Source organism: Telmatherina bonti (assembly GCF_933228915.1).
Source record: "Telmatherina bonti genome assembly, chromosome: 13".
Lineage (NCBI taxonomy): Eukaryota > Metazoa > Chordata > Actinopteri > Atheriniformes > Telmatherinidae > Telmatherina > Telmatherina bonti.
Window position 1 is genome coordinate 25,567,769 of NC_136611.1, and position 210,000 is coordinate 25,777,768.

Sequence of the window (210,000 nt, forward strand, 5' to 3'; positions counted from 1 at the left end):
GGCTCATTTTAGGTCACATACTAGCAACAGCGCGAGAATGCGAATGGAGCAAATAAAGATCGTTTATTCCTGTTTGTTTATGCGAGTACGTCTCAAGCCAGACCTGAAGTGAGAGGCAAGCATCCTCTGTACAAACGCTCCCAACTACGCACTACACGAAGGCCCAGCTTACACTGCGATCTGTGGCTTGTTTATACCACAATCCTCACACTCTCCAAATCAGTGAAACCACATGAGCTAAGCGTTAATAAAATGTCTTGGTAAGCCTGGGGTTATAAGCAGCCGATCAGGCCTTCTGTCAAACCTGCGTTGCTCTTTGGTACTTTGGTTAGAAAGTTTGTCTGGGTTTCACTGCCAAGACTCTGTAAACACTTGACCCTGGTTTCCAAGATTACACCGACATTAAAACCAGCTGGAAGTGAGAGAAAACTTTCATATCTAAGGAGATTTATGAGCTTTTGTATGTAAACCACAGAGTCTAGACACAACACATTTTGAGTGGTGGGGGGGGCAAAGCAGCTCTGACCACATTGAACCATCTAGTTAAGTGACCCCTGTCTTACATAAAGCTAAATGGTATTACACACTATTGGTTTGATGCAGCCTATAAGCTATTTAATCAAATTGATTGTTACATAACAAACTGAGTGGGCTACTGCCATCCAAGCTCCATCTTCCTGTGGAGCTGCTCTCCGGTCTCTGCGGAAGATTCTTTATGGATGATGAGTATGCGGTGAAATGAAACACCCCAGTCTCCGACATGGACATCTGAGTATCATCTGACTGTTACAGATCTGTTCACCGTGACGGAGCAGCAGGAAGTGCAGATGTGCTGATTTGAGATGCTCTCGTGTCTCTGTTGTGTTTGTCAGGAAACTGAGGTTCACAGCATATCAGAAGGAACAAAGTTTCTTCAGTCCTGATGTGGCATTTTTTTTCTTTTTTTTTTCAGTGAGAATTGGTTTGGCCATGGGCTCTTGGTGTTGCAGTGGATATATAGTTTGAATGAAGGTTAATACCAGGGTACAGTGTAAATGTACGCTTGTGTTAGCAGATGAGGGGTGTGGGGTGAATTCCTTTGTTTAAATGTAACCTGAACTTGGCCACTGTGACGCAAGCAACATCAGTGCAGTAGACCCTAAGCGCAAAATGTGTATGTGTATGTGCATGTGTGTGTGTGTCAGTGAGAGCGGCACTATATGCCTGCAATCCCATTCACAACTCACACTGGCAGCCGTCGTAGATTCCAGGCCAGGCAAGCAAACGTCATCAGCTGTCGAAGTGAATGAGAGTAAGGGGGAAAAACTGCATTGTTGCGTCCAGAATGCCTTTTCTTGAATTGCGGTAACAGAGCTGAAGTGTTTAGTTTGGGTGATTCTACTGAATTCCACTCCGCCTGTAGGCTTTCTCATTTGGGCTGTTGGTACGGTTGATGTTGTTACATAAGTAAAAATTTACATAATTAAACATTTACAAACAAAAGAAAACGAAACAAAGCCGTTCCCTGAGACATTTAAACAGGACTTATTTAATAAAACATGGAGTTGGGTGGCCGCTGTGTGCTCTGAACTGTCTCTGAGCTACTGCAAGTGGCTGGCTTTGTTGCTTCATCATGTGAGGCCAAGGCAAGTCTTAGCAAGCTGAAAGAGCACCCGTCATTACTACTGACAGAATTCTAGGGAAATGAGCTGGGTCACCTGCCAGCAAACCTTGGCTGTCAAGCGCACAGTTTTGAACTATGCTCTGTCATCTGATCATCCGCATGGGAGCTAATGATAACTATGAGTATGAATAATGTGCAATAGGTTCTTTGTCTTTGTTGTCACACACAGCCTTCTCTCTCTTGTCCACAAAAACATTTGCCTGGGGGGGCTTGTCTTTCAAGATTTCTCTGAAAGGAGGTTGTTGTCACACAATTCTGTCATCTTTTATTGGACAGAGAGTTTTGTTAGTGCTGACTGTGATGTACAACAGAGAGTAGCAAGTCCATAGCTTCCTCACTGGGTTCTTCCAACAAGAGTGTGTGGCAAAGGATGAAAAAAAAAACTGCCAAAGCATCTCATTTATTTCTCTCAAAGGGCATTCACTTGATTATTATTGCAGGCATGCTTCAAAGCACTCAGCCACAATCTTCTCCTAGATATGACCTCTGTGGACAGACAGGCTCAACAGCAAAACTGCACTTCTGTTTTTTAATTGTTCAAATGTTCAACTTTGGGGAGAGAAAGCTGTGAAATTGGGAACAACCCTTCATTGTTGTCATTGTTATACGATATAATTACTCATTGATTTGTGAGTAGTTGTATTCATTTATTTTTGAGCAAGGCCCTAAATCCCTCCCGACGGCTCGCTGGGTGCTGAAACATGGCAACTCATTGCTTTCTTATATGTCTAGAGATTGGTCAAATATTGAGCCAAAGAGGAAAAATGATAAAAAAAATAAAAAATAAAAAAAAAATTGTCATTTTTATTTTCATCAGTTTACAAAGAAAATTAACTCAAATTGTGGTCAAATTAACCTGCTATTGCACACAATCTTGATAGCCCACTCACATATGCAGACATGAAATGCAAAGGCTTTTTTCAAAAGTCACTGGGCAAACAGAAAGATTTAGATGTGATTATATGGCAGGCAAAACAAAACAAACAAAAAAAAAAGCACTGCAGGGGCTCCATACTACTTTATTACACCAGTAAAGTCTCCATGAGTGGAGTCCCATTGTGGGCGAGCCACCTTTGGTTTTCTGTTGCTGTTCACATGTTTGGCCCAACACCTGCCAATTGATTTGGTATGGATTGACAGTTTTGTTCTAAGTAACAGGTATTAGGTGAGTAACATATATTAACTAAGTAACTTTTACAATATACAATGTAAGGGGTTGACATTTTGTTTCAAGGTTTGTGACAGTATTTGCTAAAGAAACAATATCTCTTGTAATTATATGAAACAGATTTTTCTATCTCGTATTAGCTGGAAATTCAAGTCACCATCGAGTCAATTCTTTTCTTTCTTTCTTTTTTTTTTGTAACAAATCTGCCAGAATTGAAAAGTCACGACCTCAAGCAGTTTTATATCCAGTGATATGAAGTAAAAAAGAAGCAGAGATACCCAGTTCTTCACTGACAACATGCCAAAAGGCTCGCTGTGTTTTGAGTGGGAGTGTGACTCATTTTTTCTTGAGTGGAAAAATTCATCTCTCTGGCTCCTACTATCTCTATTGTTACTGCTGCCTCTACCCACACATACAGTATACGTAACTCAGCTGGATGCAACAAGTTCACGCCTGTTCTCTGGGGGTTGACAAGTGGAATTCTGGGAAATATAGGAGACAATTATCTAAAGTAGACATAGACAGGGTGGGCTGAGGGGGAATGGATGCAGAAAATGTTAAATTTAACAGCTTGTCATTAAACCACTCTAGGAATGCACCAACCATATATAATAATATTATGCAGCACTTTAGTGTGTCTTGTTTCCTGTGCTCCTTGCTGCTGCCATCTCTCTTTAATGGAACATCTTATGAATATTTGATGTACATTAATCAAATAATCAATACTGCCAGATTTGAACCTCTTCCTGTTAGGTGCTGTGTGAGCTAAATGCAAAAGTCTGCACAAGCTCTGACATTGCAGATTTACAATAAACTTTAAAAAAAATAAAAAATAATACAGCAATTCAGTTTAAACAATTTCAGTGCTTTTAGAGGAAGGAAACACTGGCGTAGATGTGGCTATGGTTCTTTGTGGGACACTATAGATTATTTATAGCTTAGAGATTCTTCACAGTACATTCTGAAAGGAAAAGAGATCATTGTATAGCTTCCAACATAGTAAACATACTGTAAATCTTTTACCTTGGGGCTTAGTTTAAGGTTTCAACAACAGTGGAAAAGAAAAACATGCTGCTGAATAAGGCCAAGTTGCCTTAGAAAACCAGAAAAAATGGGGTAAAAGCTTAAATAGCAGCTATCAAAAAGCAACTTTCAAATAACGGTTACAGGGAAGCTGGAGCCTATCCCAGAAATCATTAGGCGAGAGACAGGGTACACACTGGACAGGTCCATTGCAGGGCTCTCTGGATTATTAATGTATTTATTTATTGTTTTTTTCTTTTGGAAGGATGTTTCCACTGCAGGAACAAATTGCAGAACATTGTGTGTCAACATCAGTCGACAATAAGCAACAAAAGTCTTCATTATGTGTGCCTGTGAGGACAGAGAAGATGGCATTAACCGGACTAGGATGCAAAATTACTTTCACCTTATTTCTGGAAAGGGTTTATGTGTGTGAGAGAAAGAGCACACCTGCTAATATCTGGCCATGTACAATGTACCACATGCCCCATCAGGTTCATAAGTCAGCTCTCTTGTTTTCATAGCTAGCACTTTCCTTAGTGTTTGCTCACTTGTGACGTAACCGCTGAGTTCCACTCCGGACAAAACTAAGATCAACCTTCAGGGAGTTGCTGGATTGTTCCACCTATCAAAACATTCCTCAAGTAAATAAACACAATAACACCTTGTTGAAAGCAAAAAAGCTGCCTGTTATGGCTATGGCCTCATTTGAACTATGCTCTATCCTCTTGGACTTTTATAGTTGGGCAAACATCATGTATTGCCTAGCTGTGTGTGGCCCTTTGATCATACAGCCCTAGTGTGTTATATAATTTCAGTCTATTCAATGTTTCCCCTCCTCACATTCCATATTTAGTATATTTATAGAGTAGGAAACCTGTGGCACCTGAATGTTCCCATACAGGAAATGTACCCTGCCTTTTTGCATGCTTTTGGGAGATTTCTGCCCCTGCATGCGAGTTTCTTCATGCACTTGGCTGTTCGCTCCTGAACTCACACTCAGTGATAAAGCTACTCTAGCGACAACTGTCACAGTTCTCCAGCTCTGAGGTCATGGACTGGTTTGACCACCTCACTTTGTAATAACACATTGCGGCTGCTGCCCTTGAGCACCGCACTATTTATAACAGCAATGTTTACAAGGATATGAAGACAGGAAAATGGGCACAGATGTGTACTTTTCTTAAAGCTTTGTGCAAGTAGTACATTTGAGGCCAATATGCGCCATGCTGTAAATCAGATTTACACAGGAGTGTGTTTTTTTCATGCTACATACAGCCACGTTTTTATAGTCAGGTTGGGTTTGGTTGCTGTCGCCAGTGCAGCGTATAAAAGTGGTGGGACACAGCTAGCATAAAAATACCTGATAAGATCTCTCTTTTATTGTTAATGACTGATTTGGAGTATACAACCCCTCATCAAGTGGATTAACATGTGAGCTCCCTGCAGCAGCAGCCAAAAGAATAGTTTAGTGTAAATAAAAGTAAAAATATGTCATCAATGTTTGCTTTAAGTGTGTTTGCAGATGCTGCAGCTGGATCATCCTCTCTTATTATGACCATAATGAGGCCTTTGTAAACGAAGAGGCTCGTTGAGAATGGTAATAATAAGGTGGCTGGACAGAGGCATCGACATGACATCATGCTGGAACAGGTCAACAAAGAGTTTCTTCCTGCTATAGTCCTCCCCTTCTGCTCAGGTCTGGCCAACGTTTCCTCCAGCTTCCTGTGGCACACTTGCTGCAGGCTTCAGCGTAAACTCTTCAATGAGCTGCTCTGACATGAATAAATGGGAGCTGAAGATAAAGCTCATTTAGTTTTAAATAACTAGTCCTGTACTTTGTACAAATACATGACTAGTGATTTAATTTGATTTTTTTTTTATTATTTATTTTTATTTTATTTTTAATTTTAGTTATTTAATTAGTTATTTTTTGTATTAGCTGCTCAGAAGCTTGAAAATTTTAAAACATTGTTCAGCAAAAAGAAAAACATTTTCTTTGCCCTACAAAAATACACTTTGACTTGGGTGGTGTTGGCATTGTGAAACTAATGCCTAGAGTGGATTAGCTTGAACTGCCTATATGCTTATAATAACTTGGTTATATACACTATCGTATCTCCCTTCTTTATTTACATTTGCATCCCTTTAAATGCGTCACACAGAAGCAGAACATTGACACATGAGATGTGCACAGCTCACAAAAAGCACAACCTGCAAAACTGTTTAGCTTTCACACAGCTCCTTTTTTACCCAAGTGACAGATGTATATCTGGTGCTTTGCCATCAAGGTGTTTCTCACGATAAAGTAAAACCAAGCACTCTGTCAAGCAGGAAGGGGATATTGTTGTGTGCCATTCAAACGTCAGTCCTATGTAATCTGCATGTTGTGTATTTACAATTCTTGTTTTTGCATTGGCAAGAAGTCTGGTCCAAACCTGCAGGTCTCATGCAAATAAATACCAGGTGCTTAACAGTTGGACACTGAAGGAGAGAAGGAAGAAGACGGCTGAGAGAACAAAGACATTTGAATCAGTGTCTGGTGCTGGTAGGCCTCACTGTGTCGATACCTCGCTACCACAGCATGACTCAACTGCAAGGGCGACATTTAACAGCTCAGACAAAGGAGGAGATGTGAAAATAAGTAAGACTTGGATAATCAGAAAGACATAATCATTTGTTTCTGACAACAAGGTTCAACACAGGCAGAATATGAGTAAAGAGAAACAGAAATCCACCAAAATCTTTCTGACTTTTTTTGCAGCGTAGGTGTAAAGAACAGCTCATAAAGTATTTGCAGCACTCTTTTCTGCCAGTGCCAGTTTGTCTCACATCCTATCCTGCTGCAGATGTTGTGAGATAGATGAGCGAGTTGCACAGCATGGCTCTCAGGATGTGGTTTTACACTGGTTGTCCACAGCAGATAAATTTCACATTTGGGGTGACACTGTTGTGCAGTTGCTTGCAAATAGAGCACATGTCTGTAAAATGGTTAAAGGCTCAGATTATTATTTGTCAACACTTTATGAATATAACCTCACAGCTAAGCAGGGATGTTTTTAAACGTGTCGATGGATGGGCCCTGCAGTACTGCCCATGTTGGTTAAATCGAGCATGAGGACGTTACGAGAGAGGTCATAGTAAAGACATAGTGTGTGCGCGCAAACACACACAGATGTTTGGGATGCCGGTAACCCCCCGATGTTTTGCCAGATGGATGTCATTCTCTCTCTGACCTTATATTTTGCTGCACTTGACATGCCTTGATGATGTCAGAACTGCTTAGCAGAAACATAAATAAAGGGCGGCGACCACACTGCCCGCATGGAACAAATTAGACTGACAAGTTCCTGTGTGCAGCAAATCCACAGATCAGTGCATATTTCAGCTCATGTGTAAGTGACAGACCATGTTAGAGGCAAAACTGTTCAATCAAGAAAAATATAAACGGAGCACCAAGGGTGGTTTATGGAGGACTTTTGTGAACACATTCGTACTTTTAATAGCTGGGTTTAGGTAAACAGGAAACCTGTTACTGACACCCTGGACAAACATCTGAAAGTAAGGAGAAGGGTTTTTGTTTATTTGTCTTCTGATCTTTTTAGATTGTGATTTCAACATTTTTGCGCATCCTTTTCTGTTGATATAACTAATCCTTTTGTAAAGTTCCCTCAAGAGGTAATTTCTCATTTCCTGTCGGAAGATTTACTTTTTCATCACACAGAAATGCAGAAGCCATGCATCATGTACAAAATGCATTTATGGAAATTCTTTCATCTCACAACAGTTGTGTTTTGTTTTGTTTTTTTTAACAGCAACAAGTGTGAGACACTGGGAAATATCTTGTTACTACTTGATGGCCAAGTCCATAATATGAAGATGATATAATTTAATTTATGAATGTTCACAATATTTACATATTTTGGGGATTAGAGGGGTTTGTCTGCATATGAAGTTACGCATAATTCCCCCTGGAAAAAAGCCTCAAGTTGTTTGAAGCACCTGAACCAACTAAATATGCTGACAAAAGGACTGGCAAGACACTGCAAAGAAGTCTGGTTCACCATGATAAAGGGCTATATTTAGTAAAATGAGGATGTTTAATTGAAAGTCTTTATTATGTTGCATGTATGATATGAGCTACAGACAGTGATGGTTTACTGGACTGAAGGCTGAGATATTTCAAAGGCGTCAGAAGAAAAACAGTTTTTCTTCATTCTTAATCCACTAATTTTCTGAATGCAGATATTTTAGAATCAGATGGGACCAACAAGGTTTTTTTTTAATACATTTCGAGTCCCAAACATTGTAAGCATTGTAAATTCACATTTGTATTCACTTTACTTTGTTAAATCTTGAGGTTATTCTGATTCATGCTTTTATGTTCAACATAGATCACTTTGATTCTTCATTTGTGGCTTGGACTTCTGTCACTCTTGTCAAGCCTCTTTTTATTAGTAATAGGTCTAAGTGAGCTAGATACTGATACTGATACAGTATCAGTGGAGCAAAAATACTCAAAAACAAGATTATTTTGTTCATCACACATTTTTTAAAGTTTGTATTGCAATTACAGAAACTTATTAGGATATCCACTTGAAAAAATAGTATTAATTACACCTCATCTGTTCCCTGTAAGCCTAACTTGGACTAAGCAGTATAGAAAATGAATGAATGAATGAATACTTCATTTCCTACAAACTGTTCCTCTCCACACAGTGTTAAATACCCCAAAATACACAAAACTCTCAAACTCAAAATGATTTGAAACAAGATAAGATAAACGACTAAATAACATAAAATAGCCGGATACTAAATATTAATTTATGCACTCTGCTTTGTTGCATAATTCTTGCTACTTGGTATTTTTTCTTTGGCAGTATCGGGCTATGCACACAAATGAACCTACAGTGATCTTTGCTGTGCTGCCTGGAGCAGACTTATTTTCAGATTACCTCACTAAATAACAGCCAACAACAACAATACACAATAGGGACTCCTCTCAATTGTTTAGAAGTGTAATGTTGTTATTTAGGTTCTTTTAAGTCGCTGACACTGATGCTGCTGAGGCTGCAGCATTATATAATGGAAACATATTATTGATGCCAAGACATTGACTGGGGGTGCAGGATTAAGCTGTAGAGGTGTAAAAGGGAAGCTGTGGGTCCAGGGAGGATGTGAGACCTGTGTGGCTGGAGGCAGGGAAAGAGAATACTGAGCCTTTATTTCAGTGTGCAAGCAGTTGTTTCTGTCAACCAAATATTGGATCTTAATGCGATTGAATTAAAATTGGCTGTTTTAACGATGCAGAGAATCGAGATCTGTTTTTTTTTTTTACCGGGTCTTTGTTGCTGCCTTTTTCTGAAGCCCTAACTTGATTACTCATGATCATATGCAGACAAAACTATAGGCTCATAAGCAAAGATGCAAAATGAGGTCAATTACTGATCAGTCATTTTTTTGTTTACATGGTCCATAGAACTGTACGCATCAAACAACCCTGAAACAAAGAGTGTTCATGGGCCTGAAGCAGCAAATGAGGCCAGCAATTTGGTCGCCATGATGTGGGGATGACAAAAAAAAAAGGTTCAAGAGTCTCAAAGGGAAAAAAAATTGTTGACTCGTGACTGAGTTTCAAGGAGCTAGAATGAGCAGATGAGGAGGAAAAGAAGATGAAAAATAAATAAGCTTAGAGATCAGGGAGGGGGGAACAAAAACAGGACACACACAGAAAAAGGAGGAACCACATTATTTGTAGTTGTCTCGGCATTGTGCAGAATTTGAATGCAAGGGTGGAGCGCCAATGTTTGGTACAATTATTTGACATCAAGTTGACCCTTTACAGGAAATATGTGCCATTTGGTTTATCCCCGAATGCCTTATAGTATCACAAGTACATTCATTTTTAGCTTCAGTGACCTTTTTCATTAACTGTTCTCTTTGGCAGAAGCCATATTTCTATTGAAAGAGATGAAAATACTTAACCATGCCAGAGAGTATGTTGAGGTTTTGTTGTGCAGAATACCTTTACACATTAACTGTTTTTCAGAGCACAACTGGTGCTTGAATAAGGAAGTGTGCCAGTTTATAGCTTGTTTGGTCTACAGTAATGTCGATGTGGAGCAGGTGCTGGCAGTTAATGATTGTTTCAGGATACTTTGACTTCAGTTATTAATGCATTCTTGCTTTTTGGAATTTATTTGTCATTGGCAACATGGTAACATTCTGTGTACTCAACTTTTGATGACATTGGGTGTGTTTCTGAAGAAAACTACTCAACTTGAGATTGTAACGGGTGTCCCTGAAAGCTCATAACTCTGTTGTGAAGCAAACTTGCAAGGAAAGTATTAAAATAATAATTAAGGCTTCTTTTTATACTTCTGAATTATATACATTATCTATTTATTCATTTCTTTCTATGCCACTTAGTTCATTTAAGCATAAAAGGCACCTGGAGTTAATTCCAGCAATCATCAGGTGAGAGGCAGAGCACACCCTGGACAGGTCGCCAGTGCCACTGGCATCAAAGGACAAACTCACATTCATTCCTGTGGAGAAGTTAGAGTGATTAGTTAACCTAACACATGTCTTCGGACAGTGGGAGGAATCTGGAGTATCCTGAGAGAACCCAATGCAGACACGGGGAGAACATGCAAACTCAGACAGAAAGGCCACTGTGCAAAACTGATACCTCTGTGCCTGTTTTTCATAGGAGCAGCTTGGAGGGGCGTCAGAATATGTCTACGCTAAAACAAACTTGCAAGTTAGATTTTTTTTTTTTCCATTTAAGTCTAAGTGGGAGCTTAAGAGTATTACAGCGGTGTATCTGAGATCAAGAGACATGTTTAAAAAGAGCAAACAGCAGGGAAGAAAGAGATGAGAGCATAATGCAGCAGGATTGATGGGAAAACTTCTAAAGCTCTCACTCAGAGGCTCCAACATGACGTATTGCGTCTCACATTCCTGGGTTATTACTTAAAGATGTCTGCTTGTCATTGCTTCTCCTGCTCTCAAAGCCTCTCACACTGGGCGAGCCGCTCGCTGCGAATTTCCACTGCCCACAGCAGTTAAAGGAAATCCCTGTTAAGTTCATTGCAGCAGTCATAGTATATGAGGATAAACAAAAACCAGGAGAAGCATGATGTTGAACATGATGTAGAGCACAGTGAGGCAAAAAGGGATGGGAAACCAGTGAAATAAGCTCTCATAATTGTGTTTACTTCTGTGTGGTTGATAGCTTAGGAGGCAAAGGTGATTTTTCTTTGGTTGGGGAAGCAATGAAAGAGAAAAAGCAAAGATATTTACTTTTGGTATCGTAGGGTTGTTGTTGTTGATGATGATTCCAGTCTGGATCCCAGGTTTAAATGGGAACTGAATCAGTCAGAATAGTGTGAACGCAAACACACACACACACACACACACACACACACACACACACACACACACACACGCACACACACACACACACACACACACACACACACACACTCACACACATTAAACACATGCTGTTCCACTTTCAAAAAAGCTACTGAGTGAGGAAGAAAGTCAGCGGAGAGTGGTGAGATTTACAGAGGAAGCGAGACATAATCTATGAATGATACTGTACATACATGCTGAGACTGGGATTTCATTCAGGGGAGAGCCCACACACAACCCCTCCTCTTTCTCCCACTTCGTTTAGGGATTAGGCCTTCATTTGCTTCCCACTGATGAAAATGAACTTTGACAACTTTATGGAATCCTGTCTTTGTAATGTTTTTACCTCTCTTTTTTTTCTCCGCCACCACAGGTGGAGGAGGAAAGAGGAAAGGAAGGAGCAAAAAATGGAAGGAGATCCTTCGTTTTCCCCATATAAGCCAGTGTGCTGAATTAGGAAAAATTATTGGTACGTTTTGTTTGTGTGCTTCCCACATCTGACGCTGATTTATCCATCTGTTGGTGTTTCCATACTCTGTGCGTCAAATGTGTGTGTTTATTTTTATTCCTGCAGAGAGGGATTATGTCAGCATCTGTGAGAAACAACCTATTGGACGGCTTCTCTTCCGTCTGTACTGTGAGACCAGATCCAACCTGCAACGATGCATCCAGCTTCTGGACGCAATGGTACAAACACACACATGCAAACAGTGTGTCTCTTTTTACCAGAGGGTCGCCATTAAAATTTTCCTGACCACTGGGAATCTATATCAAAGTCATATATGGATATACACACTGATATATTTGTTATCATACAAGGTTAAGTTCCAACTAATTAAATTTTCTTACCTGTCAAGGCGCCTAGTGAGAGTAACATTCTTTAGAGAGCTCAGCTGTACAATGGCTTATCCTTTCCCTCTCTGAGTACCAAGTTTTATATGTAATTATTAAGATGCCAACAGAATTTCTATATTTTAAATAATTACCTTTTGTGTGATCTTTTTGTTTTTAAAAAAAAAAACTAAAACAGGTCATTTTACTGAATTGACAGTTTCAGATTCACTGGAATTAGAATAAAATTAAGCATCAGGACTGAGTTTTTTTTACATAGAAAATGCTTTTTTCAAAGATTGGTAAATATATTAACATTATATACAGCGCAACAGTACAAATGCAGGCATAACGGATTTAGCGACGAATAAAAGAAATATAAAACCATGACTTAAAGAAACTCAAAGATGTATAATTTTACCCATAATTTTAAGCTTTTCAAAGACATTGTTGCTTTTCTTTAAATACTTCCTTAACAGTGCTGATGTGTTGGCGGAGCTCCTTGATAACATGTTCAAAGTTCAGTTTGAAGTTTGCCCTTTTTTTAACATTAACATCTTTGCCAGTAGTTGGACAAAGAAACATCCTTATCAATGTCTTTGCTTTTAAATCAAATAATATTTGTTTCTACAAACTGACTCATTTTGCTTTAAACATCATCTTAAAACATTTTAGTCCAAATACAGAGGAAAAATAGATGATGATGAGAAACTGGAATCTAATTACTTTATATTGCTTGTATCCCTATGAAATCTTGTGTTGTAAATCATATTTTTATTGTAAACTGCACATGATCAACTCTTCAATGAAGACCCAGGTGTGTTATCAGCGGAGCAGGAAAAGTCGTCTGCTGTGAATGAATATTGCTTTGTAAACACACAACTGTCTACCATTTCTGTGTACTCACTCTGATTGCATTGTAGGCTGTAAATACACTGGTGCTGGTAATGCAGCCACAGGGACAATTTAACTGAGAAGTGATTATTCAAACAGTCAGATCCCCTGGCAGTTCACCCAGCTTGTTGCCCCTCTTCCCCCATCTCTCTCCCACTCTGTGTCTAGACGAAATACCTCCCACATGACACATTTAAGTCTTTATCTATCTCTGCCCAGAATATCTTTGTGGGCATGTGACAGGACAGAAAGGGCAGCATTGTTTCCCAATCCTAACACACCCCCCATCCCTCCCTTCCTCTGGCCTCTTTTAACCGCCCACTCCTAAAAGTGACCACCTCTGCTAGAGGGAACCCACTTGCATCCAAAATGCATGCTGAGCTAATTCTGCAGTCAGTCCATGGTGAGAAACTCTGATGCCAGGCTCATTGCTGAGCACTTAATAAGCCAGGTCTAAGTGTGATTACCGGACAGATGCTTGTTTTTCAAGTGACTGAATAGCACAGTTGTACACAGTTGTAAAGTTTAATTGACAGATTTATTATGTAATCTAGTCATTTTAGAGGATTTGCTTGTCGGCAGTCAGTAAGAACAGAGGAGGAGTGCATTTAAAACACCAATTGAGGAGGAAGAGGGAGTGTGTGGACTGGAGGAAGGAGTGCCACTTTGGAGTTACAGTGGAAGTGATGTGTACAATACACACACACACACACACACACATATATATATATATATATATATATATATATATATATATATATATATATATATATATATATATATATATATCTCAAAGGAATAAAAGTCAGACAGCCCTTTTACACATGGCGTTGGATCATGTGTGTAAGTTTATGAGAGCATCTGTGTGTAAAGTCTCTGGAGCTTCTCAACCCTTGGTGGCAATTATAATTCAATTTTCTCTATTTTGCTGTTTATTTCAGTCAATTTTTTCAAAGTTTGTATTTGGCATATTTTGATGCTGGTCTTTTTTCCCCCACAATGCTCTAAAGTGTCAGTGACGTTGTAGCTTTTTAAAGCCCATTTTTTTCTTAAGCTCTGGGCTTAAGTGTGCATGCACTGTATATATATGTGAATATGTATGTGTGTGTGTGTGTGTTTTGTAGTGGAAAGCTGCTGACGCTAGAGTGACACACTGTGACACTCCAGGACCTCAAGGAATCCCACCGTGTTTACTGTGTGGTTGCCAAGCAACGCAGGACCATGCTGGAAAAAGCCCACTAATAGAGAGAGTGGGGCCACCATGCAGCATGGGCGCCATGTTGCTTCCCTGCTGCTTGGGAAGTTAAAAGGGTTGGCGATGAAATGCGTCAGAGCGCTTTTCATGTCACCGCCTTTGTGAAATGTTCAGGGCGCAACATATTTGTGTCAGCGGCCACATATGTTCAACGCTGAGCAGAGAGCAGCATATGTTTATGTGAGAGTGACGGCAGAGCACAGTGATGCGGAGTGAGAGGTTTGTGTTTGTGAAGTGGCCTCGTCATGACCAAGCAGCAGCTGCTTCATCATTTCAATGAAAATCATGAAAAAATGGCTTTTGTACAATACAGAGCGAGAGAGAGAGAGAGAATTCAATTGAAGTTTCGTGGGGTGGGGGTTCACTGCCGAAAAGCACAGAGGAGGAAAAGTTAAGCATCCGGCCTTTTGGCCCAAGTCCTAAATCATCATCAGTGTAATTTAAGAGGATTTTCTTTTTAGTAACATCTCATTTATCTCAGCTGACTTCTTCTGTTTGGATGGGTATAAAACACTTGAGCTATGTTTAATCTTTTGGTTGTGTTTTCTTTTTCCATTAAAGGTTTTTAAGGGGGAATGTTTCCTTATTTTGAGCAAATCATTTATCAGATTCTGCAATTTAGAGCACAGTAGTATGGACTGAATGTGACTGGAAAAGGAGCCTTTTTAAATTGTTTTATAGATATTCTTTACTTTTTAAATGTATTATTATTTTCTACAGTTAATCTAGTTTCTTGCTGTTATTGTTAAATAATAGTTTATTGAAATAATGATTAAAATAGCGTGGTTAGCTTTGCAGCTAAAGTTCAGAAAAATTCACTTCCTGGCAAGCTGCATATGATAATGAATGATTTATATCTGATCTGGTAGATCTAATAAATATTTAATCATGCTAAACTGATGCTATGATAAAAGGGAGCTTCTGGGGTGGCTGTGGCTCAGGTGGTAGAGCATGTTGTCCAATGACTGGAAGGTTGGCTGTTTGAATCCCACACCTCAGTCATCTTTTGTTGTGTCCTTTGGCAAGACATTTCACCCTCCTTGCTTCCAGCATCGCTGGAGTATGAATAAGTATGAATGTTCCTGTGGTGGTTGGAGAAGCAACATTTCTGTCAGTTTGCCCCAGATGCTGTTTGTCCTCACCAAGTATGAATGTGGAGTGGATAAATAATAGGTTAAATGTCAGTGCAAGATAAATCTAATCTAATTATTATTATTATTATTATTATTATTATTATTATTATTATTATTATTATTATTATGACCTAACTAGGATCTGCGGACGCTGATGACTGATTATGCGTGGATTTAACTGATGGACCTTTTTTTTTTTCAGGAAGACTATGAGGTGACACCTGATGAAAAAAGAAAAAGTAGAGGGGACCAGATCATCAAGACATTTCTCTCTAAACAAGTAAGTTTATTTATCTGACACATTGCATCATCCTCCCAGCCTTCTTTATCCTAAATCTGTATGCTAAAGCAAAAATCTTTATCCTGTTGATAATGTTATAAACTTAAAAGATCTATATGTCATAGCAGCTTAGCAGATGTAGCAACAGTCGAATTGCGAATATTTGCAATGAACTGAATAAATTTACTACACTGGTGTAGTAATAGACCAAAAATGTATGGTGTATGCATCTCTCACTAAGTTGCATTGGTGCATAAAATAAAGTGGTTTTTTTTGTGCATGTGTGCACACATCTAACTGTGTTTTATATGTGTTAATGTAGTCACCTCAGCGAGTAGACATTGCGGAAGCTTTTGCAGAGCAATGCAGAGAAAACCTGGAGCTCAGTCCTTGTAAAGAGATCTTCAGCAACTGTCGCAAGTGAGCAGCATTCACTTTACCTTCACCTGCCTTCAGGTGTCTCACTTTTTTTTTTTTTTTTTACTTTGCAACCAAAATTTTACTTTATTAAATGGATTTTTCTTTTTCCTCTGTTGTAAGTGTTTTGATTGAGTTGACTCTGTTGTGTGTTGGACCAGGGCTGTACATGACTACCTGAGTGGAGCTCCATTTGCAGACTACCAGAACAGCATGTACTTTGACCGCTTCCTGCAGTGGAAGATGCTGGAAAGGTAGTTTTTATTTCTTTTTCTTTGTTTTTTTATGTATCTTTCTACTATGGAACTTTAAAAAGCATCACAGCATTCCACCCGAAGCCATAAAACAAATACAACTGTAAGTAAATAGCAACTAAATCAAAATATTGGACCTTTTTATTTGTTAAATACTGTCACATATTTGAAGTTTAAAGAAGATAACGACTTCTGGATTAAAAGAAAACGATTCAGAAAGAATCACATTTATAGATGGAAAATATTTTATACAAAGTGCAGAAGGCTTGCAAAGCAGCCTTGATTGTATCTATGTCTGGAAATTGAAATTACGTACAAGAGACCCCACCCTCTGTGCAGGAAACAGACTCTGGATGATATTGAGTTCTGCAGATAATATCTCTGTCTTGATCAATATCACATATGCATCTATTAATGGATTTTGCTGTGTCTGTGTTCTGTCAGGCAACCAATCACTAAAGACACCTTCAGACAGTACAGAGTTCTGGGAAAGGGGGGATTTGGAGAGGTAAGGCATGGAGCTAGAACTGTAACTGTCATCTCTAAAGCATTGTGCTCTGCTATTTACCATTTTGTTTGTCTTTTCAGGTGTGTGCCTGTCAGGTCAGAGCAACTGGAAAGATGTACGCCTGCAAGAAGCTGGAGAAGAAGAGGATCAAGAAGAGAAAAGGAGAATCAATGGCTCTCAATGAGAAGCAGATTTTAGAGAAAGTCAACAGTAGATTTGTTGTGAGTAAAAAAGGGAATATTTTGCTGCATATCTGCATCCATGTAGTACATTTATCCCACTTAACAGGCTCTTATGTTCTTTAAGGTGAGCTTAGCGTATGCATATGAGACCAAAGATGCTCTCTGTCTGGTGCTGACCATAATGAATGGCGGAGACCTAAAGTTTCACATCTACAACATGGGCACGCCTGGCTTCGATAAAGACAGAGTCCAGTTTTATGCTGCTCAGATCTGCTGTGGACTCGATCATTTACACAGGGAATCCATTGTTTACAGGTAGCATTCTAAAGCACTAATGTAAAGTTTCAGACTTTTTTCCCATGTTTCAGTGTGAATTGATTATTTTGTTCCTCATATTATTTATTATTTGTAGGGACTTGAAACCAGAGAACATCCTTTTAGATGACAATGGTGAGTTTTGAAACATCAGTAGCTTGAATTTCTGGTTACTGCTTTGCACAGCATTTTGTTTGTCAAACCACACTGTTGCATCATAATGAGTTGTGTGGATGTATGACATAGCTTCTGATAACTCTGTTGTTGTGCTGCAGGACACATTCGTATTTCTGACCTGGGCTTGGCCATCAAAGTACCTGATGGAGAACTTATAAGAGGCAGAGTTGGGACAGTAGGCTACATGGGTAAGATGTACTAATTTTGACATTTCCAAAACTACAATTTCTAATTATTGAACCAAAACAAGCTGTTTCAAATTCTCTCCAGCTCCAGAGGTGATCAACAATGAAAAGTATGCAATGAGTCCTGATTGGTGGGGACTGGGCTGCCTTGTTTACGAGATGACAGCTGGACGATCACCGTTCCGTGCCCGCAAAGAACGAGTAAAGCGGGAGGAAGTGGAGAGGAGGGTGCAAGAGGAAGAGGAAGAGTACAACGACAAGTTTACAGAGGATGCCAAGGCGATCTGTAGAATGGTGAGGCTTTGTGGACTGGTGTCTGTGTACACAGAGGAATATAAAATAATGAACATCTGAATGATTCATCTCATCTTCTACCCGGCCAGCTGCTCACCAAAGACCCTAAGCAGAGGCTGGGGTGCAAGGCAGATGGAGCAGCGGGCGTCAAGGCCCACTCGTTCTTCAAAAACATCAACTTCAAGAGAATGGAGGCTGGAATAGTGGAGCCTCCTTTCGTACCTGATGTGAGTGTTTTGTGTTCCTGCATGTTTAGATCAGTCCCGCAGCTAAAAGCTGCTATTAAGCTAGGCCCTTACTGTAGCTTCTTTCAGTTGTTACATTAACAAAGATACTACAAAATGGTCATTACTGGATAAAAGGTCCTCATAAGAACATCAAGTTAAATTCTTTGGTGATGAACGATCTATTAAGATAAACTTGTTTCTTCATTTTCCGCTCAACCCCATTTTTCCATGGTCATTGCCCTCTCCCAGCCTCGGGCAGTGTACTGTAAGGATGTTTTGGACATTGAGCAGTTCTCCACGGTCAAGGGAGTGAATTTGGACCAAACTGACAACGATTTCTACTCCAAATTTGCTACAGGAAGTGTTTCCATCCCATGGCAGAATGAGGTAAATGAATGTACTTTATGGGGTAGGGATTGTGTAAGTGCTGGAGTAGCTCATCTAATGGTCATCAAATATTCTCTCCCTTTATTTTTTCCTTTTTTTGTTCTCTCCTCTCCTTAAGATGATAGAAACTGAGTGTTTCAGAGATTTGAATGTGTTTGGGCCACAAGGGACGAGACCTCCGGATCTAGACTGGAATCAGCCGCCAGAGCCACCCAGACGCAGCCTGCTGGACAGGATCTTCAGGAGGCACGTAAGTGAACCCACAGATGCTCTTGCAAACCCAGACAAGCTCATTCAAATTAACCCACACAGATCTTTTCTTCTCTCTCTTTTAATTTACCGCAGCACCCAGAGGTGTCTATTTCCAACAGCCGTGTGCAGTCTTCCAGTGTAAATTCTGTGGACTCCATGTCCAACTCTGCCCCCTAGTGGCACGATGACAGTGTGGGAGCCACATAAAAACATAAAGGGAAGGAGCTCAGAAGGGCTTCCCTGCTGCTGATTGGTTCACAGCTGGGGCCTGTGCAGCAGCCTGAGACAGCCTGTCTAAAAGCATAAATGGTCAGCCCATGGGAGGGTGGGAGGGAAAGGGGATGGGGGAGAGGGGGTGGGGGGACTCTGGGCATTTGTTGTAGGACGGTCAATGTTGCAGAGATGTTTGGAAATATTCGGACAAACATTACTTACCCTCAGGATTGTTGGACTATAGAACAGAGCCACTGATGTTGATGAAAACTAAAGGATAGAATAAAAACTAATATTCAGGGGATCCACTGTATAATAAAGACCACCACAGGGAATGGAAGTTTGGGGTCTCGGTGAATATTTTTATTTCTCCCAAAAAAAAAAAAGGAGTTTCTTTTTCAGTCATTTTTAGTCTTGTTCTTTCTGGCCTGCATCTTGTAACAATATCTCTCTCATTTATCTACAACCTTTACGTGTCACCATCTGCACAACTCATACTCTTAAATTATTCTTTCTTTGTGCTTCACCTCCTGTACCTCAGATCACTCCTAGACATTCAGAACACATCACCTCAACAACCTCAACACATAATGTACATTGCCTTGTGTACACTCAGGCCAAAGATTGCAGTTTTAGTTTTGTGATACTGTTGTCATGTTGAATTGTTGAAGGTTTTTAGCTGTTGTGTAGAACCACAGGAGGATCAGAATGTGTGATCCCTTTTATACACTTTCTCTAGATATGAGCCTACAGACATATCATACTGCTTAAAGCACACATAAACACAGAGTACATACACAATCAGATAGATGCACACATTCAGAATTGTGAGAATCGTGTTGTGTTTTCATTGCATGGACAAGTGTAAGTATGGACAGCTGTATCTCTTTCGCTTCTGCATACCTCATTCCACTGATGTTACCATCTTATACACACAAAAGTTGTCTCCCTTGGTTTACAGTGTCACTTTATATTTGACATTATGTGGAGTTTAAAAACCTTATTAATATGCTGTACAGAGACAGATTTTTTTTTTTTTTTTTTTTTGGTTAAATTTTCTGCAGTCCCCATGGAGTGGAGAGGAACACATGCACTCAGCCTGACGTACAAGTTGCACAGTTTGAAATATTGTCATGCTGTTTTGTTAACCAAATGAAAATGTTTTACCTCTGATCATTAAGGCACATTATTGTATTGATACTGTCACTTGCCGCTTCTTTTCTACATTCAAAACTTAAGTGTTCTTCTTGTTCTCCCTATGCCTTTTCCATGTAAACGATATTGCTGCATAGCCATTGTTGTTTCATGTACAGTTTTTATTTTATTTTTATACACATATTTTGCCCGTTGATACCTATCCTTAATGTGCTCTTCAAAATGCCTCACAAATCTAAAGGGTCTTCCTCTTGTTTTGTGCCCAGCTGTAATCAAGACACAGGGTATAAGCAGCTATGTGAAATGTTTACCTTATCTAAATCTTCATTAATCAGACCAGCTCCTTCATGTCACAGCCTAGGAGGAGGAAGAGGAGGAGAGGAAGACACCAGAGGATCTCCACACAAAGAAGTGGCCTTCTCGCAGCGACACAGCCAATTAAAAGGGAGGAAGAGCTTTGTCTCTTCTGCTTGTTTTGAGAATGTGGTATTTTCCTTCTTTAAGCTAGTAAAAAGCTGTTCCATGCAGTAATTTTAATCGCCCTCACACAGGCCTATTTTCTTTCTTTCTTTCTTTCTCTCTCTCTCTGCGTACTTGATATGGAAAAAAATCTGAATCAGACTGAAGTGCCTCCTTGTTAGTATGATCTCCCAGACAATGCCCACACAGACATCAGCACTTTGTTTATTCTCTGACTTTCATGCTTTGTTTGCTTCGCTGAGGAACACAAATACACACAGACTCACACATGTTTGTTGGAAGCAAAGGGAAGGAGGAGTAAAGGATGGAGTGCAGGGAGTCCATGAGGGAATTTTCCTTCTTAATGTGATGTACAGCAAAGTGCTGAGTGCATGTGAAAGCCAAACCCACTGTGTCATTCAAGTCCCAATAAACTCTGTACTATAGTTTGAATACTCAACATTTCGTCTGTCTCTTAATTGCCCTGTCTGCTCTGTCTTTATGCTTACATGTTTATCATATTTAAATTTGAGCTTATACTTACAGACATTCGCCTTATAATCTCCTGAAATAATGCTGTTCTGGTGCACATAGATGCTGCGATGACTGAAGTTTTAAAAAAAAAAAAAAACACACAACCAGCTTATCATCTTAATTTTTTTTTGTCATGACTTAAAATATTATTTTGCATTAAAAATGTGACTTTTGTGCAATGTTTGTTGTGTTTTGCACTATGGGACAGCAACGTTTTTACTTGTTTTGTGTGTCATCCTTTTTTAAAATTAGGATTATCATTCACCAAAACCCTGTCATATTTGTATTATTTAATGCTTCAGTTAGTCACTAATTAAGGCAGACAATCACTGGGCAGTGAGTAGAGGGTTTTTGGAAAAGCATGACCTCAGAGGTGACAGCAGTTTCTAACTGAAGTCTGTTTTAGTAATAAAAGTAGTTTTATCTGAAGGACACATTTGCATTTGGTAAGAAATACGCACTGATAAATTAAACAACATTTCACTGCTGTAATAATTCCTCTGCATTAAATGAAGGTGCAATACACACAAAAAATGTATTGGCACATCTGAGGCTGATATTAAATGGATGTTTTGAGTAGTAAACGTCTTCGTTTTGCATCGCTGCACTAAGGCAAACATTTCTTTGAACTTGGAAATGCTTATATATTTTGTTGTGACTTTTTAAATGCCAAAACATTGTGGCCATTTTGCAAATAAGCTGTGGGTACGAGCACTGACATCAACCATTTTCTGTCAAAATAAAAGCTTAAACTAAATACATAGATAATTAAGGAAAAGTCTTGTCCAAACCTTTTTACAGCTCAGTGGCACTGCAAAATTAAACCTGTAAGAATACAACTCCATTCAATAATAATTCAGTTCAAAATGACTAAAAAGAACATTTTTTGTAGTCATAATAAGGATAGACTCTTTGACCTTCTGATTTCAGGTACTCTTGCCAGCCTTTGATCCACATTAAACAAAAGCAATTTGATGCAAGACTGAAGCTCATTAAAACAGAATACAACTCTTGCCAAATCAGGCATATGACCCACTTTGGCTCTAGATTCTTTGTTAAAAAAAAAAAAAGCTTTACAGTGCAAGAGACATGGTTGGTTTATCCCCTCTGGCTGTGTGAGGGGTCAGCTAGTACCAGGCCTGTGTGTTCCCTTGTTAAATGAGAGAACTCAGGCTGCAGAAGGCCGGATGGAAGTGAGGTTGCAGGTTAAGGTGACTTCAGCCTTACTGTAGGATTTATTAATCACTTCTTGTTTTTTTCTGTTCTCGTTCCTGTACTAATCAGATGACCCGTTTCTCTCCTGTCAGGTTTCTAAGCTTGTGATGGCATACTCTGTTGACTCTGAGTGCATGTTTGACGTGGAGTTCGCTGAGGCAATATTACTGTTAGATAGCTTTGTATTTTTATTGGATTAAGTAAGCAAGGTTCACAAAACATGCTTTAATCAGGTGATGGTGAGTCATTTGTCATCCGACTGAGCCTGCTGAAAAAATCTACCAGAAAGAGGGAGAGTTTAACCATAAAAACTTTGATAGGATCACTTTTTATGACAATTATTGCTCTCTACCTAATTATGTTTGACTTTTTTTTTTTCAAAATGGGGATAATTTACGCAGCATAGCTCACAGCATTTTTGTTTACTTCAGTACATCCTGTTTTCAGTATTATCTCTATTACGTTTTGCAAGTATCAGAGCAAAGCAATCATCAGCAAAAAAGTAACACAAAAATGCCACATATAACACATCAATAATATAAATAAAAGATAAATTTGGTTTAAAACTCATCGAAAAATGACTAATTATTTCCTTTCTACATGTACTGAGACAAAACATCTTTTGTCTCTTAATAACCAGAACTTGGTTGCATTCCTCCACTTTTTTTTTAAACAAAGCTTCAGTTTGGCTACGGCTTTTAGAGCTTTTCTTTTTCTTGCAGTCTCACGCAAAACAAGATAAAATACCTTCTGTTTACATTTCATCTCATCTCTAGAAACCAGATAAGGTAATAAGGCTGCACATGATGTTATGTATGTTCTTTTTTTGTCAGGAAACAAGTGACTCATTCAGAAAGAAATAAACATTTAAGTACACTGTTATGCACAAAGTGATGTCACTTAGTTCGGGTTTGATTAGACCCCTGGAAAAACTATTATAAACATAAATCTATATCAAAATAATCTGCCAGCTGTTAAAAAGAAACCACAAGTCCAGAACATTTGACTTGCTGACAGGTCATTTCTACTCACTTGTAATGACATGGTAGTTATGAAAGCTCATTCAGAGCTATCCATCATAATCAGGGAGAAACAAGCCAAAGCCAATGTAAAACGTTTTACCCTTGAATTCCACAGTTTTTATGCTGTAAGGGACCATGAAGAGATGGATGAGTCATTCAGGGTCTCTTCATTTGACATCTTTCCTGGATGCTCTCATCATTTCTTGCTCCTCCTTGTGTCACCCACTGGTATGGGATGTATGTGTATGTGTGCCAAGCAGAGGGAGGGAGGGAGGCACTGGATGTTATCTCCCACAGTGTTTGTAAGAGTCTGAAACATGCTCGTCGTGTCCACGAGGCAACCTTGGTGACATGGTCATTAGAACAGCAAGCTGATTCGTGTGTTTATCTACGTAGTGATAGCAAGATGGCCTTGTGGCCAACCGTCTTATAAATACGCATGCTTTCAGCTCTCACAGAAAGAAGCCCAAACAGCAGTCTCTGCCACTCAGAACATTCACAGCTCAGACAAAGATCAGAGCCTTTGTGTTACACATCCTTTTACAGTTTTTCAATTCCTCTTAAAGCTGCAAGAAACTTCTACAACACACACAAAAAAAATGCTGCCTGCAACTTTTAAACTGTGCGCTGGCATCTCCTATCGACATATGAGGAACATGACAGGTGAGTGCGTGAATCCAGCTTATTGTTCAGCAATGTTGACCTAGTTTTCTCCTTGTTTTACTTTATGCTTGAATGCACAATTTTCTCAGTTCTTCATGCAGCCTTATGAACGATGGACGATTAAGACAGCCAAATGTTTTCTTGTTATGTCCTTTTATGGTGCTTTCGTTGCACATTTACTATCTCTGTTTCTTGATCTTTTCTCTTTCTCTTTTCCAGGTCTGAGAAAGAATGCTATGGTGGCAATTCACCATGAGTTGAACCGACTGGCAGGTCCAGGTCCTTGTAACTGGATCAGCCAAGTCCGGCGACGAAGCTCCCTTCTCAGTGAGTTGTGATTAATAAATCAGTGTGGTGTCACAAAGCTTGTACGTCATTACAGAAAACAATATGAGAGTTGTGAGATTTTAGTAGATACGTTTCAGTGGCATGCTAGCAAGAAAGTGGACCACATCAGTCCAGTTCTGAGGTCTTTACACAGGCTGCCTGTTTGTCAGACTTTGAAGTTCTGTTGCTGGTCTGTAAAGCCCTGAATGGTTTAGGACTAAAGTACATCAGAGACCTGCTGTCCTAGTATGAATCTGTCAGACCTTTATGGATTCGGTCTTTTAACAGTTCCCAGAGTTAAAACGAAGCAAAGGAAAGCTGCATTCAGCTTCTATGCTCTACATGTCTGGGACAGACTCCTAGAAAGCCTCAGATCAGCTGAAACAGTTTATTTAATGCAAGTTTAAGACCCATTTGTTCTCCACTGCATTTCAGTGGTTTTTATTTAAGTATATAAGTTTATTTTAAGTATGAATCTGCATGTTTCTTTAAAGCTGGAATTGATCATGATTTTAATAGTCTTTATTTCAAAATGATTTCCTTTACCTGCATTCTTGTTTTAATTTTAAACTGTGCTTCTTATTTTCTTATGTTTTATTGTCTCTGTAAAGAACTTTAAATCAGTCTGTTATTGAATTGTGCTATATAAATAAACTTGCCTTGCCTTGCCTACTCTGTTCTAAGGTTCTAGGATTGAGGAGGAAGAAGGGTATAATGAGGAGGAGATGTCTTATGTGAAACAGGGTGAGGATGCACTAAAGAAAGCCATCAACATCCTCAGCGAGCAGGATGGTTGGAACGTTGAAACAGTGTCTGTGAGTACAATAATAGACGCAATAGACACAGTTTAATAACAATTTGCTGAAGTATGTGCACTGATGATAATGCGTCAAAGTCACTTCATTCCTGAGCCTGTTTTGAACTTTCTGCAGGCAAATGGAGATAAGGTTTTGAGTAAAGTATTGCCTGACATTGGGAAGGTGTTCAAACTGGAGGTGGTTCTGGAGCAACATCCTGACAACCTGTATGAAGAGCTGGTCGGAAATATGGAGCAAATGGGGGAGTGGAATCCAAATGTCAAACAAGTCAAAGTAAGAGAGATTCACTTTTGCAAGTTGTAAACTACAGTATGTTCTCAGGGATTATATACTGTATGTTTCTATGCCATTTTTAATTTTAGGTTGAATCCTAAAAAATGTTGTCAAGATTACTGAAGACATTTTGCATTGTGATGTGACAGATTCTCCAGAAGATTGGCCAGGACACACTTATAACTCACGAGGTATCTGCAGAGGTGCCTGGCAATGTGGTGGGTCCAAGGGACTTTGTCAGCGTCCGCTGCACCAAACGCAGAGGATCCGCCTGCTTTCTGGCTGGGACTTCCACTCAGCACCCAAAAATGCCCGAGCAGAAGGGTGTAATTAGGTATTTCAGTTTACATTTGATGGTTGGAAGTAATAATAATACACTTTTTTAACATCAAATAAATGAATGGTCTTTTTAAAACTGAGCATTGAATATTTCAGAGCGGAGAATGGGCCTACATGTATAGTGATGAAGCCCTGCACTGAAGACCCAAATAAGACCAAGTTTACCTGGTTATTGAGTATAGATCTAAAGGTATGAGCAATTTCCATGTCTGTATTTTCTGTTGGGTGACACATGAACTGATAGAAATAAAGTTAAAACATGACATTAATCAGTCTAACACTGGCTTTATCTTTGTCTTTTGCAGGGCTGGATCCCCAAGACAATCATAAATAAAGTGCTCTCTCAGACGCAGGTGGACTTTGCCAACCACCTCAGGCACAGGATGGGAAATAATGCTTCTATGGAGATGGTTCATGCCTGCTGACACTAGATGCCACCTGAATATTAGCACAAAGAGTTCAAAAGTGACAGAAGAGCAAACTCCATCCATTAAAATACTCACCTAAATCTGCTTATATCAATAAGAAAATCCAGACAGTATTAAGCTTTTCTGAGATCTTTAGGACAATAACACCATTGTTTAATACTTCTGCCCCAAATAACAGATCATCAGAACATCAGAACAGCATACGAATGCTCAGACAGTACAATTCTTCGCATTGATGCCAAGAATTGTACTGTTTTTGACTATGATTAAGTTAGAAAGTTTTGTTGCCCCAGGCTGTTAGCGTCAAAGATCTGTGTTTGGTCATTTAAAAACATTTAGGAAAAGAAAAAAAGATGTCTGGACATCAAACATGTACATTACCAGTGTGTTAAATACATGTATTTATATATTAATTTATTTGCATAAGGAAATGAGAATTTAAGAAGACACCAGTGTCCCAATCACAAAGAAACTGAATAGTGACAAAAAACAACAGAAAACAACTAAGACAGAACATTGTACACCCAACACTTACGGATACATAGATGTGCAGCAACTATTTGCAATGACAAGCTCATAGATTTAATATAAACAAAAAACTTGAAATCACGCTACAGAAAGCAAAATGATCTTAAAAACCACAGAGACAGGGCTGAACAACCTACAAAAGTCAGCACCAATTAGAAGCTCACAATATCTTATCTACAGACTGATATAAAGTGACTGTTGTTTTCATCAGCAGAAACTAGGTTTGGACTTTCATACAAACAAAAATTGCAAACAAAGTTTTAATTACCCTGGTAGACTAATTAACTGGCTGTTGACAGTTATGGTATATTTTTGATGGTTTTATGGACATCACACATATTACCCCACAAAAGAATTTATATACACCTTATACCCAACCTGGTGAAGTTCCATCCTGGAGTAAGATAGGCTTAAATGACTCATCTGTCCAATTAACTCCACAGAAACACTGAATACACTTACATGTAGTAAAGTGTTTCTTTTTTTTTTTTTTTAAAAAAAAGCTCTGTTATTGTCCTTTCTTCTATTGTAAATTGCACTTTTCTGTTAGTTTTGTATTTATTAATATGCCATAGAAGCATTGTAATACAGTGACAGCTGAGTTGATGAATGTTAGTGTTCTCACTGATATTTATGCTTTGTCTATGCTGTTGGTGAAGACTGTCCTTTCCTAACGGATTAGAGCTTAAATAAAATCCTTTTAAATATTCCACTGGTCATTTTCTTAATACAAAGACCTGATAGTGTTTTTCCACATATACCCCTCATCACAGAGACTTCTATTCTTCCACTTTGACAAGGAATAACGAATAAAGAGAGCAGTTATTTTTTTTACACGAATACAAAAGTAGATCATAAAAATGTTTTCCTGCTTCTTGATGGGTTTTCAGACTCATGGTTTGCCAGAATGAGCAGGTGTTCAGCCATTCAGATGTGCAAGGAGCCCAAAGGCTAGCAGTTCAGAGTGAGCCAGCAGCACATTCCCCTAGATCAAGTAACAATGGATTTCTTCCCAAACAGGAAATCTGTCTTCCATTATTGCCAGCTGTGTAACATTTGGTCAATTTTGTGTAGCTTTGTACGATCCAAAATGTTTTGGAACAGCTCATTTTCTTGGCCCTGTGTTGAAAACAGAGGCCAGAACTGGTATAACTGAAAGACAGAGGTCAATATTTATCTAAGAGAAATTAAGCAACATATAGTTAACCAAATAGCGAGTCTGTTAACACACACATAAATGCTCAAAACATCAAAATCTCAAAAACTTAACTTACAGATAATCAATTATCAAGTGCATATCATTGGCAGGATCCGGCTCTTAAATTGTACGGATGCAGTGACAGCGAATTTTGTATCTGTTACATGAATGTTGACATTGTGTAATATGCCATGCACCATTCTAAGGTTGTATTGACCTGATTTTAAGACCTGTGAGGTCTAAATTGGTGTAAAACATTAGAATTTAAAGCTGTTATAATATTTTGATAATAAAATGATGATGTGTAACTAAAGTGTGAGGGATTTTTTTTAAAGATATAATAGGAGAGCTGACTGCAGTCATCTCTCTTCACTTTTTCCATAAGCTTTATGAAAAATTATGCCTTAGACAAATCTTCAGAAAGATTTACACTGACTTCTGCATTCTATACAAACACACATTTTACATAGCTGTAAGTTCTGGTTTGTATAATGCCTCTCTTGAAAGAATGTTCCAGAGGCAAATAATTAACATCTGCTGAAAACTCTATTTTTGAGCATAAGCAGATGTGGCATGCACTGCTGCCATTAAAATATGTTGTTTTGTTATTTTTGTAATGAGAAGAGAAAAGAAAATGGTTGCTGGAGTGGAAAATGGAACTTCATCTAGAGCAAATAAGTTGTGTAACAAGCTACAGTATTTGGCAGCCATATCAAATCCTTGGCCCTGATGATAGTCTTGATTGATTTTTTTTTCCCTTTCCTTTCCGTTCTTTTGCTTTCTCTTCTTTTTTTGCTCTCTGTTTCATTTCATTTTTGGTCATAACAGCTTTTTTTGTTTATTTCATCAGGTAAGAATTGAAAACACATTCTTGCACTGCATAAAGAACACATAATACAGAATTCTCTATGGAGAAAGAAGAAATTTCAATGACCACATATGATAATGTAACATGGTGTTTTTATCTCTTGTGAAAGCTTTGATTACTGTATCTATCAATGTTACTCTTACCAAGCATTTCCATAGTGTTAAAGAACCCTTCAGGCCACACTATGTTTTGTGATGTAGAGCAGGGATCCCCAATCCTGGTCCTCAAGGACCGGTGTCCTTCAGGTTTTCCAAGTGTCCCGCTGCAACATACCTGATTCAAATCAATGTGTATTTAGCAGACATGTGCAAAGCTTGTCTGAGTCTGAGTCAGGTGTGTTCCAGCAGGAACACTTGGAAGACCTGCAGGACACCGGAGGACCAGGGTTGGGATCCGTGATGTAGAGGGACTTTGGTGAAGGGGAACTCCCCTCCATAGCCCATTATATTGCAGACAGCAAAAGGAATTATTTCTTCTGTACCTTTCAGGTACAATCCATGTAATTAGAAAAGGATCATTACTGCGCCGAGAATCTCCACCTGAGCGAGAGCAAAGAAATGACGTAATGAAGTTACTGTCGGGTGGGAAACTACGATTCCCAAAATGCACTCGGAGTTACCGTGGCCACTGGACGGGGGAAGGGAAGCTGAGATTGGAGGGAGAAACAATCAGAAACTAAGGTACTTTTAAAACGGTTCATATGGCGTGATTTTGTTGGACAAGCAATGTTTGCAATGTATTTAATTTATCTAAAAGAGTAAAGTTGATTTATTTGCGCGTCACTGTCAGATTGAGGACTGACTCCATCTCCGTTACAGTTCAATAGAGCTACGGTTAGCCCGTTAGTTAGCCTGGCAGCTGGCTTTTCTTGTGTTAGCCAACCTATATGGGTCTTTGTTGCTTATCTGCACGTTGCAATTGTTTATAAAAAATTAGTTTGGACTTTCTTGCAGATTTTTTAGTCGACTTGCCTGCTGCAAAGGAAGTCGTTTCTTTCTTGCTTGGGAATAAAGCTGTACCTGCGTCTTTGTGCCAGCGGGGCTGCTAGTTGACGTATTGCTAGCTTGTCGGTTGCTAGAGATACTGGTTGCTAGCTGACGTATCGACGATATGGTTTTGCAAACATCTGCCTCCCACCCCTCCCAAAAGGAAGTTATTGCATAGTTTATTTAACTTTTTCTGAAGCAATCTATATGCACTTTTTTTGTGCATGAAATGCGACTTTCAAGGGATTTAGGCAGTGATGGTGAAAGTGCTCAAGTAAAAATGCCCCAGTAAAAGTAGCAATAAGACGTTGAGGAAAAATCAAGAATTTAATTTCGGATAGATAATCTTAATTATATATATATATATATATATATATATATATATATATATATATATATATATATATATATATAAATGTGTGGTTGCATGTTACTTACACACTAATGCTTTACTTAAAAAAAAAAAAATTAAAAAAATGTTTCCGTACTTACTCCTTAATGAATATGAAGGAATATCTAGAAAACGTGATGGAGCTTTTTAATTCATATAGGAGTTGCTCTTCATTTTTTATACTTACAGTTTTACATTGAAGCCTGTTACTTTTGCGTTACTTACTGATTTGATATTGTGTAATAAATGTTTATGTTTTGCTTCCCAGGTACTGTGTGCATCTGCACACTCGTCCTTAGGAGTTAGGCCACACCAGAACTTTTCCCATCACCTCCAGCTTCTGGGACATTGGCAGTTCTCCCTTTGGATGTTTTGCTGCTGTTTCAATTGAAGCATACAGTAACGTAGTTTTGGTGCAAGTACATTTACGTACAGGTGTGCTGGTATCTTTAGATGCATACTGGATTTGTCTTCAGTGCCAAAGTAATGAAGTGTTTTGGACAGGGAGAGCCTAGCCCTGAGAAGCCGTGTCATTATGCAGCTTCAGTGTACTACTGATGGGGCTGAGCCAGAGGACAGATCTGTGGAGGAGAGGAGGGAAGCAGGTTTCCAGAAAACATGCATATTGATGGATAGACATTTTTCCCAGTCAGGTCTTATAGACTGATATCTGCACATTCCTCTAACAATCAAGGCTGATAAAATCAGTTTGTGAAATTTGGCTGCTTTGTGGACATTAAGAGCACTACATATTTAAGGAAAAGATGAAAAAAGCATAGGTATTTACAGCCTCTACAAGTGTGCACTACAGAAATTATGGTGGACCTTGCTTCAGCTCCTCAAACCACCTCACTTCACGACTTCAGAAGCCATTAGAAACAAGAATCAGGAACAACCTCAACAGTCGGCAAGCTCAGATGCAATGGATGAGGACATTGACATAACATCCTCCACTGAGGTAGCAACATTTCACCCCCTATCCTTTCTTCTTCTCTTTTTCTTCTGTTTCCATATACTTGTGTTAATCTCATTGCCGTGTTTGGTATCAGTAACTTCACACTATTCAGACAGAAACAGACAGTAGCACTTGCCATAGGTAGATGCTAGTGGACAAATTTTGCCATACTTTTTGTGTAACTTACAGGAGTCACATTTTCTCTTCCTGCTCAACATTTAAACAATTAAGAGCTCATTTGTTTAAGCAGTATGTGACACGTGTTTAACTTCAGTCCAAAGGTCAACTCTACTCTCTTTAGCTGTAATCTTTGATCCAACTTAGCATGTTGCTGTGGTGGCTGCTGACAGGGCATTTGTGCTTATCCCTAAAACTTGGTTTTGTAGCCAAAACATTACCTCCAATTCCCTACTCTCTGTCCTTGTGTAAGGAAGCATTTGTAAACAGGATAAGCATGCACGCATTAAATCGCATCATTTAATCATTAAACTGCTCTTTAATGTCAGCCTTAACATAAGGCATTCTTTTAAAAATAAAGTTATAGCAAGCTTGCACATTTGAAAGGCATCATGTGGTCCATCAACCTCGATACAATTTAGAACTTTACTTTAGTTTTCATGAGGGATAAAAAGTTTAATTGGTAAAAATAGAAAAAATATTAGAGGTTGTGCAGTGATAATGGCTTACCTTTCTTAAATGTGTATAAATTTAATTTTTCTTTATTATTTGCTTATGTTAAGCATTGTGTTCTTGTCCCCTTCCTCAGGGTCTGAATGGTTTGTCACATGAACATAAACCTTTTGAGGAGATCACCAATGGACACACCAACCATAAGCCTGTGAGCTAAAAATTACTTTTAGTTGATCCTTTGTAATTAGATGTTGCTGGGAAGAGTTTTTGTATTTACGCATTGTATGTGTCCTATTTTCAGGTCATGAATGGTGTGGTAACCAGTCACAATGGCAAGGACCACACCAATGGCAGCGCACCTCTCAGATCGCTACCGGTAGTTACATCTTATTATTAGTATCTAATTAAAAAAAAAAAAGCCAGACCTTTTAAATGCAATGTAATCGCATATTTATTTGATGTCCAGATTTCAGCACTGAAACAGAATGGTCTTCTGCAGACCCTGGCAGCAGGAGTGGACCCACCAAAACCTGCAGGTTCTATTCACATCCCGTCTTTTGTTTCATCTTCTTCCCATTTGAATATATCCTAGGTATTAATCATTTAGAAGTGAAAGCTGCCTGTTTTTATGAAGCACAAGGTCTTAGAGGCAGTCGGAAGGGTTCAGCTCTGTTATGCAGGGAATATTTAGAACTACAAAAGAACCAAGCTAGTCAAGAGGATGCTCCTACTGGTTACATAATACAGTAAAATATTTGTGGGTTGTCCAGACCAGATTGTCAACTATTTCTCCTTTTCTTAACTTGTGGCTCTTTTTACAGACGAAAGGGAAAATGAAGAGCTAGAAAAGGCCAGGCAGGAGTGGGATGCTCTGGAAACCATCCAGCCAGGTAAGGCATGGCTGGCGGTTTCACCTGTAACAGGATGCAGATAACTTTATAGCTGGCTTTATGGTCTGGACTGAATCAGTCTAACACCTACATGTAAAACAAGTTCTCTCACCGCAAATAGTTAAGTAAACAGTTAGTGATCTGATTTGTGTTACAGATTTTACTGAAAAAAGGGAAAAGAGGACAGTGCAAAAATATGTTCGCCCTCCCAAGAAATTTGAGCTTTGATATAACTTCACAAGGTTTCACTGTTCAAGGTGGTTGTTGGGAGTATGGCTTGTTAATGGCCAGAGGTTAGGTGATGTGGATTTCAAGGCTTAATAAATACTATCACTTCTGAAACCTTGTACCTACATTCAGCAGCCTTTAGTGCCAATAGCATGTCCTCAGGTCATAATATAATGATTTAAAAAAATAGTAGTTTGCAGTAATGGTAGATATCAACCTGGTGTTTTAGAAAACAAGACAGTTTCTAGCATTAAGTGCACATCAGATCTAAAAAAAAAATCTTTTTTAAAAAAATTTTTAAAAGACCTTCAGGACCGTTGAGCAGGGTCTGGCGTGAAGGTAAATCATTTCCATTGTGCAGTTGTAGCTGCAAAAGTATGCCCTTTGTCAAGAGCCACTTGGAAGAGAAGAGAACCAAAGTCCTTACTCCCTTACCAACATGGAAGAAACACCTTTCCATCTGTAAAGCTTTTGAGTGGATTTAATAATGCTTAGAACTTGTTTGATGCCTGTCCATGGATAACTGGTAAATTGTGGGATAGGTTCGCAGAAATACCCGTATATTCAAGAGATAAGCATCACTTTGAGAGGATGGCTTCTACAAGACAAACAAAACACGACTAAAAATTTGCTGAAGCAGGAGGTTTGTTTCCACCATCATCATCCACCTGGCTTAATATAACTAACACTTTACAGACCTCATAAGGAATATGTCTGCAAACATAACTGAGGGTCTCACAGAACTAAAAATTGCATAAAGACTGAAGGAATTTCTCAGGACAAGAATTGATTCACTTTAAGCTGCCTACAAAAAGCATTTACAAACAGGGGATGTTTGCCAAAGGGCTTTCTAATTCATTCAGACCAAATGTTAGCATTGCTTCTCTCTCCTTTGTTTTATCAACACTACAAAAGATGAAAACTCATGCTATATATGAAAGAATCGTCATTCTTAAGGCCTTTACACACCGCGGCCGATGCGACTAATTCAGAGGTGAATTATCAACGCTTCTGTCTATGCACGCCAAGTTCGACGCAAAATTTTAAGAAAATTAAAAAAAAATCTAAAACAAACTTGCAAGGTGGATTCCACATCAAGCCACAACAGTGCACTGATGCTGCAAAAGAAGATGAAAAGAGTGCACTGGCTACATCCCATTATAGAAAAGAGAGGAAAACTTCATCACTGATGTGAATGTTCACATTGATTTGACATTGGCTCAATAAAAAAAAAAAAATTACCATGCAAATTATTTGGACGAAATATTCGGAGTAGGTGTGTAGAATTTCTTATTTAATCTCACAGGAGAAATTCACTTGTTACAGCAGCTTTTGGTGTGGAATAAATTGTAAGAAGCAACAGAAAAAAAATGAACATGTCAGGCATTACAGCAAATATAAATATGACACACAAATATACACATACGTATAAATAACAATATCAATTAAATGTAAAGGCTTTTACCTTTCACCGATTGGCGATTCAGAGTAGCTGTAGCAGTGACAAAGGGTACGCAAACACCATGGCATTGGAAAATGATACTCTAAAATAACATTAATGTTATGCCCAAACAGCTCTGACCGAAGACCCCAACCCAACCCCACTCATCTCCTTCAATGAAGCCCTGCAGTACTTCCAGACCACAGACCTTGGGGACTTGCTGGTGAGGAATGCAAATTGAGACAGTGGATTGTTTTTTAAATTTCTTTTTTAGGTTAAGAAAATTTTATGAAGAAATGTCTTCCTGTGGAAAACCAGCCACATTGAAAGATCTAAGTGCAAACCAGGTTTTAGATGAACTTATTAGCAGCCCTGACTGTCATTTTAAAGGAGTGTTTTGTTTCTGTGCCCGCTGCCATCTGTAGAGGAATATCCAGCCAACTATTCGTAGAACCGGTCTGGCTGCAATCACACACTTTCTCTTTGGGCCTCCACGACTGCACAGGGAACTTCTAGAGGAGAGGGATCTTGTCTTTGCCATTGCACAGTGTGAGTGTGTGTTTGGTGGTTTTGTTTTTGTAATCATTTCACCAGGTGTATAAATCGTAAGCACTTCTGTTGAGCCACGTTTTTGTCTGTCTTATGTTTTATAGGCCCAGTAGATAACAGCCAAACAGTCCACATGCGTGTCCTGCAGACCATTTATAAAAGGCTGATTGGCAGTAGGCTGGACTGTCCTCGCTACGGTGCACACTGGGAAAACATTGGCTTTCAGGGTAAGACATAGAAACTCATTTGATGTAAACTCAGTATTCATATTTAATTTGGTGTTGCCAGTGAGCTACTGTTCATTAAATTCTGCAATATTTGAGTTTAATTCTTAAAAATATGTCAAATAATTTGATTAAGTTGACGTTTTTTTCTATATAAAGATATTTGAGATGTGATTCTGAGGCCTCATTATTCAAAATTGTTGGCAGCATTGCATCAACCAAGGAAGTACTGTGATGTTGCCTGCTGGTTTTTCTGTACTGCAGGCACAGACCCAGGCACTGACCTACGTGGCACTGGTTTCCTTGGACTGATGCATACTCTGTACTTTGTGATGGACCCAGAGACTCTGCCATTGGCTAGGGATATCTACAAGTTATCACAGCACCCTACACAGGTATCACCAAGTCATTAAATACAATCCTAAAGCAGTTTGCTGTGCTTTCACCGGTACTGGTCACTCGATCAGTCAATTCTGATATCTGATCCTTTTTTTTGTTTTTTTGTTTTTTTTAAGAAAAAGTTCAAACTTCCACCATGGTTTTCAGCAGACTGTGACCTTTGTTCCAGCTGAAGGGTTAGACCAGGGGTGCCCAAGTCCTATCCTTAAGCTCTACCATTCTGCAACTATTAGATGCATCTCTTCTGAAACAAACCTGAGTCTAATTGCAAAATTCCTCTTCTGCATGTAACCCAGCTCTGCACCAGCTTGGTAACGAGCCATTTAATTTACTCAGGTGAGGTGGACAAGGGTTGCAAGTTCTCGAGGACCAAGCTTGGGCACCCCTGGGTTAGACAGTCATTAGTCAAGTCTGCTACAAGATGGGCATGTTCCAGAAATGATACTTTCAGAAATTACTTTATGTGAACTCCAACAATTTCTTGCATACTGTCTCTGGTTTAGAACTTTCCATTCAGTGTGATGTCAATCAACATGACGCGCATTGCTTTGCAAGTACTCAGAGAAGAGGCCCTGTCCAAGTGAGTCATACCATCTAACTTTTTGTTCTTTTCATTGTTGCTTCTGGAAAATGTTGCTGTTTCTCTGTTTGTAACCCGATATCAATATGCACCAACAACTGTCTCTGCCTCTGTTCGTTACAGAGAGTGCAATCGTCGTCAGCAAGTGGTTGGTGTGCTAAATGAGTTCTATGTCGCCACATATCTGCACCTGTACCAACTGTGGAAGACCCAACAGAAGACCATTGCTGACTCTGGATTTGTACTAAAAGGTAAAAGAAATCGCTTTGCTCTTACTTAATGAACAGGTTAAAAAAAAACGCACATATGCACAGGTATTTTAATCAATGCTAAATAAATAACAGAAAAATTGTACAACCATGAAAAAATATCTAAAAAATAATTTATTTTAAAAACATAACTATTTAGTCTGTCTTGACTAACAAGTAACTTAACATTTATCTTTTATTCTCTTGTTTCTGTCCATCAAGTGGGACATTATAGACATGAAATAAATATTAAATGGAAACCTTGTAGCTAGCATGAATCTATGTGGTAAAATTTCCATTAAATGTCCAATTATAAAAACTACAGATAAGTCTTGTACATCTGGGGTCCCTAACCTTTATTGTTCACACACCTGGACAGTTCAAACTTATTGTCTTGTAAATATTTCTTCTGACATTTTTTCATTGCTTGAAAATGGATTAGGCTGTCATCAGTTGATTTATTCTACATCTTTAAAGCTAGATATGTAGAAGTCTAACACATTAATGATTCTTTTGATAAATATACACCAGTCTTTTGTTTAGAAAAAAAAAAAAGAACCAACAAGTATAATAATTTCTTCCCAAAGCATGTTTATATCCAGTAAATTTGAGACTCTAAATGCACACAGTACCACTAAAGTTTAATCTGCCGTGGACATTTTTGTGGTTCCAAATTTAAAAAATTTGTCTAACCTTTCATTACTGTTTATCTGTTTAAGTGGTCTTTGCACTGTGTGTTGTTGGATTTTGCCTCCTCTTGTTGGTGTCTTCATAGGATCAACCTGTGCATTAGCAAACACATCTGTCAGCAGTTGAACAGAATTGTGGTTTCATGTATTTGAGAATATTCCTGTAGTTCTATAAAATGCACAACCAACATGGCTCAGCATGTAACAGTGTTTTATGTTCTTCATTCTCATTTATCAGTCTATTCATAAATTTTTCATTGACCTATTTATCATTTAATAAGATTTTTTTTTCCCATTTACGTGGGAGCTTTAGATTGTGAACCATTCAGTAGACAAGTTAAAGTTTTAGATACAGAAATGCTTTATTAATCTAAGTTTTTTGCTTTAGTTGATGTTTTTTTTTTTTTTTAAACTAGTAGCTGTTATTATCGTATGATTTTGTTTAAATAAACAGGCTAGTTATGAGTAATAAAGCTGACAAGATCCCGGCAAGCTGTTTACATTTGCTCCCACATTTTCCACCAAGCTAAACTTGAGGCTTCATATTTGCAGATCGAAAGTGAGTTGTATAAATCTAGTATATTTTTCCCAAAATATTAAGCTCCTCATTTTATATGCAACTGTGAGAATTCAATTCAATACTTTATTAGGTCCCCGTAGGGCAATTTGTGTGCAGCCAGTAGCATAAAAGTGCAATCAGTCAACAACAACAAACAATAAAAATAATAAAAGGCAAGTTAAATAACAGTGGAAACACGGTAAGATGAGAACATCTATGCTTTAAACTCTGAACACTGCAGAATGAGAACGAACAGACTGTGATGTCTGCATGAGTTCCATATTTTCTGTTTTCTAACCGACAGAAGTGGAGCTGTTTGCCAAAAAGAACCCCAAGCAGATGCTGCGCCGACTAGAGGTCTTCCTGAAAGAGAAGCGGGCAGGTGGAATCCCCCGTGGGACATCGCCAGACCCTCAGGCCCAACAGCCCTCTCCCAGCCTGGGGGAACGAGGGGCCAGAGCTGGCCCAGCACAGGGAAACAGGGGAAAGGAGATGCACTTCACTGGAGTGTGTGATCTACCACCTGACATGGAGGGAGAGGACAAACTAATCTAAGTTAGACTCTGTCTGTGAGTATGTGTGAGGGTGTGTCAGAGCTATCCTGTTCTGAGTATATCTGTTAATGTATGAGTGACTGGCTTACTCAGAGGTAAAGGAGTAGCCCACCAGTCCCAAGTCAGGGCCTGTTATCTGAACCTTTTCAAACACTTCTTCACCTTCCGCCGATGCTGGGGTGCTGCACTTTGATCAGATTAAACGTGGCGATCTTTCAGAGATATATTTGATTTTTGTTGTAATTTATTTTTAAAGATGAGATGCAGAACAGTTGCATATATAATGGACTTAAGATGTCACAAAAAAAAAAGAAAAAAAAAGTGAGTGTATGCACTTTTCTGTATAAGTAGTAGCCAAATCAATACCTGCCAAATTCTGGTTAAACTACACCTGTCCAGAAGTCCAAAACGGTTGTGTTGCAAAGATCTCTCAGCCTCTGTATGTTTACATTGCAGAGAGGCAAAAAGTGGCAAAAAGTACCTTTTATTAAAGGCTCGTCATCCTCTCACACTCCAGTTCTGCTCTTTCGCAAACAGTGCAACTGTTAAACATCCTGTAAACTTTAGGGCAATAAGAGAGAACATTAACCAGTTGGAAGCAGGTTTCTATCAACACAAGAGGGGAGAGAAAGATGGAAAATCCAGAAAGGTTTTAGAACATTTATGGCAGGGAACAGAAATTACTAGTACACCTTGTCCTGACAAATATATACACAACAGGTTTTGAATGCAGCTTGCTTTATATGTGAATGATATACATGAAAAATATTTATGCCAGATATGTAGAGGTAAAGCCAAACATACACCAGGACAACTGGTGTATGTTTCCAGGAGTCTGATATATTCAGACTTCCCACTAATTACGGGGAAGTATATTTTAAATCATTTAAAAAATGACAGTTTTTGCCCTTTCTGGGTGGAAAAAGGGTCCCTTTAATCATAACTTCCCAGTTATTTGTAACAGCACATCCGAATTTTACTATCAGACTGATGGTTTAGTGACTAGAAGAAAGATTTTAATATCCCTTAGTTTGACCAGGCCATCTAAAAGTCTGATTTCTCAGCTTGCTGTGGCAAAGCGGAGGAGATGTTTCATAACAGTGAGTGTGCTCAGCTTGGTCCCAGCTGAAGCCTGAAGCCTGGTATGAGCTTTCTCTACATTCCTTTATAAAGCATGTGATTGTAATTTCTTTTTCTTTGTTTTTTTAACAGTGAAAATTTAATGCCAGTGGGGTGTGTAGGCTTTTTTGGTATGTGTCTGTGTGTGCGTGTGGTAAAGTGATTGAGCTGATACTAATGAAGGGTGCCTCTCCTAGGATATGTAGGAGATGTGTGGTACAGTATGCAATCCTAGCTCTTTCTCTATGATAATCAAAACACAATAGCTGTGTGATGATAGAAATTGTTTCTAACTTCAGGGTTTGTGCACTTGTGCAAGCGAATGTGTTTGCGTTTGTATGTGAGTCATATGACAGAAACTGACTACAGATGGGGTGCTTTCCTTTGCACACAATAAGCCAGCTTTACTAAGTACTTGAATCATCAAGCTGCAGAGATGGTACTTTGGTTATTCTAAAAATGGTACATAACATTGATGAGGATAATGCGTAAATCCTAAAACAACAAATTAGATTTTTGATTTTCTGTTTTTTCCTTCCTCTCGGTCTGTGGTGTTGGATGGGTCAAGCTCCACAGCAAAGCTGGCTCATTCTTTGTGCACATGTGAAACCATTCTCCCATCATTGTAGTCTCAGTCTGTAGCATGTTCAGGTAGCACTAGTACTGTAGCATCTTATAGCCTCCTCTTCTTTGTAAAGCTTGTTGATGTCATGTCTCTGTTACAGTATGTAGTGTCTATGAGTGTGCAAACTGTTACTACTATAGCACATACATTTCATAGTTTTCATAAGCCTCCTTGAGTAGACACACATTTAGGTGGCATAGCGTATGTTTTGAAAGAAATGGAATAAGCTTGACATGTTATTGAGCTCAAACTTGTCCTATAAGATGGTGACAGTAAATTCAGTGCCTACATCCAGTGGAGCCACGTGGGGTAGAGCGCTGATTTACGCCCCTCATTTTTATTTTTCTTTCTTTTGAGCCATCGTGCCACAGTAGACCTCCTGCATTCATGTAACACAACATGCAGACCTTTCACCCATAAAACATGCCAGTCTAATAAACTAGTACAGCACAGTCATGTACATTCTGGTAAGTAAAATTCATTCTTCCCATCTCTACTCTCCACCTTTATAACTTCAAGAATGAGCTGACGTAGTTATGCTGGTGGCGATCTTTGAGTGATCAGGAAAATTTGCACTGTTGTAGATATTTGATAAGTGTGTGTGACGTATGCTAGAGGAAACAGGCCATCTTCAATAGCCATATAGCAATGCTCATTGTCCCCCGGATCATGAAACTGGCTTTGTGAAGTCAGATTCCCCTCGTCACTCAAAAATAATTGCACCATTACTATAATCTCATATTTAGTTTTATTAAATCTTAAACTGAGGAGCAGTACAGTGTATGTAAATCAGGAAGCTTGTATATAGAGAATTAATGATTGTAACTGTATGATTGTCTGTAGGGCATTATACTGAAACACATTGCTTACCTCAAGACTTGAGACAAATCTCTTTTCTCTCTCCTGTTGTTTGTTTGGCCTCTCAGACAGACATCTTTTTATGTTTCTTCATACCTAGGCCTTCTCTTGTACCAATCGGAAATGTTATATGATGTGTATTCACCCAGCTGAAGACAAACGGAAAAGCTGGTCGATGTTATGTGTACTCTACTTACTGACACTATATAGGCCCACACACTTTGATGCACATCTGCAGATTTAAAATAAAAAGACAAATAAATAAAAAAATCTTTTTCTTAAACAAACTTTAATTGGCTGATGTTTACCATGTTGAAATAAGCTGCTTTTTTCTTGTGGCTTCAGTGCTAGTAGTTATACTTTTGCTGTGATTTAAGTGTTTGATGTCAGGAAAACATGGAGAACCAATCCTGTTTTAACAGCGCCAGTCACAGTTTAATCTTTGATTGTAAAGATATAGCCTTGACTCGCAGTAATAATGCTGTGTATGCTTTGACCTTGATATATATTCTGTATCCAAACAAGGCCTGATTTATTCTCATATTACCAAAACTTCTGTTTGATTTCAGCTGTTGTAATAGATCATATTCTTTTTGATTAGTCCATCTTTTTGGGTTCTTCAGCTGAGAAACCAGAAATAAGGAAAAAGAAAGAAGAAGAAGAAAAAAAAAACGGGTTCTTGCAGGATGTCTGATGCTCTGTGAGCTTTGTTGGGAACGTCTGATTCCTACAGCAGCAACTCGGCAAATACAATCACTTCTCAATATCCTGCGCTTTATATGAAGGTGTTTTACTGTTGCCATCGTCATGTCTCTCAGAGCCGTTTTATGACTGTACCTTGATTGTAGAAGCCCTATTTTATACAGAGTTATTTCAGAAAACAGTATGTGCTGTTGTACATTAAATGTATTGTATGGAGAAAGCTAAATAAATGCTGTCTAAAAGCTAATATCTCACTCTTCCATGACTTTATAGTGAAATGGTATGTGTGCTGTATGTGCTTTTCCATGCAAACTGCATACAGCATGCTACACAACTAACATTTCTGTTTTTTATATATATATATATATATATATATATATATATATATGAAAACAAAAAAACTATTGAAAAATATACAAATGCAACAATAGAAATAAAGTATTAACTCTGGAATATATAAGGCAGTTTAAAAGTATAAATTATCCCAACAAACAGTTTTTCTGTGTCTGACCAAAGGTGACTTTTTTTTTTCTTTTTTTTTTACAATTTTGCTTTGTTAATGAAGTAATAATGTTCTTTAAGATTGTTCAGCTATTGGTCACAACACTCTGTGGAGTTTTATTATGAAAATGTGAAAAATCTTGCAGCACTCAGAGTGCAAACCTCAGTCAAGCCATAGTAAAGAAAATATTGCCAATGATTGACATTATTTTTTTAGTTCTAATGGCAAAATGGTCCCTATAAAGATTTGTTTAAAATATTCCTGTAACCAGACAGTGGTCTGGATTGCAGCCAAATCAAATTGCTTCTTCCTCGTTCCATTTCTAAGATTTACTGAAAATGTAATTAAAATATGTCTATAACCTCTTGAGTTATGTTGCTAAAAGACAAACCAATGCTGCCAAATACATGACCACCTTGGCAGAGGTTAAAAAAAAATAAAAACATGCTTGAGGTTTGTCGTTTTCCTTTCTATTACTCGACCACTAGAGAGCACACTTTGATTTAGGTTTTTTTTTTCTGTGTGCACCACATCTGGCCACATACTATGTTTGGTGGTGCTGCTGCTGTATGTTAGCCTCATATCTGTCAAGAGTAGTTCACTCACTAATTTACATTTTTAAAGAACAACTCAAACTATTTTAAAGGGATTTGGTTTTCGAAAGTGAATCAGCTGTAAATAAAAGATACTTATAATTTACAAAACTTTAGATAACCTTATAAGTTCCTCTGATGCAACAACAAAAGTGGCAAGCTGTGTGAAGCTCATGAATTGGCAGTCTAAGGCCTTTCACTCTGCCTTTTAATCTCTCTTAAGTTATGCAAACTTCTCCAATGTCGTAGATGAACTCATTTTGCTGCCAAGTTAGTGTTCAGACTCACTCCAAATCTCTGAAACCTCTCAGTCAAAGTTGATTTCGGTCATGGGTCAGTAAGGTTAAAGTCTTTCGAAAGGCGTCCTGGTGCTTCATGCTACATCTGTGCTCAATGAGACCCATGGCTCCTGTCCCAAAATGCCAGATGACTGGGATGTGGTGGATCTGCTGAATCACGACACGCTCAGAATGGAAACATTTTTCAGCCAACTTTTTTTTTTTTTTTTTAATCTCTAATGTGAATAAATTCACAGTTCCATGAGCTGTTTCCAGATCTAAGATTTTTCTAAGCAATCTGAGCTTGCTGTAGCATTAACTCAATGTACAAAGAGTGGTGGTCTGAGGGAAGAGTGAAGCATAAACAAAACAAAAATTATATCACACAAGAGGTTGGTAATATAGAACACAGGAGCCAGTCTTATATCAGAAACCCACTGGGACTGAGATCCAGAGAGAATTCAGTGAATAGAGAAGGATAGAGTTCCATAAAACTGTTTCCATTTGTACCTAGTGAGCCTGCTGGATTTCTGAGTTTTTTTTTTCTCGCTTTACTCTTGACTTCCCTCCCCCAACTCTCGTTTTTTTTTCTCTGATGTCATTGTTTCCTGCCCAGCAGATTCTGACGCTCAGCTCAAGGCTACGTGCAGACGCTAAATGTTATGCATACTGCTCTACTCCTGCTGACATAAGGGAATTTACAGACGCATGTCAGATCCATTAACAACACTAACAACTGAAAAGCTAATTCAACTATAAGTGCTGCCTTATAACAGCTGTCCTCTTTGATGACTATGCTTGTTCTCACTCTTCATCTACTCTGAATTTCACCCCTTCATTTGCATGAAGAAAAATATGTTCAGACATCTTGAAGACAGTTGTGACATTTAATACAGCAACATTTTTGTGTAGAGCAAGATGCAAGGTGTAACCACTCTTACATATTTTGGATGCTTTTGTTACTCAGATACTTTTATAAAGTTTTTGTTTTGTTTTTTTTTTTTACTTTTGTTGTCATATAAATACAGGAGTTTTTAGCAGAGATAAAAAAAGAATATTGTCTTGTAAAATATGAGCAAAGACCAGCTAAAATAAAAAGAAATGGAAGAACCTGAATAAAATCAAAGCTGATATTTTAAAATGTTTCCCCCATCATGAGACTGACTATATCCAGAACTAGCCAACTACTGTAAATGTAATGTGTGACTAATCTTTCCTTGTGTTTTTATTGTGTTATTAAATAGTTTCGGTTAAAAAAAAAAAAAAAAAAAAAGGAGATCATTTTCCAGCTTGCTCCCCTGTGTGTATTTGTAACCCCTCCAGCTGAAAGGCCTCAGCTTGACCTCACTGTAACTTGAACTCTGAAGGGCTGAATTCTTTACAGCAGTAGTCATATCCTTCATAGATATGAATGCAAAACTTGATGGTTTTCTTAAAATCAAATTATCCATAGTCTATTTGCTTTAAAAGCATTTCTGTATTTTTGCCCCAGACTCTGAGATAGTCCAATAAACCATTTTTACCGTCATCACTAACAGAAGTCCACACACAGTATTTAAAGACATAAATAAAACTTTGATTCTCACAGACTTTAAAAACAAGTTGTGAGAGCTCAGTAGGGCAGAATAGTTTATAAAATATATAGGTAGGCTTTTTTGCTATAATTAATTATTAATCAGATTAATTGATAACATGTGAGGGTGTCAGACCTGGGTATGAAAGTAGCATCTTTCAAACATATAATCTTTCCAACCAAGGCAAGGCTGTGATATCTTCATGAGATATTTGTGACATATTTCATACACATCCTCTTCATGAGCAAAATTGCAAAGACCATTGACCTTTCAGCATACAGTGCATTGTGATGTTTTGGGGAAGTTTTAGTCGGCACATTACTTATATACGGCACATACTTAAATAAAATTATTTGAAAAATTAATTGTGTTTGTTAGACCCAAACAGACTTTCTGAAATACAACTAAAAATTAAAATAGTTTGAAATCAACCAACACACATACAGATTCACAAATAATGTAGCTGACAGTCAAATCACTCCAGTATGTATACACACAACCTCCACTAAAGTGGGTTTAAGAGTATTTCACATGCTGCCCACACAAGTTTTATTTTTTATTATTATTGTTATTTTTGTAAGAACAGTAAAGTATACATTTTTATTAAACATCCAAATCCTCAATAAAGTTGCTTTCATTTATTTTATTTTATTTATTTTTTTTGTTTTTTGCCAGGCTTCAGGACAGAAATTGAGTGAAAAATTTGCATTGAGTGGAAAAGTATCCCACTGGTACTCCATGTCAACTAGCAGGCATTTAAAACACTTCGACTTTATTTCTGCTCTAATAAAATCCTGGTAATATAATTCAACAAAATTACCGTACAAGTAACTTAAAGACATTTGTGTTGTGAATTTAGTCATTAATACATGTGCAATGACCTCCCAAAGAGAGGTTAAAAGTGGCAGGATGGCTTGAACGTTTTGTTATACAGTGTTGAAGAAGTGACTCAAGTATCCTCCGATACACATTTACTTGCACAAGTATAATGATCCAGTTAAATGGCTAGATCAAACTCCAATTATGGGTTGACTTAACTGCAATGAACTGTACTGCACTATATTGTAATTTCATTCTATTTATTTTCTATGCCATTTAGGCCAGTTCAGGGTTGTGAAGCCTATCTCAGCTATTAGCAGGCAAGAAGTAGGGTACACCCAGGTTGCCAGTCCATCACAGTTACATTACATTCCTTTTGGGGATGTATTTTGGTCATAGGTTGAAAAGCTTGTAATGCGTGTGAAGGCCAAGGACAGATAACATTGTGGAATGTGCATGACTTTCAAGTCCTTGGCTGATTCATTAATCAGAAGTCATGATCAATCAACTCGAGCGCATGAAAACCTTGAAACACCATTTAGTATATAACCTTAAACTATGTCATGCAAAGAAGAAGCCACATATTTACTGTGTTTAGATGCACCATCAAGTTCTCCCTTCCCAGAACTCAGTCTGACAACATTTCTGCTATCTTTGAAAAAAGAAAATAGATGTTTGGTCCAACATGTCAAACATTAGAAAGGCCATGAAGATAATTAGCACTGAAAACGTCAAAGCATCTTCAGTGATGGTGTGAGTTCTATATGTGAAGGCAACACTGATGTACAGGTGTATATTTACAAAGTTAAACTTCATGCGATCTGATCGTGTGTTCGGTGTGACCTCGCTGTCTGTGCATTTTACTGGCCTATTTCTGACTCCCGCTGAAAAAGTAGGAAACACTTCCTGAAGAGTTTAGAAAGTAATTGAAAGGAGGTGCTACTTCACACATTGGTAAACATATGTTTATCACAACTTTTATTTCTATACATATATATTTTCTGAATATCATGTCAGAATGTGTCTATCAAATAAATGTTGTATATATAAAGATGTTGCATTTCAGAAAACTTGTCAAATTACATGGAGATGGGGTTTGTAGACTGGAAGTAAACCATTCTCCAGGACCCTGACAAGGTCTCCAAACAGCCGACAGAACAGGAGACAGATGGGGGGATGGCAAAGAAAACACCAGATTTTAGAAAGGTTATAATTCTGTCATCTGCTCAAACAATTTTCCCATCCTTTGTGTGTGCTCTTCTGTGGCCCCATTGCCTACCATAACTTTTCCTCCAGAAAGCAGTGAGGGATCCCGAAGAGAGGGGGAAAAAAGAAATCCAACTAAAGCAAGTTTTGTAACCCTCTCTCTGATGATTAGATGTGTTTTTGGTTTATTATCACACTTGTAGAACCACTGTCCTCCCCCTCAGTTCACTTTCTCCTCCTCCCCCTCTGTTTGAGGAATCTGGTGTTCAAGGAGTTGCTCCTCTCTCCTGCACTCACTACAATTCTCTGCTGAGGAATCCAACATAAGCTGCAGATATAAAGGTGGTTATTTCTCCTTTAACCCAGGAGTTGCAAACCCAACAGTCTAGACCCTCAACTCCCCTCTTCTGCCCTCCTCCCCCTATTTACTGTTCGAGCGCTGCACCTGTTAGAACTTGTCCGACAGGTGAAGGGGATCTGCTGGTCTAGCTCTGTTTTTTCAGCTGACCACCGCTACAGGGTTATTAGGAACTCTGTCTACTCATTTGACTGGATTGCTGCTTTGCTTAAATCTTTCCTTCTGTCTCTGAAACCTACCTCCCTTTCCTCCCTGCCTGTCCTTCCCCCCTCCCCCTCCCCCTCTATTGCTGTCTAGCCCAGTCTGAGCTTGGTTGACACATTGTGGCTGTGGGTACGTGTGGAGCTGCTGAGATTTCCCGCTGAAGTTAAAGGTGAATCACATGGAAAGAGGAAACAGGAAAAGAGAGGGGAATTGAGTTCTTCTGGAGAATAAACTGGTCTGAACATCTGAGACAGAAAAGCATAAACTCAAAGTCAAAGGATTTTGCAGCTTAAGATCTACAGGTATGAAAAGTCATTCTGTGACTGTATCTGTGGTTCTGCTGGCTCTTTGCTGCCTGCTGATTCCCATTGGAGGGAGGAGTGCCGGGGGGACAGTTTCTCTGCAGCAGTCTCGAAGGGAAAAGCCAGCAGAGGTTCAGCTGCAAGATGAGTCCCTGGATGACCTGGAAAGTTTGCAAGACCTTACAGGGGCTGCATACCCTCTGAGCAGCAGCCTCAAGGTCAAGAGAGACACAAAAGGGACTGAACAGGCAGGTAAGTGGATAAAAGTCCATTTTAATTTGTTTAGATATGCAGATATTGGGAACAAAGACGAGACATCAGAGCTGCTGAGGGGAGTTCTGACAATGACACTTAATAGAAGAGAAGACTTAGATACAGGTAAACATAAATTCAACTTGTGACAGCTCCAACCAGCACGAGAGAGTCCAGGGCTTCACCTATGCACCCCTGCTTTTCCTTAGAAGGTAATAAAAACATCAAGTCCATTTCTTTACTTCCCACCAGACATGAGATGGAAGTAGAGAGAGGAGCATCTTGCAGACAGATTTTTTTATGACACTGACCTTTTCCACTACCTCAGATCTCACTCTGCATGATTAATACTGACACTTGTGTGTCTTCATGCTGCAAGATGGATTTTGAGGTTTAATGTGCTTTTAGCATTTTACCTACTCTAGAGTTCCTCTACAAGGCTTCACATTTTAATAAATACAAAAGCAAACAATACCCGCTGATGCTGCTGAAGATGGATGTGCTTATTGAATATCTGGACAGATTTGGTGTCATTAGAGGGGAGCTAATAGAGTACAAGTACGGAAAAAAATAGGAGCATTTTCCATGATAATGCTGAGGGGCTTCAGGCAGCCTCAAAAGGAAATACTGATGGACCTCAAGCAGCCACTGACATGGATCCAGCAGTCTGGATTCTGCTGGCCCCTCAGTGTATTTTCAAATTGCAGAAAAGCCCTTTAATTTTAGAGCTCAATTAACAAATCCATTTGTAATAAATAATGCACATTTCTGGATGTTGTACATGTTCTTTATTTATTTATTTTTGACATATGTAGACAATGAATATTGAATTATAAAGATTATTATTCATGCAGTAAAATTGGTCATTTACCACAAAATTAATGACAAATTAATATCTAAAGAGTGTTTACTTTGAATTAAGGTCAGGAAATGAAATCAGCTGGTAATTTGGGATATCATCAGGGGATACTTTAGATAAAAATAATTACAATTTTATCTTTTTTTTTAGGTTAGGCAACTTGCTTGTGAATTATTCATTTTGACCACGTGTTTAAAAAAAAAAACCCTCCTCTTTCACCTCCAACCTTCAGACATTTTGGGCAGGGTGAGAAGAGCACCAGACGAAAGCAAAAAGAAGAAGAAGGACAAAAAGAACAAACAACCAAAAGACCCAAATGCCACCAAAAAACCTAAAACTGACAAGAAAGGAAAGAAGAAGGACAAACAGACAACCACTACTCTACCACCCACCACAACAAGTGAGAACAGGACACAACAGCCATATTTGTTGTTGAATCACGTTGACATGAATGAATGTTGTTGACCTGCTCTCTGTCTGTTACAGCACTCCCAACTGAACCTCCCACTGAACCTCCCTCTGAACCTGAATCATACAAAGACTACTTCCCTGAAGAAGGTGAGTATGATGCACACCCGGACACCAGGCTTTAAATGGGATTTAAGTCTATTATTTGATTTATTCATTTTTTTCAAATGGCAATGTTAATATTTGATTTTCCTTCATTCATTATAAAATGGCTTCTCACTGAAATCTGCCAGATGGTCTACAAAACTTGAATTTACAGGAAAGACAAACTATAAAGAATTGGGGAAAAACGAAAGATCTAAATAATTAGTTCTTTTGGAGTTCATATAAAATAGAGGATATACAATGCCTACTTTCAGACAGTGCTGCTGTTTCATACATACAGCAGATCAGTAGAACGTTATTCATCTTTGTTTGTTTGGCTCTTTCGATTTATTTCTGGACTAAAACAATAAATAATCTACTTTAAAATGATGACAACTCAAAGAAAAGATTAAATGTGTTTACCATTTAATTTCCACAGCTTACAGTATAATGCGTCATCTTGCCATCTACTTTACTCTGCACAGGCACTTCATTTACAACAGGTTTTATTAAAGAAGACAGGGACGTGATAGAAAGAACTCAGTAAGAAACTATTATTGAGATAATAAATCAAACAATGAGTTGGCTCATTTTCAAATAATCGTTCTTTATTGCTTTAATTTTCCAACCCAGAGGCTATATTCATCTTCTGTGCATATTCTATGCTCCTAATATATTCATGTTCTGACCAACTGTTGGCAAACTAAGTGAGTTATGAGCAATAGTTTACTTTTCCAAGAATCACATCCAAGTTAGGCAGAAAGAAAAATCTTTTCTGTTCATTTTCATTTATATTACCTGTTTATGAGAAATCGTGTTTTGCGCAATAGTCCCTCCCAGTTTTAAAATTCAATTGTAATTAAGTAAATAATAAATCTACAAATGTAATTTAACAATTAAGTAATTAATTGCACTTCACTGAGTGATTGAGAACAGTTCAATTTTTTTCTGCTTTCAAATAGTGACCCACTCCAAATGTTTTCAGACAATGATTACTGGCAACCAGACGATGACTACTGGGGAGCTGACCCCACTCCATCCAGGCCTCAGCCTGAAATTCAAAGCACAGAACCCACGTACGACTACTGGAAGCCAGAGGAGAGAGAGTCAACCATTTCGCCATCCAACAACTATGATGACTTCTGGAAAGGAGACGAGACAGAAGCTCTTGTGACAGATAACTATGACAGCTACTGGAAAGAGTTGGACCCGACCCCTGCTGCTCCTGAAATTGATGGGAAGGTTCGAACAGATAACAGCGATTACTGGGATGTCACATGTATGTTTAATTCCTTCTTTTTGGCGTTTGTTTAGGCTTTGCTTTGAATAAAAATGCTGGAGGGTGACAGTTCAGTAAAGACTTTTACTTTTTATCTACTTAAAAAAATTGATAAAATATTATACCTAAGTGCAAGTTGAGGCTACAACTTTCACACTCCTTTAACTTTAAAATACATGCATCATTATTTGCTAGAAAAAAACAAACAAACATTTTGATCAGTCATGGGGTAAAGAAAGATTTTTATGTTCATTTAAAATATAAAATATTGCTAAACGTTTTACTTGTATAATGTTTTTGTGGTTTTATGTTTTATGTTCACAGACTGATCTGCACGTTCAGTCAAATCAGTGGTGACTGTAAAACCATATAAGTGACACAGCTAAAGGAAACAAGTTCACATTTAGTGCAGTCAACCGTGTGCTAACATAAACCCACCCCAAATGAAACATTCATCTCTTTTTATCGTCTTTTGCTGATGTCAGCTACATGGCTGGCTTTACTTTTTCCAAAGAATCAAAATCATGGAACTGGAAAAGTTTGTGGCTGTTGCCGCTGATCCAGTACGCTGGACTGTAACGCTTTTCTTCCAGGATTTCCTCAAACCCACTCATGCCAGCCTGTCCTGTTTTCAAAAAATACTCTCCGTTGAATCTTTTATGTTTAAATAACAGCTCATTTAATTCATTTTTATTGCCTTACTATGTTTTGTTGTTCCCTCTTGCAGTAGAGGAGCGAGAAAAACTACCTTCTCCTGGTGGTGAAGAAGAAATCATAGTGGAAGTTCTGCCAGGTGGCTCCATTCATTCACACGTTATAAATTTAATTCACAGCCAGACAAAAAACTATGGCAAATTTGTTGTCAGGGAGTTGATGAGTAAGACATTAAAATCGAAAACGTGTATGTAGAATATCCTTTTCATCCGTGCCTTTATGAGTAATACAGCAGATGAGAATGACATTACAGTGAGTCTGTGAACCAACCTGCCCTACTTTTCAGACAGGAGTGGGTGGGTTTGCTTGGTTTCACAACAAAACTTTCCAGAGTTTTCCCTGTCATTTGACCCCAACTAGCTTATGATTCTTGAAAACACAAATTAAAGATTTAAGAGCTTGATTACACAGCAGACATCACAAAAGCAGAGCTATTCTTGTGGCTGAGTAAACCAGGGCAGGGCTAATCTGTAAAACTGGAGATAAAAACTGTGTAATCTTGTAAAAAATGTTGTGGTGACTTTGAATGATGGAAAATTTTGTGTAACTTCATGTTGTTGTTTTTATCTTGAAGAGCCCACGGCCACAGTTCCTTACGAGAGGAGCTGGTATGATGATTATGATGACTATGGAATGAGTAAGCACATTCGCTCGTATGTCCCACACCCAAATGTTATCTGTTCAGTCCATCAGTCTTCTTGCCAACTTCCTTATCACCATAGCAAAATTACAAACAACATTTGGTCAACAACTTTCCAGATTAATAAATTATTCTTTATGGTAGATTTATGATTTATGCTATTGAACGGTTTGTACACCGTTGTGCATGCGGCTGCTGTATACACAGATACTTCCATAAAAACACTAATAACTTTCTTATTTTGTTACAGGGAAGAAAGAGGATGAGACAGATGATAAGTGGATGGAGAAAGAGAGAGAAAAAGCAAAGAAAGAGAGGGAGAGGGAAGAAAAAGGTAAAAGAACCCAGATGTGGATTTTTTTAGTACAATATTTTTCTTCATGTTCACATCAAAATACATTGAGCTGCCAAAATAAAGAACAAGGCCTGTGACCTAAAAGCAAAGGCACTAACAGAGAACAGCACAGCTTTCTGAAATGTTCAGTCGCATTTCTCTCATAAGAGAATGCAGATGCCATTTCCCTCCATACAGACAGACAGATTTGTGGCGCTAGCACAAAGGGGACAGAAGTTCATCCCATCATAACAGAAATCCAGCACGTTAAAAATAAAAAAATTTCACATAAGCTGGAATGTACGCTAAACAATTAAATGTTCAAATTGGATTTTAATAATAAAAGAGACACAACAAAAGAGCATTTTCAGCCAGGAAATGTTGTAATGTGCAACTGTGAGAGCATGAAGTATCATTGCGCTCTGACTGTTGTCATTTGTTTGCTGGGCCATGAGAAGTAAAGCCCAGAGCAGATGATGAATAACCATTAGCAGTGAAGTCAAAAGGTTGTTGCGTGTATCGTCGTCTTCAATTTGAGTCAAGGATAATTTTCTTTATTTGTTTAACATGCAAAAATGTTATGATTTGATACAGCCATCAGTACTGCTCATCCATATACATGTACATACTGCATTAATGTGTGTTAATGTGTGCATGTGCCAGCTTGTGCAAGCCTCTAATGCATAAGATAACTTTCCCATTCCTAGAAAGGCTTCTCCTGGCCATACTACCTGCAATAAACTGCACTATCCCAGTGTGGCGCTCAGTTTAATGTGTTGCAGATGTAAATAAGGATGCAATAAATAGTCTCCTTCAACTCTCCTGGGTCAGGATTATCAAAGTCTACATCAAAGCAAACTTGTATGCACTGAAAGATTGCATTGAGTCTTAAAGTTAATATTCGATGCAATCTATTGGTTTCCTTTAACTAGGCTGTTTATTATGAATTGGCTCAAATTGATGTGTCTGTAAAGTGTCCTGAGATGAGATTGTTGTGAAGTGATGCTATACAAATAATTCTGAGCTGAACTGAATTGTATTGGAAGCCAAATCATAAAATTTATTTTCTTCTCTTTTTTCTGCTAAACTCCAGCCCCTTTACTTCCTCTTGAAGATTTATAGCTAATAAAAATTAGCAAAATAACAATGCACTTCTTATTTCTGAGCAGAGAAAGAGAAACATTTTTCAGACAAGAGAGTGCAATTTATGTTGCAGTGAGAGTGTTTCTCCCAACTTCTTGCAGAAAGAGCGCAGAAGCTTAAGGAGGCAGAGGAGCGAGCCAGGAACAGGCCACGTGTCTTCAAAGAGCCCAAGAGTAAGTCAGCCTCGGATCAAATCTGGAAACCATGAATAAACTTTGTTGACATATTGCTTGATTTCTCTTGTGTGTTTTGTGTGTTTACATCAGAGTGCCCTCCTCTTGGGATGGAGTCCCATAAGATCGAGTCTGACCAGCTTACAGCCTCCTCTATGTCTCAGTATAGTTTTGCACCTCAAAGAGCGCGTCTCAACATGCAGGTATACAGTAATCAGGCTGTCAGGTCTTCTGCAGTTTTAACACTTATGCTTCCAAATGCCTATTAAACCCTTAAAATAAGCACCAGCTGGTAGCAGTGGAAACTACTGTTATTGCTGGTCTTTGACTTCCCAAATAATCAAATCAGCTGATAAATGTTTAAAACACACACTGCCTACTTCTATCCAAGCTGCATGCTTAAGGTTGATGCTCAAAAATGGCAATAACTCAAAGGACTCAGAAGCATGTGTTCTGGTCTCTGTGGTTCCCAGGGCTCTGATGATGAGGATAACATGAGAGGTGGAGCATGGTGTGCAAATTCAGAGGACAGGATCCACTGGTTTGAGATCGATGCTCGCAGGGATACACAGTTCACCGGAGTAATAACTCAAGGACGAGACTCCTTGAATGAGTATGAGAAAACATATATACTTAACAATGTCGTCTATCACTTGCTGAATTCAGTATAATTTCTTAATGCTGTTTCCTTACAGGAGTGACTATGTGACATCATACTTCCTAGCTTTCAGCAATGACAGCAGAGAATGGACCACAATTCACGATGGATATGCTGATTGGGTGAGGTCACTTTGTCTCGTCCTTGAACAGCCTGTATGTATTTCTTCTCTTTTCCTGATTCACTAACCCCGACCCTTTCCTCCTCTTGTCCAGTTGTTTTTCGCAAACAGTGACAAAGACACTCCTGTCATGAACCAGCTCGCAGAGCCTGTTTTGGCCCGTTACATCCGAATCATCCCTCAGAGCTGGAACGGCTCTCTTTGTATGAGACTAGAAGTCCTAGGGTGTCCCCTTCCGGGTGAGCCTCACATCCCCAAAATATGCAACAAAGCACACAAAAAAGTATTTTTAACCTCCTTTTTTCTCACAGATCCAAGCGATGTCCTGTACAGACAAAATGAGGTGACTCCAGTAAATTACCTGAAATTTAAATACCACAGCTACTCAGAGATGGTTGCTGTAAGTATCCCTGCAGATGTCCCTTCAATATCTGCTAACTGACCAAGTTTCACTGATTACCCTCTGTTAATTTCCCAATAAATGCGGAATAATTCAATGACTTATAACCACGTGCATTAGTGTATATTCTTCCTTTGTCTCACTTGTTCAGCTTATGAAGTCAGTGAATGATGAATGTCCAAACATCACCAGCATCTACAGCCTGGGCCTCAGTTCCAAGGGGAGAGAAATCATTGCAATGGTCATTTCTGGCAACCCCACGGAGCACGAAATAGGTTGGAATACAGCCACATAACATGTGGAAAGAGCTATCTGTCTTGGACTGTAATGTGTCCCATTTTGCATTGCCAAAAATCATTTTGTAAACGCACTGAAGATGTGCCATAACAGCTGTTGTGTTTGAGATATTCCAGGAGTCTGGAACAATGATTGGGTGAAAATGTTGCATTTTGATGGCACCACTGACGTATCCTGTAAATCCTAATAAACACTAGGTGACTGTGGTTACCAGACAATAATAGTCTGTTCCGTCCTCAGGTGAGCCTGAGTTTCGCTACACGGCGGGTCTCCATGGAAATGAGGCCGTGGGCAGGGAGATGATCCTGCTTTTTATGCAGTACCTTTGCAAAGAGTATAAAGACAGAAACCCCAGAGTTCAGCGCCTTGTTGAGGGAATGCGCATCCACCTAGTTCCTTCACTAAACCCTGATGGGCATGAGAGAGCTTTTGAAGTGGTGAGTAGAAAAAAGATTCCTTGTTAACTTGCCATCAAAATGAACGGAAAGTGATGGTGAATCACAGGAAGCAGTCTGAGTCAGTGTTCTTTAACCCATTTCTCCTCACTGCAGGGATCAGAGCTCAGTAGCTGGACCACTGGATACTACACCGAGGAGGGCTTTGACATTTTTCAGAACTTTCCTGACCTCAGTAGTTTCTTTTGGGATGCTGAAGATAAGGGCATGGTGCCCAAGCTGACACCCAACCATCATGTGCCAATACCAGAGAATTTTGAGACTAACAGCTCGGTAAAGAAAGTAAACTGTTGCATTTGATATAAAGTCTAAAAAATGGGTGGAGAAAAAAATGGGTGGTCCTTTTAACTGCTACACCAAGACAACAGTTGCCCACTTTTAAACAGAACAATATCTCCACAAAATCTAATTTTTCTTACATGAATGTGTTTTTTTCTCCATCACAAAAAACAAACACAATTGTTGCATGCAAAATTCAAGCGAGACCGTCCTTACACTGATTCCTTCTCTGTTTATGTAATTCTTATCTTCCTGTTTTTGTTCCAGATTGCTGTGGAAACCAGGGCCATAATCTCCTGGATGAAAAACCATCCATTTGTGTTGGGTGCAAACTTCCAAGGTGGCGAGACAATTGTGGCCTATCCTTATGACAGCTTTCGTCTTAACAAGCCTGCTGAGAGCCAGAAACCACACAGCCGCCAGAAAAGACAGTATGGCTTCTTTGGCTTATTTCCTTCTCATGTCTTTTTCTTGTTGCCCAGTTTTGCAGATTATTATCTTCATTCCTCCCCCTTCATTGTTCCCCATTAATCACAGTTTTGTTCAATAAGTCAGAGTAATTTCTTACAGGTATGAGGATGAAGGTTTTGATGTAACAGAGTGGGGAATGGGCTACCACGAGGAGCCCGAAGAAGACTGGAGAAGTCGGGGATATGCAGAGCCAGAGGAAGAGTGGCGAGGGCATGGGTATGACCACGGCTACGACCATGGCTATGACCATGGCTACAATCATGGTTATGACCACAGGGAAGATGAGTATGATGACAGAGGAAGGAGCGCTGGCTACCAGTATGCTGAGCCTGAAGATGAACCCCGAGTGATTGCAGATGAGTCTTACTTCAGGTGGCTGGCTGTCTCCTATGCCTCCACACACCTCACCATGACACACAACTACAGGGGGTCCTGCCATGGAGACACACCAGTAGGAGCAGTCGGAATTGTCAACCGAGCCAAGTGGAAGCCCATTTCAGGCAGTAAGTAAAACCAGCAGGTTTACCTGTAACTTTCTGTGTGATTTTAGCACCCCCTGGTGGGTTATATGTGCAGTGCAGTTTCTTAGTGTTTGCTTGATCTCCTTGGCAGGTATGAATGACTTCAGCTACCTGCACACCAATTGCTTTGAGCTGTCCATATTCTTGGGCTGTGATAAGTTCCCTCATCAGACTGAGTTGGTGTATGAATGGGAGAAAAACAGAGAAGCAATGCTCACCTTTATGGAGCAGGTCTGTCACTCACATGAATATTACCTTTTCTGTTGTAAGTCAACCAGGAGTGGAAGGACCACTCGAACATCCAATGTACAGCATGAAATGCCATTTGGGGCTAATTGTTTTTATCCTTAACTTAATTGAACTTGATTAGAAAGTGTCCTATTCCACAAACAATATTATCTTCAATGTCAGTATCACACCAATTTCCTTAAAGGAGCCTCTCAATATTTCACCAAACTGTTCCTGCCTGTTCTGAGAAGGAAAACATATCTATGAAAACTTAGTAATGTTCTTTCATTTATGTTTCTCTAAACATGAGCTTAACTTGAGTTTCTTTAGAATTTTACTGCTGAAAAAGTATGTTTACCACCTTTACAAACCAGAAATGTCTCTTAGCTTTGTTAACCAATTCAATTATTCCTTTTGTGCAGGTTAATCGTGGCATTAGAGGCATTGTAAAAGATCAGGAGGGAAATCCCATTGCGAATGCCACAATATCAGTAGAAGGGCTGAATCATGATGTTACTACAGGTCAGCGTACTGCTCATAACACTCATCTATTCATTTTGTTTCGGCTCAGATCTTTTATAACAAATGAACCTGTCCTTTGTCATTGTAGCACAAACAGGGGACTACTGGCGGCTGCTTAACCCTGGCGAGTACCGTGTGACGGCTCGAGCTGAAGGCTTCTCCTCGGTCACTAAACTGTGTGTGGTGGGCTATGAATCTGGAGCAACTGCTTGCAGCTTCAATCTGGCTAAATCTAACTGGGACCGCATTAAACAGGTAAGACTTTGCTGCCCTGTCCCTCCTCCAGCACATAACTATGACTTTATAAGCAGCCTTCCTTGATACCTTCACAGATCATGGCCCTCCATGGCAACAAGCCAATTCGACTCAGCTATGCCAACACCAGAGCCCAGTATCCTGCTGGTAATGGCCAGAGACGCATGTCGAGTGGCAGCGATGAGTTTTCTTCCACTTCAAGGTTGAACCGGCTGAGGCAGCTCAAGATTGCTCGCATCAGACGCCTTCGGAAAGAGAGATTGAGGTTAAGATTAATGAGAACAAGCACATTACCCCCTACAACAACTACGTTTCCCACAACACCAGAGACCACTACATCCTGGTACGACGCATGGTCTTTATGGGAGGAACAATCCTCAACACCAGGTGGGTTCACAAACTCCATCGTGGACTTTAATTACGAGTACAAGATTGATGACTATTAAGCCGAAGATAAATTACTTTTTTCAGTAAACTGCCCTCCACTTATTGTAATTCTCATTGCCATGTTGAGCTAGAAAAAAAGCATGAAATAAAGAATCCAGTCTTTTTTATTTTTAACATAGCAGTGAGAATCCAGTGAATATTAACAATGGTAACATAGTGTATCTGTTGCTTAACACATGAAATATTGCCTTTATGCAGAAATTAATGTTTGATTAAGTGAATTTCACTTTCAAGTTGACAATGCATTTTCTGTCTTCATTTAGTCATTTTTGTAAACTTCTACTGTTTTAATAGAGATGTTTATTGTAAGCGCACATTTTTTAAAAAAAGAATAAAGTTGAACTGTTCACACTGTCTTCACTCATGGCAGAAACGTTTTTACAGTACACTTAGTGATTATGTTTGTACAAAGCAGGTCACAGTTGAAATCAGTCAGAGGAAATGTTTCCTTAGGCACAGATGGGGAGCAAATAAAATCCTTTTAATACATGGGTATCTTTTTTTAACCTTCCAATTTCTCTCTCTTTTACAAGAAGTATTTTTAGGAGACATTTTCAACGGCATTAAACTTTTTCATACAGAATGCATCAGTGCAGGTAAGGCTGAGATTAATGGCCAAAGGTTTGATTGAAGCATCCTGTGGCCAGAAAAAAAATTGTCCAGATATTAATGACTGACATTCATCTCATTGTCCTCATCTTCATCAGCGGAGAATGCTGAAAAACGGATTGGTTCACATTGAAGAGTGCGTAAATTGACTAGGCATGCTGTTTGGGTCCTGCTGAACTCTGGAACAGTGACCAACAGGACTTCCTGACCATCAGGACCTGATAGGAGGACACACACACAAAAAAAAAAGATAGTGAGACCATCTTTAAGCATGTCTATCTGTTCTTTTGTCCATGCACACATCTCACACTAACCTTTGACAACTTTTGACTCAAAGGCTGGGGCATTGCCACTGAAGTAAACATGAGGACATTCTTCCAAAATGAAAGGATCTTTTTGATAAAATGGGTAGCAACCTGAAACAAAAAAGACAATACATTAACAGCTATTATGTTTTGACCCAAAAGCTGCCTTGTGAGCTACTTTGCATATACCAACCAAGTGTATCAGGTGCAGTGGGGGCCAGGTGTCTGAGTCGAAGTGTTTCCTCCAGTATTTCAAGGTGACTGTCCATGCTGCTGTATCTCTGAATGTCACAGACATTTTGGCCTGAAGTGCCCAAAAACCTTTGTGGAAACAAACAAAACTCAGGATTCTAAAAAAATCACATCAGATTATCAGATGAGAGTTCATATGAAGCTGGTTACCTCACTCCATCGATGTTAGCCTCATATGGATTGGAGACCAGCTGTAGTGTGGGGTATACTGAAGACAAGGGGAACATACAGCGGTGGAGAGGCTGCTGTGGGAGGGTGTAGTTGGTGGGGTCATACTGCCCCGGCATTACATCCACTGGAACTGAGGCCTTTTAATAAGCAATAACACAGCATTAGAAAACAATCAACAACATTTATGAAATACACAGCCCCTAAATGTAAATGAAAAAATTATTTCATATTACTGTTGCCATTAATTTCTACTTACTGCATTACCCCTGCTACAATTTAAAAAATATAAAACATAGTCCTGCACAGAGGAGGAAACACTCACCACGAGCTGAAGCAGCATCTCATCAAGCAAACGAATTGCTTCCACACTGCCAGCCTGAGTCTTCTTAGTGAGGTACTTGGCCTGAAACGTAAACACAAGGGGTTCAGTAGATATTAAAAATATTTTAAACAATCGTGTTTATAAAGGCAAGTCTTCTGAAAGAATAAAACCAAGAAAACCTTTGTTGATGCATCTTTGTCCTGGGTGCTTTGACTCAAAAGGTTTCCAGCCAACAGTACCCTGGAAATTGTTGCGGCCCCGCTCTGCTCACCCAAGTCACCAAGCTGACCCGTTACCATGTCAACCAGCAACTGCAGACCCAGCATACTGTCAGCATGACTACTGCCGAGACCAAGTCCTGAGGTCAGGAGCACAAACCTGAATAGAGAAAAGCAAAGCAGTTAATTGTCTCTATACATAAGAGGCTGGGAGTTTCACCGTGTATGAGCAGGTTTACCTGTCAGAGCTTAATGCAGGTCGTACATCCTGTGGAGGGAGATCTGCTGTGCAAAAGTCCTCTACTGTGAATTTGCCATCATTTTTCTCAGCTCCGTAAATTGCAATAACACTACCTGAGAGAAAGACAAAAATGCCTTAATATTCAAGACTTTGACGTGAAGCTTGGCGTGATATCTTGAAATAATACTGACCTGTCACACACTTGTCTTTATCAATTTTGCCTTCCAGTTTGATTCTTTGCAGTTCATCCTCCAGAATGAGTTCGTCTGCATCATTAATGTATTTTGCTCGTGCAGGCTGAGGCAGGAGGTTGTGCTAAAGAGAGTGCAAATAATTTTTTAAAAAATCATTTGCAATATAGAAACTGAGTTGAATTTGCTGGCTGTGTCCAGACTTGAACTTAGCATGAAGCCAACCTCTTCACTGATTTCTTTCAAAATAGATGGCTGCAGTTCCATACGCTTGAACAAGGTGCCCACAATGCAACACTGCTCTCCTGTTTCCAGATCACACAGCTTTTTGATCAGCGCATTTGATCCTGACAGAAAAGAAGACCATATTAGAAGACACGTCTAAGTGTAAAGTAGATGTTTTGGTGCATCTGATTTCCCGGAGCTTACCCCATTTCTCTTTAGCTCTTTCTGATAAGAGGGGTCTCATCTGCATAAGTCGTGCAGCGTAAATGTGTGCATACTGACGACTGAAGCTCCGCTCCCCAACTCTGTACCGGTCGGAGCAAGGACTGTAAGCCGGCGACATCCTCTCAAATACCGGGCCCTGGACCTCGGAGTCTGGGCGGCAGAGCAGCGAGGAGCCGTCCTTCTGGGCACTCAGCTCGGAGAACATGACTATCCTTATGAAGGAGAAAAGAGACAAAATAACCACTTAGTGAAATATCAAATGTCCTGCATGTATTTTATATGAAATATTTTATATTAAATTAGGTTATCAAACAACAACTCTACATACAGCATTACGTTAGTGACAAGAGTTGTCTGAACCGTTCCAAAACATGCGACTTTTGCAAAAAATAATGCGACTGTAACAGATGTATAGATATTACCTTATATAAGGGGGGTCAGGCCAAAGTCTTATTCCTACTTAATCGATTAAGAAGTTATATTATTATGATATATTTAGCCGGAATCTGTTTTCTGTAAGCGACGAAGGACAATTCCCGCGAAATTTCCAGCTACGTCACTTTCCACGGATACAATTGCATCTTCTCGCGAGACAATTCACATCTTGCAAAATCAGCAGTCTATCGTCAATCTAGTATAACTTTTCACGAGCATGGTCTTTATTGATATAAGAGGTAAAGAGTATTATAAATATACACATTAACATTTTAAACAGAACTTGTTTTTACAAGTTACGTCGCACTGAGGAGACGTCACAGATTTGAATCCTATGTCGCATTGAATTGAGGTCACAATAGCGTCGCAACAGCACGTAGCGTCGCCATTTTCGCAGCTCTTTGTGCGCCACCGCCTGCTAAGGGTTTGCTGCTATTTACGACCAAATTACCATTTCATTTTTTCTTGTTTGATTAAAAAATGCAAGGAAACAGAGGCCCTCATCACAACCACGGCTCCAACCGCCAAGGAGACTATTTTAAACCAGAGGGGCCCAACAGCAATGGGCAGCAGCCCGAGCCCAGTGAACAGACCAACCCCAATGCGGCCTTAACCGTGGACCTGCAGAGCTTCAGAAAGCCCGGCGAGAAAACCTTCACTCAGCGGAGCAGGCTGTTCGTAGGAAACCTACCGACTGGGGCTACCGAAGAGGATCTGGAGAAGCTGTTCGACAAGTATGGGAAAGCTAGTGAGATTTTTATAAACAAGGAAAGAGGCTTCGGGTTCATCCGGTTGGAGACCAGAATCATTGCAGAGATTGCCAGAGCCGAGCTGGATGACTTTGTATTCAAAGGCAGGCCAATACGGGTGAGGTTTGCAACTCATGGTGCTGCACTTACCGTGAAGAATTTGCCAGAGTTTGTGTCCAATGAGCTCTTGGAGGAGGCTTTCGCTGTTTTTGGCCAGATAGAAAGAGCTGTGGTGATAGTGGATGACCGAGGAAGGCCAACTGGGAAAGGAATAGTGGAGTTCACGTCAAAGCCAGCTGCAAGAAAGGCTTTGGACAAGTGCAGTGAAGGTGCCTATCTTCTCACTGCTTTTCCTCGACCCATTACAGTGGAACCTATGGAGCAGTTTGATGAGGAGGAGGGACTGTCAGAAAAGTTAATCAACAAAAACCAGCAGTTTCATAAAGAGCGTGAACAGCTACCACGATTTGCTCAGCCTGGCAGCTTTGAGTATGAATATGCAATGCGCTGGAAAGCCCTGATGGAAATGGAGAAGCAGCAGTATGAAATGGTGGACCGCAACATGAAAGAGGCACAGGAGAAGCTGGAGGCTGAGATGGAGGCAGCTAGGCATGAGCATCAGGTGATGCTGATGAGGCAGGACCTGCTGAGACGCCAGGAGGAGCTGCGGAGGATGGAAGAGCTCCACAGTCAAGAAGTGCAGAAGAGGAAGCAGGCAGAGCTCCGGCAGGAGGAAGAACGCAGGAGGAGAGAGGAAGAGATGAGGATGCGCAGTGAGGAGATGATGAAGAGGCAGCAGGAAGGCTTCAGGGGAAACTTCTCTGAAAGTAGAGAGCAAGACATGAGGATGCACATGGGTGGCCATGGGATGTCCATGAACAGAAATTCACTGGGTGGAAATTCTGGTCCTGCCAGTACCGCTGGCATACCCGCTGAGAGTTCTCCAATGATGTCGGGGCAAGGAAACAACAACATGCCTGTAGGAGGCCAGGGTGGCTTCCCCAGAGGCCATCCTGGACCTGGAGACTATAATAAGCAACGCAGATTTTAAATCACGAACATATTTTTCCTGCTTTTCATATTCACTGTACTTTTAAGTTTAAGGTAGTGGGCGTTCCTTTTGAATATTGAAATGTGCATGTTTCTTTTTTCTTTCTTTTTTTTGTACCTTTTTATTTGTATTTTTGAGTTGTCTTAGTACTAATCTGTCCACTCCAAATGAGCCATGCATTTTACATTGTTCCCCAGATTAATGTGTTGTTTCTATAGGGATAGAAAATGTCTGTGTCCTGGATATGTTTACTTTTCTGGAATAAATTCATGACTCCCTAAAAACAACTGTGTCATTAAAAATACATTTATGGCTCTTACTGTTTTCATACCAAGAGAAGGACAGTTTCTCAGTTCACCCCAGCAAAGTTAGTTCAGTTTATTAAACCAAGTGATTTTTATCATGTCTCACTCTGTCATCAGTGACTGAAACTCATTAGAAGATTCAAGCTGTGCTGTTTCTGAGTTGGTGCCTGAAAGCCTGATTCCTGGCCAGCACATATTATCGGCAACAAACCCGAAGCGGTTTCAGGCAGAAGTGCAGAGTTGAGAATTATTCTACTTGCAGTGTTGTAGTTTAATTCAGCTGCAGATTATTCTGTCTGTAAATAAACTATAAATCAAGTCCCAAAAGTTTTTTTGGGGTCATTTTCAATTTTCAGGTGCGCTTAATGTTTGATCGAATTAAAAGCAGCTGTGTCCAAAGCAAAAATAACTGCTTCTTTACTTCATCTTTTTGAGAACTTGTTATAAAACTGATCTGAAGAAAAGAACATGCAACATAAGTAAATGTCTTAGCACTCTGTTTACATGGAATGATTGGTGTTAGAGTTATAATTTGCATGACACAGATGGCGGAAATGGCTGGAAGTGTGCTTGGCCTTGTTAAAAAGGACCTGCAGCAGTTTCATGTAAGTAACTTGCAAATTAAGCCCAAATACATCAAGTCGTCTTATACGTCAAACTGTCTTGATAGTTAAATTTCTGTCCCTATGAGTGAAACTGATGCTAGTGATCATGGAAGATCATCTCTTTTCTTTTCACATCAGATTTTTATACTCTTTCAGACAGGTTTCATCTGATAGCAAGATGTTTCTCAGGAAATTATCATTCACACTTATCACAGTCCAACGAGTCACGCCATCATGTCAGCTTGCCCAGTGATAATGGCAGCACTCCAAAAGGAAAGAACGATAAGGACTTGACAGTAAAGAGGGGATAGTGTTATCTGAATGGCAGATCTGCAAGGTCTGATATGGTTCAGGTGGGATTTTTTGTCAGACATTCAGGAGCATTAAAGACAACATTTTTCTACAGCTTTTTGACTTTTTCTTTCACAAATCTGAGACTTTCAGACCCTGCATTTAAGTAGAAAGTAGAAATGAAAATACCCATGATCACACTGACATTTGAGAATACAGCACAATAATACCCACACACAAGAAGTTAAAAGTGATGTCTGACAAAAATTTAATGAATTATTGCAAATTGATAGCAAATCAGTTTACTTTTATTTTATATCTTCTGTACTCAGTTATAGCTGGTGACAGACTTACATTTGAAAAAGTTAAAGAAAAACATTTATAATTGGAATAACAATGGCAGTCTGGTGGATCATGAAAACTACATTTAAATGTTTAAATCTTTTTGCACTAGGAAGATTAGTTTTCACAAGATTACTGGATTAAACCTCAGCTGAGGCCTTTCTGAGTGGAGTATGAATGTTCCCCTTATCTGTGTGTGGGTTCGCTCTATTCCAGCTTCCTCGCTAACCATCAAAAAGCAAAAAAGTAAGGTTATAAATTCCCCAAGTGAGTGTGTCTGAGCATACATAGTTGATGTGTTGATCCTGTGATAACAGCTGGAATATGCTCCAAACCCACTGTGACCCACTGTGATATCTATACTAATTTTAGAGAAATGTAACATTATTTAAAAGACAATAAAATTAGATTGTATATATAAGATAAAATATTACGTTTTTTTTCTTGTTTTGTTTTTTTTTTAAAACTTTTTTATTTTTAACTCAGTTAATTTAATTTAGTTTTTTTGTGTGTTGGTGGTCAGTACAGAGTTAAAGCAAAATATATAAAGTCAAGAGGGTCTGGAAAACCCAAAATGTTTACAAATCCAATTAGCAATGTGTTGCAAGTTATTTGTTCAGCATAGAAAAAAAACCTTTTGTATATTCCAAACTGTCATCTTTAAATTGAAATATATGCTATATTCTGTTATATTACTGACATTAAGTAAGATGCTGGTAGCCGCAACAACTCTGGAAAGAAGCAAAAAACTTACACTCAAGATTTTCTCTTTGTTTTAGGGAAATTTACCATGAACAGTTAAATATCTTGGGAAAGAGAGAGAAAATGGTCTAATCTAAAATTCAAATGCTAAATTATTTAAATCCAGACTTGTATTTTCTTTCAAAATAATGTTCTAGTCTCTCGTGTTTTACTTTTGCTGTTTTCAGCTTGGAGTAGCACAATGAATGAGCAGTTGGCTCTGCAGTCTCATTGCCTCCTACCAGCAGGAGACAACTCACTGGTTAACTTTATTTTATTTTTTACTTTGTTTATTTTTATATACTATAGAAGAAACATTCTTTAATGAATAAGTAAATGCAAAACATATACTGTAAATATGCAGTTTTAATTGTTTAAGTCTTCTCTTCAAAGACCAGCTGTTTAGTGACTCTTCATTTCATAACGTTCCTCAGTTTAAGAAAACTGCAAACTTTTGTTTATAATGATAACACCATTATTTCAAGAAATATTTAACAAGGAAGTGTTGTGATCCTTGTTTGCAAAAATGTCTGTTTGTGAGAATTAAATATCTCAGGACGACAATCGTAAGAATCAATATTTTTAACAAATGGTTGAGACAACAGTTAATTATATGGTGCTTAACTTGTCTAAATTTGAAACAGTAATAGGTTACACACCAAAACAAGTGGCAAAGGTAGCACAGGCAGCTTTACTCATATTATTTAAAAAAAAAAAAAAAAAAAAAAAAAAAAAGATTAGTCACAGCTAAATTTGCTCTATCAGCTTGTATACCTGAGGCTAAAGAGTTTAGGGAGAGTTCCTTGCATAAGCTGAGATAACTCCCATAAAGAAATAGTACCAGAGCATTCTCCAACTGTCAAGGTTAGAGAAACACAATAAAACTGAGCAATAATGCCATCATTGAGAGACTAACAGATTAAATTTAGTGGAATAAAACATATGAATAAAACATATGGAACTTGTTCAAGCTATCATTTCTTTTATTAGTATGATTATTAACTTTTCAGTATTACACAGCCAATGTGTGAATGGCTGTACAATATAGGAATTACTCTATGAACAGAAGAGCAGTAGATAAATTGATTACTGTTCTTGTAAATCCCATGGTATGAATTATGTGCACGGCTGTCTGCAGAAGGATTTAGTGTACTTCCTAGACAATTTTATGTCTTTTCATGTCTTATCAGCTTATGAAAGAATAAAGAACATCACCATATCTGCTCCACATTTTCTTGTCTTTCCCACCATCTTTATTTATCACAAATTTCAGTGCGTGTGCACCTTCACCCTGATAGCTTAGATGATCCTTCGGTATAACTGTGAAGCCTCAATTGTCAGCTTATCTTGAAAATGACCTTGGCATGCGATAACAGCATTAATTGAGCTGATTTTAAATTATGGATGTGATGATTTGTCTTCTTTTTTTTATCAAGTTGGCTTGCTGCTATCTACAGGTTGTACCTGTACTTTTTGGAGGGAAAAAAACAGCCTACAAAGATTAATTTAAAATTTTCCTGCTGTATTTCAAGTATATAATTCACCTTTCAATTCTCTCTCTGCACTTTAAATTCAGCACAATCACTTACAGCAAATGATGGTGTCAGGCAAGGCAAGTTTATTTGTATAGCACCTTTCATGTACAAGACAATTCAAAGTGCTTTACATGAAACATTAAAAGCATTACAGAAAAAAAACATAAGAGAAAATACAAATAACAAAATCACAATAAAATCATAAATTATATTAAAATAATTCAAGGCAGAATTAATCAAAATTTAAAAAAATTTTTTTTAACCTGGATTTAAAAGTTTCTACATTTGGTGAAAGTTTCATCTCCACTGGCAATGTGTTCCACTTGTTTGCAGCGTAACAGCTAAATGCTGCTTCTCCATGTTTAGTCTGGATTCTGGTCTGGACTAGTTGACCCGAGTCTTTGGATCGAAGAGCTCTGCTTGGTTTATATTCTCTGAACATATCACAGATGTATTCTGGTCCAGAACCATTCTGGGATTTGTAAACAATCAACAGGGTTTTGAAATCTATCCTGTGATTGACTGGAAGCCAGTGTAAAGATTTTAAAACTGGTGTGATGTGTTCAGACCTCTTAGTTCTAGTTAAATCTCTAGCAGAAGCATTCTGGATGAACTACAGATGTTTAATGCTCTTTTTAGGAATTCCTGTTAAAAGACCATCACAGTAATACAATCTGCTGGAGATGAATGCATGGATACATTTCTCCTGATCTTTCTGGGAGACTAAACTTTTAATTCTGTTGATGTTTCTCAGTTGGTAAAAAGCTGTCTTAGTGACAGCTTTTATGTGGCTGCTGAAAGTCAGATCTGAGTCTATCAACACTCCAAGGTTACAGACTTGATTGGTAGTTTTGAGAGCTCAAGTCTCCAGGTGTTTACCAACACTGACCCTCTTCTCTTTGCTACCAAACAGAATAATCTCAGTTTTGTCTTCAAATAATCGAAGAAAGTTCTCTCTCATCCAGGTGTTTACTTGCTCCAAACACTGGCACGTAAGTCTATTGGACTGTGGTCATCTGGTGACAAAGACACATAAAGCTGCATGTCATCTGCATAGCTGTGATAATTGATGTTAAAGTTCTGTATTATTTGACCCAAAGGGAGCATATACAAGTTGAACAGAAGAGGCCCAAGGACTGACCCCTGAGGTACTCCACAAGTCACGGCCACTCCCTCAGATTCATAGCTGTCAATTGTAACAAAATAACTCCGGCCTTCTAAATAGGACCTGAACCAGTTGAGGACCACTCCAGAAAATCCAACCCAGTTTCCAGCCTGTCCAACAGAATTCTGTGATCTACAGTATCAAATGCAGCACTGAGATCCAGCAGAACCAGAACTGACACTTGGCCAGAATCCATATTCAACATAGTATCATTTAAGACTTCGACCAGAGCTGTTTCAGTGCTGTGATGAGGTCGAAAGCCTGACTGGAATTTATCAAGATTTCCACTTTCATTTAAAAAGTCATGAAGCTGATTGAACACAACTTTTTCAATTATCTTGGATATAAAAGAGAGGTTAGAGACAGGTCTATAGTTGTTTCATTACAGAGACATGAAAAGGTCATGATCACATGTAAAGTAGCGCAATAACTGCCATAATAACAAAAAAAGAAACTATGAATAGATTTGGTACAGTACGCGTATTGTTGAGGGAACAGTGACAGTTTATAGTTTTATACTGTACATGTTAGAGAAGAACTGGGCGTGGTCGTTGTTTCAGATTCCCCCCAAATAGTGTATTTTTGAGCTGCTTAGGATCACCTCAGTAACCATATCATAATTGCTCCTGTGTTAATGATCAGACAGAAGAATTGATCCTCTGTAGCAGCGATTGGTCAGCTGCAAAATCACACCAGATAAGACTGCTGTGACATCACAGGAGTGATGACGTTAGACAAGACATGATGTTTTTTCTCCCCTTAACCATCTCATTTTTAGCCAGACAGGCGATAGGAGAAAGAAGAAAGCAGCAGAGTTCCTCATTCTGTCCTCGTCTTATGTGTCTTGACATTGGACATATAGGACAGTGATTCATATGCACTCCAGTGTGTTATATGCAAGGATTCTGTTGTGTTACTGAAACCCTCTCAGGAATCATGATTCGTTTTGGCGCTCTGATTATTCTTCTGGCCTTTTTGGTAAGTAACTTTGGGATTTCTTTCTTTGGTAGCAAAACAGGACCTGATTGGTCTGAAACAAGGACATTTAATTTGCTATAATTCTCTATATTTAGAATTCTGTATCCTTAATATTTTCTTCCAACTTACAAACTACTAAAAATCTTAATAAGGATATGATGTTACCAGCGTCAATAAATACAGTTCAGCAGTATTACTTGTTCAATTCAAATACTAAATAGTACATATTTATCTAATTTATTTTTGTAACAAACAAAAGCACAACAACTTAAATTTATAAGCACAGTGACTGTCCTTTGCTTTGTCATATTTTTGGTAAAAAGTCAGATGTAGATGAATATTAATTTAATTCAATTTAGCTTTACTTATATTGTTCCAGTCTACAACAGTCGTCTGAAGGCACTTAATGGACATAATAAATTCCCCCAATTCATTGTGATCTAGTTAAAACAAATCCACATTAGTCTAGTTTACAATTACTGTGTTTGCACAAGACGATTAAAATGACATGTTGATGTTGACAGTAGATGACTAATTTTTCACTTGAAAATGACCCTTCACATAAAACGCCTTGTGTGGGTTTAGTCATAGCTATCGCAGAAACCAAGATTTTATTTTCACTTTCTGGTTTTGCTGATGTGGGAAGAGGGAAAAACTCTGGTATAAAATAGAGAGTGGTAGAAGAAGTTCACAGACATTTTACTTCAGCAAAAAAACAAACAAATAAAATCGATGCCAAAAATGAGGAGAACCAGTTACAAGTAAAAGTGATGGAGTCTAATTGTGTTTACTTAAAAGTATTTGTAAAAAAAAAAAAAAATCCTTATCGTCCATAACATTCATAATATAATAACAACAGAAGTAGTATTTTAGCACTTTTTATACCAATTGAAAAGTGTTGGACCTGGTTGGAAAATTCTTTCAATATGAATAAGGATGTACCCTAAGTCATTAAAATAATTTTTTATTGTCCATTCTGCTGAACTATATAATGCAAAAACATTGACAAACATACCTATTAAAAAGCAAAGAGATGACAATAATACACCATATTCAAATAATGAAAGCTTCAACAGTTTTAATGTTGGCTTAAAATAACTTTCTGTCCATGGCTGAGCTACTGAGGAAGAATATCTAAATACATATATTAAAATCAAACGATATGATGACATGGAAAATCCAAGCTATTTGGTCCCAACAGCTGTGAGCTGGCAGGACACTATACAGCACAAGTCACTCTGACAGACATGACATTCATTGATTGATTTAATGAAATATGGGTATTAATCAAATGCTTTAGAAAATATTTAAAATTTGTCACATATTAACGTTAATTTTTTAATCGTAATAGCTGTTTTTAATGACTTTCTCATGCACAGGTGTTGTCAGCGGCTCAGCATCAGCCTGGCTATTGTGCTTTCTATGAGGAATGTGGCCGTAACCCATCTCTAGGGGAACCCCTCATCCCTCCTATCGTCCCCTGTCTCAATTATAGCCCTGCCCGAGCTCTCAAAGGAGAACACTACAAAAAGCTTCAAGAGGTTTGTTTATGAGAGGGACTCAAAAGAGGATTGAAAAGTCTAATAATGAACAAACAGAAATAAAATCCATTTTTTAACAAGAACTGAGCTCATAAATAAGTCTGCACTGTTTAATAAAGCCTGTTCTCGCTCCAGGTGTGTCCCATTTTGGATCAAGGAGAGGGTAACACATATGCCTGCTGCTCCATCAAACAGATGACATCTCTGCAGAAGAGTCTGACCTTGTCTCGGGCAGTGCTGAACCGCTGCCCTTCCTGTGCAGAAAACTTTGCCCACCTCCACTGCATCAACACCTGTAGCCCCAACCAGACGCTGTCAATAAATGTCACAAAGGTCATGAACGTCACTGAACTAGGTATCACCAGGGAGGCCGTGGTGGGCTATCAGGCATATGTCAGCACCACTTTTGCAGACAACGCCTTCAAGTCTTGTCAAAATGTCAGAATTCCAGCCACGGGAGGCTTTGCCATCTCCACCATGTGTGGTCGGTTTGGTGCCAAGCTGTGCACTCCACAGCGCTGGTATGATTTCCAGGGGGATTCCAGTAACGGCCTTGCTCCACTTGACATTGACTTCCGACTGATAAGACCGGGCGAAACCGCAGGGCTGCCCGAAGGTGTGGTTCCATACAATGGACAACCTCTTAAGTGCAGTGAGAAAACACCATCAGGTGGTGAGGCATGCTCCTGCCAGGACTGCCAAGAAGCATGCCCAATTGTGCCACCTCTTGACCCACCCCCTCCACCTTTCCAGCTGTTTGGGACAGATGGATTCTTTGTGATTGCCATTATTTTACTCTGCCTCCTACTATGTAGCTTCTTGCTCTTCCTCGTTGCCTCTTGCCTGATGAAGTCTCAAAAAGGAAAGGATGAAGAAAAGGGAAAGAAAACTGGTAAAAACAAAGACAAGAACAGTGAGACTGTTCCTGATATTCATCCATCGGAAGTGAAATGTGCTGATAAGACCAGTTTGGCTGCACAAGCTTTCCTGAGCTCACAGTTTCAGGCTTGGGGAACGCTCATAGCCACTTATCCTTCATTGGTAAGCAAGTTAACAAGATGCCGTCTAACTTTTGTTAAACTTCTATTCAACTGAATCCAGTCTTTTCACTGGAAAAAAAAAAAAAAACAGAATGAGAAGAGATTTCTCACTGGTGAATGCTTTGTCTTTATTTAAGGTATTGATTGTGTCTGCTGTTGTGGTGGCTGCGTTCTCTGTTGGCCTCAAGTCCATTGAACTCACCACTGATCCAGTTGAGTTGTGGTCTGCTCCCAAAAGCCGGGCCCGTCAGGAGAAAGACTTCCATGACAAGCACTTTACCCCCTTCTTCAGGACAAACCAGCTGATTTTGACAGCACCAGACAGGAAAGGCTACATTTACGACTCTTTGCTGTTTGGACCGCAGAACTTCAGTGGGATTTTATCTAAAGATCTTGTCATTGAGCTACTGGAACTTCAGAAAAAAATACAGGTAGTCTATGTGGTCAAAACTGACAAAGGGATATTATTTTGCAAAAGTAAGCATATTATTTTTGCTCATCAATTACTTTTTTTTTCTCTTTTTTATCGCAACATCTAGAAAATTGAGTTCTGGTCAGAGGATCTGAACCGCACAGCAAATCTGAAGGATGTATGCTATGCACCGCTGAACCCGTCCAATCCATCCCTGACTGACTGTGCAGTAAACAGCTTGCCACAGTACTTCCAGAACAGCCTGAAAAACATTAATGCAAAAGTGAATATGACTGAGCTGGGAGAGACCAGAGAGGTGGACTGGAGAGACCACCTAATCTACTGCCTCAGGTAAGTGTCCATTAAAAAATACACTGGCATTTATCTACAACAATACATAAACCAGACTTTAATGACTTCATCTTTATTTATTGTGTCTCTACTCCAGCTCTCCATTGTCCTTCAAAGATATCACTGATTTAGGAATGAGTTGCATGTCTGATTACGGAGCTCCAGTCTTCTCATTTCTAGCTGTTGGAGGCTATAAGGGTGAGGAAGTTTAGCACAACAAGCGATCTGCACAGCTGTTGACAAAGATGTTTCAGATCTTCTTGAACATCATATGTCTTTCTTTCCCCAGATGATGAGTATACCAATGCTGAAGCTCTCATCATGACCTTCTCACTTAACAACTATGCTCGTGACAACCCCAGGTTCAAAGTGGCTTTGCAGTGGGAGAAAGAGTTTCTTAAAGTTGTCCAGGACTACAAGAAGGATCCTGCTTGTAATTTCACCTTTGCATATATGGCCGAGGTACAGTAATCTATGGAAAATTAAAAAAAAAACAAAAACATGCTTTTCATGGTTCACAACTGTTCATTTCCAAAGACAAATTCAGGAATATTCCTTTTTTTATTATTTTTTTAATCACTTGGATTTGTTGTATCAGTGTCCCAACTTGCTTCTCTTCTCTTTCCTCCTCCTGGCTTTTCTGTCTCTTGTTTAACTTTTTTTATGAGAAAAAGGTAATCAATAGTCTTGCTGATAAAGAACTATTTCTGTAGCTTTTCTGTGGGAAGTGATGAGTTGTCTCCTCATCCTTTATCTAATCTAATTCTCAACCTCTAATCTTCAACCTGTTGCTGGACTCTCCCTGTTCTACAGAGATCTCTAGAGGATGAAATTAACAGAACAACAGCAGAAGACATTCCCATCTTCATGATCAGCTATGCAGTAATCTTTGTTTACATCGCTGTGGCACTTGGGGAGTACTCGTCTTGGAAACGCATACTGGTAAGGTTTCAGATAGTTGTTTCTTTTTTTATAAACATCTTCTGCAGCCACTTGCAGTTTTCTGAACTCTGGTTTAATGAAGCAATCGTAATCATTTGTTGTGTATTCATTCATTATTTGCATTGGTAACTATGGTAACTAAACATCAGATCTTTTTTTTTTAACTTGTCCTTTAAATATCAGATCTTAGTCACTTTTGTGGTGTTAAAGTAAAATATTGTGACAACTACTTTAATAGGAAATGTCATAAATGTTGATCATCTACTGAATATCAACAAAGTGCAATCATCAGCACAAAATTTTAATATTTTCAAAAACCAAATGTCTGGAACATACACAGCATTCCATGAGGATCCGATGTATTCCTGTACAGTTACATAACTACTCTTGATTAGTGTTGTCTGCTGTATAATTAGTATTTTATAGACTGTATTTTGAATTTGATGGGTACCAAGAGGACACATTGACGAAACACTGCTTATCATGCACACTGCATGATAAGCAGAAGCTGTCACACAATGGCTATTTCACCTATATGACGTTTATCTTCACGGTAGAACATGTTCTGTTTGGTTTATTAGCCACAAAGTTGTACGGGACAGAAAGCATGATAGAACAGAAGATATGGGAAATAAAAAAGAATCATAACCATATTCTTATCTTTTTGTCCTGCAGGTGGACTCCAAGTTCTTGGTGGGTCTGGGTGGGATCCTGGTGGTTGGCTGTTCTGTTCTGGCTTCCATGGGTTTCTACTCATGGATCGGCATCCCCTCCTCACTGGTCATTCTGCAAGTTGTGCCGTTTTTGGTGCTTGCTGTTGGAGCTGACAACATCTTCATCTTTGTTTTGGAGTACCAGGTAGGTTGTGTGTGTGTGTGTGTGTGTGTGTGTGTGTGTGTGTGTGTGTGTGTGTGTGTACTGAATACACAGTGGCATAGTGTTGCTGATTGATCTTCATCTTCAGTAATGTTACCTTACATTTCTGCCCTTGCAGAGGGATGTACGAAAGCCTGGAGAGACGCGAGAGGAGCAAATTGGCCGTGTACTTGGTCATGTAGCTCCCAGCATGCTCCTTTGCAGTCTCTCTGAGTCAGTCTGCTTCTTTCTAGGTAAGAACTTCTTTTAAATTTCTATAACATCCTAATTAAAGCTAAAAAATTTCATGCAACATCTTCATATTCGACCATGTTTCTGTTGTGCTTCACTAGGGGCCCTGTCCACCATGCCAGCAGTGAAATCCTTTGCTCTTTATGCTGCTTTGGCTGTGCTTATGGACTTTGTCCTTCAGATGACAGCCTTTGTAGCATTGCTGTCGCTGGATGCTCGGCGTCAAGACAGCAATCGCTGTGAACTCTTCTGTTGTGTTAGTGTGTCAACAAAGCGTCCCAACAAAGCAAATGAGGGCTTTCTGTTGCCCTTTATGAGGAAATACTATGCCCCGGCCCTGCTGAACGGCTTCACCAGGATCATAGTGGTAAATGAAAAGCACTAAAAATCTACTAAAAGTAAAACATTTTAAAAAAATAATAAAACAAAAAAAGAATAAATACATCCTCACCCTTGTATTAAGCTAAATTTACTCATGATGTACAGAAGTGCTTTGACTGGATATTTGATGTACTCAACTCTCTTTTCTTCAGATGGTGGTTTTCATCTTTATGTTCTGTGCCTCCATCTTCCTAATGCTGAATGTAAAAGTGGGCTTGGATCAGGAGTTGGCTATGCCACAGGTCAGCATGCAGCACTTTATTCAGTGCCATCTAAATAAACAAGTTGCAGCTCTCTTTCTGTGTAACCTCACAAAGATTACTCTACTCTTGTGCAGGGCTCTTATATGCTGGACTATTTCCAATACTTGTACAAATATTTTGAAGTCGGGGCTCCTGTTTATTTTGTAACAAAGAGGGGCTACAACTTCTCCACTGTGGAGGGCATGAATGGAGTCTGCTCCAGCGTGGGCTGTGATCAGTTCTCAATGACCCAGAAAATCCAGTATGCCACTAACTACCCAAATCGGTGAGCAAGAGTTCCTTCCTTCTTTGTTTTTTATTTTACCTTTGATCTCTGATACACTTTACTATATCCTCGTTTTAGTGCAATGTTTAGACTTTTTCTTTCCCATGTCCTTCACATTATCATAATTTTTCAGATCCTTGAACCTACTGATATCATATTTGCAACCTCTAGCATACCAGCCGATCAAATGAGTTAAGGATTAACTGACTTGTACCAGTGCCACTGAGGAGATAAATGGCAAGCAGAATGGTGATCCGTCTGCTGTGTTGTGCCAGACAAATTTTGCTTTGCAAAGGGGAGCTTTATGGATATAAGGCAGATCTTTTATTCTTATTTCTGTATTTAATTGTTTATTACTAAATTCACAATGGTTTAAATAAAATGAAACAACATCAGGAATATTTGCAATTAGATTTAATAAATATAGAGCAGATCACAGAAGGATTACATGTTGAGTCAAAAAATGATATGAAAGAACCTGAATTAACATTTAAACAACACCACTGCATTGTCAGTGAGGCTAAAGCTTGACATAGATGAGTTAATCCTTTCCTAAACCTCTAAATAGTAATAATGATGTATATGACCATGTTACTGGAGTTTGGTGGCAATAGTAATAGAATTGGTTATGTTCTTTGATGTGAGTGTTTGTCATCTGACTTAATGATGTGACATACAGATCGTATTTGGGAATTCCTGCTAACTCATGGGTGGATGATTTCATTGACTGGCTGAACCCTGGCTCTAGATGTTGTCGCCTCTACGCCTATGGACCAAATGCTGGAAAGTTCTGTCCTGCAAACATAAGTGAGAGCCCCTGCTAATTAAATAGCACATAATACATTAGAAGTGAATTTTCGTACCTCAGAGAAGTTGCCAGCATGACTTTATGAACACCCTCTCCTCTTGCATGCCTCCACAGCGTCATTTATGTGTAGAGATAAATGCATAGCCCGCTCTCCTGATGGTGTCATCAGGCCCAGTGAAGAAGAATTCAACCGCTTCCTCCCTGACTTCCTGGGTAACAGGCCTGACCTTCAATGCCCAAAAGGGTGAGTATTATAGGTGCACACAATCAAATAAACATAATACAAACAGCAATCTCACTGCTTCTATTTTTCATAACAGCGGTTTAGGGGCTTATGACTCGTCAGTCGTGACGGATGACAGTGGAGAAATAATTGGTAGGTTGTTACATCTCAAAGTCGTTTAATATGTTGTGTTGATTTAAGTAGAAATAATTTCAGAAGATGACATTTACCTTGTTTTCCTGATCATCCCAGCCTCTCGGTTCATGGCTTACCACATACCTCTGACCAACTCTCAGGAGTTCACTGCAGCCCTGCAAAAAGTCAGGGAGCTGGCTGACAACATCACACTGGGCATGAGGAACATTACAGGCACTTCACCTGACTTTGAAGTATTTCCTTACACGTATGTGCATTATTTCCCCTTTCTACTTACTGTCTTTCTCTCAACTGAAATGGCTTTTAGTTTTGACATTACCATTAAAATGTTCATATAGAATTTTGTGATTAAGTTTAATTAGTCAGTAATTCCTGATCATGATCTCTTTTTCTCCTTCTTGCAGGATAACTAATGTGTTTTATGAGCAGTACCTAACTATTGTATCAGAGGGACTCTTCAACATCGGACTGTGTCTGCTGCCTACCTTTGTCGTGTGCTGCTTGCTGCTCGGTTTGGATCTGCGATCTGGCCTGCTCAATTTGATCACAATAATCATGATTGTTGTGGATACTGTTGGAGTCATGACATTATGGAGTATTGATTACAATGCAGTAGCTCTGATCAATCTGGTCACGGTAAGAAATAATCACTCATGGGGTGTTTAAGGGGTGCTATTTTTCTGTTGCTTTAGAAATGGCTTTTCAAAGTAACCCATGAAATCAAATTAAGTTTTTCAGGTTTTAACATGTATATGTTATACTTCAGTGTCATAGCATGGAGGGAGAGTAAAAATGTATCATATCCTGAATTCATCATGCACTTGAGGGCATATAATGATTTAGTTCCAAATAACAGTCACAGGCTTTCCCCAGGACTCTGAACCCAAATAAAAACACAGCTGATTAGAGCTGAAGAATCACTGTAAACCTTTCTCTAACAGAGTGGAGAGGGTTCAAAATTGTTTGTTTTTTGTTGTTGTTGTTGTTGTTTGTTTGTTTTAATAGAAAACAGTAAACATATAATTTCAAAATAAAATACAAGGAAGACATTGAAGGTGTGCAATCTGCCTCCACACTGTCTCCCCAAATGTCCACCGCATTAGTATACTGTAGATTATTAACAAATCACTGCTGTTCCCTTCATAATTTTCTTCTATGGAGAAATTATTCTGGGGTGTTGTAAATCAGGTGGAAACAATAATTGCAAACCTTTCCAACATGTTTTATTTCAATGTGCTTATGGTTATTATATGTTTGTCTTGTCCTTTAGAAATAAATATCACTTGTTGATGGATAATAATAGATTAAATGGCCACTTAATTTATCAAATATTTGTCTAGACAAATGGATTATTGTAAAAAAGAAAAAGAAATAAGACATACACTTTATTAATTTACTTAATCAATGCTTTCTACAGGCAGTGGGTATATCTGTGGAGTTTGTGTCCCACATAACAAGATCCTTTGCTCTCAGCATTAAGCTCACACGGGTGGAAAGAGCAAAGGAGGCTACGGCCAATATGGGCAGTGCAGTAAGTAAACCATTGCATTATCTAACAGCATTTTTCAAGAAGCTAAAGTTAGAGAGATTAACATTTATTGGTGGCAAAATGGCTGATTGTAAGTGTGTACATTGCATCACAAAGCAACAGTTCAACATGTCTGTTTTTGTACATTGTAGGTATTTGCTGGTGTTGCAATGACCAACCTGCCAGGCATCCTTGTGCTGGCGTTTGCCAAAGCACAGCTCATCCAGATTTTCTTCTTCCGGTTAAATCTTGTCATTACACTTCTGGGAATGGCTCATGGACTGATATTCCTCCCTGTGCTGCTTAGTTACTTTGGTATGTACATTTTTTCACCATTTTTTCCCCTGTGCAATAGAGGAGTGCTAATTTAAAAAAAAGACTGAGAATTAAATAAATCCCATTCCTTCTTTCAGGCCCTGGTGTTAATAAAGCTGTGCTGCTGCAGCTTCAGATGTCCAACAGAAATCTGGAGATGAAGAACCAAATAAAGGAAGCGTATGATAATGTCAGTTACGAAGACCATGAAACGCAACAGGAAGCAGGCTCAAGCACAAAAACATCTCACTCAGATGACAGCAAACCTTCACAAGACAGGAAAGAAGATACTTCTGAAAGTATTGAAAAGAAGGACAAAATTGACCGTTTATAAGCACCAGTGCCAAGTATCCCATAAACTGCTTTCAGCTCTGAAGAGCTGATACTTGTGCAACATATGGAGCAGTAATGGACACATAAAGCGGTACAAAGCAAACATGGAGCCAGTATTTGGCTTCCTAGAAAAATCATCACCTTAACTGTTCACCTCAATCAGAAATGGATCTGTGGGGCAGACAGCAACGTATAGCTGTGCAATATTTTGAGGAGAAATGCAACAAGGTGCCAATGCAATTATCGTGATTTTGTTTTATTCTTTTTTTGTACTGGATGTAATTATTTGTATGTTTCATGTCACAATAGCAGTATTTAGAGAAATTTAAACACTCCAGTGGTATTGGATAGTTTCTACAAGTACAAGCTGCTGTAAAGTGTGCAATCACTAAGAAATAAAAAGATGTTAATTGTGTATTTGGTAATAGATTTTATTTATTTTTCAAAACACCTTTTTTTTAAAGAGTGTACATCCTAAAGTGCTCATGACGCTCTAGAATTGATCTTTTCAGGTCTATGTTATATTAGGAGTAGTATACCTCAAGTCCAGGCTGGTACATTATTTCAGTAGGTACTGAAAGCATTGTTAATTCAAATATAAAGGTTGTATTTATCCATTGTAATAAGAGTTTTGAAAATACTAATTGAAGCAGCATCTTTTTATAATGTGATGAGTTCTGGAAGAAGAAAAATAAAATCATTGTGGTACAAAGCAATCATTTTGCATTATTAATGTTTTGGAGTTTTTGTCATTTACATGGGTGTGGTAGGAAGCAATCTCTTCTTCTTCACACGTCCTCCCGTGGAACATCCACAAGGTGAAGGAGGCTGCTTGGTGGCTTCTTCTCCACTGGTTGGTTTCTCTGTCCATTTCAAACTTGAATTATAGTTTGGTCTTTTTGAGCCACAGCTCCACCTCATGAGGCTGGTCTGCTCCACATTTTTATGTTAGGGTTGGATTGCCCTGCCATCCTCTAAGCTTATTGGCCTTTTACCTGTAAGGACGTGGTTCCCCGCTTCACCCTCCTCTCCTGAACGGCAGAGCTGTGCCTCGTCCTCCAGGTGTGTATACCACTCATTCATAGAAAGCTGAGTTTTATCTTTGTGGGCTTATGCAACATGTGGATTTTATCTTCCAGGCGTGTTGCAGTGCAGGCGTTTACAGCTGCTGTCATTTTGTCTGCTTTCCTGAGTGTGTCATAGGGTGTAGGTGCCCGGCTCTGGTGCCCCACCCCAAACAATTAACAAGAGCGAAGGATCCCCAGCTGAGTACTGACTCAAGTCTTGACTTGGCAACCTTGTTAGAGGGTTTTTTTTGTTTTTTGTTAAATAGATACATATTGTAAATAAACCTGTAATTGGAATCACAAATATCTACATTATGTTTTTCTATCTCCTCCTTATTCTCTGTGTACTTTCCTTTTCTTTCATGGCCTTTCTGTCCCTTTCCTATCCTCTCCAGTCAAGTCCAGCAGTACTATGCAAACTCTGCAATACAAACATTTATTCAAAATAAACAAACAAATAAAATAAGATATCCGATTATCAAGGGGGTCTTTATATATAAAACATCTCCAAACAATGCAAATTTGCTCTGCAAGACACCCAGACCATCATTCTGATTGGTTTAATACTGGACAAGACAAGTTAAAAAATAAATAAATAAAATAGAATAAAATAAAACAATTAAGATCATGTCTGGTGTACTTTTACACCTGTGTGGCTTGCAGCTGTTTTTAGTTTTACTCTTGCTGGTGGTAATAACCATGCCCCCAGGTGGTGGAGGTGATATATACATATATATATATATATATATATATATATATATATATATATATATATATATATATATATATATATATATATATATATATATATATAAATAAAAATAAATAAATATATATATATATATATATATATATATATATATATATATATATATATATATATATATATATATATCTTTATTTATTTATATATATATATATCTATATATATATATATATATATATATAGATATACATATATATACATATATATATATATATATATGCATATACATATATATATATATACATATACATATATATATATATATTTATTTTTATATATATATATATATACATATATATATATATATATATATATATATATATATATATATATATATATTTATTTATTTTTATTTATATATATATATATATATATATATATATATATATATATATTGAGAGAGAGAGAGAGAGAGAGAGAGAGAGAGAGAGAGAGATAGCTTTTAGAATACTTTTTTGCAGATTGTTGCAGCTGAACTTGTGTTTGGTGAACTTGGAGAATCTTGCAGTTTGATTCTCTAATGCAGATCACAAACACGATTCAGGTTTCACAAATGGCCACACCTCTCATTCTCTTGGATGCTCCCACTTACACATGGAATGTGTGTTTATGAAATGACTCCCTGCTGTACACGTTTCCACAGAGGAAGTCATTAAAACGCATCAGAAAGTCTCAAACCTAAAGGTAAAATGTGTAAGAGTTGCTGACATCTAGTGGTAAAAATGGACATAGAAATTACTGTTAATGCTCAGAACCGTTCTGGATCCTGGTAGTCAGTGACTACTATCCCGAATGGTGAATAGCGACTATCGAAGTTGGAACTCCTGTTTTAAAGAGGGTTCTCATGTCACACTGTCCATTCATTTATCGTGGTGAAAATGGTGGCACAAATACAGCAGCTGTCATGTATGTGAAACCACAAGATATATTGTAACTGGCTCATTCTAAGAGCATAACATAAAAGTTCTATTAATAAAGTTATTAGATACCCACAGAAACTGTTAACATATACATTTCTCTCATTGACCTTTGCATTAATCCCGACCTTTTGTTGCACACAGTAAACCTTGACATAACTGCTTTTTATTGTCTTTGGAAGCAGCACTGAATGTATCCATCGTTTTATTGAACATCACCTGGGATAGGTGTGTAAGAAACTTTCATTTACAACTAAATATATGATAGTTTAAAACATAGCACAGCATATTTCACTCTTAGAAACTGATGAGTTCTACAGCCAAGCAGATCCAATCTAAACACCTCTGAGCATCTTTTGTCTTTAAAGGCAAAAAATAAAGCAATTATAAATGTAATCTTAGAAAACTAGGATGATTAAAACAATAGTCACAAATTAACTTTAAAATAAATAGGAACAGATTTTGGGTATTTCAAATTTTGTTTTATTAACAATGTATCCCTTTGATAGGATTGTATGTTTCTTCAGGTCATCAGTGCCCCCAAAACATACTGTACACATTATACAAGGGAAACCACGATTCAGGCAAAAAGAAAGAAAAAAAAACTTTTTAAATTATAATACAGTCTTGAGGAAAAATATAAATAACTTTTTTCTTCTCTGGTTGAGCTCACTATGGTACAGACATATAATAAATAGATCGGATCTGACGTCACTCAGCTGATCTATGAATCATCTCTACAAGTCCATTTGTGTAGCAGCATTATAGCAAAAACAAGCCAATGGAAACAGAAAACCCTGTTTCCCTGGAAACCTTTTACATATCCTTTAGTCATCACACTGCACCGCACTTCACCTCACCCCTCCTCTTCCTCATCACCCAATGACAGATAGTGATATTGCATTGTGGAAACAGATCCTGGGGTAATAAAACTCCTAAAATGTATGAAAGCATGTAATGACAACTTATTCTTTAAAAAAAAAAAAAAGTTTAACAAGCAAGAAATACGTTAAAAGTGACGTTACAACTTTGCCATGCTTGTTGGACATGCAGTAGAGGTGAAGCACAGAGGTAAGAAGGCATTGTGATGAGGAGCTGCTGGGTTTGTGCAGGTACCGGAAACGTCTGTGAAAGTTTAGTACTAAATCTGTTATCAACCGTTCTAAAGATAACATCATCTTTCAATAGACCAACATGCCTTCTGTGAAGCTTACTAAAAATGCAAGGGCTGAAGAAAAACGTTAAAGGTCCTAAGCAAGTAAAGGATGGAATATTCTAGCATTAAATGACATGCTATACTCCTGTACTGAGTAAAAGTGGTAACTATAATGCTTCAGAAAATACAATACTAGTGATGTTTGATTGTCTGAGATACAAGAAATAGAAAGTTAATGGGCTATCTGTGCTCACAAGAAGGTACAGGTTGTAGGAAGTGGTGAGGTGACAGAAGCAAAAGCACTTATTTGCTGGAAAAAGATCACAAGTTTGGGTGAAGTATAAATCTGGAAGGCTCCAGATAAAGTTTAAAAACAGCTGGATCCCTCCGTAGTGTTTTGTTGAATAAAAGAAAGCAGGGTCCATGAAATCTCCGGGCTGATGCCTTTTTCATTTCATCACAGAAAAACACCTCCTCTGTAAAGTGATAAATGAGAGACTAAAGAAAAAAGAAAAAAAAAACAACTTGAGCATTTTTCTTAATGCTTCAGCTTGTCCTTTAGTTAATGTATTTTTGAGTGTTGGTCATGATTTTTAATCCATGTGAGAACAGCGTTTGGCTAAACTGCCCTCCACTTTTCCTGTTAAAAAAACAAAAAAGACGATCAGAAGCAGCATCAAGTGTCGTGTTAGATTTGTTAATGGATTCTGATGTCTTTTGCTTCCAGCTCATGTTTGTTAAAAAGAAGTTGAGTGATGACCAAATCCTCCTTTTTCTTGGTGGCATTACTCTGTTTCAAGCAACAGAAACATGCCAAATAAACCTTTGTCTTATATTATTTCAGTCTTGCTTTCTTTCCATGGTTGTAAGGAGCAGTTGTGCACAGAACACAAGAGGGCAAGGGGGGGGGGGGGGGGGGGGGGAATCATGATTCTTCAGGAGGGTTCACGTCCTCTTCGACGGGTTTTGATAACTTTGTCAGGATTGCTTCCGCTTCCTCATACATCTGTAAGAATGAGGAACAATGTTTAAACACGAGTTAACGCCTAAACTAACAGGCAGTGCACTTCAGGAAAGGTACAAAGTGCAGCTTGATGACTTACTGGCATAAACTGGACATCCTGGAAGAGTTCTTGTATGAAACGTCTTGAAGTTAGGCGAAACATGCAGTGAGCCAAGAGGTGGGAAACTTCGGAGTACAGGCAAATGTCATCAAATGCATAAGGAAACTTCTCCTTTATTCTGTGGCGAGAAGGGAAATTCAAACATGAAAGAACAATTTTGACAGATCTGCAAACAGGTGAACAGCCTGCATCTATCATTGATCATCTAGTTGGAATGCAAAATTCTGCAATCTGCATATTTGGCGTTCATGCAGACATTAAATTGAACAATGCTGAAACTCAAACACACTCCCACATGGAAGCTTCAGGAACTGACAGTAGCTGCAAAGGTGCACCAATGTCCTGGTGCCAGAAATCACAACGGTTCCACGACAGGTCCCCTGTTCGTGCCCTGACACACCTGGGATGTTTTGGGATCTCCACAACATGAGGAAGGAGGTTTTCATGTTGTGGCGTAATGGCGTGTGTATAATGAGAGAAAAAAAATGGACTTACGTAAGTAGTCCTGTTTCATGGCCTTTGGTTCCTACAGAGGAGCTGAGGTTGATGATGAGGCGGAGGACTTCCTTCCTCAGCAAGACTCGAGAAGCAGGGCCGTCCTCTGATATCGCCTTACCACCTACAGAAAACAAACATTCATCATCGTGAATGCAGTAAACACAATTGCTGCTTTATAAACAGTTTTTTTACAAGATGGTTACTATGCTGCTTTTTTGCTTTTATTCCTACTTTGTTTCATTATCTATATTTAGAAATGTTAGAAATTGAGGCTCCAAAGCTTTATTGGTCTTTCTGGCAGGGAAGTGAACAACAGATTTTACAGATAAATGGTCTAAAAATAGAGAGTTTTGGTGTTTGATAGTACAACGGAAGTTATGTGGGGTCTTACCAATGACAATGTCACCAGGTGTGGGTGTGCTAGAGATTGAGCCTTGGGACACAGCAGCATCACTGCAGCCTGACACCCCAGAGAACTTGGACTGAGGCATCACCTCCAAACGATGACCACTCTGGCCTCCCCATGACTGGAAGTCAACATAATCTGCCAAAATGAATGAAAAAAAAGATGGTTTTTTTTGTTTGTTTGTTTTTTTTTTAAAACATTGTGTAAAGAGTTTAAATCATGTCTTTTAAAAATGAATTTGTGTGACGCCTCACCTGTGCGAGGGTGTGTGCTGTTGATCTGTGGCTGAGTGGGGTATCCGAGGACGATAGCTCCAACACAATAGAGGCAGTTTTCTTCGGTGTGTTCCTGCAGGCCCGTCTCCTCTAAACCTACTACGTGGTTTGGGGTGTCACCTCGAGACACAATCAACTCGGAGATACTGAACTGTTGTTTCAGTAAAGGGACAGCAGGACGATCCCCTAAAGACATCATAAAAAAACAACATATGCACGTTTTAAAGTCTTTCTCATCACGCTGTTTTGTGATTTAATTACCATTAAATTCAGTATATGTATCTTTTACCATCTCCATCCCCAAAAAGGAAGCGTTTCCGCTCCTCTGACGGTGGGCTGATCCTCTGCTGAAAGTAGGCCGAGTCTCTGATGTGGAACATATCATTGATGTTCATTGGCAATGCAAGGCCTATGTAGTCGTCGTTACACCCAAAGGTGGCGCTAGAGACCATTGAGCGAACCGAGGAGCAACGATGCAAGGTACTTTGGTTGATGGGGCTGAGTAATTCCTCTTTATCTAAAGAGGCAAAGCTCAGAGCTTTCAGAAACCTAGGAAGGGCAAGAGGAGAGGTGCGTGAGAGGATCCGGGGGGAGAGACTGGGACAGAATAGGAACATAGGGATTAAGTAAAGAAATGTTGGATAAAAGCAGAGAGATGGGGACTTGTCAAACTAAATTCTGAATCAGGAAACTAGTACATATGCTTAACATGGAAAAATCACCAAAATAGAGGCAGATGTTTGGGAAAGAAAAAGTCATAAACAATCCTTTCACACCAGGTCTCTTTTCTCTCACCTTTTCTCTGTCATTTACCTACAAAACAATCGTCAACATTCTTCAGACTCACGGACATGTTTACCATCTATCAGTCCTGTCTTAAGCACTTTCTCTCCTCAAGCTTGCCTCTTTTCCCATCTTTTACAGACACAATCTCTTTAAAAAGATATCAAAAAGTACAGTCACATAAATAAAACGGCATGTCTGTTCATGCCTCTCTATATAGGTTAACAGAGAACTAGAGACTGACCTATGTATACAGGGTTTGCTCAGACTACAACTAACAATTGGAGGCATGGTGATTTTACTAGACTAGAAAAAGCAGCAACAATTCAGAGCTAGAAGGTGCATTTCTACTGAGGAGGACACTGGGTAGGTCCGGTCCACCCACCGCGGTACAAGTGTTCTGGACAGCCTGCGGTATGGACTTATGACGGTGGGTTCTGGACAGGTACGCCTCCTATGTGATATCCTGACGGACACAGCAGAAGTTGCACAAATACACTCTCACACCTGTCATTGCTAATGTCGACAGACACCAAAACCAAACACATTCGCATCTTCTTAAGCATCATTAGCAATATTTCCGGCATTTTTAGAATGACTGAACATTACGTCTTTCATTTTATACAAAAAAAAAACAAACAAACATGCTAATCAAGAAAGGAACGGACATGACCATGAAGGAGAAAAAAAACTGAATTGTTGATTAAATCAGCTGTTGCAGCTTTTGTTTCCATAAGCCCTTAAATGATGATTGACCCACCTGCGAGGTGTTAACCTGGAGTCCAGACTTCCGGTCTTCATAGTGATGGTGTCAGTAAACAGCACATCTTTGGCAGGTGAAGCCAGAGCTTCACTATGAGACAAAGACGGGTGTATCCTCTGCTGCTGCAGCCTCTTCAGCGTGGCGTACCCGAGGGCGTCTCTTGGGCTGGTGTACATGAAGCTGCAATCAGCCAGGCTTTTAATGGTGGTTACTGAGGGGGATTTCAGAGACTGAGCTCGGCGGGGGAGAGTGTGCGATGAGCCCGGTGGTACCAAAGAAACATTGGAGGACTTAGAAGTGGACATGTGGTTAGTCTGAGCCTGGGGGGAGGAGAGAGTTTTGACAGTCTTGGCAGACACTACAGTGTTGAGGCTCACACAGTCGGAAGAGTCTGGTTCAGGCTCCGGATGCTCAGGGTTTCCAACTGTCTCCCGGGAAGGACTGGAGCTCATGGAGCTGATGCCGCTGGTCGTCGTGTCCGTGTTAAAGCTCTGACTGCGGCTTTTAAATTGAGTACCCCCGCCTCCTCCTCCACCCCCTCCCACATTGCCTCCACTAGAAGAGGAGCCGCCATCTCCTGCAAGACGCTCTCGGCTGCTTTGCTCTTTCTCCCGACCGTGTTGCTCCACAGCTCCGTGTACGCCTAAACCACTGAGTCCAAAGCCTGAACCTCCACTCCTTACCAGCCTGCTGTCCACAAGCTGCTCCTCAGAGCCCCCCCTAGTCCCAACAAAAGATGTTTCCAGGCTAACAGTTGGACTTTTTGGCATTCCTCTGCCATTAAACACCTGGGTGAAAACCTCTCCCTGGTTTGGGCTGTAAACAGACGGCTCTGTCACTGTCCTATTCCGCCTCATACTCCCTGTTATGATCTCATTGGTGGTGCGAGAGCCTGATGGGGCTTTAGGGTCACTAGTGGAGCGAAGCTTCTTGCTGGGGAGGGACAGAGAGTTGAGGAAGCGAGACCGAACAAAGCGTGATGAAGCCAAGATTGTGAAGGGGCTGCGATCTTTGACTGGTTTGGAGTGTAGAAAGAACGAAGGATCGTCTGACAGGTCGAGAACATCACACTTGTCATCATCCAGGATGTACATGTCTGGGAGCACATAAAAAAAGAGACTGTGTTAAGAAGACAACAGGAAATGCCCACTGCGACTGCAATACATTAAAAATTGGTGATATAGATGCCAGACAATAAATTCATCAGGAAGTCATCGGTCTGCTCATGTCAGCGGCAAAGTAAAGATGGTGCTCCACGTACTTGGTTGAGACTCGCTCTCACTGTTGTGGCGGGAACTGGTGGATTCAGAGTTTAGACTGAGCGTGCTTGGCACTGAAGAGAGTTCAGAGGTCAGCTGTGTGTCGACCTCATCGGGAGTGACGGGCCACAGCGTCCTGCGACTGTGTCTGACCGCATCCCAGCCGTACTGTTTTAGCACCTCACAACCCTGCTTGGTCTTAGAAATCACACCAAGCACGTACACACACGTCCTGGGGGTGTGAAGTGAAAGTAAGAACAAAATTCAGTCCAGTTAAGCCATCAGACTTGCATGTGACTGGTAAAATTATTTGACAATGTTTTATCAAAGACACATTTAAACTAAAGCTCTATAAATCGTGCGCTTTTGAAGCCTACCCTCGTACTGACAGCACCTCACAGTGCTGTGCCAATGCGAGGATGTCGGGAATGACATTCTCCTCCTGCAGAAGATTCAGGCCCCAGTTGGAAGAGCCGATGTGCCCCTAAAAACATCACACGCACACACACAAAAACAATAACACAACACAAAATCAGATCCAACTCTTTGTATGTATTAATTGGAAAAGTAACTGAGGTGCTTTAAATCAATACAGTTACTGACCAGAGCCCAGAGAGCAGACTTCAGCTGCTTAATGCCCTCCCAGGTGTCCAGCATCGGGGAGCGAACCGTGTAGCTGAGGTCAGGAACCACGCTCTTCAATAAAAAAAAAAAGAAAAAAGAAAAAAAAAAGCAGATCTATTAGGATGCTAATCTATCAGGGAGAAGGTAATGTAGAAAATTCAACAGCACGGCTGTTCTTTTTCCATGAAGGCCTTACCTGAGACTCCAATAGATGACAGCCTGTTTTATCATGAACCAGCTGACCATACAAGTGCACAGGGAGATAGACATTTGGTCTTTGTAACCTGGAAACAACCAGAAACGATTGACACATACAGAAAAAGAAACAAAACAAAACTTCACTCCTGCTGTTTGTCAGGTTATGACCGGTCTCACCTTTGGTTGCTGCGTCTGACGTAGTTGTCTCCATCGACAGGTTTGCGGTATGTTGTTAGTGCTTCATTGAGCTGCTCCTCAATCAGATCCACATACTTAAGGTTGTACTCCTGAGTACAGAGGAGATTGGAGTCAAATTTCCACTTTTGTTTAGACCTGGATTTATTAGCTGAATTTATTTAAAATGTTTACGAATATAAATAAATTTGAGGTAGAAATAGTATAGTATATTATAGTATAATATAGTATAGTATAGTATAGTATAGTATAGTATAGTATAGTATAGTATAGTATAGTATTAGTATAGTATAGTATAGTTTTGGGGTTTTTTTTTTTTGCTGTCTGCTGATATCTGGACAATACCTTCTGCCATTTATCCAGCTGTTTGCTGACATATCCCCTCTCGTTGAGGTAGGAGAAGCCTTTTGGAATGGAGAGGAATCTGGAGAGTACAGTTTATTAAAATGCTGCCTGATATCCCAAAAGACTGCCATGTGTCTGACACTGTAATCCATAAGCAAAGTTGTTATAAACACAAACCTGAGAAGAAGCAAGAGGCCTTTGTCTCCAAGGTGGGACACAGCTGGTCTCAGCTGGATCAGTGCATGAAGGTTGGCCTGTAAGAAAAAAAAAAATCCAACTTAAATTTTCTCTTAGCACAGGACTTTCCCTGTTTAATTATCCTTAATAAAAGCTTTTGGTCAGAGGGAATAAAAAGTTAACCTGACTTTACAAACAACATCCCTACGGTTCTGTCTGTCAGCAACATAAAGTTTGCCCTTGTTTTCAGTCACCTTGTCTTCACAGGCCTCATCCAGTATGTCCAGGGCCTCCATGGATATCGCCTTGTTGTTGTCATAGAGCTGTGTGACTAGAAGCTCCATGCCCCAGCTACTGAAGAACTCCACACTAGCACGAAGCAGGACACGGAGATGCTTGGTAGCATAAAGCCTGCATGTCTGCTCAGAAGACAAGAACCACCATTAGTTTTCAGTAAATTTAGCACTATAACAGCTTGAGTAGACTTTTATATCAGATTAATCTCACAGTTCATCAGCGCATGAATCAGACACAAACTCCCTTTTTCTACTGCATTTCTTTCAACTGTATGCAAAAATAGCTTCCCCAACAGCACTCTGTGTACACATTACGTAAATGTGTCGAAGTTATTGTGGCTTTCTTACATCAGTGGCAGCAGTGAGGACCTTTGAGAGGATCACTCGGGCCAGACCGTCCCTGCTGTAGTCCAGTGTGGATACAGCAAGTTTCAACACAGCATCCTGGTTCTTTATAGAGCACAAATTCAGCAGGCTGCAAATATAAAAACAACAGCAGAGCATTTATCAGGAGCTGCAAGCAGACATATCAAGCATTCTTAGACTGTGGACTCCAGAGAGCCCAGAAGAGCTGACCGGTTCGGCTAACTCACCACTGAAACAGGCCACATTTCTCAAGCATTTTGACTCCCTGAGGGTGTGCAGAGAGCGTCCCCAGGAAGAGGAAGTAGTGCTGGCTGAGTGTGGTCAGCAAGCCGTTACTCTGCAGACAGCGCTCAGGCTTCAGCCCAGAAGATGAGGCAAGCCATGAAACAATGTCCCTTACCAGGTCTTCCAGGTAACCTTGACCATCCTGGTGACATCATGAAGTGAAACAATTAAGAAAATGACATAAGACCCAGCACAAATATGTTTGTAAAGTCTTGTCTCACCTCATCCGAGTCCATGAGGAACTCTACAAACTGGCAGCCAACCACAGTGAGTTGTCTGGCCTTAAGATGGTCCAATGCCAGCCCTGCATATAGTTTACTACTGGGCTTATAAAAGTACAGCAGCCTCCGTACAAACCTGCATCACATACGAAACAAATATGTGTTTTGAATAAGATGTCAGAAGCATTTTCTAACTAAATGAAAATATTCAGATTTAATGATATAAAGATGTTTACCTGTGCATCTGTTCATCTTTATTGTTCCTGAGGTTTACGTTTGGCCACTGGGAGAGAGAGACCGCATTTTTAGACCAGAGGGGAAAAAAACAAAACAAAAAACATACAAAACGTTTAGTCTGTGTTACTATAAGAGATCAGCCTGACCTTAAGGATGGTGGCGATGAGCAACCAGTTCCACTCCAAGTTCTGCTTGTGGTTGAGGATGTGACTGTCTCTCAGGTTCATCATCAGAGCCTCTTCTGTATCCTGAAAACAAAACCAGAAAATACCTTTTTGAAATATAAAAGCAGAACAACAATAGTTATAAACTAGTTCTAGCTTTACAACTACAACACTTCATTATTTTATTTCTTTTAATGAGCTGCTTCACAACTTCAAGGAGCAGCAGGTGACAGTCTCTTTCTAGTTTAACCAGCCACATCACACACTATTACACTGATATCCATCTAAACTGCACCTTGATCTTTACCTTTATGATGTAGATGTCTTTTGGGGCACGTGAGTGTGAATCTCTGTGGTTGTGAGATGACACAGACTTGCGAATGATGTGGTCCAGGTACAGACTGTGTGGTTTCAAGCCTTTCTTTTTCTTCTCATGGAAACGCTTCAGATTATTCACCGCAGCGCTCGCACGACTGGAAGATACACAACAGAAGTTTTTCCATAAGTTCACAGTTCATCGGGCTCTTCTTTATAAAACCCTTCTGAAAACACATTTTATAAACCCAACATGAAATTTTGACTTCTTTGCTCTTATTGTCCTTTTTTACTTATTTTATTGTCTTGTGTTGTACTTTTGTTGGATTTTGTGTTTTTTGGTTTTTTTTTATAGTTTTGGTTTTTTTTTTTTAAATGTTTTTTTGTGTTTAGCACATTGTTGACAGGTGTGTTAATAGGTAAATAATCTTTTGCAACAATGACTAAATTAAGCATGGCTCTCATTTTTTAAATTTTACAACCGTTTTAAGGAAACTTGATAATTGATCACCATTTCTTCCCCCACATAGATCCTGATAAAGCTTCAGTAAGAACACTCCAGACTAAACCTAACTCAATGTTTTGTGTCCAAATATTTCAGATCTGTTTGTAGTAATAATGATTTTCTTATGAGGAAAACAGACGCAAGTGACAGATTGTACTCACAGCCGTTTCTCTTGGGGGATGTCAAATGAGGCTGCCATATTGATGAGGGTGGGAAGGCAGTGCAGGTGGTGGCTGTGCGAATGAGGAAGAATGGTGTTGGCCTTCAGAAGAAAGAAAGAATCAGACACAAGAAGAAAAAAAAAACAAAGATAAATTTAGTACAGAGAACAAAGCTGCAGTAGACGGCTTCTCAAAATACATAGTAGAATGATTCAGTAAAAATGTTAAACGCACAAACGGATACATTTCTCCTGTTGTGACATGGGCAAAGTGCGCCACGAAATGTTTTTGCAGCTTTCCAAAATAGTGACAGATGATCTATTTTTATTACCATGTGTAAAAGCTCTCCTAAGAGGATGGTGGCTCTCACAGCAAGCTGGTCATCACTGCTGGTCACAACTTCCACAAGGCCCTTCAGCAACAAAAATAAGGTCAGAGAGGACAATATAGCTTAACAACAACCCTGACACCTTAGAGTTAAGCTACTGTCATAAAATGAACAGTTCTGAAAGACATTTTAGCCATGTCGGTCTTATAGGATACCTAAACTTTTAACTCTTTTTCTTAATGGCTTCTTAAGTCAAACATCACAAAAAAATGAACTCACTTCTAACAGCCCACTTGTGATGAACGCAGAAAGAACAAATGCCAAGTAGTTGTCCATCAGGTCGGGTCTAATAAAGCAAAGCATGTAAATATGTTAATTTACTGTTTTCATGCCTTAAGTTAAAAAAAAAAAAAAAAACAGAACTGACATAACTACGGTTTTATTTCTATTTTCTTTATTCATCTCTCACCTTGAGCGGGCTCTATGGGACAGGATAACTTTGGCCTCAGCAGCGACAAACCCATCAGAAAGTCTCCAGGTGTCCTGGAACCTGGCAGGATCTGAAGTGTACCACAGCAAAGATTAGTCCATACTGAGTATAGAACACACAACCCCGTTAAGTTCCCGATCAGACTACAGTGTCATTTTATACTTTCACTGCATTAACACTTACATTATTAGATAAAATGAAAATGAGAGGAAATCCACAAACTCATTCTGATGATACAAATTGTGTTCTCCTTACCAACACTTTGAAGACCTTCTGTGAACTCTTGAGTCACAATGGGGACAGGTAGCCTGAATATATCATATAAAACTTCCAACAAGCCTTTCTGCAGAGGGAAACACAATAAAACACTCAGAAACCAGAATCCACACAAGTGAAAACCACCTTTATGGAGTTAAATGCAAACCACAGTTTCAAAATAAGCTTCAGGGAGTGTGTGTATTCTTTACATATACTTTTAAATTTTTAATGTTTAATGCAGAGCTATTTCAGTACTTACCCTCACTTCCATATTTGGTATGCAAAGTAAGCCAATTAAAGATTGGATTCCTGAATTTCCCGCCTTGCACAGGTTGATAATACCTGAAATAAATACAACACACAATAAACAAACTAACAAATAAATAAATAACAAGTAAGTAAGAGACATTTATTTCTCATATGAAGTCTTCAACAAAAGAGCATTTAGACTAATATAATTAAGTTTCTATAAACCACAGCATCAAAGATCTTACCAGACCAGGAACGGAAGGCAGCAACTATCGCCATTCTACTCGACAGGAAACGCGACTCTCTGTCTTCCCTGTGAACATGAAAACATTAAAAAAAAGGCAAGAACACTGGCAAGTTACTCTGGAACTGAGCATCATTTTAACACAGCAAGCAGTCAACATGGGAAAAGTTTGACACTTGATATTTTTGTTTCAACAGTAACACCGATAATCCTCAAAACGTCTCTCTCTCTCACACACACACACACAAACACACGCTTACTTGAGTTGCCCTTCAGTCATGTCCGCATTGTGACGATAGTGAAAATCTGTGAAAGGTGCGAGGATTTGCTGCAGGACAGAGGACACAATACAAACAGATTGACACATTTAGAATGTAATTAACTTAAAGACACTGGTTCTTGAAGTATAAATAAAAAAGAATCCCCTTTAAACAATATTAGTAACAATTAACCTGCTCCTGATCTCAGGTCACATCTATGTGTGTATTATTACTGGGAATAAACTGCCTCCATACCAGGTGTATCTTTACAGACAATGAGGCTTTAGAGAAATGCTGTGGCTGATTACTAGAAGCTCCATGAGAAAGAGACAGGCAACCGACAGCAAAGTGTCCTGTGTGGGAAAACTCCCAGCACGCAGGCTCATTTATACCACATACGCTGTATTTATATCGGGGTGTATATATACCTCAAGCTCGACGTCAACACGCACATACTGGCGTGTACATGGGTGATTGAGTAGATGAAGGACAGTGGTGATCAGTGCTTCATTGATGCGGCTAAGCTGACAGTCAATCACACTCTTAAGGATGGTGCTGAGACCTCCTCTTTTGGCCACCACCTCAGGGTTCTTCAGGGCTGCAGACACAAGGACATGGCAACAAAGAATAAGGCAAAATAATATTTTCCTAATAGACATAACGTAAACTGGGATCCTATCAAAAGGATAGTCCTAACCAAAAGGACTTTGCTCTCATTTCTTTGCGTCCCCACAGCTCCAGCGGCTGAATGTCAGGGCATAATGGGATTTACATCACTCCATTTCTGCTGCAATCAGACTATCCAGGGAGTACTAAGACCTCATTTTATGGAGCAGCTTTTACAGACACAGTCCCTATATCGCTTGCTGTAAATGCTAATTTGTAATGAAGACAAACCCGATCCCTTCTTTTAAAGGCTGCTGCTTTGACTGTTCATGTAGAAATATTGGCTGCTTACTGTGTGCATTTTAAACTTTGAGTGGCTGCTTAAGAAATCCCTTTACATTAAAGCAGATGCAACATCAACAGTTATATAATTCTGATTTTATTGTGCCTTACAAAAAAAGTTGAATGTCTATTAAACAATTTTACCAGGCTTAACACAGCAGCATTTACAAACCTGTTTTAACATAAACCACACTGCAGTCACATTAGCAGAAAGTAAGGACAGACCTACTGGACAGTTTCAGGATGAAACTTACAAAAAGCATTTAGACAAAGGAGATTTGTCAGTCATAGTCCCTAAGCATCTATAAAACATTCACAATAAATACATTATTTTTAGAATTAGCTGCAAACATTGTTGCTGTCATGTCTGACCTAATTTTTCTGGGTTACTTCGTAAATGAGGTCTCTATCTCAGCTTAAAGATGATGTTGAATGAAGGAAAAATACACTGGGGTTTTTAGTCCATTTTGATACCAGCTAAAGAAGATGATGGTTTCACATGATGTAACAGTGCAGACAGTTAATGATGCTTTACATTTGTGTTGTGCGCTTCCATCTAAACACCAGGTACCCACCTAGCTCACAAATGATGGCGATGGCGGCACGAACCATGCGATCTCTCTCCTGCAGTCCGTCTGTCCCCACAGCAATTAGAGAATTGGCAATAGAGGTGGGGAACAGCATCGCATTGACAGATATTATCTGAGAAGGGGATGAACAGAGGCGCAAAATAAATATTTAGACTTTAAAAAATGTGTAACCTTTTGAAATACAGACAGAGTTTCTGAATATAAAATATTTTAGAAGGTTAAAAATATATATTTTTCAAGAACAGTTTCGGCTGTACGGTGCCACAAGAGTAAACACTAAAATACTCCATTAACACGAGGATGCAGGCTGCTGACTTTGTTCCATGTAAAAACTTCTGTGGCACTCAAAGTCATCTTAACACAGACCCTATGAAACTTGCACATTATGTCTTGGAAATGTCTGCCATTCTTCTACAATTCCTCCTCCATTTAAACAAACTCAACTCAACTTTATTTATAAAGCCCTTTAAAACGGCCAGAGTTGAAACAAAGTGCTGTACACAATCGGCCAAAATAAAAACAGAATAAAACAGTTCAATTGCAAATAAATAACACAATAAAACAACAGGTCATACAAGGAATATGGAATTAAAACAATAAAACAAACTAAATAGTAAGTAAAAACTAATAATAAAAATAAACTAAGGCACACTGACCAGAAACTGTCTTACGTTGGGTTAAAAGCCAAGGAATAAAAATGGGTTTAAAGATGAGTTTTAAAAATGGAAAGGGAGGAGGATTGTCTAATGTGGAGGGGAAGCTCATTCCACAATTTTGGACCAGTAACAGAAAAAGCTGGTCTAAAAACCAAATTAAAAAAAATTTAAACTTGTTCACAGTTTTTTTTTCTGGAACAAAACATACTACAAGTAAAACCATCTATCCAAACAATGACTGAGAACTTCTGCCTTCAGCCTGGATATTTGGTGCAATGAGAACCAACCTCGCTAAAATAGCAATGGCTGCTTTTCACACAGATCATCCTTTTTTCAATACAATAGGCACTGACTGCTTGTACACTGGTGACACACTGCCAAAACTACATCATCTAGCTGGCTGTGACTGCAAGCCATGTAGTGGGGTGTATTCTTCTCAGAGGGATGACTCTTACTTATGAATCTGACACAAAATGTGAACTCCACTAAAATGATCATGGAGTGTGGCTATTTCACCGTGAGAATGACAGAGCACGCTTTCTCTCTGTCCTTTTTTCATTTGCAACTCATGCTGCATGGGAAAAAGCCTCAAGCAGAGCGGCCACCAGCCCAGTGCAGACACTTTATTTCCAAGCTGTATCAGCCATTATTCTGGGGAAACGCCTTACGAAGTAGTATCTGCTGGAGCAGGACTTACAGAAATATTCAGCTTAATTCATCACCAGTCTGATGACATAATGTTCAATCTAAGGGCTTTGTAAACTTTTTCCATGTTAGAGAAGTTGGCATACACACACACTTTAATGGGCTTGTACAATCTGTCTTCTGAACTCAATCCTGCAAAGCAGTTAAACAGGGCTGGGCGATATGATCTCAAATCAATACCATGAACAGGTTACCTCAATTACAAATGATTGGCAATTAATTCATTATCCTTTTGTGTTCAGTCCTGATAGCTAAATGAAATTTATTTGTTGCAAATTTTTATAATAGAAGAGCAGATATGAAATATAAACTAAAAGAAACACACACAATTTAAATATGTTTGTCCATTTAACTATTTAAACAATTGACATGAGCAAGATTACATCAATTATTTGTTCTGTATGTTGATTTCAATACATTTTTGATTAATTGCCCAGCACTAGCAGTAAAGTTGTCATGTATCACAAGGACCAGATTGGAGTAGCGCTCGATGCCGGTGTTATAATAAAGAGTTAAAATGTCTGTGATTTGTGTACTGCATTTTTATATTTTCAATGAAATCATTAAAAATGTCCATAGGTAGCCTTTATTTTGGCACCAACAAGAACCAAATGTGGACTTACGAGAAACGTGAAACAGAAAACGTAAAGCTCAGGCCATTCAGGGGTAATTCTGACTCTGTAGTTACCAGTTCCTGCTAAGAACCTCAGCCCATCTGTATGCATGTGCGAAAAAGCCTGTTTACAGAAAACTATAGAAAGGGTAAAAAATAACTGCGCCTGCAGCCTTGTGCAAACCATCCACACTGGCCTAAGGATACTTCTGGTGGCACAGTGTGGGCATAAGGCTGCGCAGTCTGGCTAAATTTTTCTATGGACAAGACAGTTACTACATAGGAAAAAAATGTTTAAAAAAGAAAAGAAATTTAAATATATATTGATATAACTTACTTTTCGGACAAGTCGCAGAGCCTGAGTCCTCTCCCCCTCATTGCTTTGCTGGATGTCAATGCATCTGGAACAACCCAAAGAGTGAGTAAATCTTGTATTTAAAAATATCACCAACAAAAAAAATAAACAGGATTTTTTTTTCTGTGGGGAAACTTGTTTTAATGAAGCATCACAAGGCAACACACAACTGTAAAAAAGAAAATTTGAAAAAATGTTTAAAAATGTAAAACACTTAGAGCATAAAGTCACCCAAATGCCACTTTTTCAACCGAGTACAGTAGAAGCTCACCTGGATATCAAGTAATCCACCTGTAGTCTGAGGACCTTCTGCAGCACAGCAGTATCTCTAATAAGGTAGCGGAGCGCCCGCAAACCTGCAGCACGCACCTCCTTGGCCTCATTTAGCAGAGCTAGTCGCAGACTAGGAATTAAAATAATATTATGATAAATACTTGAAATGCAACATAAATGACGATTTCATGTTATTAACTTATGTGCATCACAATTTCTGCTTATTTTTTTTAATTAACAAGGCATAAATTTAGTGCTTTCAATTGTGCAGCACATAAGTAGACGATGTGACCACAAGACCTGACTTTGTTTCACTTATGACTAGAATAACAATTCCAAGAATTTACAGAGTCCATGTGGATGAAACGATAATGTACTGCTGACAACACTTACCAAATGATGATTTCTTCATAAGTAAACCCAAAGTTTTCCTCTCGGTGGCCAACACTGCAAAGCAGCTATAAACAACAAAAAGGAAAAAAAAAATCACTTTTTTAAAAAAAATTTTTTTTTATGTTAACCAGGTGGAAATCCATTTTCAGTTTAAAGGAGATGTTTTTGTTTTAAAATAAAATAAAAATAAACAAACAGTCTTTTCCCTTTCAAAATAGAGTGAACTAATAGTTGAAAATGACTTGATTTTAGTTTAAAAGTTTGCAGAGCAAAAAATAAATTCACTTCAATGCATACACAAGAAACAACATCTTTTACCAAGTTTCCATACTGGGTTTTACAAAATGATTTCACTAAGTAAAATAAGTTCTCATTAAATGGTGAGTTAACATTCAGTGACCTTCCCTACCAAAACAACAAATCCCATTTCCAGCAAGGGGTCTGGCTCGGGACAGAACTGCTTGGCTTAGTAAACCCTGATCTCCGTTGCTTTTTTACAACCGACTGTACAATTCCCTGGGTATAAGCTGGAGAGCAACAGACGCGTCGGCCACATAATAATTACAGGCAATGGTTGACATTCTGCTGTTTGTTTTTCTTTCCTTTTGGTATGTGGCTTTAAACAAACAAAAAAAAACAAACAATATTTTTAAACATTGTGCTTTCAACCAATCAGTGCATTGCAATGTGTCCATTTAGGGTTGGATCAGTAAGACTGGGACCCAGCTGTATCGGTAGTATGAATATTGGTATAAAAGTATGTAACTTGTAGGCAGTAAAAAGTTGTTAATAGTTTGCCTACTTTCTTTCAAATTTCTCTGATCACAGTGGGCTGTTTCGTCTTGTTTTGAAACCTCATCAGACCGGTTACAGTTGTCTTAAGTATTTATTTCTACCTTAAGTTGTTACTTGGCAACAGGTCCTCCATCATTAACAAGAGCCCACACACAGGCAGGCAATGGTAGTCATCGGAGAGGGCATAACTAGCACAAACAAAGTCTAAAACACACTGCACGTGCAAATTGATGAGGCCCTTGGGCAATGGATTCTACCCTTTTGGAGCTGGGGTTTTTCCCTCCCCACAGGCACCTTAAGGCATCAAAGCACCACCAAGCAGTCACCCCTATTACACTGCAGCAGTCCAGTCTACCACTGCAGAAGTTAAAGTAGAAGTTTTGTTTAAATAGTCCATCAAAGCCAGACCTATTATATATCTGCGCAGGAGCTCAGAGTCAAGCAGGGTGGGATAGGTGGCAAGATTGGTTTGAGTGATTACAGGGTTGTTTAAAGCCAGTTGTTATGTCAGAGACCAAGCAGGTGGGAGGAGGGGAGAGGAGATGGGGAAGGGGGCATGTGACACTCTCCATGGGGGATTAGGTCACCCTTGCTGTTCTGAAACCCTTATAAGGAATCGGAGAACTAGAGCTCTAAGACATATATACACAAACTCACATGTACATGCCGTGGCTATTAGACTCCAGTCAGTTGTAAACAAAAGATAGGTGTACAGATTGCACACACGCAACTCGTGCACACACACAGCCCTTAGTATGCTACAATACCAGCTACACAACACTCACTGGCAGCAGAGCAACAAAACAATTGTTTATAAAAACGTCCATGGCAGACAGGAGTGGTGAGAGGCAGTGGGCTGGAAGAGGGAATCAACAAACACTTAAACAAGTAGCAGAAATCACTGCCCAAGTTTGCTGAATAACACACACTTGTATAAACAGCTTTTGACATTTCTCAGCAAGGTGATGGTGAGCCAAAACACAGTTTCTCAAAGAAAAAGAAACTACATTTTTTTTCCCTGCATTGTGTTATTCCCATTCTTTGTAAAATAATTATTGCTTTTGGTATGTTTGGTTATTAAAGAAGCATTCAATCAATTTAATGTTAACAATGACAATATACAATCATCATAATAAGAAGGCATTATATTAATTCAGAGGAAAGCATTACAACATTAAAGAAAAGTCAAAAGCTGCAGACCCCCACCCCCCTCCTTCAGACTTGCTTTCAATAGTGTTTTAAACCTGACAACAAAATGGCAAATGAATAAATAAAATAAAATAAAAATAAAATATCTAAAAACTCCTTAAAATATGCATGTAATTAATGTATGCACCATCATCAGATGAGAAAGGCTACTGTTAATTGGGACAATTGTTACAATGTTACACAGTTTGTCCTGTTCATTTTCAAGTTCTGGTCTAACATGCGCTAAAATCCACAAATGCTTGTTTGATGTTTAGGTTTTGTTGCACCCACAATTGCATCCATCTAGGTTTACATAGCTGTACATCACTGGGATGCCAGGTACAACTGTCCCTTTTACAAATATCGCAGAAGAAAACTGTTGCAGTATATACAATAAATTAGGGTGAAATAATAATTATAAAAAAAAAAAAAAAAACTTAAGTGAGAACTGTTTCAAGTTTATTAGGGCATTTTCTAGACATTTATTATCCCAGCATAAAAAACCAGAACACTGCTGTCGATGCACATTAGATGGTAACTCTTTCTCATCCCTAGAGCTCCTGTTACATTAACCGTCAGCATCACAGTGACAGGCAATGCCAGACCTGCTGGCAGCAACTCTCAAGGGGAGAGGATCAAGGAGAGGTCAGCGCTGACGCTTTATAATCGTAGATGATAAGTCTTAACAGATCTCCCTAAAGAGTCAGTCTTCTTCAAAAGCTGCATGTGTAATTTTCACTTCATTTGAGTATTGTCAAAACTGCCTTAAATAACCACAAAAACTGTGAGGCGGATGCATCAAAACATGACAGTATTACCTTTATGAAGTTGTTCAGGTGGCCCAGTTTTCGCATGTTACTGACTCCGTGTGATTTGGCCACATTTTGGAGGATTTCACGGAAATTGTCTGATGGTTCTGCAGAAGGGTGAGAAACACAATGTAACTAAGGAAAGCAATAAGCCATATTGCCATAATAGTCATCTAACTATATTGTGATATGTTGCAGGAAGGAAGTTGGCTCTGCTGGTTGGTCTAATTTAGAGTGTACAATCAAAACAAGATCTAGATGATTAAAATCATGACCTAAGTATGTACATGTCTTCTTTCAGTTCCTTCCAACTATAATGTATTCACTGCAACACTAAATGCATTGCACTGACAGGAATGACTGAGCTGACATTTAAATTGTATGAAAACCAGATCCAGTATTTCAATTAGAAGATAAATGCTGCAAGCATTAAATTATCTAATTTTACAAATGATTTCCTCCTGCTAAGGAGCAGAAAATCTAAAAACGCACCACTGTCTGAGCTACATTTATATTCAGTCTGACAAACTGTAATACATCATTCTTAGTTCAGGTGTAGGAACTTTGCAAATGCTTAATTTATTGTCCCTTAATAAGTTCAAACGGTGTGCGTGAGGAAATAACAAAAATACTCACTGTTCTATTATCCTTAGTTATTTGATAACAACAGTTTAACAATCAATAATGAGCATTTAAATCCATACTATGAGTCAGATCAAATTATATTTCAAGACCACCAATAGATGGGACAATTATGGAAATCTATTTATACCAGAAACAGTATTTTGCTTATACATTGGGAATGGTTTGGGAATAGTTTTAGCTCCATGCAGGCATGTTCAATTAAGAAAACAGAAGACGAGGATTTCGCATCCTAAATATTTATTGTTATGATCTTTAACTCTTGGTCAAATACATGACTCAGCCTCTCGATCTCTCACGGTTCACCAGCATATTGTTGCAAGGGACTATGAAAATCCATGTTTACAAACAGCTCACAAATTATACCCCTCAGATCTCTAATGGTGGGGTCCGAAGTCATGTCATTTATAAAATGCCAATCTACTGGGATTTTCCGGTGCAAAATGTGCATTGCTAACCCAGATGCAGAAAAATCCCCAGGGATCTCGGTGTGCAGACAGAGAGAAAACCACTGCTCTGTGTAAACAAACCGGTCTGTACAATTGTTGCTGGAGGAGTAAATCTGACCCGGCTGAGCAGCTAGGTATCATAAGAACCACCCTACGCACCACTCAGCAAACAGCCTTGGGCCCTAATTCTCACGCATCCAGCTATGACCAGATCATGACTACAACTCAAATGGCTGTCTAGTCAAATCACAGGCTGTGATGCCCACTCATACCGATGAACACAACAGCGCGTCGTCACGGCCGGTTAGCTGCGGCGGCTACCTAACGCTAACGCAGCTAGTTACTTAGCTAGCTACCGCCTGCTATTGTGTTGGAAATGTTTCACATGAAACAGAAAGGAAAACTGACTAAAAAAGAAATGCTTTAAAGAGGCAAATGCACAAATTATTACAAAATTCACTTCAAGGTGTTTGCAGAAAGTCGTTTTGAAAATGTCTTTCAGGGTGATGTGATGAAGCCTCTGCTTACCTCTGGTTAGATCCAGCGGTACGTTCTCCTCCCCGCTGTCATTCCGACCTGATAAACACACAGAGACCGTCCATGCTCAGCCATCATTCTGAGCTCATCAGTCGCGTGAGAAAATGTCTTTTCTGATCTGCTGCTCTTACAGCTATCAATGAACCTAGTTTTTCATGCTTACCTCGCATCCGAAGACTCCGGATAGGACGGCCGCGGAAGCTGGCCGCCATGTTTCCAGGAACATAGACAACACCGGAAACTTCGTGGGGTCTCGCGAGAATAGAAATAACAGAGGTTGTGGCAAACTGACTGCGATAGAGCCCCACTGACCTGAGACCAGCTCAATCCTCACTAATCCTCCTTAATCTAATGGACCTAAAACATCTATCTGACCTGGTAACTGTATCAGTTATAATTGAAGAGGGGAGCTCCTTTGTTGCTGGACACTAAATAGTTTTCAACCTAAATATGTCACCATTTAAAATAGAATATAGGTCAAAAGATTAACATTATCACTGCTGGTCATTAATTTTTTTTTCTAAATTAGATTTTACAAATACACTTATCTTAAAATCAGAGAGACTTTTATTGCAATTGTCTTTAAACAATTCACAGACTAGGAACTTGTTTGGTGATAAGGTGCTGAATAATAATAAAAATAAATAAAAATAAAAATAAAACTGCTGAATAATAATATAAAAGTAGAAATACAGCTATTTTACAACTATTTTACAAATAAGGTAAGGGCATGCAGAGAAATGAAAAATAAACATATATACATACTTTTTTTTTTTTTTTACAACTCAACCATGAATCATTCATGAGGTATTGATCAATTTGTTTACTGGATACGTCATTTGAATTAATGTGACAGCATTGATGTTTACTTCAAAGAAAGCTATTCAACTAACACACATATATAGAAGATAAACTGGATTTTACTTTTACTTGAAAAGCATACCACCATTTTAATCTTCACTGCTCAAAAGCAAAGCTTAGACTAATGTAATGACATGGTAATTTAGTTATGCAAGACTGCAATGTATTAATTATGTAATTTATGCATTAATGCATTTCTATTTTCATTCCCATTGGGGAATTCAGACAATAAGTAGGAAAAACAAGTGATCCTACATTCATACACTACCTGTCAAATGTTTGCAGACACTTTCTCATTAAATCTAGTGGGAAAGTGTGTCCAAACTTTTGACTGGTAGTGTATATGAAACCCCATATGCAAAAAAGGTATATATAAAATGTAATTAAAAAACAAATGTTAAGATTTGTTCATCTAAAAAAATGTGTTATTACATTGACAATAAAGGTATTGAACCTGAAGTTGATCTTGTGCTTGAATGAGAGGAATGTTACTCCATTCTTGTCCGATCCAGGATTATATCTCCTCAACATTCCTGGGCCTTTGTTGCAGGATTTTTTGTTTCATGATGTACCAGATGTTTTCTGTTGGTGAAATCTCAGGATTCCAGGTAGGCAGACAGACCATTTCACCACCTGGACTCTTCTCCTGCAAAACAGCACCTTTATATTTTTTAACTATTTAACTATTATGTTAACTCTATAAATAGAGCCTTGACAGATGTGTAAGCTCTCTACACAACATCCATCAACACAACCTCATACTATCAGATGCAGTCTGTCTGCTGGCTTCCATCTGATGCTAATCCAGTTGCATCAGATGCAAACCGGGTGATCCATCTCTTCCTCACTAAACAGGACACAGGTGTCCAGGGTTTTAAGAATTTCAGTTTTTTTTACTCATCTGATCACAGAACAGGTTTTATGTTTTCTCGGTTTGTTTTAAACATCAGTGTTTCATGGCTTCTTTTTTATTATTATTATTCTTGTGGAGCATTGAACAAAGAGCACCTGCATTTGCGAATAGTTCAGTGAAATGTGTTCATTGATAATGATTTCTGAACGTGTACCTGAGGCCATGCAGGAATTTTTAGTGAAGATTCGAGCCTATTTTTGCAGTTCTGCCAAAGGCATCAAAGAAGATAATGAGTATTCAGTTTTGACCTTCGGTCTTTTCCCTTTTTGCACATACATTCCTTTAACAGTTACACAACATGTAACTTCCTGACATGAAATGACCGTTTTGTTATCTCCCAGCAGGTTTTTTGGTCATACCACAAAACTGAGACTGCTCTAGTTAACGTCTGAAATGACATCCGCATGAGCACAGATGGGTCAACATTTCAGTCCTGGTTCTACTGAATCTTTGTGCTGCATTTGACTGACATGGTTGACTATACCATCTTACTTGACCACCAAAAAAAATTAATTGAATTCTTTGGCACTGCAAAGAATTGAATTGAGTCTTATTTAAAAGACAGACTACATTGTGTCAATAGGTAACTAGAAAGCTGATCAAACTAAAACAACCTAAGGAGTTCCACAAGGCTTTGGTACCACTGCTGTTCAATATCTACATGCTTCCACTCGCTCAAATTATGAAAAACAACTAAATATTTTACAAAGTTGTGCTCATGACACACAAATGGACATGAGCAAATGGACAAACAATCCTACCAGGAGACTATAATCCAAACCACTCAGATAAAATGAATTGATCAAATTAAAGGATGGATGTGCCAGAATTTCCTTGAATGAAATGAAGACTAAATTGAAATACTAGTTTCTGAAGCCAAAGAAGAAAGATCAAAAGTCAGCAATCATCTTTAGACAGCTACATAAAAAATGAATGACAAAGCCAGAAATCTTGGTGTATACATGGACTTGAATCTCAGCTGTCACATTAAGACAGTGAAGTTGCCTTATACCAAAGATTAAAGGTCTGATGTCTCAGCAGGATTTAGAGAAATTTAGATGCATTTATCTATATTAAATCAGACTACTGTCACGCCATCCTGACTTTTCTTCCTAAAAAGTCCAGACAGCTGCTAATTGAGTCCTCCCCAAGACCGAGAAAGTGGATCATAAAACTCCAGTCCTCAGATCTTTACACTGGCTTCCTGTCTGCCAAAGAATTTACTTCAAAATCCTGTCGTTAGTTCATAAAGAACAGAATGGTTTAGGACCAACATATATTTTATGCATTTCTTTAATTTATTTATTAAAATTTTATTTATTTATTTAAATGTTTGTTTTTAGCACTTCCTGCACCCAGTTGTAATGCTTTTAATGTGTTTATATAAAGCATTTTCTGTTGTCCTGTACATGAAATGTCCCATACAAATAAACTTACCTTGTCTTTTTGATTCTCTTAATCTTTTCATATAATACACAAATGGGGAGTGGGAGATTCAAAATGTTTTGCAATGAGAAAAATTTTGCTCTAAATTTTTTAGTAAACTTTGTGGCAGATTGGTCAATCTCTGTGCTTCCAAACATCTGGGAGGAGCTCCCCCTGAAATGCTCCTTTTTTCTTTTTTTTTTTACCTAGTTATACTGGCTGGTTACCAGTTAACCTAATTAGTTCCCAAATGTGCCTTTTTCATTTTTATTAGTATGATTACTTTCCCAGCCTTTTGCTGGCCTGTTACAACATTGTTTAAATGAGTTGCTGCCATCAAGCTCAAAAATTAATTCAAACTTTCCATTAAAAAAACAGAAAACCCCAGTTTCAACATATTATGTTCTATTAAGAATAAAATATGGTTTTATGATATGTGTAAGTCATTGAATTACCCGATTAAACATTTTTGGGGGAATTGGAGTTATTCTGAATTATTTCAAATGTATAAAATTCAGTCAAGAGCAAGAACATTTTCCACAGCAGAGAATTTGGAAAATCATAAGTTGCAGCTGAGGGGGAAAATAAGGAATCTACAGCATGAGCGCCGTGTGCTCATGTGGTATCAACATGAGTCTACAGTGTAACTATCTGACAAAAAAAAATGTACTTGTAATATTTATCATTATGCCAAAGCAGTGACTGAGATTCAGAAAACATTATAATGAGAAAAGACTAATAAGTATACTAAGTTTAAACATGAGGTTAAAGATTAAATATTCAACATCCAAAAAATATCACCAACAATTTCTTATTTTCTGTCTTAGCACTTGTTCAAAGTGTAAATTATATGACAGAAAATAAGGAGTTCTAGAGACATAATGGATTGACATAAAACTACACGTTAAAGGTTTCAGGTTGTAACACCATCAGGAGTAAAATAGGTTGCAATACCCACATTAACCACTAATTGTCACTCATACATAAGAGTTCAGTTTTGTTACATAATTTGAGGGGGAAAAAAACTGTAAAATTTCTGCTGTTGAGACAATTAGATAAAGTGTTACATTCTGAAAAATTTGTTATTCAGAGTGATCAGTCCATATCTTTATGTACTGAGTTAGTTTACTGAAAGATTACATTTAAAAAACAAGAAAAACACATGCATTTGCTCAAATACTATTTAACATTTAGGTTATTATGTCTGCAAAGTTCCAGTCCAATTAATTTAATGCTACATTACACCCGAGGCAAAGACTCAGAAATCTGTTCTTTTTTTTAGATTTGACATTGACATTTAAATTCAGCTTAAATTCAAATAAAACAACTAAATAATTTGTGTTGTAATTACTTTATTTAAAAGTACTAGTGTACTATAAAGCAACTTTATGTACGTTCCTTCTTAAACTAATGTGTAAAACATGTTTATGTCAGTGAGGCTCCTGATATATGTGCATCAATGTCCTGAATAGCTTTGGAAGTCCTTCGAAGAGCCTTGGCAATGTAGTCCTCGTCTACGGTCTCATGGATCACTTCAGTAGAACCTCTTTCCAGGATTACATGCTCACCCTCCCCCCTTAGCAAGGGGGTGTTTTCCAGCAGAACTGGATGCAATATGTTAAAGAGCATGCACAGTAAATCTGAGGATAAAACATGTCATGATTTGCAAACTTTCATAACACAATGAAGCACATTATTTCATTAACTCTCTGTACGATCATGTGTCTGCCTGAGGATACAGTTGAATCGCTTTATTTTCTTCAGCTCTGTGGCAACAAGACTGGACCTTAATGTGAACACAAGGTTAAATGAACATTACTCTAAAACATAGTAGCGACTTTGATAATTTAATTAATCAGAAAAACATAACTTACAGATTATCTGCTGTCTGTGCCACATTCACGTGTTGCTCAACAAGCACAGAACTGGATGGACTTTGCTGAGACATTGTAGTCTTAGAAAACTGTCTGTCCTGTAAAAATAAAATTAGTTGTTAGTACATAGCTAACAGATTAGAGGCTTGAATACTTGAATCTGAGTTTCAAAAGGTGTAGTGCTATAAGCAGGGAATCATTTTGACCTCTTGCAAGCAGCTGGGTTCGACAGGGAGCTTCAGTAACCGCTTGGCCTGACTGTAGCAAGTGAGAATCCTGTGTAAGGTGTGACGATAAAATATTTATTTTAACTAAACGAAAGCCTTAAACGTACGGCATGAGTCTGTGATGAAGTGGGTTCTTACCTACTTGCACGACTCACAATAGAGCAGACAGAGTACATCTGCCCAGGTACATCGGGTGGAAGGCTGTCTACGTGGTAAGTTAGCTCTTTCACCTGCAAAATACAAACAATGAATTAGGGATACTGAAGAAAGCTAAATAATAGATTTAAATTCTTTATTTTACCTGTTCTGGCTGGACAGGAGGTTTGTGATGGGTAAAATAAGAGTTATGACCGCCTTTAGACCGGATGACTGAACCATCCCCTGGGGAAACCTCTATGACTTCACTCAGTATCCTACACACCAGGCGTAAAAACAAATACTGTAAATATCTTCCATCACCACATATAGTTTAAAGAGCCCATACTACATCAGTTTACAGGTTGTTATTGCTATTTTGGATTATTCTTGCATGAGAGAAAAAAAACACACACCATACAACACACACAGTGTGTTGCATGTCTGAGATAGTAGTCATTTTGTGGAGGAACACAAGGACCTCAGAGTTCAGCTAGACAATAGACTAGATTTAAAATGCAACACAGAAGCCATCTACAAGAAGGGACAGAGCAGACTCTACTCAGATCATTCAATATCTGCACAAAATTTATGCACATTATCTGGAAGTCTGCTATGGAAAGTGCAATCACTGCAGCATCAGAGTTAGACTAGACAGACTGATCAAGACTGGTTCTGTGCTCTGGAGCCGCGGGAGCCGATAGTCCAGGAAAGAATGCTGCACAGGCTAATGAAAATAACTAATTTCTCACATCTTCTGCACAACACAGTGCAGAAACAACAGTGTGTTCAGTGTGAGGCTTCATCGGGTTTAATGCAAGACAGAAAGGTAAAAGAAGATCATTCCTGCCACCAAGCTTCCCCCTCTGGAACTAGCCACAAGACAGACATAAATAAGTGATTTGATGATGATGATGATGATGAAGAGAAAAATACCTTTTTACCTACCTATAGGTGACTCCTTGACACCATAGTATTTTAACTAGGTCTCTTGGAGGGTCTAATTCTGCTTCGCTAGCCAGGGGGTCTTTATACTTCCACCTTAAATGCATGAGAAGAAGTCTGAATGAGTACAGGAACATCATTATATATTGTGCAATGTGTCCATCATTAATTGGCAAACCGGTGCTGATGAGGTGAAGGACAAGTTAGAGGCAATGCTTGAGGAAGTTGTGACCTTCTTTCTGCACATGATACATCAGGTACGTTCATTCTACAATCTCCCTGGTTTGAACTGCTTTTTTCCTCTGCTGGATCATCTTTACATTCAGACAGACAAGATGCCCAGTGATGACGGGCCAATGAGAGAGGGTAGGCCCATGCGGGAGCAACAGAACAGCACGAATGATGCTGGACCACTGTGGTGGACTGGTACATCTGTTCTGGCTGGGAAGACAGGAGAAGTTAATTGTGCTGGTAAAATTAAGATGTAAGCACAAAAATATCTTCAAGATTTACCTCCTGCTGAGCAGTGCTGACAATCTGAGGCAAACAAGATCCTGATCTTGTTGGTCCTATATTTCTGCCCACTCTCCCCTGATGGACCACTTTAGTCTGATCATCATCACTGACCAGACCACTTGTTTGTGGGTGACCATCTGAGCTGCTGTCAGGATCTCTGTTTAAGCACTGTTTAATGTGGTGCTGCTTTTGAGGCTGGCTGAGGCTGCACGTAAATTCAACTGAGAACTCTTCACCTGAGGGGGACAACGCCAACATAGCTTGTCCTTCCTCTGACCTGATGATGATCTCACCTCCAAGTCCAAGCTCAGCCTCACAAGAGGAGAGCTCAGGCCACTGCACATAAGATTCAATGCTGAAATAAGGCTGCCAAAGAAAAACACAACTTTCTTAAGTGATCTTATGACCTGCAGATCCGGGAGATTTATAGTCAGCTAGTTGGTGGTACCTTTTTTTTGTCATCAGAGATGAGTTCTCCTGGCAGATATGGTCGGCTGGCATACTGATTCCTGAATGCCAATGCAGCAACCAAAAGTTCCTAAGAGAGACAGACAGAGAGGTGAAGCACTTTCACATTGAACAGATCTGCCATTCCAGTTACTGTGCATTGATACCAAGGCCGGATTATCCAATGGGATTTTGGGCGGGGGCCCAGGGGGCCACACCCATTGGGGGCCCCTGTGGAGCCCACATAGGGCAAACACCAGCGGTTTAGACATGAAACAAAATGTGTATAAAAGCCAGATAGTTACACCACAGTGTCTAGTGTATTGCTACTGATCCCACTGGCTGAGAGATGTTAGAAATGTCGTTTCACAGTATATCATTCACAAATTTTACAATGTTATGGTGTGGAGTGGAGCCCTCTGGAACACTCCTGGCCCAGGGGCCTGTGCACTTTTAATCCGGCCCTGATTGATATATTGCTGGTTTAACACAGTAGAGGCACCTTGTACGTGCTGACAGTGAATCTGGTCCTCTGTCGGACTCTCTCCGTGGGTTGCAGAGGATGTCCGTGGGGATCGGCGGCTTTCACCAGCAGAAACTCACATCCGCATGGCGACAGCTGTAACTGCGCTCCGTTTCTGTAACGAACATCCACCGACTCGTCCTCATACATTATCATTAAACTGTCCTCCATTGCAGGACCAAATTTCCCTTATGGTCTCGACTGAGTTGAAGCGAAAACACGGATATAACGCTGACGTAATTAAAGACGAGACGTTTGGTATTGGCGCGCTCTTCACGAGGGAGCCACGCGGACCGGAAGTGACTTTGTTAGCCGCACCCCGTGAATGCCAGCAAGCAAAATGTATTTCGAGGAGTGTAAGTGTTGCGAAGTAGTCCCAACGATAAAAATGTTCCTGTCCCTATGGTTCTCCATGATAACCTGCAATATTGGTTATCAGGGTGATAGACATAATAAATACAGTAACAACAATAGTTCTCGGATTGTAATTCATTGACAATACTTATGACTGTGGTCAGGAGTATGTGGCTACAAAAAGCACATTTAACCTGTGCTGGATATTAACCTGGATATTAAAAGTGCAGAAGGAAAAACCAATAAACTTATAAGTCTGGCATTAGAACCACGAGAACAAGTGAGAAACTTTGGTGTCATATTTTTGACTGTGAACTCAGGTTTAACACCCACATTAATGTCCCTGAATGTAACTAAGACTCGGTTACAGACCGGTGGTGGGCCAGCTTAACCCAAGCTGGAAGCTTTATGTCTGATCCGACTGTTTTAGTGCTGGTGTCCTGTGAGACATTTATCAATTTGGCCAGACTTTACTTTGTGTCCGCCTGCAGGGATTACTACAGCAAAGACACTGTTCATCACAATGGCGGTTCTGTGGTTAATCAAAAGACAGATAGCATCCTTCATGTCAGGCTCCAAAAATTCACATTTTAACTCCAAAATAACCCTGTTCAATATAGCATCTCTTTATAATGATAGTTATGAGTAAAACTTACAAATGTAGCGTAATGCTGCCGCCCAGTGGTCAATAAGGATAACAACGCAAAGTGTAACAGGTTACACTTTAACCTGTGTAACCTGTAAAGTGTAACAGGTTACACTTTACACCATTTCAATAGGAATGAAATGGTGTAAATCTAATGTAAATTCAGTTTATGAATGTGCACATACATTTATTGAAATACATTAAATATTTATACAATATTATGTTATATTTGTTATGTGATGTTTTAAAGAAAACATTAAAAAAAATATGTTTTTCTAAAAATTTCACGTACCCCCTGGAATGCCTTGAAGTACCTCCAGGGGTACACGTACCCCCGTTTGAGAAAAAACATGGTCCTAAACCACTCTCACTACCACTTGGTGGCGGTAATGCGCCTCCTTGGTCTTTGCAAACCACCAATAAAATAAATAAATAAATAAAACATAGGAAGAAGAAGAAGAAGAACACGAAGAAGAAGCTGCAGTTCTACCAGTCTAGGTTTATTTACGTAAAGACGTGTCCAGTCCAACTGCTTCAGATAATAAAGAAATGGTACACCTAATTATGATAACGCCGTCATTCTTCTCTCCTTCAACTATCACACAGGAGCTGCAATGAAGGTGATTTCTATCTTCATGTATTCTTTTAAAATGTTTTCAGGTTGTAGCTAGCTGTACAGGAGCTCGTCCTCGGTGTACCGGGGAGTGCTGCTGTGTTACTCTGCCAGAGGAGGCTATCGGTAAAACTGACAGCAGATTTTATAGCCTCTGCTAAACATAAAAGATTAAGAGGACGACATGATTCAGGGGCATTATTTTTTTTGTATTTATTTGAGTGTGTTTTTTTTTATTTTTTTATTTATTTTTTTTATTTATTTATTTATTTTGTTTTTGTTATTCATTTGCAGAACATTTTGTACAACCGATGTGTAGGTTTATGTTTAGGTTTTAGATTGGTTTAAACAGTGACGTCTGTCATGTACATGTTGAATTCATATTGTGCTTGGGGTTTTATATTATTTTTAAATTAGCAGTCATATATGAATTTTATTCAGAGGGTTTGTTTCTGTGGTAAACTTGTAGTGCTGGTGCATGTTGCCACAATAACAACATGATAAAGCTTGATGAGTAGAAGAAATATTAAAGGGAAATTATTGTGTACATGTTAGGCAGGAGCCTCGTCCATGTGGGCTTCATGCTGCGGTCTGCTGAATGAAGTCATGGGTACTGGGGCTGTTAGAGGCCAGCAGCCAGGGTTTGGCGCCGGTGCTGGACCCTTCAGATTTGCCCCCAGTGCGGGATACTCCACCTACCCGCCCACCAGCTCAGGGAGTCCAAGTCTGGTTTGCAAGGCCTGTGGCCAGGCCTTCTCTGTCTTTAGAAGGAAGGTAGGTGTCTGGTCTCTGAGAAAAGCAAGCACAGCTTAACTGGTCTGTGGTCTGAATGAATGAAATAGTGAATTTCCAAAAGTAGATAGGGTTGTTGATATTTTAATAAGATGTTTTGTTGATGTTAAGGGTTCATAGTATATGGAAAACAAATATTAAAATAAATGACGATGCAATATTTCATTTTTCTGCAGCATGCATTGGTAAATTTAATACTAATTTTTTCCATTGAGTCTAGCACAAAAAAATATGAAGGCTGATTTTGGGAGCAGAAAAATGAGTAATATATACAAGTTGACTCACTATGATACAACTTTGTTAACATAATGTTCTCTCTTTCTGTCAGTCCATACTAAAGTTAGTAATATAACATTATTAACACAACTGGAAAGTTGGGAGATCGATTCCAGGCTTCCCCTAACAGGCCGAAGTGTCCTAGGGCAAGACGATAGGGGTATGAGTGTGTTGGATGAGTGTGTGTGTGAATGGGTGAATGTGACAAGTAGTGTAAAGCGCTTTGAGTAGTCTGCACGACTAGAAAAGCGCTATAGAAGTACAAGTCCATTTATATAATGATAGTTGTGTATTCCTGTTCTCCACTACATATAGAGCCTGCATTTAACTCTGTTAAACTGTACAAAAAATAAAAAATCTTTCCATCCATTAATTTTGAAGTTGGAGTAAGTTGTATTGTCATAATAACTTACCATGTAAATCAAAGATTATGTCTGATAAATTTCAGTTTGGCATCGATAGCAAAAATATTGTAGCTTTATTTGTTATTTAGTGTTTCTAAAGCTGTTTCTCCTACAATATCTGTATCTTTTATATAAAACATTGTTTAAGTCAGGATAAGCATAAACTTGAAATCGAATGTAAAAATTGTAATATGGACTTATTGTGGTTTTCCAGAAAGTAACATTTACTTGTGAGGTGTAAACCTAATGGTAGTTGACAGATGGACTGACATACTGATGCTGTAATATGAAATGCTCATGTTCATGTATGCCCAACAGGCTCTCATCCTGTCTGAACCCTCTGCTTCTCTCACTCGCCATGCCAGTCAAATCCCATGGCTTGCTTGTATTACTGTTTGATGTTTGTCACTTAAAATAAAGTGTCTCCTGTCTCATTGCCTGGTGAAAAGGAACGGATGTGATTGAAATGCACAAGAACACTGTACAGGCATTGATAGACTTTCTACTGATCTATTACTTGTCTTCCTAATTGACCGTTTTTCCTGTAATCTTAGAATTTATATAAACATTTGCATATAATATGAATAGTGATGAACAGCATCTGTTTGCCATGAGAGTATTTTCAGTGATAGACGGCAGATGGTGTGTACAAATCACTAATTACCTGATTTCTATCACTTCAGTTTGTCATTCTGTTTCTTCTGTAGTACATTTGCTCCGACTGCAAGAAGGGCTTCTGCTCTTTGTGCTCCGTGCTTCAGGAGAATCTGCGAATTTGTACCACTTGCCATTTGCTGAAGGCAACGGCTTTTCAGCGGCCTCGACTTATGCGTCTACGAGTGAAGGAACTGCGTCAGTACTTGTTGCTGCGCAACATTCCCACTGATACCTGCAGGGAGAAGGAAGACCTGGTTGACTTGGTGCTCTGTCACCAAGGCGTTGAAGAAGAGGAGGAGGACCCTGACACAGCTAGCCTCCACTCACGTTCTCTGTACACACCAACCCTTTCCACCACACAGTCTGCTTCAGAGCTGTCTGCCTTTGCTGCCTCACAGGAGGAACCACTCAGCAGAAGTGATAGCTCTGATACCAACCAGGTAAGAGATAACTTAACATGTGGGACCCACACACATCTGCCAGATATGTAGTTATCTGCTGAGGGAAAGAACTAAAACTGTCAGGTTTCCATAATATTCTTATTCCCTACATGGACATTCATGTTGGTAGTTGTCTATACTGTGGTCCATAAAACAAGTTTCTGCAAAAACATGTTTTACGTTAGAAGATACAATAGTGTAACAGATATTTTTCACCTACTCATCCTGTTGTATTTACAAATTCTAAAGTAGCTGAAAAGGCAAAGATCAGTAGTGAAAGTAAAGAGACGAAATAAATAAGTGAAGAAACGAATATAGAGGTGTTAGTAGAAAGTGAGCTTGACTTCAGGAACACTATAAATACTTGTACTTGACCTGCTTATGAACCAGTAAGCTTTTCTTTGAATGGAAGATACAAAGCTTTGTTGTTTCCAAGGTATCAATGAGCTGACTGAACAGCGTCTAATCCTAATCCTCAGTGATCCATGTGTTTCTCACGCATGGAGTGCTGCCTAATGCTTTCTCCTGCTGGTGTCTTGCAGGATATAGGCGATACCACATCAGTGTCTCTCCTCAACCTGGCCTCTAGTGAACATACACCTGAGGTGATCTATGTCTTCTGTTTATTTTACTGATCATTTGAAAGTCATTGAAGTGGATTGCTGTCATATTTTAAGAAGCTGATCAACGAAGCCATACTTTGAGGGTATTCTTGATGTGTTTTAATGTAAGAGTAAACAGGCCAATTTCAATATTTGGAAAATTAGATTGAAAACAAAATGTTTTTACAGAATTCTTCATAAATTTGAACCTTAATTGAACGGGGTAAATAAATAAGATTTGGTTTACAGACTTTAGACTTGTGGTATCTGTCTGTTTTTAGGGGGTAACTCACGCTCGCCGTAGGGCCAGAGCATCCCTCTCTGACATCTCCAGTCTGAGGGACATTGAGGACTTGTCTGTCAGACAGCTAAAGGAGATCTTGGCCAGAAACTTTGTCAACTATTCAGGGTGTTGTGAGAAATGGGAGCTGGTGGAACGAGTCGGCAGGCTGTACAGAGAGACAGAGGAAAACAGGAAATCATGTGGGTATTACCTTTGCTCTGGGGAAATGCTGTTTGCTTGTTGTCAGCTACAAATATCTCTCCTTAGTTATTTTTTTTTTAAAAAAATTGTTTAATAAATGCATGGTATAAGCTGTGCTGTAAGCGTGCTATTGTAAATTGCAATGGTAAGTGGATTTTTTTCTTCTTGCAGTGGAAAATGTGAGCAGTGCTGTAACCACAGGTGAGCTGTCACTGCCCCAGATACCAGCATTGGATACCACATACTATTTGTAACCATAGAAACTTGCCTTTTCTTCTTTTGTCAATATTTAAAGCTAATAATTAGCTGTAAGCTGTAAAGATCACAAAAAGGGACATTCAGATGAGCGTCTCAGTTATGATGAAATAAGTCATAATTTCTTTACTCCTCCCATAAATGAAGTGATGGCCTTCCCACCTCCTATCTGCAATGGTGCCATTGGAGGTAAGGTCACATGTTCTATCTGTGACACGCCTCCATTATGTGAGCGCAAACATATCTGAGCAGATCTGTATTCATTGTGCACCATCCTTCATCTGCAATCCACCCATTGCTTTGTGGAATCCCCATATGTGGTCCTGTGGAAAATCATTTAGTGTGATAAAAATGAACGTTCATTTATTCCATTTGAGAACAGTTTTTGCTTCCTGTGCCATGCTCCAGGCATGCAGATCCATTTTGAGATCAGGCTCCCTGAGTCACCAGTTTATGCGCTGAATGTGTTAAACTCATCATACTGTGTTCGCTCTCATGCATGCTTCCAGAGGTTTAAAAAAAAAAAAAAAAAAACAGCAGTGGTTGTCATAGAAACTGTAACGGGCAGTGACATTTGCATGCATGATTTTGTGAGTGTAATCTTACCCAGATAAAGGGGCTAGATCAGATTATGTTTTTTATGTGTGTATTTTATGTGTCATTTGATTTTTTTTCTTTTTTAAAATTTATTTATTTATTTATTTTTTTGTCCTTAACAACTTCCTCAGAGACGCTTGACATTTCTCCTCCCCTCTGCATTTCTGCCGTTGTCTTGCAGATGGGGAAAACTGCCCATTGACAGTTCACGATGACAACCTTTGCAGGATCTGCATGGACGCCGTTATCGACTGCGTTCTCCTCGAGTGCGGCCACATGGTCACCTGCACCAAATGTGGCAAGAGGATGAACGAATGCCCCATCTGCAGGCAGTATGTTGTGAGAGCTGTGCACGTCTTTAAATCTTAATGCACCGCTACACCTGCTTCAGACTGGGACAGTACCTTAACTCAACAATGCAGCTCATAAACTTGGAACCCCAAAAGACTTATTTTGTGAATGGTTTTTTTTATTGCCCAAATTCACACATTTGCACACTTATATATGCTAATTTTAAGTTTCTTTTACTTTTTGAAAAAAAAAACTGTCTTCATTCTTCAATGGTTTTTTTTTGTCTCCTAGTTTTTCCAAGAATGTGTGGCACAACCCACATACAGTCTTAAACACACCACCTTCAGATCTGCCTGTAATCTGCAGCTGGTACTCAGCTCTACTGTAACTCTTCTCTTTAAAACGGCTGCAGGTGATTACATATCTGAGTAAATAGATTCATGTTAAACCCCAACGCAGGACAGGAGAGGTTGGTAATCTAGGTGCCAAATAATTGGGTCTTGCCGTTATGCTTCTTACCTGTATTTTCCATGAAACTCTAGGGGACAGCGTGGAAATGTCAGCACGCTATTCCAGAAGCACTTTGTTCACAGTATGCCATTATGTATCACCACTCACAGCCCACCGTGCTCTGCAACCAGTCATAGTTGCTGAGGTAATGTTTGCTAGCACCTGAAACCTTGACTAGGTTAAACTAAGCTGAGAAAATCTAGTTAGAAATCCTTTTAGCCTTGGTTTTTAACTTGTTTAAATGTTACATATCCCTCAAATGAGCAGGTGTTCTGCTGTTACATTTAAAGAGGATTTATTTACTGGTATAAAGTCAATACATTCATTTTATTGTACAGATTTTATTTTGTTACACAATAAGTGCTTATTTTAATGCATTTCACATTCCTGTGATAACACAGAGCCTGTCATCACAGCAATAGCTAACCTCCGCAGTCATCTGTGTCCTGTCTCAACACCTGTGGAGACAAAAGACAACAACTGGTGCTAACTCATTCACCCATCTTTCCATTTTCCAGGATTTAAGATGAATGTTTTTCGTTTTGCTGTTTACTGTTTTGGAGTGAAATGAAATGTCTTGAGGCTTTTAAGCTGCTTATGAAGGAGTCATGTATTAAACTAATTAATCAAAAATGTAACTGCGTTTTCCGACGCCTGTGATATAAAAGCTATATAGTTAATGACTTGATAATATGAAATAGTCTGAGATTGGGTTTATTTTTTACAAGTTTATTTCCTGTCAGGTGACTTGAAATGTGTTTTAATCTGCTTAAGTTTGCTTGAGCTTGCTATCCTCCTTGAACCAGAGCATGACATGAAGCTTTATGACACTGGTTACGTTTCTCTGCCTACAAAACAAAACAGATACTTACTGTCCCTTTCCCTCTTGGTCCAGCGCTGGACCAAGACCCTTCCAACACAGTTACATTGCTGCTATCACAGTAAAAAGATGTCCTCTACAATCACGGGGAGTAGCAAAGCAGATTGCACTTTTTCTTTCAGAGAGTATACCTGTGTGCAAGGTTTGATCTTTGTATTTGGGAATGTTAAACTTTTTATTTTGATAATTAAAGATTGTAATTAAAGCCGGATTTTTGCATTAGTGTTTAATGCAGTTTAAAGAAAAAATAGCTATATATGCACTTGTGTGTGTGTGTGTGTTTCTATTGCAGGTCTACTCAGCCATGATTTATTACTCCCCAAATTTAATTTTAACTAAAACATTTGCCATTTTCCTATTTTTCATTTATTGGACTTCGTGAGATATTTCATATTTAACTTCTCAAACTGCGTGTTGGTTCTGACAAGTGGTACACTGCAGTTCAACTTCAATTAAAACTTGACAAAATGCAGCTCTTTAAACAGAAGAAAAGCTGGTGGGATTTTCTGATGACCAAACTGGCTTGCAGTGAGAAACAATGCCCATAAGCCCTGACTCAGACAAATAAGTCAACTTTACAATAACACTGATGGTACAAATGAAATCCTTTTAATGCATATTAGCACTTCATTTTTTAATTTACAAATATAAACATCACATTCACCTGAGGCAACAGAATACAGCACAACACCCAAAATACAACACCTAATGTTTGGAATACATTTTTGTAACTTGTGAAAATACTTGCAAAAGGTCAAAATTAGTTACCTGCATTTAAAAAAAAAAATCTGGGGTTGACTGCATTAAAGTAAGTTGGTATTCAGTTTGGTGTGACTGCAAGCTTCTTGTTACTAAGTGTTGAACTTCAACTGGACACTGCAACAGGCTCAATCCACCCTGATAAGTTATCCACAAGCAATATTTTGACCCAACTATGTGAGATGCCTATGTCAAAGTTACTAAATAAATACAAAGTGGAATTAAAAAAAAAAAAAGAATAAAATCAATAAATTAATATTGAAATATTGAAAATACTATCAACAAAACACTCCACATTTAAAAATATAAAATGTAAAACATTGGCGTGTAACAGGAATAGGAAATCTGTTTACTGCTGAATTACATTCAAAGTAATCAAAGTATTTGTGATCATTTACTTACATCACATGCATTTTCTTTAATCTGATGCTGACATGACAACAAATGCAGATTTTGGCACACGTTACTTTTTTCAGCTAAATGATGGACATTTGTTGTTCCTCAAGCTGTACAGTCTGTAATTCAGCTCCTGAGACACAAAACTTATTAAATGATGCTTGTACAAAAATACTATTTTCAAAGAATAAAAATAACCCAAAAGTCAATTACAACCACATCTTTAGAAAAGTACAGTCTCAACAGAAATACATGCATGCCACTTTGTCATCTGTCCAGTGAACATTTATCACCTACATTAGAGTCCAAGATCTCCGCCAGTCTCTCACTTCACGTTATCATGAGAGTGATTCAGATACTTATCACAGGACCAGTTGTTCCATTAAGTGCAAAGACAGTCTGTAAATGTTAGTGTCTTGTTATGAACTAGCTTGCCTTCTGCAGCAGTTTGTCCTCTTTCAGTTTGAACGGTACACTCACAGACATCTCTGCGATGAACCTTTCGCAGGCCTTCTTGGTCACCTGTTTGCAGAAGCGTAGGTCAATCTGACAGATGCTTCCACAACGCTTAAAAAAGTTCAAGGAATGGTCTGTGACTCTGTTACAAACTAAAAGGAAACAGAACAATAATCAGATGTGTGTAGAAAAATTCATTACTGATGCCTTCAACATTCATGTTTGCTGGAACTAAATTTGGAAGATCAATTATTTACTTCTTTACAAAAGAACAGAAATGTACAACTTTTCATTTCAACTGTGTGATTAAGTCCATTATGCCTACTCATGACTTTTCCTTAAACAGGGTTTTTTTTTTTGTTTTTTTGTTTTTTTTTTAAATCAAAGTATTTTTAGACAGCGCTCCATTCAAGATAACATATCTTCAGTGTCGGTCAATACCTTGATTAAAAATTCCATCATAATTTTAAAGACACTACCAATCTGAGCGTAGTTCAAGTCTGACACCTGCGTTCATGCTACAGTTAAGCTCAGTCCAAGCAATGGTGACTAAATTTCCTTTTGTAACCACTCCAAAATGTGCAATTCTACATATTAATTCAACAATCTTGCCTGATTAAAGCGCTTCTCAGGACTCTTTGATGACGTGTACAGAGAACAGCGCTCCACCACAACTACTGGTTGTTTTTCATTTGCTGTCACATATAAAACTACTAACATCTGACTAAGAGAAAGGAAAACACAAAGTCCTTCTCTGCACTAATAGTCAGGTTACTCAATCCTAATTTCTGCATTTTAATGCACTTCCCGAAAGGCAGCTCATAGAGCTAATCTTACCAATCAGAAAAATCTGACTGATCTTGTGTAACACTAGACAATGCATCTACTAAAGTCATTATGTTATTTCCAGTCAAAGTGCAGCCTGCAGCATTTCAATAATTTAGTGACTACAGCTTCATGTCCTGCAGTGCTCCAGTATAAAAAATGCATTAACAACAGAAAAGCTTCTTTAACATGTAGACTGATGGCATGTTAAATAACAAAACAAGATTGTCATTAAGCAGCTTCAGCGTGACAAAACAAGCACTTTCCTAAACTCTCCCACTACCAATTTGAGAGCTTTCAAATGGTTACTTTAGGGAAAAGCTATTCCTTTGCTGAGACATTTGAGTAAAACAAGACCATTCTTGTTGCTTCTCATGCAGTAAAGTCAAATCAAACATTACACATTCATAAAAGATACAAGCAATGATACTGCAGATGTGGGGATTGTTTGCTTTCTACTGGCAAAATTTCTACTTACAGAAAAAAATACCTACGAATGAATAATATGTTTATGTTTATTAGCTCCCTGTCCCACTTGTACAAACTACTTCAGCTCCACGGTCTTACCTGATAGGTTGATTTCTGTGAGGGAGTCTCTGGTTGTGGTTCCTGCTGCTGTGAGCAGGTTGACAGACTGGTCGTTGATGTGGTTGCAGTAGCTCAGATCCAGCCTGGACAGCAAAGGCATCTGCCGGCTGATGAGTCGTAAGGACGTGTCTGTGATGTCCAGCCCTGCCAGTCGTAGGTCCTCCACGTTGCGCAATTTGCAACGGTTATCCAGTTGGCCTGTTAAATCACATAAAGTAAAACACTAATTAGTTTAATTATGAGAGCACCATAATCTAAAATGATACCTTTAATGAATAGTTGGAATAAAGCTTTTTCTTTAGATTGATTGTTTTTTGTTTTTTTTTAATGAAGTAAAAAAAGAAAATAAGAAAATAAAACTAAATGTTCTTTTTTCTTATTTTTACAATGTGAACAATTATTTAAAGTGTTCATTTTGCTATTGTCTGTTCCAATCCTGGGTTGTAGGGAGAATTTACAGTGACCAGTTCAGCTAATATTTGTGTCTTTGGACAGTGGGAGGAAGCAAGAGTACCCAGAGAGAACCCATGAAGATCCATGAACACAATACCACTACAGGCTGGAATGTTGATAGACATACAAATGTACCTGCAAAACGCATGACAGATCTTTACTGAGTAATGTACAAGTCCTATTGATGTTTTCCCCCAATTAGTTATATTTCCTTTTGAGGGAGCACTATACTCCCCCATTCAGTATCAATCTTTTTTTCTAAAATATCTCTGTGCGCCAACAGGGCCGATTGAACTTTGTTGCTGTTCATGAAGCAATGTGATAATGGTGATGATAGAAAAAACAAAACGAAACAGCAGTGACTGGTCAGTTCTGCACTGCATTTAGTGTTATAAGACAACCTTCCAAAACGAAAGGTAAAAACTTTTCTAAATAACTAAGGCAGGCTAGCGTTTAGCTAACTATTAAGGTGATCAGCCCAAATGATCAACATTAATAACGTTTTTCCTGTTCTTATTTGAGCATCACCTTTTGAGGCCAACTACTCTGCCATACTGTCTTTTGTTGGGTAAATTGCAAAATTTGACTGAGAAAGGATTGCACCAGAATTAATGAAGCTATACAAAGACCCAAATGAGAAAAAAAAATAAACCTCCTCAGCTGGAAAGCTAAAGCTCCTTACATAACAATTTTATTAGAAAGAATCAGACTTTAAAACTTAAACTTCATCCTCATTAGCTAAAAAAAATAAAGTGATTTTAGATCTAATCTAATAACCTCATTTGCAATCACTGAAAAATTCTACCTCCACAGTTGCACTGCCGACACGTGATGCACTCACAGTAGAGCATATGGTGCAGCATGCAATGCCTCAAATACCTGGTCTATTGTCTGTGGGCGGTGAGAGGAGGTCCCTCATCTGTGCATCTTTGAGTCCCTCCACCCATTGGACATCTAGAGTGCGCAGCAGAGGACAGCTGGAGGTGCAGAGTGCAGACACAGCTGCCCAGGAACAGCCTGACAGCTTTAACACTCGCAGACCTGAAAGTTAGAGAAAACATTTTCAGATACTAATGCAGCGTAAGAGAAGCAGAGATCACGTCACTCATGGTCAAGTACCTGGCAATCTATTAATAAGCCAGCTTAGTTGCTTTTTGGAAATGTTGGTCCAACTAAGGTCCAAGGAAACTGGCTGTCTGCGGATAATCCCACTTAGCATAAGTGGGGTGATGGAGGTGCAGCGATTTAGATCAATCTTCGTCCAAAGTCTCTTGTCACAACACCTTGCCGGGGAGAAACATTGGTGTAAGCAGTCGTGCCAGAACAAAAAAAAAAACAAAAAAAACACACAAACAAAGCACCAAACTTTTGTTCACACTTGGGAGGTTTTTGATTCATTACAATAAACTGTTGTTGAAGTGTGTGTTGTGTGTTTACCATCTGTTCCACGTCTTGCAAACTCTCATGCAGACGCACAGCTCCTGGTGTGAGAGATAGCGAAATATCTTCATCCAGACCTCACGCTGCATGACGTGTGCTTTACCATCTTTAAGGGGGAGTCTGTCAGGAGGTGGGCTTATCGGAGGGGGGCGAATGACGTGTCGCTCCATCTGGACACACTTGGGAGGAGAGCGTGGGGGCACTGGCCGGGTGGTTGGGGTGCTGCGGTTGAAGCCAAGTGGAGTGATCTGACTCGGGTAAAAGTGGCGTAACTCCCAGGGGGTCCCGTTCATCTCTTTAGTCTTGAGGTGGGACCTCTGATCACCAAGGTCATTACCGTTGCGGAAAAGCTTCTTGGGTTCCTCGTTTTCGGTCTCTGGTGCCACCTTAAGGGGCTGCCGGTTCTCGTTGGCCAGGCAGTCCTCCGTCTTCTGGATCTCCTGGTTCAGTGCTTTGCTCAGTTCTCGGCTCAGTTCTCTGTTTGGTAGCCGGCGCTTACGCCGGGCTTTTGGACGAGGCCCCTTCTCCTGCGTCTCACTGCCACCCTCGCTGCTGGGTCCGGCTTGTGGAGAGCTGCAGTGAGATTGGTCACTGTCTGCAATTGGCGTTTTAATGGAGGCGTTCAAAGGATCACTTTTGTAATCTCCTTCCTCCTCAGTGTCCCCTAACCGCCCTTTCCTGTCTACACTGCTCCGGTAATAAGTCTCTCGTCCTTCCTCATTGTCTTCCTCATATGCATCTTCATCTTCCTCTTCTGTATTGATTTGATGCAGAAGTTTGGAAAAATAAGGGTCATCTGCCTTTTCCTGGAACATGGAAAAGTGATGAAAATGACTGATATTACTTCTGACAGAACAAGTCAAACTGCCCTCAAACACTCCTGTTAACCAAATACAAACCTTCTTCCTCACACTCGTGTCATGTTCCTCGTCATTATCATCGTCAAACAGTTTTCTTTTCTTTCTCAATTTGTCTTCAGGCCTGGGCCGAGACAGTCCGCTGGGGGAAAGCAGTGGTGGCTGTCGGTGGAGAGCCTCCTCAGGCCGGTACCTGGGTGTGTCCTCCTTGTCTGGTCTCCTCTTGCCTACAGAGGAAGCATCGCCCTCATCCTTCGTAGGCTTCTGTTCCCTCAGCAACGAGCCGGGGAGATTAGAGGCGTACTTGAACCCGGGACCCCTTTTTTGCTTCAATACCAAGGGGGACAAAAATTGCAAGACAACTTTATACCTTTAGCCTATGGTGACGCGAAAAAAAAAGGCACAACTGTGTACCTTAAAGGTTGCTTAACATTTGCTAAACTCATCCCTGCAGCCAAAGTCTATCACTCATCAGTGGTTTCCTGTTTGTGTGGGTTGTTTTTTTTTTTTTTTTAACACTGTTAAGTGTGAATAAGTTTTGCAAACAAAAGTATAAACAGGAAGTGGCACACTGATCATCACATATAAAACTGTAATACTTAGAGCCACAGCAAACAGGGAAGAAAGTCAAATACAAAAAACTTAGCAGTATTTTTTTGTATTTAGTTGTTTTGTTTTTTTCTTTCTAACCGAGTAAACTTCTCTGAAACAAGCATATTCGTACTCACTTTTCCACTCTTCCCAGCATGGTTGCATTTGGGACATTCCCAGCAGTTAGGGAGTTCATCGTTCACCACCCCTGAGGCATCACTCACCTGAGGCAACAAAGGGGAAAGTGAGTAGAATTTCAAGCAAAACAAGCTTTAATAAAGTCCTCCACAGTGTGCTTGACACAAACAGGGGAAATGAAACTAACTGTTGTGACGTGTGCTTGTCAAGCCGGTCAGCTTAGTTCAACCTCAACCACAGTTAACTCTTGCTTCTTGGATGATAAGAGGAGGGATAAGTCAAAGTATATTAACTGTTCTTGTCATTCTGGTAAATGAAAAACAGCCAAACAACCAGAGTCAGAAAGAATTATTTACATAAACACTGAGAACAAGGATTATCATCTCTTGCTCTTGAAAGCAAAACAATAAGTACAGGCTTTAAAGACTGGTTCGACAAGGTCTTTTGCAACAACTCACATTCTTTTTGATATGACGGTTAAAAACAAGCTGCTTTGTATGTGAAATGTCTTCAGGACAAATGACGTTTAGTTTCAGAAATCTATCTAATTGTAAAGGTTTCACATGGTGGGAGTCAAAATTCTCCAATGTGATTGCATCATTTCTTGTTGAGCCCACATCCGTATGGTCAGTGCACTACATAAACAACTCCACTTCCACATTAAATTAACTTCACTGACTAGTCCAGCAGCCTGAGTCACTCCCTTAATGGTACAATGATCTGGGATTCTTGGCACATTTCTCACGGTGAGTCACCGTGTGAATAACTTGACAACCTGAGGTGGAGTTATTCTACTGTTCCCAGTTTGGCTCTTTTTTTTTTACCTTGAGACAGTTTGGATGGACGATCTCGTTGCAGATAGAGCACTCCATCAGCATAAAGTTGAACTTGTCTTCCTCATCCTCCAGGGTGTCCTCCTTTCCTGCTTCTTTACACACCACACACACTGCAGTGTGGGGCAAGACAGGCTGCATGGATTAAAGAAACGAGAAAAGCAGGATTTAACATCGATACACTGGGGTCAATACTGTGTATTTACTCCTTCAAACGGAGACATCAGGTTAACATTTAAGATAAACTTGAAATAAGGAAGGACCATTTTCTTTATGAAAGCAGTAAATCCACTAAGAAAGTCATAACTTCTACAATCCTGTCAGTGCAGACTCACCGCAATGCATTGCCTCATAATACAGGACTGCTTCATGCGCCCCGGACCGCCAAACTTCTTCATGTCCTTACAGAAGTGGCACTCTCCACACTCGCTCCGGAGGCACGCCTCACACTTTCGGCAGCGTGTCCTCCTGCGTCTGGCTCCAGTTGAGCTGCGGTTGGAAGGCAGCTTGACAGCTGATGATGGTCCCATTTTGGGTTTTGGCCGGTTGGCTGCACGCTGCTGGAAAACAAATGTTTAAATTAAGTAAATGAAAGTTTAAAATCGACACAGAAAATTTGTCAGCCACTACAAGGATGTTCTTAAAGTAAGCTGCTGATTGCGCTTGTATAATCTGGACATCTATACTAGGTCATTGATGTTGCACAAACATGTGGTATGCAAGGCAATTATAATCAGTCAGCCATTATACTGGCCCAGCATTTCAACATCAATATTGAATTTCTGCACAAAAACTGAACTACAATTATCTACTGATCATCGATTTAACAACTGTTAATTAGGCATAGTAAAATCCACTTGTCATTGATGCTCTACCATGCATATTTTGGTTAACAAAACTTAACACAAAAGGCAAACATGGTCCAATTAAAGAGCTACATTTGCAAAATAAAATAAATAAAGTTTATTTGCGTTATATGTTAAAGGCAACAAATACCTGCAGAGTATACAAATCAAAAGCTGATGGGGGTTTAAAAAAAAAAAAAAAAAAAAACGTGTCTCACTAAGATTATCTACAGAAATAAATGCTAAAGAAAGAAAAGCTTGAATAATAAACACAGATTTGGTAGGAATTTCTCATTCTTTTGTCTCTTTCCTGTTGCCATGACAGAACTGAGAAAAATACGACAAATTTCACACCATCACAGTGGTTCTTGTTTTAGCAGGAGAGGTTACCTTGGTAACACATTTGCCTTGCTGGTGGCAACTGTTTGTATGAGAGACTACAAGAGATGGATAAAAATAAGCTTATGAGGCGTGGTTATCATTTCTTTGAGGCTGTCAAGATTTTTCCTGGCATAAATTTATTGTTCCTGTCATACTGGTTAAAACACAAAGCATACATACTATAGATCAAAATATACCTTTATATTTACAGTACATTCTATTTATTAGAGTACCAATGTTTATTAGGACTTTCTCTCCCAGAAGAGTAATAAAGCTACTGCTGCAGAACAGACAGGTATAACAAGTACAGCCAAGATAACAGGATATTCCAGATAAACCCCTATCTGCCTTGTGTTTATCTCCAAGTAATGGAAAATCCTCTCCTAAATTAGCCAGTTATTGACATGGTGCTTAATTATTTTATTCATAATAAATGTGAACTGTTAAAATGTAGGAAATAAACATTGTGAGGCTGTTAGGCAGCTGCTACAGGAGTGGCTGTGACTCACACTGTGTTTTAGCTTAACTTCCTTATCACTTTTATGACCTAAGCTGACAACTATTTTTCTGATATTCTTGAAGCCAGATTTGCGCAGCCCCATAATATAATTGCCTTACATATCACATGTTTGTGCAACATCAACAATCTAGTATAGATCACTAGAAAGAAGAAGAAAACCATATATGCACAGTTTCCCCCACAACCAATATCTGACATTTCCTGACTCTGAAGCATGCACGTCTAACAGTTTAGACTTGTCCAGAGCACATATCTCTTCTGCCCAAACTCAACTAACCCTGATGCAAGATGGATTCCCTGTTCTGATCTATATACAGGATGAAGCAGGTATGGAAAAAAAGTGTGGATGGGTTGCATTTCTGGTGCAAATCTGACCAAATTCATGCAAATGGGCTCTATTGTGGGGTGCTGACTGGGCACTTACACAGCATATATAAAGAAAATGTCACTGAAATAAAATTGATAAAACATGCAAGAATAAGAGCTTTCAGATAAATCATGGAAGGGATATCAGACCAACAGAGAGTGAGGATATACAGGTGAATGCAGCTTACAATGTAACAGAGTATGGTCTCCTTAAAAAAACTGTAGTATAAATTGTCTTTCCTTAACTGTAGCCTCACAACAATGTGTTAGGAATTTGGGATTTGTTACTGAGGCCTTTAACACAAACATAGCCAATATGTTAAGCACAATCCTCTGACTCAACTTTAGTGTGGACTTCAGTAGGAGAAAGTCACAAGGTTCATCATCTGAGTGGTCTTCATAACAGCTGCATTGCTCTCTCTAACCATGTGTCTGAATAGTTGATGATGCATCTTTAGTGGGTGTTTTGGGTACAAACATTGTGTGAGCACAAAGATTTGACTCCTGCATCAACACTTCCCATATTTTTCATGAAATGCAAGAGCCAAGTTTCTGATAGATTGTGGAATGTATTGCACAAGGTGCATAAGACAGCATTTATACTGCTGACCCCTGTAAATATGCACTTCGGCCCACAGATAAAAACTTTTCACACATTATGTTGTGTTTAACATAATCTGATTAGATTTTACCAGCACTGTTTTTCTCCTGGCCCAAAGCTGGAGGACAAACACAGAGTTAATATCAAGCCCACAGCCAGTGCTTAGAGGGGGAATAGCTGTACCACAGTTTGGGAACCAGTGGACCACCAAGCAAAATAAGTGGAGTCACTTCATTGTTCCCTCTCCCCATCCCCCTCCACAGTCCCTGCCTCAACAACATTTCGCGAAAATCCTTCTTAAAGGCGCAAGGTGGTGGGACAAGTTTAGGAAGTACAAGGGAAAAAAAACAACAACAACATTTACAATATGGCAGGTTGGGGAACATGAGGAAATCACCGTTTCAGTCAGTACAAAAGCTGTAGGGTCTTACAAGCAGCGAGCAAGTGAGGCCTGTTTCTGGTCACTGCAAAGAATTTGAATCATGATTAGATGAAGCTGCTGTGTATCAAGAGGTGGTCAGTACAAAATGGGTCAGTTGTGGCTAACACGATAGAAGAGTCAAGGAGGAGAGAATACGTTTAGACCGTCACAGATCAAATCTAATGAGTAATCTTAAACACGTAATTAACATTTAACTAGCCTGATCTGGCAGACTGCTATGAGTATTATGATGATTACACACCTTTTTGCTTTCAACCTGATTCACAGAAACAGAGAGGAGCGGGTGTAATGTTAACCAGAAGAAACGACAAAAATGTGAAACGACTTTCTCACAGCGCACTCAACAAAATACACACCAACAAATTAAACTTGTGTAATATAGTGTAAATTTTCGTACCTGTTCAGATTCTGACTCATATTCCTCATCGTCTCCACTCAGTGACAAGGCCATGACTCCGCTCTCTCATCGTTTGTGAACAGCAGAGGAAACTAACATGGCTGAACAGGCCTTCAGCTTAGCTCACCCCCTCCTTCCCGTTACACCAACACAGGAACACCAGCTGCTGGCTATGTTCGTGCTGCTTAGTTCAACAACCATAGGAAACACTAACTTCCCCATTGCCTACACATCACTATTAAAAAGCTTAAAAACAACAACAGATATTTCTTAAAGTGTTATAGTAAAATGAGACATTATATAATCGTAAACACGACTCCATCTGTATAGTATTTCAGAAATCTTCCTCAAATAACTCATACCTTGCTAGCAACTACTAGTTATGATTATCATGAATGCGACACCGAGCTTACAGGAAGTGAAGATGGGCAGGTAAGACAAGATTGTTCACCCCTACACATATCCGGATTTGCTTTTTTGCCGTCGTCTGTGTTGTTGTTTGTTTTGTTTTTTGTGAGTAGATGATCTTGTGACAGATGTTTCTTTGATTTACATAATGTCAGAATAATTACAGATTTTATAGCTTATATTACCCGTGTATAAGAATGAAAGAGCGGCTAAAAATATGTTTTCGATATAGTTCACATTTCTTCTCTTTTGAAGCCTGAACATGAAAATAACACAGAGCACCTGAGGAATGAAAGCTGTAATAAATTCTAAAATATGTTGATGTAACGTTTTAAAATCACATTTATTGTACAAATGTACTGTACAGTTGTGAAAAACTGCAGTTGAGTCTATACTTGCAAGCATGCATACTGTAGGCGAGTCGGTTTAATTTCAGATTCAATGAAACACAGAGTAAACACAACAAGAACAGTGACAAAGGCTTACACAAACTTTAAATGGTTTATATAATAATGACGGTACAAGAAAATTGTGTAATGCAATGGTATGTAGAGTTTGAGAATGATTTACTTTGGCACCATCCAGTGTTTTACCATGCAACCTGCATCCCTTGTACACACCCTTGTGTCTAATGTTTTGGAATTCTTTATTCTCCAACATGATCTTGAATCGCTTCTGGTGATCAAGCCCTAAACAAAAAGATACACATAGTCGGGCTCAAAATGGTTCATATCCCTGGCAACGTTAAACTTAAAGCTTTTTTTTTTTTTTACCACTCCAATATGTTTCTTCTGGCCCAAGAGGAGATATATGTATGTCAATAAATCATACTTAAAAGTTTAATAGACTTCAGTAAAACAATAAAAACAAAACAAAAAAAAAGAAAATAAATATTTTCTATGCTTTTCTTTCATTTTATGAAAATTGGTGTGTCCAAAATCATTCATACCCACTGTGGTGTCTTTTGTTTATTTATCATTTTTTATTTATTTATTTATTTATTTATCTATTTATTGTCTGGGATGTTAGAATACATTTACACAAACTGAAATGAAACTGAAACCATATTGTTACACAGTCTATTGGAAATTCAAGGTTATACTATTCCAAATACTCATAGCTGTTCTGAAATATTCTAATAAAATTGGTAACTGCTATTTTCATTAGCTCCATGGATGAAAAGCAATGAATCAGTAGTTGGTTTGTGACAACTCATGGCTAAAACAAAAGATCTCAGTGGGAACCTATGAGAGGACATTGTGGCAACTCACAAGGCCTGAAAGAGCATCAAGGTCATATCTAAATATCTCTAAGTTTAAATGGCCATCATACAATGTCTTTATTTAAAAAATACAAGCTGTTCCACGTAGGAGGAAGTAAAAAATAACACCTGCATTGGCAAGGCTGATTGTTCGAGAGGTGAAAAAGAATCCAAGGAGCACTCCCGAGGCCATCTGGAAGTATCTGAGGCATGCTCATAACATCTCAAAGCTAACAGTCCAACGGACATAGCATACTAATGGAGACACAGACCAAGAAGGATGATGTTTCTCCATGGAAGGCACATTAAAGTTTGCATCTACACAAAGAAAAAAACTCTGGTCTTCAGTTCGTGGTCAAATGAAATAAAAATCTAAATTGTTTGGCCACATTGATGTAACCTTCATTTGCAGTAAATACGGTCATTCAACCCCAAGAACACCATCCCCATTGTCAAGCGTGGTGGAGGAATATAATGTTTTGTGGTGTATTTTTCAGCCAAAGGGCCAGACAACCTTTTCAGTGTAAATAGCATCATGACAAAAGAAGACTACAAGATCCTCAGCAACAACAATCCCTTGGCCTTAGAGAGCATAGCATGAAAACAATTCAAAGTAAAAAGCAAAAGTTGAGAAGAAATGGTTAATCTGCAACAATATTGACATTTTGGAGAGACCCAGCCAAAGTCCCAACTTGACCTCAACAGAGAATATTTGCAGGGAACTAAAGATTAGGGAAATGGGAAGATCTCTAATCTCCACAACCTGAAGCTCATTGCAGAGGATGAACGGTCAAAATACCAGTGGAGATGTGCAAAAAGCTTGTTATCAGTCATAAGAAGCTTATAACCATGGGCAGGGGCTCAGGTCGTCACAAGACCGTAAGGTTGGCGGTTTGATTCCCACACCCCCAGCCCATAATGCTACTCTCCTTGCCTCCAGTGTCGACTTCACTGGTGTATAAATGAGTGTAAAGAGAGGCCATAGGCCAGGGGTGTCTAAAGTCGGTCTTCAATGACATCTATCCTGCAAGTTCTACACGTACCCCTGTTCCATCAACACACCTGGCTTACACTGAATGGATCCAGTAGCCTATGAAGTTCAGCACAACTAATTAATGTGAGTCAGGTGTTAGACCAGGATACATGGAAAACCAGCAGGACTGGTGTAGGTGCACATTGGCTGCCACATTTCCATCAGTCTACCGAGGGCAGCTTTGGGTAAACATGTAGCTTATGTGGAGTGGATGAATAAAGGAAATGTTTGCGCTTTGAGTACTGTCTGACAGAAAGCACTGTATAAATCTAATCAATTATTATTATTATTGATTGCTGTTGTAGTTAACAAAGGCTTTTCCACTGACTAGAAGGGTGAATAGTCTTGGAAATGCTACTTTTTGTTCAAATGTATTCACACACAGGAACTCTTCTTCTTTCTTTTGATTATTATTATTATTATTATTATTATTATTGCAGTGCCTTTTTTGTGACACCTGAGTGATTTCCAATAAAATAAAATAACTTGAATAAAAATAACCTAAAGTTTAAATTTGCCAGATGTATGAACACTTTTTTAGCCTAAGTGTATTTTTTAAATTCTTGCTTAAAATGTAAACCATACTTCATTGTGCAGTAGTACATGCACTGTGCATTCAGTAGAAATGAGTAAGCTCATGAATTAGTATACTGGTGTGTACCGCCATTTTATTACTATTTATACAGAAACTGCAAGCTGTCTAAACTTGAAACCAAAAACATCTGCTATTTATCACATTAACAAAATAAACAGCTGTACTTTCTGAAACTAGGAAAATATTCCTTTTTCTTGTACTTTTACAACTTAATGCTGAGTGGACTGGGATACTGGCAGCTGAAAACAAACAAACAATAAATAAATAAATAAATACATACAGTGATATACAGTGTTTAAAATAGAAAAAACACGTGTGTATCAGTCTAGTGCAAAATACAAAGATGAGTTCAAATACAGCATATGATGCTGACTATAGTTTGTACTGTTTCAATGGCCTCAGGGATCAGTGTTTGGTAGTACCATCCTTATTCATCAAAGCAGAACAAACCTCCTTCGATATGGTTTCTCCTAACTTATTTTAACAAAAATTAAGATATAACTTTCCAAGCTTCTTAACAGACACGCTCAAACTTATTTTGGATATTGACTGTTTATTGTCGTGGTTTTTATTAAGATGATGCCACACCGTTGTAATATTACTAAGGTCTTGACTCTGAATAGCATTCATAGTTTTATCAGGACTGTATTTTCAGTCCAGTCCTCGTGTAATTTGGAACATCTTAGCCTTTTCTCCCTGTTTCCCATACTTAAGAATGGATAAACAACAAACAAACAAACAAATAAATAAATTTGTCAAGAACTGACATTTTAAAGGCTTGGATGTTTGGATCTTTGGGAATAAATTAAAAAGAAATAAGGGGTGTCGATAGTGTTTCACATTACATCTCATTACTATAAGGAGCTACGTAGTTACACTTTTAATTGTTGCCTATAATTTACTAAAATGTATTTATTACTAATACATATCTATATGTATTAGACATATTCCTATTCCAAAACAATTATAAATAAATAAATAAAAATATATATATAAATAAATAAATATGCCTTTGATAAAGGAAAATGCATATTTTAGATAGCAGTTTGCTAGCAAAAATGATATTTTTTATACTGTGTTAAAGACAATTCACAGATTGTCACAGATGATCGACTTTCATGTTGCAAAAGTGGATTGCACTATTTTGGGGCAGGCTGACGCCTCCGTTTGTAAGGGAGAAGCCGATGACGACTGGTCTAAAAGTGGCTCAAGGGAGGAAGGGGAGGAGAGGAGAGGGGAGGGCTTGGTGCCCGCTGGGAGCGTTGGGTTGTGGGTAGCTTGTGTTTCCACTTAGGTTTTTAGTTACTTGTTGCAAGAAAGTTTTGGCGTAACTTCCTGACTTTTATTTTGTAGTTTAGATGTTATGTCTAGCCGGAGAGAAAGTATTTAATCTGTTACAGACCACCGTCCTGCTTATATTTCCGGTTTGACACTAAATTTTCTGTAAACTGGTTACATTGGGACAGCTGTCGGAATGAGTTTGAACGAGCACTCCTTGCAAGCTCTGTCTTGGAGAAAGTTGTACTTGAGCCGAGCTAAGCTGAAAGCTACCAGCCGCACTTCAGCTCTCCTGTCGGGTTTCGCAATGGTAAGTTTGCTTTGACTTTAAGCAGATCCGTCAGAGCTGAACGAGGGCTGCTCGCGCAACTCAGAGGCCGTCAAAGTCAACCCTCCGGACAGTGTGTGTGTGTGTGTGTGACGCAGATTATTGTTTTTTAGGACTGTAGTGATGGCATCTTTTTGATAATGTCATATAACAGTAACTGTGCCTTTTATATTAGTTGTTTTGCCTGTATATAGACAACAAGTTATACGGATGTCAAATGAGCGTGTGAGAAAGAGAGACGCTGAGTAGCAGCAGTGTTACAAGCTCTGGAAAATAACATTGATGTCAACTTCACAGCTTTCACACCCTCCCACAGTAGCTTACCGCTTCAGCCGCAGATCACAAAGTTACTCACGTCGTAGATGAAAACATCAGCACTATTAACATCAGATATGACACGCTGTGTTGTTAACTGACTACAAATAAATGTTTAATTTCTTTTCCTGAGATGTAAAGCAGACTGCAGATGTTGTGGTGGGATGAAACCACTGTGGTTTTTATGTCTGTATATCCAAACAAAAGTTTCAATAGGAACAAATGGCTGTGTATTAATAGTTTTGTCAAGAATAAAACTGACATTTTAAATGTACTTGCATATAGCTTACACTTAAAATATCTGCACGTATGTATTAATGCAACTGCAATGAAAGGTTTCAGCAGTTCATATTAGAATAAATAAAAAAAAAATCAGTTTTTAAAATAGACACATAAATAAATAAAGTGGGACAACTTATATTTGGCCAACCGCAACTCTTTCAGGCCATGTAAAAAATTATTGTCTTCCCTCCCACATGCTTTTCGGTTGTGGTAAAGGTTTTTATGTTGATGACTTGTGCTAGATTTTCTTTAAATGTCACATTTAATCCATACTTTAGTCTTCAGTAGGATGTACAAATGCTGTTTCCCTTTAATAGTGGTTATCATAAATCCTCATTATCAGTTTTACCAACAAACTTTAAAAAAAAAAAAAAAAAAGAAAATCGACCATAAACCAAACATTTAAATATTTTTGTGATCTCAAGAAAGCTGAGTTTATTATCTCACAACAGTTTAATTGATTTTTCTCATGAAAAAAGTCGGTCTGGTGAGTTAAGTGATTTAATTATTAGACAAGCTGTTTTTATTTGGTAAATACCAAAATAATCACCATTTAATCTCAACATTGTGGGATTAAAATGATTACTTTTGTTAGGTAATGATTTCTCTGAGACTGCAGTAGTTGTAGACGTGGAATAGATGTCTTGTGAATGTACATGTAAACAGTCCCTTTTGTTATTTATTTTTCCAGGTTGCCATGGTGGAGGTACAGCTGGAGCGGGATTTTAAGTATCCTCCAGGATTGCTGATAGCCTTCAGTGCCTGCACCACGGTACTGGTTGCAGTGCATCTCTTTGCTCTTATGATCAGCACCTGCATCCTCCCCAATCTGGAGGCTGTCAGCAACGTTCACAACCTCAACTCCGTGAACGAGTCGCCCCATGAGCGCATGCACCGCCACATTGAACTGGCCTGGGCTTTCTCCACAGTAATCGGCACGCTCCTCTTCTTGATTGAGGTGATGCTGTTGTGCTGGGTGAAGTTCTTACCTCTCAAAAATGACAAGGAAGAAGATAGTAGCACTATCAGTCCGGGAGAGGCAGCAGCAATTGCTTCCACATTCATTGTGGTGCTGGTTGGACTTGTTTTCATCGTCTTCGCTGTCTACTTTTACCGCACACTGGTCAGTCATAAAACAGACCGACAGATCCGAGAGCTTGAACAGGTCATCCGACTCCAGAATCAGCTGGACCACAGGGTGGAGAATGATGACCTGAAGGCTGCTGTCCATTTCCCCTGATTGTAACCAATGAGAGTAGAACAGCAGGGACATTCAGCAGCACTACATCTACATTTTCCTATAAAAGCTTTATTTTTTGTGTCCATCACTGTGCTGAAAGGGTTATCTTTTGATATTGTGAGCATTTATATTAAGCTGCATGTCTTGGATCAGTTCCCTCCTGGATTGTTTATTCACAATCTGTCAAATCTTTAGGTTGTCGGTAAATGTGTTGGTTATTTTCATCACCATAATCCTGGGTTTAAATCTTGAAGATATATTTGTTTTCCTCTGTATTGTGAAGGCAAATAATATATCTTTTTTTTTTTTTAATATACCTGACTTAGTGCTGTGGTTTCCTTACATCTGACTCTTTCACTGATCTAATTTACAAGGAAAGCCACAAAGGTACATTCATGAGCAAAATTAGATTTTAAGCAATACATTTAATGTCTTTGACAAAATATATTTGTGTTAAAATTTGACTGTGTGTGCAGTCAGTGGCAAAAAAATGCCTGCGATAAACATTTTTAGTGATGAAGTATGTTTGAAATACAAATATTTTCATAAAAAAGCATCACTGTGAATTAAATGAGTTATTTGGAGCAGCATTTTAAACTCATGCATGTGGTAAAGACTCATTTTCCTTGTACTTTTATGAGTATCGGTTTGCTGGATTACACATGCTTCTGTTCACACATATACTGTAAACCCACAAATGTTACAAACTTTGGCAAACATGTCGTTGAACAAGTATTATAATGCATGATAGATAAAAGGTGTTGTTTTGAAGTCAGTCTGTTTATCACTTTTTCAGTAGTTTACAAGCTTGATCAAGTTACATGTATTTTTTTCTTTTAATGTTGAATATAGTTTATGCTCTCATATGTCCTGCAGTGCATAGCGGAGTTGTTTACTTGGGTTTGACCACTTTCAGTAGTTACTGTAATGTAAGTTGACAGATTCATGGTACAGTCATAATGTCAGTTTATTATAAACCCAAGTTTGTATTAATGCAAAACATGAAGTTTAAATTATTTGAAATAAAAAGTTTATACTCAGCTGCAACAGTATATTTGAATGTTGTTGGACTCTTTATTAAGTTAATCCTGTAACTGTTACTGCAGTTTTGTAGGTTTTACCCACCCCTGCACATAGTTCACACTGAATCACAGCAGTACAGCAATCCTGTAGACCAAATAATTAGTGAAATGATCCTGGTCAGATAACAGTATCTCTATTGCATATAAAATAACATAAGAGATGAAGGATTTTGCAGCAAATTGGTTATTACTTCAACCAGAAAAAGAACTGGAAGTTATTGCAGAAAGGTTTAGATAGTTTACTGTACTCGATGAACTATAATGCAAATGAAGACCTCTTCGTTTTGTTCTTTGTTTTAATCTAAATTGCCTGTTAATGTATGTGTAAAAAAAAAAAAAAAAAAAAAAGCTTTGGGTGACTTTTCATTAAATATTGAAAGTTTTGCTCCTGTGTGTTTTCAAGAACCTTGCAACTTTTAAGTCAAATAGCCAATTCTGTTTGTAATATGATAATCAAAAAACAAATTTAAAATATTTTGTTTTTAACAAAAGAACGCACTATGCCATCATATAGAGTATATGAATCTGTGGTAGAAAGAAATGCACAGACATTGGGTCTTAATCTGGCTTTTACTGCTAGCAAGAACCATGCAAACAAGAAACCAGATGTACATAGATGTAAAGAAATAAAACTTAATATTGTGCTTAAAATACAATCAGGATTTAGAGTTTTTCAGGCAAGGGAGGTGTTAAATGCTTAAGTGATTGTGCATTTTGAACTGAATTATCTAAATAAAGTGTTTAATAATAATTTGTATGTATATATATATATATATATATATATATATATATATATATATATATATATATATATATATATATATATATATATATATATATATATATATATAATGTGTGTGTAAAATATTACCAAGAATATTGTAAAACAAGTATTAACTGTCATGAGTAATTGAACAGTATATATTTACCTCTGGAAAGGCTTTCTTTTCATTTAATAAACAGAAACCAGAAACATCTGTCTCAAGCAATAACAATTCTTCCAACTTGCTTCTTCCTCTTGACCCTGATGCTTTCTGCAGCGTCTGTATCATAAGACAAAAAGGGAAGGCTGTTTCCGGTGAGGGCTTTCTCTGTCAGTGTAAATACAACAGAAGCTATCCAGAGATAAACAGAAAATCTGACTTCAGTCGTAAAAAAGCAAAGGAAAAAGGAAATTGTCATCTGTTTTTACAGCACCATCAAGACAGCCGTAACTTCTTGAAAAGTCACATCCTCAAGTATAAACAAATAGTTAGTCATTCTCAGTTTTATAGACTTTTTTTTTTTACATTGAACAAATTTCATGTTTTCAAAATGCAAGAAGCATTCTAAAACGCACTTCTATCTATCTATCTATCTATCTATCTATCTATCTATCTATCTATCTATCTTTACATGCATACATATGAGAATATGTATTGATAAAATGTGAAATTTGACAAAATACTACAATATATCGTTTGACACTTTGTTTTCAACCCTTGTTAAAAAATAGATGTAGTACAAAGGATTGTTTCTTTGGCTTCCTGAAAAAACACAAAAAATTGTAGCAAAAATAAAGAAGAAGTAGAAGAAGATGGAGAAGGAGAAAATCTAATTAAAAGTTTTGATGCCATCAACACCCTGAAAAAGATTGGATAGAGACATTTTTAACATGTCTTTTTACACCAGCTATTCTTTCAATTTGTTCAGTTTTCAATAAAAATCAAATTTTGTGAAAATACAACTCTTTAGCTTCTCAAGAGTCCCTGGTTTTTGATGTCTCAAAAATTCTGATATACATTTTTCATTCAGTTCAATGCAGTTTTTATACCTAAAAACAAAGTGGATGGTTTGATGTTTCCATATTTTTATCCTGTAGAAACAGATTAATTATTACCTATTAAAATTTCAAATGTTGACATTTCAATTAAAACTTCTCATTTCTGATTTCAAATTTCAAAAACTTGAAATCTCTATGTGGGATAAATAAAGTGTTTTTCTTTTTGTTTCACTTAATTTCATCTAGATTAATGTCGGTGACATACACATTTAAGTTTATTAAACTGCAGTTTAGAAAACTTTCACACCAAGGTATGATTACGTTTTTATTCATATTTTCATAGCTTGATGTTTTTCTTTTTTTCTCACAACCGTGTAGAAGACCATGCATTGTGCAAAAAATATGTATTTACATTTAATGTATATTTAGAACCTACTGAAAAATCAGGATATATGTCATAAATAATACCATATTATTGAGTTACATAGAAGCTGTATGCATTGTTATCCACTCGCCATTAAATCAAAAAGTCACTAACATCCTAAAGATTTCTAAGTTTGAAACCTGAAGAAAAACATAGTTGTTCATCTGTTACTTGTTAAGTCTCCTTCCATACAATAATTGGTGTTCTTCCGCAGCGTCGAGGGATCTATATTACATCTTTGCTTGCCAGCGGATGGATCCATTATCAGACTTGCGCGACGAACCTTAAAAGCAGCGACAACCTCAACTGTTTTGCCACAATGTTGCCCTTTCAAAGGATAAAACTTCGGTACAGGTAATGAAAATGATCACGTCGTTTTTACTAAACTCATATTATCTGAGTATGTTTCAGTTTACAGTCTGTTATCTTTAAAAGAAGGATACAGGTGATGCTCTCCATCACCTGTCGGGGTGTGTTAACCTCCTGTGAAGGACTCATTTCAGCTAGCTTACGGCTACACTGAGCGTGGAGCCAAAAACACAGCATACAGTGTTTTTCATGTTTTACAGATTTTGATAAATGTGATGGAAAGCGACAAACAAAGCACGGAGAAAGACAAACCTTCACAGAACTGGAAAAGTTGCAAGTTGATTATTGATCCTGCATTAACCAAAGGGCTGTACAAAGTGTGCCGCTTTGATGGACAATTTTTTAATATACCTGTAAGTATTTTTTTAAAAATTTCTTTTCACTGCCTGCTTTTTGTACAACGCACTTCCATATATGGTGTAATCAAATCAAATCAAATTTATTAAACAGACTCAAGTCCATTAATACACACAATAAAATCACACACACAAAACCCCATCAAGATAATCTAAAAGCATAAATACAATTTAACCAGTGCATCCTCAGTCTGGAAAGTAACAGGATCTGAGAGAGCTGTAATAATGGATTCGTCCAGTGGTTACATAAACATAAACATCAGATTTCTTAGAAGTGCTTTGAGTGCAGGAACTTTAAGCATTATTCGCATAGCATTATTGTATGCAACTTATAACTTTTGTATAGCAGATGTTTTATGAGAAGACCACAGATGGACTGTGTAAAATGGAGTGCAATAAGATTTATACAAGCAAACTTGAACTTTAGTAGAACAAAAATTAAATTTCTGTGCAATGGTGTTTGCTTGTGCATTCCTAATGTAATATAGTATAAGCAACCACATGTAGTATATTTTTCATTCCAACAAAGAGTCTACTTTGACAGGTGGAGGATTTAGGACTGTTTCCTGTGGACACAGTCAGAGATCCACGCATCTGCCGCTTGTGGAGCAAGTACAACAAGACTGATCTTTTGGTCCCTAAATTCAAAGTAATTTTTACAATCAATATAATAAATGTTATTATTATTATTATTATTATTATATAATATTAACCTTACAATATTATTAATCAGTATTAAATGTTGTTTACTGAAATCCTTCCAGGTGGATGAATGGTATGTTGGTGCTGTTCCTCCCAAAGAAGTGACTTTTTTCAGGTTGAACGATAATGTGAGGGAATCCTTCCTGACTAATATGTGCGAAAAATATGGGAACATCGAAGAAGTGGAAGTATATTACAATCCTAAGAATAAGAAGCATTCAGGGATTGCAAAGGTGGTCTTTGACAATGTGAAAGGTGCAAAAGATGCTGTGCAGCATCTCCACCACACATCAGTGATGGGAAATATCATTCATGTGGAAATTGATCCTAAAGGTAAAAAGATTTTTCCTCTACCAAAGTAAAAATTTTCATATTGTGCACTTAATTGATTTATTGAATACTACTCCTCAGGTGAAAATCGGACACGGTATCTCCAGCTTCTCTTTAGTGGCCTGTATACTCCCTGGACATTACCAGTGGGAAGCAGTGAGGAGGTCCTTCAGAGACTTGTTGACAATTTGCTGGTAAATATTTAAAGTTGCTTTTGGTGCTTAGATCTTTAGTGAAAAGACATGTTCAATATTTACACTCTAGCTGCTAAATAAATAGTCTTTTCTAAAAAATTCTTCTCCTTTGTACTCTCCATCTTCTGTAGGATACTACAACTAGGCACAGACGGGGAAGTGTCTCCAGTCCCTCCAGCATTGCCACACCCTTCTCTCTGGACACAGCCTATTCCAGTATTTGGCAGGATACACCTTGCAGCTTTGGGCTTACTCCACAATCACAGGGAACCCCCCGCACTCCCTGCCTGACTGCGACTCCTCTCTCTCTGGACTCTTGCTACTCCAGTCTTCAGGCAACTCCGGTCCTCCAGGGGGAGCCATCTACGTATGGTGTTCACAAAGCGGTATGCCGTCGTGAATCTGTGAGACATCACATGAGATCTAGCCAAGTTTCAAATCTTAACTTCATCTTGAAGCATTGTCAACCGTATCCTCCAGTCTCCTTAACACAGAAACAAACTAGCCGCCAAACGCTTTCACTGTGGAGCCACAATGCACAATCCAAGAATAAAGAGTCTCCTTGTGAGCTTGCTTCTCCCTTCCAGGAGTCAGGAGACACTGTTCACTCTCAAAACAGCAACTCTGTAAGCATTTTGAGCATTAATTTCTCAGATGACCAGCAAACTGTAGCAGCCTCGCCACACAATGACCTGCCAGCGATGGAGAGTTTGGACTCCCGCATTGAGAGTTTGCTCATCAACAGTCACATTACTGATTCTACATACCTTGGTGAAAAGACTTTAGAGGCTGATGTGCACTTTCAGGACAACCCAGCTTCACCTCTTAATGGCACCTTCTCCAATAATCCCCAGTTTTTCACTTCACCCTCCTGTGGAAACAGCCAGCAGCTCTCCTGCCGTGATAAAGTGAATCCCAGTGCAGAGCTGTTCACTGAAAGAGACATGGATGAAACTAATCAAGCTGTTTTATTTCTTACATCAATCTCAAAGTCTCCAACGCCATCTGAGTTCACTTATTGTGAAAGGGCTCATATAAACAAAGAAAAAGATGGACAAAGGTCTAGGTTATCGAACTCAAAGGTAATTCCTCTAGATTTCTTCACTAACATCCATCTCATACACTATGAGAACAGCATAAACAGCTGTTGGTTTCCTGTTTAACAGCGGTTTATGTATCATTAATGATTTATTTATGTATGATATATGACTTTAAATATTTCCTTACATTCGTTTGATTTATTTTATGTTTTATTCAGGAGCATCAAACAGCTAATGAGGATATGGAGTTTCCAAATGAAAGACAGTCTGAAGTTCTGACACCAACGAAAGACATCTCTTTCTTCAAGCCACCATCCATGTCTTCCCTTGATAGCGCCACTCAACATGAGACCCCCAAAGCTCCCCCTGCTGTTACAGTTAGATGTTCAAATCCTCTTGCAACCCCTTTCCCCCTTCACCCCTTTACCCCATCAATCCCACCTGTCCCACCTCGCCTACCAAATGGCACCATTCCCATCCCACCTCCAGGTTGGATACCACCTCTGGGCATCCCCGTTCCCCCTCCTATTCCACCTCCTCCTTCCATTCCTCTCCCACCAACATTTTTAGTACCTCCTCCACCATTAGTTGTGCCACCTCCTGTGCATATGTACCCTTTACCCATGCAATGTCCAGTCTCTGTAGACAAAGAAAATTGTCCAGGCCACGCGAGCATATCGTTGTCATTTCCTCGACCAACGTGGCCCACTCCACCTTTTCCTTCATTTAACCCCTTTGTGCCGCCACCAGACTACCCATTTGCCCAGGAAAATCTCCATAAAATCACAGCAGAGAAAGTTTTGGAAGTCCTTATAGATGAACTGAAATGCATCATAAAGAAGGATATTATTCGTAGAATGATTGAAGGTGTCGCTTTTAAAGCATTTGAGAACTGGTGGGATTCCCAGGAGAAGAAAACAAAGGTTAGTTGTTTATTTATCTCATGTCATACTTGATTTTTTGTCTTTGTTTTTTGATGGGAATACACTCCTTTCCATATTAACTGTCATTTTATTTACTCAAGATACAAGTTTCTCCTTTGAAAAGTGGAACACCAAGTCTTGGGGAGAGTCACAAACTCACAAATCCCCTCAGTCGCATTAATGGACAGAGCAAAAAACCTCCATTGCCTTCCTTCAAGGTAGAATATTCCACAGCATGTTACAGCTCAGTGGTCCTAATCCTAATGTGATGTTAAGTTTTTCATACATTGTTTGCATTGTTTCACAGGTAAAAAAGAAACAAACTGAAGTCAAAAGCTGTTCAAGTTCTGCTCCTGAAATCACTGGTTTGTGCTTTTGATGCATTTGGCTGTTACATGAAGCTAACTGTGTAGACAATAGCTTTCACAGTGTTATTCTGTTTTCCATGTAGTTTTAGGTGTGAAATGTGGAGACGATATGGTGAGATCTAAATCCGCGAGAACCAAACGCAGGCACACAAGACCACCGGAGCTCGACAGTGATAGTGATGAAAGAAAAGAAGAAGATGACACACTTAATGATAATAATCTGAAATCAGACCAAGTGGAGGCAGTTGCTGATAAGATTCAGATCCTGGTAAATGCTAGAAAATTAAATTAAATAGTTAGTGGTGTCAGGAATATAAACTGCTGAGGTGAGTTTTTATGAGACTGGTCATTATAATTTGTGGTTTAATTTTTTGCTTTTAATCAGTTTGAGAAAGACACTCATGGGGATGGTGATGAATCTAATCAGAGATGTGAAGAAAACATACTGGCACAAGATGAGATGGAGGATCAAAACGTTATTGTCTGTCAAAGTACTAGCAGAGAACAGTGCTTAGATAAAGGTACTGTATGTTACAGCTGAAATGCTGAAGAGTGATGATTACTACTTACTCAGGATTTTTATTTTTTTTCCAATTACAGAGATTCTTTCTGGGAGAAGTTCCTCCGATGAAAGCGAATTCTCATCAGACTTGGAGTCCTCTGATTCGTTCTCCTCAGAAAGCTTGGAAGGGTCACACTTTGACATCAGTGACAGAGATGAAGACAATGAGGATGACAGTGAAGAGTGTATTGTGATATTGTCAGATGAAGCCTCTGAAGATCTTGAGCTCCCTCAAACCCCTTCAGCTCCTCTAACTCCTGGTGCTCAGCTGGATTTAGACCAGCAAGACTGGTTAAATGTCCCACATGAGGAGCAAACAGAAGAGAGCCATGTCTGCAACATGAATACTGTGATGAAGCTCCAACTTAGAGAAATCCAGGACCTACACCCTACATCACCGATAGGACTTGCAGGTAGTTCTTTCAGTGTTTTGTATGCCAGTAAATTAAATTAATTTGTGCCAATGAATGATTATTATTGTTTCATGCCAATCATACGGATAATGTTTGATTCAAATTAAATGCGTGTATTTATTGTTTACCTGTGTTTTCTTCGCAAAAGAACATTGAAAACATCAAATGCTGGAACTGAGATGGTTTACTATCTCATGAAAATTATGATTTAAATATGGTGGTAGTAACATGTTGCTGTTGTTCACTTGTGTAAATACTTTTAGATATATCCGCATAACAATTTCTTGTTAATGTTTGTCACAGTAGAGCCAGACCTTTATGTGGAGCTGGGGAGCCCTGAATGGAAAGGAGAGAACATACACAGCAGTGTGAAGCCTCTTACTCCAACTGGCTGCTTTGTGGACAGTGACCCTGATATTATAATAAAAAGTACACCAACTCCACCCGTTGTGGAGGAGGTGGAGCGACCACTAACACCAGGCAGAGGCATTGAAGCTGAACTGATAAGTGCAGACTCAGATGAAGCCAATGAAGTCATCTCCTACTTTCCAGCATGCAGGGACCTTTTTCAGGCTCCACCTGATCTCTTGCCAGCCTCTCTTCCATTACATGTGGAGTTACCCAGTTCTCCTGGGATGGAGGAAAGAAGGTTACTGACTCATACCAGCTTTGGAAGAGCTCCACCAACTCCTGGTAGAGGGATCCCGGTGTTAGAGTGTAACACAGTGAGTCCACTTCCCGGCAGCCCCCCATACGTTTTGCAACCATCAAGCAATCCATATGTCACACCTCCCAGCACTCCTGGAAGAGACATTATTTCACCGCAAAGAGCCATAATTCACAAGAGGAAAACACAAGTAATGACCAATTCAATGCCTTTGTTAGTAAACGCTCCCAGAGATTCTCCTATCACAATCTCCTCTTCATTTAGTGACTCTGAATCTTCATCAAACACTGTTAAGGATGATGATGTGTTCATCAGTTCGGGTGTGAGATTGAAGCCTTTGCAGAGACTGGAGAATATGCCTGGCCTTTTGGATGAGGAGAAATTTTTACTGAGAAAGAAGCTGTGGAGGAAGTTGAAGCGGAGAAGGAGGGCGCGTCATCGGCAGAGATCACGCGAAAGAATCAGCCGCTTTCTCTCTTCTGGCAGTCGTCCTCACAGATGGCGTTCACTGTTCGAAGAGTGGAAAATCCTCCATATTGTTTGGAAGGTGGGCCTGGATGAAGAAGATACCAGACTTCTGCAGTGTGTCTATGAGAGACTGCAGGAGCAGGATAATGGTGCTGGGTGGCTCAATGACACCAGATGGATACCCCACCCTCATATCCACTTAAGCAGAGGTTCCCGTTAAGATTCTGTCTGATCTAAGTTAAGTCACTGAATTAGACGATGATAGGTTTCATAATCTTATCTGTAGTGTAAATCATACATTAATAAGATTATTCTGTGATTTCAAACATTGATTTTAAAAACATATTGAGTTTCCGTATGGGCTTCCATCAAACTGCTTAATTTATATTTTATTAGAGTTTTATGTGATATTTGGCACTGTTGTTGATTGATTGAAATGTCACTTGATAAATCATATTGTGATTAACTTCCTTAACTGTTAACCACTGACTAAAATCCCAACTGAGAGGAATGAAGAACACAAGTCCTGGCAGCCAGTCCACAGGACCGGCTCTGCTCGCAGTGAAGGGTTTTACAAAATCAGCAGGAAGGATAAAATGAAATACCTCAACAACACAAAGCTGATGACTGATCAAACAAGTGCTGAGGTATTCAGGAGAAAGAATAAAATATATCATGATCTCAGTGTCATATGTCTGTATCTTATTCAGTATCAACATATTTGTTTCAGCGGGGAGTGTGCATCCCATCCCAGCAACCTTCACAGCGTTCTGGATCTGACTTCAGGTCCGAACAGCGCCGCCTGCTGTCCTCGTTTAGCTGCGATAGTGACCTGGTCAAGTTCAATCAGCTGAAGGTAAGTCAGTATAGATAACGGCACACATCTGTGAAAAGGCACTAAATTTAAAGAAATTCATTTTCATGTAATTTTATGTCTCTAAACAGGACATAGTGTAGTGTTTGAGTTCTCATTTAATAAACTTAAACACTTCCTGTATCGCATCAGGAAGAACATTGAAATACATCATTATCTACTCTAACACAGCAATGATATTTGCAAAGTGTCTTGGAAAATGTGTAGTGGTTGGCTTAGAGTTGTGTTTTCAATTGCAGTGTGTTTCATAGTGGAATAAATTTCTTCATATCTCCCGGTTAGTTCCGAAAGAAGAGGATTCGTTTCAGTCGGAGTCACATCCATGAGTGGGGCCTGTTTGCCATGGAGCCTATAGCAGCAGATGAGATGGTGATTGAATATGTAGGCCAAATCATCCGACAGGTAAAGCAAACAAATTCATATGCAAGATAGTCTTCCAATAATATGCTTGAACCCCAACCCCACCTCAAATATTACTCTAAATAGTCTGGTTGTTCTCGGTACTTTCCAGGAGAGCAGCAGAGTAGTGGTGACAAACAACACTCATGAATAGGATAATTGGTCTCCTTTTTCTCAGGTCATCGCTGACATGAGAGAGCAAAGATATGAGGAGGAGGGTATCGGAAGCAGCTACTTGTTTCGTGTTGATCAAGACACCATCATTGATGCCACTAAATGTGGAAACTTAGCTAGGTTTATTAACCACAGCTGCAATGTGAGTATAAACTCATTCTAATAAAATGATTCTGAATAAGATCAACTATTAATACATATCTCTACAATATTAAGTGATCTGTATTGGTGGATTTTTGTCTTACAGCCCAACTGCTATGCAAAGATCATCACTGTGGAGTCTCAGAAGAAAATAGTAATATACTCCCGACAGCCAATAGGCATCAATGAAGAGATCACATATGACTACAAGTTTCCCATTGAGGAAACAAAGATTCCTTGTCTGTGTGGGGCTGATAGCTGCAGGGGCTCCTTAAACTAATGTCAACTGAAGCTAAAATACTCCATTAATAGTCAAAATGGCCTTAACTACTGTGCAACCAAAACATTCTTTACTACTCTTTAAAACTGTACAGTCAGTATCTGGAGCTTTTACAGAAACCCATGAATGCACCGCAGATGTGAGATCTCACTGAATCATGACTTAGTAAACTATTGTTAAGTACACTTGTGTCATGAATGAGACCAAACATTTGGATAATTAATAAGTCTACTGAAGCTAGATTTGAGAAGATAATGTATGATTGTGAAATCTGTTAAAATGCCTTAAAATATTACAAAATACTACAGTAACTCAACAGTTCAAAGTTCAGATATTCACAGGATTTATTTTAACTAAAGAGAAAAAACAGGCTAGTCTCTGTGATGAGTACTGTTACAGAGAAATGTTAAATGTTTTCATTTATGAGAGCTTTCATTGTCTTTTGCTTGAGTCAAGCTTGTAAAGATCTTTTTCTGCTTGTGTTTTATATAAAAAAAACTGCATTGTGACTTTTCACTTGTTGTGTTTCCTTAGTAAATGATACAAACTAATTAGATAATAACTGGTAACACTAACGGAAATAATAAGATTACACATGAAGAAGGTGTTATATTGCAGGAAATGAAAGGTCGTTACACATTGGATATTTTCACTATGTAGATCAAAATATGATAATACTGATATAGCACATAAATGAGACCCTGAGGAGATTACTTTTTGTAGTGAGTCATTGTTGAGACTTCAGAGGTGTAAAATGGAAGTATCAGTTGGTTCACATATTCTTTAAAACTTCGTTTGGTGTCAGGATGGTCAGATTTCCTCTAGCGTGCTGGTCTGCTTCAATAGCTTCAAAAAGAGACTTGAAGTTTCCTGCACCAAATCCCTGTAAATAAAATGTGAAAATAAGTTCATAAATATCCAGCAAATTGAAGCCATGATGTGCAACAGATATTGTCACATTCATATTTCCTTAAAAAAAACTTTGTAGGTAGTTTGTACTGATTGTTTATGCAGCGTTTCTCTCACCTGGTGATTGTGTCTCTGAATGACTTCCAAGAACACTGTGGGGCGATCCTGAACTGGCTTGGTGAAGATCTGAAGTAAATACCCGTTGTCGTCATAGTCCACCAAGATCTTTAGCTCCTGGATACAAGGATACAAGCTAATAGTGGATTCTGTGTATTCAAGTTGATCATGCATATACAATTTGCTCCTGTAAGTGCATCACGCTAATAAGGTCAGATTTACTGGTTGAAGCATCAGGATCAAATGATGGTTGGTTAAATTTCTTTGTGGCTGTAGCTCAAACCTGCAGGACATCGAGATCTTCTGAGATTTTGACCTTGGAGTGTTTCAAGTTCTCCCTCAGCTGGTTATAGTAGGTGTCTGGCACTGACATAAACTCCATCCCACGCTCCCTTAGGTGACGAATCTGCAGAGAAGGCATCAATCAGAAATATAGATGTAGTTCCTTGTAAAGTTCCTTCCTACAAAGGAAAGAACAGTTATGTAGTCTTACTGCAGTGATGATATCGGATGTGTTCATGGCAATATGCTGCACTCCGGGACCTCCATAGTACTCAACATATTCCTGCATGTTAAAAAAGAATCAAAATAAGAAAAAGCTTTTAAATCAAAAAAATTTTTTCCCATTGTACACTTATTCTATCTATACAGTATCTGGCCAGACTCTAAATGCTTGCCTGGATCTGAGACTTTCTCTTCCCCATGGCAGGCTCATTGATGGGCATCTTCACAGTCTCTTCATAGTTTGCCACCACAATGGAGCGCAGGGCGCTGAACTCTGTCTGAAGCTGTTTGTCATCCACTGACCAGAAGCGGTGAAACAGGAGGTTCCTTTGATACCTGTTAATTAGATATTAAGAGGCACAGTGGTATATTTTTAAACCATGTGCTCAAGCCCAAGTTTATTCACAACAAAGCATTATCTGAAGGCTTCGTGCAAGGGGCTGGAAGAACTTCTAAAGGGCCATTTTATTACTTAATTATGTTCAATTATTACATATGTTCAATGTCTTTTTTTCACTTCCATGTGGAACACGTTGTCCTAATTATAAAAAAATATGTGGTCAGTAAAACCAGAATAGAGTTGGTCCTGTAATTATTTGAAGACCTATGTCCTGCCCCTCTGTCCTAGATTAACCAATAGGCTTGCACCCTTAGAGAACCACCTTATTTCACATTGTAAGGCTTTTTTCAGTAAAATGTAGTGAAAACAAGTTCCAGATGTGGAGAACCACTGAAGACCCTCTTAAAACTGCAAAGTCATGCTGATCACTGACATGTTGCCAAAAAAACCCAAAACAAAACAACTACATTATGTAAAAAGCACACATTCTGTAACTCCCCCTTACATCAAGCACTTGTGTGTTTTCTGCAGACCACAGGCCGGCACATTAATTTTAACAGCCCGATTTTTGATACACAGATTAAATTTGAAAGTCTTAATACCATTCCACCACTGGAACCATCTCATCATCTGGCTGGTTTCCCACAACGTGATCAATGAAGTTCAGTTCTCCACTTGGACTGCATGCAGAGAGGAATGCAAACCACACACGTTTAGACAAAACACAATCAGATATTCAGAAATGTGTGCAATAATTTTGTGCCAATAGCACATTTCCTCACAGTTTGGCTAAGAAAGGATCCTTGAACAGAGGAGGATGGAAACCAGGCAGAAACAAGCCGCTGTAGCCTCTTCTCTCCACAAATGTATGAGTCGTGTCACCATACTGCAACACACAAAAGCAAAACCACAAATCAGTTTTTTATTTAATCAAATATCAGACAACTGAATAAAATACTGAATCGATATCATGACTGAAATCCTTGGTTAATTTTACAGTTGTTATACTTCATGGGATCTCATACCGTCTGAAGCACTGCCAGCCTGACTTTGCCATGCTTGTCCTCAAGAGTGTGGGGCTCCTTTATAATAACTGCCCCTCTCTCACGAGCTTTCTGTGAATGAAGGTCATGGTGAGCCATTATAAAAGCAACAGCATTCCTACGTACAAATTAAGTCAGCATGATTAAATTATTCCTTAAAAGTAAGCATTTAAATAATAATAAAAAAAAACAATGTCACATTGTTTTACATGCAATGTGAAATTTTCTTATTTAAAGGAATATTATTTGACTTTTCATTTAGTTTGTTTATTTTATCTATTCTCTAGAAATAGTCCTAAAATAAAATATTGTCACATTTATATAATAAAAATATTCTTTAAAAATTGACTGGTATTATTTTCTTGTCCTTTTTATCACTGAGGTAAAGTTGGTAATTATATGTACATGTATATATGAAATTTTATACTATATTTGTTTATTCTTCTGGGAGTGGTGGTGTGTTGGTTGACTCTTCTAATGTCCACTGGAGTGGCCAAATAGCAAATATACCATCCTCACCTATGAATATATTAGAAAACAGCATTCAAATAGGCGTCCACTGTAGTGGACAGGATGCATCAAAGGGTTAAGAACAAGATCCAAGAGTGTAACTTTAAGATAACCCGCAGGATTACCTGAACCAGGAAATCACAATCCTCCACTGTAAATGCAACATCTTTTACTCCATCCCCATGCTTCACCAAGTGATCTCCCATCTCTGGAAAAGGACATTTGCTTGAGTCACACAAAGTTTGCATTCACTTGAAACAAGTTAATATTGGTGTGCAGTCCCAACCGTACTCTAACAACACGGCGAAATGACCAAACATTTAATGTGGACACTGAAGGGAGTTCATCGACTTGGAGTTTCATCTAAAGCCCATCAGAACAGTATGTTTCCAGTCATGTCTTCATCCATAATTGTTTTTGACGATTGTGAATGCACTTATGCCAGTTTGTACCCTTATATCAGATCAAACTGATTTTTTTCAAGGCTAATATAATGTTAATCCTTCTTACTGAGAAAGAAAAGTTCCCAAACTATGGATGGGACAGAAATATCATTTACACTGGAATAGCTCCAGGTCGTGCTGTCTAACACAAGTGTTAAACAGGAACTGTGACATCACAAAAATTATTTTAATCCTGAATCTTAGATTATTTAATATTTGTTTAAACAACAAAAATAAGGACAGGACAGGTCAGAAACATTGGTATCTACCTTTGTTTCCAGGATTGAGGGCAGATGAGAACACATAAATGATCTGTGGAATACAATGGAAACCGAAGCAGGATAAAAACTCCAAGCTGTCATTAACTCACAAATAAAAATAACAATCTATAAATAATCTGATGAAATTACTTCTTAAAAGAAAACTGTTGTCATTATCACCAACAGATCTATTCAATATGAAAAGTTGTGCAATTAGATAAAACACATTTCAGTGAGGTACAAGAGCATAAAATGCCATAAGTTAATGATCAGAACAATGTTTCTTTCTCTCGTTTTTCTTTGAAAAAATTGCTTTTTTCTTTTGCTGCTTGCATTACTGTTCTTGTCTTATAAGAGCGTGTCTCAGGTTACCTTGCCTTGCTTGACCACATGGGACACGACTTCCCGGCTGCCAGTTTCCAAACCTCTGTAAGCCAGTGGCTCAAATCCCAGCTTGTTACAGTAGTAGGATGCAGCCTGTTAGACATATATATATATTGTTTTATTATCTTACTTAGTAAACAAACAAAACAAAAGTTAAGTCTTTTCAATGTTAAGATGAAATGAAATGGTTTAATTCCAACATGATTTTCTATCTGTGTGCTAGCACCATCTCCTGGTGATTGATTTCAATGTAATGTTGGCAGTGGCTTCTGGAAGTGGGTAAATTAATATGTAGTGGTCTCCTATAATCCATATAGTCCCCTCTACCCCTGTGGAAAGATTAGCATCCACATCTAGAACAACAGGAAGTTATGAGTTATCTTACCTGCTTTGCATTTCCAACCCAGAAAGTTAAATGATCAAAGCAGAGGAACCTGCCCTGCTCATGCTAAAGAGAAAAATAAATCCAAGTAAAAGACTGATACAAGATTTGTTTGTGAATCTAAACTGCACATTTTTAATATCTATTCAAGTCATTATTTGTTTAAAAAAAAACCTAAAATGTCAAATTCTGTTTGGATCTTAAAAGGGTTAAATTACACATTAAATCTAACAAGACAAACATTTATAATCCAGTAATGTACCTTTTCGCCTTTGTCTGTGTATGTGGTCTACAATGAAAAACACAAACAAAACGATGACAAAGAAAGGAAGTGTTACAATGGAATGCATTAACAAAAGCTCAGTTAGCAGGTTAAAGTAGCAGATCAAATCTAAAGGTATTTATTCATTAGTAGATAATTACTCACCATCTTGCTCCCAGTCACCTGACCTGACTGAATGAGGGCTACAGTAAATGCCTGAATTTAAAAGCTGACTAGAAAGTTTGATATCCACTCCCACCAAGGAGGAGCTGGTATTGGTGGAGGAGAGAGCCTTGCTGTTCACTGCACGTTTGCTGTTATACAATGATTACATGGAAAACATGTCAGCCCATCACAAGTCGAACTAGAAGGAGAACTAGAGAGCACAGAGCTCAGCCAAGCCATTGTAATTAATAATAATAAAGAAAAAGAAATCAAAGATTTTGGGTATTATTTTTTGCATTAGAAGCTTTAAGCGCCAAATCATCCCTACCTTCCCATTTTAAGAATCCTTTTAAAAATAATCCTGGATCCATCCTGTGAGCCGGAACACCCCCAAAATCTCATCACTTGCTCCTTATTTCATTTCTGAGATTTCCAGAAAATTTGATAAAAATCCATTCACAGCTTTTTGAGTTATGCTGCTGCCAGACAGACATACAAACAGACAGACAGGCAGACGTGGCGGTAAATAAACCACAATAAACCATAGACATGTATCTACTGACTCAACGTTTTTATATCATACAACGTGATTAACATCACATTTATAAAGCATAATGAATGACTGGCTTTTTTCTTTGGAATTATACATTAAACTATGCTTCATCAGTTATAAAAGAAATAAGATATAGTTATAAATACATCCTTAATTTATTCTGTGCAGACTGCTTGCTTGCACATGTTTAACCCAATAAAACCAAACGTATCATTTGATACACAGTTTTTGAGACATTTTGCATCACTTTCACAACTTTGCTCAAAACCTTGTTTTACTATTTTAAAACTTGTCTCCTGCCAGCTGATATATACTAGGATTTAGAAGACTACTCTACAACAATTTCGAGCTTACATGCACAACCCCCCCCCCCACCCCCAAATAATACCAAAATTTTCTTGTTAAAGGGCCAGATTTAAAAAATTGGACTCTTTTCACAGTTTTTCTTAAGTTGGGCATTAAAAGGTTAAAGTTACAGCCTCATTTTCTAGAAAAAGATGAGGCCCATATGTTAGTGTTTAGTGGCAAGAGGAGGCTCACTCATGCTGGACTCTCATTGGCTCGTTGGGGCAAGGCTGGGAGAACCCTCACATGCCTTCATATGACCCCATCTCATCAAACCTTATTAGTACTAGAAAACGTTTCTTAAATCATCAATAATTTAAATCTGTTTCATGCATCAGTAGTTATAGTCGGTTTAATACAAGTTTAAGTAGTCTTAATAATAAGAGTAAGAATGTAATAAACAAAAGATATTCATTACTAACAAAGCAGTCTTGAGAACCACATGTTCTTAGAAACAGTAACACCTACCTGCAGACTGATCTGCTGAACAGGTCTCTATGGTTAAACCGGCCACTTTTATTAGGTGCACTTTAGTAATTCCAGGTAATTCCCATTTCATCATTAGAAAGGCCTTAATTCTTTGTAGCATACAGTCAACAAGGTGCTGGAAAGATTTCTCAGAGAAGGATAGCATCATGTTGTTGCATATTTGTCAGGTGTACATACATGATGCCTCCTGTTCCAACATGTCTCAAAGTTGCTCTTTTAGGTTGAGACTGTCATGTCCAAGAAACCAGTTTGAGATTCTTTTTGCTTTGTAACATGGTGCAGTTTCCTGCTGGAGGCAACCATCAGAAGATGGGTACATTGTGGTCATAAGGGGGTGGACATCATAAGTAACATTACTAGACTGTGGTGTCAAAGTCCCAATCCCAGTCATTTGGTTTTCTAACATCCATGCCTGAAGGACAGCCAGGTGGCTGGAATAGTTTTGAGTAAATATCCTAACTCAGGTGTGAACAGACACCATTGTTATGTAAATTAGACAATTTATTGTGCAAAACTGAAAAGGAACTAATGTTGCTTTGCCTTTAACTTAACAAATTGGTTTGTTGTAATGAGTTATCTCATGCAGGCTATCAGCACAATATTGCAATAGATTTAGAACTTGAACCATTTCAGATATGAGTGACTAAAGGGTACATGAAAATGATGAGAAATGGTCAAAAGCTTAGGACATTGGTGATGACTGAAACAATTACAGTACAGTCTGAAAGCCCATTCCAGTCCCTACTCAGGAAAACAGTAGACATCTGATATGACCAGGCTCTTTTCAGGCATACCTTGAATCCCTGCATCTGAGCATATCCATGTCAGACAATCAGTCAAGCATGCTTATGTTGCATCTGTGAAACACTAATCTTGGAGGTGGTGGCTGCATTTACAAATAAAAGGTGGAGTTGTTAATTGCAAACCACACAGCCTTTTGGGTGTCCTCTGGGCAAAGCAAGAAGGCTGCGTTCTCTAGTGTTAAACATTGGTTTAGACATATATATGTGTGTGTGTGTGTGTGTGTGTGTGTATATATATATATATATATATATATTTGCTAAAATATTTGCAAAAAATAGTATATAATCTTTGCATTGGTTTCATGCTCTACTGACAGCTCACTAATCACCAGTGTGAATTTGAAGCCCCCCCTCAATCACTCCCTCCACGATTGTCCCTGAAGAGGGTTGTTTTTCATGCTGTAACCAGGTGGCTAACTGTTGTCATTGGATGCAACTACTCACATGCTGTCAGAGGATCACAGTATACTACTGATCCTTTGCAATGATATCGGATAATCTTCATAAGCATTTCTTCAGTGTTGGTTTTTTAATTTAAAGTCTCTGTAAGATGATATGTGAAGCATGAACTGCTTTACTTTGCATTATTTTTATACACAATGTTTATAGATGTCATCATGCTGCATTACACCAGAGTAAATCCCCTGGTATTCAGCATCTCTAGGGACAAACAGCCAAGTCAATTAGAGACTTACCATGCTGTGATGCCTCATGACACTGTAGTAGTTCAGTGTAAGCGAGGAAAACGCTTGTCCAGACGAAAACTAAAGATGAACAAAGAATCCTGTGACGCAAACCCAGAAATACTAGTGAATGGTGAACAAGAAGACCAAGCTGAAATGGTAGAAGAGGAAATCTCCCCTGTCACTCTGATTGATGAAAGTTTGGAGGACACTGGCATGACAGAAAAGGAGACACAACTGAAGATGCAGTCTGTTTTCCAACAGGTACGTAACCAGCTCAGATCACAAGTGGCTGGGACAGCCTCAAAGAGTGGCATATTGGAGCTAGTGCAAAGAGTCAGAGATGGAGAAATACATGTGAAGAGTGACAATCAGGGCAAAGATATTACTGCAGATCAGGGGAATGAGGAAGATATGCAAACAAATGACTCCAAAGATAAAGTGGATCTGAGTTTGGAGACCTTGCATGCAATGTTTGAGGAAAAGCTTCAGGCTAGCAAAAAAGCTCTAAAAGATGAGTTTAAAATTCAGATTTCTCTGGTGCGTAAAGATATGCAGGCCTACACAGACCAGGCCCTGGAAGACTTGGAGCATAAGCTGCAAAGCCGTCAATCTCCCACCCTCCAGCAGAAACAAACTAAAGAACAAGAGAGTGCATCTGCAGAGAAGAAACACAAAAGTCCTGCACCTCCTTCTCTAGCATCCAGAAGAGGAAAGGTCTTGCCTCGGACCAAGACTGTTATCATTCCCAAAACTTCTGCTCCAATCATTACTGGCCAATGTCAAAAATCAGAAACCCCAAGCTCCGCAAAGGGTCAAAGTTCCCGATGCCAGCTGAGAAATCGCGCATTCTCCTTACCTGAGAAAAAACCTCACCAGAGTCGCAATCCTCTCCCCCCAGCTCACCCCCCACTGCATCTGCGCACAAAGCCCATCCAGGTGAAATCAAAAACAGGAAAATAACTAAGAAACAGTTTGGCAGGAAAACTTGGCCAATGTGCATGCAGGTTTAACATAAACAATCACTGAAACTTCTGTAGAAATAAGTATTATTCTGATAAAATGTACACATGTTTTCTGCTGTTGTAATTTTTGAAACAATAAAACATCTTAAAGGAGATTGAAATGTCCAAAATACTTCAGTATGACCATTTATTTTACTATTTAACTGACATAAAAATTCAGAATATGCAAAATAATCTAATCAAATGAGGGAATGTCATGTACTCAAGTACAAATTTTACTTTGCTGTACTCCACCAAATCTTTTTCATGCTGCTTTTGTGTTGAAATATTCTACTTTTTTTTCCATGTGGAAAACTTAGGTGTGTAGGTACTTAGAAATATTGTACAAAACTGATTGACTTAACCACAAAACATATTATATGTTGCATGAACTCACAGAAATAAAATTACACTTTAGAAACGACTTATTCCTTATACTCACATACCTAAAGGTAACATTGCCAATACACTGTTGTACATTGTTATAGGAGTAGTGTTAAACATGTATGCAAACATTTTCTCCATCACAACTAAAAACATGACAATTTAAAAGCTTAACTCTGAATACAGACATGTTAATAGTGTTTTGCTGTATAGAAATGAAATGTAAAGCTTATGTCCAAATAAATAAAACTAAATTTCTACAATATTGGGAACATACAACATGCTATATAAGGAATGGATATTACATTACATACATTACATATTACACACTTGATCAACTGTAGCCCTGTTTCTCAGGTTCAATATAGTGAATTAGGTTCAGATGGAACTTACATTTGTTTGTTTTCAGTTTGGAAACAATCACAGCGAGAAAAAAAAAAACACAGTTAATTTCAACTAAGACTTGAAAAATCTGTGATGCTGCCATGTAAACTTCAAATAAAAAAAATACAGCTCAGCATGTTGTGTAACTTTGATGAGCTTTTGGAAAGATGTTTCTGTTCTGGTAATTGTACATTTTGACCAACAGATGGCAGGAGTTCCTAGTACTCTCACATGCCTCCCATTCAGATGCATTTTCTTTTCTCTTAATCAGTTGTTCATCCATTGCTTGTCTCTGCCTGAAGAATGACTAGAGAGTTTTCTCGTGATCAACAATAAAGTGATTAGTAAAGGGACTATGCTGAGTATTTGTCCAATGATGGAACCAGTCTGAAGAAAGGTGCTTCTGAAAGAGTCAGCAGTGTCTTACTGCTCCCCAGTGGCCAAACAGCAGAGGACTGCTCTGCACAGATAATCTTCCTGGAGACGTGTGCTGTTACATGACTACAAGCAAAATATTGTTGAAATGAATTTGCATAAATATAAATGTTCATGAACACTTCTAAAAGAACAAGCTTCACATTTATTATTATGTACCGACCCAGTGTTGTATATTTTAAACTTTGTCAGTCCTATTTTATTCATTTATTTCTTTATTGTCTCCACATTTATTAGAGGTTATGCTTGGTAAATGTATAAGCTGAACACCTGAGTGCTCCCAACAGCTGAACTGGCACTGGGACCAGCCAGTGACAGGAGATGTATTTAGCCCCAAAGCAGCCCTAAGAAGCAATGTGCCTAAAAGCAGGCCTCCCACAATGGATGGGATAGAGAAGGATGTGAAGAGAACCTTTGTGCCTGAAGGACGATGAGTCCCGAGCAACCATATCCGGAGGGGGTGAAGCTCCATGCTGCACATTCAGGTCTGGCCAAGCCAAGCGGTCCACGGAAGCAGCGTCTTTTGCCTAACGATATCCAGCAGCAGGGCTTATTAGTATGTGCAAAGGACCCTGGCCTTTCCTGCAAATGACAGATAGATAGATAGATAGATAGATAGATAGATAGATAGATAGATAGATAGATAGATAGATAGATAGATAGATAGATAGATAGATAGATAGATAGATAGATAAATAGATAGATATAGATACATACATACATACATACATACATACATACATACATACAGTTGTGCTCATATGTATTCATCCCCTTTCATTAAAGAAAAGGCTGAATTTACAACTGTCACTCAAATACCTGGAGACTTAAAAAAGGAACAATAACTAAAAATTTGCAAAAATATGATTTAGTAATATAAGACAATGTTTTTTTTCCCATTTAATTGAGGTGAAGAAAGAAAAACAAACAAACAGGTCCTGGACAAATTAGAGCACTTTTCTGTTGAACAGTGGGACAAAATACCTGTCAACATGTGCAGAAGTCTGACTGAGAGGAACAGAAAACACCTGACTGTAGCAGAAACATTAAAGGATTGTTCAACAAAATATTAGTTTATGAGTGATATAATATGTAATAAATTATCTAATTTGTTTGCTTTGAAAAAATATTTCCATTGAACCAGAATTAGAAAATAATGGAATGATTTTATAAAATTTTTATTTATTATTACTTTAGTCATACATACATACATACATACATACATACATACATACATACATACATACATACATACATACATACATACATACATACATATATAGAAGCCCAAGAATGAATAACAATGACATGGAGGTGGACTCAGAGCAGATCCATTTGAGAGCCTGATTTCTTAATCACTTCTTGAAATGTGCCAAAGCATAATAGAATTAGCATGAAAACACTTAGCTCATGAAAATGCTGTGTTATTTTAGGCCGTTGTTCTCAAGTTCTGGACAATTACAGCAAGAGGCCATTTCCAAGTTGAACTACATCAACAAATTACTGAGACAAGCTGATTGCATTAGGGATCCTTAACCTGCAGCAATTTAAAATCATCATATGGGGGATATTCTTGGGGGGAGGGGCGTTATAAAGTTGATGTTAATGTAAAGTATGATTAAGTCTGTTACATTGCATATGTCTCTATGAGACGCATTATAATTTGACTCTTTTTTTCCAAAGTCTTCATTGCCAGCACACTTTTATACTAAAGGAATAGGATGTGGAAATAAGTTGAGATGTTCATGTTGTTTTCTTTGGCACAAAAAGCAAAACTCTCATAAAAATCACGCAACGAACCCTTTTTAAACATATTCACACTTTTCTCTATTTTGATACTTATACTTTATGGTCTACATTTACTTTAAAGTTAGGCTGTTTTACAGGTTACCATAGGACATGGATTTGTCTTTGAAAGGGTCTCATACTTCCTGAGCAGACGAGAGGCGTTACATAAGTGAGACAGTTAAGACAGATACAACAGTATGTGGGCTGTAAGCAAGTATTGAAACATGGTATTAAAGGGAGGGGATGGAGAGGAAGGAGGGTAGTTTTGGCAATAGAAAATAGCTACTTTCCAGGTTTCTGTGTCAGGGTGGACTGACTAGTTTTGGTGGATCAGAGGCTGCTGTCTAGACGGGTGATGGGCTCATACTTATAAAGCCAGACACTTCATGTTATTAACAGTTCATCATTAGACTTAATCCTCTGGACTGTTTCTCATCACAAAGCTGCGAGTCCCGAATGTATAAAAACAAGGTGCTTCTAGTCAAATCCTGCCAGTTTAATCAGATTCTTCAGGGTTTGGTCAAAGAAACTAACATCAGCTAATATCAGTGATGAGAACATATAGAAGATGAGTGTAAAACTGTCTTATAGGTAAACTAAGCTAAACTAACCATTGCCTGCTCCAACTTTTAACTAAGCAACAAATAAAATATTGCCCAAGTTGTTCAAACTGCTTGCTTAGTTTTAAGAAAGATGGAGGCTCTAACTCCTGAACTTCCACAAAGACACAAATCAAGTCAAACTATTTCCTTTTGATGCAACTGAACCCTGTTTACTTTAAACCTCTGAATTGTTAAAAAAAAATGTCTTCAAGACCCCTCTTTTGTGGCAGACAATTCCATTAAAGGGTAGGGAAGCAGAAAACAAACATGCATGCATTTGCAAATGCAGTCCTCACATCATTTCATCCCACCCACCCTCCATCAGGTCTTTCTCCTTTTGTCTCTGCACCAGATTCACAGGTGTGACAGGCAATGTGAACATGAGGACAACTCAAACATCATTGGGATATTGATGTATAATCCCTGTAACACCAGCTAATGGGTTTCCTGACCTCTCTGATATGTTTCCCTGAACAAATGCTGATGATAATTTGAGGCATGGGGAGTTAATTGTGTGCATGTGTTGGTTTGTCTTGTGTGTATGTGTGTGGGAGTTTTGCAACAGGTGGATGAAGACTACAGAGAAAGTGTGGTTAGCACTGACAACACAGGGAATGTGTCAGGTCTCTGTTTACTTGTGCATTAGACACACACACACACACACACACACACACACTCTCACATACGGCACATTTGCTGCAGCTTGGGTGGGATTGAACAGCAGGAAGATCTAAGGAAAGGAAAGCAGTTGTGTTTTGGTTCAGATGTCCCGTCTGGGTGTAGCAGCTCACACTGAAAACAACACTCAGAAACAAGCACCTTGTGTGAGTTGTTTACATGTGTTTCTTACCAACTTACTTACCAAGAGTCCGACTGATGGAGTTGTCAGGGAGATCAATGGATTCAAACTTAGTAATATTAATTTTTTTTATTGGCATGAGCACCGCGACCCTTCATTGGACTAAGCGGTTAGGATGACGAATGAATGAATGAATGAATGAATGAATTGGCATGAGCAAAATATTAAGTTCAAGCTTGACAATGCTTAACCCCTTAATTCCTGAATTTTTTCACATAAAAACAAAGTAAATACAGGACAACAATAAGAGACTGGAGTAAAATAATGATGCAATAAATTGTCTTTATTAATTCATAACAATTAATATGTAGAGATTAGTACTAAATAATTAATTTAAAAATACACAAATAAGAGTGAGAAAAGGCAATTAGATAAATGAAATACTTCAATTTGATAAGTAAAAAAATAAAATAAACGAAGGCCAGAAAGGGTTAGGCGTTAATAATCAAACTATGATGAATCAGTGAATCACATAATTAAAATGTCGACCAACAATGATCCATACAAGTACTGGGTTTACAGTGTCAGTACTTCCTTCTAAATGCATTTCTAAAATAAGTCCTTGTCTTATACAAGAATTTCATTTTCCAGAAGCAGCATTCCAATCAAGACAACTGCAACCTATTTAGTTATTGTCTAGTGTCTTTAAAGAATAATCTCTTGAGCTCAAACTGTTTAATTTGATAGTGAAAGCTACAGATAACCGTGGAAATGTACACATTCAGTCAAACAAATACAGAAGACATCAAGGGTCATCCAGTGAGGTAAAAGGGTTTGCTGGTGGCACTAAAATCTTAATTTCTGTTTTTTTTTTTATTTTTAGTTTTTTTCTGTTTTAGACTAAATGTTCTTTCTTGGTCTTAAAGCAAAACATTAAGGTCCATAATAATCAAATAAATAAGTTAAGGATAAATGAGTTAAGCTCATGCATCTCACATTTGTATAATTTAATTAGTTGTGTCCTGAACTGAATGCGGTGTGTTGAACTATAGCGTGCAACGGGCTGACATGAGGTAGCAGCTGTTGTGCTGAGCTGAGAAAAACCACAGTGAAGGCAAACTTTAAGATCTGTTCCTTTAGGAACCTTTAGGAGCACTGCAGGCGCACCACCAAACATCCGCACACATGCAAACAGGCCACACACAAGCAAAGACAACATTTATGTGCATCCAAAGGCCGAATGCAACTGTTGTTTTTGCGTCGGCCTTGCCCCCCGTGTACTGCCTGTGCTTTGGTCAGCTGGTATTCTGGGTGAGTTATCCCAAAGTGAACTTGTTAGCTAACAGATACAGACAAGCTGTCAGGCCAGCTCATCTCAAATACAACAACATGTCTGGCCAGTTCAGCGTGCATGATTGACTCCTCCCTGTTTACACTGTCTTATCAGGCTCTTATTTACTGTGTAATGTAATAAGATAAACTACTTAAATATTGAATACAAGTGTTATGGTTATGCATTGAATAGTTAAAAAAAAGGCTTGTGTGATGGATATGATTCCTTAAAGGTCCTTTTGAAGGCTCAGCTTCAGACACATAAATCTCCACTCGCTCATAAAGAACTGTGTCTCAGCCGTCTAGCCTCTGTATGTGCATGTGATAAACATGTTGAGGCCCTCACATCCATCAAAATAACCATCTACTGTAAGTTTTTTCTTTTTTTTTTTTGCCAGTATAGAGAATAGGTAACATATGATCTATCACACACAAACACACGATGAATCAGGACTCTTCATATTTTCACTGCTTCACACATGTTGCTTTGTAGAGCAGAGGTGCAAGATGAGCTTGTATAGCTGTGATTTTTTCCTGGTGTCCTCACCTCAGTTACAGTCTCTCTTTTCCCTCTGCAAGAAAAAATCTAGCTGCTCAGTATGTTGCAGCATCTGCAGTCACACCCCCCCCACCTCCCACCCCATCCTTTCTCCCAACCCCTGCTCTGCACCCCAACAACCGCTCTAACTGCAATCGCTTGTCAACAGGGGACAAATATTGACTTGTTCTGTGGCCAAAACTTCAGGCTGGATTGGAATCCTGTTTCTCCTCCTTGCTACTGCCGATTCTTAAACGTTGATTATATTCAACAAAACTCATCACTCATCACAAAAGTGTCCCCAAGAGGAGTCACTCACTGGTAATGGACCTATTTTAAGTGGACATGTGGAGATTGGTTGGACTTAGGTAGTTCTAATGCTGAGACTTTTTGCAAAAATAAATGACATTCTGTTAAAAAAAACAAAACATAAGGCGCTTTGAAATCTACTAATGTGCCGGGCAGGTTCTTTAATTGCAAACACATGGATCAGACTGCATACATGGCTTCTTCTAGTTTAGATATAAACAATATTTCAAACTCTAAAACATTTGACTGCAACTTATGAGACTGTGTCATCAAGTAGCTAAAAAAAAAAGTCAAAGTCACAACTGAGCATCAAATACACACCCTTATGATGGCTGGTACTTTGCATAATCCGGTTACAGTCTGGATGCAGGCTGTGAATCAATAGAGATTAGAGATCTGTTAGTCTGAAGGTGTAAACCCAATGCTAAGGCTATTCATAACAAAGCTTTAACCTTTTGGAGATACTTAAGACTGAAATAACAGGATGGTGTCATGAAACTGATGTGAAACTGCAGGTCAAACATTTGCATTTGGTATGAGGACTTTCTCCTCCTCACCTTTAAGTTGTCCCTTAAAAGCTTAACATTGGTTTGAACAGACACACAGAGAAATCTTTTTGTAGCACACATCTTTAATGCAGTAGTTAGTTACAGTGATGGCAAAAACATAAAACATTTACATCAGTTTGGAACATCTATAAAGTTTCTTTGTCCCCTTTTTTAGTGCTGCGGCTATACCACAAAGCCCCTCCGTTCCACCCCACCCTGCTCCCGTTCCTCAACATTTGTCAACTGCCATCTGCCTGTCTGCACCCGACTCTTCTCTGCAAACTATGTAATTAAGCCGCAACACCTTCTCTCCTCTTACACCTCCCTTCCTTCCTCCTGCAGCCCAAACTCTAGCCTTCACAAATATCAGGTTTTCAAGAGGACAAGGCTCCATTTGATATCCCTGCTCGCACATTCCTTAACAAGTGCTTTTAAAACAAAACAGCAACACACCTGAATAAAAATGGTATGAAAATACAGTATAGTTTTATGCTTCATCCAGTGTAAAAAGATTTACACACAGTTCAGTTCATAACTCATAAATCTGCTATCTTTCATGACATGAATGAAAGCCCCTGTGGAAGCAAAGCAAAACAAAAGAAAAACTGAAGGAAACAAATAAACAGAAAAAGAAAAAAATAGACGTTTTCTCTGAGAATTTGAGGACCAAAGCAGCAAAAGAGCTCAGCCAGCTGGCTCCAGCTTCCCGAGTCCATCCAACATACAGAGCATTTACCCTTTTGCTGTAGAATATAGGATTTACAATGGGATTAATGGCTGTAGGCAGTGACGGTTCAAAGTTCATGATCACATCTTACCAGCTTTGAACAATGGACACATGAAGTCTGTATTTTTTTACAAGTGTTCCAGTGCTTGAAGCTGGGATTGTCCTGTAGTCCTGCTTCACTTCACTTTTTCGCTCTCTACACCTTGGTTGCCAAAGACTGAACCTCTGACTTTTGAGTCTGGGCACTGAGAGTAGATGACATGGAGCTCATCTGACCATGCATAGCCTTCTTCAGGTTGAGCAGGCACAGACACTGGGAACGAAAGCGCAGGTCAAAGAAGGCATACAGGAACGGGTTCAGGCAGCTGTTCACGTAGGCCAAGCAAGTAGCATAAGGGTGAGCCAGGAGCAGGAAACGCAGGAAGCCGCAGGAGCTTGGGGCAAGGTTCAGGTAGGAGAGGGCGTCCATGCTCTTTAGCACATGAAAGGGAGTCCAGCAAATGGCAAACACCACCACCAATGTGGTGATGATCTTGAGCAAGCGCTTTTTCTTCTGGTCCTCCTTGCGTAAGTTGTTGAAGTGGCGGGTGACCGTGCAGCCGATGAAGCAGTAGAAGATGGTCATGGCCAAGAAAGGCAGGAGAAAACCCAATGCAGAAGAGGACAGACTGAGTCCGGCAATCCACAGATAGTCATGCCTCTGGTTAATGGTCACTAGGCTGAAGTCCATGGCGCATGTGGTCCGGTTGCTATTTGGTTCATTTACTGTGGTGCGAAAGAGCAGTGTGGGCACAGCCAGGAGGCACGACAGGAGCCAAATGGCACCAAGGGAGGCCAGCATGGTGCCTCGTGAGCGTAGTCTGCTGCTGGACAAGGAGTGAACGATGGCCAGGTAGCGGTCAAAACTCAGGCAGGTGAGGCAGAAAACACTGGCATACATGTTGACCAGAACGACATAACTGCTTATCTTGCACAGAGCAACACCAAATGGCCAGTGGTAGCCTAGAGCTGTGTACACCGCCCAGAGAGGTAGGGTCACAACAAAGGTGAGGTCAGCAAGGGCCAGGTTCCCAATGTAGACATCTGCTGCTCGACGTTTAGATTTGGATCTCCACACTGTGAAGATGACCACACCATTACCTGACAGGCCCAGGATGAAGATGAGCATGTAGAGGACTGGGATGAGGGAATAAGACGGCTCCCACTCTGAGAAGTCACATGCAGTTTCATTGTCATAATAATAGTCATAATTGTCATTATATTCCCCAGTGGTGGTCTCCATGTTGAAGTCTGAAAAAAATCCTTCGTAAAGATAGACCTGTACAGTTCCGAGGAATCAATCAGAAATAAGAAAAAAGAAAAAGAGAGAAAAAAAAACCACAACAAAATACCGGGGGATCACAGGAGTTATAACTCTGGTTGCTGCTGAGAGGACAAATGAGAATGAGTGACTGCTGCTGCTGTCTGCCTTTTTAAACTCGGGCCTCTACACTCCTGGTTCCCTCCCAGGACAACCCCCTCCCTCCACCTCCACCACAGTAAAACATCTATCAGCTCTCCCCCTCCCCCTCCCCCTCCCCCTCCTCCTCCTCCTTCTCTCTCACCTCTTCTGGCACAGCCCATCCCTCTAGCTGAAGACGAAGGGCCCCGATGAAGCCCCCTGTAAGCAGACAGGCCTAAATGCAACAACATCAAAGCAGTTACGAAACTAGTTAAAACAGCAGCACAAAACAGCAGCTTAGACATTTAATAACCTTAATAGTAAAAGCAAGAAAGCATACATGCAAAATTCTTACCAGTGTGATATCTGAATAATAATAATTTAAAAAAAAAAACACAACACAAAACATTTAAACTTCCAAATAAACAAATAAATAACAAGAAAAAACAAGAATAAGAATAAACTTTAGTTAATCACGAATAATCCCGCACTTAATTGAATAAATACCATCATTTTAACAATGTGGACCACTGTGCCACACCCTGTCTCACTTCCTTTTCACTTTATGTGTAAAATTTAATCACAGTAAAGAACTTCTTTTTTCTTTTCTTACTCCCGTTTCTTTCTTTTCTCTGTGATTTCGTTAGAAAAGGTGTCTCTCGTCCTGGAACAGGTCCGGACATTTCAACTTCATGTTTTCCATCACAATTGCTTCAGTTAAAAGGCTGTTAAAAGCGCAAATAGGCACTTGCGTCAATTTTTCTTTGGTCATTTGTTTCCTCCAACTGATGGCAGCCTTAACTTTTACATGCTTTAACCTGCATGTGCAAGAAATATGCGAATTTTGGTGGACACGACAACGAAACTGAATCTGCAATACAATGAAATGTTTTTTTTTGGTTTTTTTTTTTTTTGGTTTTTTTTTTTTAAATTTAGAGAGCATATCAATAATCGGTGTCAGAACGAGTGTGCGCGTGTCTGCGGATTAATTTGCACGATAAAAGGACAAGCAAATATACTGGTTTAAAACAAAAAGAAAGGAAATTTCGTATTGATACCACCTTGATCTCTACTTTTCGTCTGATTGATCTGTCTGTAAACAAGCTTAGCCTCTGATTGCATCACATCTGGAGCTACTGCAGAGCAGTTTGAAGGACAGCAAATGAACAATTCATCTTATGTCTCATGGAAACGCAAAGGGAAAGTCATGAAAGGGGCTTTTTATTGTTGGAAATTTTGGTATGTTTTTAACCAGAAATTGCCACGCTGTAATAAGTAAAAAATCTAAAAATGCAAATGGTTAAATCACATTTCGCCAAGAACATTGATGTTCAAAAGTGCTTAAACACTTGGAAGATGTTGCAGCCCATCAGACATAAAGCCAGCTAAGAAGAATTTCTTATAAACAAAGCGTGGATATGTCTGAGCAGTGCTGAGCATTATTTACAGCACATTGAGGTTGGATAATCTGTCTTAAACAAGTCTGCTGGTGATAACAAGGAGTTAATGCATAAATACTTACTGAGGATTATTGTACCATAAATGTCTTGGTTTGGGGAAATGTTTTTTGGTCAAAGGGAGCACTCTCTGGATCCCAGCTTATCAGCCTGCAGTGAGGGAAGTGACTGGACTCCGCATGGAGCAGCCGAGCTGGCTGGTGGGAACCTAACCAGGCAGACATTTCATCCCTCTTGCAGCAGTGATTAGACATTGCATTCCTGTCAAGTCCCATGCAACAAAACTAACTTTGTTACCATTCACATAGAAAAAAGTATTGTAATATTTTGAATGAAGGCAATGAAGATGCACTCTAGCATGTTAAATCATGTCTGAATCAAAATGCTATTAAACTGTTTAATGCTGATTCTGTTCATATGGAGTCCTGAGCCAGCATTCACACACACCTGGAGGATCCCACTTCTACTTCATTCCCCAGGGAGAGGATTGATGCCTGCTGCTTGCAGGCCCAGCATCCCTTACACAAATAAATTTGCCAATTTAAAAAATAAAAGAGGGTAGATAAGAAACAGATGGTCAGATTAGACCATCATCTTGGATATCTGCAGAGGACCTCCTCACTTGTTAATCACAGTCCCTGGATGTGCCAAGATAAAGTCCTACAGCTGAGGAGGAGGAGGGAGGAGGATTACCAGCTGACAGTGAGGGCTCACTAAGGCTGCATTTCTTTCCAAATGAAACCTATGTTAACTAAACACAAGTTTAGGCTTTAACTCTAAAGTCATGTTTTCTTTCCTCACATATCACCATAGCTAGCCTTCCTCCAGACATGGCTGCAATGTGTCACAGAGTTTTCTGTCTTCAGGCTGAGACCACACATGTGTCCCCTCCACAGCTGTGGCTGCTTTTGATCTGCTGCTGAAATGACCCTGCTGCTGCGATGTGACCGCCTCGGTCCCGCTCTCGTCGTCATTATGTTTGCAAAGGGACAAAATCGAGCAACTTGTTGGGAAGTTGACACTGTCGTGAGTTTTTAAACAGTGGAGGTGAGTGACATGTATCTAGGAGTTTGCAGCAGAAGAATCAGGGGACATTTGCAGCGGACACATGTCAGCTTCAGTCTGGAGGAGATAAGTGACTGAAGGTGTAACTTGTGACCTGAGCTTTGTTTGAAGTGTAAAATTTTTTTTGGCAACACTCTGATTCTTCACCATTCTTTGATTTGCAGTCAGTCCTAGGACCGCAAATCATGCTGTGGGACCAGGGGCCCACAGCTGCTGGGGGGGGGGGCCAAAGGTCACAGAGTAGCGTCACCTTGAAGACAAGATTGATCTGTAACTAAGAGCTTGTTGAGGCATTTTGTATGTAACAAAGATGACATCGCACAGGAAAAAAAATATGCCTTTCCATGAAACATTAAACTCACTGTGAGCCGCAGCCTTTCACATTGGCTCTCTAAGTGCCAACTATGTTGTGTTAGACGACATTTCACTTTCATGCCGCAAAGCCAGCTCCACATTCTTGTCCTGGTGAGGACCTGCCAATAGACAATGCGCTTTGTGAATACACAGGTCATCTTAAGCTCGCTGACGGCTTCTTATGTGTAAAAATTCCTACAAACACTTTGTGTTTTCTCAGAAAGTTTTCAAATCTGCAAACAACAGCAAACAAACTGGAAAACTGAAGACTGAAGACGGCATGTAAAAATTCTGTTTATAACATCAAGAGGGCTTTGTGGTGTAATGTAGCGTAAGTGCCTCATTAAACCACTGAGCTGGAGGTCACAAAGCACTATCTTTTCCACACATCTGCCTACTCTTGACCCAACATTGAACTGTACAGAGACCTTATAGTCATAAAAAATGTTTGTCTTGATAAGGCTTCCCCATTGTTTTATTTTGTCGCTGTAAGCACTTCTTAGCTAATGAATGGCACACCTGTTCAGTGCTTTATAAAAATTTCCTACACTTCCTGCATGCAAATAAAATAAAATAAAATAAAATGAAATAAAATAAAATATCTAAAAATCTTTATCATCATTATACCAGGCACAACAAACACATTTTCAGCAGCTTTTGGCTTAAATCAAACAGTAAGACACATGAAAGAGGTGGATTCAAGGTAAATCTGTATAAACATTCAAGTGTGAAATAAATAAACAGAATGAAAAACTAAAAGCAACCGTGCAAACCAAATAGAAGTAGAAGCTGTGCAGCATTAAACATGCTTGCTTTTTTATATTTAAGCATTTCTTGCAGAGCCAAATTGAGTTAAAAAATGACTAATAAGAGCGTGTTAATACTTATTTCCTATTTAGTGTCAATGAGCATAGCCAGCAAAATAAGTGCATCAAAGCAAAGTTTTCTTTGGATGGGTCAAGTGGAGCAGGGTGTTTATCTGCAGCAGAAGTCAGGCTGTTTGTGCCCGGGCAGTTGCTTCTGACTTCCATATCGCAACCCAAACATGACCCAGTCAGAGCCACGCTGCAGCAGTGTTTGCATACTGATTATTTTTGTTGCAGCAAAAGACAAAATCTTGACAGTTTTGTTTGCTGCTTATCTATCTTCCGTATTGCATCTCAACCAAGAAAAAAAAAACACACGTACACACACTAGAAGGTTTCAATGAGGACACGACATAGACAAAATCTGACTGATTAGAGATTTTTCCTGTCTACAGTAGCATACTGATTCTCTATTTCATCCTAAAGCCGGGTGAAGAAATGAACAAGACAACAACTTTTGTTCTACATTTAGTTGAAATGTGGACCATTTTGACATGTTTTCTCTGCGATGGACTGATGATCTCTCCAGGGTTTACCTTGCTTTTATCTTCTATTTGCTGGAATAGGCTCCAGCATCCCCATAGCCCTAAAGTTGACTAAGTGGTATAGGAAATGAATAAATGAATAAATGACACTTTTTCTTTCTGACTAAAATCTTTTAAACACTTGACAAGTTAAGCAGATGTAAGCAAGTAATCAGGATGTCAAACAGGAGCCAACAGCTCTGGCAGACCAACAGTGAGGCAGCTGCCCAGCGGTCCAATCTGTTTGCCCATCCTTGATGTGTTTGGACTTCCAGTAGCTTGGTCAGGAACATGAAGGTCACAAGGTGTTTCCCCTCTTCCTTCACAGGGCCCTGGACCACCCTTGCACCCATCCTACCCACCACACTTTGTGTGTTTGCGTGAGTGTTTGTGTCAGAGGACAAAACAGCAAGCACCACAGGATGTGCTATAATGGGATAGTTTGTCTCTCTAGCTGAGATGCTGCTGTGCGACTTTTGTTTTATAGCTGCTTATTGTAAACTATTTATTTAGTAGATGACATGATGGAATGATAATATAAATATTATTTGTCATGAGATGCACAGCCCTGGACATTTGTTTTTGTACTGGAGAATAATGAAAAATAGGTTAGACAAGTGGCTTTGTGATAAAATGAAACTAATATTTTGTACATTTTTTTCTTGAATAGTTCTTTATAGGACAAGTCATTTCTTTTTTTTTAAAATGTTCAGTGACACACTCAATGTCTTTTGCCATCTGCACTCTTAGAGAAACTCAAGAAAGACCTTTGTGTAAAATGTAGGAAACTGTGACACAGGGGGGGGGGGAAGAAAAGAAGAGGGAGATGAAGCTAATGAAAGAGAGGATGTTGTGAAAGAAATAAAGGGACAAAGGACATTGCTGATGAGAGGGTAGTGGTTTTCGGGTCGGCCAGTTTTCTCTGTGCAGCGGAGTTAATGACAGGGATTAGAGCTGGGGGGACTGCTGGGATCTTCAGCCTCTGCTAGACTCCAGCTCTACCCTCCCATCATCCCAGGAGATCTGCAGGAATCTGACTCCATTTGGCTGAAAATCTCCTGACAAAACAAGAACCCTGTGGCTCAATTAGGAGGAAATTAGTCCCTTTTACCCCCTCTGCCACAAAAACTCACTGCACCTTTTAATGCTTGTGGGATTTGTCTTGATAGGATGAAATCAGTTCTCTGAAATGCATTAGAAATTCCTTGCCTGTTTTTTTTTTAGCTTTATCTGAATTTTCTAACTACAAAAGCAATCCTATAATCAATAAGAGCCTTTTAACACACAAATACAATTATTGGCTATTTTCTTTTAAACTAAAGAAACAGAAACCTGAAGCCTGACCCTGTTTGGAGGAGTTAAAGTGAAAATCTAAACAGGGGCCCATGTGAGGACCAGGTGCTTTGCAGACTTTCCACCCAAAGTCTCTCAAAGTCTGAGAGGAACTGAACGCTCTTATGTGATAATTTTCTTCAGGAGTGGAATGAAAGAGCTGTCACAGACCTGACTGGCACTGAGAAAAAGCAGAGTGTTAACCTGACAAAAGCATTTAGTGAGAAAAGGCTTTGACTCAAAATGCTTTAAAATTTCATCCCTAAATGACTATAAGGGCTTACAAGCCTAAAAGTATAGGCTTTGCAGCTGCACAAAAAGTAGGTTTTACAGGATTTGCTCAACGCTGAACCCAAATTTGGAGCCTTTCCAGGAAAAATCTAAAAAGACTCTTTTATAAAAACTGCCCACACTACGAGCATGCCATGAATATCGCAGACTATTTATGTCTCAGAGCCAAAATAACAGATTTCATAACAGACACAACCAGTATTGCGAAGAGTTTTCTTCGAAATTTAAGCTGCTGAACGCAGTTGAAGCAGACAACATACAATGCATGCTCTTTGACATGTTCATTGTTCATTATGGGCAGAAACAGTAAAATATATGCTTTGCTGTTACAAGTTTATTGCAGCTGTTAACCTTCCCATCAAGCTGAAGGTGCAATCCTCAGCCTTCGTGCCACTGGCCAGACTGCAAAGTATCTACGAATGGCGACAGCATGGCTGAGGCTGTGCTGCTTCCCCCATCTGTCAGCTGTTTGACAGACAGCAACAAACTGTAAATCAGTCACCTCTGAGATGACCAGCCTCTTCCCTAACCATTGCTCTGTCTGTGTGAATATGAAGCCTGAAATAAAACATTTAAAACCATTATCGTTGCTTTGTAAATTAAAACTTTGATGCATAAAATGAATACTGGCATGTTTACTGCATTATGAGAAACATAGCAAAAGTCGGCCGTTTTTAACATATGAACCAAACAAATGAATTGAGATTAAAGTGAAGATTTAAAATTATGTAAAAACATTATTCAGTTTAAAAAATGTACGAGAATTTCTTTTGGATAAATATAAAAAAGAAGAAAAATCATGATTTATTTTGCTGCTTTATATTTTTCCATCTGGATGATGACTTTCAGTATGTAATCTGTGTATATAGCCATATAACTGTGAAAATTTAAGACTGTAAATAAGGAGTAGTATTTAAATAAGCTTTGGGCTTCCTTCTGTTCCTTCTCAAACAATGTTTAATGTTACACGAATGTGCACTTGTTTTGTATTGTATATCTGTTTGAGAAAAAGTAAAAAAAAAAAAAAGAATCCAGGAAAAATGAGAATTCAATTAACTTCTGCCGATAAGTTTAACATTGTTGCAGGATGTTTAAATATGTAGAGACAACCAGACTTGGCTGGATTTTAAACTTGCGCAAGAATTTGCCCTGGATCAGAACTCAACTCTTGACACTATGTGTTTCGTGTAACCTTTTTTTGCTTTGTATGTCTCACTTTGTCTTATTTTGTCCTGCTGCCAGAAGTCCTGGCTCCTTTAAAAACTGACAACTGCTTTAAGGAGTCAAACAATAAACTTAACTTTTACACTGTGTTGACAACTTTGATGTGCAATCACAAGGCGGGAGCTGGGGTGGGGAGTTAGAGAAGGAGTAAAAACATCCTCCAACTTGCCCTAATTGTTTCAGCATCTGTTCTGCTGTTGCTATCACCCAGACAGGCTGAAAACACAACTAAAAACACACATTCAAAGTTTCCACTCTGTCCATTTCCTTTAATCAAGCTGCCCTTGTGGTGACTGATTATCGGAGCAGACCCTGGCCCTGTTCTGCCTGTCTTTCAATCTCTGCTGACAGCAGTACTCATGTTCAAGTCTGCAAGGCTTTGCTGTTAATAAAACTATTCTCTTCTCCACTGCAGACAGCTGATAATTACATTATTTCATTACAGCTGATAATTATTATCGAGCAGCGTGTCTGGAGGAGGAAGGGAGCATGCATCCAAGGCTAAATGGGCCAGCAGGGACAGGCAGTGTTTGAATAAGTATCCCTGGCCAGAGTTTGCTAATGAAACGAGACCAACTGGCTGTGGAACGTGGCCTTCCCATTATACTACGTACTTTGGGCTTCTAAAAGAGGAAGCGGGACACTGTTAAAACACAAAAGGTCCAGATGTGTGACCTCTTGAAACACATCTCAATATCTGCTTCATGTTGCATGCTGACAAATTGGCCTTTAACGATTCCAAAACAGGCCTAAAGTCAATGTCAAAGCCATGTGTCGCCCTATGATTCCAGAGTGGGAAGGTCAGCTGTCTCCAAAAAGAAGCTGGGACTCTAAGAAAATATTTGGACAAAGCACTGCACTATTTCAGTTTCTATAATGTGTTGATATGCTCACACAGGACCCAGAACACGTTGTTGCACTTCAGTTTGCTGAAAGACCAAGTGCAATGAATCAAAGCCTCAGGATTTATTAAGACAGAAAATGAGATCATACATTTCTTTTTCAAAGCACAAGTAAGAATAAAATGAAAAGATTCTAAGTTCTGTGATAAAGTTCACAGTTTTCAATCTGCACACATTATGTAAGCCATTATCTTGTAGCAGCAAACTCATTTCATGACAACTCCTCTTACAAAGCAAACTCCAGGTCATCGGGGTGACCATGATGCAAGCATATGTGCTGGCTGGCAGAACAACTCCTTATGTGCCAAATATTTACACCCCACATGCATCCAGCTATGATTTAGCTGAAACAGGCAGCTGCAGACCACACTGCCCCGGCTCGAGCACTTCTTTAATCTATAGCTCACCACCACAAAAAAGACTTAGCATTGAGTTTAACATTACTGAAAAGAAAATCCTCCATAAAGAAGAAGCCAAAAGATAATTCTACACATGAGTTATATCACGTTGTCAAGAAATAGTGTAGTACATTCCCAGAGGTGGGAGATCACAATTCGGCCTCAACTGGCTGGAGGTTGAGAGGGGAAAAAAAGGAACCAGGAAGCACCATAACTCCAGACCCAAGGTGCCTAAAAGGACATGAAAAAGACAAAACACCAACAACGACTATAGGCAACAGTTAATCATATATCCATACTTAGCGAGTAACATGTAAAGAGAGGGGTGTGCATGGAGGTGTTTAGAGCGTCATTGGAGACCATCCAGCACCTTAGGCCTGGTAGCATAACTAAAAGGAAGGCTAGAGGTTCCTTTAAACCAGAAGAAAATGTTAAAGTTTCAGTTTAAAGGTACAGGTGGTGTCTGGTAGCAAACTGGGAACTGGTTATTAACCTTGTCGCTATTTTATGGACTGTGCAGCCATTTGAAAAGTGAATGAACTTGATGGATACTGTTGCCTTTAAGCACAGTCACTGCATTTACATCATTCACATTTGAATCAAGCTATAGTGGAAACTCGACCTGGCCATGCAGTTGGATCGTTACCCAGCATACATGCACTGGAGGACAATCATGTTATTAACAGAAGTTTGCAGAGTGCAGAGATGCTGTGGATTGTGTGAAAAAAATGTACACGAAATTTAAAGTTTCTATATGGGAGATCATGTATATTTCAGTGCTAAATAGGCCTGATAGCAATGTTTAACCATATGACATATGATACCATAAAATCATTCATTCATTCGTTATTCGAACTGCTCAGTCTGATTAAGGGTCGCAGAGGGGCTGGAGCCTATCCCAGCAGTCTGTGGGCGAAAGGCGGGGTACACCCTGGACAGGTCGCCAGTCCATCGCAGGGCGACACCACAAAATATGTACATGAATATTAAGAATTTAGTCAAGTTTTAGTCAGACTTACAGAGTAGTTTAGGTTTTCTTTCTGATGTAAATGTATAGTGTACTTATTGCATTGTGATGCATGTATGTGTCAACTTGATGATAAGCTTAAAGTTTGATTGTCAAAGTACAACAATCCAAACCAAAGTAATGAACAGAAAACTGACTCACATTTGTCATGTAGCAAGAGACTAAACAGCCCAGTACTCGTCTTCTTTTCTTCACCAACATCTTCTGACCTGCTTTATGAGCTACATCCCACGATGCTGTGCACTTTTTGCTTAGGATGTTTTAAGAGTTGATCCTAGGGAGAATTGTTTGAGCAGTAAAACTGAACCAGGAAAAACAGACGGCACTACCCATCACTCTCAACACATTCCACATTCTGTGTGTGATAGATGCAATGGTTTGGCCTTGGTGTAAGACTCACTAGTCCAGCCCTTCCTGCCTTTGTTGGTCTTTGTTTAGGGTGGTGCACCTTTATCAACCAGGGGTACCCTTGTACGTGACTCTTGCTCTACAGACCTATATGGAGAGGTTAGACTTTATGATACTCTTTGGGCCCAGTTGAAGTTTGAGGCATTTATCTGTAAACTCAGCAGAACATGAAGGAACATTTTCCACTTTTCATGAGTATCATGCATGGAAACTGAATGTTTTTTCCAACACAAAGCTGATGTGACTATAATCCTGAGGGTCTTCAGGATTAGGGTTGAGAGGACAAGTCTTAACCTGCTGCCTTACCTTCCATTCATGCAGACTGAAAGAAAAGATTTCTCCTGTTAAGACCACAACATTTACAACAAAAACAGTCTTCATTGCCTTTTTTAAAAAATAAAAAAATAAAAAAAAATAAAGCAAACAAACAAACAAAAAACCCCTCACAAAGTGTAATTAAGTGAGGAAATCACTTAACCACAAAAATTCAATTAAGATGAGCTGACAAAGGGAGAGAGCTTTTGATCGTGGTCATGCTGAAACCTCCATAATTAAAGGGCAGGAGTTCTTCCCTCTCACATCTGTGCAATTGTGACTGCACGAGTGCCTGCAGAGAGCAGGGGGCTGCAAGACAGAAAGGTCAAGGTCAAAGAGTTTGTGATGAAGAGAGAAAATGGGGGACACCCAGGCTCTTTTCAAGGATAAGCCAGTGCAACTAAAACACAGTGACAAGCTTTCACGTGCCCAAAAGGCAAACAGCTCTCAGCATTCCAACATGGCAGACACATCAGTCTATTCATACACAGAGCAAATGGCGACTCTTCACTTTGCTCATCCCATAATGCGGGGTGGGGGGTTGGAGGGGTTTAAGAGTGACGCCTCACTACCTTTCAAAGGTGGAAAAGCCCCTTGGCCGGGACACAAGAGCTTAGCAGAATTTGGATGGGACAGATGCTTCCCTTAAAAACATACACTTGCACAGGTTATAACTTTTTTTTACTACAGTTATCAAACATCAGCAGGAAGCTTTTCACAGTTAAGATAAGATGCTGATTGTTGTTGCTGAGGCAGCAGGTTAGGGGTTCTTATTGATTCTTAACTTGGCCATAGCTTCCTCCTTGCATCATGCATAACAACCTGCTATCCCACTTAATACAAAACTGCACTGATAATTAAGTTTGATGTAACATTTGCCCTCCTTTTAACAAAAGCAAAAGAAACGTAAGAAACACAATATCAGCTGTTGAAACTAAGATTGACCTGAGTCTATTGTGAGCGGATAATTCAAAAGCCTCCATCTTTGATGGTATGAGGCTGCATTAGTGTTTATGACATGGGCCGCTTCCACATCTGTAAAGGCACCATCAAGGCCAAAAAAGTAGATGGAGGTTTTAGAGAAAGATGCTCCTGATAATGTCTCATTCAGGGACAACCCTGCATGTTTCAAACAGACACATGCTAAATCCCAGACTGCATCCATCACATCAGCATGGCTTTGCAGAAAGGAGATCAGAGGATGAGGCAATATTCTTCTCCAATTCTCAAGCAAATAGGCTTCTTCCCTTACATTTACAGACACTTTTTAAAAGAGGAGAGGATGCTGTGGTAACCATCATCCTGATTTGATTTTTTTAGTTGTGTTGCTGCAAAAATGAGCTATTATTTTCCATGAAATGATAAACGGTCTCAGTTTCAGCATCTGGTATATTCTAGGTGAAATGTGAATAAATAATAATTATTAATAGGAATAAAAATGGGTTTGTGAGATTTTCAGATCATTCCAATCTCTTATATTTACATTCGCATCCAAACTATTTCTAAAAGTACTTTCACAAGTACATCCAGTCACTTACTGTGCAAGACATCTGATTTTTTCTTCTCCCCCTTTTTTTTTTTAACCATTTCATTGTTTCAGTTACAGTATGTTTCCTTGTTTTTAACTTAATTTGTGTGACAGCTTAATACCAGCTGATTCATAATTAGTCATGCTTACATATGAACATCTTATAAAATGGGTTTTATATTCATTCAAAGTATTGATCAAATAAATGGTAAATAAAAACGCAGTAAGGAAAAAATATTAACAATAAATCCCAAGGCTGAAATGTAATCAAATCGTATATCTCTTTAGGACCATTGCATTAAAGTCTCACAGTTTGATTTTGGTTGGTATTTCACAAATAATAAAAAGAATTACAGATTATTCTGGTTTAGTGAAAATTTAATTGTTGCAGCTTCATTTTTTAAAAAAAACAAACAAATTATTTAAAGTTTGGAAAATTGCAAGTGCTTTAATGTTAGCATTTTGGACTTGGTAGCTGTGAGAGTTTTTCACTATTCAGCATTAGTTGCCGCCCTGCACAGATTTGATACATGAGCTTTTATGCCAGTGAAGGGTCTGAATCCTTCCTTTAAGCCTGGCCATATTAGAAGGAGAAAGGTATTAATTTCCATCCTATCGCCTGGCTTTCCCTTCCCATGCAGTATCCAAAAAAGAAGGAAAAAAAGCAATAGATATGCAATCAGTTTTCCTGTTTGACTCTTGTTAAGGATATTAAAAAACATTTTGCCAAAATTATATTGCGCTTGTTCTTGAGTTGTAAGGAATTTCCACGTAGTACAATGGGAGATCAACAAGTCACTTATTCCCAAAATAAGAATTGGGCTGTTGTTTCAAAGGCAATCAAGCTCCAGACTACTGTATTGTTCAACTAGGTCATTTGGCAGCAAGCCCATAAATCATATTCTGGTTAGTGAAAAGTAGACAGTCTGCTAATTTTCTTTGCACAAAAAAAAGGGAGAATCCAATTGTTTTTGGCCTCCTGCCTCCTCTCCCTCTGCGGCTATCAGCGAGTCTCTGGAGAAGTGCTGGTTTCCGTAAACGTGATGGGGAGATGTTTCCTGTAGCTGGTCTGTCTGCTGCTGATTAGACCCCATCCATCAGGCAGACCTCCTCCGAGCAAAGAAGAGGGCACTGGTCAGACCTGTCTCCCAGTTTGGACCAGCAGTTCATTAACAACTGATGGGGTCACAATGCGTCCACACCCTGCTGCTTTACTCAGCCAACACAATGAGGCCCAATGACCCCCCTTGGTTGGCACTTATTTTGGGTAAGATGATTCATTGGTTTAACTTTGGATGTTAGTATGAGTGTAAACAATAAACAATATGGCAATCTGAGCCAAAGTTTCTTTTTTTAAGTGTGATTTGACAAATCTCCAAGTGACTCTTAACTTCCATTTGATTTGTGCTTTCATCACTCTACCAAGAGGACGCTGACCTTTATCAGCTCTGGCTTTGAAGTTTGAATAACTCAGCCATCGCTGCAGTGGCTCTTATTCCCCTTGGGACCTCTTCATTCATTCTTGGAGAAAGCACCCACAATGGCAGGATGACACCAATTTTAAAAACGGCTGCCATGCATGCTCCCTGCCATGCCAAAGCATTTTTCTCCTCTGTCCCCACCACTTTCTTTTGCCTCCAGTGTACAGCATAAACAGGAGGTAGAGAAGTATCCTCCCTGGCCAGGCAGAGGAAACTGCACAGTCTGGAGGCTGAACTCTCCGGTGGTCAGCTGGTCAACTGGAAGGCAGCGTCGAGAACTTGTTGAGTCTGAGAAACTGAGAGCTCCATTGTGTTGCACATTGTTTGCAGATAGATGTCAAAAACAGCTTGACCTTGCATGAGAATTTGAGTTTTTCAACTGTTGGCACCTTAGTGGCGCCATTGATAAAAAGGAAGTAAAAACAAATGCAGGCATCACTAAAGGCATCAAATCTCAAACAGGATAGATATTATTTAAATATGAGAGAGGTAAACGTTTTAACTGGTTGTGTTATCATATGTGTTACTAATCAGTGGAGGATAATATATCTCAAAAAGAAATCCCACAAGTGATGAATTGTGCATGAATGTGAACAAAACATCATCGACTTTCTTTTAATGTCTTTTCACTTAACACAGCATAGATCACCCCATATTACCGTACCATACCACAACACTAGTTTCAACACCACTGCCTTTGTTCTACAGTGATATAATTGCCCACATCTGAGAGAGGAATTTAGAAAAATTTATGCCCACACTTTGAGTTTAGCTGCTTTGGCTTTTAAGGGCCCCTTCCAGGCATGCATAAGTATGGATGCAGCATTCCTGAGAGAGCAGTATGTGACGAGGCAGCACCGATCATGCTCACCTCAACCTGTCAGGCTAATGAACCTGAGGCTGACTTAGACAATGCCCAGGTCAACAGGTCTGCACTGCAGTCACCACAGGCTATAGATTCCATTACTCAGGTTTGACCTCCGACCTTTGAGGTACTGCTTAAATGGATCAATAAAAAGGTGGTAAAAGCACTAGAGCATCAGTCAAAAGAGCAATCAGTGGAAGATTTTTTTTTACTGAATTTTTATGTTTAAATTGCTTTGTTTATCAAATTTTCCCACTAACTGCCAAAATTTTTATGCAAGTCGATCACAACATACCGGACTGTTTAATAGTGACACATGTCCTCACATTCAGCTTATTCACTATATCTTGGTTCATGTCACTCCTTAATAAAGAAGTAAATCTGTGGTGCTTTCTCGCTGAATTGAGCTCAATCAGAGATAAAATAGTGAGCAATTCTCCATTTTTGTCTTCAACCAACACAACACAACAGGAACTGTGATCCAGAGAATGACACCTGTGGCCATAATAACAGCTCCTCAGCACTGTACCGCACATAACGGCATCATTCCTGACTTTCAGAAGGAAATGAAAAGTTTACATTTCTGTGCCTCAACAGGGTCATGAAAAGTGAAATCTTTTAAATCCGTCCATGTGCAAACCTCACACTGTAATGCCCACTATGTGCACACTGGGGGGTTTTGGGTTACATTTCTCTGTTATTATGGTTTCATCAGGTGATGGCATGATAATCAACTGATCCACCCCAACTTTAGGGGATACATCTGTGTGGTTTAATTAAGCAAGGCAAGGCCATCCATTGGGGGTTTATCTAATACCTCTAGAGTAACCCATTCAGTTTTTGTTAAGGTATTTCACGAGAAGACAACAAAAAGGTAAAAACTGTCAGCGGCTGTCAGCACTTTGATAGACTGGCAACTTGTCAAGGCTATATCCTGCCTCTCGCCCAGTAACTGCTGGGTTAGGTTCCAGTCAGCTGCTAACCTGAAGTGGAATAAGTGTTAGAGAGAATTGATGGACTGTCAAAGGTCATTTAGAAAAACCCGGGAGGTTGACAAAGTCTGGAGGAGTTATCAGATGTCTGCAGTGATTATCTGTTTGTCTCAAGCCACTGAACAGATCTGAAATATTTAACAAATTTGTGAATCTTTGACTTGCTGGTTTTATCAGAAAAACAGTCCCATTCCTAGTCTGTTATAGAACTTCATTGAGTTTAGAAAGTTTTAAAGAGAAGGATTGTAATTACCCATCATTCATGATCGTGCAAGCAGAATACTGGGGAGAAGAGCGACTTATCACAGCAGAGGAACTTGGCATCTCTGCCCTGAAGATGCTAAGCAGCAGAGGAACTGACACAGTAGTTCCCAGAAAACATCTTTATACTTTGGCAGAGGAGAAATAGGAAAAGGAACTCAGGTCTTCCCAGCTGCACTGCTCTGAAGGAGGAAATGAGACACAGGCTTAGAAAGATTTATAGTCCTCATAGTAAATTTCACAGGAAGGATTACAACATTACATTGTAAGTGTGGCTATAGCTGAGAAGGAGCAGGCAGTACTTGGCCCAGACACGGACACTACTGTTAATAGCCTGGCCACCGGTGCTGCTATTGTTCAGCAGACACCACTTCAAGGAGGTTCCTCTTTAGATCATATACACGTTTCAAAGGCAGGTACTAAGACTTCTATGTCATCCAGATGCTCCTGACATATTTGGGACAGTCTGAAGTTACAGCCAGCTGCCCTCACAGATCAGCTCATTGTATTCCCACTGCAGCTTTCTGTATAATGTTAAGTTACATGTGAATTTAAAAAAAAAAAAAAAAAAATAGCTCCACACACTTTCTGACCGGTCTTTTGAAAACCTGACAGTCACAAATAAATAAAATAAAATAGAATAGAACACAAAATATCTGAAAACAAACCTAAATACGTTCTTATGCTGCATGGTAACTTATTACACATTTCTTATCTTTTTGCCTAACTTTAAGGAGATTTTCCACACATTACATGCCAGCATCTATCTGACCCGAGCAGCACATTGGTAGACACATTGAATTCCTCAACTAACAAGCACCGCAGGGCAGAAAGGAGGAGGCCCACTGACTTTTCACAGAGGAACATCTTATCAGACAAAATACCAGCAGCATGCAATTAGCCACCAAGCGAGGCAATTTAATCATAAAATGTGGGTAATGGGGTTCATTTTCTGTGATAAGACAGCTCATACTCATTCCTTTTCAGCTGAAATGTGGTGTAACTTAACAGCAGCTCCAGATGCTAAATGTAATTGCAGTTAAATTGTTCATGATCACAAAACATAATTTAGTGTAAAACACAATCCAGATTTTAATCAAAGAGCCCGACCGTTACGGTCCAATTACTCTGAAAAGGCAGAGAATACCCCGAGTCTCAACTGCCTTCTTTTCTTTTGTTTTGCAAGCGTGGACTGTCAGATTGGATATAGCCTGGCTGTCATACACTGTGGGAGAGAATGGCAAGCTTGGTAAAAGCTGCAGAAGCCAGTGGTGTGACCTGACGCTGGCCTCTGCCCTAACACCCGATGGGAGAGCGGCTCTGCAGCAGGACACTGTGGTCTTCATGACAGCTCCTGCTGGGATGGGAAGAGACAAGGCACAGCTCTCTTTAAATCCCCCACAGACTGGGTTGGGTTTTGCCAGGCTAAAAGACTAAATTTGCAATACTGCACGTCTCAGTGATGCAGGGGCTTCTGCTTGACCAGAGACGTAGCCCTGCTGAGCTTTAACTGCATAATATAAAGTTTTAAACGATGTCTAATCAGTGAAAAATGTCCAGGTAAACATGGTTGTATTTGCACACACGTGAGTTAATATGTGCATTTATATGTGCAAGACACACAAGCTCTGACATGTTTCAGAAGGCATGCCACATATACAAAACTTAAGATGTTGTCTTTGGGGCACAATGCCTAAAGCAAATACTGATAATCCCTAGAGAGATGAAGAAACAAGAGCAAGGCATTCAGAGGCTCCCTGTAGGCAATTATCCTGGCATGCATGTACACACACATGCAGAGAGGCTATAGACAGTCAGTGGTGAACGGCTTGACTCCTCAGGCTCTGCTTCTTCAAACACACCCTCTTCCTGTTTTCATAAGGAGAAAACAGGAGCGGCAATGAGAAGGGGAGAGGAGAGACTCAGCAGGGTGAAGGTGAGACTGAAGTATCATTACTCAGGAAGTCAGTGGTCAGGAAGAGGCCAGAAAGTGGTGCAGACTGTTTGTCTTAACTGGAGCTCACTGGACTATGAGATTGATTGAAAACTAGAAAATATTTTAATAACTATTCAGTTTCTATCATTTAAAAAGATTTTCTTATCTCTTTTATGTAACGTAAATGTCACAAAATTCATATTTCAGCACTGGAAGAAAAATACATGAATGAAAGTCTAAATATGTCAATACAGACCCTGCAAACATGTCTGTAAAAGTTAGTGTCATATGACATCCAGGTAAATACAGAACATCTCTTCTTTTTCTAAGTTATGGCCACCTGTAAATTTAGTTGTATTAAAAATGAGGCAGACGGGATAGAAAGAAATGGCCTCTCACAGGTAGGTCTTTGAACATTATGTGCTATCTGAACATTTTCTTCAAACATCATTTTTGTTATTGCATCTTGTGCACTAATCCCACAAAGTCTCTGGAGCTCTACTAGAGGGATGGAAGGCAAAGGGTATAATTGTGATCGGTATTTTTATTAGTACTATGGAGAGCACTATCAAAAAAATAATCTTATGAATATCAAAATAGGTTGAAAAGATTCTAAGCGTTATATAATTACGCAATTTTTATTGCTTAACCATCCTTTTAGTGATCTTTTAAGGTGTCCTCTTAATAAATAAACAAAAAATAATACATACTCTCACTCAAAGATATCTTGGAGTAAAATAATCCATTAATGCAAAGTTGTAGTGTTTTATAAATTATTATAAAAGACCCTGTAAGGGTCTAAGGGTTGCATAATAATATCATTTTTTTTATATTCAACCATCCTTTTAGTGATCTTTCAAGCTCACTGTCATCTTAAAAAATATACAAAAAATAATACACACTCCCACTCAAAGATATCTTGGAGTAAAATAATCCATTAATACAAAGTTGTAGTGTTTTACTATAAAATACCCTGTAAGGAAGCAAAAACTGCAAAGATAAAAGTTCATATAAACCATTTGTCTCACGTCAAAAACCTAAGGAGAAAAACAAAAACCAGACTTTGGGGCTTTTCGCTGTTCTAGCAGCAACTTCTAGCATTGACAAGTTTATTACAGGGCTCAGAGCATGCATCTTTACTCATGTTACAAAATCTAAATATTTGATAAATCTTATCTGGAACCTCATACTAAAGTCACAAATTCACTTTTTAATTCAGCATTAATGAATAGATACTGCATATCTACAGATCCTGAAAAAAAGTTGAGTCACTTTAATTGGGTAACATGAACACTGGATTCAACATGCAATCTGAGCAGTTTTTATCTACAATTCAGCCACAGGAACTGATACCAGAAACCAGAGGTTTGTGGGAGTTTCTCTCCAGAAACCATAAGAGAGTTTTAAGGTAAAGGTTTTGCTTTAAAAGACAGCACTCACAGGGAGACAGTAATTTTGAGATTATCCAGAACTCAGGTTGTGGTTTACAAGGAAAGATTGATTCATGTGGGATCCTTTGTGACTCCACATGTCTCATTTCTGCTTTTATGCTTCTGTCATCTCAGCTTTAATCTCCACAATAACTTTTACTCCAGTTTCTATGCAGTCTGACTTTGCAGGCCACTGTGTGGCCTGGGATGGAAGCCTAAGGATTTCAGCAGAGCATGGGGGGCAGTGACACACCTCAGTGGACTAAAATGATCCAATCTACACCACATCCTGGAGCTTAGAGAAGCATTCAAGACTAAAATATTACTGCAGAAGTAATTCAAATAAAAAATTTTCCAGGTCATTTAATTTCTGGACCCTGTTGGTTGAAACGGGCCTTTTGTGGATGTAGCTCCTTTTATTTGTGACTTAACTATCAGCCCTCCCTTTTTTAACACACAGCTGTTGGCCTTTTGCCATTCCAACACCAAACCAGAATCAAACAGGCCCATTCAAAATTTTACACTGCAGATGCCAAAAAAAAAAAAAAAAGATCATTTTTCCAACTTTTTTTCCTTTTATATGCCAACTGTCTGAATATTTGGGTCCTGCTGATTATGATTAACGAGGATGAACATAAGTAGGCACAAATGGGCACTACTGCATAAGAAAAACAATGACAAGAAACTCTAACGTGACCATCAACACAAAGCACAAAGTATTACACATATAAAACAGATGTTGGAGGGTTGATGTTTTTGAAGATGATGCCAAAATATCCCAAGGATAAGAGGAAGCAAGGGAAGGGATGTGTAAATCTCTACTATGAGAAAATGCATTGATAGGGTGATAGAGGTCATGGATAAAACCCAAAATAATACTGTGTGAGTAATGGTCCCACTACACTCAGGCTGAAGTTTGAATGTTGTTTGCACATATGATTCCCACATTAAAGCAGAATGAGAGACAAGAGAGAGAGTAAGAGAGAGCGAGAGAGAGAGACCACAGCGCCTTCAACTGAGGGCTTTATCTGCACCAGCCAGGCAGAGGCTCATATGAACAGTGCTGAATATTTACAAGTAGGGGATGCACAGGCAGATAGCTATGTCAACATAAAAAAAACCTTTCCAATCTTAACTTTATGTATGTGAAGGAGTACAGTGCATGGATTTTAATGCCCCATTGCGAGGGGAGTAAAGGAGGAAAACATCTGAAGCCTTTCTTGCTACTGCAGGAAAAACTTTTCTACTATGCAATAAATCAGCAGATTCTATAACAACAAAGCAGCAGATTAGTCATAGTGAAGTGTGTTGTCAGAAAAGTCAAACCTTAAGAGATGCCACTATTTTTTTTTATAATTTTCTGTTTTTGATTAGTTTTTTGACCATGGAGAAATGCTGTCCACATGAGGCTGCTCTAAGTGTAGAATCATATCCTAAAGCTCCAAATAGGAGAGCAATCAGCAGAGTACAGTACAGCATTCAGCTTTGTTAATATTGTACAGGCAACTCCTGTCGCCACACAAGTGAATTCTTTGTTAATATGAGTTCCCGAGGGGCCCCTGGAACCTCTACTCCCAGTTACCCTTTCAGTGGTGAGAAGCTCAGCTCATATCTGACCGCACTCCACCAGGAGGCTTTACACATAGTTTGTACCAGTACAAGGAAAATGAACCAGAACATTTCCAGGGATTGCATGGCATAATCCAGAAACAAAACTAATTGAAACAGAAATAGTATCACCTGGACCTGTTTAGTGACTTTATAGATGCTGAATGAAAGGATTTAGCATTTAGTGACTGTTTCTTGTTTCTCAGACGGCCTCCAAGTCGACCACAACAACCTCTGCCATGACATCAGAGTAATATCTGAAGCATGTGGGCCAGGGTAGAAAAAGGAGCAGAGCCCCAGCTGGACCACTTCCACACCACCATCTGGGTCCATGCCTTGTTACAAAGTAGTAACACACGTGTGGAGCAGCTGGCAATGGATCCATTCGACCAACAATGGATTATTCATACCAAATGAACTACTGTATTTTACACATCTTGGCTGATGTTTGACTGTAGAGCACGAGGAAAAGAAGTCAGTTTTAGTTAACAGATCAGAGTTCACATTGATGCAGCTCTAAGCGGGATTTACCATAGTTTGGGGGATACTTATGTGTGCCAATTTAGTAAGTCCCTATAAGTATTGGGTAACACAGCTACATATAATTGCTTTTTTTTTCTCTCCTTGGAGTAAATCTTTTGCAAATGAACTCAGCTTATACTCTAAAAATGAGATTAACCAGTAGAAGAAGCTCTTGTCTAGTAACTGTTTGCTGACCCTAAAGCTTACCATTCGTCCGGCTTAGGATTTCTCTGCAGCGATAAGCTGATATGTAAGAAGCTTTAGCAAGATGAAGGGGTGTGGAGGAAGATTTCTTCTTATTGCTGTTTAGTACCTCCCAACACTTTATAATTAGATTTATAGTTTTAACTACATAGCGCCAAGTGTTTGTGCTTTCAGCATCGGCCATGTAGCATCAGTTCCAATACAAGACAAGAAGTAACCACTTGTGCTAATCTCAAAGGAGTTTTGCTGTAGACATCTTTCTTCCAGCATGTGGCTTTTTCTGGGTGGCAGCCCCCTCTTGAAGATATAATTACTCTCTGCAGGCCAGAATTACTTCTGTGCCTGCAAGATGTATGTCACCTGTTGTTCACTTAACCAAACATCTATACCAGGCCTGATGCTCCCACTGCTCTTCCTGTTGCTATGCCTTTGATCAATAATTCTGTGGTCATCAATATGTGCAGCAGAGAGAGGCCCATTGTCATCTAATTACAGGCCTACTGCTCTATGACTGAGTCAGTGCCTGGGTGATTGTCATTAAAGTCGGTCAGGACGTGCTTTGGTTCCTACCAGTTCTTTCAGCTGGAACCAGCAGCTTGGAATAACAGCACAACCAAACAAAGCTGCTTTCATTATGCTCCTTTTTAGATGGTGATGTCTCTCTCAGATGCGGGTTCACAGAACTTATAAGCATACGGATCAAGGATCTAATTTGTCATTTAATAAAGAGCACCTGTGGCATGTGGGAAGGTTAATCCTGAAATGCATGGGTAGGCCCACGTCTTCACAGACTGAGGCACCAAACATGAGGACAAAAGCTGACAGAAGCCATCTTAGGCCTTGTGTCAGGAGCCAAAGCTATTGTTTATCTTGAATGGAAGACAGAAATTACAGCATGATCTAGAGAAGACAGATGTGTATGCAGCCGCCTCCCTTCCTGTTATAGCATAGAAAGATGATTGAAACAGCGAAGTGAACACAGTGACACTTTCACCTTTGGCTCTTGGGCTAGTGCCTCTGTCTGAAGTCACACAAATATTTCATGCCAGAAAGTTAATTAAGTCACCAAGAGATGCAAAATGACTCAACCACAAAGTGGCACAAACAGAGCACAGAGACACAAAATGGTTTGAAAGCCAGAATGACCAAAAAAACTTTTAGGGACTTAGAGAAATAAGAAATTAACACAAAAAAATTCAAAGTTAGAGAATTGCTGAAGGCAAAAGCAATGTAAAAAGAACTCAAGAAAAGCAGAAATGAGAGCAAAAGGTTAAAAAACACACAGAAGTGATGCAAAATAACCAGAGAAAAACTGATTAAGAGACAAAAGTTAAAGCAAACAGATGTGAAATGATTGCAAGGAGACACAAACTTGATTTGCATCAACTGTCTTCGCTATCTTCTAGAGACAGTGCAGCTACAATTACACTGGTTGCCCACAAGAAACCTCCTGTACAATAATAAGTGGAAGAAGACTTTTCCACAGGGAACATAGAAGAATCTTCTCCTCCTTTATCATCTTTCCTGCTGTTATCACAGGCAGCGCCAACATGCTCCCTCCTAATCTCCACAGTCAGCGGAGCTTGCACGTCATCCCCGTGTCTTTCTCAGGGCCCCACTACCTCATACATCTCCCCCTCTCCAAGGCCAGTCTCCTCATATTACATCGCAGTTCAGTCAAAAGCATCAGATAGCACAAATTATTCACTTGGTATGGTTAGGAAAGGGCTCACATTTGGCCTTTTTCAGCATAAACGTTAATAAAAGCAGTGAACTGCGTGTATCTGTTAGTGCTCCATATAATTGGAGTTAAATGGAAAGGGAAAGCACAATTAAGCATCTCTGAATTGCTCATGTGTTCATGCACTTCTCCGTGATTTTTCTCATCTGCAGCAATCACATTCTTGCATCTTTCATGACCCGAGGCCTGGAGCAGATGTTAGTCTGGAGTTGACTTTAGGTGACACCAGCACACACATGCAATCATGGCCACAGCAAGATTTATGATACGGCATAATGAGCTCATATTAGTGCATGAACGAAGCGTTTGCTGAAGCTCAGACTGCACATGTGTTCCTGTGTGGCTTCACTGACTCCAGTTACAGTGAAGTTATTTTGTGCTATGAGGTGGTTTATTTTCATAACAGTAAAGTTCAACACTCACTAATGTAGAAACATTGAAATTAAATGAATAAAAGATTTTTAAAAAGATTTCCTGACAGTAATGAATGTATTGCAGGAAAATTAAACACTGAAACAACAACAGAGTTCACTAATTGAATAATTAGTCATAATTAAAATATCAGTATTAATCTGATTCCCAAAATGTGTTGCAATACAGATTCCTGTGATGTAAATAGTTAAATCACAGCTTTAACATGCCTTAACATGATGTTCTGCAAATGTACAGAGCAAAAATTAGTGCTGATGTAAAAGCTAAACAACTCATCAGTAAATACATGTGAGGCTTGGCTGGATGGGGATTTAATTTACCTAACATCCTCCAGCTCTCATCTTCCCCTGAACAACCAACCTTTTGTGCTACTAAAGAGAACTTGTAGTACATTATACATGCATTCTTTATGGCTGCACACATTTTTTGGGATCGGAAGTTTAAAGAGCTGGAAACTGTCCTTCTGCTGAACCCTCCAGTGTTGCTTTCATTCATACAGAGGTCGAGCTTTCAGAATGGAATTGATTGACAATCTGTTCTTGTGATTCGCAATCCTGAATAAACCAGCAGTATTTTGCGATCGCATTTGGCATTACACCCACAAGTCTATGACAGCAGCGTTAATAGGTCCTACCACTGTGCCCTGTTACTCTCCCATCAAAGCCCAGGTTGAAGATGGAGGGGCTTTGTCCATGGAGTTCTGGAGACACAACACCATATGCTGCTGCTTTATCCTTATAACTCATTGCAAATAACAGAAAAATATATCTCTAGCCTTTTCCACACCCTGTGTTTATCCTCCACAATCAATCTCTGTATGTCTGTCCTACACACAGTTCTTCTGGACCAGTTATTTTCAAGAAGCTTTTAACCATGCGGCAAAACATTTAACTTTTGCAGTAGGATTGTGGTTCCTCCTCTGTCTTGTTTGGATTTCATCTCACCTGGTCTTATTAGAATGTGAACAGTGAGAAAGTATACTATAAGCATGCTTTCTGATTGAGGATAAGAGAGAAGCTCTAAAACTAAAATATCACATTGTTTTTTATAGTGTCGGTCCCTGCAGAATACTGATTCACATGAAACTTTAAAACTCATTAAATGAGCCACTAAGACCTGATAGAGACCTTCATTTTTTGAAATGCATGCAAAAAGATGTTAAATTATGAGTTCTGGGAGTGCTGTCCAGTATGAACTCTGGCATATTGTAGAGCAAAAAGGTGATGAAGGCGCTCAAAAAGTATTTGTTTAAACAGCCACCACCATCCTATCCACATGGGAAGAGAAATGGGTGGGATTTTACTCCTTGAACATGAACCAGTATATGCTTCCCACCAGCCTGTGTCAGTTGCAAACACATTCACACACCGAGTGTTGCTACTCAAGCAAGCTACAGAAAAGATTTCTCAGACATCAGATGTGATTTACTGTTGGGTTCAACTATAGTAAAGTGTGTTCATGTTACAGTAAGGTGCTGAAACAAGAGTTTGTTTGCTTAAACCTAAAAGTGTTGATGGAGCACCATCAGTGCAGCTAAGCGATGGCAGTTTTGGTCATCAGACTCCACTGCTACAGCATCTAAGAAAAAAAAAAACCCCAAAACAATGGCAGGAAAGGGCTGCAAGTCTTCAGGAGATGAACCACACACAAACATCTTCGGGGGGGATTCATTAGACTGGCGCTGAGGGTGACGGGGATCCATCCATTTCCTGTTTTTACCTCTCAGCTAAGCAGTGATGAGGGCCTGCATGTGCCAACACCACTAATGACTCAAAACATGTCAGGCACTGCTAATACAATCATTCAATAGTCTATCATGCCGAGAATGGAAGCTGAGCAGACCACACATCCCAGCATTCACACACGTCTGTTGGCAACAATATCAACTCATCATTAGTGGTGACCAGAAATAATGCCAGTGACTGTGTGCCTCCAGATACGAGCACAATGGCTTGTTAAGAGCCACCCAGCACAGAGGACATCCTCCCCATATGGTTGAGGGAGCCCGGCTCCAATACTAATCTGCTTCCACTGTTTATAAAATAAACATACTGCTGAACACTAACCCACAGCCTGCCCAGTCTCCCCACTCCTGCACCCTCCACTCTGCATCTGGCTGACCTTTGGCCAGGCCTGTTTGAACTCTTCTTCCTGTCCAGTGCAAAGTGAATATAGCATAATGGCACAAAACTGCACTGTAAGCATTTTTCATGCATCGGAAGAGGGAGTTACCACCATATCCATATGGAGATGGCATACATGTTAGGCGCCGTCTGACATGAGCTCACAAAGCATTGCATCCCAGAAATTTGGGAATAAATGAGCAGAGATGAGTAGTTAATTAAATGAGAATATTTACCACTTGGGTAATATGCTATGAAGGCGCAAATATGCATGCAGTTAGAAAAGTCTCCATTTATTGGCGTAAAGTTACCCCTAATTACAAAATCGGTGCCTCTCATGGGCAACAGAATGACTTTTTTCACCTTTTTTCAAAACAAAGCTGCTCATGCAGACATCCCTACCAGACACCCCCTCCCCTTCTCACTGGGAGCCCCAAGCCCACTAAGGCCCACTGGTGTCGGAATGAGACGAGATAAGCCCATGGTTGGCTTCCATCAACACGTGAGGCTTTCCAAAGCGAGTAGAGTTACAGACAAGCTCTCCTCTGGGGCTCAGTGGGAGTGGGAGCGGGCTGGGTTGGGGCTGCTTAGACACTGGTAGGCTGCTAATCTGCCCCCAGCCAGGCTGCTGATGCCCACCATCTGTGTCTGTAACTCATCACCCATTGGCCAGAGGCCTTTGCAGGCACACACGTGTAAACAAACACCAGGAGAGATATTTTTAGGCCAATTCTCTACCTGTCTTGGGTAATTGTTTATCAGTGTCACATATAAAGAAAAAGCAGGAGACACGAGCTAGCAGCAAGCAGAAAGAGGGGGTGAGAAGCCAGCTGTAAATAGAGTTAGCTTTGGGTTTTTTTCATCTTCCTCATTAGTGAGGGAACCTGTTTCAGACAAAACAGAGGATCAGTTAAACCAGAATACAAGCATGTAAAAAAAAAAAAAAGCTTTTATGATAGTTTTAATTACCATCAGCAAAGATTGAAGAGAGAGACGAGGCAACAGAACTTAAGAGTGTCGGGGAAAAATGTGGCTGCTGGTTATGCTTCACTTACAAGACGAGACTTCACCATCACAATTGCGCATGCCCCTGGCACTCCTGAGCCAGAGGATGTAGTGGGTTAAGAGGTCAGTGGGATGGGTGCTGCAGGGTTTGAGGAAAGAGGAGGGGGGTGGGGGGGGGGGCAGACAAGTGATGGAGATTAAAATAAAACACCTGAAACTTCTCACAGAGCATGACAGCCATGCAGGTGTGCTTCTCTTACCCCAACATAACCCTCACACGCCCACTGCTTGCAGCTGAAATATCCTGTGGGCACAGCAGCAGGCAGGTGATTAGCAGATTCATTTACTATGCCTCACTTAGCATTTTACCACTCAGCCACGTCTGAATCTCTCTTGACAGAGACAGGCTTGTTGCTCCATGTGATCTGAAGGCTGGGTTAAATGGCTGAATTTTAAATGTCTGCTCAGGGAATTGCTTTGAAACCATTAGCGGGTGTGGTGTAGTCACTAAAAGGGTGTGGATTTTTTTTTTTTTTTAAGTGGGCGGTCCAAACCTTAAAGGAATAAATAGGAAAGGCGATTACATTTTCAGTGGTGTAGATTTGTAATTAATTGATCTTTTAAAAAAATATTACAAAATATACTGTAAAAAATTTTGTTGAGTTGTTTTTATATTTATTTTATCATCTGATGTGCAGTTAAGATAAACAGTCATGGTTGAGACATATTTTCCAACTTAACTCTGGGCTTGAAAGCTAACTCGACCTCCCCTCCATGCTCATGATGATGATTTTCTTACAAACCCTAAAGCAGTACAGTCTGTCCTGTGGGAGCAGCTGGAATGAGAACTGTGATGACATTAAAGCACTAAATGTTCCCAGGAGAATTTTTCTGTTATTCCATTTTATATTTAATACCAACTAAGTTTAATCCATATGTGTAGACGTTCATGGACCCTAAATGGCAACTAAATTACGCAATGGAAACTGCACAGGTGCCAAAAGCACATTTCCAAAGAAGGTAGACCTTTGCATGTCAGACTCTGTGAGACTGCTCCAAACTTAAAACATTAACAGGCATTCATAACATGAGTTAACAGTAGTCTCTGTTCTGGATGGTCTAAAAAAGCTCACGGGAGTCAAAGGCTGGAGAAACAATTACAAAGCTATGTTTGGTAAGGGAGCTGTCATGTTTCCATCTAGAAAAATTGTACAAGGCCAGAGATTAAATTATTTACTACTGTTAGTTTCTGCACAAAAGATAAAAAGACAGTTATAGATTATATGTTCAAAAAGTCATGGATGTGGAAGAAAAAATCATTATGCTATTCATAATGCTAAGTAAAGAAAGATAAAAGTGGGTTTTCTCCTTTGAGAGATGAACAGAAGTTCACACAGAAAAAAAAAAACTGCACAGGGATGTTTCAATTATCAACTCGATCCTTCAAACAGGGATCCTTTCTTTATGCCTCCAGCACAAAGACTAATGTTTTCCCTTGGCACAATAAATAACTTTATATTCCCAATGCAATGAAAAGTTAACCTGCCCTGATGATCCCAGTGTCTGCCCTCATATTTGTTACTGCAGCTTCTTAATCTAACCTGAGTCAACCTGTCATGCTCCATCAAACGTGGGAATCGGATACTTTAGGAGAACAGGCGCTTTTGCTTTGCTTTATGCTCCCCACTGCACCGCCAACTCCCCCATACCCCAACACATTGAACCTGGGAGCAGAAAGAAAGTCACCCGCATCACATGAATCAAGCACTGTGACAGGGGGTCCGTTGGGTTCGGGATCACACGAAGGATCACAAGTCCCTCTTTTTTCTGCTCCGCATCCCATCTCTGTTAGCTGGGGATGAGAGAGGTGGGGTAACCATCTAAAGGCATATATTTCCGTTGATGAAGAGATAAATCAGATCATTTCTGGAGTTAGGAAGGGAGCACAAAGAGAGCCTTCTTGGTCATCCCCCTTTGAGATGTAAATGGCACGGTGGCACTGAAAGAGGGCCAGGTGTCCGAGGGAAAAGAGGGAAAGGAGGGAAAGCGTGACGGTGCATGCATTCCTCAGGGACAGAGACCATTAACTGTTGCTTTGCCTCATGTGAGGAAAAATCAACAAAATCATAATGGTTCCTAACACCCTATCTGGAGTCACACAGTGTGTAAGTATGATAAATACCTATCAACAAGTACACTAAAAGTTTTTTTTGTCATTTCTGCTGCACCTGCAGTGATACTGATGAAGTAAAATGTTGTAAACAAAGGTTAGGGTAGTGACCATTTCCAAATGTCTTTATTAGTCACTACACTGAACTCCTGATGACAGGAGGTCAACAGCTGCAGCTCACACCTTGCTGGACGACTAGAATTGAGCTGACTGGCTTACTGAGGTCATCAAGGCAGCCATTTACAATGAACTCTTTCAAGCCTGAGGTAAAATCTAATATCCAACACCTTCAGGTGGAGAAAAGGGGCATGTGGCAGTTAGCAACCTGTTATCAGTTTAAACAAGGAGAAAGAGCAGGAATGACCTCTTTAGGGAGGAAAGGTCATTTATGCTGAAGAGAAAGGCTGTAAGGTCCAATATGTTGTGTTTATACTCCTACTTTGGCTTCACAATCTTTCTTTAGGCTGCAGGGTGTTCAGACAGTCTGACACCAGACCGTGGACTCCCATTTGATAAGATTCGGTATCCTGTTGGCCTGTCTGAGATGACACGTACTGCATGGCACTGTGAAGGGGAGGGAAGATTTGACACTGTAATAACTAAATTATTCTGCTATCAGTGATAAAATGTACTAAATCTTTAACAAGTACAAGACAGTTTCAAAAATATTCCCAGCACCTCTGGCCACTTTCGTCCAGTTTTCCCACACACCTAAAAATAACAGTTAATGACATAGTTGTGTGCGTAATATTTAGCTTTATTCAGCTCTTAACTTACAAAAAGTACTGAAGGTATGGGGATACAGTTTGTCTGTTCAAAGGCAAAAAGAATACCTCTACAAATACTTCATTACTGCAAATCCTACTGCAAAAGTTCATTAATCACCGTTGGATATTACTCCAGTGTCATAGTATACAGAAGCAAGACTGTTACCCATCTTCCCACCTGATTACAAGTAAACAGTTAGTTTACAAACTAACTACAAACCAAATGAAAACATATCCATGGGTTAAATGTCTTATAAAGCTTTATTCAAAAATGACAGCTGTGACATCACCGAATGCAAATATGTAGTTAATCCAGCCACTGAGTTGTTGTTTTATGTGATGCAACATCATGGACACACAAAATAAACAAAAAAAAAGGCATCTTGAGACCCTAAAGGCCTTTTATCATATTCCCCATTATTTGAAAGATATGACTTCAGTGCGCCATCTGCTGGTGAATAAAAGTAACTGCATATTGACAGATTGCAAGCCAAAATACTTAGCATTATACTACTGGCTGATGGCAAACAAACATGTAACATAAACATTTTCAGCTGAATGGAACCCAAATTTTTTTCTTACAAGTATAAAACTCCAGCACTGGTGTTGTCAAAAATCTCTTGCATAACGCTAGTGTAAGTGGTAAAGTTATACCAACCTGTCTTAGGAGTATCAAAAGACAAAAATAGTGACAGAACATCCACCAAATTCCAGAAAAACCAATATATTTTTTCTAGTGTTAGAAATGTTGACAAAGTATTCTGCCCAAGATGCAAGTAGTTTAGAGATGTTTCCTGTGTGGTTTCTTTTACTGCTCAATAAAAATCTAGCATTATAACACGAAAAATGACTTCATTACAGAAAAATGTTATATTTTTTTTACGTTATTTGACACAAAAAGCATTAAATTAAGATGTAACATGAACAAAATGTAAGAAGCGTAATGCAGGCAACTGAAGACTATTGCATAAAGGCGTGACTGCCACCCCACTGCTTTGTAACCAAACTGCACATGTGTTTTTTTCTTTAAACTTTGTTTTCTACATGCACATATTCCACCAGTATGAGCTTATGTTTGTCAAATCTCCCTTTACCACTGCCACAAAACTTAAACTGACAAAAAAAACAGATTGTCGTGTTTTGTAACAAAAAACAAAACTCCTCAAAACCCTTATGTCTTAATCTTTCCCTAAGAAATGAGGCAAAGTTTCATTGGAAAATTGCTACAATCCTCCCAGTAGCTGTGGAAATCAACAATCCCTCTTGATCACATAAACAGAATAAGCCGGGTAACAAGTAGTATTTGTACATCATCTCAGGAAAAACAGTCTTGACTTGCTTTGGAAATTCTAGCAAGAGGAAGGTTAGCACCATTAGGTGATTTGTACAGTCCAGGTTTGACAGGAAACATAAACAAATACACATATCATACAGATTTGCATTTGGCAAGACCTTTTTTTTTTTTTTTTTTGTAAAGCGATTTAGCTTTTAAGAAGGCTGGAATTTGTCATGCAGTGAGGAATGTCCACTGTTCTCCCCTCTGCTGTCCAAGCAACATGAATTAGTGCTGCTGTAAAGTGTCTGGATGTGCCTGGCACAGTGAAAACTGGGGTTTAGACCAGAAAAATTCAACAGATTGAAATGACCAACTACTTGCACTAGCAAGACGAGCTCAAGCACTAAACTCCGCATTTATGCCGTTTTTCAATTATGCAGACTTGGAAACAATGCAGAGTGAAAGCACCAAGATTAGAAAGCATATATCTGTTCCCCCATAAGAAAAAAAAAATGATCTCAGAACAGCACACCACAGCTTTCGTGAATTACATCATCACTGTGGCCAGCTTAACCAACAGGTATGGATCCAGTGACAGGCTGCCCTTCTAGTGACTCAACCCCCCAATGAAATATACTGGATTGGGAAGTTAAAACGTGGAGTTTAAGCCAAGAGTTCACATCCTCTGTTGTTGTATTACTACTTAATAGTGTTGCATTAACTGTGGCACTTTTATCTTTTTTTATACAAACCTTGAAATACAAGAAATACCAGGAGAATATTTTGCTCCCAGCAACTCAGTAACTTGTCTCCATTGCAAATGAAATACTGAGTCCTCTGGTCTGAATAAGGTTTAGCATCAACAGGAGGCAACATCTGCTCCATGCTGAACAATAGCAAAAGCATTTAAGTAGTTTTACACTGTATAAAAAATGGTCTAATACAATAATAATAATAATAATAATAATAATAATAATAGCAATGCTGGCCAGTCAGAGACTTTGGCAAGGCTGGCTGGTTCTTGACCATAGCGTGCTGGTGGTTCATCCACACACACATACACACATATACACACAAATACACACACACATCTGTGGAGCTACAGGTATGTATCCTGCTCTGTGCTGCTAAGGCTTTGTGTGGATCGATGAAGGACTGATTCTTTGGCGGGGGGAAGTTCAGAAGGAGGTGCTCTCTGCTGGTGAGGTGAGTCTTTTTCAGTTTGTGGCATGGTCTCTGGCGTCACACTGCCATCTGCAGGTGGGGGAGGTGGTGGAGCGGGTGGATCTGTGGGTGGTGGAGGAGGAGAGGTTTCACCAGGAAGAGGGTATGGATTAGGGATCTCCTCAATAGGCTGAGATTTCTTGATGCTCTTCTTCTTGCTCTTCCTCTCCTCCTTGTCCTTCTTCAGCTGTGGCGTAGGCACCTCCAGAACAATAGTGGGGTTCTGCTGCAGGTCTTGGCGCCTGGGTGGCTCGGCCAACATGATGAGGCGAGCGCCATGCATCCTTGGAGGAGGTTTGAAATTCAGTTCTCCGCGGTTCTTCTTCCAGCGTTTGTGCTGAGTGTGATGCTCTCTTTCCACATCTCGTGCTGTCACTGGCACTTCAAGAATCTGACAAAGGAAAAAGAGACGTAACAGTCACAGCTGACCTTGCATAGATCATGATCAAAAGTAAATGCGGGGCAACAAAACAATCCTTGACTGAAAATGTCTTTCACCTTTGGCTGCTGTGATAAAAAAAAAAAGTGAAATGGTTCAGTAAATGCCAAAGGGCCTTGGGCTTTCCGTGGATGCTGCGTCACCCACATTCATGACAGCCATAGATATAAGAGAGTGTATTGTTCAAGGAGACAGAGAGCCTCACATAACTTGTTACCGGACCAGACACTGGACAGCCAGCACTCTGGTCAATATATCTGGGTGATGTCAATTTGACTCGCTCTCAGACTCTTCACTATTATTTTTGCTTTATTTACGAGCTCTACAGGGTCCTCTCCAACTCCATGTCCACAATTAAACTTTCTCTGCATCACTGCAGAATTGTGTGACATAACTTAATGTCATTAACAAACAACTGTTCCAGTCTTTAGAAGATCTTGGGGTCACCCTTTGTAGATTTCACCCTGCTGTGCCCATTACTATTAAATAACTAAATAACTAATGCATCCCACTCAAAGTGAATAGACCACATGGTATCTGGCCAGACTGGGTAGATCATTTTCCTTTGTTTCCCTCTCCACTCTTTTTACTTATTCACATTTTAACAGACTGATCTTAACATGCCTAAGGAGGTCAAGGATATATCCTTCCTAGGCACAACTGATAGCTCCTTTACTCATACCTCTCGCACAAGGAAGCCCTCTTGCATGTATCTCGGATCTATGGCCCTGAGGAGTTCCATGGTCTCATACAGGCCTTGGCAAGCCTTAAGCTTTTCCCGGGTTCCCAATGTGCACTTAAGCAGCACCAAACCCACACGAAATATTATCTTGACTCCTGAAGGATGGAGAGAACCCAAAAGGAGTGAGTGTCAGCGTGCAGATACTGTAAGGTTCTGTTTTTGTAGAGCGTAAACATGCTTTAAAAAAAAGTCACGCTTACCATCACAGAGGAACATGTCCCAGACACGTAACACAGAAGCCCAGGGAAGGGTTCGAGAGAAGGCACACATGAACCACTCAGTCATGTAGAGGATAGGATCGATCTTATGTTTCTCCAGATGCCGGTAAGATAGCGGGGAGAAGCGCCGCAGCAGTGCAAACAGAATTTCTCCATCTAACTGTATGGCTTCCTGGAAAAAAAAAAAAAAAAAAAAAACATGCAAAAGAGAATTTAGCAGAAACAAATGAAACAATGAGTTTCTTTAACATAAAACTGAACCGTCATGAACATGTGGATGTTCATCTACTAGAGTAGGAGGGAGCAACTCGAAGCAGCAGTCCTCCAAGTGTTACAGGAGTTTCCCTGCTGCAACACACTTGACTCAAATCAGCAGGTAATTAGCAGACTTGTGAAAAATCCAAAGTCAAGCTCTGCACAAGTCTACCAACTACTCCTGGTGTGTGCCAAGTGTGTTGCAGCAGGAAAACTTCTAACACTTGCAGGACTGCGGCCCTCGAGGACCCACCCCTGTACTAAAGTAAATCAGACTAAAGGGATCATATTTCTCAACTGTTCCTCCATTTTGTAGCGCCATACTTCCATTTCACAATGACATTGTTTATTGCTAAGAATCTGAAGTTAATTAAATGAACAAAGAAGCTACAGTAAATACACTAGACTGTATTCATCAAAAAAGGCAGTAAATTTTTCTAAATTAATCATGGTATGAAAAAAGAGGCAACACCCAACAGGTTTAATCAGGGAGCTGTGACCACAGAAAGCTTTTGTCTGACTGTGCTTGCTTACAGTTTATTCATGTGTGATGACAGCATTCTACTTTATGGTAAACATATCCCAGTTTAACTGTAATCAGTTTAGCTAGTTTGTCAGTAAAATAAGCTAGAATCCTCTTCAGAGGATGCTACTGCACAAGCCATAGTGTGTTTCAGTCTCACCAGGCCAGGACTGTAGTAACCAGGAAGATACTTCTCACAGATTTGGACCAGGCCCCAGAAAGCATCCTGTGGAAACAAACACAGATGATGTAAGAAAACACACTGTTCATTTTGAAGGGCATGTGTCTGCATGTATAGAAGGTTGATAACACTGGAAATGTTGATTTTGGCCATATAGGAAAGTCTTTAAGCACAGGCAAATGTTCTATTTAGCTGAAATGAAGAAATATAACTACAATCGGACACAATGGCAAAACAGTAGAATCTTGATCATCTTCACCATTCTGTACAGATTTATTGCACCACTTTAAAATATAGAACTGAAGTAGCTCAACTACGGTGCAATATAACTTAAATATTCCAAACATGATCCTTATAAGAACTGGAAATAAATCAAATGGAAAAGCGACACTATAAATGACAGGTGCCAAAGCAGAAACTTAGAATGGGAACTAAAGTTTACTTGTGATTGTCAAAGTGAAATTCTTTATCTATGCTTACAGTAATTGTAGTTAGCAGAACTTGGAGATAAAATGAGCTGTGAACACAGAAACTTTCTCAGTTTTACACCTAAGGGCATTCGTGTGCACACAGAATCCCCACAGGAACTGAAAAAAAAATGAACTGTGTGACTTCTCAAAGGTGACAATAGAGGAAGACTGGTGAGTAAGAACAAATACAACTGCAGCAGCAGCCGGGCTGCATCCACTTAATGTATCAAAGTGACAAATAAATATTCATTAGAAACAAATGCAGACAACAGCGAGAAATGCAAATGTTCTGCCAACAACATTATATTATTGTAAGTATAAAAAGCCCTGAACTTTTGTGTTCTTAAGAGTTCATGAAGCAGTCAGTCTCTGGAAAAGCTCAAGGATTTATCTGCATTTCACATCGGTACAGTCCGTCTGTCTCCGCTGTTCGGCTTAAAAATAGACTTGCCAAAGCTCACACATTCAAAGCAAACTTAAGAAAAAAGGGAAAACATGCATATTTATTTTACTGAAGTATCTCAGATTTAATGTCTGAAGCTGCTCTTCAGAACGTTACATCTACAGTAAAACTGACAGATGAATGTGTGAAGCATGTAGCACCTCGGCAGGCATGTGCATTAGCAACACAGCAGCAATCGGTGCCTGGGCCTGGCAGTATCCCTCCTCTGGTCTGTAGAGAGTATAGGCCTTAAGAACACGAAACAGATCCTGCTGCCTGCACACACCCACAAAATTTACATATGTTATATGTTTGACAGGAGAGTCATTCATTTTTGTGTGTAATGAAACATTACATCACATCCGACAGCTTACCCGTGTCCTCCCCGTGACACAAACATCTCATGAAATGGAAACTGACGGTGGAGATCTTTCTCAATCACATCAAGCCATTTGGGGTCCCCTGGCTGACTATCCAGCTCCTGACAAAGTACAAGGAGGATATGTGAGATTCCTTTACAGCAGAAATAGCAATGATAATAACATTTTACATGGTATTATTGCAGAATGTAAATTTCTTCGTTCAGCAATCCGATTAATACTTCCTGGATTCATGTTAAACTTGATGTGAACGCGAGTAATTCAGCAGTTCATTTTAAATGGTAAACTGAGCAATGTAAAAGTGAACTGGTTCTAACTTCATGCAACAACGATCAAGTTTATTTTCAACCAAAAATGTACTATTGGTGTATTACCACAGTTTCACTAACAATTTCAAATGAAATTTCTAAATAAAATGAGCCCCAAAACAGCATCAATGCAGATGAGAGGGGGAAGTGAAAGAAGAACCTGTCTGACCTGAAACTTTCCTTGGTTCTGCTCCTTCTTCACCTTCCCGCCTGATAAGTAGAGCCATGCACGGCCTCGCAGGGCGGGAGGGATTCCTTTCTGGCATCGTAGTCTCACCTAGGCCACAGAATAAGGCTTGAATAAAACTAAACATAACAAAGGGAAAGTGTAACGATGATGGTTTAACAAAAGATGTTAGATCATGAAGCCACAGTAAAAGCAATGGACATGGTAGTAGCTAGTGGTTCCTTTTTTTTTGTTTTTGTGCTTTTTTTTTTTTTTATACTTGTGTGGTTAAAAAAATTGAATATTTAGAGAATGACACAGAAATCACAAGAAGGCTTCTGCTGTCGCTGAAGGATTATAAGATAGTTCTCTAAACAAAGCAAGAACAAGAGGACGGACATTTCTGGTAGAGTTTATATGGAAGCTGTGAAAAGACAGTGAATGTGTTTGATGCCATATCTAACACTGAGTTTTTTCAATGTTTAATTTCACTAAACAGTTTGTTTGTGAAAACAAACAAAGTCAAAAACCCTCAAAACAACAGCGACATTAAGATCAGTCCTCCATAGAAACATTACCCCAATGGAGAGGTATAATACACTAATGTGATCTGTTTACAAAAACACTATAGAACAAAGATGGGATTCTTATATACAGCACATTAACACAAATATACACACAGAGGTGGTTTTAAAAGAAAAAGAAATCACTTCTTTGCTTAGATCTGAGGCTTCAAAATGAAAGAAGAAAAGTTTGTAGGATCAAATTGTACATAAATGTATTGAGATATGCAGCTTAACTAAGTATAACTTGATATAAATTAAGGTATTCGTGCAATGTTATTTGCTGGAGAGTCCTTTTTTTGTTTGTTTTTTGTTGATTTTTTTCCTGAGACAAACCTAGCACACCTTTTAAGGAGAATACAGCTTTCAATGTAATTTCTGCAAATAGTTACAATCAGAAGTACAATGTGGCATCTGAAACTCTGACCTTCACCACATAACATGAAACAAATATAGCATTACTTTTAAACTTGCTTTGTTCCCTGATGAGATTAAAAAAGCTGTGTTGTGCTGGGGAGTATCTTTAGCTTATACTAGCAGCAGTTGTCTCATGGGAAGTCAACACAGCTCCACCATGAATCTAAGAGTGTCAGTTTGTCACATGGTACACAGGGTGATAAACAGATGGGTTGTGTCCTGGCTTGCTGCTGACTCATGGAAATTAGGTGAAGTTACAGTGTGGTGGTGAATTGCTGAGAGCATTTCAGGCAGAACTTGCTTAACAAGTGAATCTCCAAGACAATGTGTCCACAAGGTCTTTTTGCCTTGTGCAATTAAATACTTGAAGCAACGGCATTGTTCAGACATGCACATCAAACAAGTCAATCCAAAAAAATCAATTTCCTGGAGACAACCATGATGACATTTATGCATCAACAACAGCAAAATGGAAGACAAAGCATCTGCTGACCTTGTTAAATCTCTTGATCATCCACTTATCCCAGTGACTGAGCATGTCCAACCATTTCACCTCCCTTTGCCTGAGCACCTCTGGGGGCACATCTTGAGCTCTGGGAATACAGTGGTGACAAAATGGAAAGTTCTTTATGAAAGTGCAATCAAGCAAAAATGACAAAAAAAAGCAAAACAACAAAACCAAAACAAGGAAAGCAGTCAACAGTCCATTTATTACCTAAACCTATCTGACAAAAAAAAAAGTCAGTCTGTAACTGCAACAATGACTTCATGCAGTAAAATTTACATTATATTACATTATATTCTCCAACAGAAAAGGATGACATCGACATGTTAGACCTACAATATGAATGAGGTCTGATGCTTTAACTGAACTATGTAATTATATCATTGGCACAATCCTGTAATTGCAGGGTGAAATGTTTTCAAAGAGCAGCCCTTTTTAAAATTCAGTACAGCCCTCTCTTAGTCAAAAGTGCAGGCTAGATGGCTGTGGTGGATGAGTGCAAGATGTTATACCCCAGCCACATCTTCAAAAAAAAAAAAAAAAAGAAAAAAGAAAAAACCCTTAAACAGTTGCTAAGTTGCTTTTATTGCCAAGCAGTGTAAGCTAAACCCTGGGTTCAAGACCATCTATAGGACCTCGCCAAAAGAGGCCCTGTAGTAAAGGGGCTCCAGAGCTGTGGCTCCGAGCAAGTCTGCCAAAAAACTCCAGAAAACAGGAAACTCCTTGCCAGCTGGTGCTTGGCACAACTTTACTCTCTCCGTCCACTATCTGAGTTCTGTATGCAGGCTTTGGGCATGCAGTAAGTAGTTTATAAAAAGAGAGAGAATGAAAGTCCCTCTTGAAAAAAATAAAAAGAGGAAGAAATAAAAGTATGCTGCTTGAAAGGCCATAAATAACTTCATTCAAAACAAACAGAAGTCCTGTTTCAAGCCTCCCACATAAAAGCATATAAGGATTGTGTCAAAATTCTCAATTAACTTTTTACATCTTACAAAGTTAAAGAAAATTAGTGATTTTTTTTTTAAAAACCATACATCTGCCTGCTTGTTGCAACATTCAACTTGTCATTTTTACCACACTTAGAGAGGGAAATGGTGAACATAAAAAAACAAAAAACAGTGTGCCACGCAGCTGGTTTGGGAGCTCTGTTATTCAAAGGCGTCTCCTCAACATCATCTTCCGAACTTGAGACATGTTATCATATGATTATGATATGATTGTGGGTTAAATTACTTACATCTTTGTTTTAGTAACATGGATTATCTTGTAGGACAGTTAAAAGTCAATATGAATGAATTACTGAAGCAAACTTACGACTCCTCCGAGTGCTGCTGTGCTCCACCAATAAATCCATATTTATCGGTTTGCCGGTCACTGGTGAAACCATTGATCTCTGAATCGGATCCCAACGAGCTTTCCTCGTCAATATGAGAGCTGCTAATAGTCCTGATGCTCCTTGTGTCAAACGATTGACCGTTTTCTATTCTGGCCATGGTAGCAGGGAAGCTAGCTGGCTAGCCAGTGTAGCTAACGTCAGCAAGCTTTCAGACAGCCAAAAGTCAATCAAACTGAATCAACGCCATAATTTCAATACGTAAACCAAACTATCTAACTACTTTTCTGCCTCTAAATACTTTTACGCGTCTATTGCAAGACCACATGCATTTGCTAGCACATTTAACTTGAGTCCGAATAAACATTAGCTAGCTAATGTTGTTAGCCTTAACTGCTCGTATATCAAAGCGCTCCAAAATTAGTTCTAAATTGACTCTAACCTTCAACAAACTAATCCTACATGGTCGCCTCGGCTTTTACAAATGAAAACTAACAGCCATGCCAAGTGGTTATTCTTTAAATCTGCCTCTAGCTAATATTGGGTTGGTGCGCTGCCCTGTCATCCCGAGTGCTGAACAGTCTGCCTCGATCAGAAACTCACTCCTTGAGTCCCAGCCTGGTTATGTTGTGGTTTCCCCTGGTGGCTGCCAGGAAGAACAACATAAATCTTTTCTTTATCTCTTCATATCTCTGACATGTTCAGTTTCCAAACTGGATATATCAGTAAATAATAAAAGCAAAATATTTTTCAGTTCCTTTATTAAAAGCAAGTGAATCACATGGGGGGTCTACAAATTCTTGCAAGTTACAAATATATTTAACTTCAAGAATGTCATGGACAAATTGACAGTTTAACCATACTGCTTTTTGACAAGAAACAAATCTTTTACCATTCACCAACATGTTTATCACACTGAGGTGTGTGTACGATGCAAAAAAAGTTGCCAGTATATTAAAATGACATGACAGGACTAACGGAGAGCCATCAACTTGTCCTTCTTGCAGAGAAGCTCACTTCTTCCTTCCACCTCTCTCTTTCAGAGCCAAATGGATGATAGCACCATTGTTCATGTTGTAATAAGCCAAAGAGTTGGAATCCTTGATAAAAATGCCCTATAAATGATGCAAAATATATTAGTGATTTTGATTTATTCATATAAAAAAGTTCTGATAAAATTAAAGATATGATTACCTCAAACTGCAACTTCTGCTTTCCTGCTGGCATGCCTGTGGCTTCATGGATTTTGACTTTAATAACAGACACCTGTGGAAACATTACAATGGCATGTCCATTAGAATAAAGTGTACTTGTGTGTCCTCTTACAAAAAAACAGAAAGGGCTTCAAAAAAGAAAAACAAATGAATAAATGGAAAACCACTTGGATACCTGGTCTGTAAGTGGAACGGTGAAATTCAGCACTTGGCCATTCAGCTTCCATTCGGTTTTATCCTGCATGTTGGGGACTTGTACTTTAACTGCCACAGGACCCTGGAGACAGGAAAAAAAGGAAGATATAAATAATATATGATAAATCTTATTAAAAGATAGCTCAGAAGTTAGACACCACATAACTGAACATATTAATTCCTGCTAAATCTCAAAACATTACTGACAAAGTTGGCTGAGGTTTTTAGCTAATGTAAACAAAGGCATAAATTACAACTGTGTTCACAAAAATGAATGATTTGCATTAGTCATTTATTATCCTTTCCTTTCTTTTCTGTTGGCAGGTTCAACAGGTTTTGATAGTCTAGGTTTCAATTCTGCGCACTTATTCTTGTTTACATGCAGGTTATGAACTGTGCTCTAGTGCAAGAGATGGCAGCATGTGTAATTCACAAATGTAAAGCAGGATATAAAGCTGCACAATATATTGTTTGAGCATCATCATCGCAATGTATGCGTGCACAGTAGTTACACTGCAGGTCCTGCAATGTAAGAGACAAATGAACTCCACATGTTCATTTCTCCATCTGTCTTTGTATACCCTGCAGACGTGGATGGGTCATCTGTCCATTTTCATTTACAACTGGAGCAGTCGTAAAATAAACATGATAGAATGAAACATTTATTCAAGATATAGCTATATAGGATATTAAGAATAACTCTCAAACAGACAAAAACCTTACTTTTAGCATTCCAAAAAAGAAGCAAGTTCAGTGCAAGTTTATAGACAAGTAATTTGTTGAAAATTCCTGTATATTTTCCAATTGAGATAACTATTGCAGGATTAGAAAGAATCAAAATGGCAGTTTTTTCCAATATTTTGCATCCCCAGCCCAGAGGGGGCAGAGTATTTGCACTCACTTCTCCAAAACTATAGATATTGTTTGCCACTGCGGGTTAGAGATGCTGCATCGCTGTCTATTTATAAAACCTGCTGGAAGACCCATTTTTATGACCTGGCATTTCATCCAGCATGAGACCTTGTTTATTATTTTCTCTTATCTATGTTTTAACTTTTTTTTTTTTTTTTTTAAATAAAGTTGAATTAAGCCCTAGTAGGATATCGTCAACCCTTCAGGGACAATCGTATGAATGACGAGTGGTAATTTGCAGTGCCAGCACTCAAATGCAGGTTAACTGCTGCTCCAACAAACCTTGTTTCTGCGAAGGAACTCCTCTTCTGGAATCAGGTTGTCTTCTGACTTCATCTTCTTGCTCATGGGCTCATCCTCATGAGGAGGAGGTGGGTGTGCAGGTGGTGCAGGAACAGATGGTGGCTGGGGTACTGGAGGAGCAGGCACGAAAGCTGGGAGAAAAAACGAATAGTTTGATGTTAAAGATTTTTTTTAAAAAAAGGATAAATTATTTCACAAAAAAGTTCCACACAAAGCATGCGTTCCCTTTACAATGAATATTGTGAATATTTCTGAAAACTGTTTGAAAACCTTCATCTTACCAGCTGGAACAACCATGGGGGGTGGTCTGGGAGCCATGACGTGTGGTGCTGATGGCGGCATGGGAACCACGTTGATGCGGGGAGCAGGAATCATTGGTGGCATTGGTGCTATAACCTGTCCTGGTGCAAGGCGCACTACTGGAGCAATAGGAGGCCTTGGAATTACAGGTACAGCAGACAAGAGAGTGGTACGTACTGGAGGCGCCACCTGTTCGCAAACCATATTTGAGTTAGAAAAGGGCCATATTGTCAACAAAAAAATTTACTTTTTTTTTTTCTTTTTTTCTTCTTTTTCAAGGGCTGTAACTCACAGAGACAGGTGGGCGAAGCACTGGTATGGGCGGAGGTGTAGGTTTGGGCAAAGTGGGTACAGATGAGGGCATGGGGGGTGGCTGATGAATTTCACTTGGTTTGCTTGGACCAATTTTCTCCTTAGTGTCATCTTCTCCCACTAGACCTTTGGCCTTGTGAATGGCTTCAATCTGCTCTTGAAGAGTAATATTGGCCTGTGCTGCCTGCTGTGTACGAGCCATACTTCCAGAATGGCCATCCCAGGTAACCTGATGAGGAAAAAGAACAAAAGAGTTACAGGTACAAAGACGCATCGTTGTGAACAATAAAGTTTTCTTATGGAACCTTAGTATTTCATGCAACTCAAGAGATTAAACCAGAATTATGCTGTAAAACTTTTCTCACCTTCTCCTCTGGCTTCTGGATTTCTTCTTCACCAATCTTTTTACCAATGGCTGTCTCCTCAACACCAAAGATATCAGTACGCCTCTCAGCAAGTTGTTTCAAGCTGCTTTCAATGTCCAAACCAGGGGCATAGACTTCATCCTCTGTCTGCCTGTCTCTGATGCCGCGGTCTCTTTGTTCCAGCCAGCGAGGATCCAGTAGACCAATTCGCATGTGCTCTTGCATCTTACTGGCTGGGATCTTCTCACCAGTAATTGGTGAGATGAGATACTCATCTAGAGCTGCCACTGAGGGTGGAGGTTTGGAAGCTGCAGGGGGAAAAAAAGCATGACTTTAACGCACATTATACATAGTATGAGCCTGTTATAAACTTGGTACTGTCTGTCTCAGGAAGTGTGTTTACCTTTGGGATCATAGTCCTTGCGAATAATAACCTGGTCTGGAGTGGGAGGCAGGGGTGGCGGCATGGGATTGTCTGGTGGGAGTGGAGCCTTCACACCTTCATCCTCATCATCTGATCCCTGAAGAAGTAGCAGCGTAATGGTTTTACCAGCAGTTGATACTTTTAAACAGTAGATCAGTAATGTAAATGCAAAACAAAAATTAAACAAACCAATATTTTTGCACTTAAGTCTTAAGGAAGTAAAACTTGGAGTTAAGCAATGTTTAAAAAAATCTTCACCTCATCCATGTCCTGGACTTGCGTGTCTTGATCAGGTTGTGATGGGTGACCATCAGCCCGATTCTCCCGTACATCCTCTTCATCCTCACTCTCAACCTCCATCTCCACTTCTTCACTTTCTCCATACTTCTCATAACGTTCCTGGATAAGAATGCGAGCACCAAGCTCCTCTGGAGTAGTCGGTGGGGGAAAGTGGCCTTGGGAAACAAAAAAACAACAACAACAACAAAAAAAAAAAAAGAAACAACAAAGATTAATAAATCTTGCAGCACTTAGAACTGTTAATGTTCATTGTGGTTACACTACCTTGCTCATTGGGCTGGAAATCAACAGTCTCTACCACAACAAAGTCATGCCAGTCAATTTGAGCATATGCAACTCGTTCTTTCTCTCTTTCCTCTTCCTCCTTCTTTCTCTCACGCTCCTGGTACTTAGCCCACTCCACACGGTACCTCACCTGTTTGTGCCATAAGACAGATATAAATTAGCCTTTGGAAGTAGTACGTTGAGCACCTACTTAGATGGATTTTCCTCAAAGAAAATACCTGGTCCATAACCTCCTTTGGATTCTCAGCCTCTTTCTTGAGCTTGGTCAATAAGCCTTTGGGAGGGATCAGTATCTTAAAGTTGAGAGGCAAGATTGAAATACAGTTAAGCATCACCATCAAAGCCAAAAAATACCAATAAATATCTAATAAACAGTCTGTTAAGTTACCTTTGTGTACTGCTCAACCAGTTTAGTGAAGTAGTTAAACAGGCTGTGTTGTGGCCGCAAAAAGTCAAATTGGTAGTTCCTCTGTTCTTTCTGCATGAGCTGAGTAAGAAATTGACGGCCATTGCGAGCAACAAACTGGGCGGTGAGCTTTACGACATCCAGGTCAAATGCTGAAATTGATGGAGGATCTGCAATGAACTCAAACTCAGGGGGAGGCTCTTTGGGAACCACAGTCTCCTGAATCACCTGTGACTGCACCTATTGATAAATATTAACATCAGTTATTACAAAGATTTACTAATCATAAGCAGGAAAACTAAATTACGAATTAATACTTACTTTTTGAGGAAGCTGCTGTGACTGCTGCATAGCCTGCTGCTGCATAACCTTAGGAATTGCAGCAGATGGTTCTTGTGCTTTACCCTCTTTAAATTCATTAACTTTGTGACGATAGTAAGCGTGATAAGGATCATTGGGGTTGAGGAAATTAAATTTTGGATTGTTGATCTCATTCTGACGGATTCTGGCTTCAAACTCAGGGCCATTCCTGTGA

At 39.0% G+C, this 210,000-nt stretch overlaps 17 protein-coding genes across 20 annotated transcripts in view; 9 read left to right on the forward strand and 8 right to left on the reverse strand.

Annotated features, from left to right (window-relative positions):
* The window catches only part of grk5l (G protein-coupled receptor kinase 5 like), a 22,740-nt gene extending 3,566 nt beyond the window's left edge, over window positions 1-19,174 (forward strand). The window contains exons 2-16 of one of the 2 annotated variants that reach the window (XM_079251528.1): window positions 11,647-11,742; window positions 11,848-11,960; window positions 15,589-15,666; window positions 15,989-16,086; window positions 16,245-16,337; window positions 16,782-16,845; window positions 16,926-17,066; window positions 17,152-17,342; window positions 17,440-17,477; window positions 17,618-17,707; window positions 17,790-17,998; window positions 18,088-18,225; window positions 18,475-18,612; window positions 18,731-18,862; window positions 18,958-19,174. In XM_079251528.1, coding sequence (XP_079107654.1) covers window positions 11,647-11,742; window positions 11,848-11,960; window positions 15,589-15,666; window positions 15,989-16,086; window positions 16,245-16,337; window positions 16,782-16,845; window positions 16,926-17,066; window positions 17,152-17,342; window positions 17,440-17,477; window positions 17,618-17,707; window positions 17,790-17,998; window positions 18,088-18,225; window positions 18,475-18,612; window positions 18,731-18,862; window positions 18,958-19,041 — 1,703 coding nt within the window. In that variant the 3' untranslated portion in view covers window positions 19,042-19,174. Of the gene's footprint in view, window positions 1-11,646; window positions 11,743-11,847; window positions 11,961-15,588; window positions 15,667-15,988; window positions 16,087-16,244; window positions 16,338-16,781; window positions 16,846-16,925; window positions 17,067-17,151; window positions 17,343-17,439; window positions 17,478-17,617; window positions 17,708-17,789; window positions 17,999-18,087; window positions 18,226-18,474; window positions 18,613-18,730 lie in introns of both variants that reach the window. The other variant, XM_079251527.1, reaches the window with a different exon arrangement.
* A 4,887-nt stretch (window positions 19,175-24,061) lies between these two features.
* star (steroidogenic acute regulatory protein) lies at window positions 24,062-27,161 on the forward strand (the record flags this gene model as incomplete). The annotated part of the gene is made up of 7 exons (XM_079250838.1): window positions 24,062-24,125; window positions 24,345-24,452; window positions 25,137-25,267; window positions 25,385-25,543; window positions 25,693-25,877; window positions 25,979-26,072; window positions 26,188-27,161. The coding sequence occupies 7 exons, from the start codon at window positions 24,062-24,064 to the stop codon at window positions 26,305-26,307; spliced, it is 861 nt and encodes a 286-aa protein (XP_079106964.1). The 3' UTR covers window positions 26,308-27,161.
* A 2,370-nt stretch (window positions 27,162-29,531) lies between these two features.
* On the forward strand, window positions 29,532-41,667 carry elmod3 (ELMO/CED-12 domain containing 3). Its single transcript, XM_079251781.1, has 13 exons — window positions 29,532-29,584; window positions 30,550-31,239; window positions 32,003-32,074; window positions 32,168-32,242; window positions 32,333-32,402; window positions 32,688-32,756; window positions 34,560-34,648; window positions 34,851-34,974; window positions 35,079-35,201; window positions 35,463-35,593; window positions 36,101-36,177; window positions 36,301-36,428; window positions 37,978-41,667. Exons 2-13 carry the CDS (start codon window positions 31,204-31,206, stop codon window positions 38,226-38,228), a joined length of 1,245 nt encoding a protein of 414 aa, XP_079107907.1. The 5' UTR covers window positions 29,532-29,584; window positions 30,550-31,203; the 3' UTR covers window positions 38,229-41,667.
* Window positions 41,668-47,171: 5,504 nt separating this feature from the next.
* Window positions 47,172-58,323, forward strand: aebp1b (AE binding protein 1b). Its single transcript, XM_079250988.1, has 22 exons — window positions 47,172-47,619; window positions 48,711-48,878; window positions 48,965-49,036; window positions 50,016-50,309; window positions 51,037-51,102; window positions 51,598-51,660; window positions 51,914-51,997; window positions 53,242-53,313; window positions 53,407-53,516; window positions 53,787-53,926; window positions 54,009-54,093; window positions 54,187-54,331; window positions 54,404-54,492; window positions 54,644-54,767; window positions 55,030-55,226; window positions 55,341-55,517; window positions 55,791-55,954; window positions 56,094-56,497; window positions 56,607-56,746; window positions 57,166-57,265; window positions 57,354-57,520; window positions 57,598-58,323. Exons 1-22 carry the CDS (start codon window positions 47,370-47,372, stop codon window positions 57,964-57,966), a joined length of 3,480 nt encoding a protein of 1,159 aa, XP_079107114.1. The 5' UTR covers window positions 47,172-47,369; the 3' UTR covers window positions 57,967-58,323.
* A 131-nt stretch (window positions 58,324-58,454) lies between these two features.
* Window positions 58,455-61,256, reverse strand: pold2 (polymerase (DNA directed), delta 2, regulatory subunit). Of its 2 annotated transcripts, none has more exons than XM_079250989.1 (11): window positions 61,149-61,256; window positions 60,706-60,938; window positions 60,502-60,623; window positions 60,277-60,400; window positions 60,084-60,198; window positions 59,806-60,004; window positions 59,627-59,707; window positions 59,284-59,441; window positions 59,075-59,202; window positions 58,891-58,992; window positions 58,455-58,794 (listed from the first exon to the last, which is right to left on the reverse strand). In XM_079250989.1, exons 2-11 carry the CDS (start codon window positions 60,929-60,931, stop codon window positions 58,634-58,636), a joined length of 1,416 nt encoding a protein of 471 aa, XP_079107115.1. In that variant the 5' UTR covers window positions 60,932-60,938; window positions 61,149-61,256; the 3' UTR covers window positions 58,455-58,633. The 2 variants fall into 2 exon arrangements, with proteins under 2 accessions (XP_079107115.1, XP_079107116.1); XM_079250990.1 differs by having other exon boundaries at window positions 60,706-60,933; window positions 61,149-61,235.
* A 279-nt stretch (window positions 61,257-61,535) lies between these two features.
* On the forward strand, window positions 61,536-63,502 carry nono (non-POU domain containing, octamer-binding). Its single transcript, XM_079251937.1, has one exon. The coding sequence runs from the start codon at window positions 61,642-61,644 to the stop codon at window positions 62,959-62,961; it is 1,320 nt and encodes a 439-aa protein (XP_079108063.1). The 5' UTR covers window positions 61,536-61,641; the 3' UTR covers window positions 62,962-63,502.
* A 5,379-nt stretch (window positions 63,503-68,881) lies between these two features.
* On the forward strand, window positions 68,882-78,589 carry npc1l1 (NPC1-like 1; the record flags this gene model as incomplete). Its single annotated transcript, XM_079251699.1, has 21 exons — window positions 68,882-68,923; window positions 70,303-70,464; window positions 70,600-71,505; window positions 71,642-71,935; window positions 72,044-72,267; window positions 72,365-72,465; window positions 72,557-72,729; window positions 73,081-73,209; window positions 73,885-74,067; window positions 74,204-74,318; window positions 74,418-74,683; window positions 74,850-74,939; window positions 75,035-75,225; window positions 75,905-76,032; window positions 76,148-76,277; window positions 76,354-76,409; window positions 76,509-76,659; window positions 76,817-77,048; window positions 77,830-77,943; window positions 78,093-78,255; window positions 78,354-78,589. 21 exons carry the CDS (start codon window positions 68,882-68,884, stop codon window positions 78,587-78,589), a joined length of 4,086 nt encoding a protein of 1,361 aa, XP_079107825.1.
* A 3,294-nt stretch (window positions 78,590-81,883) lies between these two features.
* LOC306764799 (rapamycin-insensitive companion of mTOR-like) lies at window positions 81,884-102,712 on the reverse strand. Its single transcript, XM_079252057.1, has 37 exons — window positions 102,637-102,712; window positions 102,465-102,512; window positions 100,855-100,952; window positions 98,054-98,118; window positions 97,659-97,790; window positions 97,370-97,433; window positions 95,044-95,170; window positions 93,949-94,118; window positions 93,521-93,588; window positions 93,262-93,329; window positions 93,027-93,109; window positions 92,765-92,852; window positions 92,489-92,579; window positions 92,299-92,365; window positions 92,023-92,103; window positions 91,692-91,792; window positions 91,018-91,183; window positions 90,693-90,794; window positions 90,546-90,592; window positions 90,310-90,445; window positions 90,031-90,230; window positions 89,786-89,912; window positions 89,396-89,560; window positions 89,142-89,218; window positions 88,965-89,043; window positions 88,602-88,711; window positions 88,423-88,510; window positions 88,206-88,298; window positions 87,980-88,086; window positions 87,605-87,834; window positions 86,341-87,439; window positions 85,087-85,346; window positions 84,777-84,983; window positions 84,508-84,660; window positions 84,114-84,237; window positions 83,598-83,736; window positions 81,884-83,500 (listed from the first exon to the last, which is right to left on the reverse strand). The coding sequence occupies exons 1-37, from the start codon at window positions 102,683-102,685 to the stop codon at window positions 83,420-83,422; spliced, it is 5,190 nt and encodes a 1,729-aa protein (XP_079108183.1). The 5' UTR covers window positions 102,686-102,712; the 3' UTR covers window positions 81,884-83,419.
* Window positions 102,713-107,097: 4,385 nt separating this feature from the next.
* Window positions 107,098-110,521, reverse strand: cUnh5orf34 (chromosome Un C5orf34 homolog; the record flags this gene model as incomplete). The annotated part of the gene is made up of 11 exons (XM_079251700.1): window positions 110,319-110,521; window positions 109,818-109,907; window positions 109,367-109,735; window positions 109,032-109,294; window positions 108,857-108,949; window positions 108,075-108,186; window positions 107,912-108,003; window positions 107,753-107,822; window positions 107,547-107,644; window positions 107,388-107,458; window positions 107,098-107,276 (listed from the first exon to the last, which is right to left on the reverse strand). Exons 1-11 carry the CDS (start codon window positions 110,508-110,510, stop codon window positions 107,098-107,100), a joined length of 1,629 nt encoding a protein of 542 aa, XP_079107826.1. The 5' UTR covers window positions 110,511-110,521.
* A 1,315-nt stretch (window positions 110,522-111,836) lies between these two features.
* rnf34a (ring finger protein 34a) lies at window positions 111,837-117,065 on the forward strand. Its single transcript, XM_079251155.1, has 7 exons — window positions 111,837-111,959; window positions 112,508-112,726; window positions 114,132-114,521; window positions 115,064-115,126; window positions 115,405-115,606; window positions 115,779-115,808; window positions 116,641-117,065. The coding sequence occupies exons 1-7, from the start codon at window positions 111,954-111,956 to the stop codon at window positions 116,826-116,828; spliced, it is 1,098 nt and encodes a 365-aa protein (XP_079107281.1). The 5' UTR covers window positions 111,837-111,953; the 3' UTR covers window positions 116,829-117,065.
* A 1,711-nt stretch (window positions 117,066-118,776) lies between these two features.
* Window positions 118,777-129,161, reverse strand: kdm2ba (lysine (K)-specific demethylase 2Ba). 2 transcript variants are annotated; one of them, XM_079251153.1, is made up of 10 exons: window positions 129,029-129,161; window positions 125,812-126,036; window positions 125,468-125,611; window positions 124,643-124,729; window positions 123,957-124,241; window positions 123,055-123,863; window positions 122,737-122,900; window positions 122,497-122,658; window positions 121,144-121,362; window positions 118,777-119,903 (listed from the first exon to the last, which is right to left on the reverse strand). In XM_079251153.1, the coding sequence occupies exons 1-10, from the start codon at window positions 129,080-129,082 to the stop codon at window positions 119,722-119,724; spliced, it is 2,331 nt and encodes a 776-aa protein (XP_079107279.1). In that variant the 5' UTR covers window positions 129,083-129,161; the 3' UTR covers window positions 118,777-119,721. The 2 variants fall into 2 exon arrangements, with proteins under 2 accessions (XP_079107279.1, XP_079107280.1); XM_079251154.1 differs by having other exon boundaries at window positions 125,812-126,033; window positions 129,029-129,115.
* A 4,436-nt stretch (window positions 129,162-133,597) lies between these two features.
* LOC306764041 (calcium release-activated calcium channel protein 1-like) lies at window positions 133,598-136,820 on the forward strand. The gene is made up of 2 exons (XM_079251060.1): window positions 133,598-133,913; window positions 135,220-136,820. Exons 1-2 carry the CDS (start codon window positions 133,800-133,802, stop codon window positions 135,766-135,768), a joined length of 663 nt encoding a protein of 220 aa, XP_079107186.1. The 5' UTR covers window positions 133,598-133,799; the 3' UTR covers window positions 135,769-136,820.
* A 2,800-nt stretch (window positions 136,821-139,620) lies between these two features.
* Window positions 139,621-147,296, forward strand: LOC306764526 (histone-lysine N-methyltransferase SETD1B-A-like; the record flags this gene model as incomplete). Its single annotated transcript, XM_079251701.1, has 16 exons — window positions 139,621-139,758; window positions 140,306-140,410; window positions 140,526-140,796; window positions 140,875-140,987; window positions 141,119-141,373; window positions 141,575-141,895; window positions 142,246-142,950; window positions 143,052-143,168; window positions 143,258-143,315; window positions 143,997-144,140; window positions 144,597-145,619; window positions 145,915-146,075; window positions 146,159-146,284; window positions 146,585-146,704; window positions 146,880-147,017; window positions 147,123-147,296. 16 exons carry the CDS (start codon window positions 139,621-139,623, stop codon window positions 147,294-147,296), a joined length of 3,969 nt encoding a protein of 1,322 aa, XP_079107827.1.
* A 772-nt stretch (window positions 147,297-148,068) lies between these two features.
* LOC306764640 (4-hydroxyphenylpyruvate dioxygenase-like) lies at window positions 148,069-152,628 on the reverse strand (the record flags this gene model as incomplete). The annotated part of the gene is made up of 14 exons (XM_079251831.1): window positions 152,616-152,628; window positions 152,451-152,477; window positions 152,192-152,254; window positions 151,795-151,899; window positions 151,432-151,474; window positions 150,845-150,927; window positions 150,192-150,281; window positions 149,949-150,052; window positions 149,769-149,846; window positions 149,000-149,162; window positions 148,816-148,887; window positions 148,606-148,728; window positions 148,323-148,439; window positions 148,069-148,179 (listed from the first exon to the last, which is right to left on the reverse strand). The coding sequence occupies exons 1-14, from the start codon at window positions 152,616-152,618 to the stop codon at window positions 148,069-148,071; spliced, it is 1,182 nt and encodes a 393-aa protein (XP_079107957.1). The 5' UTR covers window positions 152,619-152,628.
* Window positions 152,629-164,084: 11,456 nt separating this feature from the next.
* On the reverse strand, window positions 164,085-165,749 carry aplnra (apelin receptor a). Its single transcript, XM_079250770.1, has one exon. The coding sequence runs from the start codon at window positions 165,618-165,620 to the stop codon at window positions 164,535-164,537; it is 1,086 nt and encodes a 361-aa protein (XP_079106896.1). The 5' UTR covers window positions 165,621-165,749; the 3' UTR covers window positions 164,085-164,534.
* Window positions 165,750-195,263: 29,514 nt separating this feature from the next.
* Window positions 195,264-205,003, reverse strand: LOC306764347 (TBC1 domain family member 10A-like). Its single transcript, XM_079251483.1, has 9 exons — window positions 204,431-205,003; window positions 203,105-203,204; window positions 201,635-201,742; window positions 201,152-201,258; window positions 200,939-201,053; window positions 199,845-199,910; window positions 198,889-199,078; window positions 198,629-198,783; window positions 195,264-197,898 (listed from the first exon to the last, which is right to left on the reverse strand). The coding sequence occupies exons 1-9, from the start codon at window positions 204,607-204,609 to the stop codon at window positions 197,383-197,385; spliced, it is 1,536 nt and encodes a 511-aa protein (XP_079107609.1). The 5' UTR covers window positions 204,610-205,003; the 3' UTR covers window positions 195,264-197,382.
* A 207-nt stretch (window positions 205,004-205,210) lies between these two features.
* The window catches only part of sf3a1 (splicing factor 3a, subunit 1), a 5,860-nt gene continuing 1,070 nt past the window's right edge, over window positions 205,211-210,000 (reverse strand). Inside the window, exons 3-15 of the mRNA XM_079250943.1 lie at window positions 209,787-209,994; window positions 209,448-209,705; window positions 209,278-209,352; window positions 209,039-209,189; window positions 208,733-208,929; window positions 208,454-208,571; window positions 208,051-208,358; window positions 207,666-207,914; window positions 207,355-207,562; window positions 207,053-207,204; window positions 205,839-205,940; window positions 205,644-205,715; window positions 205,211-205,564 (exon numbers count right to left, since the gene is read on the reverse strand). Of these exons, the coding sequence (XP_079107069.1) occupies window positions 205,463-205,564; window positions 205,644-205,715; window positions 205,839-205,940; window positions 207,053-207,204; window positions 207,355-207,562; window positions 207,666-207,914; window positions 208,051-208,358; window positions 208,454-208,571; window positions 208,733-208,929; window positions 209,039-209,189; window positions 209,278-209,352; window positions 209,448-209,705; window positions 209,787-209,994 (2,200 nt within the window). The 3' untranslated portion in view covers window positions 205,211-205,462. The remainder of the gene's footprint in view (window positions 205,565-205,643; window positions 205,716-205,838; window positions 205,941-207,052; window positions 207,205-207,354; window positions 207,563-207,665; window positions 207,915-208,050; window positions 208,359-208,453; window positions 208,572-208,732; window positions 208,930-209,038; window positions 209,190-209,277; window positions 209,353-209,447; window positions 209,706-209,786; window positions 209,995-210,000) is intronic.

What these genes read in the sequence shown, in the direction of transcription:
- elmod3 (XM_079251781.1), top strand. Translation starts at nt 31,204, where the DNA reads ATGGATGAGGACATTGACATAACATCCTCCACTGAG. An exon ending in GACACACCAACCATAAGCCT is followed by an intron (nt 32,075 to 32,167) that starts GTGAGCTAAAAA and finishes TCCTATTTTCAG; the next exon opens with GTCATGAATGGTGTGGTAAC. An exon ending in GGAAAACATTGGCTTTCAGG is followed by an intron (nt 35,202 to 35,462) that starts GTAAGACATAGA and finishes TCTGTACTGCAG; the next exon opens with GCACAGACCCAGGCACTGAC.
- aebp1b (XM_079250988.1), top strand. Translation starts at nt 47,370, where the DNA reads ATGAAAAGTCATTCTGTGACTGTATCTGTGGTTCTGCTGGCTCTTTGC. An exon ending in AAAAGGGACTGAACAGGCAG is followed by an intron (nt 47,620 to 48,710) that starts GTAAGTGGATAA and finishes TCCAACCTTCAG; the next exon opens with ACATTTTGGGCAGGGTGAGA. An exon ending in GAATCATGATGTTACTACAG is followed by an intron (nt 57,266 to 57,353) that starts GTCAGCGTACTG and finishes TTGTCATTGTAG; the next exon opens with CACAAACAGGGGACTACTGG.
- pold2 (XM_079250989.1), bottom strand. Translation starts at nt 60,931, where the DNA reads ATGTTCTCCGAGCTGAGTGCCCAGAAGGACGGCTCCTCGCTGCTCTGC. An exon ending in TGAAAGAAATCAGTGAAGAG is followed by an intron (nt 60,401 to 60,501) that starts GTTGGCTTCATG and finishes CACTCTCTTTAG; the next exon opens with CACAACCTCCTGCCTCAGCC. An exon ending in GCTAACATCGATGGAGTGAG is followed by an intron (nt 59,203 to 59,283) that starts GTAACCAGCTTC and finishes GTTTCCACAAAG; the next exon opens with GTTTTTGGGCACTTCAGGCC.
- nono (XM_079251937.1), top strand. Translation starts at nt 61,642, where the DNA reads ATGCAAGGAAACAGAGGCCCTCATCACAACCACGGCTCCAACCGCCAA.
- LOC306764799 (XM_079252057.1), bottom strand. Translation starts at nt 102,685, where the DNA reads ATGGCGGCCAGCTTCCGCGGCCGTCCTATCCGGAGTCTTCGGATGCGA. An exon ending in GTCAGACGCAGCAACCAAAG is followed by an intron (nt 88,511 to 88,601) that starts GTGAGACCGGTC and finishes GGTTGTTTCCAG; the next exon opens with GTTACAAAGACCAAATGTCT. An exon ending in CCTTTTTGGGGATGGAGATG is followed by an intron (nt 84,984 to 85,086) that starts GTAAAAGATACA and finishes TGATGTCTTTAG; the next exon opens with GGGATCGTCCTGCTGTCCCT.
- rnf34a (XM_079251155.1), top strand. An exon ending in TCTCTGTCTTTAGAAGGAAG is followed by an intron (nt 112,727 to 114,131) that starts GTAGGTGTCTGG and finishes TTTCTTCTGTAG; the next exon opens with TACATTTGCTCCGACTGCAA. An exon ending in GAGCAGTGCTGTAACCACAG is followed by an intron (nt 115,809 to 116,640) that starts GTGAGCTGTCAC and finishes GTTGTCTTGCAG; the next exon opens with ATGGGGAAAACTGCCCATTG.
- kdm2ba (XM_079251153.1), bottom strand. Translation starts at nt 129,082, where the DNA reads ATGGCCTTGTCACTGAGTGGAGACGATGAGGAATATGAGTCAGAATCT. An exon ending in ATGAGTCAGAATCTGAACAG is followed by an intron (nt 126,037 to 129,028) that starts GTACGAAAATTT and finishes TTTGTTTTCCAG; the next exon opens with CAGCGTGCAGCCAACCGGCC. An exon ending in ATGCTGGGAAGAGTGGAAAA is followed by an intron (nt 124,242 to 124,642) that starts GTGAGTACGAAT and finishes TTGGTATTGAAG; the next exon opens with CAAAAAAGGGGTCCCGGGTT.
- LOC306764041 (XM_079251060.1), top strand. Translation starts at nt 133,800, where the DNA reads ATGAGTTTGAACGAGCACTCCTTGCAAGCTCTGTCTTGGAGAAAGTTG. An exon ending in TCCTGTCGGGTTTCGCAATG is followed by an intron (nt 133,914 to 135,219) that starts GTAAGTTTGCTT and finishes TTATTTTTCCAG; the next exon opens with GTTGCCATGGTGGAGGTACA.
- aplnra (XM_079250770.1), bottom strand. Translation starts at nt 165,620, where the DNA reads ATGGAGACCACCACTGGGGAATATAATGACAATTATGACTATTATTAT.
- LOC306764347 (XM_079251483.1), bottom strand. Translation starts at nt 204,609, where the DNA reads ATGGCCAGAATAGAAAACGGTCAATCGTTTGACACAAGGAGCATCAGG. An exon ending in GTGTCACGGGGAGGACACGG is followed by an intron (nt 201,054 to 201,151) that starts GTAAGCTGTCGG and finishes GGGTGTGTGCAG; the next exon opens with GCAGCAGGATCTGTTTCGTG. An exon ending in AGGGCTTCCTTGTGCGAGAG is followed by an intron (nt 197,899 to 198,628) that starts GTATGAGTAAAG and finishes TTCCTTTGTCAG; the next exon opens with ATTCTTGAAGTGCCAGTGAC.